This window comes from Desmodus rotundus, chromosome 1, assembly GCF_022682495.2.
Source record: "Desmodus rotundus isolate HL8 chromosome 1, HLdesRot8A.1, whole genome shotgun sequence".
Taxonomy (NCBI): Eukaryota; Metazoa; Chordata; class Mammalia; order Chiroptera; family Phyllostomidae; genus Desmodus; species Desmodus rotundus.
Genome location: NC_071387.1, coordinates 3,628,515 through 3,906,648, shown reverse-complemented (window position 1 = coordinate 3,906,648; position 278,134 = coordinate 3,628,515). Strand labels below are relative to the sequence as shown.

Sequence of the window (278,134 nt, the reverse complement as noted above, 5' to 3'; positions counted from 1 at the left end):
TGCTTTTCGCGCGCCCCCACTGGGGACCCGGCCACAACCCAGGCATGTGCCCTAGACTGGGAACGAACCTGCCACCCTTTGGTTCACAGGCTGACGCTCAATCCACTGAGCCACACCAGCCAGGGCTACAGTATCATTTAAAACTCCTCGTCCACACCGTGAGAGATAGTATAATTAGAACTAAATATACCACAACGGCCCACTTACCCTAGCACTGCAGGTGCCGCCTTCTATTTATGTTTATTCTTTCAAAACTGATAGCATGTTCAATTTTACTAATTTAATCAGTGCATATTATCCAGATTGATCCTCAGCTGAGTGAAGGTGTCAGGGTCCCTCTGTATAAAATGTACATGTTAGTAAAGTTTAATATCACTGATACTTTTTTTCAAAAGAATGCAGAGAAGCATAAATAGGATCTTATTCCCCTCTTGCACTCCAAAGGCCCAGCTCGCCTCCTCCACGGGTGCCAGAGTTTCACCTTGGAGACCCTGCCCTGCGGTCATTCCTTTTACTGTCCGTGGAGAGGCTGGAGCAGGGCAAGTTCACGTGTAGAGTCTGGAGACACACTGCTTGGGTTTGAGTGCTGTCTCTGCCACGCCCTCGCTGAGTGATCGCAATCAAGTCACTCAACCTCTCTGTGCCATTTCCTCATCTTTAAAGTAAGGGTATTGACAGTACCTATTTCATAGGGTTTTGTGAGGATCGAGCTAGTTTATATGAAAGCGCTTAGAAAAACCCTAACCCAGAATTAGCAGTCAGTCACTGATAGTGATGTTGAGTGGGCGGGTGTAATTCAAAGTAGGCAGTGGCTCACTGGTGGCTCTTCTCCGACTTTGCTTCAGTTACAGGGCTTTGAGTTGAAAAGATCGGGTTCCACATTGACTCTCCAAGTGTGAGGCTTTCGCTTCATAAGATTTACTTAAGTTTTCTGAGCCTCGGTTTCCTCCTCTGTAAATGAGAGCTGATGTGAGGATAACATGATCACATGCGTGGAACCTACTGAGCACGGTCCCTGACATTTAGCAGATCCTCATTAGGTAAGAACTGTGACTGAGACTACCACGAGTTCGGCAATCCCCACTTTCTTTTCCTCCGGGACATATCACTAGACTACAGTTCCTAGGTTCCCATGCAGCTAGGTTGGGCCACATGACTGAGTTCTGGCCAATGGAGTGTAGGCAGGAGCGCCAGGGCCCCTTTCCAGGCCTGCCTTCCTGTCCCTTCCCTGCCAGCACAGCTGGGATGGACAGTGGAACCAGAGATGGGAGTTTTCTGAACCCCTGTGATACCACTTGGGACAGAGCTGCTCAATCAGAAAAGCCCACTTGGGAAAGGGGTTAAAAAAGTAAACTTTTATTGCAATACTCCACTGAAATGCCGGGGTGGTTTGTTATAGCTCTTAGCCAACCTAATACGCAGTCGTTTCTATTATTACTGTACAACTTGGCTTATTTAATTTTTATCCCTTGACACTTTTGGTTTAGTTGGCCCGATATTAATTATACCTTCAGAGGGTGTGTTGTTCATGATGCCATTTCAAGCCCCCCTTTCAGCTGTGTCTTTGGGGTGCCCTGTTCCTCCTGCAGTGCCCATGGAAGGAGACATTAAGTCTCCATAGGCAGGTGCAAAGGTCATTTCCTGCTTCACTGCATTCCTATCCCACCTATTTTTCTCCTCCCTTTTCCTTTCCGTGGATCCCTTTGTTTGTTCATTCACTCATTGATTTAGCAAATATTTATTGAGGCCTACTCCACGTCAGGCATTGTGTAAGACTTGGGGATATAGTGGTGAACATGCACACTGCTTCCCAGCCCAACGGGCCGCCCAGTCTAATGGGAAGTAAGGCAGTCCACCAGTGCCCAGAAGCTCTGCACACATCTCTCTTGGAAGCCATGCCGTCCGGTCCTGGTGTTGGACGAGTGATCGGGTTAAAAAAGCCTGTGCTGTGGCAGTTTGCAGGTGGGCACCAACAGAGAAGGGTTCTTTAGGGAGGCACTGTCCAGCCCTGGCTGGAGTGGCTCAGTGGCTTGAGCCCCAGCCTGTGAAGTGAAAGGTCAAGGATTCAATTCCTTGTCAAGGCACATACTGGGTTGCGGGCCAGGTCCCTCTGGTTAGGGGCCTGCCAGAGGCAACCAACTGATGTTTCTCTTCTTCTCTTTCTCCCTCCCTACCCCTCTCTCTGAAAGTAAATAAATAAAATCTTTAAAAAATTTTTAAAAATGGGGGCACCATCCAAGCAAAGGAGGTTGTGTGAGGCTGGGGTGGGAAAGGGGGCTAATTGCACCAGAAGGACAGTGAGTTCCAAGTCTGGAGGTGAGAGAAATTGATGACTCTGAAAAGTGAGGAGGTGAGAGATGAGGCTGGAGAGGTCAGGAGAGGCCAGATAGTATTCCAGAACAGCAAGGAGCTTGGCCTGAGGCGTTAAGAAAGACCTGGCTGGACGGGCAGCTGGCACTTCACGGGTTAATTCCTCCTCTGTAGGATGGGAAGAATCACAGGAGTGACTCAGCTCAGCCTCTCATGGCTGGGACAGGGGAGGAGCAGGGGACAGGGGATGAGCAGCTGGGGAAAGTGCTGCTTGCTGCTCTGAGGAGCTGTTGTGGCCCCTGACCTGTGGGGACAATAGCCTGGGGAGGCCCAAGTGTTTTATTATTGTTGCTGTACTTTAGATTCTACACTGGGGCCCCCATGGTGTGTCATCCCGCTCCCCCCCCCGCCCATTGTTTGTGTCTGTTCCACCATGGGGTACATCCGAACCTCGCGAGAGGGGGCTCACCATGATCTCAGTCCATCATTCTTAATATATCCTCTTTAAAAACTTCACAAGATTTCCTTAACCTCTTTAATATTTTTCTCTCCTTTTTCATTTTTAATCCTCACCCAAGGACATGTTTATTAATTTTTTAGAGACAGGAAGATGAGAGAGAGAGAAATATCCCATCAATTGGTTGCCTCTAGAACACGCCCCAACTGGGGGTTGAACCTGCAACCTAGATATGTTCCCTGACCAGGGATCGAACCTGCAACCTTTTGGTATACAGGACGATGCTCCAAACAACTCAACCGCCCAGCCAGGCCCATTTAATCTACTTTTAACGTGTGCATTTCAGCGACATATAATATATGCACAATGTTGGGCAGCCGTCACCTCTGTCTAGTTCCAGAATGGCTTCATCATCCCGAAAGGAAATCCCATATGCGTTAGACAGACTCCCCGCCCCACTCCTCCCAGCCCCTGGCAAACACTAATCTGTGTCTGTCTCGGTGACTTTGCCTGTTTTGGACATTTCATGTAAACGGAATCATACAACACATGGCCTCTTGTTTCTGCTTTCTTTCTCTTCATGTGTTCAAGGCCCGTCCGTGTTACAGCATGTAAGAGAACTTCATTCCTTAAAGCACAGCATAGAACATATAGTCAACAATAGTGGGATAAGGATGATACGTGTGGTGCCCGGGGGGTCTGGAAATGCCAGGGGAAACGCTTTGCAAAGTACACGACTCTCTAACCACGATGCTGAACACGCGAAACTAGTACAGAACAATATCGAACGTCAACTGCAGTTGAGAAATAAAATTTTAAAATCGGTTAAAAAAAGGAACTTCAGCCCAGGCTGGTGTGGCTCAGTGGACGGAGTGCTGGCCTGCGAACCAAAGGGTGGATTCCCCGTCAGGGCCAGGTTGCAGGCCAGGTCCCTCGTTGGGGGTGTGAGAGAGGCAACGGATCGATGTATCTCTCACGCGTTGTTGTTTCTCTCCCTCTCTTTCTCCCTCCCTTCCCATGTCTCTAAATATAAATAAAATAAAATCTTAAAAAAAAAAAGGACTTCATTACTTTTAGTGGCTGAATAACACTTCCGTTCGGATCTGCCACATTCTGTCGGTCCGCTCATCACCTGCCGGGCGCTTGGGCTGTTTCCAGCTCTTGGCTGTTGCAAACCCTGCTGCCGTGAGTATCGCGTGCACGTTTTTGTTTGGACATCTGTTTTCAGTTTCTTTAGGTGCAAGCCTACAAGTAGAATTGCTGGGTCATATGATAATTCTACGTTTAACTTTTTAAACAAATTGATTTGAGAGAGACAGAGGAAGGGAGAGGGAGGCAGGGAGAGACACAGAGAGAAAAAAGACATGAATTTGTTGTTACACTTATTTATGCATTTATTGGTTGATTCTTGTGTGTGTCCTGACCTGGGATCAAACCTGCAACTTCGGCGTATTGGGATGACGCTCTAACCAACTGAGCTGCCTGGCCGGGGCGTCCTCTTCTTTCTTCCTCCTCTTATTCATTTAAGATTTTATTTATTTATTTTTACAGAGAGGGGAAGACAGAGAGAAAGAGAGGGAGAGAAATATCAATGTGAGAGACAGCCTCTCATATGTGCCCAACAGGGGATTGAACCCACAAACCAGGTACGTGCCCTGACCGGGAATCAAACCAGCGACCTTTTGCTTTGTGGGACGATGCCCAGCCCCCTAAGCCACAGGAGTCGGGTCTCACGTTCTTGATACAAAGTTAGAGTCTGCGATCTTTTGTTTCTTCAGTACCTCATTTCTGAGATCCTGGCCACGGGGGCAAGACCTTGTTCCTAAATTCTCCTGCCAAGGGCCTTCCTCTATCCCACCTCCTCCTCCCCACCTGTCAGTTCCGTCAGTGGGTCTGGCTTTCTGGGGTCCCTCTGGGGGAGGTTCTGAAGTGCTCCTTGGGGAGGAGGACCAGGACTGGAGACTCTGCCTGGCAGGAAAGGGAGCGGGCAGGATGGCCTCCTGACCTTGCCGCCCACGTCCTTCCTCTGGGAGCCTCCTTAGGGAGCTGGCTCTTCTTTCCTTCCCCGGGCCCCATCCCTCAACATCTTTTTGCTGCTTTTTCTTAGCTGAAGTTGCCAAGCTGTAAATCTTACCCTCACTCTTCTTTTACTCTCCAGTCCGACTCTTTCCCTCCTGCCCCCACCCCCAGGGTCTTTCCCTTGGAAAATGGAGGGTGAATTCCAATTGCTAAGAATCAGCTGGGAAGGGAAGAGAAACCGTGAGTGCTTCCTGCCCAGACGAGACCTGGTTTTTAGCTCTTGCGTGTGTATCCCGCGTGTGGGCTGCTGAAAGGCAGACGTTGCCCCCAACCCCTGCTGTGAGTGTGGAGGTCTGTGGCGGGCTCTCTGCTGCCTGTTCAGACCCAAGTGTTGTATTTTTAGCTCAAGGCTCCCACCCCTGCTGCAGCGTGCATTCCCTGGGGTGGGGCCGCCAGCCAGCCTGTGGGCCCCTCCTGGTGCCCCAACACTCTCATCTCCAGGCCTTTGTTCAAGCTGACCCCTCCATCCGGAATGCTCCTCCCTAGTCTCTGATTAAATTCTCCACTCTGCCTTCAAAGCCTGGTGTCAAAGGCACCTGCCCCAAAAGGCTCCCTCCTTCTCCCCACTGGGATCCGTTTCTCCCTGGACTATTGTTTTTCCCCCCCTCCAGTTAATATGACCACATTTTCTGAACTGAAATGGAGACTGACTCTCTCTCTCTCATTAGCACAGTTGCACTTTGGAGAACAGGTGCAGAGAGCAGGAAAGCAGGCTGTCCAAGAATCCTGGCGCATGGGATCACTACCCACACTGTAAGCTTCATACCCCTCGATCATATTGCGAGTGAGCTGTGGGCATGTCACCCACTGTCCTCTGGGGCTGGAAGGAGCGGTAGACCTGGCCAGCACTGGCCTGCCTGATTCAGACCCCTGTCCAGTCCACGCCTGGCAGGTGGTGAGAGCTTGATAAGTCACAGTTTTTATTGTTGTTTTGTTTTGCATGCCCCTGAACTTGGGATCTTCTTGAGCATAGAGATCATTTATTTCTCTTGTTGCCATATCTCAGCATTCCGACTGGTCTCGCCATCACGGAACTCAGGAAAGTTTTTTGCAGTTGGGTGGAATGTCTTTATTAGACAGAATGAGTGGAGGTTTGGACAAGGCACGGGGGGGAAAGCTGAGGGCCCGACATCAGGGGAGGTGACCCACCAGTCTCCCCCTCCATGTACAAGTGTGGTGCGCCTTCCTTCTGGGTGGAAGGAGCACCCCGAAGGAAGGAGCTCCCCCAGGCCTGAGCTGGCCCCGAGGCTCACTCTGACCAATGGAGCACAGCAGACATGACATTCTTACAAGGCCTGTGTGCTTCTGCTTTCCCTCCTTTGGAACCCGGACTATTTTGTCAGAGGGAGAGGTCCCAAGGAGACTTCTGGAAGATGTGACACCTCGGGGACGCACAGACAGCACGGCAGCATGACTAACTCCAGTCAGCACCAGGTGGAGGAGAAGAACCAATCCCAAACCCACCAAATCGTGAGGAATACCAAACGGTAGTTGTTTTCAGTCACTAAGTTTCGGGGCTGTTTGTTACACGGCGATTGATGGCTGACAAGGGAGGCTCTGGTGTGTCTGCGAATAGGAAGGAATAGCAGTAATAAGCAACATGTGCGGAATGCCTGCTAGATGCCAGCTTGTGATGCCCGCCAAGCACATTGTCATGTTCACTTCTCCTAATAAACCTCTTCCCTGGTGTCCAGAGGCTCAGAGAATTACAGCACCTGCCTAAAGACACACAGTCAGTCAGGAGAGGGACAGATTTAACTCAGGGCTGGCCGACTCCAAGCCTGGCACTCTGTGATGGGGGCAAGCCCGGCAGAAGGGCGCAGAGCCAGCGCCTGCTTTTGGCTTAGGCTTGGACAGGCCCCACCGAGGAACCCAGGTGAGCTGCCTGGGCCTCTGTGTGCGTGGCTGCGCCATGCACTACACTCAGTGGCTGGGGAGTGACCTGGAGGCCACACAAGGCTCACATGAAAGGTCTCTGGGGCTGTCCCCTGGCTCTGTGCCTGGGTCAGAGCTTTAAAGACTGGCTGTGTGTTTGTGTCCACAGTGTTAAGTGACCTTCTGCTTCCCTTCCCTGCAGCAGGGCATGGAGGTGCCAGAGCTTTCTGGGGGCTGGATGACAGGAAGGGCTCTCCCAAACATAGTGGTATGACTTAGTGTCTGGTGGCCAGCAGCGGCGGCGAAGGTCCCGGGTCCTCGGTTTACTGATCTGTGGAGTGGTGTGATAACAAACCCTGCCCCCAAAACATGGGTAGGAGGCAGGTTTGCATGGGAAGAGAGGCCGGCTCAAGCCCTTGCCAGGCGTGCGTCTTCTCTTCCAGCTCGCTCTTCCTCAGCTCTGCCACCAGCTACCCCTGGGAACTCAGACCAGTCGCTACCCCTGACTGTGGTTTAATGGTCTCACCTGAAGTGCTCTGTACATGGTGACTATTACTGACAGAGGGATAAGAGAAGCCCAGCAAAGTCTTCACACCTCCAGGCAGTGGAAGAGTGGAAGCCTTCCAGCTTCCCTTTGAGGCCGGGACTGGCAGGAGTCACCGTCCTTCCCTGCATCTCAAGGTTCCTTCTCCCTTAACCTCTCGTTACTCACTTATTGTGGGCTACAGATTGTGTGCTAAGGGCTGAGGAACTAAAAAAGTGAATGATTCGGCCCTGGCTGGTGTGGCTCAGTGGACTGAGTGCCAGCCTGTGAACCAAAGGGTCACTGGTTCGATTCTTGGTCAGGGCACATGCCTGGGTTGTGGGCTGAGTCCCCAGGAGGGGGCGTGCAAGAGGCAACCACAGACGGATGTTTTTCTCCCTCCCTTCCCCTCTCTCTAAAAATAAAGTTTAAAAAAATGATTCAGTGACTCTGTTCCAATGAGCTCCTTGTCTTGTAGGGGACAGAGAAATGATGGCCACAGCAAGACCAGGACTGAGACAGTGACTGTCGAAGTGTCCCAAGGGTTAGAGAAGAAGGAGACCGAGTAAGGGAAGGAGAACAAAGAGAGAGCACAAGAAGGCTACTTTCCAGGCGCGGTTTTTCTTTTCTTTCTTTTTTTTTTTTTAAGAACCCAAATCTGACCAATGACAGGGCATTCCAGATTCTATGTGAAATTAATGCAAAGGAGATTCACCTCTAGCCACAATATGGTGTAAAAAAGAAAATCATGGGTAAAGAAATACAGTTATAAGCATTATACAAAAATATTAAATTTCATTGTAACAAAAGACAGTGATCACATTTGGGATAAAGTTATGTTTATGTAAAACTGGCATTAGGCCGGGAGGGAGGGGTGGAATTCCCCCTCGGGCTCAGTCTGGGAGCCTGAAAAGACGTCTCCGCTCATAAGCAGAGTTGAAATTTCCTCGCATTTAAGAGGAAAATAGTGATAAAAATGAAATGAACTCTTGCTCATCCGTTTATGCCAACTCTCCCCAGCTTTGAACGGCTTGGCCCACTGACTCCTTACATCCTTTCAGTATTCCAGCTCTGAGAGTTGCTGTTCCCTTGGTGTAACTTTTTTTTTTTTTTACACATTTTATTTATTTATTTTCAGAGAGAGGGGGAGGGAGAAAGACAGGGAAAGAAACGTCAATGTGTGAGAAATACATTGATCAGTCGCCTCTCGCTCACCCCACCTGGGGACCTGGACCCAGGCATGTGCCCTGACTGGGAAACGAACCGGTGACCCTTTGGTTTGCAGGCCAGCACTCAATCCACTGAGCCACACCAGCCAGGGCTCCTTGCTGTAACTTTGACAATACAAAACGTCTCCTTGAATGTCTCCCATGCCTCATGGGGTTTCTTTGGGGCTACATGACCTCGAGGTCCAGCCTTGGTCCAGCCCTCATGCTCTGGTCTCTCCTTCTTCTCTCTCTGCTCTCTGGGTCCCGAGTTCTGGGAGGCCTTGGAATGGCAGCTTCAGGTCCTGGAGGAGCCCAAGGAGCCAGGCCTGGCTGACAGCCTCAGACCACAGATAGTCTGCATACCCATCTCAGCATCTTAGCCTTGCCTCCCTCTAGGAAAGGCTGAGACCTCCAAGACTGGTACTGCTGGGCTCAAATCCTTGCCCACCCTCCAGGTCCTTTGTGACCTTGGTTAAGGTCACCGAACTCCTGACCTGAATTTCCTAATCTGTGAAGTGTGAACAATAAGAGCCATCTCCCAAGTATTTACAGGTTTTTTCCTGTAAAGTGCTTAGCATGCTGCCCAGAGATGGGGCTCAGTAAACAGCACCTGTCTGGGCTGTCACCCCAGAGAAGTGCAGACAGAAAAGGATTTCCTGAACCCAGGACAAAAACCCTAGGGGTTTTTTTTTGGTACAAGTGGGGCACCTGCTGTCATTTTCACTGCCAGAGACCTGGCAGCCTCTGCTGTCCCCAGAAGCCATCACTGCCCTTCCAGCTCTGCCAGAGGAGCAGGACATTTGTTGGCCTTTCTCCCCCACCGTCGTCTTTAATATTTCCTCCCCTGTCTTCTGCAGCGCTCAAGGGTCTCCCAGCTTTTCTTCTTATATTCTCTCTTGTCACATAAAAAAAAAAAAAGTAACCTGATTCTTAGTGAGTCCCAGGGTTCCTTAATTCACAGCCGAAAAGGTCAACGGCCAATCACTCCTTCCACCGTTCAACAAGCCCACCAGTATTTATTCATGGAGCGCCCAGCTCCGTGCTCAGGGCTAACCCTATCCCGGGTAGTTAGGCTGCAGCGGGTTAATTTTCCTCCCGGGTCTGTCTCTGCGGCCTCGGGCAAGTTACTTAACCTCGGAGTCTCCATTTTCCCAACTGCTGGGATTAAATGAGACAAACCACTCGAGGCCACTCCACGGAGGGCATGCCCAGCCGCAGGGCGTGTGGACAAGTGCCAGAGGGGGGCCGGATGGCTTGGGTTCCAGGCCCCAACCTTTCCATCTTTGCTTTTCCAAATTGTTTATTTTTCTAATTGCCAACTTATCTAGAATATGAAGCGAGAATACTCCGTAGCGCTCCTGACCTCGGCCCGACCTCAGACCGCCAAGGTGACTCAGCCGAGTGCACCCTCCCACACCTTTTGTTTCGCCTCCCCGCAAACACGCACTCCAGAGGATGGGTTTATCATTTTCCCTTTGACAAAAATCGGGTAAAGTATCTGCACTGTGCAACGGCCTGGCTTTTGAATGAACAATGTACCATTTCTGCTTCCGTTCCATGCGTCTATCGCACACGTATTCGAACGGAGGAATCCGGGGTCCGGGTCTGTCCGGGGGCGCTGCAGTTCTGAGGGGGGAGGGGGCGGGAACCCGGGCTCGCGCCCCCTCCCCCGCCCTCCCTCCGCCGGGCCGCCCCCGCTCCGGCCCCGCCGTTCCAGAGCCCCGCTTCCGGCCCGCCGGCCCCCGGCTCGCCCCGACCCCACCCCCGAGCCTCCTCCCCTCCCCCCGCGCTCCCCGGACCCCTTCTCGGAGCCCCAGACCCTTCCTGCCCGCTCACTCCCCGGGTCTCCCGGAACGCTCTCCCCTCCCCGGAGCTCCTCCCCCGCCCCCCGCCCCCTCCCCTCTCGCCCCCGTCCGCTCAGCTCCGCGCCCGCCCCTGCCCAGCCCCCAGCCCCTCAGGCCCGCGGGAGGGCGCCGGCGATCCCGGGAGGCGCGGCAGGGGGCGCTGCGCGGGCGGTGGCGCGGCTGCGGGCGGCGGCGGCGGCAGCGGGAGGAGGCCGGAGGAGGCGGGGGCGGCGGCAGGCGGGGGGCGGGGAGCGGCGCGCGAGAGGGAGGCGAGCGGCGAGACACAGGCTCCGAGACTCCAGCGAGCGAGCGACGAGCGAGCGACGAGCGAGCCGGGAGGGAGGGAGGGAGCGAGCGAGCGAGCGAGCGAGCAGCCGTGCCGCCGCCTCGCAATCCGCCGCCATCCCGCCGCCTCCGCGCTCGACCGCCGCTCGACCGCCATCGCTCGGCCCAGTGTCGCCCGCGGAACCAGACCAGGTGGGCCCGGGGCGCGGGCGCGGGGCCGGCGGGAGAGGCGGGCGCGGCGCTAAGATGGAGGCGCCGAGGCGGCGCGGCCCGGCTTTGTCTCGGCGGCGCTGACTGACAGCGGCGAGCCCGGGGCCCGGCCGACCTTTGTCCGCGAGCGCGCCGGGCGCGGCCCGCCCCGCGCCGCCGCCGTTGGCCCGCCGGCCGGGAGAGGGCTGCGGGGCCCGGCCCGGGGCGGGCGGCCCGGCCTGCTCGCCATTGTTGTGGCGGCGCCGCGCGGCCTCGGCGCGGGCGGCGGGGTCGAGGCGGCCCCCGGAGGCCCGGGGTGCTTGGGGTCAGGGGCTGGTGGTGCGGAACGGCCCCCCCGGCCCAGGAGTCGCCTGGCCGACCCCTAAGTCCGGCGGCCGAGCCCGCCAGTGTGGGCTGGGGACGCCGGGGACGGTTCTCCTGCCCACCGTTTCCCCCCCCCCGCCCGCCCGCCCCCACCTCACTTTTCAGACCACCCCCAGAGGTGGGATTCGGGAGCCGGGCGACCCTCTGGGCCGCAGAGCCGAATCGGGGCGCGGAGCTGGCAGTCTCCCCCACACCCACACCCCTCGAGTGTCAGTGAAGTTGGTGGCGGGGGGCTGCTGGCCTGTGTGCGAGGGGCGGGGGCGGGGCGGTCACAGCCCGACGACACGGTCGCGGGTGCAGTGCGGACACAGGGTGATTTTGAAAATGCTTGATGCTCTATTGCTGAGAGTGTTTAATAATAAACAGGATGTCGCTGCTCAGGGCCTGACAGATGGGTTTTTATATATTTTTTTTTCCTGCCTTTCCCCCCTCTTCTGAGTAAGCCACAGCGTTGCTGAAATCGTGGGCCTCGGAAGAGTGGGTTTTGCCGACATAGCGTTGGAAGGTGTTTTCTTCTCTCTCCCTCCCTCTCTCTCTCTCTGTAAATCTCGTGGGAGGTCCGAGCCCACGTTGAGGCCAGAAGGGGGTGTTTTGCAGGGGGATGGTTCACCTGAAGGAAGTGGGAGAAGGGGGCTGGGAGGCTCTCTGGAGTGCGTTATTTGCTAAATGGCTGCCTGGCAGAAACCTTTAAAAGCCTTTGGTTTACAGGGTTGTTAACCGTCCCTGAGATTTTTTTTTTTCCTGTAGGATTTTATGTGCATTTTTACTTGGCTTTATACATTATCATCCAGTTCGGTTTGTGTAACCAGCTCGTTTGAAGTCGTAGTGGGGTTTCTCTAAATCCATTCAGACTTGTCTGTGTATAACCCTGGGGCGTGAGGTGGGACTGGGGAGGCCCTGGCTTTGGGGTGCCAGTCCTGCTTCTGTCAGGGAACTCGGGGTCCTCTGAGCCTTCACTGGCATAAGTAGGGACATTGCATTCTGCACCTCCTGGGGTCGGGAAGATGGTGGGAGGCGTAGCTAGCAGAGGGCCTGGCACACAGTTGGGGCTCAGTCGGTGTTCCTCCTATGGCTGTTTGTGTAATTGCCATCAAGTCCTGGTGTGGAAGTTAGCCACTGGAGGTGCCACCACAGAACGCAGCAGTCCTGCGGTGCCACAGGTGCTGGGCTAAGGCCGGCCAAGGGAGAAGTAACTGAAGGGCGTGGGGCCACGGGCTTACTCAGTCCCCGCCTCTGTGCAGAGAGGAGGACGGGAAAGTAGCCTGTGGAGCCCTGGAGGACTGACTAGATCTGGGCGGTGTGTTCACAGGTCCCTGGGCCTGAATCCAGGGTGCCTGTGCCTCTGGAGGCTGTGCTTGCTGCTCCGTGTCAGGCGAGCTGGAACGACAGCTGAAGCCCAGGGGGGCTTGCCTGGGGAGTGTAACTGCTTTCCTTCGGGGACGGCCGGTGATCATCTGGGGAGCCTCAGCTTATTCGGGCAAGCGAGTCTCTTGGAGCCTGGTCCTCCTCGGGGTGCCTTATGCAAGTCTCTGAGCCTCAGCTTCCGCGTCTGTAAAATGGGAGTAATTACACTTTGTCTTAATTAATCTGTTGAGGCTCTTGGGAGCTTCAACGTACTATTTGTAGGCAAGTGCTTCCACCCACCGGGGGGGGGGGGGGGGTGATGAAAATGTATGTTGTTTTTGTGCTTACGTGGTTCTCTGGTTCCTTTTTCCTAGTTCCTGGTCTTTTTCTCCAGTTTTCTTCATTGATAGAAATGTGTGTGACCTCCTCACCCCAAATTCAGTCCCCTCCAGTGTTTTAATATGGTGACCATTTGGCTGCCCGGAGGCACCAGCATAGCGTAGAAGAGCTGTGCTGCTCAGCCAAACGGGGGTGTCTGCTTTTTATGGCAGGAGGTAGGAAGGACTGAGGCCAACAGGGGGAGACTGACCCCAGTCTTGGCCACAGGTGAGGGTTGAGACCTGGTTACCTCTGGGCCAAAGCTGTAGCTTGCTTGTGAACCAGACGCTCTGCTGGGGTTGCAGTGGCTCTGAAGTCTGATGGGGAATTTGTCTGGACTCATTTGGCATTCCCACAACCATCTTGGTTTTGTTCTTTTAAAAAAATCTCCTTGTAACCTCCTTCAGGCCTCCTGGCTGTCTGTGGGACTGGGACATTTTGACAGGGCCATGTCATTCTTTCAGCCAGTCCCCACCCCGTTCGTGCCTGTTGGCCCATCCTTTCTAGCTGATTTCATTCCCGCCCAGTCTGGCGCTGGCTCTGGCTTCCGCTCTCGGCTGCTGGTTTGCTGGTTGCTTAGGAAAGGAGGTGAATCGGCTGTCCGTCCCACCAAGCTGTTTGGTTACTTGTGAATTGTAGTTCTTTTAGTTGTCTCTGCCCGATGTGGGGGCCTGTCACCTCCTACAGCTCCCTGGGTCCTCTCCAGTCTCCTTTGGGGCCAAATGGGTGAAGCAAAAAGCTTGGGGAAGGAAGAGCCAGAAAGCCTTGGGAGAGTGGAATTTCAGGAACGGCAAGTCAGGACTAATTCCAGGCCTGGTCTGGTTGCCTGGGGCCTGGCCGAGGCTTTTTTCTTTGTTGTTGTTGGCCTGTTCACACCACCCCCTTTTTAAAATATCAGTTCCCTTTTTTTCCTGAAGGATTATTTTATTGTACTTTCAAGATTTTTTTTTTTTTTTTTTGCCTTCCACAAGGTACTGACTCATGTTGCTGATGGCTGTGTGCTGGTTATATGTCTCATTATTCTGCTGCTTAAGATTGATCATTTCTATGTTGGTTCTGTTTCAAACCATAATAGGCCAGGTGGGCTAGTACATATAGTTCTAAATTTGATAATGAGGCTTCTCTACTGTCAAATGCACGCATCTGGTTAGGGGTGGGCAGACATTAAACAGGGCCTATCTATACTCAATTTTTAAGCAATACATTCTGTTTTGAAAAATTAAATTTCCCACAGAGATCTGTTGGGCTTTGTGCTTTGAATCTTGTATTTCAGTCCACGCTCACTAAACTGTCTTCTTTTTAAAGATTTTATTTATTTATTTTTAGAGAGGGGAAGGGCAGGAGAAATAGAGGAAGAGAAACATCAATGGTGTGGCTGCCTCCCACACGCGCCCTACCTGGGACCTGGCCTGCAACCCAGGCCTGTGCCCCAGACTGGGAACTGAACTGGTGACCCTCTAGTTCACCTTTTAGTGAGGCCCACACTCAATCCACTGAGCCACACCAGCCGGGGCTCTTCCTTTGAAATCAACTTAATTTTTTTCTTAAGATTTTTTGTCCTGGGCCCTGGCTGGTGTGGCTCAGTGGATTGTGCACTGGCCTGCAAACCAAAAGGTCACTCACTGGTTTGATTCCCAGTCAGGGCACATGCCTGGGTTGTGGGCAAGAGGTGACCCATTGATGTCTCTCTATCTCTCTTTTTCCCTTCCACTCTCTCTAAAAATAAATGAAATCTTAGAAAGAAAAGATTTTTTTCCCTGGCACTTGTGTAGCCTTGGGGACCTGGGTCTGTCAATTTGGACAAAGAAATAAAGGCGTTGCCTATAGTACGGCTGGTGATGAGAGAGAGAGAGAGAGAAAGAATGAGAGAGAGAGAATGAGAGAGAGAGAGAGAATGAGAGAGAGAGAGAATGAGAGAGAGAGAGAGAATGAGAATGAGAATGAGCTTCCCTGTGAAATAAAACTGGTCCTGACGAGCTTTTAGGTTTAAAGGGTGCCGTTTGGACCAGCCCTCCTCACTGGGGGCTTGAAGACCGGACTCTGCTGCCCTGATTCCACTGGTTCCGTCTGTGGTGACCCGTGGGAAATCTCTGCCTTGGGGTGGGGCTGCCTTAGAGACCAGTCTCTGGTGAGTGTGGGGGTTGGCTGCACTTGTTGGCTGTTGTGCGGCCCGGGCCGAGGGCTGGGTGGCTCGCTCCCTCCCGGCAGCAGCGTGGGTTTGTGCAGCTCTGCAGGCAGCAGGAGGTGTGTGTGGCAAGAAGTCTGAGCGGGCTGGCTGTCCCTCGTGTTCGCCACTGCTTCCTTCCGTTGCCACCTCTGCAGCAGGGCTTGCAGCTTTGCCCCGTGGCCTTTCTGCCTCCTCTCCCAGAAAGCCGCAGGCCTTTCCTCTTCCTTGGTGATGCAGAAGGCCGTCTTACTGTGTTTCAAACTCACCGGTGTGCCACAGATAACTCCTTGCGCGTCTATTATTTGCCGGCATTTTGCAAGGCCTTTTAATTACACTTCTCCCTATTTGTAAAAGTAACGTTTTCACTGAAAAGAATAAAGACAAAAATAAAAATAAAAATTACCTGTAACCTCACTATATGGTAAAGGACTAATGTATTTCTTTCCTTTGTGTTTTATCAAAATTAGAAAAAATACTATATACAGTATTCAGTTTATAGTTCCTCTTAACATTCCAACACAGGTGGCAAACACCAGGCCCACGGCCCGAATTCGGCCCTCCGCCTTGTTTTATCCGGCCCGGCACCTTGTTTCTACCCGGTGGCAGCGCCGAGCTCACTTCCCCTAGTTAGGGAGTAGCGACATTCATACAGTCCTAAAATTACATTCGCCCTTTGAAGGCAGCCTCGAGGCTGATGCGGCCCCAGTGAAAATGATCCTGATGCCCTGTGTTGTACTGTATTTCCCTAAATTACTGAAAATTAGTAATTGCATAGTTGCAGTTACATGGCTGTGACACGATTTATTTACTCCTGTTATTAGACAGATTGTTGTTACCCATTTTTCCTTCTTACAAACAAAACTTGAAGAAATCCTTGCCTGTAGATCATGGGCCACGTGGCCAGTTATCTCCGGTAAGTGGGACTTCCGGGTCACAGTGTGTAGGCGCCTGCCCAGGTCCCTGGCACAGCGTCCGTTTTCTTCCGTGGCCCTTGACACATTGTCTCTAGCCCATGTACAGGGTGGCTTCCTTCGTGGGCCACTGAGTTCTGGGTCTCAGTCCGGACCAAGCACTCGGATGAGTAGGGCTTTGGGTCTCACTCCATTTGCTGGTTTGAGTCTGTCAGTGACTTAAATATTTAGTGTCCTGGGGACACAGATGTGGATGCCCCACTTGGCTCTCAGGAGCTCGTGGTCCAGCGGGGGTGAGGGGAGAATGTTCTTAATGAGGCCTTTGGGAGCCCCACAGTCCAACTCTGTCGTCACCCTCCCACGCTTCTTTCCTAGCCCTGAGTGCTTCTCTTTATAGCTCTTTTCACAACTGGAGTTTTTAAAAACGATTATTTTATTTTGGTGAAATAAACATAATGAAATTTACAATTTTAGCCATTTCTACGAGTGCAATTCAATGGCATTAAGTACATTTGCATTGTCGTACAATGACCTTCATTCTCCAGAACGCTGTCATCTTCCCAAACGGAAACTCGTCCCCATTAAACACTAGCTCCCCACTCGCCCTTCCCCAGGCCCTGGCAACCACACTTCCGCTTTCCGTCTCTGAGTTTGCTCGGCCCACCTCCTGGCAGTGGAATCGTCCCGTGTCTGTCCTTTCATGACTGACTCCTTTCACTGAGCGTGTTGTTTGAGGCCCATCCATACTGTGTCATGGCAGAATTCCATTTCTGTTATTTTATATATACACACATGTACACAAATAAAATAATGGAGTCTTACACACACATACATAGCACATTTTGTTCACCCATTCATCTGTTGATGGGCAGCAACTCAGGAATACAGTTCTGTTTTTATTGTTTGAACTGGCCTCCACCATAGTGCAGGGAGTGAGCGAGCGCACCAGGAAGTAGAATTCTGTTGCTTCCTGTTCCTCACGGAGCTTGTGTGAATCACAAAGAGGGTGCTGCATCGCCGCGTGTGGGGCGATCAGTGGACCTCGTGGGTCTTATGGGCACCCAGCGAGAAGGCAAGCCCGCTCAGCTGGGTGCAGGGTGGTCAGAGACCATGGCCTTCTGGAAGATGGAGCAGACTTGAAATAAACACCTCTTGAAAAGGGTATGCCAAGCTCTTGATTATTAAAAATGTGTTTCTAAGTTGAAATCAGAAGTCTGTGGGCCCCAGAAGAGAGCTTGTGGGCCAGCCTGGTTTCCAGAACGCCAAAGCCAGTGGAATGAGAATGTGATGGAAGTGACCTAGAGTAGCCAGTGGCCGGCCCAGAGGAGAGGGCAGGTAGGGCCTTGGCTCCAGGGAGCTCTGCTTGACTCGCCCAGCATGCGTCAAGGTCATGTCTTTGTAGAGAGTGATGGGATGGGTCGGTGTGGGGCCACCTGGAAAAAGGGTGTCATCTCTAGCACTTTCCATGGCTCCTTTGTGTCCTCAGAGCTGTTTTCCCACAGGTGTTGTTTACATACAGCTCAGAGCTTAAAGAACCGCTCTGTTCCAGGTGGTGTGGAACACCGGCCTGCCTGGGAGGGGCCCCGGCACTGCCGCCTGTGCGACCTGTCTGCGCGGCTGAATGGGCCAAGTGTTCAGAAATAGATGGGGGGTGGGGTGGAACATTGTCTGAGGCTTAAAGCGCCTTTTCCACCCCCCCATACATAATTAATTACAAACATATACATACTCGTAACAAAAAAAAAGAAAAGCAAGTATATGAAGAAGAATGAAAGCTGTTTTCCCTCCAGCTTCCCAGCAGTAACTGCTGTCCACAGCGGTGTGTTCATCCTTCTGGACGCTCAGTAGACGCACAAATACGGCCCTTTGTGGGGAGGGTTTTCAAAAGCAGTGATTGGGCAGTACTGTTCTTTTCTGTACTGCGGTGTTCATTTCCGAACATGAGCTCAGCGTTTTTCCGTATCAATATGTACAGATGTGCCACACTTCAATGTGTTAAAAATAATTACTCGGTTTTTAAAAAATGTACAAGTGTGTCAAGAAAACAAAAATAGCCTGTAATCCATGGCCCATGTATTCCCAGTGGGCTTTAGAAAGAAAGCAAAGTAGTTAGAAAACGAGAGCTGTGTTAAAAGGTGTAAAAGCTCGTGCCCCCAATCTCTGAAACGAAGCCACTGCAAGCAGTTTCCCGTGGCTCCATCCAGAGACGAAACACGGCACGTTACCCACACGCGCGTTTCTGTTTTTACTGCGAGCTGCCCCTTTCACTTGGTGAAGTGCCTCGGCGTCTCTGCGCTGCCCGGGCGGAGGCATCACGTCGTCTGTGTCAGCAACGGCAGAGGGTGTTTGTGGATATCCTTGATCTAACCCATTTCCTATTGGGCTTTCGGGCTAGCTCTAATTTTTGGATATCATTCAACTTTGGTAAGATTCTGCTAAATTTCTCTTGGATAATATAATTTGTATATAGTAGTGTGTGTGAGTGTTTCTGCAGTGTTGGCTCTTCTGGGTGGTTTTGTTTTGGGAAGAATTCTGCTAAATTCCTTTCCAAAGAAAGATGACACGTTACGTGCAGTAGTATAGGAGAGTGGGAGTTTTCTGAACTGTGGGCCACTTTGGGCGGCCGTGTTTCCCCGGTCCCAGCAGTCACGGTTTCAGGCTGGCGGTGGCTGGTGCAGGGGGTTAGGCTTTCATCAGTCTGGATGAGCATGTCATAAAACCCACTGCGGTCTGCCCGGGCAGAGGCGGCCCTGGGCCTCTCATTAGGTGATGGCTGGTGTGGGGACGAGGGTGGGTGGGGAGAGAGGCACAGGTAGCCAGTCTGAGCCTGATTTTCAGTGTCAGCTAAAGTGACGGCACTTGGCACACAGGAGTCCGGCAGGGAAAATTCTGCGGCCGCCTCCACTGGAGTTCACACTTAGCCCCTCTGGAGATTTCTGAGGCTCACATTTCACAACCCTTGGTAACTGTGTGGAATGTATTTGGAGGCCGCGCCTCTCTAGCATCTCCCGATAACGGCTGCTGTGTAGATCTGCTCAGTTCCTGGCTGAGCCAGCCACGTGGTCTCTGGGCCCCATATCCCCCACCCCCCACCCACCACTTCCAGGAGAGCCTGTCCAGTGGCCGTGGAAACCAGCCTTGGCGACGTTGCGTCAGGCAGGGTGGGAAGGGCCTGTGCTTAGGGAGGTAGGTGCCCGGGGGAGGCGCAGTCTGGAGTGACACCGCTCTGGCCCTTGTGGCTGAGCACGGGAGCTTGAACCTGGAGAGGACGCACTTGAAGTTGGGAACCCTGGCCGCCTCCCCGCTGCCCTTTTCCTGAGGGCTTTGACGTCAGCTGCCTTCAAATCCAGGTTCTACCCCTTGCAAGCTGGGTGGTGAAGATTATTTACTCTCGGAGCCTTCTCTTTGTAAGACGTGATTGTAACACCTTCCTCCTAGAGTTGAGGGGAGGAGTCAGAGGGTCATATGTTTATGAGGTACCTGGCTCGAGGCCAGCAGACTGGGTAAACAGTAACTAGGGATGGTTCCTGGCTTCAGTGCTAGCGGAGGGCCTGGGGGTTTGGAGCAGGCAGCTTATACACTTGGGGCTTGCGCGTGTACTAGATGTTGGTAATTCTAATTGTGTGCTGAGCCCAGGGCCAAATGCAGAGGATTTAGACCCAAATCAAATAGCTCCTGCCCTCACCTGTCTCCAAGGTAAATACCACCTAACAAGGGCATTGGGGCATTGGCTGCCCCCCTAGACTGAGTCTGTTCTGTTCTTGGAGAGAGAGTTTGAGGTAAAGGTCTTGGGAGGTAGATGTTAAGGCAGTCTGTAGGTGCAGTAGAGGCTCTGCAGCTCTGTGGGCTACAGCCCTGATTTGGTGCCAGGCAGTCGGGGTGGAGTGTTCATGTCCGCTTCTTACACCTGCCCCCGGAAGGACCTCGAGCAGGTCTTGTCACCCCTTTGAGCCTGTTTCCGTACCAGCCCGTGTGCCCAGGAGCTGTCTCGGTGTCGCTCTGGGGTCTGACAGCATTGCTGTGATGCATTTAGCACAGCACGGGCCCCCAGTCAACCCTGAACGGTAGAAAGTGTTGATTCTGTGTTGCTCAGTTTAGGAGACCTTGACAACAATGCAACAGTGGCAGTACCGGCTTATTACAGCAGGCAGGCAGGCAGACCGTCCAAAAACCCCAGATACTCAGAAATGCACGAAGCAGGAAAGGAAAGTCATTCCTGCCTGCCTGGTACGCCTTTCTCAGATCAAGACAAGAGTACGGTCTTCCGAACAGTTTTGTTTTCTCCTAATGGGAATGTTTTAACTGTGCATATGAGTTTTAAACCTGAAGTGACACCAGAAATCAGCTATGTTTATAGAAGTACCTTAATGTCAATAAAGAGAAGTAAAAGACATTTTATATATTGCATATTCTCAGGCATATTCACTTCGGTCCTTTCCTGACCTCCTAAGGGGTGATGGAAGAGGCCATGGTAATTCTTTGCTCGCCTCGGACCAGTCGTAACATCACACAGGTAATACTTGGCAGTGGCAGAGGGCAGACTGAACCAGGTAGTGCTGCTCTCCAAGGATCCGAAAGCTGCAGGGTTTGGTGTTGAGGTGCAGGGGCAGGGTGGGCTGTGTGCTCTGTGATGTGAACTCCTTAGGGTGCGGAGAGGCGGCATAGTCGATGCTCATTTAGGAATCGGGGAAAGGCTGGGAGGGGAGGGGTCCTGGAGTCGGGAGAACACTTCTGTTTGCACGAGGAGGGCCTCGTGGTATTTGTTCAGTATTAAAGAAAGAAGTGAACGGAGCTCGTGTGTTTGCAGTGAGGGTGCACGCTCCTCCTTCCCCCTTGCTGAAGTGACAGGTGGGAGTACCTGTGGAGGTCCCTGGGGGACACTTGGCCCTTACTTACGGGTTCTTTTTGTTATGTAAGCCCTGGTCTCACCTAACTGGGGACCCAACAATTTCAAACCACCCTGTGGCTTGGAGGACAAGTAGCATGTGGGCTCTGCTGGAGACCATTTAAAACCAACTCAGCCCTTCTACGCTCCCTGCCTTCAGTGTATTTGGATTGATTTCTTTTCATCAGAGAGAAGGTAGGTTTGTGGGGCTGAGTCGTTGAGAAGCCGTCTCTGTGAGCAAACAGCCTGCTGCCCTGGGCTCGGCTCTGACCCGATACGGGGGAGGGAGGAAGACTGCAGAGCCACCTTGGCCTGTGACTTGCTCTGTGAGCCTCCCTTTCCTCATCTGGAAGTGGGGGTGAGAGGAAGGCCAGCCACCCAGGCAATAGTTAGTGGGTCCTCTGGGCAGCTGCAGTTGTTACTCAGCCAGCCCGATGCAGGGCTTTCTCACTCCCGGTGAAGTCTGGTGGGTGGGGAGGCAGGCGCGCAGGCAGGCGGGCGATGGTTTGTTGCTAAGGGGTCTCCTTTGCGCCTTCTGAGGAAGCCACTGATGCCTCTTTTCTGCCTCCTCAAGGCTGACCTGCAGGAGTTGGAGGAGGGCTGGGATAGGAATATGGGTTTTGCTTTGGTTCGGTGGGTTGAGCTGTGTGTCCTTCAGGGCATGTGCTGCTGGGGGGGCATCTGACTCCCGGGAACTGGGAACTGACGGGATTCAGGTCTGGGTCTCTGGGAGGGTTCTCTTCTCCTTCCTTGCCTTCCTGCAGTTCTTTGCACACAAGTCACAAACGTGCATCATAGAAATAGCAGGTGTACAGAAATACTGGCCCACGCATGTACACATGCATGCGGCGGGGTGTTTGTTGCAGCATTATTTGTCATAGTGCTCAGCTGGAAATCACTCCCATGTGTAGGGCAGTGGGTAAATAAATGTGGCACAACTGTAGAGTGAAATACCACAGAGCATTAGCAAGAATGAGGTGGATTGGCATGTGTTTTCTTGGAAAGGTGACCGTAGCATATTAAGAGAAGAAAACACTGCATTTTATAATGCAGTTACAATATAGTGTAGTCATTTAACAGTACATAGTGTAGCACAGTTGCAGCGGAATGGTAACTTCCCGGCATTCGTAGAGTGAAAAATGAAGACTGCACACTGCAGGTAGGTTTATACAAGCTGAGAAAAGGGGCCTGGAGGATATCCACCGAGGTGACAGTGGTTACTTTTTGGGTTGGCTTGACTTGTTTTGTGTACTTCAGTGTCACTTGAGTTGGTTACACTAAATGTTCGTTAGTAACGTGTATTAGTTGCAAAGGCAGCTAATCAGGAAGGTAACCCATATAAATTTAAAAGACAGAGATGCCTGTGGGGGGGTGTCACTGGCTCCGTCCCGGCAGGCGCTGAGCCCAGGCTCCTTAGTCTGCTCAGAGCCATCCCCAGGGCCCTGGTGCCTGGTGCCAGGGCCCCTCTGGCCCACCTGGGTCCCGCCGGTTCAGTCAGCTGGCTCTGGCTCTGTGTCACTGGCCCTCAGAAACCGCTCTGCTGGTTTGGTTACAAGGAGCAGTCCATTCCAAACGCCGTCTCCAGTTTCTGTTCTCTACTAAATCAGACTTTACAGTACATACGAGGTTGATTTTGGTGGCATTTGCAAAGTGCTTCTCACTTGCTAATTCACTATTATTTGGAAATGGAAAAGGAAGGAGAACCTGAAATAGAGTTTTGTGTCTTATACATTTCTTTTATTTGCCAGTCCTTGGTAAATTTTGACCCTGGAGAGGGAGGCCTGCTTGTGGTGTGTCTGTCCAACTGCCCATTCCCAGCTGTATTTGAAATTCTCTTCTTTTTAATCTTGCTAAATTAACTGCATATTCAAAATGCGCGGTAGGCCAGTAATTCTTTGCAGACTGTGAATGAAGTTTTAGCCAGAGTCCTCTGCAGGCTTCAGCCCAGCCTGTGTGCCTGTGAGCAAGGTGGGTGGGGACTGACCCCAGGGCCCATGGAGAAAGGAGCCATAATGGAGTTGAAGTTGGTTGGAAGTGAGGACAAGGGTCACTGGGACCATCCAACAAGTGCTTGGGGAATCTCAAGACAGAGCCCTGTGGATGAGGAGCCTGGAGCTGCATTGTCCTGGGGCTGTGGGGCCTGCGTCGGAGCGGACTCCTCACCTGACGCATTGCCTCCTCAGACCCCTGCTCACCCCAGGCCAGACTTGCCCTGTGTGTTCACCAGGGCCCCAGGAGTACTGGCAGAGCCGGGCATGCTGTGGGCCTCTGTCTCATCCTGGGCCTCAGGGCCCCTTGGTGGCCACCTGGTCATTCCCTGGGGCCTACAGCATAACCCGTTGTGACAGTAGCGGGCGATATTTCTTTCGTGCCCACTGAGTGCCCACACTTCCGGATGTCAGACTGACCTGGGCTCAGGGTCAGCTTTGACACTGTCCCGATGTGACGGTTGTGGCCCTGGGCCACTCACTTAGCCTCTCTGAGCCTTGGTGTCTTATCTATAAAATGAGGGTGCAGATTCCTTTCTCCCGGTGGTTCATTTTATGTCTTGTTTCAGAGAGCTCTTATTTTTAAATTGAGTTTTATTTAGATGTTTTCATTAAGTTCATTAAACTACTTTCAGCTTTTTCTTCATTAATTGTTTCTGGTTTTCTTCACATTCACTTGTGTCTTTTTACTGACTTTTTGAATTGGATGCTTAATTTCATTCTTTTCTGTTAGGAATTTAAAGTTTTCAGATAATTTTTTTCTGAGTGCAAATTTGTCTTTGTTTTAAAATTTTTGATATCTAGTGCTCTTTTCTTTGTTTGTGCTATAATCTAGGTATTCTGCTGCTGTGGTTTTAAATTCCCCTTTGATTCAAAAGGTTCTTTAATAGTTTGAAGTCTTCTGCCTGACAGGGTTATTTTTCTGCTTTCATTTTGTCTGGTTTTATTACACTGTGGTCAGAGAGTTTTGCTTTTCAGAATTTGGAATTTTCCTTAAAGTCCCATATAGTCACTTTTTGAACATGACCTACCTAAATCAGGTATTTGACATCTTTTTTTTTTTTTAAGATTTTTACTTATTTATTTTTAGACAGAGGGGAAGGGAGGGAGGGAGAAAGAAAGGGAGAGAAACATCAATGTGTGGTTGCCTCTTGCACCCTGCCTGCTGGGGATCTGGCCTGCAACTCAGGCATGTGCCCTGCCTGGGAATCAAACCAGCAACCCTTTGGTTTGCAGGCTGGCACTCAATCCACTGAGCCACATCAGCCAGGGCCTAACATCTCTTTTGAGTGAGCTTGATCTACTAAGGTGTAGAGATGTCCTTTTTTCCCTAATGTTTTCTACGTACAATGATTTTTTTATTTTAAAATTACTCTGCATACATAAGTTCATGCCAGTTATATTTTCATTACAGAAAAATGACTTTTGTGTCTGTGTTTTTATTCAGTGTTGCATTTGTGAGTTTTGCCCATGTAGTTGTATGTGGATTTCTTTGATCTCGTGCATAGTCCTCCGTTAGATGCATGTAATGTTTACTCATTCTAGTGGTGATAGACTTTCTGGCTTGTTTCCATTTTGAGCTCTTCATTCTTAAGCCTGCCCTTTGATGCATGGATGCAAATGTTGTTGGGTGTATTGGATACACACGTAGGAACGGAGTTACTGGGTCACGGGAGAGGCATACACTCAGTTTTCCAGTGACCGTACCAATTGACATGGCCACCAGTAGTGTGTGAGACCTGTCCTTTGTCCACACACTCACTGTCCCTTGGCATTGTAAAGAAGGCAGTTTCCCCCAAAACAAGCTCCAGATTTCATGTAATTCCAATCAAAGTCCCAGTAGGTTTGTCTTTTGTTGTTGTTTTGTTTGGAAATTGACAAAACTGATTCTGAAATTTATATGAAATGAAAGGGCAAAGGATAATGAAAGCATTGCCGAAGCAGAACAAAGCTGCAGGACTTACCCTGCTGATGTCAGGATTTTACAGCAGCTGTGTAGTAATTGATGCAGCACGGTGTCCGCGAAAGGCTGGACAAATGGGCCGGGAGGACAGAACGGAGAACTTGAAACGGACCGCGCTTGAGTAGTTGCTTAGTTTATGCCAAAGGGAAAAAGACGGCCTTTTCGAAGGCGGTACAGGGAAAATTAGATTCTCCTTTTGGGAAAAAAATGAATCTCCTACCTCAAATCATAGTCACAGTCAGTGTTTTACAGAGCTAAGCGTGAAAGATACAACAGTAACGCTTCTAGAAGAAAGCACAGGGGGACGTCGTTGTGATCTTGGGGACAACACTCCTTAAATAGGACACAGAGAGCACTAGCAGAATAGAAAAGGTTGATAGGCTGAACTACGTTAAAACTTGTATCGCCTACATTTTACATCTGTAAAATTCAACAAATCCTCTTTCCTAACTGCACAGAGGAGTTGGATGACCTGTCGGTCCCACTTAACGCTGGAACGCTCCTCCCTTGCCTGTGGTGCAGCCGCCATCTTGGGCTTCCTTTTGTTGTCATTGCGGGACTTGCCTTTGTCCCCGTGTTGGATCCCTGGTTTCCTGGATCCTGCATGTATCAGTTGGATGACTTGAGCATCAGTCAACAGCCAGTATTTAAAGCTGCCTTAAACAACAGCTTATGAGACACTTACTGGCTCGATTAAGTGGCAGTCCGCAGGGGCGCAGGTTCCAGATTGGGTGGTCGGTCCACTGCCCCGTGTTATCGCTAAGGAGCCAGGTACCATCTTTGCCTAGGTGGGCCAGCCCCTTTAGGCCCCGAGCGCTGCCTGGGCAAGGACAAGGTCACTTCTCTCAGGAAGGAGGAAGGGAGGCTCAGCTGCTGGATGAGCAGGCAGGAATGCCCCTGTGACACTGGCCGCTGCCTTGTTTTTTGAGTCCTTATATGAGTCTGGAAAAGTCTCCCTGTCCCCACGCTGGACTTGGTCAGCTGCATATTGGAGTCTAGATGGAAAATAATTTCCCAGGAAGGGAGCGTTGCTGGTGAGAACCCCTGTCACTGCCTGTGAGAACGCAGTGCCGTTTGTTCTTCCATGGGGCCCTTTCAGAGACGGGCAATCTTCATCCGTAAAGAGATGAAATTTCACATTGTGCATTGTGTTTTTTTTTTTTAAAGATGTTTATTTTACAGAGAGGGGAGGGAGGGAGAGAAACATCCATGTGGGAGAGATACACCAATCAGTTCCCCTTTCACGCCCCCAGCTGGGGACCTGGTCCACAACCCAGGCATGTGCCCTGACTGGGAATCGAACTGGCGACCTTCTGATTTACAAGCCGGCGCTCAGTCCACTGAGCCACATTAGCCAGGTCTCGCGTTCCTTTTATGTCTGTTATTCTGAGCACTTGGTAGGTAGGCCCTTGCAATTTGGGGGACTTCAACTCTGGGAATGTTTCTTAAAATTTTCATTTGATCATTTCTTCCCCTCCCCTCTGTTTCCCCCCCCCCCCCTTCCTCTGTGCTTCAGGAACTCCTAGTTAAATTTGGACTCCTGGATGAATTCTTTAATTTTGAGTGGAGCAGAGACTAGCGTTCATCTCCTTGTTAATTTTTCCGAGATTTCCTCCACTTTATCTTCCATATATTCTATTGAAATTAACATTCTAAAAAATTAGACAAGTTTGATTTACAGAAAAGTTTGAGTTTCTTTATGCCCTGTTCCTAGTACATTTGTCCCAACTAATTAACCAACAGTGATCATTAGTATTAACTACACTCTGTACTTCATGTACTACATTTAGATTTCCTTAGTTTTTACCTAAAGTGCTCTCTCTGTCCCTGGATACGAACTGCATTTAGTCGTCCTGTCGTCTTAGACTGGTGATGGCAGCGGGCTGTCCTTGTTTCCGACGGCCTGGAACCGTCAGGGGTGTTTATAGAGTGCCCTGCGCCCGGGTTTGTCTCATGTTTTCGCATGATTGGCCTGGGGTCACAGGGCTCTCTGATCGTCCCTTAAGGAAAAAACGTCCTGGTTTGGTGCATGGGTGCAGTATCTTCTTAATTTTCTGAGGACACTAATTTTATATTGTTTTAAAAAAATGTTTTGTTTCTGGCATTATTCCCTCTAGGCTGGCCGTCTGGTCAGTTGGTTTCTGTTTTTTAGTTGGGGTCTCTCAGGTCTCTGTGGTCTTGGGTCCACACAGCTGATTGGAAACTGGGTGTGGGAGTTGCTGGGAGCCCTTTGGTGAGGGCTGGTAAATGGGAGGCCTGCCTTTTTTTTTCTGGAGCCCCAAGTGTCTGTGTATGGGTTTTCCCGAGAAGACTCCTTCTGCCTTTGCCCGGGTGTGTTGAGGGACAGAGGGATGTGGTCTGTCTGTCTGCTACCTCCCTGTGAGGCCAACAGCAGAGGGACCCAAAGCTTCCATGATTTACTCCTCAGGTTCTCACTTACGTTCTTTTTTTAGCTCTCCCGCCCTTGTCGAGTTTAGACTTTTCCTGTTTAATTTACCCAGAGAGGGAGAGAGGGTAGGTGGTGGCGGGAGGGAGGGAGGCCAGCTTTTGCACAGGCAGCCTCCCAACCGGTTCTTAAATGCCCACCTCCCAGTGCCTCCTGAGCTGTGGAGCCCTCTGCTGCGCGTTCGTAGGACCTCCCATCGCTCAGTCTGCTACCACGCGTGTCTGTTCTCTGCGTGCCCACATCCTCTCATCTTCGTCTTCTGGGTTCTCTTTATTGTTTATTCTCATTGGAGGGGCTTTTGGAAGGATGAGCCATGAATGCCTGTGGGCCTTGTCTAACCAGAGCCCCTGTATCGTAAAGAGTGTGTGAATCGAAGGGAGGCAGATTTAAGGGCTGTTTCTGGGATGTGTGTGTGCCGACAGACACACAGCCGTATTATTATGTGCACGTGTTTGAGTAAACGGGTTGCACGTGTCAGGCACACAGCTCTTCCACAGGATCGGTCACGGTGGGTTTTTGTGTCAGCTAGAGCTCTTGTTCGCTGTAGCGGCTGCGGAGGATTGACGGTGGGCAGGGGTGTCTGGTCATTTGTCATCAGCTTCATATACATATGGAGAGCGAACTCTCTCTGTCCTCGTCCTTCCCCTCAGGAATGCTTTATTTTTTTTTTTTTAAGATTTTATTTATTTTTAGGGGGGGGGAGGAGGGAGAAGAGAAGGGAAAGGAGGGAGATGAGAGGGAGAGAAACATGAGTGTGTGGCTGCCTCTTGCGTGCCCCCAACTGGGGACCTGACCTGCAACCCAGGCAGGTGCCCTGACTGGGAATCCAGCTGGTGACCCTTTGGTTCATAGGCTGGCGCCCAATCCACTGAGCCCCACCAGCCAGGGCCCCTCAGGAACTGTGAGAAGGGAGGGGACCTGCAGGTGCAGAGAGAGCGGCCGGAGCCTCACTAGGGAGTAACTGCCCGGATCTGCTGAATCCCTCCTCTGTGCCTCGGGGGTTCGCGTCAGTCCTTGTGACCATTATTTCTAGTCCTTCCAGCCATCTTCTGAGTCCACTCTGTCCCCATTGTGTGGAAGAGCAGACCCAGGGGCCTGCGGGCATTTAGACTCACTGGCTCGCTGATCATGCTCGGTGGGTGGGCTGGTGGGGGTTAGCTTTGTCGTGGGGGGACCACCCCCTGGCGCTCTCTCCAGCAGCATGTCTGTGAGGACGTGAGTTTGGGAGGGTGGAAGGACTACTTTCTCCTGAGCTAAGGGAAGGCGCTTCCTGCCAGGTTGTCCTCTTTGAGCCCAGACCCCAGCTTGCTACAGGCGGAGTCGTTCCTGTGGGAAAGGCTTGGGCGGAAACAAAGCCACCGCTGCCGCTGGACAGCTGGGGCGACTTCCTCCGCGCCTCTGTTCCACCTGCCTGTCCGCCGTCCTCTCTGAGCTCTCCTTAAAGCCTCTTCCAGAATTTTTAAAAACAAACAGCAAATCTGCTCAGCATTTATGTGCAGCGTTTTATGACCTTTATCGGCGAACTCTTTTGAAACAGGAACAGAAACTAGAGCCCAGGAGCAGGAGGCAGATAATGAGCACTGCAGCCCGAGGGCTGGGGCGGAAGTGCTGGTGCTGGTGGGGAGAGGTCCTGTGTGGGGCTAGGAGCTGCGTTCCAGTGATTGATTGGTGTCTGTTTTTTTTAAAGCCATAGTTTTTCTGTATCAAGCATACGTTGTTGTTGTTGTTGTTGTTACTAAAATGTCGTGGATCCACAAACGAGCGAGCGGGGCTGGGGTGCCCCACCTCCACAAGGCGGTCTGTTGTAACACCAGTGCACGCTTGCTTTCGGCGTCTTGCTGCTTGTGCCGAGGTGGGGAGCCTGGAAACTGGGGCAGTTTAGTGTTGTTTAAGATGTAGTCACAGAGGAGAGTTTGTCTCAGGAGGGTTTCTGAGAATTAAAGTGCCTCTCTCTCTCCGGAGAGTTAATTAAAGGGTCCACAGCAGGCCCTGAGCGTCGGTGCGTTGATCCTCCTGGTTCTGAAGGCCTGCTTTCTGCACGGGAGCCCTTAAGCGGTAACGCACCAAGGTGGGGACAAGTTCCTGCAGCGCAAAGGGTGGAAGCACAGGCAGGTGTTCTGGACCCCAGGGCCACGGGGCTTCACTGGCCACATAGGAGTCTGGAGGGATGAGGCGGGGCCGGGCTGGGCAGCTGGGAGTGGGCAGTACGGACCCAGGGTGGTAGCTGTCGGTGGCCGAGACCTCCTGAGGGCAGTGAGCACGGGTCGCTTGTGCTGCATTTGTTCTCTGCTTTATTCCCACCTACAGCTGCGAGTTGGGTAATAGTATGTTGTCTGTATGCAGTCCCCAAGGAGACAGGCCTCAAGTCCACGTGGGGCGGAGGGGAGGTGCAGACTGCTCGATTTGGACAGATGAGGCTGGTGGTGGTGAGCACGAGGGTAGGCGGCAGTTTGGTAGCCATGTGTTGGGCTGGAGGGCTTGGACTTGACCCTGGAGCCCTGGGGTGATGGGGAAGGTGTCAGCGCAGGTGCTCGTGCCGTGGTTTGGTTCTGGCAGAGGGGCATTGGGCACAGGGTGGGGAGAGCTGGCTGGTTCACGGTGGAGAGGATAGGGCTTGCAGACCCAAGTGTGCGGGAGAAGTAGGGGTGGGGGGTGCTTTGGTCCCTGCGCCACATGCCTCTTTTCTTAGTTTTAATTTTGTTGTTTCCTAAAGGTTCTGTCTCCTCAGGGGGTGTGGCCCTCTCCTGGTGGTGGCTGGTGTCCACCGTAAGGAACACTGGGTTACCAGGAACCCCACTTCCACCCCCTTATTGTTCTCTCATGCCTTGTTCTCAAGCAGCTTATTCTCGGGCAGGTTGGGGCTGGCTGGCTGTATCCTGCAGAACCCAGCCCCCGCCCTGGGGCAGGTAGAATGACTGTACGGCGGTGCTCCAGCTGTCCAGGTGGACTGGCTTCTGCCGACTAGGGAATGGAGAAGTGTGGGCCTCTGCACTTCTCCAGAGCCAGCCCTGCTTTGTGGCTGGTGCCCTGAGGGAGCCCGCCTCTGAGAGGCAAGTGTGGGGTGTGGGCTGCTGGCTGGTGCTGGGTGGGGCAGCAGTCCCCCACTGGCCCCCACTCCCGCCCCATGTGGCACCAAGTGGAACCCTTTCTGTGGAGGTCACCTCACTGTAATATGCATTCCTTTCCACACCTACTTCTCCCTTTAGACTAGGCATCGGCAAACTCAGACCCAGCCGGCCTCCCGGCTGTGGAAGGGAAGGTGCGCTGGGGCACACTGCCCCAGTTTGTGTTGTCTGCTCTAGCTGGCGTGGTGGGCAGGCCTAACCAGTCGCCGCAAAGGTCGTGTGGGCAGCAGAGATGAACACACTGTCTGGCCCTCCGCAGACACCGTTGGCGGAGTTCACAACAGGGATGGGTGGAGTGTGGGTGTCTCCACGTCCCTGGCACCGAGCTGCACGGAGTCCGGCACGCATTGTTGCCAGTGGATGTCGGAGCATTTGCCGTATGGGTGGTGCCTGCCTTTCGTTCAGTTTCTTTTTCGCCAGACAGTGGCGTGTTGGAGAAGGATGGACTGAGTTGACTATCCTACACCTCGACTTCGTGCTGATGGTTCTTTACGTTTTGTTGGAGACTTAACAAGTATACTGTCTAATGACCCACATGGTTGATTCCCAAAGTGTTGATCCAGCCTGCTCTCTAAGCTTCCATTCCTTCTGTACAGAGACACCCCGCCTTCCTTTCTCCACCACTGAGGTCGGGGCGTCCGCTCACACCTTGCAGCCATGGCACACAGGCTGAACGCGCTGTTTTGGCGGGTAGTGGGTCTGCCCCAAGTGCTTGTCTGTGCTCTGGAAGGCAGGCCTCGGCCCGAGTACACGGCGGGTCCTTTGTCAACATTGGTGACTGAAGGAAGGAGCCACGTGGCGATGTGTGCAGGTGTCCTGAGGGTGGAGAAGTACTTAAGGAAGCAGGAGATGATTTTGACTGAGTGTTCCTGGAATTGGGGAGAGTGAAGAGCTTGGACTTGCCGTGCACGTAAATCTAGCTGTGGGCAGCATTGGCGTAAAGAAAAGGCTGTTCGACATTGGAGACTGTGTCCGGTTCCATCCTCCGTGCGGCTGGCCAGAGGCTGCGTCCAGCCTAGTTAGACTTATGTCAGAACCAGTGCAGCTGTCCTGTCTGTGCTTGCCCTCCCGCAGGCAAAGCCGCAGCAGCCTGGTCGTGTCCTGCCCGGTCCCAGCACTAGGTAGTCCCATGACCTTGGACAAGTCACTTCTCTGTCCTGGCTGCGTCTTAGCATCCTTCTTGGTTAAGCAGGCTGATGGCTATAGTATCTTCCAGAAAGGGCTGTTTTGAGGAGTCCAGGCTGGGGTATGAGTGTTCAGCAGGGTGCCTGGCTCTCAGGACTGTAGGCCACCACGGTGATTGGGCCTGAATGTGTAGCGGTGGTGGCTCCCCAGTGAGTTACAGGCCATCCCAAGGCCATCCCAGACTGCCTGCTGGCTGGGTGGCCGACACTGGCTGGTACCCAAGTGCAGAGTGAAAGTAATCTTACCCGGAAATGGCTTGCGATAAGGTGGAGTGCGGGGAGACTTTCCCTCTGGCGGACGGACGGAGGGGACAGATCGCAGGCAGGCCCTTGTAACCTGTCTGACAGGTAGGACTGCTGTCTGGGGAGGCGGGGCTTGGTGTTAAGTGCCTTCCTGGCCAATGTTTGGGGTGGTTTTGTTCCAGGAAGCCTGGGCCTCTCAGGGCACAGCTTTAGACGACTTGCCAGAACACACAGACCTGAATTAGCTTTTAACTGCGCTTTTCTTCACTCCCAAAGCTATCTGCACTGGACCTTACGTCCTCTCTTCCTCTACTTAGTGACAGTATTTTCTTTCAGACCAGCCGTTTTCAACATGCTCTGGCCCCCAGCAGCAGGGCCCCAAGAAGGAGGTTCTGAGAAGGGGGTGGCACGCAGGCAGGACTCCCCCAGGCAGGGCACACGGGGATTGCATCTACTTTATGTGTAACATGGAAGGGCTAAATCAGATTTTGGGGGAAAAAACAAAAATGAATTTTGCTGCCTACAAAAGGGAGAGAAAGCAGCCTACATACCTGGGCCATTAGCCAGTCTGGGTCCGTGCCTGCCTGCAAGGGCCTGGCGCTCTCAGCCAGTTCTTGCCCCACAGAACCGAGTGTGAGCCATGCTTGAATGAGCATGCCTCTGACCCACGAGAAGTGTGTTCCCTCACCTCAGCCGGCTGCATGAGTCACACTTCTTTCTGCCACGGAATGAGGTGGGTTGAGCTTGGGTGTACGTGCGTGTGACAGACGGAAACTCAGCAGATGTTTGGAAGCGGATTGCACCCCTAGGGACAGTGCTCCTGGCCTGATGTCTGTGAAAACCAGCGGGCGAGAATAGCCAGGTGGGTGTGGGGCTGGGTGAGGCCCCACGCCCGGCTCCACTTGAGATGCAGCCACTCGGGGGAAACCGAATGAGTATATCTACATACTGAGTCTGGGCTCTGTAAAACCTGGCTTGCTGGGAGGACCGTGCACGCTCTGCGGCGGGCGTCTGTACCCTGCTCAGCTGTGTTCATTCTTTGTGGGCCTGGACAGCCTCTGTTGTGTGTTCCTCCGCAGGCTGTGGCTGTAAGCTGCCTGTCTGTGCTCTGAGGGAAAATCAGGGCTGGAAGAACCTCTGTGCAGCCTTCCCGTAGACCGTGCAGGCCCCTCCTCCACAGGTGCTGTTTCTACAGCGGTGGTAACTCAGCTGCGTTGTCTGTTAGCACCCCAGGTTTATATAGGAACAGAGAATCCGATTCCAGAGATGTCTGCTTGACGATGAATCATTTGTAACTCTATGGCTGTGGGTTATGAACATTTAGGACTGGCTGGTACTTGTGAAATCTGGTGTTGGATGGGGAAACTGAGCCGAGAGAAGCCAGGAGTATGCCTAGCTGGTGCAAAACTCGGTTTAAAACTGTGGGCAGTGGCACTCCCAGAAAACTTCATGGGCACCCATACTGCGGGGGTCAGTCTGGTGGGCTCCCTGCCTGGCCTCACGGGGCCCTCCTGGTTGAACGGAGTGGAGCTCATTTCGCCTGAGCACAGCTTAGTGTTTGGTAAGTGGTTGGGTTTCCTGGGAGGACAAAGTCCAAGTATCTGACATCTCGCAGACCTAATTCTAAATTCCCAGGAGAGCAGCTCAGGTTTGCCCAGAGTTTTTCTTTCTTTTTTTTCCAGGGGGTGCCAGTGTAGGTGTGGTCAGGCTTCTGGTCTTCTGGGGCTCCCGGGGGGTGGGGTGGAGGTGGGGTGGGGATGGGACTGGTTAGTTCTCAGAGCAGGCTGGTGTCACCAGGAAGACCCACGGAGAACCTATCTGTGTCCACTCTAACCTCTGCCCACAGGCCCAGCCAGTGCAGAATCCAAGAGGAGTCTGTACTGGCTGGCAGAAGTTTGGACTCAACTGATTGTAACAAGACTTTTTAGCAATAGCTATAGAAATAAGTATTTTCTGGTCTAGTTACAGAATTAAAAGACTTGCCTTTTAATAATCAAGCATGTTAACACTTAATGTGGGAAAATGATGGTCCTGAGTAGCTGGTAACTGGTTTTTCCTGCTCTTGCTTTTGCCAGTTAGTTTTTTAATTTAGTGAGAACTAGTTGTCTGCATTTAAATTAATGGTGCTTGCCCTGGCTGGTGTGGCTCAGTGGACTGAGCACCGGCCTGTGAACCCAAGGGTCGCTCACTGGTTCGATTCCCAGTCAGGGCACATGCCTGGGATACAGGTCAGGTCCCTAGTGGGGGGAGGGGTGTCTACGAGAGGCAACCACACATTGATGTTTTGCTCCCTCTCTAAAAATAAGTAAATAAAATCTTAAAAGAAGATAAAAAATTAAATGAATGGTGCTGACTCTGTAGCCGTGTCGGGCGTGTGGTTGTGAAGGTGGCCCCGCGGCTGTGTTTAGACAGGTCTGTGGGGTCCCTGGTCAGGTGAGGGCCCGCACGGAGCTGCAGTCCAGCGGTTCTCAGCACTGGGCCAGGGGGAAGGGTCTCTGTGGCCATGGGTGGCTCCCATGGACTGGACGCATACGGTGGCCTGTGTCCAGCTTATCCTCAGCTGCATGCCGGGCCCATCCCAGTGCCGGGCATGCAGCAGTGCCTCAGAAAAATACATGGAATACATGAGTGTATTAGTTTTCTCTCGTCGCTATGGAACATTACCACAAATTTCGTGACTTAAGACAACACAAGTGTATTCTTCAGTTCTGGGGGGTCCGGAGTCTGAAACGAGTCTTGCTGGGGTTGATCGAGATGTCAGCAGGACTGAGTTCCTTCTGAAGGCTCGGGGGGAACCCGTTTCCTGGCCTTGTCCAGCTGCTAGAGGCCCTTGCCCGTCTCAGAGAAGACCGCTCCACTGTCACACCTTTCTGACCCTGGCCCTCCTGCCTCCCTCCTCTAAGAACCCTGTGATGCCATTGGGACCCCACGGACAGTCTAGGATCGTCTTCCAGGCTGGAGGCTCTTAATTTAACCACACCTGCGAAATACCTTTCGCCATGTGAGGTTATATACTCACAGGTTCTGAGAAGCAGAACATCAATACTTTGTCACTCATCCTGCCCCAGAGTGTGTAGCGGATGAAATGGTTCCTAAGCATCCCTAGCATAGTCAGTGGAGTAACTCCTACTAGTGAGAAAAAGACATCTGTTCTGCCCTGGCTGGTGTGGCTCAGTGGACTGAGTGCTGGCCTGTGAACCCAAAGGTCGCAGGTTTGATTCCCAGTCGGGGAACATGCCTGGGTTGCAGGCCAGTTCCCCAGTAGGGAGCATGTGAGAGGCAACCACACATTGATGTTTCTCTTCCTCTCTTTTTCCTTCCCTGCCCCTATCTCTGGGGGGGAAAAAAAAAGACATCTGTTCTGTCCTTTTACCAGGGCCTCCCCTGTTCTGGTGGACCTTGTGGGGACCCTGCTGGAGCTTTATGCCTCCTCCTGGGTGGGGGTCTTCTCGGGCCGCCTGTCTGTCTCCCACCTGGGACCTGTAGCTTGTTCACGACCTTTTAGACCCAGGGTCAGCAAACCTTTTCTACATGTGGCTTTGTGGCCACAGGCAGTCTCTGTTGTATATTTATTTTTAGACAAATATAAAATATATATATATATATTTTAAAAGATTTTATTTATCTATTTTTAGAGAGAGGGGAAGGGACGGAGAAAGAGAAAGATATCAATATGTGGCTGCCTCTCACACACCCCCACCAGGGACCTGGCCTGCAACCCAGGCACGTTGTGACGCAAGGGCCACATGCCACTGTCACCGTGGTGTCATGTCTAATTGTGGATTGTGCGTGTGTGTGTGTGTGTGTGTGTGTTGCTGTTTCTGGTTCCAACCCCAGTGATCTGTTCTGTGTGTTTGGGTTGACAGAAGCATCTAAAATTTAGATCTAATCTAACCTAATTGGAGGATTTCAGGATTTCAGGATTTGATAGCCTGTTTGATATGAGTCATTCTGGCCCAAATAAGATCCAGTCCCTGTCCTTGAGGAGCTTATAGTCCAGTCTGGGGAAGGGTACTGTGATTGGTTATAATTTGGGGGGTGGGGCAGGGAACCCTTGGGCACCAAGATCAGAATTTGGAAACTTAGAGCCAATGCCTAGCCCTGGTCGGTGCTGGTCTTTGCCTCTGGCACACGATGCAGGCGCTGGGGGTGCTGCCTGCTCAAGTGGCTCTGACATGTGACTTGGGAGCAGCAGCAGTTGTCAGGGTTTCTGCAGGGTCCTTTCCTCATCGAGCCCTGTGCGTTGCAGTGCGGTTGGCTTCCCAGGCCTGGCCGCCGACTTGAGGCTCCCGTGGTTGACCTGACTGGGATCTGGAGGGAAGGAAGTTAAGTGTCCGGCCAGGGTGGTTAAAACCACGTGGGCGGTGACTCCCACACATACACATCCAACTCACAGCGCTCACTTTTGGGGTCCGTCCAAGTTCCTTCTTCCTGAGTGTTTTCTGATACGAACTCCTGTGCCTGTCATTCAGGGTTTGGGAAATGCGGGGAAGGATGGGTCTACCCAGTTATGTGTGAAAACGAAGTTCGCTCCCGTTTGGCATCATTCCCGGGCTCATCTGCGTCAGGGGTGTGAAGTCAGCGTCTCCTGTCTCTTTTTGGGGGTCCCAGTTTATCAGTGACCTTTGGTCCCTGTGCTTTACAGTCTTGGATCATAATGTGTAGAGTTCTATCTTGACATCTTGGGGGGTGTAAAATGCCTCCCCGGCACACTGCCGTGTTCCTTCCGGCCTGCAGGCTTCGGAACAGGGGGAGGTGGCAGACTGCACGGATGCAGCCACTGCCACTGTTATTAGTTGGCGGATGTTTTTACCGTTACCTCCAGTTTGTCGTTAGAGACATACCAATATGCCTAACTCGGTGCGTGAGCTCTCTTTCCCTGCATTAATTCTAGTGGGAAATAGTGGGCACTCATGTGAGTAGAGCCTGTAGCCAAGGTTGAGTGTAGGATAAGAGGCACTGAAGCCTGACTCTTGGTGCCTGGCACAGGGCAGTCACTAGTTCGTGGCAGGCACTCACCAAGTAGTTGAATGAATGGGCAAATGAATGCACTAACGAGGAAAGTGCTGATAGACTTACAGACTGCAAAGGAAATCAGTGGTGGGGGGCAGTTTCTTTCTTGTGAAGGGCACTCCTGTAGATGGTACGGCCCCTTGGGGGCTCCCCCTGGGGAGCACTCGTTTCTGTTTGCCACGCCTGCACCTCCCCGGAGAGCCTGCTCCCGTTGCCTAAGCAGGTGTTTTTTCTCCAGATGCCGGTTCTTATTCTGAGATGTTCCTGGAAGATTTACTGACTTCGGCTGCTTCCCTTTGATTTGGTTTTGCTTGTCCTTGGAATGAACAGGCTTCCACAGTGGGTCGCGCACCTCTCCCCCCACCCCTGTGTGCCTGCCTGATTGTGGGTTTTTCCTGGAAGTGCTGCAAGGGACGCACATTTGTTTTTTCACCCTGAAGAGAGGTCGAGTCGCAGAGAGAGGACTCTGGAGGTCGACATTTCAGTGTAGTTGATGAGCGGTAGACTCCAGCCACTTCAGAGTGGAGCGGGTGCGGGTGCGCGTGCGTGTTCGCGTTGAGAGCGGGGATCAGCTAGTCTACAAAATGCTCTTTAAATATGAGCAAAACTGCCTGTGTGTGGTCAGGGCGTATTCCTAGGGACAGAGTCCAAAGCTTCCCTTAGATCTTCAAGGAGATCGTGATCCCTAAAGGGTTTATTCTCTGGATCAGAAGTTCTGGTGGACTGACATGTTCTTTTTCTTTTTTCCATTTCAAAGGCAGATCGGGGGCGGTGCCTAGAAAAATTTCCTTACTAGATGACATTTCATCGCAATGTCCGATCGTTTGGGGCAAATAACCAAGGGCAAGGATGGGAAAAGCAAGTATTCGACTCTCAGCCTGTTTGATAAGTATAAAGGAAAATCAGTAGACGCGATCAGATCCTCAGGTAAGAACCGGGCTCGGAGGCCAGTCATTCCCACTTTTCTTGTAGTGAGAAACTCCAGGTCAAGGGCCAGGGAGAGGCAGAGTGCCCCAGGTGGTCAGGCAGAGGCCCACACAAATCAGTCTTCTGGGCAGATGGTGGTCACCCAGTAGTTATGGGAAGCAGACTCCCCCAGCTCCTCTTTGAGGTCTGATTTCAGAGACTGGAATGCCCTGGCTCTGCTGTAGGGGGTTATCCCTCTCTATCATATTGAAACCACGCCTATTTTTAGCCTGATGATTAGAGCAGAGCTTAATTTGCATTAGAGTTGCCCAGTTTAGGTTTCACGGTTCCAGTGTTCTGGAACTTGGTGGGAAAGTCCATGCCCATACTCTCCGCCCCACCCCCTGTCTGTGAGGATTTTGTGAGTGCTCAGGTTTGGCCCAGGTCTGCACCGAGACTGTGCTTTGGCCCGGCTGTCGTGCAGCCGGAGCAGTCTCAGTTTGCAGAGAAGTGTTGACCGTGTGGGATGGAGGGTTCTGAGCCTGGCTCCTCACCCACATCATGAACTCTGAGCCCTCTCCTGCCCGCGAGTCGAACGGAGGCCTCTGCACAGGCTCCGGCAGCCCCTCTGAAGGTCGGGGTAAGGGCTTGTCACGTGATGAGTATGACCGCCAACTCTTGTTTGTTTCCATGGCTGGGCTACCCCTTGTGTTCCGTGCTATCACTTGGGGTTTGAAAGAGCAGCAGAGCGATTCTGGCCTCTTCCTTTCTGTGCAACGCCTGTTTCCACCCTGTCTTCCTGCAGTTATTCCTAGACATGGCTTACAGAGTCTCGGGAAAGTTGCCACAGCCCGGCGCATGCCACCACCTGCAAACCTGCCAAGCCTGAAGTCTGAAAACAAAGGAAACGACCCCAACATCGTTATAGTACCCAAGGACGGGACGGGATGGGCAAACAAGCAGGATCAGCAAGACCCAAAGAGGTGAGAGTGCTGTGGCCGGTGGCTCCTGCAACCTTACCCTCTGCCCAGGGCCGGCTGGCCTCACGGCGGCCAAGCGGGAGTGCGGAGGTTCCAAGGGAGGTCCTTCACCCTGACCCCTGCTGCCTCGGTGTTTCTCGCTCCCTGCCTCCGTTTTTCCTGGCTCTTGGAGCCAGTGTAGCTGTATTTCTGTGAGCCGCCTGGTCCCCAGTGACCAGTGTCCCCTGTGCCTTACTTATCTAGTAAGGCCTCATCAGCCCAGGGGAGCTTACGCAGTGACTCGGAGCCACTTCCTGTAAGAGCCTCTGTGGACAGAGCTGTGCTCGAACACCTCATTCCGTGGTGGTCCGTGTGTGCTGGGCCCCGGGGTGGGAAGGCGGTTTTCCTGCCTGTGGGCCAGCAGCCTCCCTCCCAGAGGAGACTGTTGCGGGTGCCCCCGACACACCCAGGCGTGAAGGAGGACAGCCCAGGGTCTGGCACAGAAGTCATTGCTAGAGACAGCAACTGCCGGTGCTGCTGCTGCTGTGCGGTGGGGCCAAAGCATGGGTGCCCCAGCCCTCATCTGTCTCCTTCACTGTGTGTCCCCTCTGGTGGGGCCCCGGCCGTGATAAGGGGGTCCAGGAAGGAGGGCTTGGGGAGGGCTGAGGGGGGACAGAGCCGTGCTACGGCTGGCAGGCTAGGGTTAGCCCTTCGGGAACGGGAGCACCGCAGCCCCTCCCCGTGCCCCTCTCACCTCGCGCCTCCTGGTCTGGCTGCCGATGCTCGGGGCCCAGACCCAGCTGCTGACCAGCATCCTTTCCCCTTGCGGGAAATGGCTGTGCGAGCTTTTATAAAACTTCCTGCGGTTCCTTCAGATGGGATGTAGGGGGTGAGCGAACGATTCACTCAGATGGTCATGCTGTAGTAGCAGCTGAAAGACCTTCTTAGGAGCAAGGTCAATTTTCTTCTGACAGTTTGCTCAGGGATCATACTGCTTGATGGTGTAGTGTGACTTCAGAAGGGACAGGTGTGTGTGTGGTGTCCAACTAGGCGATTCATTAGCTTTACGGAACCTGGAGAATCATGTGACTTCCGAGCTTCATTGTCCTGTGAAGTAAGAGTGACCCCTGGCTCCAGGGGTGGCTATAAGAAATGGATGTGATAACACAAGCCCAGAGCGAGTACAGAGTGTGGGAAGTGCTGGCAGGTGTTGGCTCTTGCTGTCCTTGTTCTAGTCGAACGCGGATGCTGTCCACTCTGTAATGAAATGGACATTGCACAGTTGAAATAGGCTTTGAAATGCCTGTGCTGTCGAAAGTTCTAGAGAGGACCACGTGCTGCTCCCTGCCTTCATTCATGCTCGCCAAGCATTGGCAGTGTCGCAGCTTCCGTGAGGCTGGTTGGTGGGGCACGTCTGCTGGGGAGGGACGGAGTCGGCGTTGGAGAAGGAAGGCGGCAGCCCCAGGCCTGGCCCGCTGCTGTCCTGGGCCACGCCTGCCTCAGGGTGTCAGAGGGTGTCAGCAGGTGGCGGAGTGGGCAGGGGGCACAATTGCTCAGTTGGAGAACACTTCAGTGACGCTTCCTGGAAGCTTTTGCTTTGGATAGAGGGTCACATGAGAGGGGATAAGTGACCTTCATCTTGTAATGGTCACGCGTGGTGATAAGTTACTTGGGTTAAGTGAACCTTGGAAGAGAGTCTTCAGCTTACAGGTGAACTGCTGGCGGTGGGTGGATTCTGGCAGGCAGATGGCTGCCCTCCTTGCGTCTTGTAGGCAGGTGGATTCCATAGAAAGGGTGACTGGGAGGCTGCCGAGCCCCCAAATCTTCCTTCAGGCCCTTCTTGTTCCTGCTCGGAGGACTGTCTGTGGGGTGTAAACTGACCGACCTCTTTTTGGAGGGCAGTTTGGCAGAATCTTAACATTTCTAAACATCTTTTGACCCAGCAATTCCATTTCTAAGAACTTGCACTACTGAGTTGCTTCACAAAAGTGTACAAAGATATTTATACAGAAATGTTCATTGCAGTTTTATCTGTAATGGGAAAAAATGGAGATCAGTAAATCATGGCCATCCAGTTGTACTGTGTCATTAAAAGAAAGAGGTAGGTCCCTGAGTGTCGTCATGAAAAGATGTTGGAGGAAGTACAACAGGAGGCACAGAATTGAATGAATGGCGCTGTTCCACCTGTTTTAAAACAATACTATATTATGTAGAGGAAACTCGGCTTAAAGCTTCTCTCCAGAGGTTGAGATCATGACCAACTCTGTGCTGTGTATGTTTATAAATTTATTTTTCTACAAGCACGTATTTCTTTACAAGACAAGATACGGTTAAAAAAAAAAAATTTTGCTGTTTCAAAGCGTTTGGCCCCTTGAGTTGCTGTGAGCTCTTTGGTCAGGGCGCGGGGCCCAGAGCCCTTCCCTGCAGTGACTGTCTCCCCGTTGGCAAAGCCTCTGTGACTTAGTGGCTTACAGTGAGCTCCCAGCTTTTGCAGACAGAGGCCCTACAGGAGGGCAGAGGGCTGTTCTGCCCTGTAAGGGGTCGGCGAGCACACCTCAGACATGGTTCAGTTCTCTTTGGTCTTCGCCACCATAAGCATCTGCTGGGGAAGGCATCACTTCTACTGGCCGGAGGAGGTCTGCTCCCAACAAGCAGCAGTGGATTTAGAAAGGCAGAGGGACCGTGTTGGCGTGGCCTGTGCCAGGTCTGACCCTCGCTGTATGTCCCTCTGTCCAGTTCCAGTGCGACGGCCTCTCAGCCGCCGGAGTTGCTGCCGCAGCCGGGTTTGCAGAAATCTGTCTCCAATTTACAGAAGCCGACACAGCCAATCAGTCAGGAGGTAGGTGCTCGGGGCCCACCCTGATGCTGTCCCGATGGTGGAGCTGCCTAACGCCCTACTGTTGGGATGGGAACTGTCACTGAGAAGGGTGGTTTTCATGACCTGCTTACGCCAAGGGCAAACCCAATGGGGACATTAGGAAAGGAGCCCAGGAGACTGTCGTGGTCACAGGAGAGGTGATGTAATCTGCACCTTCTGGAGAAGATCCCCGATAGAATACAGATACCTAATTCGATTCCTGTTGGCTTACATGGTGGTGGGGCCGCTCAGGCTAGATCCAAGCTTGCTCCGGGTTCCCCCAGATGTGCTCCATGGAATCTAGTGCTATAAAGCAGATGAAGAGTGCTAGGCCCCAGAAAGGCGAGTTTGGGAAACAAACTTAAGCAAGCTCCCCTACTGCTGGATGTCTTGTCCCTGTCTTCAATGTGCTCACGTGTGCCCTGGCTCGTAGAGAACATGACCTAGGGACAGGCAGTTCCCAAATTGGCTTGTCCCAGGAACCCTTTGTTAACAAGGTCTCTAGGGACTAGCAGTGTCTCAGAGCACACCTGGGAAACACCTGGCTATAATCAGTCGTTTATTTGTTCGTGCATTTAAAATGCTATTCTGAATAGAGACGTGTTTAACTGAGCAGGAGCTCCTGATACACTCAAGCCCTTAGGGACCGGGTCTGGGCTACAGAGATCAGCAGGAGCTCGTACTTAGCTGGGAGCCGGAAACCTGGATGAGAGGTCTTGAGTCTTTTAGATGAAAAGAAATTGAGACACGAGACCTAGCACTCACCGGCTCTCCAAAAACAGCTCATCCTTCAGTTTTGTTTTGCTGCCTGGGCAGCAGGAGGTCCGGGAAGGCCTCCCGCACCTCCCCAAAACCGAACTGCGCTTCTCAAATTAAAGGAGGAGAGAAAAGAAAGCCCATTCATGTGAAGCACTGTCTTCATTGGCATAAATCCAGCAGGGCCTGTTGAGTGTGTGGAGCTGAGTGGGTGCATTCCTCAGCATTTGAAACTAATAGCTCTTTGCAGCTGTTACCTGGTTTTTCTCATAGGCAGAGGTGGTAAGAAGGGACTCCCAACTTCTAAAACCTCATCTCAACTGTGCAAGTTACACAAGAGCTCTGTCTGCTCTTGGGACGAAGTTTGCTGGCAGTGTTCGTAACGCCTCCTTGGCCCTGTAGGCGTTCCCTTCTGGTGTCTGGCCTCCTGTTAGACACCAGGTGGAGGCTCTGAGTTGGGCCCTGGCTCACCCCTGCTTCCTGCTGAGTCGGAGCGTGCGTCCCTGCTTGAGTGACTGTCCAACGCCAGCTGTATGGTGTGGCCCCGTGGGGAGGCCTGTGGGCATTCTGGGCCACCACGTCAAGCAGTCTGGACAACTCTCGAGGAGCGAATGGGTCGATAGCTGGTCAGCCCTGCACTGAAGCAGGCAGCGGCCGCCCCGAGTGTAGACTGGAAAGGAGGGGCTGTGGGAAGGGTAATTGTCTAACCTGGTGCCTAATCTGGCACCAGCACAATGCCTAGCCCGCAGTGAGCTGTAAGCAAAGGTTATCAGTCCTACCGAGCCTGAACCAGGCAAGTCCTGCTTCATGGGGAGCTGTGCCTTGTGGGGTGTCAGTAGTTACAGAAAGGGGTGCAGTGGGCCTTCCAGATGAGGGTTGGACACATTGGCTTTCCCGAGTTTATGTTCTGTGTCCCGTGATTTTGGCCCAAGGTTCTGAGACACGTGCTAGAATTAGGGCTCGTTCTTTGTCTCCGTAGCAAATAGAGCAGCTCTGGGTGGGCAGGTGACCTGACAGCGTGAAGGTGGGTGTGGGTTTGAGTCCTGGCTTGGTTGTATGATTCACCATGTCACTCTGAGCTGGTCACTTCCCCTTCATCCTGCCCCTCACTGATAATGTGGCACCTTATCCCTGCTTGGGGACTGGATGGCAGGCCGATAGGGCTGGCTCTCTTCTAATTCTCTTCCTTTTTTCAGAACACAAATTCAGTGCCAGGTGGACCAAAGTCATGGGCACAGCTGAATGGAAAGCCAGCAGGACACGAAGGTGGTGAGTGAGTGAGGGGGTGTTGGGGTGGCTGGGCAGGAGGGATGCGTACCTCTTCTGGTCCGTTCCAGTTGGGTCTGGTTTGTCTTTGGCCCAAAACTTTGTGGAATCTCTCACCTGGGAGTCGCCGCTCTGTGGGACCCTTGCCTTTGTGCCAGGCGAGGAAGCGCTGATTCTGAAAGTGTATCAGCTCTTGGGTTTCACTGAGTTATGGCTAAAACTTTCCTTCTGAGGGATGTGGAGGGGACCTGGGTGGCTGGCCCACCACTCTGTCCTTGGCTGTGCTGCTGATGGAGTACGCATTTCCTCCTCTCTCCTGGGACCACAGGGAGGTCTCGTGAGGCATGGTATTCACCTCGGGCCTGGGTTTGTACGTCAGCCAGCCCTGCGGACCGAGCCACGTGCTGCTGGGCAGTACTGCAGAGCATTCAGAGGGCTGGCTGTGTGGGATGTGTGGCCACGGGTGCCGGGCCTGACATGGAGCATGTGGAGTTGGGGGCGGCCAGCTGCTCTGGTCCTTCAGTAGGGGAGCGGGGGGACAGGAGCGGAAGGGGACTTTGTTCAGCTTTACGTGTAAACGCTGAACAACGTGGGCAAGCGGCTTCCAAGGCCGGGCCAGAGCAGCGGTGCTGGAGCAGAGTCCCCCAGGCTCCCTTCCGGCAGCTGGCGCCCATCAAAGTGCAGGCCCAGAGTCAGCGGGTGTTTGAGAGGAGCCAAAAATCCAGATTTTTCTTTTTCTTTTTTTTTTTTTTAAGATTTTATTTATTGATTTTTTAGAGAGGGGGGAAGGGAGGGAGAAAGAGAAGGAGAGAAACATCATTTTGTGGTTGCCTCTCCCGTGGCCCCCACTGGGGACCTGACCCATAACCCAGGCTTGTGCCCTGACTGGGAATCGAACTGGTGACCCTTTAGTTTGCAGCCTGTGCTCCATGCACTGAGCTATACCAACCAGGGCTGTTTTTCTTTTTTTAACAAAGATTTTATTTATTTTTAGAGCAAGGGGAAGGGTGGTAGAAAAACATACATGAGAGTGAAACATCAGTCGGTTGCCTTTTGTACGCACCCCAAACCTAGAGCCCAGGCATGTGCCCTGACCAGAAACGGAACCGGCGACCTTTGGTCAGGGTCAGACACCCCAGATTTTTCTATGTGAGCTCTTCTGACTTTTCCACATTAGCTCAGATAGTTCTAGCACACTGTGCAGACCAAACCAGGCCCTGCCCCTGGGCTGGTTTGGGAGTGGTGGTGTGAGGGTGAGTCTGGAAAGCAGCACTGGCTGCCCTGGCTGCCCTCTGCCTTTGGCGTGGCCATCCCAGCCCAGGCTTCGCCAGGTGTAGCTTTTATTATATTGGACAAACAGCTGCATGTCTTGTCCTGCCTTCCCTGACCTCTCCCATCCCCTGCCCAAAGGACATGTCCCTTCCAAGTTGGCACCATGGAGTGGTTGACGGCTCGCTCCTCAGTGTCCAGGAGGAGTGACACGCCAGTCAGTGTGCCAACAGAGCTGTGGATCCAGCCGCAGTGTTCCTGACTTCACGCAGGCAGGGAGGCTCGGTCCCGTCCCTGTGGGTTCTCCAGTCTGGAGGGTGAGGAGAAGGTGGGAGGGGATGTGACAGGCGGAGCAGCACCCTCAAATCGGGTCTCTGCGTAGGCGTATTAATGAGCACTCACTGGACTGTTCACACTGGCTCTTTGGCTTTCTGCAGCCTGGGATTTTAAGTAAATCAAATGTGTTCACTTTTTTCTTTAAGATTTTATTTATTTTTAGAGGGGAAGGGTGGGAAAAAGAGAGGGAGGGAAGCATCAATGTGTGGTTGCCTCTCAGGCGCCCCCTACTGGGGAACCTGGCTTGCAACCCAGGCATGTGCCTTGACTAGGAATCAAACAGCGACCCTTGGTTCTCAGGCCGGCGCTCAATCCACTGAGCCACACCAGCCTGGGCTAGATGTGTTCATTTTTATTATTTAAGAAACAAAATAGTATAAATGGGTACAACCCCTACGGAGAGCAGTTTGGCCCTGCCCCTCAAGATACTGGACCCAGCAGCTCTACCTGGAGGGGCCACCCTATCCAGCCTGCGTATGCAGATGCGCAAAGTCACTCATTACAGCATCACAACAGCAAAGACTGGAAACAGTCACGAAATGCCCATCAATTTGTGGCACTTTAATGAAATGCTATTTAGCTCTAAGTGGAAAAATCCACTTTCTACTGATATGGCAAGATCTACAAGACATACTCTTAAATGAAAAAAGTGTAGAATAGTATGGAGAGGATGTTACATTCATCCAGAAAATGGAGTGATGGAGAACACATGTCTAAATGTTAAGCATTTTAAAAAAGCTCTGGAAGGAAACACAGGAGGGGGAGGGGAGGGAAAGTGCCTGCCTCTTGAGGGCATCGGAAGTGTGCAGATAGGACACAAGGCTGGGAGGAAGGCTTCCGGTTCGCTTTTTATGTTACGGCTTTTTCCTTTTGAACCTTGTGACTATATTTTCTGTCAAAAAATAAAACAATTTAGAAAGTAATTCTGAAACGCAGTAAAATGCTCTATAAACATGTTCTAGCTCGTCTGGGAGACGGCAGAACCCAGTAGCCCAGGAGGGGAGAAAAGACACATGCTGGGCCCAGGCAGGGCTGTGGGGGATTCAGGCCTCTGGGTCGCCCTCCTGCGCTGGGTCACCAGTCCCCGAGGCCACTCGGGCTGTGGGGGCGTGGGGATGTGTTACCCCCAAACATTTTCAGAAGGGCTCCTGCTCAGTTGATGGGCTCTCCATGTGGAAGGTGGTTGACTGGCCGGTGTCATCTGAGAAGACCAGGGGTCCGAGTCCTGTGGTCGGGGCAGCGGCTCCTAGAGGCTCACAGCGCATGCGGCTGGCGCCTGCAATGCCCCCGGTGCCTCCATCTGGGGCCTTAGAAGAAGCCCCTGATTTACTGCTTCAGTTCCTCACAGAGGAGAGCAGATGGGACAGGGGCAAGGGATGGGTGGGTGAATGTTACAGAGGATTGAAGACTCAGCAATGATAGTACTTGGGTTTGATTTGAGTTCTGCCCTTTTTATCTGCAGAGGATAAGTTTAATTCATGCTTGTAATATAACTTCACAACTGGTGAGGCAGGAAAAAGGTACTGGGCATTTCGTTTCTTTTTTTGTTACTTCAAATAATCTACCATATATGTTTTTTTATACCACGTTTTTAAAGCAAGACTTTCATAGTTCAGCTTTCCAGTTCTTTAAAAAAAAATTTTTTTAGAGATTTCATTTATCTATTTTTAGAGAGGGGAGGAAACATTTTTCTTTTTTAGAGATTTTATTTATCTATTTTTAGAGAGGGAAGGGGAGGGAGAAAGAGAGGGAAAGAAATATCAATGTGTGGTTGCCTCCCAGCGCTTCCCTTACTGGGGACCTGGCCCGCAACCCAGGCATGTACCCTGACTGGGAATCGAACCAGCGACTCTTTGGTTCGCAGGCCAGTGCTCAGTGCACTGAGCCCCACCAGCCAGGGCTCATCTTGCCAGTTCTTACCATATTGCAGCGACTGTGGGAGTCAGAGCCCCCTTCACAGTGCAGTGGGGCTCCTTTGTGACCCTTGGAGACACATCACTGCTCATCTCAGGCTCACACTGCTGAGGAGTGTGTCCACTAGTGGTCCTGGCAGGTATATCTGGCTCTGGACTTTTTTACTAAGTGAGATGGCGAATGAATTGCTGCCTGTGCTTCAACTGTAATCCCACTGCACCTTCCTAGCAAAGTCAGCACAGGTAACAGGTCCATGCACAGTGTTGCCCAGAATATGCCAAGGGGGATTTAGCATTACTGTCCAGGGAGAAGGGTGTGCCACAGCCGGGCGCTGTGCTGTGTGACATGGCTGTTCATGTGGTGCAGGGCATGTGCTGTGTATTCCAGATGAAGGGACCGGCTCCCACTCTGGACCCTTCACTGGGTCACGTGTTATCTCTTCGCCTGGGGGGACTGCAGGTTCCGCTTGCTGAGTGCTGTGAGTGGGAGGCACACAATGATGAAGAGATTCTCTAAAGGGGTTTCTGGTGTTGGCGGCTAAATGTAAGAACAAGGAGATTGCTCCCAGTGTTCCAGCGTAGAATGTCTCACCTTGCAGGGCTGGAGGAACTTTGTAGGAAGTGGTAAACTAGGCAGGTCAGAGAAATGAGGAGGTACTCATGAGTGTAAATCTGGGGCTGAGGTCTTTGGGGGCAGGGGGCACCTGCTGTTCACACTACCTCCACATGAAAGCAGTTGACTTCCTTGAGCTGATTTAGCCAAAGACCACTGCCCGGGCCTCCAGAAGGACCTTACTACTGCCTTCTGCCAGGAGCTGAGAGGGACCTGGGTTGCAGCAGCTACAATATCTTACCCCATGCCCTTTGCACCTAGCCCCTGTTGGGTCGCATCTGGGGACCCTTGGGGAGCCCAACGCCTCTCTGACAGCAGAGGCCGGCCCGCTGTAGCCCACTTCCAAAGCCTGCTTCTGGCTGGCGAGGCTCTTAGTATGTGGAGGTGCTGAAGCCAGGAACTGCTGTGCTGACCTCACGTGCTCCATGTCTTTCCGGTTTTCTTGACAGGTTTAAGGGGCTCAAGCCGACTCTTATCCTTCTCTCCCGAGGAATTTCCGACGCTGAAAGCAGCTGGAGGGCAGGACAAGGCTGGCAAAGAAAAGGGCGTCTTAGATCTGTCGTATGGGCCAGGACCAAGCCTCCGCCCTCAGAGTAAGTGAACCCCAGCCCTGTTGGGCACACGTGGGGACGGCAGGATCGCCCCTTGTCTTCTTGCTCTCTCAGGATAGAGTGCGTCTGTTCTCAAAGGGCCTTTGCTCCGGGGCCCGGCTCCACGCCTCGAGAGCACGGATCGTGACCCCTGGCCTGGCCCTGCGTCTGGTGCATGCATTCCCCAGGCTGGTCTGCAGGCTGCGCCTTCCTTGGCCTTCGGGCCGGGCTGAGCCTGTGCACCTCCCCAGTTGTCGTCAGTCAGTTCTGCTGTGCTTGGTGCTCACGGCGAGGCAGGCCAGCCCTGGGCCCTGGTTTGGAGCTTGTGCTCTAGGCTGGGGTTCCCAGACCAGCTGCATCCCGTCAGGATCGCTGGGGAGTTTGTTACAGGTCTGACTTCCGGGCCTCCCCACTCCCAGCCAACTTAGCATATTTGTTCTTCAACGTGCTCCCGTGCGTGGTCCACTCAGCACTGTCTCCAGGGCCCCCCTCTGGGGTCTGACCAAGGGGTTAGCAGGATTGTGAGGTGGTACTTGCTGGTAATACTTTTTTAGAGGCCTCAGGTGGTTAGAGTTTAAGGTGTTTAGGAATGAGATTTTCTGTCTGTTCTCACCACAGACTGAAATGGCTCTTGTTTGGGGTGGGGGGTTGGTGATGTGCTTGATCAGGTCTTGAAACATGAGGCACTTGTGTTTGCTGGTCTTGGTTACTCCCTGAGGCAGCCCAGCGGCAGTCGGTGTCCTGTAAGTGAAGTGCTCTCTCTGCAGCTCTGCTTCAAACACGCGCCTCCTCTGCGGCCTTCGCCGGCTTATTTTGTCCACTCCAAATACGTCTTCAAGTTCCTCAGGCCAAGAATTGTAACTTTCTGGGTTTAATTAAGATGAGTTGCGGCTGGTGTATCTCTCCACACCATGCCCCTCTCCTTTCTTGGAGAGTGAATAAAAATTTTATCCTCTGCAAAAAAAAAAAAAAAAAAAAAAAAGAGTTGCTTTATAGGACTATAAAAGTTTAGAACTAGGAGAAGCCTCTGGGAGCAGTGCCATCTCCTCATTTGAGAAGATGAAAAAATAGATGGCCAGGGGGTGGCCACTGAGAGGACACGTGCAAGGACGGCTTGAAGAGCCGGAGCGGAGCCCGACCTCGTGGCTCCTGTCCTTACCTGCCTCTCTCTCAGGCAGGGACTCAGGGACTTTGCGTGTTGCAGCCCCTCACCAAAAGCTGACTGTAGAAGGGAGTCCCTTGACTCATACACTTTCTCCTTGGCCTGCAATCCCACCAAATCTTGCTACACTTGGCAGGGGAAGCGTCATCTGAAAAGGTAGTCAGAGGGGTCGGCAGGTCTGCACCTGTGCCCTGCAGGAGGGCCTCTCTGGCCAGTGCAGGAGCAGGCAGGGGCTGAGGCCTTGCGGCAGGCCCTGCTTTGTCTTATGAACCGGGGAGATCTCTGACTACAGGTGCCGTGGCTAAACACAGCTTGAAAACGTGTCAGAAGTCTCTGTGACTTAATGTCAAGTCCAGAGTAGAGCACCGTGCCCATCCTGCTTGGGCTGGGTCGATGTTTGTGGAAGAACCTCCCAAGGCTGTTTGCATCGGGGTGCCCGGTCCCGTGGGCTGTGGGCGGCGTGGGCTCAGTCTGCCCGTGGAGACCACGTCTCGCTCACCCCCGCCTTCTCTCTGAGTGGGCCTCGCTTTGTGTCTCTCGCAGTCAGACTTCCCTCATTGAGTTCACGCTCATTGGCCCGGCGTCTGCCCCACCTTCCTGACAGACTTGACCAGTCGACTCTGCTCTTCGCTTTTTGGTTTTTGTTCTTGTTTTCTGGTTTTTTTTTTTTTTTTTTTTTTTTTTTTTTTTTTTTTTTGTGAATGAGGGGGTCTCTTGACCTTCAGAACCTCATAAAGTCCCTCCTCCCCCCTCCTTTCCTCTCCCCTTTTGCCCCCTTTCAATTTCCAGATGTGACAAGCTGGAGGGAGGGCGGTGGGCGAAACATAATTTCTGCCACGTCTCTGAGCGCCTCCCCAACTGAGCTGGGCAGCAGGAACTCGAGTGCGGGAGACGGAGCCCCCTCCTCGGCATGTACCAGCGATTCTAAGGACCCCTCTCTCCGCCCGGCTCAGCCTGTTCGCAAAGGGGCTTCACAGTTCATGGGAAATGCATACCACCCACCTACATACCATGACATGCTTCCTGCTTTTGTAAGTCTTCAGAGTGTGCATTTTTTCCCACGAAGTCGGCCTGTTCACGTCCCGCAGAACCTGCTTCACGTGGTTGAGTGTCCACCTTAGGTTCTCCCTCCTGGTTCCACTCTTTCAGGTTTCCGTTAGTTGTGTGCTTTCTCTACCCCTTTTCAAGCCCTAAGGGCCTCTGGCCTCTTTCCCTGGTGATGTGGACAGGATTCCAGCCTTGGTCTGTAGAGAGAGAGGCAGGTTTTCCCCAACTCACAAGTCCCCAGATTTACTCACAGCAGGAAAGAAGTGGGGGAGATGGTGGCAGGATCAAATGGGAAACCCCAAGACTTTCCTGTTTCTTTATCCCATTTTTCATTTTCCAAAACTAATTCTAACGAGAGTGGACCTTAGATGGCGGGTCATTACCCGAAACCCTGTTCGTTGATGTTATGTTTCAGATGTGTTCGCCACAGTCTTCAGAGAACCAGGGAGCAGTGGAGCGCGGACCTCTCCCCCTCCCCCAGCTCCGCCTAGAGCCCCGTGCTCCTTTTAGACAGTTCCAGATGAACGACCAGGACGGGTAAGGTGGTTGCACTGGAGTCGCGCACGTAGAGGTCACCCCGGCGGCGGTAAGGGACAAGATGACAGGGCTGGCAAGTGCAGGTGCCTTGTCCTCTGGAGACCACAGTGCCCCGAAAATGAGCTCTGAGCCCCTGGGTGTGTGGGATGGCAGGACTGAGGCCCGGCGAGAGCCTGGGTGATGACTTCGGTCCCTGGCAGAGGTGAGATTTTGGCAGGTGCTGGTCACCACTGCTCTAGGCATTAGCACTGAGCAATAGACCTGCAGATGGGGCGGGGCTTCTCTCCGCAACGCCTTCATCTATCACGTGGTCCTCTCCAGAGGAGATGTCTTAAATGTCAAGTCAAATGCACACGTGAGCCTCTGCAGTCTAGGGCTTGTTTTTGAAAGGCGTTTGGTTTTGCTTCCATACGTGTAGAGTCTTTAACTCTTCTCTGTCACCAGAAAAGACAACAGGCTGGGAATGACTCGCCCGCCCCGCCCCCTGAGGCAGCTGGTGGAGCGGGCTCCGCGACCCACCATCATCACTGCGGAAAACCTCAAGGGCCTCGATGACCTGGACACGGATGCCGACGATGGCTGGGCAGGTGGGTGGTGTTTCTGGGTGGGCTCTTGCCTGTGGGTGTAGAGAGGTGGGACTGAAGTCCATCTCCACTGAGTGAGGCTGAGACCCCGTGTCGTGTCTTTTCCTGGGTGTGCGGGGAATGGGGACGTGGGGGCTGGGAGCGGGTCCAGTGCCCCAGTAGATCCTCTCGGGCAGCCAGCCAGTCTTTTGGTGTTTGGTCTTTGGTCTTGATCTTAGAGCTGTGGTAGATTTTGCTGTTAACATTTTTAAAGACTTCGTATTCTTTCGTGTGCCTTTGTTTGTTTTCAAGTAAATTTTAATCACCTCGAAAGACACACGTCTTAATCGTACAGGTTTGACAGGTGTACACCTGTGTGGCACACCCCTGTCAAGGCAGAGAACCTTTCCCTCAGCACCCCCTCCCTTCCCGTCAGCCTCTCCCCCCACCACTGTGTGGGCCTCCCCCTCTTCTGGGGGATCTTACCTTAGGTTAGCTTTGCCTCCAGGATAACTGCAGGCCAGTGGGGCCACGCAGCTTTTCCTCTGGTTGCATGTCTTAGATTCATCAGCGTTGAGATATAAACACACACACACACTATACACATATGCTCACACTACACACACACACCACTAGTTGCTTTTTATTGCTGGGATTTGTTTCATTGTATCAACATATTGTAATTTGTGTTCCAATTCGAAAGTTCCATTGTGAATAATGTTTTCAGTTCTCTTGAGTAAATATCTGGGAGTGATGTACTGGGTCAAAGGGTGGGCAGGTGGTGAGGTTTACAAGGACTCCCCAGAGTGTGTCCTAGTGGCCCTGCCTTTCCGCCTTCCCAGCGGTGACCACAGCACTCCCTGCCAGTCTTCGCAATTTCAGCCATCCCAGAGGTTGTGCGTTAGTATCTCATTGTGTTTTTAATCTGCATTTTGCGAATGGCTAGTGATGATGGATGCGCTTTCCTGTGCTGTTTGGCGGCAGGTGTGTCTTGTTTTCCTTTATGAGTGGTGTGGTACAAGCCCTTTGCAGCTTACGCTTCACGTGCGGCTTCCCCCGTTGCCTGCCGTGTCCGTTTTTCAGTACTGTCTTGATGAGTAGAAGTTTTTAATTTCGATGAAGTTTATAAGTTTGTGTTTTATAGTTATTACTTTTGTGTCTTGTCTAAAAAAATCTTTGTCCCCTCCGCCCTTGGTGGTGAAGATATTCCCTTGTGTTTTATAGTTTGTTTTTAAGATTTTGTTTATTTGTTTTTAGAGAGAGGGGGAGGGAGGGAGAAGAGAGGGAGAGAAACGTAAGTGTGTGGTTGCTTCTCAAGTGCCCCCTCCTGGGGACCTGGCCTGCAACCAGGCACGTGCCCTGACCAGGAATCGAACTGGCCACCCTTTGGTTCACAGGCTGGTACTCAATCCACTGAGCCCCACCAGCCAGGGCTATAGTTTTGGGGTTTTTTTAAAAGATTTTATTTACATATTGTTAGAGGGGAAGGAAGGGAGAAATAGAGAGGAAAAAACATTGATGTGCAAGAGAAACATCCGTCGGTTGCCTCTTGCATGGCCCCAACTGGAGACCTGGCCTGCAGCCCCGGCATGTGCCCTGACCGGGAATTGAACCGATGACCTTTAGGTTTGCAGCTGGCACTCAATCCGCTGAGGCACTCCAGCCAGGGATGTTTGACAGTTTTAAGTCTTCATTTTTGGATCTGTGCTCCCTGTTGAATTAGTTGATGTGTGTGGTGTGAGATAGGAGTTGAGGTGTACTTGTTTACGTAAGGATGTTAGTTGCTCTCCACCATTTGTTTGTAAGACTTTCCTTCCCCTATTGAATTGCTTTGGCATCTTTGCCAAAAATCAGTTGACCTGGTAAGTGCGACCTATTTCTGGACCTGTTTACTCTGCTGGTTTGTTGAGTCACCCTGTGCCCGCACCACACTGCAGCTTTATGGTAGCCCCTCCATTTAGGTCGTGCAGGGTTTCCAGTCTGTTTGTTATTGTTTGACGATACTAAGTTCATTTCATTCCCATATAAATTTAGAATCAGCCTGGCAGTATTTACAAAAAGCCTGCAGGCATTTTGGTGAGGATTGTATTGAATTTATTTCTGTGTAAGTGACGTCGTAACTTTGAATCTTCCAGGAGCCTGGTGGATCTGTTAGCTCTTCATCGCTCCCAGCAGCATTTTACAGCTTTTCAGGTAGAGGTCTTGACCGTCTTTTAAGTTTATTCCTTAGTATTTTATATAGTCTTTGAAGCCATTATAAATGGCATTGTTCATTTTTTTAGGTTTTGTTTTTAAGTGTCTGATGTCATTATGTAGAAATACAGCCGATTTTTGTGGACTGACCTTGTACCAGGCACTTTGATGAGTACACTCACTAGTTTTACTAGTTTTTGTTGATTTCTCAGCATTTCTCCCTGAACAATCATGTTGCCCCAAAACAGGGACAGCTCTGCGCTTGCAGACCACGTGCCTTCTCTTTCTTTTTCTTGCTTTATTGCGCCCTGTTACTTCCCATACGACGTTGTACTCAAGTTCTTTGTTTCTGATCTCAGGGATAAATGTTCAGTGTTTCACCATTAAACACTGGGTTAGCTGTGCTTTGTGGAGATGTTCTTTATCAGGCTTAGAAGGTTCCCTGCGATTTCTAGTGGGCTGGATGTTTGGTTTTTTAAATCATGAATGTGTCTGTATTGAATTTTGCTAGAGACTTTTCCCGTCTTCGTGATCATACAGTTTTTCTCCTTTATTTTGGAAATCTTGTGGATTGTACTGATTTATTTCCTAACGCTATGCCACCCTCGCATTCCTGGAATAAGCTCCCTTCTGTGCGCCTCGACTCAGTGTGCTGGTGTTTGGGGATGGTTTTGCTGTCCGTGTTTATGGTGGGTATCGGTCTGTAATCTGCTTTCCTTCTACTGTCTTTGTTGGGTTTTGATACCCGGTTATGCTGGGCTCATGAGATGACTCGGAAACTGCCTCTCCCTTCTCTGCCTCCTGGAGGAGTTTCTGTGAGATTGGTGCTGTTTTTTTCATTCATGTTTGATAAAACTTGCCAGTGAGACAATTTAGCCCTGGAGTTTTCTTTGTGAAGACATTTGTGATAATAAAGTTTTATTTCTTTGATTAGTTATGCGGCTGCTCAGATTCCTATGTCAGCTCTTGATAACTGTTTTTCGAAGGATTTATTCATTTCTTTCAGATTGCGTTTATTGGCGCAAACTGTTGACACCCCTTTTCCGTTGGTGTCTGTAGCGTCTGCGGTGAAGTGCCCGCTTCCACTCCTGATAACTGGGTCGCTTGGGATTTTTCTCTTTTTTGTGTTCACGTCTGTCTAGGGCTTATTAGTTTTATTCATATTTATAAAGAGGCAGCTTTTGGCTTTAATTTTCTCTGTTGGTTATCTGTTTCACTGACCTGTTCATTTTCGTTATTGGTGTTTTCTAGATTTCTAATTTAATTCTTTAGAGTCAGAGATCGTACTCTGAATGATTTCAGATCTTTTTGGACATATTGAGACATATTTTATGACCAAGATGTGATCTGTCTTGATGAATATTCCAAGTGCCCTGGAAAAGAATGTGTATTCTACGGTTGTTGGGGTTATGTTCTGTAAGTACCGGTTAGTCCAGGTGGTTGTGGTGGCGATTCAGATCTTATGTACTTTATTGATATTTTTGTCGAGTTCTGTCAGTTACTGAAAATGAGGTGTTAACCTTTCCACTGTAATTGTGAATGGATCTTTTCTCCTGTCTTTGCTTCACTTATTTTATTAGGCTCAGTGCACATTTGTAATTTTTATAACTGACATCAACGCTTTGAGTTGTCCGCGTGTTCTTTGTCTCTAGTAGTGCATCTCGCCTCCGGGTCTGCCTTGTCCCACATCAGTGTCATTGCTGTGACCTGCGTGCTGTCTTCACGGGATGTCTCTGCTGTCCTTCACCCCCCCCCCTTGTTTGTATGTAATCCTTCACCCCCCTTGTTTGTATGTAATCCTTCACCCCCCTTGTTTGTATGTAATCCTTCACCCCCCTGTTTGTATGTAATCCTTCACCCCCCTGTTTGTATGTAATCCTTCACCCCTACCCCCATGTTTGCATGTAATCCTTCACCCCCGCCTCCATGTTTGCATGTAATCCTTCACCCCCACCTCCATGTTTGCATGTAATCCTTCACCCCCACCCCCGTGTTTGCATGTAATCCTTCACCCCCACCCCCGTGTTTGCATGTAATCCTTCACCCCCCACCCCCGTGTTTGTGTGTAAAGTGCTGGTTTGGGAGACGGCACATAACTACTTGGTTCTTCATCAAACCTAACACTGCCTTTTAATCGGAATGATGCTTTTAAAAAAATACATGAGTCAGTGATTTTTAGTAGATGCACAAGTTTGTGCCACCATCACCACTAGCCAATGCCAGAGCATTTCCATCACCCACAAAGGAACCCTTTGCCATTAGCAATCACCCCCAGTCCCCCTCCCCACAAACTCAAACACATGCTCCTCCTCTGGCGACAGCTAATCTACTTTCCGTCTCTATGGATTGACACCTGCACATTTCACACACACAGAATTATATAACGTGTGACCTTTTGTCTGCCTGCTGACACTTAGCATGATGATTTCAAGGTCCATCAGTTGTAGCGTGTGTGGATGTACCGTATTTTGTGACCAACTCAGCAGCTGATGGACACTACCTGCCACCAGCACCACTTGGGGCATCGGGGGCGGGGGGGGGGGGGCTGGGCTGGCGCGGTAATGCACGGATGTCGTGGTCAGAGCCTCCGTGTCCATAGGGTCAGCGCCTGTCTGATTCTGCCTACTTCTGCTCATTCTCCTGCGCCTTCTAATACATTTGTTAGGTATCTTGCCCAGATTCAGGAATTCTTGTCTGTGGGAGGATTGGTCTGACCGGGCCTCCTTGCTGTCAGCAGACGCCAGCACTGTCCTTCACTTTCCTCTGCAGTTTGTTCTGGCGGTGGTAGCTGGGTGGGGCGCCTTAGTCCCCAGTTGGGTTGGTGTAATTCCTGACTGGCCCTCTCAGCAGCTAAAATTCTCATTTTCCTTGTTCTTCCTGACCCACCTCCTGTTGTAGGCCTCCATGAGGAAGTGGACTATTCTGAGAAGTTGAAGTTCAGTGATGACGAAGAGGAGGAAGATGTTGTGAAGGATGGCAGGCCGCAGTGGTAAGGCTCCCCCTGTGCTTGCGGCACACTCCAGGGCGCCTGGGTGCTTGCCTGGGCCACCTTGTGCTGGTCCCGTGCCGAATGCGCACCTGCTCACTTCCAGTGGCCTCGCAGGGCTGGCCACTGGTTCAGTTTGCAGGTGAGGGGACGGGGCCGTTCAGGAGTGGAGCCAGGACTGGCATCCAGGCAGGAGTCCCAGTGATGGCAACCGCTGCTCCAGTGTTCTTCCTGAGTTCGGGGGGTGGACCACGTGCTCTGCAGACTGAGGGTGGTGGCGTGTCCCCGCAGGCCTGTGTGGCCAGCCAGTTTGGGAAACCACCTGGGTTCACTTACTCCTTACTTCCAGGGTCGCCCCAGCCTGGGACACACATAAAAAGGCGTGTTGGGCATCTTTGGACGGGGTGTGCTGTGAGCAGGGCACACCAGGTTTCCTACATTTTTCAGATCACTTTAATCTTTTCTCTCTTTTTTTGGATTATTTTATTGCACTGATTTTCTTACAATGCCCTTTGGAAAATATTTCATTGTACTCTAGTCCTTCTTGTTTTTAACCATAATATCAGTAGTGTTGGCTGGTACTTTAAAGGTTGTGGGGGGGCTCTGCCCGTAGGGCCCCGCCACTGCCACGGATGAGAATAAATCCACCAAGACATGACTTGCTTGGGGAGGAAAGGTGGCGGATCTCTCAAAGGAGAAGGGCCAGGAACCTGTTCCTCAGTGGGCTTTTATTGGGTTCAATGTGCACAGGAATACAGGTAAAGCTCATCAATCATTGTCAGGCAGTAAGGATCAAACAATAGATAACATTCAGAGAACTATGAGGGCTTATTCTGAGTCAGGGTCAGTTAGCTAAAGGGCTGTAAAACTTTGAGAAACAAACTCATTTCATGCTCGGACCCTTATCATTTAAAATGAGGGTATTAACAAAGCAGGTTTCACAGGATTTTGTGCGTTCTTTCTTAGGCCTGATATCCCTGGGGAACCCGCCCTTTCCAGCACACGGCTGCACCCACCTCCGGCATTGTTTCAGGCTTAAGTCAGGCAGGGAAAGTAAGGCAGCCAAGAGATTAGGAGACTTCTTGCAGACAGAATGAGGACAGGCTATGTAAAAGCTGAGGGGCGAGGATCTGTCACCCCCTTTTTCGATAGCCCCCCAAGTCCTTCCCTGAGGGCCCCTTCACAACCATGCTTGTCTTAGGTCGTCCCTTCCTTGAGGAATCTTACCCGTCATTGGCTAAACGGTCATCCACTGGGGACTAAGCAGGGTGAAGTAAAGGGGGCAGAGGCGGCGCCCCTGCCAGGGAGATAAGCTTTGTCTCCTTAGTGGCTTAGGTTCCCAGGGTCTCTCACTCAGCCTTAGCTACTAGGGGTTACAGCTTCTGAAACCAGGCAGGGCGGTTCCCAACAAAAGGTAGTACCTTGGCTGCTTTAATTTGCATTTTTTTGAGTACTGGCCAATATGAGCGTTTTCTTTCATGTGAATCTCCTGTTTTCTTCATATATTACCAATTAGACTTATGCTTTTTTCCAAGATGTGATTGTTTTATATTGCTTAGATATTAATGCTTTAATGTTTCCCTTTGTTTTATCGTCATGATTGAATGTCTGTATAGTCGAGTCTGCAAGTCTCTCTCTCTTTTCTTTTTTTAATATATTTATTGATTATGCTATTACAGTTGTCCCATTTCCCCCCCCCACTCCACTCCATCCTGCCCACCCCCCTCCCTCCCACATTCCCCCCCTATAGTTCATGTCCATAGGTCATACTTATAAGTTCTTTGGCTTCTACATTTCCTACACTATTTTTACCCTCCCCCTGTCTATTTTCCACCTATCATCTATGCTACTTATTCTCTGTACCTTTCCCCCTCTCGCCCCCTCCCACTCCCTTAATGACAACCCTCATGTTCTAGTTGTTTGCCTAGTTTGCTCTCGTTTTTGTTTTATGTGTGGCCGTTAATAACTGTGAGTTTGCTGTCATTTTTACTGTTCCAATTTTTGATCTTCTTTTTCTTAGGTAACTCCCTTTAACATTTCATATAATAAGGGCTTGGTGATGATGAGCTTCTTTAACTTGAGCTTATCTGAGAAGCACTTTATCTTCCCTTCCATTCTAAGTGATAGCTTTGCTGGATATAGTAATCTTGGATGTAGGTCCTTGCATTTAATCTTGGGTAATGTAATTATGATGTGCCTTGGCGTGTTCCCCCTTGGGTCCAGCTTCTTTGGGACTCTCTGAGCTTCCTGGACTTCCCGGAAGTCTATTTCCTTTGCCAGATTAGGGAAGTTCTGCTTCATTATTTGTTCAAATAAGTTTTCAATTTTTTGTTCTTCCTCTTCTCCTTCTGGCACCCCTATAATTCGGATGTTGGAACGTTTCAAGGTGTCCTGGAGGTTCCTAAGCCTCTCCTCATTTTTCCAAGTTCTTGTTTCTTCATTCTTTTCTGGTTGGATGTTTGTTTCTTCCTTCTGGTCCATACTATTGATTTGAGTCCCAGTTTCCTTCTCATCACTATTGGTTCCCTGTACATTTTCCTTTGTTTCTCTTAGCATAGGCTTCATTTTTTCATCTGTTTTTCGAACAGATTCAACCAAGTCTGTGAGCATATTGATAACCAGTGCTTTGAACTGTGCATCCGATAGGTTGGCTATCTCTTCGTCGCTTAGTTGTATTTTTTCTGGAGCTTTGAAGTGTTCTGTCTTTTGGGCCATTTTTTTTGTTTGTTTGTTTGTCTTGGCGCGTCTGTTACTTTAAGGGGCGGAGCCTTAGGTGTTCACCCGGGCGGGGTTACGCTGGTTGCTGCGCTGTGACGCTGTACGTGGGGGAGGGGCCTAGTGGGAGCAATGGCGCCGGCCTCACTGTCCTCTGGATTTCAATCTTTCACTCCGATACCCACAATCAAACTGGGCCCCTCTGGTGCTGGTTCCCGAGCAAGTGGGCCTGTGCACACTCTAGGCCCCTGTGGGTCTCCCCAACAACCTCTCCTGTGAGGCTGGGAGTCTCTCCTGCTGCCGCCCCAACCCCCAGGGGCGCTTTCAATCAGAGGTTTGAGACTTCACTTCCCCGAGCTGGAGCCCTGGGTTGCGCGGTCTGCTTCGCTGCCCGCCGTTCGTCCGGTTTATCTGTGGGCGAATGTGGTGCCACGGGGTGCTACCCGCCACTCTGCCTGCCCCGCTCTCCGCCACTCTGAGTCCGGCCCTCTGCGTTTATCTGTGCAAATGTGGGGCCGCAGGGTCTGCTAGTGCTCGGACTGCCTGCGCCATTTATCCCACACTCCCGCCAGTCTTAGTCCCGCCACAGCCACAGGAGTCCTCTCCACCCCGGTGCCCGTCTCCGCCCCTCCTACCAGTCTGGATGAATGTTTATTTTCTATTTCCTTGGTGTCGGTCCCCCTTGCTGTTCCATTCTCTGTCAGTTCTTGTTGTGCGAGGAGGCGCAGTGTGTCTACCTACGCCGCCATCTTGGTTCCTCCAAGTCTCTCTATCTTGTTTCATCTTTCGTTTCAAAGCTCCTGCAGTGAGTGCCCCTCGTCTGGAGGAGGCTGGTGATGATCTGCTGCCACTCTTCCTCGGAAGGCACACCATTAACTAGTGGAGGCCACTCTTCCTCGAAAGCACACCATTGACTAGTTGAGGCCACTCTTCTTGGAAGGCACACCATTAACTAGTTGAGGCTTCTGTAATTTATTTTCACGCTGTTTGATTTTCAACTGAATCTTTGGATGCACTTGGGGAGCAGCTGTGGGTCAGTTCTTGGAACACTAAGCTCAGAAGGAAACGTGACCAGGAATTGAAGGCAAAGGCAAAGACATAAAATTGTACAGATTTGTTGGATCAGTAGGACATTCTGTTTTCTTGTCTGTTTCTGTTGATGTTAATGGAATGTGCAGCTGAAAGAGTTAGGCATGGGTTTTGGACCTAGCTTTGCTAAGGGCTATGACCAAGGACACCTCAAATTGTGGGCATCTTCCTAAATCTGCTTTAAAACTTGCACTTTAAAAAATATATATTTTATGTATTCATTTTTAGAGAGGGGAAGGGAAGGAGAAAGAGAGCGAGAGAAACGTCAATGTGTGGTTTCTTCTCACACACTTCCTGCTGGGTACCTGGCCCGCTACCCAGTCAGGTGCCCTGACTGGGAATCAAACCCTTTGGTTCACAGGCCTGTACTCAGTCTACTGAGCCACACCAGCCAGGGCTAAAACTTGTTCTTTTTTTGATATTTTCTGAACTGGTTGATGATGCCCAACCCCCGCCCCGAGACTCCTAGGACAAGCTCCAAGTCCCCTTTGCCATCCTCATGTCCCCAACCACAATAACTCCTGAAATTGCTCTTGACCACACCTCTCCCCGCTCATTGTGACTGGAGCCTTGGGGCCAGCCAGCAGCCTTTCTTTCCCGGACCATGTAGAGGTCAGCAGCTTTCATCTTATCCTCTTGCCCTTCGCACTTTGTCTAGTTGTCTTCTAAAGACACAGGTCTTTTCTGGTGGATCAGGAGCCTGAGTGTGGCCCCAAGTTACTCAGAGTGGCTGTGATCTGCCAGCCTACCTTGCCTGCCTCTCTTTCCCCGCATCACGTGCATGTGTGAGCACACGCATGCGTAGACACACAGATCCACCAGACCTGACCCCGCTTTTCTGAACTCCTGTTGTGTTGCTGGGCTCTTGTCTTGCACACAGGAGGTGCTCCGTGTGTGCACGTACATTCTGCCCCAGAGCCCGTGTTTGCAATGCGGCCTGAGGCGGTGAGCCCCGCGCAGCTTCCCCTTCCCTTCCAGCCCCAGAGCCACCCGCAGTCCCTACTGTGTGCTTTGCTTTCCTCTCCTGCTTTCTTTAGGAGGGCCTCGGCTGTCTTTGGCTGTGCTGAGGAGCATTGTTGAACACTTCTTTAGGCAGAGCACAGGGAAGGAGCTGTAGTAGAGGAGAAGGACCTTCATCTGTTAGCTCCTCCCTGGTAGGGCCCTCTCTGAGACTCAGTTTTCAACTCTTTCAAATGAGGGGCGGGGAGTAAGGCCTTCTGTTCTTCCATCAGATGAAGCAATGGGTGTGAAACTTACTTCCTGGAGCTTTGTGTGTAAGTGTGATTTGGTAAATGGTGGTGCTCAGTTTTGGTGTTCTGGGCAGGTCCTGCCACCCATGAGGGGGTGGGAGTTGGGTGTGTTCTGATAAAGGAGATTGGAGTACCTACAGCTGACCGAGGAGGGCCTCTGGCTAGTGCGATCCAACCACGTTGGTCTGACCAGGAAGACTAACACCCATGCGGTTTGTCCTAGGAGCAGCTGGGACCCCAGGGGCCAGCGGCAATTGTCCATGAGCTCTGCAGACGGTGCCGATGCCAAGCGTGCCCAAGAGGAAGGAAAGGACTGGGGCGAAACGGTGGGCATGACCCGGGCCATCCGGAAGGCGCAGGAACCTCAGCCACCTTCCAGGAAGCCTCACAGCTGGACGTCAGGCCCTGACTACCAGGTACCAGGGGCACCGGAAGGGGTTCTGTGCCTGTGACCAGCAGGGGTGCACACACTCTTCCCACGTTTGTGTGACCAGCGCTCCAGGAGAAAGACCGCAACAGGGCACCCTGTTGGCTGGCCACTGAGTTCAGTGGCTGAGTTTCTCAAAGTCCTAGGTGGACAGGCCTTTTTTTACATTTAAAAAATTTCTTCGGAAATTTCGAAACAGGCACAGACTTATGGAAAAGCTGGAAGTACAATACAAAGAATACTTTTTCCTGAGCCATTTGAAGAGACATTGCGTGACCAGGCACTAGCACCATGGAACACTTGGGTAGCGTAATACCCCAAAACTGACAGTCCTCCTAGGTAACCACGGTCTCAGCCAGGACATGAGCAGGGACGCATCACTGCCGTCACCTTTTAACAGCTGTCCTGTTAATGAATGGCCTTTACACAGGGACCCAGTTCAGAATCACACCCCACCTCAGGTGTCCTGTCTCTGTCGTCCCTGTCAATTCGGAACAGCTTTTCCTGCCTTTCGTGACTTTGACGCCTTTGGAGGTCACAGCCCAGTTACTTGTGGAGTGCACCTCGAAATGGGTTTGTCTGCTCCTTCCTCGCCATTAGGATCGAAGTTCCTTTTTTGGCTACCTCAGTTTCCTCGTGTCTCTCAGATGACACGACTCTTCTCATTGCACCCTGACAGGTAACCGTGATTTGTCTGTCCCACTCGGACAACTGTCACTCGGTTAAGGCAGCACCTGCTAAGTTTCACACCGTGAAATTAACTCTCTTCCACGTTTGTAACTGATACGAATTTGTGGGCAGACACTTTGAGACTTGGAATATCCTGTTTCTCATCCAACTTTGAGTTTATTTATAGCAGTGAGTTACAATCTATTTTCCTCGTTGTTTTGAAGCTCAAATTGTCTTTGATTTGGCTCTTGAGAACCTCTTCAAGTGGCATCCCTGCCCTTTTACATGTCTCCGTCCTCTTCTGTGCAGTTCCTTGCTTTCTGGTAGAACAGGTTTTCTTAAGCTGCTTCCTGCCTACCCTTGCCTTGGCCCCAGAAGAGATCCTTGTTGTGCAGAAACTCACATGTGGGAACTAGGCGTGTTCACTGCTGTTGGGGCGTCCCTGCCTCCCGGGCCCTCCCATGTGGACACACACAGTCATGTCTGCATTATTTCCGTGTCTGTCTGCACAGAAAGCTAGAGGTCACAGTGACAGTTCCAGTTCCACAGCGTTCACTCTAGTTGTCCCCCATCTGTCCCTGACATTTACATGTGTTAGGTCAGTCCCCCTATAGAGGACCAGTCTCCCATCCCTGCCACCACTCTCCCTTGCACAGATGCCCTCCTCAGCCACTCAGACACCAGTGCCCCATGTGGATGCCCTGAATTTCCCTGCCGGGCCTACTCTCCTTAGGAATTCCCTCCTCAGCCAGCCTGCTGGGGCCACATCGCCACACGGACGTCTTCCCCTCCCTGCCTGGGCTCTGACCCCTGCTCCCGGCCCCCCCCCCCCCCCGGACTCTATCGCAGATGCTGGCCTTGTTTGGCCACAAAGTCTCATGACTTTGGGACTGAATTATTCAGGAGGGGCAGGGTTGGGGATGGTAAAGGCAATACTTTAAATACACTTGGCAAAACTTAAAACAATTTTCAGTGCACTTTGCTATTTAAAGGGCTGCTGTTCCACATCTTATAAAATGAAAGTGCCCTTTACCTTCAGTCTTTTTTCTTGAGTACATATTATGTGCCAGGCGCTGTGCTAGGTCCAGGGGATAGGTCCATCCCCTACTCTTGGACGTCACCCTGAAATTAACCCACACCGCATTCCTACACTGGGCGCAGTACTCAGGAGACGGTCTCACTCTGACTTACTCATAGCAACACTGTGAAGTAACTGAACAGAGTCGAAAAAATAAAGGCTGTATAATTTTGTGCACCCAAATTTTTGGAAGGACTGTCGTAATTGAAATCTTTTTCAGGACCTTTAGTCTGTAAAGTGATAGCGAATCTGAGGGCAGTTTAGAAAGGCACATCATTAGTCTTAGCAATGTCCACATCGCCTGTACTTCTGCTACTTCACCGCTAGGACTTGCTGACGGACTCAGTCAGGACACGCATTAAGGGTTGTCTGCAAAAGAGTATTGACCACCGGGGGTTTAGGTAAATTACAGCCTGTGCCGTGGGGTGAGACAACGCACGCCCACGGCAGAGCGTGGGCAGAAGGTAACGTTCAAGAGCGAAATGAGAGTCATATTATGTAATAACTACCTTCATGTTTCCAGAGTAGAAGGTCTATGTCTTTTGATTGTAGCAATTGTCTCTGGATTATGAGAAGTTAGTTTTTAGGAGAAAACTTCTTGACTCCAGCGAATGTGTTGCATGTTGCTTTTGTAGAGATATAAATAACACATAAGAAAAGGCCTAGATCTTGTTTTTTTGTTTGTTTTTTCCAGTGTTTGGTGGCTTTTCCCAGTCCTGTACATCCGTATGTACAGGAAGACACTCCTGTACGTATCCCACTCATGACAGGAAGCTGTATGTTCCAATAGTCAGTCTCATTGGGATTCCGTGGCTGTGGCCTTCGGTGTCCCCTCCCCACACACCAGCAAGAAGGCGTCTTGTGTTGAGTTCTTCCCGCTGCATCTTTGGCCCTTGGGTGTTGTCCAGTAACTGGCAACCAGGCAGAGACTCGGCTGGATGGACTATCCACAAGAACTCTTCTTAGAGATGCCTTTTTGTTTTTTATATAATCACCTTGAAACCATATGTCTGTGAATTTCAACTTCTCGTGGCTTTTTACACCCAGAGGTTTGTAGATACTCACGGGGCAAGGAGTAGAGCACGTGCTTTTCAGCTCCTGTTTGTTAGCCGTGGGGGCCGACCCTCGGTGCCCTTCAGAAACGAGCGTTCATGGGCTGGGAGTGCCCTCAGTGTCTGCCCAGGGCTGAGCGCCTGGCAGACATTTCAGGACCTCCTCACAATCCCAAAGGCTTCCTGTATTGTCCCCAGTTTGCAAATGACGAACAAAGGTGCAGAAGGTTGGCACTTGCCCAAACCTCATTCCAAATACAGTCAAGGGCAGAGCAGGATTCAAGCTCGGGCCCGCCTAGTGCATGATGACATGACCCCCCAAAGGTTCTCAAGGGTCTCAGGAAGAGTGCTGGCCCTGCCCTGGGGTCGCCCTGTCTCCTCCTCTCATCAGAGGCTTTCTTCTCTTGGCAGAAGTCCTCCATGGGCATTGTGTTCCGGCAGCAGTCTGTCGAGGACAAGGAGGACAAGCCACCCCCACGGCAGAAGTTCATCCAGTCCGAGATGTCTGAGGCTGTGGAACGCGCCCGGAAGCGCCGGGAGGAGGAGGAGCGCCGAGCCCGGGAGGAGAGGTTGGCCGCCTGTGCCGCCAAACTCAAACAGCTGGACCAGAAGTGTAAGCAGGCTCAGAAGGCCAGCGAGGCCCAGAAGCAGGTGGAGAAGGAAGTGCCCCGGTCTCCAGGCACCGAGAAGGTGTCCTTGCAGGAGAATGGCCCTGCTGTCCGCAAAGGTGAGCGTGGCCCTCGTCCCACGAATGGGAAACCCTTGGCGGCTTTCTTTTGCATCTCCCTGGCTTCCTAGCACAGTCTGTGGCTTCCGGTTAGAGGATCTTGGGAAGCATCAGGTGTTAAGTTTCAGCCTGGGTCTATTCCTGGAGTCACATCCTGTCTCAGCTGTTGAAGCTAGATGGCTCCGCGCCTCACTTCTGGAGCCTGTTTCTCGGCGTCTGTGCAATGGGATGATAGCAGTGTGTTCCTCCCTGTGTGCTGCGGGGCCACGTGAGATGATGGATGTGAAGCCCCTGGCAGTTTCTGCATGTAGAAATCGTGTGTACTTCCTGGTAACATTGCCGATTTTGTAGTTGTTATCCATGTTATCGTTACTTCCACTGCCCAACCAGAGATGCAGACGTTGCGGGACTTTAATAAAAGCACGGGATCCTTCCCCCTGCCATTGATTGGAGAACACATTTCTTGGTGTGCTGGAAGGAACGGATCCCGCAGCTGCTCAGAGGTGCCGTGTGGCGCTGTATGATAGAGGGCGTCTCTTGAGCAGTTTTAAAGAACAGGATCAGCTATGTTCTTTGTGATTTAAAAAAAAAAATCAGCTGAAACCAGCTCTTCAGGAGGGAAGGGTCTGATCTTAGTTTTGGTCTCTGAGAGCCCCTCAGGTGGGGTCGTGTTCCTGGTCTGTCTGATGGCTGTCCACGTCCCTCTGCCTGTGCGGCTTGCAGTCCTCGCTGCAGGGCAGTGGGGGGTCTGGACAGAGATCGCTTGGTGGGGGCGTGGTCAGTGCGTACTGGTCCCCGGGTGGGCCTGTGGGCCTGTGGGCCTGGCCATTCAGGGGCTTCTCGGCACCTGCCCCGCCTTCCTGCAGTGTTTCTCTGAGTGCGTCGCTGGGTCTGGGAGGCTCCCCTCCAGGTCCTGCAGCCCTCTGTAGCAGAATGAAGAAAGCAAGTTTCAACAGTACCTCAATAAAGCTGGGGCAGGGGGAAAGGGTGCAAAGCTGGGATGGGACAAGAAAGAAGGGAATTTCAGAGAGAACGGTGGGCAGTTGTGTTGAGCACTTACGGCCTGTCAGGTGCTACTTCAAGTACGTCACATGGATTATCTCGTTGATTGTAATTCCCCCAAGCACTGTGGCATAGGTACCGCTGCTATCCCCATGGTACAGGAGGGGCTGCCTTGCCTAGGTCCCATGGCCTGTGGACTTGTGGAGCCAGGCTGCTGGGATGATGGGCGTATGGGCTGTCGTCGATGTACCAGGCTGCTCGCTGGTGTACCCGGGTCCTTTTTAATGAAACCTCTCTCACCTGGATGCAAATCGCAGCTCTGCCGCTGGTGCTGTGACCTCAGCGCACCTGATGTCTGAATGCTTTGTTTCCAGGTGATGCTGTGGGAACTCCTGAGCTTGTGCCTATGAAGATCTAGCACAGTGCCAGGGTCAGGGCTATGAATAGTCAGTCAAGCATGGTGGCAGTGCCAACAAGGAAGAACATTTGCTTTTAAACATTTGGTTGGCCAAGCTTCTATGAGCTCACTGCGGTCGTTTCTCTGGTTGGTTGTTCTCTAGGCTCCCCCGAGTTCTCTGCCCAGGAAGCCCCCAGCTCGTTTTCAGAAGAAGCCCCTGTAGCTGCTGCAGCTGTGGCTCAGAACGGCAGCAGTGAGGAGGGGGCCCGGGAGGCAGGGTCCCCTGCACAGGAGTTCAGCAAGTACCAGAAGTCGCTTCCTCCCAGGTTCCAGCGCCAGCAGCAGCAGCAGCAGCAGCAGCAGCAACAACAACAACAGGTAAAGAGAGAAGACACTGAGAAGGTCCTTGTAAACAGACCTGACTGCTCAGTGATGTTCCCTCCATTCAGACAAACATAAGTCCACCCTCCTATCTCCTAGTCATACCAGGAGCTGCACCTCAAAACCTCGGGCCTGGGTAGATCAGCTCTGACCGTCGTCTCTCCAGGTGTTACCTCCGGGTGGTAGTTTGCTGACCTGGTTGTCTGTTGTCAGTAAGGGAGGGTTTGTGCACAGCGTGTGCCTTGCACATGGTGTGGGTGAGCGTGGAAAGAGGTTTTTTCATTCAGAGCAGCACACTGTGGTCCCATGCTGGGACCTTCCCAGGGACGAGGGCGGCCCTGGAGCTGCTCAGAGAGCTGTCAGAGAGAGACACGCGAGCTTTGGGTGAAGGACGTGGATTTGCGGGTGTTGACCAGATTGCAGCTTCTCTAGTTGTGCGTGGCCTTGGCAGATCGTTGCCAACCAGGAAGCAGGAGTACCTGCCTCTCAACTGGCTCCTGTAAACTGATCTAGCAGTGTCGTCTTCATCGGTGTTTCATAAACCTTACAAGGGGCTTACCTTTTGCCTGGGATGAGAGCATGCGTGTGATGGCTGTAATCTTACTCAGTCTCTTGTAAGCCTGGTCACCTCGTCCAGCTGGAACACTCGTTGGCAGTGAAGTGTCTTATAGGAGAGTAGTGAAGGGGCTAATGTATCACCGATGAGCAGTGAGAGCCTTGTGGTGGGAACCGGGGATCATATATGGATGGACATTACTTAGTTCAGCAGCTAAGCATGCAGTAAATTATTATTAATGGTAACCAGAAAAATTTCAAACTGTGTGTGCCCTGTGGAAACAAATCCAAGTGTTGAGCCTCTTCCTAGAATCTCTTTCTGTTGCCTTTAAAACCTTCGGCCAGGTCTTCCTTACCTTGGCCTCCTAGAAAGCGTTCCCGGAGCCACTGAGTCCTGAGCTCTGAACAGGAAGGTAGACTCGTACATTTCCACATGGCAGTGGGTGACACCATGGTGGCTCATGGCTTGCGGAGAGTTACTGACCAGGGAGCTCTCTGCAGCAACTCGAGCCAGACACAGCAGCAGCAGTGGCCCTAAGTAGCCCTGCTGGGGGCAGTGATGGGCAGGTCCTTCCTCGAGAACAGAGGGCAGTCTGAAAGTGCCAGGATAGCCCAAAGGGGTCTGGCAGCCTGTCTGGCCAGGTTCCCTGGGGCCCTGAGGTCCAGGCATGAGGGGTTGCTGTGGGCGGAGGCCTGCACCTTCCCCTGTGGCCGTGAGACCTCTGTTGCTGTGTACCGAGTGCTCTGCAGAGGGACCCTGAAGGCCAGTGAAGCTGTCTGGGGGGGTCCAGCCCAGGCCGCCGGCAGTGGGTTGCCCATTGGGCTCTCCTCCTAGGCTGACTCTGAACCAGAATCCTGCCTGGTGCCCACTCAGGATGCGCCTGGGAGGCAGCCCCAGAGGCCCCTGATGCCATGGAGCAGGCTCTGCGGTGAACCCCTCCAGGTCCTCAGTGTTGGCTATTCTGTTGCTTTATGTTCATCCACTTGTGCCATGAATGTTCTTTACACCAGCTCTGGCAGTCAGGTAGGGATATTGCCGTGAAGTTGGGGTACAGTCTCTCAGGAAGCAGTAACGCAGACCATTACGAAACAGTGATGCCCTGTCGTCGGTGCTACAGAGGAGAAGTGTCAATACTGGGGGAGCAGAGGACAGGGGCCTGACTTCTCTAGGGAGCTGGGACAGGCTTTCCAGAGGAGGTGCTTTTTAAGATGGAACTTAAGAAAAATGTGAGTGAGCCAGGTTTGGGGGTGGAGGAAACAGGAGCTTCCCAGACAGGGCCCAGCATGCTACCAAGGCCTCAGGTGGCAGGCAGTCTTGTGAAGGGAGGTGAAGAGGCGGGGGCCAGGGCCCTACAGACACTGTAGCTGACATGAAACTGTATGGAGAGCCCTCAGAAGCTCTTTGGAAGCACGGGGTTGACACAGAGGGGTGCGTGTGTGTGCATGTGTATGTGGACAAGATCACCCCTGTAGCTTGGAGAGAGGCTTGAAGAGGTCAGTGGAGAGGCAGGGGAGGATGGCGACGTGCCCAGGTGGCTGTAGGCAAGGAGAGTCCCCGGGAGATGTGCTGGCCAGGGGACAGCCCCTGGAGCGTGTGATCTGAGTGAGACCCGTCTGCTCTGCGTTGGAGGGCCTGTGGGCTCCTGCCATGAGGGCGTCACAGCTGTCCCTTGCAGCAGCAGCTCGCCCCTTCCCTCCCTCGGTCTCCCGATCTGGGTGGGCTTTCTGTGCCCTCTGTTGGTGCAGTGTGTGTGCAGGGGCGGTGTCTGCCCATAGCCCCGTCTCACTGGGCCTGTCTCCCTGTTCAGGAGCAGATGTACAAGATGCAGCACTGGCCGCAGGTGTACCCCCCGACCTCCCATCCGCAGCGCACCTTCTACGCGCACCACCCCCAGATGCTGGGCTTCGATCCCAGGTGGATGATGATGCCTTCCTACATGGACCCACGGATCACGCCCACTCGGACCCCAGTGGACTTCTACCCCTCAGCCCTGCCTGCTTCGGGTAAGCACCATGGGCCAGTGGGCCCCACCTGTAGAGGCCCAGACGGGGCCCCAGGAGTTAGGTCCACGGGATTCTACCTGGCAGCTTCCCAGGTCACGTGACCAGTCTGTTTTAACTTCCTTGTTTGCAAAATGAGGGTGTGATAGTACCTGTCACAAAGAATTATTGGGAAGAGTCCTAAGACCATGCATTACAAATTGCCTTAATTAATTTTTATATGTATCTTCTATGTTGTTCTGTCCCTTTTCGTCATTCTTAGTGTTCTTTCTGCCTTCTCTGCTTTTTTTTTCCCTTGGTTAGTCTCCTCCAAGGCTTGTCTAATTAATGCCATTTTTAAAAAACAGCATTGCATTTCTTAATTTCTCTATTTTTTAATTTTTACTTAATTAATTTTTGCTTTTTCTCTTTGTTTGAAATTATTCTGTTCTTCTAATTGTTTTGGATACTTAGCTCATTACTTTTTGACTTTTCTGATACATGTACTTAAGTCTCACCTGAGCTATGAACTCCTGTGAGTTATGAGAAAGCACTTTTGTTACTGTACAGGTCTGAATGTTAGTCTGATTTTCATTTACCTTTTTTAATTAGGATTTTTTAAATGGTATGTTGTAGATTTTCCAAATACAGGGTTTAAAGATTGTTCTTTCGGTGAGATTCTCTAATGTGGCCGTTCTGTGGTCAGGTAATACTCTCTGTATGGTAAGAGACCAGGGGCCATCAGACTTCGGCTGTACATGCCAGACAGCAAATACGACGTGAGGCTTTGCGCAGCTGCTCAGCTTTGCTGGTGTGAGCGCAAACACAGCTGTAGACAGCAGTAAGTGAAGGCGCGCCTGGCTTTCCAGGGAAACTATTTTTAAAACAGGCTGCCGGTCGAATTTCACTCAAGGGCTGAACTTGCCAACAAGGCCCCAGTCTGGATTGCTGGACATTTGTTGCGATTTTCTTTGTAGGCTATGACTTTGTTTTTAAACATTCTATGTTTGCTTGAAAAGAATTCTGTTATCTAATTAGACATGAACTGAGCTTGCTAATTGTGCTTTGTGAATATTGATGTCATTGCAGTTTTTGTCCCCTTGATCAGTTTCTCAGAGGCTGTGTTTGGGTGTCCCGGGATGGCTGTGGGTCTGTGAGTCCTGGGAGCCCGTCGGCGTTGTCTGCTCCAGCTGGAGGGACATTCCCCTTACCTGCCACTCATGGAGTTTCCTGTCTCTAAAGTTTGCTCTGTTCCATAGTAATATCATTCTGGGTTTCCTTGGATTCGTGATCGTTTGGCATCCTCTTTCCGGCTTTCCGTCACCAGCCTCACCAAAGCCCATTTTGGGGAGTGTATCTTTGTACGTCCGAGGTCTGTGGTTCTGTCCATCCCAGATGTACTTTTTGGAGGCCAGAGCCAGTCCTTGAGAATTTCTTAAATATTTGGATTTCCTCCTTTCCTATTTTGTTTTCTGTTTGTCCCCCGCTATGCTTTTCTTTTATGTTTTTATTTTTAATCAGGTTTTTCTATTCTTTTTGTTTGTTTTCCTTCTACATTCTGTTTCTACTATCGTAGTGATTACATTAAATTCTAACATGTGCCAATCAGTATTTTCCCTCTTAACCTGAACTCTGATTACCTCCTCATCAGTCTTGTTATTTCTGCCTAGAATTTTAGTTCTTCCTGGTTTTTATGCCCACCCGACCGGTCCTGATTATTCTTGTAGTTTTATCCAGTCTGTGCTTGTCAGATTTGCCTGTATGTGTCCTAGTTTCTTTGCTGTCTTCCCCTCTTGCCTCTTCTTCCTTCATCTGGATTCAGTTTACTTCTTCGTAAAGTGCGCTCCGTGAGTCCTGCAGAAAGGTTGTGGGCAGTCTTCCTTTGCCTGAGGAAGTCTCTGTGCCACCCTTTGTCCCGAGCAGCAGTACGGCTGGGTGCAGAGATCTGGGTGCGGAGATCGAGGCTGGCATTTACTGTCAGCCTGGGAAGGGGGGATGCATTTGCATTTCTTCTGGCTCCTGCTGCCGCGGGAAGTGCGCCCTGTGGGGTGACCCCCTGTTTTCTCTCTGAGACCTTCTCCCCGTCTCTGGTTTCTGCAGCTCTGTCTTGATGTGCTGTGTCCAGGTGCACGTCTGTCTCTACCGGCTTCATTCTGCTGAGAACTCCTGGTGCGCGAATCTAAGGGTGCATTGTATGTCTCAGCACTTCTGGAAACTTCTCTTCTAATTATCAGTTGAGATGGTTGTCTTTTCCTCATCCTGTGTCCTTTCTTCTAGAACTTCCCCTTGGAGTATTTTATACCTTCTCATTCTGTTTTCCAAGTCTCTTAAGTATGAAAGAGAGGGTATCTCTGGGACCTTCTGGGAAAATGCTTCAGAACTGTTGTCTCTACAGCTGCATCTAATCTGCTTTTTTTTCTTTACTGTCCAGTGAGTTAAAACTCAGTTACTATATTTTTATCACTAGAATTTTTCTTAAATATTTTATTTTTCCTTGTGTCATATTTTTAATTCCTTCCTTTATGCATTTTAATTATTTAAAACATAGTTTTCTAGTGTTTAACAGATTATTCTGTTATTTGAAGTTCTTGGGGAGGTATGTAATCCTGTTGAGTGCTTTCCACAACTGTTCTGGTAATTTTGGATTGGAAGTTTTTTTTTTTTTTTTTTTTTTAAAGATTTTATTTATTATATTTTACACAGAGGGGAAGGGAGGGTGAAAGAGAAGGGAGAGAAACATAAATGTATGGTTGCCTCTTGTGCGCCCCCTCCTGGGGACCTGACCTCGCCTGCAATCCAGGCATGTTCCTTGACTGGGAATTGAACCAGTGACCCTTTGGTTTGCAGGCCGGTGCCTAATCCACTGAGCCACACCAGCCAGTGTTCTTTGTTGTTGTTGTTGTTTTTAATTGGTTTGAGAAAGAGATTTGTTGTTCCACTTATTTATACATTCATTGGTTAATTCTTGTATGTGCCCTGACCAGGGATCAAACCTGCAACCTGGGCATATCAGGGCAATGCTCTGAGTGACTGAGCTACCCAGCCAGGGCCCAAGTTCATTCTTAATAGAGCTTTATTCATTGTGGGGACTCGGTATGGCTTGGGGTGAGCGTACCCCTCTAGAGGTGTTTTCTATTTTCTTCTACCAGCTTAGAAAAATCTTTTATTTTAACTTGGGGTGTTTCTGGACCACTCTGGGGGTATAAAGCTGAATACCCCCCTTCCCCAAACCTGTGGCATGTGGCTCTGGTTTCCTAGAGGGAGGCACTCTTCTACCCTGCCCCTGCCCAGACCGAGACACAAACATCGTCATTTCCCTGTTCCTGTACAGAAGAGCGTGTGTTTTTCTCATCTGCCTTGTGATCGAGGACATAGCCCTCTGAGGGTCTTTGTTGGAAGCAGCATCTCAGCTGCGGCTCTCTGTGTTGTGCACAAAAGCCCATCCCCTGTGCTGAGTGGAAGAACAAGCCTGTAGGGCACAAAGACTAATGGGGGGCTCCCTTTTTCGAGGGGATATACCACTCTACAAGCAAAATGTTGGGTCTCTTCTGTCTAGCATTTCTGTGGCAGAAAGTGTTTGCGGCAAGGTTTTCCAGGCACTAAGGCTTAGCCGTAGTGCCGAAACTAAGTCCGTGTACAGTGCTGCACAGCTCAGCCAGCCTCACATCCATACCTGAGAAACGGTGTGCCACTGCAGCATTCCGGGGGGCGGCGCCACTCAGCTCCAACAGCCTCTGCGCCAGAGTCACGGTCATGGACAGTAGTGTTTGAACAGGGCCCCTGCAGCCACAAGCAGCCTAAAACCGCTGGCCCAGGTTAGACCGTTTCCCTGCCTGAGCTCATTTCAAAAGATGAGCACAAAATTTTTGGCTACCAATAAGCTTTGCAAAGAAATTATTTGAAAAATCAGGTCTTTTTCCCCCCCACAGTCTGAGGCCCAATGAGGCCCGTACCATCTGTACCTGCCCAACGCCCTCATTCAATAGAGGTGGGCAGAGGACACTGGGGCGCAGTGAGTTTGTATCTGGTAGGACGGAGATAACCGTCTTCACCTAAACTCTGGGTTTGTTGTCCCGTGCGTGTCACACACCCCCCTTCTGTAGAAAAGGTGGAGTGTGGCTGCCAGTCTCAGGGTTGGAGATAAAAGGAACTAAAGCCGAAATCCCTTTGTAAGTCTCCCTGAGCAGCAGGTCCTGAAGCAGGGAAGCAGGGAAATGCCGCCTCGTCCAGTGTGGGCTCCCGGTGCGGAGCTCCTCTTCCCCTGTCTGTGCAGCGGCCTTCCGGCACCTCTGCTCACTCAGAGAGTCTTGTTGCTGTCTCTCTGGCCCTCTGCCAACATTGGTGAACACTCTGATTTGATAGTTTCAGTTTCCATTTGCCAGTTTCATGTACCCTTTGTCACAGGGCTTCTTAATCTGAAACTGAGGCTGGACTTCACAGGTCTTTGAACAGGTCTTTAAACACCTCAAGTTGTGTGCTGTGGCTTCAGAGGCCTTGTGGTCAGAAAAATTTAAGATCCCTGATGACCAGCAGGGAAGTGTTGTGTCCATGTGATAGTCGGGGGTCACTATTGTCTCCTGAGGGCCTTTAGTCGGCCTTGTGATTGGAGCACAGCTTTCAGACGGGGTGACACAGACCACTTCTTTCCTTCTTCAGGACTGATGAAGCCCGTGGTGCCCCACGAGTCCCTCAACGGGACTGGCTGTCGCTCTGAGGATCAGAGCCGTGCACCCCCACTGCAAGAAAGGAAGGTGACTGCCATTGACCCGGCCCCCGTGTGGAGCCCCGAGGGCTACATGGCATTGCAGAGCAAGAGCTACTCGCTTCCCCACCCGAAATCCAGCGACGCGTTGGCCATGGACATGCATGTCAGGTGAGGCAGTCTTAGTTCTACTGTCCTGGGACACACACTGCCTGGGGGATAAGGGCGCCTGTGAGGGCACTGCCAGTGCCCTCTGAGGAGAGAGAGTATGAGCAGGGTGGTGTCCACGCTGTGCTGTGAGGGGCACTTATCTGAGGATGGGGCTGAGGCTGAGGAGACTACTGGGGTCAGAGGCCAATCTCTGAACAGGGGGAAGAGGCGGGGGCGCTGGGCTGACAGGCAGGACGAGCACATGGGATGCCTCTCTTCCCTGGGAAAGTAAAGCAAGCTGGCCCTGCTGGCCCAGGCCCAGGCTTTCCATGGACTCCCAGGCTCCAGCTTATTGGTGGCACCCAAGGATCCCCAACTGTTCTCTGTCTCCAGGGTGGCACGCTGAATGCACCAGCAGCCACTGCGCTCTTCACTCTCCAGACTCCAGGGGCCACCACCTGTCCATGGCCCTGCTGCTCTGAGACCTGTTTAAAGATGAAGGAACTAGCCCTGGCTGGTGTAGCTCAGTGGATTGAGTGCAGGCCTGCGAACCAAAGGGTCGTGGTTCGATTCCCAGTCAGGCACATGCCTGGGTTGCAGGCCAGGTCCCCAGTGAGGGGCGCACAGGAGGCAACCACACATTGTTGTTTCTCTCTCTCTCTCTTTCTCCCTTCCTTCCCCGTGCTCTAAAAATAAATAAATAAAATATTTTTTAAAAAAAAGATAGAGGAAATATTGGTGTTTATCGTTTTTTTTCTTTCTTTCTTTCTTTCTTTTCTTTTTTTTTTTTAACATTTTTTCCTTTTTAAAACTAAGCTCTGTGTTCAGCGTGGAAAGCAGGAACCAGGCTCCAATCACATTGACGGGTTTTTCTGGTTCCTTTCCAGGAATGAAAGCTCTTTCTCTGCCTCCCCTGGAAGGTCAGGGGGCATAAGTGCCCAGCGCGGTCTCCTTGAGGAGAGAGTGGAGGAGTACTTGAGTGCTTTTGACAAGAAGGCCCCAGGAGACTTTGACAGCTGTGTCTCTTCTCAAAGAATGGGCCAGGAGCTTTTGTTTCCAACCCAAGAAAATGTACATGAAGCAGGTGCTCCTGGGGGTCACACCCCAAACCTTAGGTGTACCCCGCTGCAGCCTGACTTTGCCCCAGCTGAGAAAAAGCCAGAGTATAGCAATTGGGATGTTAGCCACCAGCCCAAGGCCACCGACACAGCCAACAGTGTGGAAGAGACGCCCCGGGAGGAGCGGTCCTTCAACGTCTCCTCCTGGGAGAAGGAAGGGAGCTCCCACAAACAGCCATCCCTGGAGCCCGAGTGGACTCCTGAGCCCCGGAGCTCCAGCAGCCAGCATCAGGAGCAGACCAGCAGAACCCGGCGGTCCGGGCCCATCAAGAAACCCGTGCTAAAAGCCCTCAAGGTGGAAGACAAAGAGAAGGAAGTGGACAAGAGTAAACAAGAGCTGGGGGAGGATAGTGTCCACCTGGCCACCAAGGGGGAGGCACCGCCTAGTCCCCAGGCTGGAAAGGACGAGGATCAGGAAAACAACCCCATGCTGGCCAACTCCACCCCCTCCGCCCCAGAGGCCCAGGGCTTGGCCCATGCTCGTTCAGGCTGCTTGGCCAGCAAGTCTGAAGAGGATGAGAAGCCTGATAGGACCTGGGAGACCAGACCCTCTCGGGAGCCCAGTGATACGCCTCCGACGAAGAGGAATAACTGGATCTTCATTGATGAGGAGCAGGCCTTTGGGGGACGAGGCCAGGCCCGGAGCCGCGGCCGCGGGTTCCGAGAATTCACTTTCCGTGGCCGGCCTGCTGGCGGCAGCAGCCCTGGCATCTGTGGCGGGGGGGTCCTTGGGGCACGGGGCATCTACACCAACAGCCAGAGGGGCTGCCGTGGCCGGGGACTTCGAGAGTTTGGTCAGCCTGAGGACTTCCCCAGAGCCAAGCCCCGGCGCCGCATCGCCAGTGAGACCCACAGTGAGGGCTCTGAGTATGAAGAGCTCCCCAAGCGGCGGCGGCAGCGAGGCTCGGAGAGTGGTCCTCCCGAAGGCTCGCCCCTGGACAGGGAGGAGGGCACCTTGAAGAAAGGTGACTTCAAAGACTCCTGGCGGTCCAACAAGATGTACTCTGATGACCACAGTGGTCCAGAGGTGAAGAGCAGAGGCCCGCGGGCCTTCGGACGAGCCCTCCCTCCCCGGCTGAGCCACTGCAGCTATGGGCGGAGAACCTTCGTGTCCAAGGAGTCAGCCCACTGGCAGAGCAAGGGTCCTGGCACCTGTTGGCAGGATCACGGCTCCCCTGATGCCTGCGGCTCCCGGCGACCAGCGGACAGAGACTACATCCCAGAGGCCTACAGACACTCTGACTCATTCAGTGCCAGGGCCTTCGAGGACAGCCGCATGGAGGACAAGAGGACCTTCTTCCAAGACGACCACGTTGCAGATTCTGAGAATGCAGAGAACCGGCCCTTCAGGAGGAGGCGACCCCCACGCCAGGACAAACCCCCTCGTTTCAGGCGCCTCCGGCAGGAACGTGAATCCTTGGGCCTGTGGGGCCCTGAGGAGGAGCCCCCGCTGCTGGCAGGTCAGTGGCCAGCCCGGTCGAAGCTCTGTCCTGGGGACAAGAATGGGGCCGCGGGCCGCAGGTCCCCTGACCTCTCCTACCAGAACTCCTCTGATCACGCCAATGAAGAGTGGGAGACGGCCTCTGAGAGCAGTGACTTCAGCGAGCGGCGCGAGCGGCGTGAGGGCCCCGGGGCCGAGCCCAGCCCCCAGGTAGATGGCAGCCTGCCCGGGGCCAGCCTGGGGGAGAAGAAGGAGCTGGCCAAGAGGAGCTTCTCCAGTCAGAGACCGCTGGTGGACAGACAGAGCCGGAAGCTGGAGCCGGGAGGGTTTGGGGAGAAGTCTGCTAGGCCAGGTGGCGGTGATGCTTCTCCCCGTTACGAGAGCCAACAGAACGGGACGCCTCTGAAAGCCAAAAGGTAAAGCAAAAGCAGAACCCCAGGTCCTTTCTGTGATCATTGTTCTATTATTAAGCCAGTTCTTTGAGCAGCACTTCATGCATGCGTGTCCCGCCGTGTGCCAGGTGCCCCCGACTCTCCCCTGCACCCAAGGGTGACTGCCCGTTGGGTCCTAGAGTGTGTCTCCATCACTTGCTCCTGTACCGCTTGTCTGCTTCTCTGTGGCGTTTTGTTGTTGTGGCTTGAAAACTAAAACCTGAGGGGCCAGGGGTCGGGTGAGGCCTGAGCACCCTGCTGGGCAGGTGCTGCAGCTCTCTTCCGAGCCCTCGCCGTGCCTCCTCTGTGGAGCCCACTGAGCTTGGCCCACAGTGGGAAGGCCCAGAGCTCCTGAGCCCCCGGAAGGGTGGGCAGGGGTAGCTTTCCCATGAGGAGGGAGAGCTGGGCGACAGTGGTGCCGCTGTGGGCGGCTGGCAGCGGCCTCCCACGTGGCCTGCACACACCGCACTGCTGCCGGGAGCAGCGTCCAGATGGAGGGACAGAGGTGCAGATCAGGCACGTGCTATGTGCTTGTGCGGTTTTGCTTTTCCTCTCCTTCCCTGGGCTCCGGACCCTTCCGAGCTAACGGGGTTCCTCCTTCCTTACAGGTCCCCAGATGAGGCCTTGCCAGGAGGTCTAGGCTGCACCAGTGGGAGCGGCCACTACACCCTGGAGCGGGCACCCCATGCCACCTCTGATATCTCTGAAGTTGTCTGTGAGAAGGCAGAGAAGGAGGCCCAGCTGGCTGTGCAGAGGGTGGATGAGCAGGGCGAGGCCATGAAGCAGTTTGACCTGAACTATGGAAGTAAGTGTTGCCTCACTTCTTCGGGGGGAGAAGACCCAGGCGAAACAGGGCCTTGCTCCGTAGGCTGCCACCTCCACCCCCTTGTTCACGGTCTGGACCTCTGGACAGACCCTGGGCCACCTTCCAGGGCTGCAGTGGCGAGCAAGACAGATATGACCCCTGCCCTTGTGTGGCTCATAGCCTGCTGAATCCCCATAACTGTACCACTGTGCCCAGTTTTAAAGAGAGAAACCCGAGGCCCAGAGAGATTGAGTGGTGTGTCCAGGGTCACGTGGCTAGTTAGGAACAGAGCTGGATCTTAGGTGTCTCTATCTCTAAAGACTTCTCTGAACCCTAGGGTTATTCAGGCCTCTCTGGTTGGTGTTAATGGTGTGTCAGAGGGGGTGTGAGAAGGGTGGAGCGATCACAGCTGGGTTCTGTAGCCCCTGGTGAATGCAGAGCAGCTCCTTAGGTATCAGGCCAGGCACTGCCCAGCCTTTGGAGCTGAGCCCATCCTTAGGTATCAGTGGCCTGTAGGGCTGGGTTCTTGTTGGCTTCTGGTGAGTGCAACCTCGTCCCTTCTTGTGATCTCTTGGTTCAGATTCCATCATCGAGAATTGTGGGTCCAGCCCTGGGGAGGAGCCCGAGGTGGGCTCCATGGTGGGTGAAGGCTTCATCGAAGTCCTGACCAAGAAGCAGCGCCGCCTGCTGGAGGAAGAGAGGAGAAAGAAGGAGCAAGCTGTACAGGTAAGTGGCCCGAGGTGAAGGGGAACTGGGCCGAGGGCAGGCTGATGATGCAGGGAGACAGGGCCAGGAGGATGAGAGTTCTGCATTAATCCCAAGGTGGGGGTTCCTTAGCACACCCCTGCCACGCTGCGGTGCCAGCAGCCTGTCTCGCCTCTGTCCTCAGGGAGGCACTTGTCCCCCGACAGCAGTGGAGGCCCTGCTGAGCAGGGCGCTGGCCTTCATCAGCCCCGAAGTCCATTCTCCTGCCACTGAGCCCTAGCCTGAGTAGCCTGAGGCTCGTCACCTTAGGAGTCACAAGGGTTGGGGACCCTGTGCTCATGTGCTCTCGGTGGAACACTGCCACTTGTCCTGTTGGAGTTGGGATCACAGTCCCTCAGCCATCAGCCCTTTGCAGGTGTGGTGTGGTCGGTGATGGAGGCCCTGAGAGGCGAGCGGCCCAGCCCCCGCAGTGCACCCCTCCTGGGGAGCCTTTTGTCATTTTTCACGCCTGACATCCAGGGTGGCCAACACTGCCTTTTTTTCCTTAGGTGCCTGTCAAAGGTCGAGGTCTTTCCTCCCGTATTCCTCCTCGGTTTGCGAAGAAGCAAAACAACCTGTGCCTGGAACAGGGCGACACACCTGTGCCGGGCAGCAGCCTGGGCACTGAGATCTGGGAGAGCGGCAGCCCTGGTAAGAGTTGGGGTGTGGGCTCGGGTACCGAGCCCGTTTGTGGCTGATTTCTTCTAGGGAGCATCCTGCTTTTGGAGCCCTGAATGTAGACAGAGCGTGACCCACTCCCTGGCGTCCTCTGCAGAGCCGTAATGTTAGGCACCGTCTTAGCGCCACTCACTGCTGTGCCCCCTGAGCATTGGTGAACTTGTTCCCGCCACATGTTTGGTGGAAGAGCGAAGCATCCGCCAGCCCTGATATCTGGAAAGGGATAGCCACATGTCCACCCGGCTGAAGGCACCTGGAGCTGGCCTGAGTCCCCAGCCCATGCCACTTATCCTTGTGTATGATGTCCTGGGAGAGCAGCGAGTGGCTGTAGGGGAGGGACTGGAGTCTGGAGGGCCCTTTCCAACCCAGGAGGAAGGTACTGTCAGCTCCTCCCAGGAACACTCTTAGAAAGACGGACGGGAGGCTGAAGTAAGGTGAATCTTGCTTTTTAGAAAATTTGTTTCCTTGAACTTGAAAGTAAATTGTATATTTAATGCTACTTTCCTGGTGACTTAAAATACAAAGCCATCTTAGTTGAGCAGAATCTTCTTGAACGTCTGCTTTGGCCAGGGCCCTGCAAGGCACAAAGATGCATAAGACAAGGACTCCTGGCGCCTCCCAGGGGGCGTGGAGAAATCATTTGCTCCAGCTTATTTTTAAACAAAGTAGCCAAGGCTTTCAGAGTGGAACGACTTGACCTCAGAACCACATGACAGTCTCCCAAGACTCTGGGGCCTGGACCTTGATTCTTGCTGTTGGACTGCACAGCCTATCGTCATGTTCCCGGTGGAGCCCTTGGTCCCAGCACACCGCAGAATGGCGTTGGAAACCACTCAGTCCTGGTGGAAAGTGCAGTGATCTCTTAACGAAATGCTGGTGTCAGACACTCTGGTAGTGTGTACGTGACAGCTGTCGTCGCTGGTTGGGCAGAGCGGACCGGGCACAGGAGCTGGCTTCAGAGGCCCCGGCTTGTACAGTCCCCCTGTGGACTTGTGTGCACACAGGGCCTCCAAGCGACCTGTGAGCTACCCCATCTCAGGAGCCGTGCCTTGGACCTCTCCAAGACTTTGGAGCAGCTGCCAGCGTGTAGGAATAAACCATGGGCGTCGGCGAAGGAAAGCTTTGCACTGCTTTCCTAGTAGGAGTGCCCGAAAGTCGCTGGTGTGTCTGCCACACCATCTAATCACATTTATTGAAGGCTGAGGCTGTTGGGAAAGGTGGACGAAGCTCTCAGACCAGACCTGTGTGTCAGATCTGTTCACTAGCGTGTAGGTTTTTAGTGGGGGGCATGAGGGGTCTGGGGTTTGTGTGAGCTGCACCTGTGCTGGTCTTTGCAGCCTGATTGCTCCTCTTTGATGCCCTGACTCTGTCTTCCTCCCCCGGCAGCCCTCCCCGTTCAGGCCTCGACCAGCGACTCCTGGACTAAAGCCGCCACTGCCTTCAACAGCACCGAGTCCGGCTCTGCCGAGGTGGGTGCCGTTGTGCTGCTAGGGGCGGAGCGTGTGCTCCCTGCCTGCGTACCTAGCTGGTTCTGGGCCTCCTTCATACTGGTGGCCCAAGCTTTCCCTCAGCTGCACAGTTGAGCTGGGTCCAAAAGCCATTTCCACAGGTCCTGGCTTGTCTCAGTTTTTGGTCTGTATGACGTGCCTGTGTGAGAGTGAGAAAGAGAAGAGGTTACCAGGGAGACCCCCAGTGTCGGGCGAGCAGTTGAGAGGCTCTCCTTCAAACCTGCGACAGTGCTCGCTCAGTTTGGCGTGGGTCACAGGGAAGTCAGTCTGGCAGTCTCTGTCCTGGGTCCTCTGGGGTCTCATGGTTATGAGCTCGGGCAGGGTTGTCAGGTCAGGACCCACCTGCCCATCCCCCCCACCCCACCGGGACAAGGCTGCACAGGGTGGGTGCACTGGGGGGAGCTGTGTCTCAGCACCAGACTCAGCTTCGTGCCTTGGATGGTGGTGGTTTGCAGTCTGGCGCCGAGGACTCTAACTCGTTTTGTGCCTCGCACAGCAGGGTTTTAAGAGCAGCCAGGGAGATAGTGGCGTGGACTTGAGCGCCGAGTCTCGGGAGTCGTCTGCGACCTCCTCGCAGCGCAGTTCCCCATATGGCACTCTGAAACCAGACGACATGAGCGGGTCCGGCCTGGAGCCCAAGGCTGACAGCCACAAGGAGCAGGCTCAGAAGCAGCCTGAGCAAAAGGTGACCTGGGAGTCCCGTTCACAGGGACCAGGGCCTGGGCAGAGGGCTCATTGTTTTCTGTCTGCTGCCCCGATTCCCGAGGGCTTAGGAGGTACAGATTGGGCTCACCTGGTCTGTGCGTCTCAGCTTTTCTGCTCTCCCGTCAAGGACTCGGAGCAAGGCTCAGGACAGAGCAAGGAGCACAGACCCGGCCCTATCGGCAACGAGCGCTCTCTGAAGCACAGGAAGGGCTCAGAGGGGGCCGAGCGGCTGCCGGGGGCCGTCGTCCCGCCTGTGAACGGGGTGGACATCCACGTGGACTCCGTGCTCCCGGTGCCACCCATTGAGTTCGGAGTCAGTCCAAAGGTGAGGCTTTGATTTGTTCCTGTCTTCCTTTTGCTTTTTTAACTCGGGGAGGAAGGCAGGTGCTCAGACAGGGCTGTCTCCTGGGAATAGCAGGGAGACAACGGCTGGGAGCACTGGGGGGTGGGTGTTGGCGTGGGGTCATGGACGGAGGTGCCAGTGAGCAGCCTTCCGGGTGTCCCGCTGACACCAGCCAGGCTGCCAGGCTGAGCAGACTGGTGGGCTCCCCTATACTGGTGGGGTTGGCCAGTGGGCAGTGAGCATGGACAGGGAGAGGGGAGGAGGGTGGCATCCTGTCCTCAGGTGCCAATGGGAGGTGTCTGGCCGTGTCGCTCACGTGGTGAAGGCTGCTTAGCGGTTTTTCCAACCTCTGGGCTGTGGATCACTTTAAGGCTTGTTTCTGCTGAAAGGTGAGCCAGGGTGATTTCAGTGGACTCTGTTCCCTTTTTTTTTTTCCAGGACTCCGATTTCAGCTTGCCGCCAGGTTCTGCCTCTGGTCCCGCAGGGAATCCAGTGGTCAAGCTTCAAGACGCGTTGGCCAGTAACGTAAGTGTGTGCTTCCATCTGCAGCCTCCAGCTCTGGTCCCTGTACTGGCAGGCCCGGGAGGAGAGAGCCTGGTTGGCACTCTGAGACTGGGGCGTGAGCCTGCCCAGGCCTGGCGTCTGGCAGACCTGGGTCAGGTCCTGAGGCAGTTTCTAGCTAGTGATGTGTCTTTCAAGTGGCTGCTTGAATGTTTCACGGCCCAGTTTTGTGAACTGAAAGTGGGATGACGTCTTTCCTGAGAGTCGGTTTACTTGGCATTCTTCAATTCTATATTCTCCCAAGTTCCGCGGTCCCATTTGAGGGTGCTGGGCTAAGCAAGCTCCCTGACCCTGAGGCCTCTCGGGACCCCGTAATGCGCAGACAGGCACAGCGCATCTGCAGGAGGAGGGCCTCGCAGTTGCATCTCTGAGCCTTTGTTGCTGGGGCCTCTTTTTCGTCGTCTCCTGGGGACTGAGGCAGGACCTGGAGGTCTCCAAGCCTGCGTGCATGTGGCAGCCAGTAGCTTCTGTGTTGCTGACCCATGACTGTCCCTGCTGGAAGGCTTGGGAGGAGCAGGTATGGAGGGCTCTCCTAGGACCCCTGTGGAGAGGATCCATGGAAGACACCACCTGTGGGCTGGGCCACTGACAGTGTTGTCCTGGTGGCCTCAGCGCCCACGCCCAAACCTGAAGTGTGTCCTGACGCCTCGTGCCACTCCTCCACACCTCCTTGTTCATGCTTTCCTGTCCCCTCCAGGCTGGGTTGACACAGAGTATCCCCATCCTGCGTCGCGATCATCACATCCCGAGGGCCATAGGCCTCTCCCAGATGTCCTTCCCCACTGCCGACCTCACTCTGAAGGTAATACCAGCACTGCGCTAGGCTGGCCCCCTCGGTGCCTGAGGTTGTGAAAGAGGTGGGAGCGAGCAGCCCCTCCCACCCACCTGCCCCCTTGCCCCTGGGTCTCTGCCTCACCCTGGTAATTTTCACCCCTCTCCTCCCCTTGCTTCTGAAGATGGAGTCAGCGCGAAAGGCATGGGAAAACTCGCCCAGTTTGCCAGAGCAGAGCTCTCCAGGAGGCGCTGGCTCAGTCCTCCAGCCGCCGTCCTCTGTGGGAGCCTCCAGCGGTGTCAACTACAGCTCCTTTGGCGGAGTTTCCATGCCACCCATGCCTGTGGCCTCTGTAGCCCCTTCTGCTTCTCTTCCAGGTACTGCCGCCCAGGCCCTCTCCATTCACCCCGACAGAAGTTGGGCTTGCCGGCCTGCACACCACCCTGCCTTGCCTTTGGGGGTGTGTTCAAGTGGGAGCTGGTTTCTAGGCTGGGTGATCCCCTCGGGCTGCAGATGACTCGCACTTATTTCCTGCTTCCCTGCCTCCCACCTTTCCTCCTGGGAGGCAGGGCCTGATGCCTGGCAGGCGCTCCAGGCATTGGCTCTGAGTTGGACCTAGGTCACATGGGGGCCATGTCACTGCTGACAGTTCTGAACCTCCATCCTCGGCTAAGCCCACTAGCAGCGGCAGCCACGATTGTTCTTCCTGTCATCATCCTGGTCCTTGCGTTGGTGCCCGAGGGGGGAGGGCAGGGATTGGGAGGCCCCAGCTGCCAAAGTCTCCATGATGCGACTCCAGTAGATCCTTCTGACCCTTCACTGTGGACTCAAGCAGGGAGATAAAGAGGGCAGTGACTGAGAGACCCAGGCAGCCCTCAGTTCCAAGGCAGACGCTCCCGAGGGTGGGCAGGAGGCGAGCAGTTAGGTGGGCAGGGTGGGCTGGAGCCACCCCTCCTCCTGGGCCCTGGTGCCAAGGCCTCTCCAGGTGCCCTGCGGTGCTGCTAGAGCCCAGGGCCCACAACTGGGGACCAAGCAGGCCCTGCGCATGCTCCCTGGGAGAACGTGTGCACATAACACACCCCCTAAAGGGACCTCAGGCGCACAGAGACCTGATCCTCTTCCGCCTCTGTGGATTCTGTCTCCAGGTAACCACCTGCCGCCTCTCTACCTGGACGGCCATGTGTTTGCAAGTCAGCCCCGGCTGGTTCCTCAAACGATACCTCAGCAGCAGAGTTACCAACAGGTGATGGCGGCAAGCCAGGTGACCCAGTGGGGGGAGGGGGTGCCGTGTCATTACTTTCTTCATTTAGTCATCTTCTGTGTCTTTCTCTGTGTCCCTCACCTGTCTTGCCCAGCACCTGGCACATCACAGCAGCCAGTCAGTGTTTGTGGAGCGAATAAACGAGAGAGACCAGGAAGAGGGATGGAGCTCAATGCTCCAGACTCGGCTTAGTTTTTCTTTCTCACAGTTCTCCTTCCCGTGTCCTAGGGGGGCAGTTAGCTGAAGCGGAATTCTCTTTGGTGATCAGTGTCCTTCACTGAAGAGAAGAAAGGCTTGGCCTTCCAGGCCTGGTGTGTTAGGAAGAGGTGGTTTTAGAAACGAGCAGTATTTGTTTTTACCCAGGATTGGCATGTCTTCTGTGTTGCACGGGATGACTTCTGACAGTCCCCTGAAGCTGGGGTGGGCCTTCCGAATGGTCCAGCACCCCCAGACCTGTGTGTCTGCATAGACCAGGCCCGTGGAGACCTGGGGCGAGGCACCGCTCCAAGTGCAGATTGGGACAGAGGACAGGGCTCGGCACTCGGCCTGTCCTGACCTTCTTAAGACACGTCCTTCACCATTACGTTCTGTAGTGTTGTAAGATTTCAGTCTTCTCGTTACGGGGTCACACTGCATGTGTTCTGCGTGTGACCGTCCATTCACCGTGCGTTCCTGAGACCCTCCCCTGCTGGTGTGTGCGGCTGGGACCCGCTCTCTCTGCTGTACAGGGTCCAGTAGAGCAAAGGACACAGGAAGGGCGTGCTGGAATTCACGTTTGGGGCAGTGTTCCAGCTTCTATGCTGAGAGGGCCCAGGAGCTGGGAGGGGACAGGGAATACAGCTTGGAGGGCATCACAGTGACCTGCCTGGCTTCCTCCCCACCCCCCAGGCCGCCGCCCAGCAGATCCCGATTTCCCTCCACACATCTCTGCAGGCTCCAGCACAGCTGGGCCTGAGGGGCGGGCTCCCCGTCTCCCAGTCACAGGAGATCTTCAGCTCCTTGCAGCCCTTCAGGTGAGGTGGGAGGGCTCAGGGGCTGGCGGCTCCCAGCGGGGCTCAGACCTCTGCAGCCTTGTTCCCTTTGCTCCCCTGACCTGCTGCTCCTCTGCCTTGGGGCCATGGGAGTGAGTGTGGTCCCATACAGTTGTCATTACCTGTGCTGCAGGCCGGGTGGGCCTGCTCCCTCCCTCCCCTCTGCCGTGCCAACTCCCTCCACCATGCTTCCGGCCGCACGTTCTGGGTCTCACATCTGGTGCTGTGGGCACCACACAGGTTTTCCTGCGTCGTGTGTGTGTGTCTGTTTAACCTGGTGACACTCACACTGGTCCCCAGAGCAGCACGTTGGCACCCTCGGGGACCAGGGCTGTCCAGCCTTTTGGTGCCTTCAGGCCACTCTGGAAGAAGAGTTGTCTTGGGTCGCACACTAAATACGTAAACACTAACGAAAACTGATGAGCAAAAGAAAGGTTTTAAATACATTTATGACCTTGTGCTGGGCCATGTTCGTATTCGTGCTGGGCTGCGTGCAGCGATGGACACCCCTGATCCTAGGAGGTGGTTAGAAATGCATGTTCCGACTCAGACCTTCGGAGTCAGAAGCTTGAGAGGCGGGGCTGGCAATGTGTTTGCATAGGCCCTCTGGGGGTTCGAACCCACTGGTGCACTCACGCACCGGAGCCCCGCCTCTGGCTTTTGCAGATCTCAGGTGTACATGCACCCCAGCCTGTCTCCTCCCAGCACCATGATCCTCTCTGGAGGCACAGCCTTGAAGCCTCCATACTCGGCGTTCCCCGGCATGCAGCCCTTGGAGATGGTGAAACCCCAGTCTGGCTCGCCCTACCAGCCCCTGAGCGGAAGCCAAGCCCTGGTCTACGAGAGCCAGCTCGGCCAGGCTGCCGGTCTTGGCGCCTCCCAGATGTTGGACTCGCAGCTCCCCCAGGTCAGGAATTCAGCCTCTCTCATGCTAAACTTGAGGTTTCATTTCGTTTCCTTGTGACTGCTTTTCCTTTCTATCTGCTTCTTTTTTTAAAAAAAAGATTTTATTTATTTATTTTTAGAAGGGGGAAGGGAGGGGGAGAGGCAGAGAAACATCAATGTGTGGTTGCCTCTCACATGCCCCCTACTGGGGGCCTGGCCGGCAACCCAGGCGTGAGCCCCGACTGGGAATCAAACCAGGGATCCTTTGGTTCACAGGCCCGCACTCAGTCTGCTGAACCACATCAGCCAGAGCCCTTTCTGCCTCTTGATGTATGCTGACTTACATGCTGTTTGTAGCAAGTGACTGGTCCTGGGGAGTCCCACCACCTCTTTATCCCTAAAACATGGCCCCAGGATCACTGCCTCCCCTGGAATCCCTCTCCCCAGCCTCGGCCTGTGAGGCTCGGAGGTGGGGAGAGTGTCCTCTGCGTGCTCGTTGTTGCTTCCCAGTTCTCCTTAAGGACATCTTGAGGCCAACTCTTGTCTTTTGGACCCAAACTCCCCCCAGCAGGCTGCCTGCATCTCTGCTGTAACACCTCACAGCTTCACTTGTGCGAATGTCGAGCCACCATGGGGTTTTCTCCCTGGTCTGTCAGGCTGTCCAGTCCGCATCACCCTGGGCTCCGTGCTGTCCCTCACACCTCCTCTGCCTCTTCCGCAGACCCTGTCGGCGCTGCTTTTGAAAGCGGTCAGAGTCCAGCCGCTGCCTGTGCTGCACCCACCTCCGTGTCCGGGCCCGGACAGCCCGTCTTTGCTCCTGTTCTTGGGCCCAACACTCCATTCTCAGCGCAGCAGCCAGGGGGCCTTTAAAACCCAGTCTGCTCACCTACCCCCTGAGCCAACGCTGTGGTTGTGTCCATCCCACACCCTGTGGTGCACAAGGCGGAGCCTGGGGCCCTGGAGCTCTGGCTGCCACGAGTCTCCGTGATGCGATTCCAATAGATCCTTCTGACCCTCCACTGTGGACTCAAAGCAGGGAGATGAAGAGGGCAGTGACTGAGAGACCACGTGGCTTTCCCCGGCCTCCAGCCCCAGAGTCTCCGGCCCACCCCTCCTCTCACTCACCTGTTCTGGATGTCAGAAGGGGCCGTTCTTCTGGCATAATGTGCTTTAAGAGCATCCAGGAGGCTCCAGTTTGGCTCTAAGAACCCTCATGCCCAGAACCTAATGGAGCCCTGTCCTTTCTCTGTAGGCACAGCAGGAAAGGGCTGGCCTTTGTGCTGCACAAAGGTGCCCTTCCCTGGCTCTGCCCCTGCATGCACCCGGGGTTCACTGCCGGCTCTTTGCACGCTGGCGCCCTGCGGCCATGTCCGGCATATCGCTGCACCGTTGTCATGTTTCTGGACCTGCCAGGGTCCTGGTGCTTCCCCAGCATGTAACGTGCCTTCATGGGCCTCTGCTGGGTGGAAGCGAGAAGGGCTGGGGACACCCGCAGCTTTCTGCCACGCAGAGAGGGGTGGCATACTGCCGTGTGGCCCGGCCAGCTCTGGCGGTCGCTTCCTTACCACCCACTCCGTTCTAGCAACAGACTTGCCCCCGCTGTCACGTGCAAAGTCTAGGTGACCGGCCCAGCTCTATTGGGAATCCAGAACCTTCACTGCTGTATGAAGGCCTCGCTTTAACTCTTTTGAAATAAGAATCTCAAGTCTAGCGTGTGGTTGCTCATGGGCGTGTGTGTCAGCGGTGGTTTGTGGCTTTCTCCCCAACTCCATGCCTCCTCCTGACTGTGCCCATTGTCAGCAGCTGACGATGCCGCTGCCCGGCTCCCAGCTGCCTCTGCCTCGGTACGGCTCCGGGCAGCAGCCCCTGATTCTGCCGCCATCCATCCAGCTGCCGCAGGGGCAGAGCCTGTCTGTCGGGGGCCCCCGCAGGGTTCTTCCGCCCGGCTCCCAGCCTTCGGTCCTTAACACCAGCAGAGAGGTGAGCATGACTCCTTCCTTGTCTTGTCAGTCCTTCCAAGTCGGTCAGTCTCCACTGTTGTGGCATAAAGTGACAACAGTGCTTAGAGGTCTCAGGTGTAACCACCGATTCCCTGCTCGTTGTGAGGTCCCCTCAGGACCCCCGGATTATGTGGGAGCAACGTAGACAGTCTCGGGTGTGAGACGCCCGGGCAGAGGAAGGGCATGTGCAGTGGGGGCCGAGAGAGCAACTGTGGAGGCCAGTTCAGGTGCAGGTCCTGGCGGTCAGATAGTGTCTGGGTGGGCTCAAGTCCAGGGCTCTGCTGAGGGCACCTCCCTCTGGGGCAGAGAGGTCACGCACTGCCTAGCCAGTGCCCTGTGATGGTGCGTGGGCCACTCTGCCCAGCCCCTTCAGGAAGAAAGGGCCCCAGCACACTTCTAAGGATGAGCCCTCGAGCCTGGATCCCTTTAGGAGATGCCTCTCTACCCGGAAACTCTCCTGGGTGCTCCGGGACGCCTGTCAGCTCTGCCTAGGGTGCTTCAGCGCCGGCCAGGCTGTCCCCAGGGCCACCAAAGAGCAACTTGTGTTCCTGGTCTCTGCAGTCCTCTCAGATGGAGATGAAGGGCTTCCACTTCGCCGACAGTAAACAGAATGTCCCTCCCGGAGGCTCCGTGCCCTCAGCACAGGCCTACAGGTAAAGAAACGCCCGGGGCGACTGCCGCGGGGCTGAGCGCGCTGTAGCCAGGCTGGTGGTTCAGGAGAGCCGGAGGGCCCGGTGGGGCAGCGCAGGCCGCCCCGGTGGTGTGTCCTGTAAGTGCCCGCGCTGGACACAGCGTGTTGTCGTTAGCCTCGGGAAAGCCAGGGCCGGGTTTGTATTTAATCGTTGTCATCGACTACTCCGGTTGGGGAGCTTGTTGGAAAGGAACAGCTAACGTGTTTGTGGTATCGGATCGACCCTGACGACTCGCAGCTTTCTCCCCAGCTTTTCAAAGAGGGTCCAGTGACAGAGAAGGCGCAGCCCTGGGAGGGAGAGGGTTCCTTCGGGGCTGTGGGACCCAGCCTTACCCGGAGCGACTGGCCCCTTCTCGCTTCCTCCGTGTGCACTCTCTCTGCCTCCAGTGACAGTCCCAGGGCCCTTAGCTGGATGCAGAGGTGGCTTTGTATGAATTATTTTGTTGAGTTACTTACTACGTTGAGAAGCCAGGGAAGCTTTGGTTCTGCTGACTTTTTCAAGCCGAGGAAGCGCGTGGAGGTTGGGAAGGCAGCACAATCCCGCTTTGGGCCCTGGGGTTGGTGCAGTCGACTCTTGTTATGTGTGGGAGGTGCCTGGAAGTCCCTCCTGTTTGTGCATGAGTCACAGACACACGTGGCTATCCTTGCTCTGGGTGAGGTCCACAGCGAGGCCCCAGCGCTCCAGCAAGCCCCGATCCACGGGGGTGGGGGGAGGGGGTGGGTCCTGCACGTCAGATTGCCTGGCCCCACCCCACCCGATGCGCGTGGTGTGTGGCGGTGGAGGCCTCCTGCCACCTCGTCCATCCTCGCAACTGCAGGTCCAGACACGGGTTTATGTGGACTTGCCACATTCCATCATCTTTTCCGTTCTTATTTTCACTTTTTTTGCTTCAGTTATTTTTGTTACTGTGCTCTGTTTTCTGATCATATTTTTCGCATAGTCCAAAACCACAGAACTGTAAGGCAGGGTGTGGGCCGCAGCACGGAGCAGTGTGTCTAACCTGGAAGAGGAAGGAAGCTTGGAGAGTGAACAGGCTGCTGTCTCCCTGCAGCCCCCGCAGAGCCCATGCAGCACGTGGCTGCCACTTTCTCTCGGGCAAGCCCAGCAAACTGACACTCCCGTGACAGGAGTCCCCTGAGTCCATGAAGCACAGAGATGGCCGTTGCTTCACACGAGGGAAACCGTTTAGAAAATACAGCCCTAACTAGTAGCTTCGTTTTGTCGGTGTTTTCATTGGGGTTGGGAACCCTGGTGTGTTTTTATAGAGAAGTGTTCCCCACTTTTTCTGGGAACTGCTTCTGAGCCACGCCCCGCTGCTGGGACTCTCCGGTCAGGTGCAGGGGCCAGAGCTGTGTGTGAGGCGGCTTGTCGGGGCCGGGCCCCTCCACACAGGGTCCGAGCGGCCCCGCTGTCCTGGGTCCTGGGGACTCTGCACACGGCTCTGTTTGCACTTTTTGACTGGGAAACCCTTTTTTCACATGGCATTTAATTAACATCCCAGGGCACAGTTGTCTGGTCAGCGGAGCACACTTAGGAAGGTGTTTTCATTTGGTATCTCTCGACTCACCCCCAAGTCACCCACCCCCACCCCACCCCACCCGAAAAGGGGAAGCCTAGAAAAGTACTGGGCCTGACTCTTACGTCAGGTTTAGAGACCTCGTGTCTGGTTGCAGACACGTTGGTCTAGACCCTCGGAGCCCTGAGAGACGGTTCGTGTCCGTCACCCGTCCAGTCCGCCTGCCCCTCAGGGGCATCTATCTCCGTGAGCTGCATTGGAAGTCCCAGGACAGCCAGTGACCCATGCTCTGGCCGTCGGAGGTCTCGGTTTCCCTCCGCTGGGAGGTCTGTGAGCCCGCACGAGGGCCGCCGCGCCGGGCTTGACTCCGTCTGCGGTGACGCGTGTGTTCTCACCCCCTGCCTTTGGTTTTTTCAGGCCTAGCTCTGCTAGCCCCAGTGGGAAGCCCTCTGGATCAGCAGTTAACATGGGCTCTGTGCAGGGACACTGCGCTCACCAGGTAGAAGATGGCTTTCCAGACCCTCCAGCCCTGGGCGCTTAGGCCTGTCTCCCAGCGCCTAAAGAGAAGGGACTGTCCATCCCGATGGCGCGCTCCTCTCACAAAGAGAGACGTGCTTTAGCGCTCAGAGCACGCCTCCGGGAGCCCAGGTCCCTCCTGGCGAAGGCACTGCTCCTCCTGACGGGTGCCTGGATCCTTCCTTGTCCTGCAGAGAAGGGAGGATGTGGGGTCCTCAGAGGAGGTGACACCAGAAGGTGGACTCTCCCTCTGTAGCTATTTGGGCCATGAAGGCGCTGGGAGGGGGCTAGGTCCGTGGGCCGGCCCTAGAAGCTGGGATGAGTGTGCGTGCGCGTGTGTGCCTGCGCGTGGGCGTGTTAGCTCTAGTGAGTGCTGTGTCTTGCCTTGGTTGCGGCGGGGAGGGACGATGATGGAGCGATGTGCTCCCGTTTTGTTGTGAAGGGGGTTTCTCAGCATCTTGGCCGTCGGGCACTGGTCTCCGCTCTGCCACTCTAAAACGTGACGGGCACCGGAGCCCGCACCTGTCAGGTGTGGGTTTGCAGTAAAGCAGCACTCCCGGCCGGTGAGGGGGGCTGGGCTGCCCATTTCCCTCCTGGTGGGGCTCCCTGGAGGGGCGGCCCTCGAATTGCTTGGATTGAGCTTCTGAAGCTTCCAGAGTTCATACCACAGTTGGGACAGAATCGAGGCAGGTCCCTTTGTGAGACACTGCCCAGTGCAGACCTGCCAATTAATGGGACTCTGACTGGGAACTTCAAGGTCAGGCTCGGTCTTGGGGGATGGTTCCCACAAAGTTCGAGTTGGGGAAAGTGACCTGGTCTACCTGGACAGGTAGGCTCTGTGGGGCCTTTGTTACCTGTGGGCAGGGGTGCACTGATTTGAAAAGGTTCTTCCAGTTGGCCTTGGGTGTGCCGCCCCTGCAGGGGCCCTCGGGCATTGCAGGGTGCTCCTCAGAGGCCCAGTGTCCTCCTGCCTCTCCGAATCACTGCACTCAGCACCCTTGGGAGGGGACAGAGCAGCGCCACCCATGCCCTCCCAAGGAGAGTTCCTTCTGAGTCTGCCTTTCGCCCAAGGATGGTCTCCTTAGGGGAGCTCTTCTCTGTGACTCAGGAGCAGGAAGGGGCTGGGGGAACTGTGTATGCAGACAGCTGTTTCTGTGTGAGGGTAACTCCTCTGTCCCCATTCATCTGTCCAAAGGCAAAACCACGAGTGGACGAAAAACCCAGCCTGGGAGCTGTGAAGCTGCAGGAGACCCCCTTGGCCGCCTCCCAGATGAAGCGAACCGGAGCCATCAAGCCTCGGGCGGTGAAAGTGGAGGAGAGCAAGGCCTGAGGTGCTCGACCACGCCTCGCCCTGAGGACAGTGCTGCCGCTCGGCCTCCCAGAGCAGGATGCTCTCCAGTCTCAGCAGCCCCGCCGTCCAGCCGCCTGGCCCGGTGGAGATACGTCCCTTCTCTTCTGCACTCCTGAGAGCTCTGACGTTCACCCAGCTTGCACCGTGGCTACGTGGCGTTGACCTGCTTGCTTTAATACACACCAACAGCAAACGATCCCCTTCCCGCCTCCTTCCCACCCCTTTCCCACCCCAGCTGCGCCCACTCGAGCCTCAGGCAGTGTGGAGTCGCCTGCCTTGGTCCTGCTCCTTGCCGGGCGCTTCTGCTCAGTGCTTCCTTCCCTCCCGCCCCTAGCACGGTGGTGTGGCAGCAGGGTCCTCTAGTTTGGAGCTTTTCGTTTTAAAAAGCAGCTAAGGTTTTCACCACGGAGAAGGGAAAACAAAACACAAGCTATTCTCGGTAGCTGAACTTTCATATGTTACAGGCCAGCCTCTCCCTGATCCCGTCTCATACTCTAGTAGCTTCTTTCACCTCCCTCCTGTTAAAGTTGATACCTCAACCTTAAAGAGACGGCCTGTGTGCCCCCTCCTGCTCTCTCGCGGTCAGTTAACCTTTGAGGGGGTTTGCAAAAGAAGCAAGGTCACATCGGCCCCATCACAAACACCCTCGTGTCCAACTGTTTGCTGTGGAAGCAGTGGATTCCAGCCCTGGCCTAGTGACCACAGGGAGCTTACAGGCAGCCCAGTGAGATTGATGGCATTTTCAACATAAGAACTACACAGAATTTCTGTCCCGGACTCTGCTAAAGCCCGCGGGTATGCTGACCGCTGGCCCCGAGGTGAATCATGGCCACACGAAGTCATGGTGTTTTCCAGCTGGGCCTGACGTGCGAGTGGATGGCACCAGGCCCCCACGGGCATCTCTGCTCCTGGGGCTCGGCCCCTGCAGGGGCTGCTCCTTCACACACACTCCCTCTCCTGGGAGCCCTCTGTAAAGTGCCCCTCTCCTCTCTTCTTCCTCATTCCACCTCTTCCTCAGCTGAATGCCCCTATTCCTCTGCCTCGCACAGCTCTTGACAGGAAACCATGAGGTCCCCCCAGATGGCCCCATGCTGGGGCCTGTGGTCTGTGAGGCTGCTTGGGGCTCCTCATTTCTCCTTCTCGTCACTCCCAGCAGCAGAGCAGCAGGCCAGGGTTGGGCGTGAGGGAAGGCTGTGTCGCAGTGCTGACCAGGGTTCCAGAACAGCCGGGGCAAACTCCTGGGTTTGCAGAGCCGCCCTTAGCAAAATGTTCGCATGAGCCATTTTACACTGAGTTTTTGTTGTTTTCAAAATAACTAGAATCATCCAAGATTCCGTCATTCCAAGGAAAGAGAAGGGGAAAGTTCAAGTTTTGCACATGCCCTTCCGAGGAACTAATCGGCCATTTACTAAGAGGGGTTGCTGCCGCTAGTTCCATAGAACCTGGCCCTGAGGACTAGTGGTAGGTGGGTGGGGATGTCCACTTTCTGCGTCACCACAGGCGTGTGACAGATGCTCAGGCTGTTTGTAAGCTCTGCGTCCAGTGCAGACCACAGGGCATGAGACGCCAGTTCCTGCTTTAAGGATGTAGGGGGTACAGCCTCCTGGCAGAGTCCCCAGCGCACCCCACACGGCATCTGGAGAAAGGGCCAGTTTTCTTGGAAGATGCTTTAATGCTCAGCCTGTAGCTTTTAGCACCCCCTTTTTGCTGTCACCCTCAGAAGTTACTTTTTACCAGCTTTTTTTTTCTTCATCCCTTGAGTCTTTACTCTGAAGTCTCTTCTCAACGGGTGCCCACTTGACACAGTGGCCCACACTCGCCTGCCCCACGAGGCCATCTGCTCTGCCCGCGGCCCCACCTGCTGCCCCACTCCCTCCTGCAGGAGGCACACAAGCCCTGCTGGCTGTGCTCCCGGAAACCCAGCCAGACCCCGCACGCCTGATTCCGGTGCCCACTGTTTGCCTACAGGAAAAAAGGTTTTCTCATTTCGAAATTTAGCAGAACAGTCCTGGGTGCTGTTAAAACTCCAGCTGTCCCCTTCAGGTGGTCCTGCCATCAGTGACAGTACTTCTGTTTGAGAAAAAGTGAAAACAAAGGGGTCACCTGTCCTCTAGCCCTTTTCTCCACCCCTGTATTTTCTTCCCCACCCCAATAAAAACAGAAAACACTAGACTTTATTTATATGTATTGATGTTGTAGGTCTAGGTGAAGAAAAAGTAAATGTTTCACTGCTCTATTTATATATAATGTCTGAATTATTCTGTGCAGGAAAGGCCAGGAACTTGCATGTGACGTTCAGTGCTGTCGCCGCCTCCGTGCGCCCACGCGCAGCCTCTTCCCGCTGAGGTGCAGATCTCCAGTCGGACTTGGGGCGGAGGGGAGGCCTCAGGCCTGCCCAGCACTCCGTCCCTTCCTTGGTCTGATTAAGTGCAGTTTTTAGTGCAGAGATGTTTTAAGGTGCAATCTCTTCCTTTCGCGTGGTTTTAGAGCCAAGCTCAAGGTAGTAGGACGCTGGGTCTTGTTTTGGTTTCAGATGCCCCCTCTTCAGAGCGCAAATCCACGCAGAGGCCTCTGCCAGGATGTCCTGGGGCCTTTGGTAGGAACAGGTGAAAACTGGAACTTTACCTTTGCTGCTGCTGAGGTGGGGGTGGTGTCAGAGCCCACTCACACACCTTTGCCTGCTAACATCGCCCTCCCCCTGACGCTAGCAGCTTCGCCCTGGCCACTGGTGGTGCGGCCCAATGCTCGGCAGCCATAGTGCGTCTGGCATCACCTACTCAGTGGGGTGAAACCCCAGAGCGTGGGGTTTCCTGAGAGGGATCGTCCACCCACTGAAGATTTCTCTGCTAGCTCTATTTGATTTGGTTTCCTTTACTGTTGCTTCCCCTTTTTGTGCACATGATTGTTTTCAAACCTGGAATTCATACACTAATGGCTCTAGGTTCTTTAAGGAGGAAAACAGAGGGTGACTCTTACACATTCAGAAAAACCAGTTTGTCCAATTCCAAAGCTGTGGTCATTCCAGCCACTTCTAGGAATGTTGGGGTACCTTGTTAAATATTGGCATCCATTCTCTCCAGCGATGCCCTCGCCTCCTGTCTTCTGGATCTGCCTTCTGGATAGTTGGTGAGGTTTGTGACTGATGCTCAGAGCCAAGGAGGCTGAGGCCGTGGTCAGAGCCGGCCCATCGTGCGGCAGACTGGTGCAGCCCCTCCCTGCTGACCAGTTCCCCTCCACCAAGTAGTTGCACGTTGCCTCTCACCTGCCCTCGTCCCTCTTCATCTGCACAGCAAGCCTGGGTCAGGAGGTCTGTCGGAAATGGCCTTCGACAACCAAGGAGTCTGAAGTGTTTGTGCTTTGTCGTGTTCTGTGATGAATGGGAAATGCGGATTTCGGAAAGCCAGCCCTTCCTGTTTGAAAACGTGAGGCGGAACTAAGACAAATAGGTTATCCAGGACAGAAATGACTTGGTGTTGGGGTCCAACCCCTTCTGTCCTTGGCCGTGTTCTCCACCCGGACCACCAGCACATACTTGGCTAGTCATCTTCCAGGCACTTCCAGCCTGCTGTGCACCGTCCTCCACCCAGGCTGGGTGGCCTCCACTGAGGCAGCAGTGTCCCGGGCCCCGTCTGCAGCATGTTCCAAAGCCCCCAAGTGGAGATGTATAGAAGGCTCTGTGTGGATGACTTTCTCCCATTGTTTAAAGGGGACACTGTACTGTAAGCTTTTGACCTCATGCCTTGCATAGTAAAGAGTTTGGGGGTTTTTTGAGAGGGTTGTTTCTGTTTCCTTCTGTTTTTATTTTGGCCTTTCCTCTCTTTGTCTTTTCACGTAGACCAGATATTTGAAAGGGCAGACGATGGCTAAAGGTGTAATGTGCAGCTTGTTTATACATCATTTCTGGGGCGCTTGTACCTTGGATGGATAATGGAATCTCGGGTTCACCAGGCCCTGGGGCCACACTCACCCTTTCCCTCCGGTTCAGTACCTATTGTTTCTCCTTTCAAATATGTGATTGTACTAACTCTTTCCATATGAAAGAATTCTCCTTATTTAAATAAAAAAGTTAAAAAAAAAACAAACCACCCATCCTACATCTGAACATGCTTCCCCAGGCTGTGTGTCCCTCTAATCTGCCACTTCCCTTTCGGAGGGTCTCCATGTTAATTAGTGATTTGGCTGGAGGAGTGTGGGGGAGGAAAGACCGAACCTGTGGGTACGGTGCGCCTTCCACACGGGCCAGCGCGCGGGTGCAGCACCCGCTCCCCTCTCTGCCCCAGAACGGTGTTGGAGATGAGCCGGGCACGTGTCCGCCCTCTTCCCGCCCCCCCTGCCCCGGGAAAAGCGAGCATCTGCTTTGTTTCGTTTAGCTGCTGGGCCTAGTATCCCTTTTCCTGAAAGTAGGAGAGAGCTGTGCTGCGCTCTAGGGTAGGAAAGAGCAGGGACTGAGAGGCATGGGGCAGAGAAGGGGCGAGGGCTTGGATTTGAGTTTGGGCAGTAGTTCTCAGTTCTGCGATCTCCTAGCTGCGTGACACCCAGTCGCTATTTCCTTAGCAGCACCTTACGGAGCAGTGTGGATTCCAGGGGGACATGGGCAGCACTGAGCATAGCGCCTGGCACCCGTTGGAGAAACAGGTAACCTGTGAATTGCCCCCAAGTTTTAACAGTTTCCATGAGGAAACCCTTGCCCCTAGGCGGACTCCCGAGCACACCCATCCCCTGGGTTCCCTGCCCCTCGGGACATCGGTCCACAGAACTTTGCGCTGAGGTGAGAGAGCCCAACAGCCCAGCCCCACTCCTCCCGGGGCCCAGGGCGCCCTCTGGCCACAGCAGGGCGCGTCGCGGGTAAATCAAACATAACAGCCGGCGTCACCTAATGCTGGGGTGACCAACATGTGGGGGAAAAAAGGCTTAGCAAACAGCAAAGACCCGTAATCGCAGTTAAGTCTGCAGTAGTCTTTCTGTCCGCATTAACACGCACGTAGACGAGGGTGTCAGAAAGCAGCGGTTCAATGTCGCGGTCCCTGCCGTGGTCCCCGCCGTTCTGGTGAGGACACGGCGCGTCTGCACCACACTGAGCGGAAGGCAGATAGGCTCCCTCCAGTTTTAAAAGACGCAGGGGCACAGCGCAACGCCATAGCCCTTAACATGCTAGAAAGGGGAGACCTTCGTGTAACTTGACCTCCTTGGGGTCTGCAGCGGTACCCGCCCAGTGCGCATGCTCGCCGCCCTAGTGCAGTGCGCGCGCCGCTGTTGGTCCGACTCGGCAGGCTTGGCGAGTCGAGCGTCGAGCAGGGCGGTGGGCGGTGCTGAGCGCCGAACGGTGTGCAGTCCACATCCCCTGACGGATCTCAGGCATAGCTGGGCTTGGGGAGCAAATCTGCGGAGACTGGAAGAAACGCGAGTACGTTTGCCGCTCCGGGAACTAGAGGCCAGTGGGAGGACCCGGGAGAACCAGTGCAGTGTGCGCGTGCTTTGCCTGCGGGTCAGCAGGGGCCGGGTCCTCTGGTGCTGTCCGAGCAGTGGGCGGAGCGGGGACAGGCACGCTGGGGGAAAGACGTGGGGCGCCTGGGGGCCGGTGGAAGTTATGGGGAAGTTAGTGGCCCGTGACGAGTGCAGCCTGCGGGAGAGAAGGGGAGCGCCCGAGAAAAGGAGCGGGGGCCTGCCGGGCAGATGCAGCTTCAGGGCAGGGGGCATCGGGGCAGACTCCCTGGAGAGAAGTGGCACTCCAGGGAGAGTGAAGCCTCAGGGTGGGAAGGGGGGCGCCAGGTCCTGGTGCTGCCCAAGGACGAAAGGGAGGGAGGTGCGTGGGGCGGACGAGGAGGCCTTGAAGCTCTGAAGGTGCAGGTCACCGAGATGTGAGCCGGCTGCACTGCCCAGGTGGGAGGGAGGGCCGGGAGGCCATCTCGTCCATCCCAGCGGCCTGCCTCCCAGGAGGTGCTCAGCAGGTGCTGGAATGAGATGTTGTGTGAGTATTCAGTCTGGAGGTTCCTGAAGTCCCACCTTGGTTGACTGCGGTGCCTTCTGACTCTCGCCAACCTCACAACGTGGTTCTCCCTGGTGCATCTGAGATCCTTTCTGCAGCCTCTGAGCCTTTCTAGTTGCCACCCATTTACTGGTGACAGCTGTTATGGTCTTTTCCAGGGACTCCACCGCGGCTTGCTTTTCTACGAGATGTTGGAATTTTTGCAGCGCCCTGTAGTGGTGACCGCTGATGTCAACCTGAACGTGGTGGCTCTGACTGTGGTGGGGTTACTGAGCCGACTGTGGCGACTCACCTATCCCAGGGCTGTGGTGTAAGCCAAACAATGCCTTTCAGGGTGAATCAAAAAGAACTGTAATTTGTTGGTGACAGGAAGTGTCTTTTTACACAGCATAAATGGGAGAGTGAAATTCTGGGCTTGTTGGTGATTGATGTTTGGGGCGGTTAGAGGAGAGACTGGTTTGTCCCTAGGAAAACCCCTCCAGAGTCCACTTGCTCAGTCGGCCACCGAGGTCTGTAGCAAGTGCAATAGCCTCAGGTGACCATTTAAAAGCTGGAGACTGGAGGGCAGAAGATTGAGGGTATGGAAGTGAGTGCTTACTGACCTTAGAGTGTGTTCTTTGTCACAGTAGGAAATGATTCCTTTCACCATTAAAGGGCTGTTTGTTACCTGATTAATGCATGTGTTCTTTTCCACTTTTTTTTTTTAAGATTTTAAATTTTCTTTACTCACTTTTAGAGAGAAGGGAAGGGAGGGAGAAAGCGAGAGGAACATCACCATGCAAGAGATTTGGTTGCCTCTCGTACACCCCCAATTGGGGACCTGGGCCTCAACCCAGGCATGTGCCCTGACTGGGAAATGAACCAGCAACCTTTCAGTTCACAGGCCTGTGCTCAATCCACTGAGCCACATGAGCCAGGGCTCATTTAACATTTCATTATGGAAAACATCAGAGGAGACTGGGTAGGGAATGGGTGAGAGGTGAGAGGATTAAAAAGTGCAAATAGGTCGTTACGGAATAGCCATGGGGATGTAAAGTACTGTATAGGAAGAACTTAACACATATGAACCATGGATATGAACAAGGGTGGGGGGATTGCCTGAGAGAGTGGGGGTGCTGGGTGGAGGGGGGCAAAGGGGGAAAAATCAGGACAACTGTGATAGCATAATCAATAAAATAATTTTAAAAAAGAAAACATTAAATGTACAAAAGTAGGAAAAATAGTGTAATGACCCCTCACCGATGTATTCAGGACCCAGCTTCAACAGTTACCAGCTCATAGCCACCCCTCACTGCAGCGGATTTTTTTGAAAGTAAATCATAGACCTATTTCATTCATAAATAATTCCATATACATGGATGGGCAAAATAGGTTTACAGATTGTATGGCAAATAATACAAAAATTGAGTAATAATACAAGAATAAACTCGGTTTCATGTACTCAGAACTGTAAACCTACTTTTCCCCACCGCACCCTGTCGATCTCTCAAAGATCTAGATTCTTAAACAACACACAGCCACAGTAGCATTATTGCACCTAAAAATAACTGACAGCAGTTCCTCCGTCATCACCGGAAAATGTTCTGTTGCGGTTGGTTCCTACGTACTACTGATAGACAAGGGGATCAGCGCCGGGTCCTTGAGCCTTTCGGGGCCTAGCTGGTGGCCCACCCCTAAATCAAATTGAGAGAGAGCAACGGAATCCGTCAGGGAGGCCTGTCCTTACAGACGGGTGACGCCTACTCGGGCCTTAACGTCTGGGGCCCGCTTCATGGTTGGGGCGGGAGGCCTGGCCTTTGCCCACCACTCCCTGAAGTCATTCGGAAACTGAAGAGTACATTTATCCTGGCACCTTTCGATGCTACGATTTGTAGTGAAATGTAACGTGGGTTTGTCTTTCAGCTTCGACGAAGTGTATTATGGGCAGTACATCTCTCTGTACATGAAGCGAGTCTTCTTTGTCGATGGCAGTGGACCACCCTTGGGCCACATGCTGCTGGCCCTGGGAGGTAGGAGCCTTTCCAACGTAGAGGTGGAATTTCTTGAGGGCGAAAGCCATGTCTTGTTACTGATTTGCCATGGTTTCCCTATTGGCAGCAACTTGGCACCCCCAAAATGTTGCCGAATGGGGTCGTTACTGACTAATCCTGTTGCAGGTTATTTGGGAGGATTCGACGGTAACTTTGTGTGGAACAGAATCGGAGCAGGTAAACGACCGTGTTCGCTCCCCTGCTAACTGCCACAGGTCAGAGTGAAGAGGCAGCACCTGCGCAGGACCCCCCAGCTGGGGGCTGGGGGCTGGGGCCAGGGTGTGGTCAGTTGCAGGGGTGCAAGTGAAGGCCTCAGAAAACCTGGTGCATGTCCCAGTGTTTGTTCATTACGGTAATTATCTTATGTCTAGTGTCTGGCACGCGCAGCACAGTCTTCACGCGCATCCCATCTCAGGTGTCGTCTGTGCGTGGAAATTGTGTGTGCTGCCTGGACGTTACTGTAGGAAGTAGGTGGGTAATTTACAAATGTAAGGCATCAGCTCATTTCAGACCCTTACTCACCATCCCTGTGTGCACAGCGAGCTCCTGTCGAAGGTGCCCTCCAACAGTCAGGTCCCAGTGGTGTCCCCAGTCTTGTCAGCTTCCGACCTGGAGTCTGTGAATGTGAAACTCTGTTTTAAAACGTGGTGGTGCGTGCGCAGGGTGCTCAGCTGCTGTGTGCTCGCTTCCCAGAGTACACCAGCAACGTGCCCGTGCAGTCCCTGCGCCTGCTGCCGGCCCTCGCGGGGGCGCTGTCGGTCCCCACGGCCTACCAGATCGTGTGGGAGCTCGGCTTTTCGCACTGTGCCGCCGTGGGAGCCGCCCTGCTGATGCTCATCGGTGAGGCCCGGGCCCTGCCCGGCTGTGGTGTGTGGCCCAGGAGAGTGCAGGGGTTAGCAGGTGTGCCCCCCTCGGCGGCTCCTACTCCCAGGAGGGAAGGAAGCTCCGCAGCCCGTCCACATCTGACTCTGGGAGTCACCCCTCTCCCAGGCTGTGGCTGTCGGGGTGGGTGGGCAGACCTCACGCTGTGGAGGCACAGCCCTGTAAACCGGGCTGCCCAGACAGCGCGCCCGGGTAGCTGGGCGCACCTCCACCCGCACCCACTCTGCCACTGGCTGATAGCCTGGCTCCTTCCAGCGCGGTGTTGTTCCGGAAGGGCCTTTCAGCCCAGGTTTATGGACCAGTGGGTTTAACTCACGGGCAAGGCCGGACTGTGAGACAAACAGATTCGTGTTTGTGGAGTGACAGCTCTCAGGGAGACCCTGTGCCGAATAACTTTAGTGCGTTCAGAGCAGCCCCGCAGAGTTGCAGTTTCTTCTGCAGATTAGGAGAAAGACTCCGAAAAGTGCAGTGACTCTCCCGCCACACGGGTCTTAGTAGGTGTGACTCACACCTAAGGATTTGCCCTCAGGGTAGTGGAGCGGGGCCCCTTCCAGACACCCAGGGTCTGAACATCCCGCCTGTCCGTTCTGAGCTATTTAGAATGTTCGCTTTCTTTGTGAGCGTTTTCATCTTCATCCCAGTGCCCTTGCGTCCTTACCGCTGACACATGTCCCTCCCCTTCCCCACAGAGAATGCTCTGATCACTCAGTCGAGGCTCATGCTTTTGGAATCGGTGTTAATATTTTTTAATCTATTGGCCGTGCTGTCCTACCTGAAGTTCAACTCCCAAAAACACAGGTATGGAACGTAGGACCTGCCCTTCCTCGTTAATGAGGAAGAGGAAGCTGGGTGGTCTGTCGACCCAGGAAGGGCTGATGCCTTTTCGTTCCAGGGAGCTGCTCTCGAGCTGTCTTTCGGTCACCTAGACCGGCCTTTGGCTTGTGACTTCATAAACACATCCTCATTTTTCTGTAACTTACACTTAAGCTGGAGAAACGTCCTGGCCAAAAAGAAAAACCCAGCTGGGGCTGATGACTTGGAGATGAGGGTTCATTTTCCTTGTCCCTGTGAAGCTCCGTACAGCCAGGTGACCCGAGAGAATGCGGGGACGCGGCTGGAGGAACTGTCCCCAGCTCTGCCTTCCTGTTCTGCCCCCAGACCCTTCTCTCCGAGCTGGTGGCTTTGGCTGATGCTGACGGGCGTGGCCTGCGCCTGTGCGGTTGGGTGAGTCTGGCCCCGCGCCTGAGGGGCACCCGCACCCTCCCCATCTCTGTCTCACTGTAACTTCCTCTCCACCGTTCTGCTCAGCATCAAGTACATGGGTGTTTTCACTTACTTGCTGGTGCTGGGAGTCGCCGCTGTGCACACCTGGCACCTGATAGGAGACCAGGCTCTGTCGAACGTGAGTGCTGGTGGCGCGTGCGCCGCACCGGGCTGGCTGTGCGGGGTCGCAGCAGGTGGGACAGGAGCGTTGGGGGGCACGGCTTCAGGAGGGGTAAGAGGCCGGGGCTGCGCTGTGCGAGGCGGGCGCACCTCCCCATGTGCCGGCAGGGACGCCTCTGCCTCGGCAGGTCTGTGTGCTCTGCCACGTGCTGGCCCGTGCGGTGGCTCTGCTCCTCGTCCCAGTCGTCACCTACGTGCTCTTCTTCTACGTCCACTTGACTCTGCTCTGCCGCTCTGGGCCCCATGACCAGATCATGTCCAGTGCGTTCCAGGCCAGCCTGGAGGTGAGAGGGGGCGCCTCGGCCCCATTGGGAAGATTAGAGGGAAAACCAGATCAAGAAATGAGGCGTCCGCTTCCGTTTGGCCCACCGATCCTGGGCGAGCCGGTGGTGCAGAAATAAGGGAGGGCCTGAGGCCACCCTGGAGGGGCCCTGCGGGCTCCGGCAGGGCAGGTGCTTCCGGGGACAGGCACAGCGCGGGGGGCCACTCAGGCAACCTTTGCAGAAATAGTGAAGTGTCCCAGGTGCGGTGGTTAGGGTCTGCAGCCAGGAGGCGCACAGCCCTGCTCTGAAAGGCTGGCTCTGTTGAGGCCAGTTCTGCGTTTGGGGCAGCTTTCCCTCAAGTCTGGTTTCCCGTGCCTTAAACAGACAGGGTCATCCTGTCTCACCGGTGCGGACGGAACTGGGCGAGGGGTGTGGTGGCGCTCCCCCGGGGTGGCTGCCAGTCAGGGCAGCTGCGATTGCTTTGTTTGGTGTCACAGGGTAGGGTTGAGCCCCGTGGGACTGTGATCACCCACGCCCCAGACACACTCCCCGACAGAGGAGCGGCCATCAGGGCCGGTGTACTGGTCTGTCTCTCACCTGCCCCCGTTTGCTCGTGTCCTAGGGAGGGCTGGCTCGGATCACACAGGGCCAGCCCCTGGAGGTGGCCTACGGTTCCCAGGTCACTCTGAAGAACGCCTTCAGCAGACCGGTGCCCTGCTGGCTCCATTCGCACCAGAGCACCTACCCCATAATGTAAGGAGAGCCGCCGTTTTCAGTGGAAGGTTATAAAGTTTGTTTTTTCACATTTTGGCCGTTACCAGCCTTCGCTTTACACCTGAAAAGGCTCATGAGACAAAAGGAAATTGAGCTCTGAGATCCGATTATCAAAGAGTCCTGGCATTTTCGCGTGTGAACCGGCTGGAGTCCTGCTGAGCAGGGGCCCCGGGTATGCGTGAGACGCCCACACTGGCCGCTTTCCGCCCGGCGTCCGTGCTGCCTAGGGCGCATGTTCTAGCCGCCCTTGATTTAAGCTTCTCGTCGTTTGGTCCTTCTGCGCCCCCAAGCCCCTTGCTGGGAGGTCTTTCAGGGGCCGGGAAAGCGGCTGCTGGGCCCTTCGCCGGCCCCCGTGAGCTGCGGTTCCATCCCGCAGGTATGACAATGGCCGGGGCAGCTCCCACCAGCAGCAGGTGACCTGTTACCCCTTCAAGGACATCAACAACTGGTGGATCGTCAAGGACCCAGGCAGGTGCGGAGATTTTATTTATTTATTTTAGAGAGAGGAGGAGGGAAGTAGAAAGAGAGAGAAACATCAATGTGTGGTTGCCTCTCGCACACCCCCACCTGGCCTGCAACCAGGCCTGTGCCCTGACTGGAAATTGAACCGGTGACCCTTTGGTTCTCAGGCCGGCATTCAATCCACTGAGCCACACCAGCCATTTTCAATGCAAGAGTGGCTGGCAGAGCTCCCCTGCTGGCCTGGCCAGAGGAGGCCATTGCGGGCAGTCCCTGGCCCCCTCTCCTCTCCCTCCTCCGTGCCTCCCTCCCTGAAGCTTGGAGTCCAGCCCTGTGCAGGTGGGGCGGTGGGGGGGGGGGGTCAGTCACAAGTGAGACCGTCCTGCAGCAAGGTTCCTGCTCAGTGTCCCCTGGAGTTTTGCAGACCTGTTCCAACCCCTCCGTGCAGAACAAGAGCTTCTCCCCACCCCCGCGAAAGCCATTTTCCTGCTCAGACTCACAGACGGAGGCACCCTCTCCCCTACCCTCCAGTCAGCCAGCCAGTCCTAAGGGTTCTGCCTCCGAAAGAGATCTTGGCCCTTCCAGGTCTCTAGCTCCTGTCTCCCCGCTCCCCGTAAGGGGTCTGTGTCCACTCCCACCACCCCCGCCCCAGCTTCAGCAGCCCCCTGAGGGGCCCTTGCAAACAGAGCTTACATTAAGTCGCTCCCCTGGTCAAACCCCTTGCCGAGCTTCCATCGCCCCCAAAATGAAATCCAGACCCCACCCTCTGGGGCCCCTGGCTCCAGCTCCTTCCCGCCCGCCCGTCTCACGCACTCTCTGGCCCCTGCCTTCCCAGAGCAAGGCAGCCTCCAGCTGCAGGCTTTGCATGGCTGTGTGTCCCGCAGCTTGGACTAATCCCACCCAACTGGCTCCTCCTCACCTAAATCTTGGGGGTCAGGTCCTCCGGGAGGCTGCCTTGACCTCCCTCCAGGGCTCCACACCCTCCCGGGCACTGTCCTGCTGGCTTCCCCACGTCCGTGGTCACAGGCAGTTTGCTCACTCGCTCAAGGGTTTTCCACCTAGTGTGGTGACCTGGGGGCAGTGGCTGCGCCTGGCTGTGCAGCCGCACACTCGGCACCCAGCCCCGAGTTGGGACCAGTCAGGCGCTGGGTGTGCTCGCACTGGGTCCACACGGAACAGAAGTCTGTCTGTCAGGGAGGCTTTCTGGGCGGGCACCGTGGCCTTCGCTCGGAGGTAACAGAGCAGCCGAAGTGTGACCATGGCAGGCAGAGCCCCGTGTGGAAGCGTGGAAAGGGACCGTGGGTTTGAGAAGCAGGTTCAATAAGACGTGTTCTGTTTTATGTGAGTTCACCTGGCAGAAGGGACGAGTTGACTGGGTGGCTGCGCAACCCCAGTTGTCCCCACTGTGAGTGCCCGGAGCGCCCTCAGTCAGCCTATCTTCCCAGGCACCAGCTGGAGGTGAGCAACCCGCCGAGGCCCGTGCGGCACGGGGACGTGGTGCAGCTGGTGCACGGCATGACCGCCCGCCTGCTGAACACGTGAGCGCCGTGCCTGCCGTCCTGCCCGCTCCGTCCCCTTTCCACAGGGTCCCTGCTCACTGCCGTGGGTCTCCCCTCCCTGAGGCTGCAGCAGCAGCGAGAACCTGCACTCCATGTTGGGAGGGACCCTGGGGACAGCAGTTGAGGGGCGGGGAGGAAGGAGATGGCCTTAGTGAGGGGCCGGGAGCCGGGAGCTTTGAGGGTGCAGGGAGGGAGGGCCGCCCGATGCAGTGGGCCCTCCATCCGCTCTGTCGCCGAAGTGGCAGTGAGTCCAGCAGGACTGGGACACGCTGGCTCTCAGCCTCTGAGCAGCCCTGTATTTTGAGGTGCCCAGGCCGCCCCCCTCTGCACCGCCACCCAGCACCTCTGGTCGCCTTGCCCCTTTCCCCGGGAAATGTGGTTACTGCGGCGTTTCTGCCTTTTCAGTTTTATTTATCGCCGGGCCCTAGGTGGTGCCTCCTTGGGTCGTAGCAGCTACAGGACCCGGTTGGTTGTCCCTTAAGGCTGAGCTGCCTTTGTTTCTGAAAAGCAGCCTTTTCCCCTCGAGAAACAGCGAGTCGGGAACCCCTCCGCGGGTGTTGTCTGGTGTTGCAGGCACGACGTGGCGGCCCCGCTGAGCCCCCACGCGCAGGAAGTGTCCTGCTACGTCGACTACAACATCTCCATGCCCGCCCAGAACCTCTGGAGGCTGGTGAGTCCCGGTGTGGCGGGGGAGGGGGCAGGGGGCGTGATAGCGATCCACGCTTTCTAAAGAGCGCTGATCACCGCCGCTCGGGATGAATCTGATTCAGGTATAAAGTCGGGAGACTGACATGCAGTCATAACAGACCGTGGGGGTCTTCACAGGGAGCAGAGACCGTGGGTTCCGGGTGGGTTCCTGGGTCCGATGAATAGTTTACCCACGGTGCAGGCTCGGTGCCAGGCTCTGTGTGGCCCACGTGGCTCTGCCAAAAGGAGATGCTCCCACATGGTCACTTGGTCAGCCCCAAACCAGGCCACTGAACACGGGGCGGGGACTCCAGCCACCCTCCATCAACCAGGGAGCCTCCATCAACCCCGTGCCACAGACGTCCCCGTGCCACAGATGTCCCCTGCTACATGTGTGCATGCATTCTGCTTCGCCATGCTCTCCTCCAATGTTCCCACCTCAAGGGGAGGTGTTTGCGCCACCCTTTGTCATCGGCACCCCTCCCCGAGCTGCTGTCTGGCTACTGAGGGCTCTTCGCTGATCCCTTCCTCCTCCTCCTCCTCCTCCTCCATCCCTGCTGGTGGCCCCTGAGCCCCATGTGGATCGGGGAGGACAGCTGACCATGGCACAGCCCCTGGGGTTCTCTGTCCTTGCCAACAGCTATGTGACCTCGTGGGGTTGTTGCAAGTCTGTGACAACACCAAGTGCTCTTTGGATGTTAGTTTTTTGTTACCCGACACCAGGAGTCCCCTAACGGAGCCTTTCAGGGACAGTCTCGAACCTCCATTGCGCCACCTTCGCCCCGGGGCCCGAGCTTCTAGCCCTGTGGGTGAGCCGGCGTCCCAGGAGTGCGGGGAGGGCAGCGGCCTCGTGGTCTCCGCCACAAAGCCCAAGCTGCCTCTGCAGGCAGGTGCCGTGTCCCCCAGAAGATCGGCCTGCTGGCCCCCCGATACCAGCCACGTCACTCCCAGGGCTCGCTGACGGGGCTTCACTTTTACCTGTGAGGACACCTGCGAAGCGAGGTAATCGGCAGACCTGCCGTTGCAGGACATCGAGAACAGAGACTCGGACACGGAGACCTGGAAGACCATCCTGTCGGAGGTTCGCTTCGTGCACGTGAACACTTCCGCCGTCCTGAAGGTCAGGGGCGCTGCTGCTCAGCTCGGCCTGTCCAAGCTCTGGGCTCACAAAGCCTGTGCACGAACACCTGGCTGGGACGTCTGCTTAAAATCAGTGCCACGTTCCCACTGAAGGCAGAGTGGCCTTTCTGACTTCTCAGAGCTGAGCCCTGACATGAGGCCCCAACGCTAGCTGCTGACCTAGTGAGCCGGCGGGGGGCCCCTGCCCACTCGGCCGGGCAGGGCCTGCGCTGTCCCCTCACGCCCTGCTGTCCCCTGTCTTCCAGCTGAGTGGGGCACACCTCCCTGACTGGGGCTTTCGGCAGCTGGAGGTGGTTGGGGAGAAGCTGACCCGGGGCTTCCACGAGAGCACCGTGTGGACTGTGGAGGAGCACCGCTACGGCCGCAGTGAGTCTGCCCGCCCGTGTGCGTGGCCGGGGGCGGGGACCGCAGGGGACGCTGGCACTGAGTGCTCGTTTGCCTGTGAGCAGAGTTCACCTCCCTGCTCTGACCGACCACAGGCATTGCATGCGCTGTCCGAGGCAGGCAGGGCGAGTTGAGCTTCCCACGGGCCCAGAGACCCTAATGTGCAGTAGTTTCGAGTGGGGGGAAGGAAGCAGGTGCTGAAGCAGGGGAGCCAGCAGCTGTGCTGAGCTCCTGGCCCTTGCCCCGCTTATGCTGTCTGGGTTCTGGCATGTTCTGTCAGGCCAGGAGCAGAAGGAGAGGGAGCTGGAGCTGCACTCTCCCGCTCAGACGGACGTCAGCAGAAACCTGAGCTTCTTGGCCCGGTTCTCAGAGCTGCAGGTGACGTGCAGGTGGAGGGAGGTGTGACTCTGCCCCTTGGGAGTGGGTTACCTGCCCGAGGTCAGTCTTTAAACTGGGACCTGACTTGGCACTGAAGGAGCGTGCCCTTCACTCTAAGTGACATGCACAGCACTGCCTGTCCCAGGACTGTGGCTCTGCAGGACCATTGCCAGGGTACATTCCAAGGCCCCCAAATGGGCCCCGGTCAATATGATGGAGCCCTAGAGCCATCAGAGCCAGAAACTTGTGGGCCCTAATCTAACTGCACCCCAGCCCCAAGACCAGTCACTTTTGTCTGCAAACGAGGTGACAAGCCCCTGGGGCAGGCCATCTCGCAGGGTCACCAGCAGGTTAGAAGTCAGGTCTCCTGAGAACGTGCCTGCCAGGCCAGCACGCTGTCTCTGCTGCCCGTCCCCAGTGAACTTGAGGGAGGGCCTCCCACGTGAGGGCCCTGGCAAGTCCCTGAGTGACTGGGGGGGCTCGGCTCGGTTGCAGTGGAGGATGCTGACGGTGAGAAGCGACGACTCGGAGCACAAGTACAGCTCCACGCCGCTGGACTGGGTCACCCTGGACACCAGCATCGCCTACTGGCTGCACCCCAGGACCAGTGTAAGCCCCAGAGGCCCCTCTGCTTCCTGCCCTCCCCCGTCCGGGCTTTCTCCCGGGCGTCCTTGCACAGGCCCCCGGCTGGTTGTTCTCTCGTGGGGCCCCACCAGACGCTGGGGAGTAAGGTCCTGTCTGTGTGTTGAAGGAAACAAGGCTTTGTGCCTTTTCTGGGAGCGCACTGTTGTCTTTTTCTGGCAAACGGGGTTTTTAAAGTATCCCCGCTCCACTCTGCACAGCGCCCGGTGTCTGAGCCCACAAGCTCCGGTTAGGCTGCTGTGGTCGCTGCCCCCCGTAGAAAAGGCGGCCGGCCAGAATGCTCGGTCACACTCAAGGGGTGACTCGAGCTAGTGGCGTGCGCTGTCCTCTCCCCTGCCCCAGAGTGCAGCCTCAGATGCCACCGCAGCTCCCGCTGCCTGCCGATCCATGTTAGCCCTCGGTGCCGTCAAACAGAGTCCCGGCTCCGCCTGGGGTAGACAAATCTGCACTTTCTAGAATGGCCCATCTGTCTTAGCATGGGGCTGGGGGGCCCCCTCCACACAGGCAGCGCTGACAGCCTCTCCCTGTGGCCTGCAGGCTCAGATCCACCTCCTGGGAAATGTCGTGATTTGGGCTTCCGCCGGCCTCGCCACCGCGCTGTATGCCCTGCTCTCCTGCTGGTACCTGCTCAGACGCCGGAGAAACATCCATGACCTGCCCGAGGGTGAGTGCAGCTGCCCCGGCTGGTGCTTCCGCCTCCTCTGCCCGGTTCTGACCACAGCTCAGCTCACCTCTCACCGGGCAGCGCTGCCTTCAGGCGGCATCTGTCTCTGCATCCAGGGGACTTAAATTGTTTTTGTCTCCAGAAACAAAACGTTGCAGCTCAGCTCCCACGTGGCCTTAGAGGCTTCCCCAGGGAGCTGCAGGTAATGGGCGGGGTTTGCTCTGGGAGCCCAGGATGGGTGCAGTGTCGGTGCCGAGGACAGAGCTGCCCCGTGTGGCTTTGCTAGTAACAAACTGCTTAAAACCATCTTGAAACAGAAAAGGAGTAAACCCCCAGGTCAGGCAGGGCCCGAAGGCTCCGTCACTCCGCTAGGCTCCGGGAGCTGGTCAGTCCTCCCCACCGGCGCGCAGCCCTCCCCAGCTCCCAGTGGGGTCAGGCCGACTAGATATTCCTGATGTGCGGTGGCCGGCAGGGACCGGGGGCCAGCATGCAGACTCTGGGCCTGGTCCCCAAGGGGCTGTATTTCTCGGGGAGGGACAGTGAGGACCCAGCAGGAAGCTGCAGGGTTCTTATGACAGTCTGTTCTTCCTCTAGACATGGCAGGAAGTGGGGTGCCAGGGCAGGGGTGGTGCTTGAGACCTGAGAGCCTGTGCGTGTGACTCTAGGGCGAGTGAGCCAGCGTGTCCTTCTGGACTGGTGGAGCCTTGCCAGGCCTGGCCCTGGTCAGCAGCATGGGCTTAAGTCCATGTCCCCACAGACGCCTGGCTGCGCTGGGTGCTGGCCGGGGCCCTGTGTGCCGGTGGCTGGGCGGTGAATTACCTTCCGTTCTTCCTGACGGAGAAGACGCTCTTCCTCTACCACTACCTGCCTGCACTCGCCTTCCAGATCCTGCTGCTCCCCGTGGTCTTGCAGCGCGTCGGGGAACACCTGTGCAGGTACGGGCCTTGGCTGCCGCACCCCTGGGCGGGGGCAGGGTCCAGGGAACCCCTAAATGACAATTTCAGCATGATGGGGAAGGGGTTAAGGTCACAAAAGGTGCAGACAAGGCACCACAGGTTTGGAGGACGAGGCCGTGGCTATCTGGGCGGTGGAACAGCTGGTGTGGGTGGGAAACGAGAAGGATGCGGGGACTGGTGAAGGCCAGGGGCGAAGGCCAGGACCAGGGAGACACAGGTGTGTTCCCCACCAGCTGTTGGCTGTTGGCCGGACGGCACGGGGCACAGAGGAGATGAGCCAGAGGGCTGTGCAAACGTGCACCACCCCTGCAGCCAGAGCGGCGGACGGGGACTTGAGCCTCCGGGGTGGGGGTGGCGTGATGGCACTGGTATCTGAGGGTATGTGGAGCAGAAGCTGCAGAGGCCCAAGAAGCAGATGCGTGAGGAAGGTTTGGCTCAGTGCAGCAGGATGTGACGGGGCTGATGACGAGGTGGGGGTCAGTGGCCACCAGGCTGTGGAGGCAGAGATGGCATGCGGGTAGAGGAGGTCGTGGTGAGGAAGGGCCGGCCTCCCTCCCACCCTTCTCTACTCCGGTGCCCGTAGGTCCGAGCTCCAGAGGAGCCTCTTTGGTGCCCTGGTGGTGGCGTGGTTCTCGGCTGCCTGCCGTGTGTTTACCATGCTGCGCCCGCTAACCTACGGGGACACGTCACTCTCGCCCAGTGAACTCCAGGCCCTTCGCTGGAAAGAGAGCTGGGACATCTTGGTCCGGAAACACTAGGACGGCCTGGCCTGGGGAGCGGCCTGGCCTGGGGAGCGCCGCCTTCCCTTCGGGGACTGTGTGCTGCCCACGGGCACGGAGTGCCGCATTTTTAGCCAAGTTTGCTTTTGCCCATGTGACCAAGCACACACCGTGTCCACTAGTTCCTAGGACCCCGAACCAGGACACGTGGAGTCTGAGTGGCCTGGCATGGGGCTCGGCGATGGAGGAGGAAAGGTGGGGAGCGGGCAGTGAGGGGGGAGTTAGGGGGAGACAGGCCCGACTCCTGACAGACGCAGGTTTGGCGACGCGACTGGTCCTCCCTCCCGAACACCCACTGCCCCTGTGAGCCAGAGCCCGTCCCCAGTGAGGCCTGGGATTGCCCTGGCATAGTCCCGTGTCAAATGAGCCCCTGGAGTGACTGTCGGAAGCCGCCAGGAGCCCTGGCCAGGTGGCTCCATGGTTGGAGCGCTGTCCATGCACCAAAAGGTCGCAGGTTCGATCCCCAGTTGGGGCACATACCTAGGATGCAGGTTCAAACCCCACTTGGGGTGTGTCCAGGAGGCAACCTATCAATGTTTCTCTGTCTCCCCTCCTCTCCCTAAAATCAGCATACTCAGGTGAGAATCAAAACAAAACCCCCACGAAATGGCACCTCCTCCTCCTGAATGGGCCTTGCCTGGCGCAATGAAAAACAGACAAAGCGGCGTTTGTGTGGGTGGTTTATTGATTCTCTCTCCAAAAGGGCACAGGACGCTCGACAAAGCCTCCACGGTCATCAGAAACCAGCCCCAGGGCTCGGCTGGCGCCGTGTGCTGTGTAACAGTAACCGCTCCACAGGAAGAGCCGAAGTGCCCGTGCCGCTTGGCTGGTGGCGACGGGAAAGGGTCACTTTTGGACAGCCGCCCTGTGGGAGGGGAGACACAGCAGGGTGGCACAGGTGACAGGTCAGTGAGGTGCACACCTGGGCGAGGGAGGCAGAGGGGCCGGCCTCTTAGCCAGCACACACCGTGGCTGGAGGGGGAGAGCCCTGGACTTGGTCCTGGGCCGCAGTAGGGAAGGCCTGTCCAGACAGCACCTGGGCTCAGGGACTCCATTGGCTGCAGGGGCCAGGAGGGCTCGGGGGCTGGGCAAGTGGAGACCCTGCCTGCTCTCCGATGCTGGTTGAGAAAACGCTTGTCCCCGGAGCTCCCTACCCAGCACAGGCCAGGAGAAGGGAGAGGGCTCTGGCCCCTAGGTCAGCACACGCGGGTCACCACCCTCTGGTGGGCCATGAAACTGGGTTAATAGGTCGCGTTAACTAGCATGGTATTACGGAACAGAATGAAACAGAACAGAGGATATAGAACATAAAAAAGGGGAAGTTTTATCGCTTCCAACTTTCAGCTGTGTGTGTGTGTGTGTGAGAACCAGACTGCACTAGAAAAGGCCGCTTGCTGTGAGATCGCTGTCAAAACACCACGGCCAGTAGGCGCCAGCTGCCGCCCCCCGCCTGCCACACGGCGGGTGTTCCGCTGGTGGCACGGGGCCACTCTGTAACCTGACACGTCAACCCTCCTCCGCACAGAGGAAGCAGTGCAGACATATCGTTCCCCACCAAACTGAGTCAGAATGTGTGTCCAGGTGTCCCCATCACTGAGGACACCCTGACCCTCACCACCGGCCATCCCAGACGGGAGAGGAAGTGGCAGGTGTGTTTGGGGGCAGGCGGGCACCTCCAGGGGACCCGCCCGAGGCCAAGCGCCGCTGCTCAGTGCGGTCTGCTGCTGGACTCCAGGTGCGACCGTTTGCCGGCCGTCAGCACCCCGGGGTGGTCTCCCGGCTCAGGAAACGTCCTCTTGTAGCTCCGTCCGTTGGCCCCTCCGCGCTGCCACTTGCAGATGTCCCCGTTCAGGATGTCCTGGATGTGCTGCACGATCAGGTTGATGGCGACTGTGGCAGACAGGCAAGAGTGTGTCAGCCGCGCCGTCCGCGCTCCATCACAACCACACAGGGAGCCTTCAGGGCAGCCAGCCCTCGCCGCTGCGCCCGCCAGTGATCTGCTAAGTGACTCTGCCAGCTTTGTGTGTATTTTGCCACCAGCTTTACTGGGGTATAACTGACATAGCATCATCAGTGGTCAGCGGGGATCAGCTGGGATGGGGCCGTACCCGCCCGGGGCCCTGGGAGTGGACGGGCCGGGCAGCCTGTGGGGCCTGTTCTTACCCATGTTGTCGACCCCGCGAGGAATGATCACATCGGCATACTTCTTCGTCTGCAACACAAATGGGGCACGGTAAGGATCTGTGCGCCCTCCCACCCCAAGGAGATGTCAAGTTGCTCGGGGCTCACTCAATGTGGTGGCCAGGGAGCAAGCCCTGGGTCCCTGGACACCTGTGTCACAGGCAGGAGGGGACAGGGACTCGGTTGTGAGGGCGGGCACCCCAGAAGTGAGGCAGGTAGGTGGCCGCAGGGACCACTGTCTGTGCCAACAGTTTGGTTCACTGGGCCCAGGGAAGCGCAGCCTCCTCCACACGTACAACAGGCTTCCTCTGCAGTTAGGGACCTTCTGCAAGGAGAGCCCCGGGGGGCGAGCAGGACCACACAGGCGTGCTGCCCGCAGGATAGCCACGCGGAAGCTGCTCATGCGCTGAGCTCGGCTTGCTGCCCCAGCCTGTGTGGGGGGGGATGGGGCTGTGGGGAAGGACCCGGCCAGCACCCTAGGGGGACATACCTGAGTCAGGCAAAGGAGAGGGGGAGGGAGGAAACGGTGTGGCCCATGGGACAGACCTAGAAACTGCTTGGTGCTGATGGAATGTGAACTTGGGCCCAGGACGCATGTCACGAGATAAGCCATAGAGGCAGGCAGGGACTGAGTCCTGGGGCTGCTGTGTCTGCAGGCAGCGGGAACCCTCAGCTCCTTTGAGTGGGCTCACTGTTGGGAGGCAGGGAGGACGGAGGGCAGCAAAGAGCCCAGAGAGGTCGTCACTGCAGGGAGGGACACAGTCAGCTTGGTCCCAGTCGGTGTGCTACCCGTGAAGGGTGGGGGACAGGCAAGTTGAAGGCCGATTCTCGGGGCTCTGCCGAGGAGTGTTGCCCCCACACAGGGTCACCAGTCAGATCTGGGGTCCACAGCACACAAGTTAAGTTTCCTGGTTATTTTTCAGAGACTTCAGGGAACATGAATGTAAAATGACAAAGGCTCCCTTTAAGCAGCAGCAGAGAGAACTGGCCTGGCCTGTGCGCCTAGAGCCGGTCCTGAGGCCGATTCCCATGCGCTAGTGGTATGTTAACCTTTAAATGTCGCTAGCTGTCCCTCTCAGACACTGCATGTGAGTAGAGCCACAGCCCTGTCTGGCCATGGATGTCAGGTGGAGGAAAGGGCAGACAGCTGCACAACCGGGGACCCCTCCCCACCAGTCGGCAGCAGCTGGGGACCCCAGCCTACGGGCCAGACAGACTTGTGGGCAGTGAAGGGATGACCCCCTCACCCTTGGGAAGGGTGGGAGGGAGGAGGGGGTAAGCAAAATTGTGCCATCAGTGACAAGAGGCACCGCGGGGCACAGAAAGCCAGCAGGGGCCAGGAGCAGAGGGTCTTCGGGGGTCTTATGTCTTGCCCGGGGACCTGGGGAGAGGCCTGTCACAGGGAGGAGGGAGCCAGGGTGGCCACGGGGGCACACGGCTTGTCTAAGCAGAGCAGTGGCGAGGGCAGAGGGGCCCGGGGAGCTGAGGACTACTCCCTGTGTACTCGGGCACAAGCTCAAGTCTCCACCTGTAAGTCAGACCACGTGCGCCCACGACTCGGCTGCACGGAACCTGGCGCCGTGGGAGACAACGCACTCCCACAATAGCCAAAGGCAGGTACCGGCAAGCAGAACTCCTCGAAGGCGGGCTTGACGAAGGTGGTGTACTGGGTCAGAATCTGCTCCAGGTCCCTCCCTCGGTTCACGTCTCGGAGAACTGTGGGGACAGGAGCCGGGAGGCCACCTTCAAACCTCCGGACGCCCAGGGAGGCTGGGCGCAGGGAGGCCAGGCCCGCCTTACCTCTTCTCGACAGCCTGACGTCGGAGTCGGTGTCCACGAAGAGGCGCAGGTGGAACATGTCCCGGATCTCCTGGCTGTAGAAGACCAGGATGCCCTCAAACAGCACCACGTCCGCGGGGTAGACCACCGTGGTCTCGGGCAGCCTGCAAGCAAGAGCAGCACGTGGGCCCCGCTGGAGATGGCCTCCCAGCACTGACTCCCCGGAGAAACTTCACGGTGGAAGAGCGGTGTCCACAGAAACCATGGGCCAGGGCCTGCTGCGGGTGGCCTGTGTAAGGCCAGAGGGGAGGCCCCAACGGGCTCCCAGGAACCAGCGGCTTACCTCGAGTGGGTCACAAAGTCATAGGTTGGGACCTCGACAGTTTTGCCTTCCACGATGTTTTTCAGAGTCCGGTGCATCAGATCGTTATCAAAAGCATCTGCAGTGACGAGACAAAAGGCAAGACAATCCAGGTGTCCTGTATTGGGACAGGAGGGGACTGCCTCTGCCTCAGGGTCCGCCAGCCACAGCTCAGTGCTGGCGGCACCAAGGACCCTGAGGAGCATGCAGACTGCGACCTGCCCCTCCAGGTGACACTGACGGAGCCCCCTGCAGTCCTGCAAACCATAGGGCGGCCCTGTCCTTGCCAACCTCTGGCAGTGCCACCGCCCAGGCTGCCACCCCACCCAGAAGTCTGAATAGAGGGGTTTCCTGATCAGCTAACGCTGAGAGGTGGGGGGTTGGTCAGGCGCCTGCTTCTCTGTTTCTGGGAAATAACCACAGACTGTCGCTGGTTGGGCCTACTTCCCTTGGGTCCCCAGGAAGAGAATGAGGATGGGGGTCAGCCACGCCACAGAGGGGAATTACGGGCAGGGCCAGCCAGGCCGCATCCAGCCCCCACCCCATCTCCACTGTTCCCCTGGCCCTGGCCTCCGTTCTCAATCACTGGCTGCTGCCCACTGCAGGCCCTCAGGAGTTTTGCCCCGGGCAGGTGGGGAAAGGAAGGGCCACAGTGGACAGTGGTGTGTGGAAAGACAGTGGGCAGCTGAATGGGTTTCTCCACCTTTGCAGGGCAGAGTGGTGGTCCCAAAAGCCCCTCTGCTGGGAAGACTTCGGGACTGGCTCCCACCAAGGGGTTCACACAGTGCCTCTGGCTCCACCGCGGGGTATCTGGGTGATTTCATAGGACCCCTGGGGTCTCTGTGCAACCCCGGTCCGGTCCCCACGGTCTGCCCTCCTCCCCTCCCTGCCCACCCCAGAGTCCCTGATCTACCTGGGTGGTCGAAGTTGTACTGCCCCTTCAAGGCCTTGGCCTTCTGCTCGGCTGTCAGCACCTTGTAGAACCTGTCTTGGCTCAGGATGACCAGCTTGCGCTGCCGGTGGTCTACTTCGTTCTGCCCCAGCAGCTCCATGATCTTCTCACACACAGTTGACTGGGACACAGAAATAGGGTCCCTGCCTGAAACCGCACCGCCTGCCAGGTTCGCGCCTTTCCTGAGTGCTGCTTGTGCGCGGAGCTGGCTCCTGAAGACACTGGCCCAGCAGCCCGCGGGCCAGCGGCGGGAGGGCCGGGCCTGGCGAGAGGGCCTTGGCGTACCGACGTACTCAGCACGGAGCCGGGAGCCGGGGCCCCGAGGGCAAGCGCCCCATCCGCTGCCGGCGCCCCGGCCCAGGCCGGGTCCACCCGGGCCGCTGGCCCTCCGCCCCCGCCCCGCCCCCGCCCGGGAGTAGGCACGTCGGCAGCCGAGGATTGGTGTCTCGTCTCTGTACAGAGACCGGACGGAGCCGCGGGCCGTCCCGGGGGCCGAGAGGACGCGGCAGGCCCCGCCGGGCCGCGCAGCCCCTTACCTTGCCGCTGGCGGTCCCGCCGCTCACCCCGATCAAGAAGGGCCGCTGGTGAGGCCGGTCCGCCTCGGGCGCGGCGCCCCCGCAGTCGCCGCCTCCAGCCGAAGCCATCTCCGGCCCCGCTCGCCCGCATCGGGTTCCTGGCTGCCGTTGCCTCCTGGAACCAGCCGGCCCGAGCCCCTTCCTGAGGTCGCAGACGCGCCCCCGGAGCTCCGTTGCGCGGCGGGTGCGCGCGGGGCACGGCGGGAGTTGTAGTTCGAGGCGACTGGCGGCGCCGCGCATGCGTGAGTCAGGGCTGGCCGCGGCTTCCGGGCGGGGCCTGAGCGTCCGTGGCTCCGCGCGCTGCATTTTGGCTGCGAAGGACAAAAGCTGTTTAGCGTCGCAGCCGGCTGCGAGAGTCTCGCGGCCTCCCCAGCAGTGAACTGTGGCTGGGAAGCTCCCCTGCATCCACGTCTCCCATGCCTGGGCCGTCGGGAATGGTGTCCCGGGATTTCAGGGCTCGGGTGGGGGTACCGGTCGGCACGTGGCTCTCCTGTGGCCCGTGGCCCGGGTGGGAAGGTGGAACCCGCTTTGCCGCCTCGCGTGCGGGCATCTGAGAACGGGGCACCCACCTCCGCACCCAGCCGGTGTCCGCCGCTCCCGCCTTCACCACCCGGCACAGACCCTGTCGGGTCACCGCCTTAGCCGCCGAGGGTAGCCCATCCCCCACACCCTACCACTGCCCTGCGCGTGTGCGCCAGCCTCCCTGCCAGGACCTTCCGTTGCTCCCCACCGTCTTCTGCAGCAAGTGCCTCCTGCCCTCTTCGGCCTGCCGGCCGAGGTGGGCAAATGCCATCGGATGACTAGTTTTTGGACTCACGAGCTAGGCAGAGAGCCTCCTGCCCTGAGCCAAGAAGGCAGAGACCGGTCTGTTGGGTTCCAGCCTCGCCCCAGTGCCTGGCACGGAGAAGGCAAACACCCACGGGCTCAAACCGCAGATGTCCCCCAGGCCTCGAGACTCGTTGCAGCTCAGCGCCTGCCGCGCTGGGAGCACTCCGTGGGTGTTTGATGGCGCCGACACATGCACGATGCAGGGGGAGCAGAGCAGCGTGCCGACGTCAGGCGAAGTCCCTGACTGTGTGGCTTCAGAGGTGTTCACCTATCTCGGGAGGGGTCACGGGCAACTTGGGCCTATCGGGGGAGTGTGTGCAAGGGCACTGGGACCCCCCGAGCTCTGTGGGCCAGGTCGGAGGGGAGCTGATGAAGGGACAGCTGGGTCAGCGTGAAGAAACCGCCGCCTGACCGACCGAGAGCAACTGACACAGGAGCTCAAAATGGAAGGACCGCCCACCCATTCACAGTGAGCCTGGCCAGGTTAGGAGCCAGGCGCTGGGGCCAGAGGTGGGGACAGGCCTTGCCTCTGCTGAGTGACCTGGGCAGTAACGTGATCACTCTGTGTCCTGATTCCCAAGTAGGGGGATGGCGTGACTTTGTTAAATTAACAGTTGTTAAGTAGAGCACAGGGTGCGGGAAAGTAAGCAAGGTTCAGCAACAGACCCAGACCAGAGAGATCTCGAAACAGAGACGTTTACTACTCACAGTCCTGGAGGGGCCACAGGGGAGGTCAAGGCCGAGGGCGGGCAGAGAGGCAGTACCTGGGGCCTATGCCTTTTATCAGGGCCTGAGGGTGGAGTGCTTTGGGGTTCCCGCGCTGAGGCTGGATGGGCCAGTCCAACCCACAGACATTATCTGGGGAGCACAGACAGGGAATGTGCAGGGGTGGGGGGTGGGCTGGGAGACCGCTGGTGACCAGGCTGCCGGAGAAACCCTCTCGGGAGCTGGTGTCAGCTGTGACAGGCTGCTGCCTTGGGCACCTGTTGTGGGAAGGGGCTGGGGTCTGTGAAGGTCTGCGGGCTGCCCAGCCACACCGAGCGGGTGCTGAGGCAGCAGTGCAGTGGTGGAGCTGAGCTCGGCCCTGGACAGGGAAGTAACACCAGGGTTCCCATGCGGGCGAGCACGCACAGGGCTTGTACAGAGCCTAGCCCACACGAGGTGCCTGGTGGGTGTTTCCCTGATTCTGTGTTTATCATTTGCCAGTGTTCCTCCCAGTTAACCACATTAGCTCTTATTTTCTTTTGTGTTCTGGATGCACTGGCCTTTGGGGGCCTTACAGACCCAGGGAGATGCGGCACCTCCCTGGGCCGGCCAGTTCTTAGCCACAGTGAAGGGAACCAACCAGCCAGTCCCCCACCTCATCTAACTCACACTCCCCCAAGCCCAGGCCTGGACTCCCTTCCTCCCGGACCCTACCCTCCACCGGACTGACTGTTACCGGCAGCCCTTGCCCCCAGACATGCCGGCCCCTCCCTACCTGGGCCAGGCTGGCCTGGTCTGTGAGCCACCAACACAGCTACAACCAGGCAGTAGATGCTGCAAGTGCCTGCTTCCGGTTCGTCTGGCCAGCAAAGGCACCGTGAGGGCAGGGCCACCACTGCTGGTCCTGCCACGCCTCCCCACCGCGCACAGCCAGCATCTGATGTCGCTGAATGAGGCATGGGGTGAGGCTTGCCACTCTCGGGGTTTGGGTTTCTCAGAACCAGGGGAGGAGAACTTGTTCGAGTGACCTGTGACTCCCCCCCCCGGATTCTGCTTCTCTGCCACCCCCTTAGCCAGTCCAGCCACCCGCAGAAACACCAGTCTGCCCCAGTCACGTTTTTTTGTCCTTGAACTCAGCTTTTAAAAGAGTTCGGTGGGTGCCTGGCGTTTCAGGTAGCGTTTTCTGCCGTTTTCCTAAGCCCACGTCCATTGCAGGAAAAGACACAAGTAAAACTCGCTCACCCACAGCCCCTCCCCCGGGGCGCCCTGGTCTTGGGTTCTGGTGTCTGCTCTTCTGGTCTGAAATGGCTGTGGCTAGAGAGTGTGGAGTTCGATGCCCTTTGGTTAAGAATCTGAATAGCAATAGAGTCTCCCACAGCCTGTCAAACATTCAGAGAGAGGAACCCACGAATCGCTGAATAGTAATCAGTAAAAGTTTATTTCTCACGCACCAGACAGACAGTTCAGAATCGGGAGCTCTCAGACCAAAACGTGGAACGTTGTTATAAAGCTGCGAACACAGTGAGGGCCTCTGACTTCCTCCTGCTGATAGGTTATATTCAAACTTCCCTAATGATAGGAAGTTGGATAGTGGCTACCTCGTGTCAGTTTTGGGAAATGGATTTTGCTGATAATTTCCAGAGGCATAAGCAAGAAATGACCCAGGTCGAGTTAGTCGTGCAAAATAAGCTGGGTTCAGCTCAGCACACCTGAGCTGGCTTTGCTCCAGGAATGACCACGGCTGGTCTCCGTTTGTTCTTGGTCCTAACAAACCCTGCGAGGTGGGTACCATCATCACCCCCACTTTCCTGCGGGGGAAATTGAGGAGCCAGTGGTTTCAGGGCTGACTCCCCCGAGGTCTGCGGCTGCAGGTGGACTTTCCGGTCAGGGAGGCAGCGCACATTCACACACATGCGCACTCCAGACAGAGAAGTGCCCAACCTCCCCGTACTGAGACGAGAAAGGGAAATCCAACCCTATTCAACAATAGGCCCTTGAATGGAGGAGGTCGTCCTAGCCAGCCAGTGGTGGGAGCTGAGCTGCCCTTAAAGGGGCCGGGACCAGGTCGTGCCTTGGGGCGTGGGGATGGAAGCCACAGGCCCCACACAGCAGCAGGGTTCTGGAACTGGTCCTCTGCACACAGCTGGAGCCTAGAAGGGACTGTCCTTCTTCGAGCCTGGGGCAAACCGCTAACCAGGGGCCCTGGGTAGGAAGAGAGTCATCCCCAAGGAAGTGGGACTTGGCCTGCGCTGCCTCAGGCCATCCGCGCCAGCAGAAACCCCAGACAGTAACAAAAATGGCCGGCCCACTGCTGGTCACTTCTCCACGGCTCCCTGGAGACAAATGCAAAACTGCCTCACATCCCAGGCAGGGTGTGGCACCCGCAGGGCAGCTTCACAAGATAGGTCCTGCCTGGGAGGAACTCACCGAGATTCCAAAGGCGGGAGGACAGCTGCCACCTGTGGACTGATAGGCAACAGGTGCTGCTGATGGGCCACCTTGTACCTGAGACTCTGGAGGTGAATCGCCACTGTGGAAAGGATTTTATTGGGTCGGCCAAAAAGTCCATTAGGTCTTTCCGTCCAGTGGCTCTAGTAGCGCTTGTCTTTAACTTCATTTGAAACAATTTTGTTAGATTGTATTGTGACAGCTGCCATATCAGCGTGTGTGTTTTAAAACAACTTACCAAAATCGGTGAATTTTTGTGCATTGTAATATTGAAGGTGGAAGAAAATGTGCAACATTTTTGGCATATTGTGCGTTAGGATTTCAAGAGAGGTAAAAATGCAACTGAGATGCACACGCAAAAAGGTAGAGATCTGTGCGGTGTGTGGAGAAGGTGTGTGACTGATCAAATGTGCCACGTTCCTTGGTACTACTGACGCTTTGGCCAAATAGTTCTCTGCCGTGGGGCTGTCTCACGCACTGGAAGGTGTTCAGTGGCACCCCTGGCCTCTCCCCACTAGAAGCCAATACAGGGAGAGAGCCGACATAATTCAGAATATCGAAGTCAGTAAAATTGTTGGTAAAAATGAAAAATGTGTCTTATTTTATGGAAAAAACAAGGGGACTTTTTGGCTCACCCAATTCAGTGGGTCTCTCGAAGTGAAGCCGTGATTCCCAAACGCAACACGTAATCCTGAGCGGGGCTCTGGGCTGGCCGAAAACGCGTCGGAAAAGCCGTTATGGGGCCTTGCAGCTGCTCGCTGAGTTCAACATGATTTTCAAGAACAAAGTTTTAAAAACCGTTTGAAGAGGAAGTACATGGATTAGACGGCGGGACAACAGAGAAGACACTGGGAGGGGGGGTAATGTGGATGTTAGGAGCCGAATGGGAATTGCAATGAGAAGTGAAGGCGCCGCAGTGTTGGGGGGAACGCCCCTCGCGCGGGGCGTCGCTGCGGCTTCCGAGTGGGGGGTGCCGCACTCCGGGCTGGGGTGCCGCAGGGGCCACGCGGGGGTGCGCCCTGTGCTTCCGAGATGTAGCGATGCGGCCCCTGACCGCCTATTTTGCAGGAGGAGCTTCGGGCAGGTAATTCAGTTCCCGTTCCAAACCTCTTCCACTCGCTGCGTCCAGCTTCCCCCGGTGAATCTCGCCTGCGGCGACGATTACTGCGCCGACCCGAGGGCGACTCTCCCTTTCCCCCCCTTCCTTCCCTCACTGCGGAGCCCGCGGCCTCTGCGGCTCGCGCGGTCCGGTCTGCGCACCTCTCCGCGCCGCCTCCAGCGGCCCCCAAGGCCTTCCCCGCCCCGTGGGCATTTGGAAGCGGCGCCCTGCCCTTTCCCCATTCTGCCGGGCGGCTGCCCTCCTCCCAGCGCCTGCACCGCCGCCGAGCGCCGCCGAAAACCTCGACCGCGACCTCCCTCCCCCCGCGGTGGGCGGCACGCAGGTTGGGCCCCAGCGCCCGGGCGCGCGGGAGCCACCTGTTGACACAAACTCGGGCTACCCAGGCGGTCAATTATTAACCGGCCGCGCAGCCGGCACCAGGAAACCCGAGCCGGCGGCGAAAGCGGAGCCGGGCCCGACGGCGGCGGGAGGCGCCGGGCGCAGGAGGTGCGCCGCCCCGCCCGCCCCGCAGCCGGCCCGCGCCATGAACGCAGGTGAGGACGCGGGGGGCCCGGTGCGCGCTGCGCGACCCCCGGCCCGGGGCCCCGGGGTCCCCGCGGCGGGCCGGCGGGCGCAGGGGCGGGAGCGTCTTTCGGCGGGGCCCCAACGCCGCGCTGCCCTGGGACAAGCCCCTCAGAACCGGGGTGGGGGGGGGCGGGGGCGGGGGCTGGCGTGGACAGTTCGGCAGGTTAGGCTGTGTCCCCCTCCAGCTTTGCGGGCGCCTCGGAGGGTTAGGAAGGGGCGGCCTTCGGCGTGGCCTCGGGCCCCTGCAGCCCCGCCTCGCCCCCCAGGGCGGGCAGCAGGGACTCGCGCAGTGGAAGTTTGGGTGCATTTTCCACTCTGCCCCCTCTGGCCACGCTGAAGTCCTTAGAGCGGGGACAATGGCCACCCTGGCCAGGGGGCAGAAACAGGACCAAGAGGAGGGAAGGGACCCCAGTGACGGAATCAGAGGCCCCGAGAAGGGGCGCGAGCTAGAGAGATGGGCAGACGAGGGCGCGACGGCGGAAAGGCCCGTTCAGGGAACCCCGACGGCCCCGACCCTAACCAGGCGCTGGAAGGGGCGGTGAACCGAGAACCCGCTCGCCTCCCAGCGCCTGCCCCCGGCAGCCCCGCTGCAGGGAGCTGGGGGTGGCGGACGGCGCAGAGCGCTGCCTGGCGCTCCAGGGACACCCCGGGGCGGGAGGGAGACGTGGATTTCTTCGGCCACCAGCTCCCGTGCGCGGACGCGGCGGCGAGAAGAGGCGGCTGGCTTGGCTCCAGCCGCCGCCGCCCGCGACCCTCGAGCCCTTCCCCACCCCACCTGCCGGCGCCCTCCCCTCCGGAATGTCCCGCCGAGGCCCGGTGTCCAGAACCCGAGAGCCCCGCCGGCGCATTTATTTACTCTGCGGCCGTATCTCCGCGCCATCGGCCCAGGTATGTGCCCTGGCGGGGCCCGGGAGGCTGCGGTTTGGGTTTGATAACAGGCGCAGCGGCCGGGCCTCCCGCGGGGACCCACTCGGGAGCCGCCCTGCCGGCGGAGGCGCGGGTCGCCGCCTGGGCCCGGTTCTCGCAGCTGTGGAACGGGGTTTAGAAGCAGAAAAGCGCAGGGAGCGTGCGGTTGCCTTGACCGTTTTAAAGCTCCAGCCCTTGGCTGGGTGGGTGAGGTTGGGAGATGCCCTGGAAACCCAGGGCGGGGTCTGGCCGGTGCCTCCCCCAGGGATATTTAGGTCACCCGCCCCCGCCCCCAGTGGATCAGCGGCCCCTCGGCCCCCCACCCTGGTCCTCCCGGAAGAGCCCAGCTCTCTGGATCCAACTCAACAGTCACACACCTTTCGGACTTGGAAGTGCGGACTTACTGCCCGAGAGCTTTCACGCCCTCCCCGCCCCTCTTCCGGCTTCCCCAGGCTGGCCAGACACCCTAGCTTTCGAGGGCAGGCGGCCGGGGTCAGTCGGTCGAGCGCCTGCTGCTTCGCAGGGTGCACAACTCATCCACCCCACAACCCCGGTGGAGGCGCGGGGCCCCTGGACACGGAGGAGGGGCGAGGGAGGGCTGCTCTGCCCTGTCACGCCTGACTGCTCCCTTCCCCTCCTCGCCTCTGTGTGCTGTCGCCCGGGTCCCCACGCAGGAGTGGGGCCACGTCCCATCCGCCCTCCGCCTGTGTTCAGGCTCAGCCCATGTTGTCTCTCCCCGTGTGCAGCCTGGGCCTCCTCCCCACTCCCCTGCGCAGGGTCCGGGCGCCGGCTGCCATGGGAAGGAAACCTTGTACCCGTTGCCAATGGGCTTTTGCTGTGTAACAAACCACCGGAGACTGAGTGGCTTAAAACAAGGCCTTTGTTACTACTCATGACTTCTGCGTCTATTGAGATAACCGTGTGATGTGTAGCCTTCACGGGGTTACTGTGGTGTAGCATGTTGGTGACATGTGGTGTTAAACCGTCCTTGCATCCCGGGAATAAGTCCCACTTGATCATAGTGTACGATCCTTTCAATATATTGTTGGATTCTGTTTGCTAATGTTTCATTGAAGAATTTTCGCACCTGTGTTCATCAAGGACATTGGCCTCTAACCTTTTTTTTTCCCTTGTGGAGTCCTTGTTGATTCTGGTCTCAGGTAATGCTGGCTCTGTAAACGAGTTTGCGAGCGTTACCTCTCTTCTGTTTCTGGAAGAGTTTGAGAACAATTGATGTTAATTCTCTGAATGTTGGCAGAATTCACCAGCGACGCCACCCGGTCCTGGACCTCTGTCAGGAGGTGTTGACTACTGGTCTCATCTCCTTATTAGGAACCGCTCTGTGCGGATTTTCCTTCTGGATTCAGTCTCGGCAGATGTGTGTTTCCAGGAATTTACCCATTTCTGCTAGGTTGTCAAGTTTGTTGGTTTATAGTTTTCATAGTAGTCTCTTTCGATCCTTTGTATTTCTGTGTCATCAGCTGTACCATCTCTTTCATTTCTGACTTCGAATTTTCTCATGTTTTTTCTTGGTGAGTCTAGCCAAAGGCTTGTCAGTTTTCTTTATCTTTTTAAAGAACCAACTCTTCATTTCATTTATCCTTTCTATTGTATTTTTAGTCTATATTTCATTTTTCTTCACCCTGATCTTTATTTCCTTTCTTCTACTGACTTTGGGCTTCGTTTGTTCTTCTCTACCTAATTCAGGGGCCTCTGAACCCCTGCTGCCAGGTGCTGTCTCCGCCCCCACTCAGGTTTTGTCCCCTTTGCTCTTAGTGACCCCCTGGCCCTTTGATGCCACTCGATTAGCCAGGGTCTGGCAGGTCCTGAGCGCCTTCCCCAGCTCCCAAGCCCAGAGTCTGATTGTCTCAGCTCCTCTCCTTGCCCCCCCCCCCCCCCCGCCCCGGGTCTCAGGACAGCCTCCCAGCCAAGGCAGGGCCTGCCTGCCCGCCCGCCGGCACCTCATCTCTCTGAGCCTCCATCTTCTTGTCTTGTCTCTGCCCTGTGGGGGAGAGTCTTCAAGGGCCCAGTGTGGACAGGCTCTGTCTGGCACGGGCATGGGAAGGGCCAGGATCCCACTGTGACTTCCTCCACGGGACGGCTGCTTTGGGGCCTTGGGAAGGAGTCCCGCCTGGCCGTGTCCTCTTGGGGTTTGTGACCTCTGCTGTTTCTTCCCAGGAGCGGACACGAAAGGGGGCACCGGCCCCGTGGCCCCCGAGGACCCCGAGGGCCCAGAGCTCCCGCAGCTCCCGCGCCGCCCGCAGCTGCTGGACGAGGACGAAGGGCCCCGTGAGGAAGCTGCTGCGGATGGGGCCAGTGCCCCAGCCCCGGAGGACCCCTCAGCTGACTCCCAGGCTGAGGCTGAGGCCTCGGCGGTGTCCCCTGTCCAGGCCCAGGCCACGGGCGATGCCAGGCAGGGTCCCAAGGTGGCGGCCGGCGGCATCCCCAACATCGGCTTCGTGGGCGAGCCGCCACCCTATGCGCCGCCAGACCCCAAGGGCGTGCACCTGCTGTACCCCCCCTTCCCACAGGGAACCGTCCTCTACCAGCCCGGGCCCTCGCCCCAGGCCCTGTACCCGCCACCCGCCACGCCCCTCTACCCCGCACCCACCCCGCCGCAGCTGTTCACGCCCTTCCCTGTGGTGAGTGGGGTACCCCCAGCCCGTGGTCACCCTGCTTGATGCCCGCTCCATGCCCACCTTACCCCCCGTCCACCCCTTCCCTCCCACTTACTTGTGCCCCGCTTGCCCCTCACTTGATGCCCACTCACCCCTACTCTTTCATCCCTCACTCTCCCCCACTGGCCGCCCCTCCCTGGGTGGGAGGGTTTGGCTCACAGACATGGACACGCAGAGGTGACTGGACCCTATGGAGCGATTTGCAGAGGGCAGAACTGAGAGGACTCTGGGGGCGGTGACGGGCAGGCTGAGGAGGGGCAGGGGACCTGACCTGGCCTGTCTACCCGCAGTACAACAGCGCCCTGGCTGCCGTGCCGGGCCCCGCCACCATCGAGCACAGGCCGCTGCCCAAGGACTACATGATGGAGTCCGTGCTGGTGACGCTGTTCTGCTGCCTGCTCACCGGGCTCATAGCCATCGTCTACTCCCATGAGGTGGGGGGCGGCCGCCTGTGCCCAGGTGGGGGGCAGCGGCCCACAGCCCCTTTCGCAGCAGCTGGGTCTCTGGTGTCTCTCTCTCGGGAAGGAGGCAGGGATGGGGGATTGGTGGCCCTGGGGCCCTGGCCCCTGTTTTGGGGACACCTCCTTCTGTCTTCTGCCACTGCCCCCTACCTCTCAAGGTCTGCGCTAGGAAGTTTGGCTGAAACGATGCTCACTGAAGGTGTGAATGACTACAAGGCCCCAGACACTGCCCCTCCCGGGGGGCTCGTGTGTGGTGGGGACAGGCTGCCACCCCCCACCCTCTCATTTCTTCTACCCACCTGTCTGCTCACCCACTCACCCACCCCCTTATCCACCCACCCAGTCACCCACCCAGCATCTCGATGGCTGCCTCCCTCCTCCCGTCCCCACCACCCCTCACAGGGCCACGCTCTGGGTGCCCAGTGGTGTCAATTCGAGGACGTTCTCTCAGACGGAGCAGGCGAGCCTCTGGGGTCTTCCGCCCGAGGTGGACTCGGCTGTGGCCCCACTGCCCCCACCGCCCCCACCGCCCCCACCGGTCAAGCTCCCCAGTTATCAGCCAGGACTGGGAGAGAGGCCCCTCTCAGGACAGCTCAGGGTGGGGCTCTGGAGGCCACCCCCTGCCTGTGAATTCTGGCTCCGCCCCAGGGGTGTGGCCCTGGGCCAGTCACTTAACCTTTCTGAGCCTCTGTTTCCTCTCCTGCAAAGTGGGGGCTGCAGAGACACCCCCATCCATTGGGTTGTTGTGAGGGCTGCAGGAGCCACGTGTGGGGCAGGTGCCCCATTTCCAGCAGCCCCCACCTGCATGGTCCCCAGGCAGCCCCCACGCTTCTCAGGGTGTCAGCCTTGCAGTGCGGGTTGTGGGGGGCTCACCCTCACCCCATCTCGTTGCAGACCCGAGCGGCCCTGAGCCGGGGTGACCTGGCCCAGGCAGAGGAGGCCTCCCGCAAGGCCCGCTCCCTCGTGCTGTTCAGCCTGCTGTTCGGGGTCTTCGTATCCACCAGCTGGGTCATCTATGTGCTGGTGGCACTCTACCTGCCCTGAGGGCTGGTGGCTCTTCAGGGACCCGGGATGCCCAGAGACACCCAGCCCGGCCAGCCTCGCGTGGACTTGGATCCCTGCTGGTGGCCATCTGTCACCTACAGAGGGTCCCCGGGGGCAGCAGGGGGGGATTTGGAGCATTCAACACCTGTGGTGGGGCCTCGGCCCCACAGGTGGCCTTGGGCAGTGTCCTAACCTGCGATGGCCCAGGCCCCAGGCCCAGCTGTGGGTTGGGGGCCCCCTGGAGCCCCATTTCTATAGTGCCCCCTCCCGAGGTTTTGGGGGGGCTGGGCTGGCCAGCCCCGTGGCCCTTGCCCTCACCTTACCTATGGAACCTGTCCAGGGCCCAGAGCACTCAGTACCTTCAGCACCATGGGCGGGGGGGGGGGGGGGGGGGGGAGGGGGGTGGGGGGACACACCCCAAACCTTGGGTTCCACCACCGCCACCCCGCTTCCCCCTCCCCCTGGCAGCCTGACCCAGGGATCACGGGGCACAGCTGCTGGGCCCCCTCCTGCCTGGGGGCTGGTGGGAGTGGCTGCCACCCCCCGCGGCTCCTGCCTGGATGCGGTTCTGTGACCCCACCGCATCCAAGATCTGGCTCTCTCTGGCTGACCCCACGTCCAGGAAGCAAGGCCACCATGCCTGGGCAGTGCACGGGGACAGCCTGGGCAGAGCTCGCAGGCGCTTTCCCAGCTCCCGCAGAGGTCGGCAGCGTCTGTCTACGACCGGCCCAGGCCGCACCCGCCCCTCGGAGATGCGCTTGGCACCCAGGCGGCTCCTGCCGGCGTCAATGGTGGGGGGGCTCACCGGCAGGGGCACTGTAACCGACAGCAACTCTCTTGGCTGGTCCAGTCCCCAGCCCCAAGAACAGCCCTGCCTTCGGGGGTTCTGGTCTCCCCGGGAAGGAGGGTTTCTCATTTGTCAGACGGGGCCCTGGCACCGCCCGCCCCCTGAGTTGGGGGCGGAGGCAGTGAGGGCACCGTGGGCGTTCAGCCTGCTCCGTGCTCGTGGTGGGCACTCGGGCAGTGGCCGTGGGGGTTTCTGCTGGGTCTTCCCGGGGGAGAGCAGGGAGTGAGGGCCTCGCCGGCATCTTCAGGACGGCCGGCAGCCTCCCAGTGAGCAGCCAGGGAATCCGTTCGTGGGCATATTCCCGGGGAGGGGCCAGAGCTTCCCCCCGATTCTCAAAGGGGCCTGTGACTCAACAAGACTGACAACCACCTGCACCCAGAGAGGAGGGGGAGGCCGCGAGGAGCCGGGATTTAACGCGCGCCCCACGTGGACGGGGGCAGGGCTGGGGGCGGGGCCTCACTTTCCCGGAAGGCGCGGGGGCCGGGAGCGCGTCAAACGCGGGAATGCCTGGCAGCTACCGAAAAGGAGCAGGAGGTAACTGTTTAGGGCTCAATAGAGGCCAAAAAGTATTTGGTGGAATCCACAGCCACAGCTATTCTTACTAAATTCTTAAGTAAAATCAGAATAGAAAGAAATCACCTAGACCAGTGTTCCTTAACTTTAAAGTACGTGGGAAACACCTGGAAAGCCTTTTTTGTTTTTGTTTTTTAATTGATTTTATAGAAAGAGGGGAAAGGAGAGAAAGTAAAGAGAGAAACATCAATTTGTTGTTCTTACTCATGCATTCGCTGGTGATTCCTGTATGTGCCCCAACTGGGGACCGAACCCACAACCTTGGCCCATCCAGACAGCACTCTAATCATCCGACAGGCGGCCAGGGCCTCACCTGGGACACCTTAGGAAGACGCAGATTCCGATGCAGTAGGTAGGACCGGAGATTCTGCATTTCTAATGAGCGTCCAGGGCTGCTGAAGCTCATATGGGAACCAACACAAGGGCATGTTATGTGGGAGATTATTAAAGCCATTAGAAACCATTATAACCGGTGTCAACCCACTACGCCCCTCGTGGCTGTATTCACAAGTGTTTTAAGGTTCTAGCCCCTACTGTAAAAACAGCAAAGTGAAATGTGTGGTGTGAAAATCTGGAGACAAAAAAGTGATTTTTCTAGCTATAATATCAATGGATCAATGACTAAGTTAGAACAAGAGAACTCAGTAACATAGTTGGATACAAAATAAATACATAAAAGTCAATAGCGCCCTGGCTGGTGTGGCTCAGTGGACTGAATGCCGGCCTACAAAGCAAAGGGTGGCCGGTTTGATTCCCAGACTAGGGCGCATGCCTGCCTGGGTTGCAGGCCAGGTTCTCAGTGGGGGGTGTGCAAAAGGCAACCACACGTTGATGTTTCTCTCCCTCTTTCTCTCTCCCTTACCCTCTCTCTAGAAATGAATAAATAAATAATTTAAAAAATAATAGTCAATAGGAACAATTAGTTAAAGTAGAAAAAAATTGAAAGTTCCACTCAAAGTAGTAATAAGAACAGTAAAGTCAAGGAGTAAATTTAACAAGAATTATCTGGACCCAAGTGAATAAAATGATTTTTAATTTAAAAAGTTGTATATATAAAAAAAGCTGAACAAAAATATCTGGATAGCAAGATGTAATATAAATATATCTAGCATTCTGCCCTGGCTGGTGTGGCTCCGTGGGTTGAGTGTCCCACCTGTGAATCAAAGGGTGGGCAGTTTGATTCCCAGTCAGGGCACACGCCTGAGTTGCAGGCCAGGTCCAGTAGGGGGCGTGTGGGAGGCAACCACATATTGACGTTTCTCTCCCTCCCTTTTTCTCTCCCCCTCTCTAATTTTTAAAAGCTGAATGAGGGGGGACTGTCTTCACCAGATATTAACACCTCATAAAGCTACAGTAACTAAGGCAGCATGGCTTGGCCACAGAGATAGGTCAGAGAAAAATAACAGACTGCCCTGGCTGGTGTGGCTCCGTGGGCTGGCAGTCCTCCTGCAAATCTAAAGGTCGCTGGTTCAATTCCCGGTTGGGGCACATTCCTGGGTTTGGGGCTGGGCTCCCAGTTGGGGTGTGTGAGAGGCAACTGATTGATGTATCTCCCCCACATCGATGTTTCTCTCCCTTTCTATCTCTTCCTCTCTCTGAAAATAAAATAAATAAAATCTTAAAAAATGACAGACAATCCAGAGAACATCCCTACTATGTGTGGGAAGTTAAGACCTGATCAAAACGGTATTTTAACTGAGTCAAGGGGGCTCAGCAGAGTCGGCCATCCGGATGGGAAAAATGATTCTCATACTGCAGGTAAAAAATTCCACATGAATTCAATAGCTAAGTGTAGGATAATATTTTATGAATAGGAGAAAGCGTACTAGCAGGGTGTCCAACCTTTGGGCATCTCTGGGCTGCACTGGAAGAAGAGTTGTCTTGGGCCACACATTAAATCCACAGACAGGAACCATAACTGATGAGCAAAGTAGAGGTTTTAAGTAAATTTACCATTTGTGTTGGGCCTCATTCATAACCTCCGCGGGCCGTGGGGTGGACACCCCGCTCGGGGAGTATCAGTATAACTTTAGGGTGCTGGGGTGGAGGGCGCTCTACAATCTGGAACAGCATAGCGGGAAAGACCGGCAGATTTGAGTCCCACCCAATCAGAGAGCAACAGCTGGGGACCACGCGTTGACTTGCATTCAGCAGGTTGGGAAAGTATTAGAAAGGTTGAGCACATCCGCGGAACACGGGCCCTTTCGCTACGGGCGGGTGTGTAGCCACAACGTCCGTGGAAAGTGGACGAGTGGCGTCTACCCATAACAGCTGTGCTGCGTACTTGTGTGCATGGGCGTCAAAGAGCAGCGTCTAGGCGGACGTGTTGCCCGACGCAGGCAGCGGCAGACTGCCGGGGACCAAGGCGGGGCTGTGCCCTGCACCGCCGGATTTAAAATACGGCTGTGCGCATGCGCTGCGCCCCCGAAAGCCAGCGGAGAGAGTGTGCGTGCCTCTGAGTCGGCCCTCGCAGTTGCAGGGTGCACGGCGGTGCAGACGCGCCGTCTTCCCGAGGCTGCCAGTGCGCGTGCCGGACAGACACCGATCAGGCAGCGCAGTCAGACTGCGCTGAAGCGCGGGAGGAAAGGCGGCGGGAAAAGCCCACTGGAGAATCCGCCCTGATTTCAGGGGCGTTAATGCGCGCCAGTGCCCACGCTGGTGCGGCGCAGACGCGTTTGCCCTGAGTGGACGGGAAGGCGCTCCCGAGGAAGCGGGAACGCGTCACTGTTAGGCCCAGAGTTCCCGCCGTGGCGCTGCGGGCCCTCTTGCCAGCCCGGGAGGGCGCTCCCCTTGCTCCGCGGTCTCATCAGCCCCGGGTATCTGTCAGCCTCCGCGTTGCAGCCCCGCCTCCGGCCTGGAAGCTGCAGGGTGTTTCCTTCAGAGCGGCTTTGATTTGTGGCTCTCGGATGGCTCGTGACGTGGATCGAGCCCTTTATGATGTGCTCTTCAGCGATTCGGGCTCTCCTGCGTGATGTGCAGGTCTGGAGCCCGTTGTTCCCCCGGGCTGTTTTTTCTTACCCATCCGGAGGAGTTCTCCATGCATCCTGGGTGAGGTCTGTGTTAGACGCAGGTGTTGCAAACCTCACTCTCCACTTCACAGCTCCCTTTTCCCTCTTAGCGGTGCCATCCAACGAAAAGAAGCTCTCAGCGTGAATGTACAGGGTGGGGCAAATAATAATTAATAATAATACAGGAATAAACTCTGTTTCATGTACTTGCAACTGTAAACCTATTTTTATTTATTTTTTAAAAAAGATTTTATTTTAGAGAGGGTAAGGGAGAAAGAGAGGGAGAGAAACATCAGTGTGTGGTTGCCTCTCGCACGCCCCCTACTGGGGACCTGGCCCGTAGCCCAGGCATGTGCCCCGAGTGGAATCCTACTGGTGCTCAGTCTATTGAGCCACACCAGCCAGAGCTGTAAACCTGCTTTTTTAAAAAAGGATTTATTTTCAGAGAGAGGGAATGGGAGGGAGATAGAGAGGGAGACAAACATTAATCAGTTGCCTGTTGTTTGCACCCCATCTGGGGACCTGGCCTGCAACCCAAGCATGTGCCCAGACCGGGAATCAAACCAGCGATCTTTCCGCTTTGTGGGGCGAAGCCTAGCCAACGGAGCCACGTTGGTCAGGGCTATAAACCTACTTTTTGCCCCACCCTGTATTCAAGTTGATCTTTTCCTTTGTGGATAACGCTTTTTGTGGCTTAAGAAAAATCTCCGTACTGCTAGGTGATGAAAATATTTTCTTATATTGTCTTCTAGACCTAGATGCTTTTTTATATATAATAAGCTTATAAACAGCAACATTTATCTTTTAAGAAAAGATTTTATCCATTTATTTTTAGAGAGAGGGTAAGGGAGGGAGAAAGAGGAAGAGAAACATCAATGTGTGGTTGCCTCTCGCACGCCCCCTACTGGGGACCTGGCCTGCAGCCCCAGCATGTGTCCCAACTGGAAATCTAACCAGCAACCTCTTGGTTTGCAGTCAATCCACTGAGCTACACCAGCCAGGGCTAGACCTAGAAGCTTTATTGGCTTCCTTTCCCATTTAGATCTGCCGGCCTCCTGGAATAGATTCCAGGGTCTGTCCTTGTACCACACTCACCCGCTTACTGCGTTTGGGTGGCAAGTCTTGATATTGGGTAATCAAGGCCTGCCTCTGTCTTCAACAGTTTTGGCCATTTAAGATCATTTGTGATTATAATAAATTTTAGAATTAACTTTAGAATTAACGATTTTCACCAAAGTAAAGGTTGGGATTTCGACTGCGATTGCCTTACACCTGTGAATTAATTACCTTGGGCATAATCCACATCTTTGCAGAGTGCCGTCTGCTCCCCAACACACACACGGCGAATTTCCTTATTTATTCGGCACTTTCGAACATTTCCGTTGCTCTTGAGCCACACCGGGCAGTTTTTGTACAGAAATATTACACATTTTGTTAGTAGTCCTGGGTATTTGATTTTTGATGCTATTATAAATATGATCTTTTGTATTTTTGTTTGTTACTTGCTAATAAACAGAAAAACAACTGATTCTTGATTACTGACTTTGTCTCAAGCAATCTTTGTAAACTCACTTAACCCTGATAATTTATCTGTAGCTTCTGTTGAATATTCTCTCTGTGTGTTGACTTTTCTCTCTATATACTGGGGTTTTGTCTCCCTCTCCAATCCCACCCCTTCTGTGTGTGGTCCTTGCTTCCTGGGCCGCTGGGCCCTGGGACAATGCCCAGTAGACGTGCTGGCAGGGGCGACAGGATCTTTTTCTAAGTCAAAAAAGGAAGGCTTTCAACAGTCGGCCTTCCAAGACAAAGAGATATCCCTTTTCAGATTAAGGAATTACCTTTCTGTTCCTAGTTTGCAAAGTTTTTTAAAAGAATTATGCATCATGGATATTGAACTTTATTGCTTTTATGTATCTACCGAGAAAATCACTCTGCTAATGTGACTTAACACTGACACGCAAATGTGAAGTAACTTTTCAGTCCTGGAATAAACCCATCTGGACCGTGACCTATTATCTTTTTTATACATGGTTACACTCAGCTGAATATTTAGCTTAGGGTTTTCGCCTCTGTGTGCATGAGTGAAAACCGATCTGCAATTTTCATTTTTGTTACAGTCTCGGTATCGGTTATGGAGGCCTCATCACAAAGTTTGGAAATACTTCTTTTTTTTGGAACTCCTGCGTAAGATTAGAGTGACTTCTGGTGGGTTCCTGAGAGGTGTGTTAACCCTTCCCACCCAAATCCCAGGTGTGTCCGTTTCTCCTTGGAGTCCTGCTGCCTTTGCTTTATGTATTTTGAGGCTGTGAAATTAGATGCATATCAACTTAGAAATTGTTAAATTTTTAAAAAAGATTTTATTTATTTATTTTAGAGAGAGAGGAAGGGAAGGAGAAAGAGGAGAGAAACATCAATGTGTGGTTGCCTCTTGCGCGCCCCCTACTGGGGACCTGGCCCGCAACCCAGGCCTGTGCCCTCACTGGGAATTGAATTAGTGACCTTTCAGTTTTCGGGATGACAGCCCACTGAGCCACACCGGGCAGGGCCTCTCCTGCCTTCTTTTTGGTGGATTATTATTATTTTTTTAAAATTATTTTTTAAAGATTTTATTTATTTGTTTTTAGAGAGGAAAAGGGAGGGAGAAAGAGGGAGAGAAACATCAGTGTGTGGTTGCCTCTCACACGGCCCCCACTGGGGACCTGGCCCACAATCCAGGCATGTGCCCTGACTGGGAATCGAACCGGCGACCCTTTGGTTTGCAGCTTGTGCTCAGTGGACTGAGCTGCACCAGCCAGGGCTGGTGGATTATTTTTTTATTACTCTGTTTCCTCCTATTAGCTTGGTGATTAGACTTTGCTTTGCTGTTAGTGGTTCCCTACAGGACAATTTGCACTTCTGACTTCTCCACGTCTAATGTTTTGGTACTTTTATCCTCTTCCTAGACGATGCAAAAACTCATTCGAGAATAACTCCACGTACCCTGCCCAGGCTGCACTGTCGCTACGACTGCATCCCCTTTACTGGTCCATGCAGCGAGTCCCCACGCAGCTTTATCCACAGGGGCTGTTCTGACACTTCCGCCCTCTCCTGCACGTCTGGCCTCCCACCTGGGGTTGTCTTCCTTCTGCCCCCGAAGTTTTGTCTTTCTCACTGCGTGTCTGCCGGGATGGGTTCTGTTTTCGTTTCTGTGACAGTATCTTGGCTTTTACCCTCATTCCTTTTTTTCAATTATATTTTATTATGCTGTCACAGTTGTCCTGATTTTTTCCCGTGCCCCCCTCTACCCGGCACCCCCACTCCCTCAGGCAGTCCCCCCACCCTTGTCCGTGTCCATGGGCCGCGGTTGGCTGCTCCAATCCTACGCTGTGCTTTACAGCCCCGGGGCTGTTCTGTGACTACCTGTCTGTACTTCTTCACCCTTCACCTCTCACCCATCACCCCACAACCCCTCCCATCTCTTTATCTTTAATCTGTGGCATTTTAATCATGACGTGTCTTGGAGTGGGCCTCTTTGCATCCCTCTTGTTTGGGACTCTCTGTGCTTCCTGGACTTGCATGTCCATTTCCTTTACCAAATTAGGGAAGTTTTCTTTCACTATTTTTTGCAAATAGGTTTCCAATTTCCTGTTCTCTCTTCTCTTTCTGGCACCCCTATGAAGTGACTGTTGGAACATTTAAAGATGTTTCACAGGCTGTTTATGCTACTATCGCTTTTTGAGTTCTTTTTTCTTGTTGTTGTTCTGATTGGTTGTTTTTTGCTTCCTTATGTTCCAAGTCATTGATTTGATTCTCAGCTTCATCCACTGTGCTGTTGTTCCCCTGTAAATTGTTCTTTATTTCAACTAGTGAATCCTTAGTTTCTGACTGGATCTTTTTTATGCTGCTGAGGTCCTCACTAAGTTTCTTGAGCATCCTGATAACCAGTGTTTTGAACTCTGCATCTGATGGATTGTTTATCTCCCTTTTGTTTAGCTCTTTTTCTGGACTTTTGCTCTGTTCTCATTTGGGCCGTGTTTCTTTGTCTCCTCGTTTTGCCACCCACCCTGTGTTTCTGTGTATGAGGTAGAGCTGCTGTGACTCCGTGTGTTGGTAGCGTGGGCTAATGTAGTAGGTGTCCTGTGGGGTCCAGTGGCACAGCACCCCACACGCAAGCTGGGTACTCGGTGAGCCCTTTGTGTGGGCTGAGTACACCCTCCTCTTGTGGTTGAGCCTTGGTTGCTGTTGGCAGGTCAATAGGAGGGATGTGCCCAGGCCAGTCAGCTGCAAGGACTGGCTGTGACCACTGACCACCACCCTCCGCCCTCAGGGGACGATCAGCTGTGCAGGGTGGTGGTGCTGTCCACTGGGAGCGCTGGCCCTGGGCTTTCCCAGGTGGTGCAGGCCAAGGTTAGCCGCCACCTGTGTTTGCCTGGGGCCACCCTGCCTGAGCTATAAGGCAATCTGAGATGGTTGCTCCTTGTGCTGGGCTCGGAGATTCCCAGGTGAAGCCATGCTGTGAATCTAGGCTGCTAGTTCTGGGCCTCGGGCTCACTGAGGCCAGCTTCTGCTTGTTTGAGGGGATTTAGGAAGTTGTGAAGCCTGAGCCAAGATCAGCTATTCATATGGAAAAGAAGCTGGGTGGGACCTAAGTTGGGTGGGGTGGAGTCTCTGGGGATCTCTGATGGAGTCTTAGTTACAGCACCAGTCTGCCAGCTCTGTGTGGGGAGGGCCCAAAAAAGGGACAACGGCCTCTGCTGGCCTTGATGCCAGACACCTCAGCCTCCCCCTGCATGCCACTGGTGCCCCTCAAGCTGCCATCCCAGAGCCAGAGCCCAGAGGGAATGAGTCTGAGTAGGTGAGTCTGTGTGTGGGTTCTTTAAGAGGATCTGCTTGGGGCTCCAGCAGTTTCTTCCACTGATTTAATCGCCACTGGTTTTTGCAGCCAGAAGTTGTGGGGACTTATCTTCCTGGCACTGGAACCTGGGCTGGAGGCCTGCTGTGGGGCTGGGACTCCTCTCCCCTGAGATAGCCCTCCCGAATTGTTATCCACCACACGTGGGTGTGGGGCCAGGCTGTTCTATGTCTGCGCCCCTCCTGCCAGTCCAGATGGGTGTGGTTTCTCTAATTCCGTGGTTGTCAGACCTCCATTCGACTCGATTTCTGTTGGTTCTGAGTGAGGGCTGTTCTATATCTTAGTTGTAATTTTGCTGTGGTTGCGCAAAGAGGCGAGCCATGTCTGCCTCTGCTGCCGTCTTGACCGCAAGCACCTTACCTTCATTCTGGAAAGACGTTGCGTGGACAGAGAAGTTTGCTCGTTGGGTGTTTTCTTTCAGGGGTAATGGTATCGTCCATCGGCCCGTTGCTTCGGCGGGGCGTCTAGCTGTCAGACCCATGAAGTTAAGGTGGCCTTTCTTTGCTTCTCTGCTTAAAGATGCGTGTCTTTGTTTCGGGAGTTCAGCCACATTGTGCGTGGACGTGTATTCCTAGTTGATTATCCTGCCTGGTTCACAGGCTTCTGGAATCTAGAGCTTGATATTTTTTCAGTCAAGGACCCGGCCGGATAGAAACTATGCAGGAATCTGAGCACAGAGGAAGATTCAGATGAAGTTTGTTAACTCCGGGAGGAGAACTAGGAAGGTAGACGTGAACGCTGAAGTTGCCCTGGACTGAAGGTCAATACCCAAGGCGGGCAAAACTTAAGAGGGTCCAAGTCCCCAAGTCCGGGATTCAGAACTCGCTGGAGAAGGTTGCAGCCACTGGGGGGCGGAACTCACGGGCTGCCCAGACCAGCGCTGGGTCAGAGCTGGGGGCGCAGGAATGTGCCCTTGGAGGTACCCGTGGGCTGAAGGTGGCGGGTGGGCCTGTGGAGGGGTCGGGAACCTGCTTGCCTGCAGGGTGGCACAGGCTGGGGGTGCAGTATCCATGTCTGGAGGACCACAGGGAGACACATGGTGGCCAGGCCAGGGCTGGGCTGCAAGCTTGCTGAGACTGCGAAGTGTCTCAGCCACTGGGTGTCTGCAGGCCCCCGCCCTGGCGGCCCCGTGGCCAGAGCAGGACTTTGGAACCGAGCTCCGAGCACTGACCCGCGTGGCCTGGCTGCGAGAGGCAGGTGCTGGCGGCACAGCAGCAAAAGAAGGGTGGACTTGGACACCAGGGTTGGGCGGTGGATAACAGCCACAGTTTTGGACGTTTTTAAAAACAGCTTCGCTGTGGTAGAACTTGTATATTTTAACATTCACTCACTTTGAGTGTACAATTACATCTAGTCGCCCGGAAGGGCCCTCCTGCCCGTCCGTGTGCGCTGCGTGTGCCCACCCCGGGCAGCCCGGTCTGCTCCGGTTTCTGGGTCCTGTTTGTGCATGCATCACACCTACAGGAGCCCGCGCTATGCAGTTCTTTGCGTCTTGCTTCTTGGACAGCCATGGCTTTGAGGTTCAGCCGTAGTTTTGAGGTTCACTCATGTTGCAGCAGGTCAGCTCATGCCTTGCCATTGCTGGATAGCGTCCCACGGCCTGGAGACGGCACGGCTCCTCCGACCTTTTACTCGCTGGTGGACATCCGACTGTTTGCACCGCTTACGAGGAGTAAGATCCCTGCTCTCGCCTCCTTCCCCTCCTTCCTGCACTCCGGCGGCACCGCTACAACCCTGCCCACGCCTCTTCCGCCTTTCAGCATCGTCCGCCCTCCCGCCTTCTCGCTCCGTCCCACCCGTAGCTGCTGGCCCATCTGCACTGATTCTGCTCAGCAGACTCACTGAGTTCACACACTTGTCGGTTCTAGAATCCCCCTTTGTCCTCTTCATATTGTCCGCTTCCTGGGCCAAAGTCTCCATCTTGTCTTACTCCTGGAGCGGAGTCAGCCCGAGCGCCCAAGCTGACATCTGCGACTCCCACATCCCAGCCCCCGTGGGTCTGATTCTGTCCGTTATTTCCGGTCTTTTCCCGTCCATGCCTTTTGTCTTGTGTTCCTGGTCGTTTTTAATTGTGTGGGAAAAATTAGACCCACTGAGGCCCAGGAGGATGTCCGCCTCCTCTAGGGGCGCTTTGCGGTCGCTCCTGGCAGGAGCCTGCAGTCACCTGTGCACCTGGAGGTGCCTCTGGGGTGAGTTCTGGACCCTTTTAAAGTATTTTTAATCTTGTTTTCATGAAAACTGCTGAAGAGCTTCTCATTTTTTAGTGAAGTCTTATTTCTGAAGGCTTGGCAGAAACGGAAGTGTTGGATCTCTGGTGTTCTCTCTGGCTTTGTCTCAGGTGCCACAGGCTGGCTTTGAGAAATGAGTTCGGCAGTGCCCCCTCCCCTCCTCTGGTTTGGGAGGAGGCTGAGAGGGACTGGGAGAATTCTCAGTGAAGCCGTCTGGTCCTGGGCTTTTGTTTGTTGGAAGGCTTTGGATTGCTGATTCAATCTCCTCACTAGTAATTGATCTCTTCAGAGTTTCCGTTCCTTCTGGATTCAGTCTTGGTAGTTGTTTGTTTCTAGGAATTTACCCATTTCTTTTAGGTTGTCAAGTTTGTGGGCGCAATTGTCCATAGTAGCCCACAGCATTTCTGTGGTGTCAGTTGTAACATCTCTTTCATTTCTGATGTGGAATTGTCTCTTTTCTTGGTTTGTCAACTTTCTCTTTCTAAAGAACCAGCTTTTTTCATTTCATTGTTCTTGTCTCTATATTTCGTTTGTTTCTGATCTTTGTCATTTTCTTCCTCCTCCTAACTCGGGGCTTTGTTCTTCTTCTCCTGGTCCCTTGAGGTGTGAAGTTAGGCTGTTGAGGTGGTTGTTCCTTGGACTTCCCTCTTAGAACTGCGTTGGCTGCATCCTGCTAAGTCTCAAGTATTTCCATGTCCACTGGTCTCAAGGTATTTATTTTTCTTTTGATCTCTTCAACCCATTGGTTGTTCAGTAGTATGTTGTTTGACCTGCAGCGGCGGTGAATTTCCTAGTCTTCCTGTAATTGATTTCTAGTTTCCTACCATTGTGTCAGAGAAGATGCTTGATGTGATTTCAATCCCCTTACATTTACTAGGACTTGCTTTGTGGCCTAGTGTGGGATTTATCCTGGGGAATATTCCTCACGCACTTGAGAAGGATGTGTATTCTGTGGGCAGCGTGTTCTGTGTCTGTTAAGCCCATCTGGTCTAACGTGTCGGTTAAGGCCAGTGTTCCTTTATTGACTTCCTGTCTGGATGACATGTATCCGTTGATGTAAGTGGGGTATTTAAGTCCCCTACTAGGTTCATATTTGCTGTCTTTCTCTCCCTTAGGTCTGTTAGTTTGCTTTATACACTTAGGTGCTGGCGTATTAGGTTTGTAAATACTACAGATGTTCTGTTCTGTTGTGGATTGTTTTTTCTATAAAGTCCTCACGCGCCTTTGTTGGGTTTATGCCTAACACCTTAAGACCTGTGCTGCCGGCACAAATGGGACCCTTCAGGAGTTATGTTTTCTACTGTTGACTGCGTATGGGACACGTTTGATTTCTCCAGCTGGTGTGCAGCTCACCACCGTGACAGTCTTTCTCGGTCATCTCAGGCACTCTCTTCCCCAGCGGCATCGGCTGGGGTCTGCAGGACACCACCGAACAGACGCGGTCACCATGGGGTCCTTACCTCATTCTGATTTTAAAGGAAATGCCTTGACTGTCTCACCGCTAAGTAAAACGTCTGAACTGAGTTTTGGAAGGCAGCCTTCATCAGACTAAGGAGGTTTTCCATTTCTAGTGGGCTAACAGTTTTTTGAAAACAAATTAGGAACGGGCGCCGCATTTCTGACACTGGCCTTACTGAGTGCTGAGGCCAGGAGACGGTGTTCTTCCTTTCCTCTGTTAGTCCGTCCACTGGAGGCGTGAGGCCGTGCCACGAAAACGTGCAAACCTCGAAGCCTCTGTAGCTTAGTCTGCACCAGTCGCTTTTTCGTTCGCACCCAGGCCAGGGAGGACGGCGGGGTGGCCCCTGCCTGGGCTTCCTCCCCTTGGGACTCTGCCCGGTCAGCCTGGAGTCTGCCACAGCACGGTGTACCCACTCACATACTTTGTTCTTTAGCTTCCACAGAGAAGTATAATCGCGTGGGGTTTGTCTTTCTCTGACTATTTCACTCAGCACAACACCCTCTAGGTCCTTCCACACTCTGGCAAATGGTAAGACTTCATTCTGCTCTATGGCTGAGCAGTGCTCCACTGTGTAAATGTCCCCTCTGCTCACTCGTCCGCTGATGGCCACTCGGTTGCCTCCAAGTCTCAGCTGCTGTAGATGATGCTGCGGGGAACACAGGGGTGCACGTATTCTTTCAAATTAGCGTTTTGGGTTTCTTCGGGTGTACTCCCAGAAGTGGGGTCATGAGGTCAAAATGCAGTTCCATGTTTAAGTGTTTGAGGGGACACCCACCCGACTGTCAGAAGCACACAACAGTGGCCAGCAGGTCTGGAGACAGGGACAAGTGACCCGTGCCCTTAGTGAGCACTAGATGGGGCGCCCAAGTCAGAGTGCAGCGTACGGGGTCAGGTACATTCACCAACGTACCAATGTCACTCTGCCCCTGCGTTTGATGATGAGCCTAACGGCCGGGGAGCCCTGAGCTTTACACACCGCTGGTCTGGGGCTGCTGGGATGACTGAGGTCACTTGGAGGTTTTTGCGTCAGTATTCATAAAACGAGCTGAGAAGTGTTTGCCTTCGTCTGCTCTCGAGGGGCGCTCGGGCAAGACTGAACCTACCTGTTCGTTTGGCATAAATTACCTGTGAAGCCTGTTTGGACTTGATGCTTGTGAGTGGATTTCAAACCAGACTTAATCTCTTTAACGCCGAGTACCTCTTCAGTGTGGCAGTTACCATGGTTGTAATATTTCACTTGTGTGATTTTTAAATTGAGAGGGTTAAATGAGGTGGGGCTGTTGGCAAAGTGCTCGGAGCCCGGCGTGCGCGCAGTGAGCCCTGGACGCTGGGCCACACAGGCCTCACACGGGGAGAGCTGGGATTGCCCCACTTCCAGCTGGAGCAGCCAGGACAGAAACGGGGCCACCTGGCCTATCAGCTGCGGAGCCAGGACCAAAGCCCCTATCAGCCAAGGGCTGCCTTCCTCCAGCACGTCCCAGCGCAGGACTGGAGGGGCCTGCCTCTCATCCTCCTGCGGGGAGCACCCTGGAACCCATAGGCTTGGCCCAGCACCACCCACGGGCAGATCTGGGTTCGAACCTCCCAGGTCGCTGGCCAAGCACACGGCCTCCTTGGCCCTTGGGGGATAGGGGTGGACCCCACGCCTTCTGAAAGGAGCTAGTGCTGGGCATAGCCCTCCCCTCTGCCGGAGCCACCCCCACTCCAGCCCTGTCCCAGAAGAGGCCACGCAGTGCACGCCCGGCAGCTGTCCTCAGTATTTATTCTCCTTTCATACAAAAGTTACAGGTTTGAAATGTCTGCAGGAGGCGCCACTGTCAGTCAGGTCAGGCAGGAATATATTTTACAAGGGGGGGCCTGGGGTGGGGGAGGGGGTGCTTCTCAGAATTGGGGTTCAGTTCAGACACAGCGCCAGCCTACCCTCTCCTTGGCTCCACCCCCACTTGCATGGAATCAAACTGTCCTAAAGATCGATTCCCACACATGCCCCAGAGACAGACAGCTCGTGGCCAAGCCTGTGGGTTCCTCTGTTCAGATGCCCGAGGGCTCAGGGACGGGGGGCAGGGCCAGTTCTGAGCCGAGGGGAGGTGGAGCCCCCACCCCACCAGCTCACGGCCGAGAACAGGCCACGAACACACATCTGCCCGTGAGTGGCTGGGTGCTCTGGAGGGAGACCTGGGGCTCTCTGAGGCACGCGGGCACTGCAGGTCCCAGAACCCAGGCCCGATTGGGGAACGCTGCCAGGAGGACTGCAGAGAGCAGGCATGGACCAAACCCACCCCGCACGCGCACATGGCACTGCCGTCCGCAGTGACTCGACTCACACACTCGTTAAATAACAAAGCGACATGCCGGCAGGGTCTCCGCCAGAGGGACAGTGACAGACATTTCCTAGTCGTCCCCTCCCCGTGGAGGACAGACAAGGGAGGGAAAAGACCTGCTCAGCTTTTCTTCTTGATACAAGCTGCTCAAGACCCACCGAGGACTTGAAGTGACGCGGCTTTGTCTTTAAAAACGAAGTCTGAATACCCCGCAGCTGTCGCTTCCCACTGCTCCCGCCCTGCTGAGCACAGGCCCTGCGGTTGGCGTGACCGGGGGCCAACCTCAGGGCAGGCCAGCACTGCTGCACGCAGGACTGGAGGAGGGCAGGCCCAGGGGGCGTGGGAGGCTCCGGCCAGGCACCTCTGGATGCGGGGATAGGGTGGGGGGACCCTGCAGCTCTGGCCACAGATTGTCGACCTCAGCAGCAAGAGTGGTGTGAATGGGAGGATGGAAAAGCCTCTGGTCCTGAAGACCTTTCCGGAGAAGAGTGAGCCCACCCCGTGGTGGGCAGGTCTCGTGAGCAGGAGGAGGAGCCCCTGCCACCCACCAGGATGGAGCAAGGTAGGAGGGGGCCTGGGGGCAGGGTGGGTAGGAGATGGAGTTTAAGGCACACGGCGAGTGACAGCGGAGGGGCCACTGGCCTCCCCCAGGACAGAAAGGCCCCACTCTCTCTGAATGAACTCACACGAGTTACGGGCCAGCTCAGGTGAAACACATCTCTCAGACGGTCAAGTCCTCTCCCGCTGCAACCTCTTCCTCCCAGCTCCCCGCAGTACGGTGGGGGCGGGTGAGGGCTCGGGGTGGGAGAGGGCTCAGAGTGGGAGAGACGCAGCAGAAGACGCTGCTGCTCATGGCCAGGGTCCAGCAGCAGACCCTGGGGGCCGCCGTGATAGGAGCACCTCCCCTCCTGGGCCAGGCGAGTAGCTCACCACTCTCCGTTTTGAAAAGCAGGGCTGGAAAGTAGAAGTAACACCCCCATCCTCTCTGCCCACCCAGCTAAGAAATATCCTCCTCATTCAAGGTCCCTGGGAGCACAGCCCCCAACAAGGGTCCTTGAACCTCCACTCATGTCATTCCAGCAGGTCCAGGACCCTGGAAGTCAGAGTGGCGGAGATGCCAGTGTTACTCACTCTGCTCCCGGGGGGGCGGAGGAGTGGGGGGACAGGGAGGGGAAGACAAACGTGAAAGCAGAAACCAGACGAGAAAACCACTGGGTCACAAATCAGCAACGAGACCTGCCAGCTGGCTCCACGCGTAGGAGGGAGGCCAGAAGCTGCCTGGGCTCCGGGCTGCTGCCCTGCCGGGCCCTTTGGCTGAGGCCGGGACACGGCCGCTGTCACCTGACAGGTCCAAAGTCCCTTCCGGCCCCGGAGCCGCACTCTGAGCCTCTCCTGAGCGTTCTCCTTGCTCACGGCACCTGCTCCTAGGTCTTCTCTTCCCGGTCTGTTTTTCTCCTCGTTATGTTCCTAGGTTTGATTTTCAGAGAGAGTTCCCACAGGGCCTCCTCGGCCAGGTGGTCGCTGAAGTCATTGAAGAAGTTTATGATGTCGTCGTTTCTCCGGATGTCATAGTGCCTGGTGAAGAGGGGAGGGTGACCAGTGAGAGCCCAGGGCCCCTCGCAGGGGACCCACTATCGTCCCAGCACACGGGCGCAGCAGGGGTTACTGCTGCCCGTGGGCCATGGGGCAGAACATGTGTGTTCAGAGATGAGGCCACCAATACGGAGAGCCCAAGCTGGACCCTAAAGCTGTGCTCTCTGCTTCTTGCAAGGTCTCCCCAAACAGCGTCCCTGCACCTGGGCCCCCTCTGCAAGGTGCCCCGTGGAGACCCAGCTCCTTGTGCCCACCCCGGTGGGCTCTGTCGTCTGGGCTGCCCCTGCTGTTTTGGAGTCCAACAGCCAGGGTCTGCACCCCCTCCTCGCAGCAAGACCAGCTACGAGCTCCCCCACGTGGGGAATAGGCCCCACTGGGCTGAGCCCGTCACGCACGCTTTCTCATGTCCTGCTGGGTGGGGCAGGTGGACCCCTACTAGGCCTTTGTCACGCCCCACCTCTGCTCAGGGCCCAGGGGCTGAGGCCGTACTCACGCCTGCTGGAAGCAGCGCATGCTGTCCAGGATGTTGAACTGCTGCCACCGCTTGGAAAAGTTCACCTTGCCGTCGATATAGTCTGGGTTGCCCAGGTGCACGAAGGTGAGGTCCTGCAGGATGAGCCCCCTGCAGCGTGGAGAAGGCAAGTCATCCTCCGGAGGCGACTCAGGCGGTGGCTGGTTTCCAGGCCAGTCGGCGGGGCCGCCGGGAAGAGCCAGGGCTGACCTGGCCAGGCCTTTGGACTGTGCCCGAGAGGCCACCAGCACCTCTAGGACTTGTTAGCGTCTTCCAGCATGGAGTCCTGGCTCCCAAGCTCTGGGTCCCCGGGAAAGCCAGCTCCCGCCCCCAGTGACTGTCCCAGCCTGCAGAGGGCTGTCAGGGAATGGGCTGCTGCAGGGAAAGCCGGCAGAGTTGCGGGTTTGTTAATTAAAATCCATAAATGAACGGAAAAACGATACAACCCCAAACTGGAGCGGGGTGGGAGCCAGAGCCCCCCTGGGTAACGGGTGTGGAAGGAGCCTCTCACCGAAGCACACGTGAAGCCCCAAGGCACGGGGCGGGCAGTTCCTCCCCTCGGGAGCCCAGCCCCAGCAGAGCCCTCGGAGGGGGCCAGGAGGCCGGAAGCAAGGGAGGGGATCGGCTGTCTGATCTGTGTCTCCAAGGGAAGTCCCATCAGAGACCAGCCCCGAGACAGTGCTGGCCGACTCTCCCAGCCCCTTCGGAGAGCCTGATGCCCACTGGCACACTACACACTCTGGTGAGACCTGCAGCAACGAAGCCTGTTTAGCTTCGATTTCCCTTATTCCCTGTGCTTGCTGGCCACGGGCTCCTTCACCTGGAAACACCTATTTGCTCCATCCCAGGGCCTGCCCTGGGGACTTGCTCTCTGAGCTTCTTCACGCCAAGTGCTCTCAGGGCTCCTGGGGTGACTTAGGGCCCCCCTGGTGGCTGCCATGTGCCCCCAAATTTGAGGACAGCTGGAAAAGGGCGTGACGCCCTTGCCGGGGAAAGGAAGCTATTCATCTTGTCTGCACACACGCCTGGACGCGTTGACTGGCTGGTCAGGGAGACGTGGGGCAGGATGGGGACTCAGAACCATTTTCACTGGACCCTACTTTTCTGTTCCAAAGTAAAACGTGCTGCTCCTTGTTATGCGATTTAAAGTTAGCACAGAAGTACAAACGGTGTGGTTGGGAACCGTACAGTGCTGGTTTCTCAGGGAGCCCGACGAGGCACCCCAGAGCAAGTGTGGGGCAAACCCAGCAGGAGGGCCCACTCACAGGTATGGGATGCACGGCGGCTCCACCTCCGACAGGGCGGCCCGGTAGGCACGGAAGGAGGACGAGCTGTCGATCAGTGTGCAGTACTCCGCCAGGCCCTGGGCAGGAGGGACACAGGAACCATGAGCACTGGAGAAGGCTGGGCACTGAGCCCTGGCCACTCCTCACCGACCAACTCATCACTCACCCTCTGCCAGTGCTCGAGGGCGCCCACACATACCATGCTGTTCTGGAGCTAGGCCTGGGCCCAGCCCGCTGCAGGGAGGCCAGGCCTGTCGGGGCCCACTGCCCAGGGACGGCTTGGGCCTGATCAGGCCGCTCTGCTTCCTCATTAGCACCCACCACGTGTACGGGACCTGGGCCTGGGCCCCTGCTGGCCGTGGTCTGCACTGTAGCCCGAGCGAGCCTCTGAAGCACAGCCTGACCCGGGTCACTCCTAGTGCCACGCCTCCCTTTGCTCCTCCATGCTCACAAGGCCAAGTCCACCTGGGGTGGGCAGGCGGCCTTACCCCACTGCTCCTGCACACAGCCTGGGCCTCTTGCCTGGAACACTCAGCTGACCCTTCCTTTTTGTCTGTCAGGTGCCCCTCCCTCTAATGGGTCACCTCCTCCAAGAAGCTCCTACCTCCTCAGAACCTCTTCTGTTTCCCTGAAGCACCTGGCATGCATGTCCCACTTCTCCAGTGCTGTTCTATAGCTGCCCTTTTACGTCACCTGGTGAGACGACACCTGGGTGGCCCAGCCAGTGCTCAGCCCTGTGGCTTTGCCTCCCTCATCACAGAGAAGTGCCCCTACAACAGCAAAGGTCTAATCCCTCACCTGGTCCCCCCAAGGCCCTCCTGACCCAGGCCTGCCCCTCCCGAGCACTGTGGCCATGCTGGCCCTGTCCTGCTGGTGGTCGCCAGCTCCCACCGGCTTACCTCTCCTGCCTGTGCACCCCTGTCCCTGCAGCTGAGAATCCCCTCCCTTCCCCGGAGGCGGCTCCTCAGGCCGTGCCCTGACCGACACTTCCTCTGGGGCCTCCCTGAGCGCAGGCCCCCGGGCACCCGTTCTGTCCCTTCAGCACCCAGCCTGGAGAAAGCTGCCAATACCACGTCTGCCTCTTCGCAGCACAGCCCCCAACGCCTAACGGAGCCCCAGCCCAGAGCAGGCTTTCCAGAGGGGTGGGCCAAGGAAGGGAGGGGCAGGTACCTTCTAGAAGCTACGCGCTGTGGTGCAGGCAGCAAGATGCTGTGATGTAAACCCCCAGCACCAACCACGAAGCCCCTCGACCCAGGGACAGAGACTGGAGGTGGGAGACGGAGGCAGGCTGGGGTGGGCTGTCCTGGCCACAGAGCAGGTGGCTGAGGAGCCAGGGCCCGAGTCCAGCTCCCCATTCCCGCCCGGAGCACACCCTTCCCAACCCTCACCTCTGAGGTCTGCTTCTGCCACTCCAGCCTGCGGATGGGCGCCGAGTCCAGCGCCGAGAGGATGGCCAGGTAGGAGTTGAAGTTGTTCAGCTTCCGCAGATGCTGCAGAGAGAGGTGCAGCGGCAGTGAGGACGAGGTGGGCAGGCTGGGCTCTCCCACTGCCCGGGGGCAAGGCCTCCAGAAGCAGGCCCAGGAGGGCGCCAGGGCTACCTTCATGATCTTGATGAACTTCAGGAGCAGCCGTTCCCTGTCCTGGGCCTTTTCCTGTAACATGATGATTGACCGGACCCTGTGTGACCGGAGGAAGAAGACGGCTGAGGCCCCGGGCGGTCCTGGTGCAGATGTGACCAGCTGGCACACGTCCAGGGCTCATAGCGAGTGCCCGGGGCTCAGGAGGCACCAAGTGCAGCCCTCGTCTTTGTGCTCGTGGAGCTCACAGGGTCCCGGGGGAGGCCATAGGCCACAGAGAGACCTGGTGGCTGTGGCCGGACACCAGCACGGGGGTCAGTGATGGTGCAGCTGGAGGCTCTGGGGGTACAGGCAGGGCTTTCCTGACGAGCGCCGACCCCATGCTCCACTGGGGTGGGAAGCCCCCCAGGGCCTCAGGACTAGCTCAGGGGGAGGGCAGGCCTGTGGGTTGGGAGGCCACCTCGCCAGACACGAGGAGGGCACCTCTCCACCTCAGCAGCGACCAAAGCCAAGGCCGGTCTCGCACGAAGACAGGACAGCGGCCTCTACCCTGTGGTTTCACGGCAGCCACTGCTGGTCGCTGGGGGGAAGGGCCGCCTCTGCCCCGTCAGCGAGCGCCTGCCCTTATCTGCCCAGGAGACAGTGGCTCTGCAGGGCCCCTGCACCCCTCCCAGGCATACCCCTCCCCAGGGCTGCGCCCGGAGCCCTCTGTGACCAGCAAGCGGCCGGTCTGATGCCCGGCACGGGGTCTTGTGCGGCTTCCGAGCCCTACGAACGAGTCCTGTCGGGTTGCTACCACCTCCTATGGTGGGGAGAAAGGCTGGGAAAGCTGGGGATGACCAGACTTCTCTCCAATAAGCAGCCCTTGGGGTGTTTTTAAAACACTGGCTGCCCCCTGGTGGCAGCAGCGGGTAGTGTGTGGGGTGGGACGGGCCCTGGTACAAGACGGCCCACTCAGGTGCCACCACCCTCTCGTTGATGCCAGAGGCTGTGGCACTTTTGAGTCATGTCTTGAAGAGTCAACAGTTCTGTTCTGTTCTATTATTGGCATGCTCCTGAGCTCTACTCTGCTTTAAGAATTAAAGGCTACCTAAAAGCATTAATGGATCCCACTCTTTGCTGTTCTCTCTTGGGCACAGGGAGTGTGAGGCTGAGCCCTGAGGCCGCCGCCGCCCTGGCAGCGAGGACACTGGAGAGCACCAGGGCGGGGGAGCAAACCTCACCCCGCCCCATCTATGGTAACCGTTACTATCCAATCCTAGACCCTCCCGCCTGGTCTCCCACTCCGCAGCCAGCCCTCCAGCCTGGGGTGGGGTGGGGGTGGCTTTCACTGCCCCGGACACGCCCTCTGCTCTCTGCTGCCTGTGGTTCACAGGGAACGTCCCCAAGCCTCAGGAGGAGCTGGAAGGGATGCAGGGGCACCGCCCACCCCCCACTGGAACCCTTTGCCATGGAAGGGGCTCCGACGGGGACCCCTCACCAGTAGGACATGTTGTTGAAATGCTCCGTGAACTGGGTCAGGTTGGGGCTCTTCTCCTCGTTCTGCTCTTTTGCCCAAAGTAAAACCTCAGGAATCTGAGAAAGAAAGTAGACTGGCTAGGGCTGGAGCCCTCCCACTTTCCTGACCCAGTGGGTGGGGGGCCGGGGTCGTGGCGTCTCTGTTCAGGGACGAACTGCCCGGCTCCGGAAGGGCCCGCCCCAGCCCGCCCCGCAGCCTACCTCTATTTTGTAAAAGAGCTCGGCATCCAGCAGGGTCAGCTGCTCGGCTATTTCATGGCTGTGGAAGTCGTGCAGGGTCCCCGGCCTGGAAGAGAGATGCACGAGGGGAGTGGGCGAGACGGCGGAGCTGAGCGGGCCTGGGAGCTGGGAGACTGGTCCGGCCAGCCTTGCCCCACAGCAGGAGGGCACAGGCCATGCAGCAGGCTGGCGGCAGGTCAGGACCATCCGTGCTCCCCACTTGAACCATGGTGCCAGCCCCCCTCTCCCACTGCTGTCGCGGAGGGTGCTGCAGGTCCCCTGCGAGCCCAAGGATGGCCCAGCTGCCTGAGAACTCAGGGTCCAGGGGGACAGAGAGGGTGCCACGTGAACGAAGGCTGGGGCGGAGGGGCAGGCAACACTGGAACCTACACAGGGGGTCTTGGGAACATTAGGGAAGGCATGGCGGGGTGGGGCTGGGCAGGCTTCCACAGCTGCCACATCAGTGTCAGGAAGAAAATTAAGAGTCAACCACAGCCCAAAGCCCATTTATCTGTCCCCTGTCCTGGTAAGCCACCAGGTCTGGGTGCCCCACCTCCTGGTTAAGATGTGACTCGTCACAGAACAGAACCCTGGAGAAGAGGTGCCCACTGGGCCCAGCAGAATCAGGGTGTGAGGCTATGGACTGCAGAGAGGCACCAGGGAGAACGGGGCGCAGCAGTAGCTACGGGGCACAGCTCTAGTCAGAGGAGGCAGGGGCTGGAGAGGCCACGGACAGACGACTGGCGGCTCACCTGGCTGCCACGCCCCTGGCTGCGAGAGGCTGGTCGGAGTTGGCACACCTGAGCAGCTTCTTCTGGTCCACCTTGTCCAGGATGTTCTTCCGGAGCACGCGGGCCAGGCTGAGCTCACCGTTGCACACTAAGCGGAAGACCAGCTCCATCAGCAGCTTCAAGATCTCTTCTGTCAGCTCCACTAGGCTAAAGGGTTGAGGCCACCATGGATAGGGACACAAGGACAGAAGAGAGGACAGCTGCCACGGGGTCCTGAAGCCACCTCCAGATACCTCCAAGCCCTGCGGCAGCCACCAGCAGAGCTTGGACACCTCTCACGGGGAGAGAGTGAGGAAAGATCCTTGGACTGCTGGGGGAACCTGTGGTGACAAGAGACCCTGTCCTCTTGGCAAGCATATGTTGGCCCTGGAAGAGCACTGGGGACTGTTGGGCCTGGGACTTAAGAGATGAATCCCACCAAACTCCTGCCCCTGAGGACTGCTGCTTCTGCGGGTGAGGAGGTACAAAGAGGCCCTGGCCCTTCAGACTAGATGCCCCAGGACGGTCCCCTGCACAGGGTCTTCCACACAAGGAGGCTTCCCAGCAGGGCACCACTGAGGCGGCCCCCTAACAGAAGGGAAGTGCCCTGAGGCAGGGCCTGGGAGGGGGCCTTCACCAGTCTAGGAAAGGGCTGGCCTGCCGTGTGTCTGCGGGACATGCAGAAACGAAGAGCGCCCCCCTCCCCCGCCAGGGGACCATGGGGACCTGAGCTCGCCCACCGTGAACCCGACCTGAGCTATGTGCGGGAGGCACGGCCCCCACGAAGAAACCAGGGTGCGGGCCTAGGCTGGGTCATTTCCCCCAAGGCCGTGTACAAACAGGCTGGAGTGGACCCTGTGCGGAACTGTGGGCACGTGGCTGGGGAGAAGCAGGGACACCCCAACCTTGGCACAGAAGCCAGTACCCCAGAGGGGACTGAGACACCAAGGCTGCCCCATCGCCCCAGGGCGGAAGCACTCACCAGAGCTCATCCACCACCCGCACCAGAACGAAGAACGTGTTCTTGCTGACGCGCTTCTTGAACGTGTCAGCAAAGGGGGAGAACTTCTCGTACGTGGAGTGCAGGTTAAAGAAACAGCCATTCCCACACGGGCAGGGACAGGATGATGTGAGCGGGAGGGCCACCTGCCGCCAGCTGCCACTCCCTGAGTGCGGGGATGTGCTAGGGAGCCTGAGTGAGGCACTGCCACCCGGGAACCAGGGCACGGGGACGGCGGAGGCCTGGGCAGGGCAGCACAGCAGGGCTGCGACACAGCTGTTAGCACCGATCTCAACATGTCCTCGCCTGCCACCCTCTCCTGCCCACAGAACCGCCCTGCTGCCTCTCCCAGGGCCGCCTTCTGAGCCTCAAGACGAGACTGGCGGTCACAAACCACATGCCCCGACCCCCTGAGGGTGCATGGCCCAGAGGCATCTTCCTGCACTTGACTTGAGTTCCTGGAGCCTGAGAACCGCGAAGGGGCACCTGCTGCTCCCCCGCAGCCACCCAGCGAACACCCGGCCTTGACCAGCAGCTCCCGGGGCCCTGCCTTCTGCTGCCCCTCCAGACCCTGCTCCCGCTCCTTCCTGCCTGCTGCCTGGGGACCTGGGAGTGCTCAAGAAGGAGCCACGCGCTAGGGACAGTCCTCAGGGCCTGCAGCACAGAGGGCTCACGCACCAGCTGTGCTCAGGGTCTCGATGCTGAAACATTTGCATTCATAGGCTGGAAGCGGCTGAGCACGGAGGCGCTGAGAAGCTGAGCTCGGGGGTCAGAGGTGGGGCTGGGGGGCTCTCCCGCCAAACAGCTGCTAACCTCTCCAAGCCTCAGTTTCGTTGCTCACACAGAGGAATGCAAGAACGCAGCGTAGAATATGGTAACAATATGGACACACGATGCTCATAGCTGGCCGGGACCGTACCTGCAAGCACTCAGCAGCATGCCCGACACTAGCAAGTTCTCAACAGGTACGCGCCCCAACCACCTGCTGAGCCCGGCCTGCGAGCAAGGTCTCCACAGATGGAACCATCCACCTCAGTGCCGAGGGACCAGAAGGCCTGCGGGGAAGAAGCCTCAGGGCACACAGGAGGGAGCGGAGAGAGCTGGGACCCCAGACTCTACCCCAAGTGACAGCAGCTGTCCAGCAGGTGGCAATCACAGGTTGTGACTCGGGGGCATGGTCAAGGAGAAGCAGGCCTTGGGCTGGCCCACTTTTGGGGGGCAGGATGGGACCTGACAAAGAGGCATCAAAAGTGGTCCTTCCAGGCCCTGGGGTCTTCTGGGAAAGGTGAGCTCGCAGGCAGACGTGGCTGAGGGGCAGGTGCCGATTCTGCTGTGGACTTGAGTTTCGGTCTATGGCCAAGTCTGCCGTCAGGCGGAGGGGCCATGCCTTCCCTGAGGCTGTTCACCTGAGCCTCTATTCCCGAAGTCCCTCACATCCCGACCGCCACCCTAATGCCCTGGGGCCCTGCTCGAAGCCGCAGGGGCCCCCACGGTCCCTCCCTGACAGGTCGATTCTAATGATTCAGGACCACCCGGGGCTGCAGCTGCCCCGAGGCAGCTCGCTCCAGTCCTGGGCCCTCCCCTCCCCTTGCTCAGCCCTCTCACCGATGGGGACGGAAGCTCCAAGGGGAAGCCTCGTCTGAGACCCCAACGCCAGGGCACGGCAGAACCGGGCCACACCTGCCCCCTGCTGCCTCCACGGCCACCGGGCCCCTGAAGGAGGGCTGAGCGGGCGAGAACGCCCCTCTTTCTCCAGTGTGGGAGGCTCTGTGGTCAGACAGGAGCCAGGAAAGGATATCTGTACTGCAGCTTCTTGATGAGCTCCTCGGGGGTGATGAAGGTCCTGTAGGTGGTCAAGAAGGCCTCGCAGTACAGCACCAGGTCTGGAGGGAAGGACAGTCGATGAGTGACGCCTGCCCTGACGTGCACCCTCTGACGGGACACTGACAGCTACGGCCTGGCGGCTCACAGGCCTGCACGGCCTTGGGCTCAGGGAGAACAAGTCAAACCCGCCCGTGGGTTCTGAAGCTAACTCACAGGTGACGCCTCTGACGGCAGTGCCCGGGGACGGAAGGCTCGGGGACCTGCCCACACTGAGACCCAGGAGGGGGTGAAGGGGCCTGCTTGGCGGGCTGCTGGGGTGTGCAAGAGGGAATGCTCGGGGGCAAGGGAAGGGCAGGGCCAAGCAGAAGCCCTGCTGGCAGGCAGCGGCACTGGGGCTGGCAGCTCCCCCCACGGCTGCCCCTTCTTGGCCGTTCTAGCTCGGGGCGCACAGACTCCCGAAGTTTCCTTTTCTGCTCAGAGACCACCCTCCCCCATCTTTCCTCATTCACCCCAACTCGCTGGAGGGAAGAACCTCACAGACCCCCGTCTCTGGCTAAGTAGCGCAGGCTTGGCCGACCCCGGCTCCGGGCCTGAGTCTGCTCTGCACACCCCTGAGTGCAGGGCCCCCCCGTCCAAAGCCGCTGGTGCGGTCCCTGGGCCACAGGAAGCCCCCATGGCCCTCGCTGTGTGGCCCATGGCCTCTGCCTCCACACTGCGTCCCAGGTACACCCGACTCTGGTTCCTTATAGCCTCAGCCTTTCCGTGAATAAAACCAAGCAGAAGCCCAGCTGGCAGAGCAGCCTCTTTGCCAGGCACCGTGGGCACAGACTAGAAGGTTTTTGGTGGCCCTGCCTATGGGGCTCGCTCTGGTCTTGGCCACAGCTGGCTGACCCTGGCAGGACAGCGGAGCCCACTACTCCGGGTCGAGGACTCGAGCCAGCCCCCACATCAGCCTTTTCCTTCTGGGTGAGGGCAACAACCCTTCCTCCCACCAGGCGGAGGACCGCCGGGGATTCCGGCACGTCCACTGGGCACCATCAACCTTTGCCGGTGCCAAAGCGGACCAGCTGCGGCTGCGGCACGGCTGCGCCCCGTGGCCGCCCGGGCCTGCGAGTGGCACAGCCGCATTCTAGCTCAAAGTCTTCAGGGCTGGGCTCTGCGCCGGACACGAGACACCAGGGGAGAGGTCCTGGCGGGCAGGACGGCGCCGAGTCTGGGCGTTTCTTTCTCGGCTGCGCAAATGTTACTCCTGCGCTGCTTTCGTGACTTAACCGTTCTCAGGATCACTTTGAGAAATCGGCTGTAGAAACATAGGGGTTTGGTCATTTACAAAAAATGAAATTGGGGGGTCACGGGGTCAAGACTGGGGTGTGTTAACTCCTTCCACGCCTGATGTTAGCACCTGTTGGCACCTCGCCTGGGTCGTAATTTGTAAAGGGTGGGAACAAAGCGAGTGTGGGAGATGCAGGCAGTGCAGCCCCTCCCCGGGGCTGACCGAGGTCGGGGCACCTTCCGTAGCCCCGCCTCCTCTGCCCAGCGGCACACAACTTGGAAGGGCAGCTCTCCTGCCAGCACAGAGTCCCCAGAGCAAAGGTCCCTACTCCTCTACCCCTCAGAGGATGAGCACGCTGAGGGCCGGAGACCCCGGGAAGGCAGCGCCCCGTGGTCAGGCTCTGGGCTCCTGGGCGGAACATGACCAGAGTCCCACCTAGCGGTCTGGAGTGATGCAATGTCACGTAAGCACCAGGGAGGGACAATAGCCCCTGCGAGCCGGTACTACTGCTGAACACGTCACTCCAGGTACCATCTGTGGGTGCCTGCTAGGAGCTGAGCTCTGCACCCGACACTGGCCCTCGACACCGGTGTGGGTCCCAGGGTTGTCACCACCCCACACCACAGGGGGACACACTCCGAGAGGGCCGGGAAGCAGAGGTCTGGCTTTCAGTGCAGGTTCCTGGCTCCTGTGGTGGGCTCCAACTACGGTGACCCAGCAGGTCTGCCACCAAACCTGCTCAGGGCTGGTGGAGAGGACAGGACAGGGCAGCAGAGGGCCAGGCAGTAGGTGGCTGCAGCAGGACCCCCGGGCCCAGGCAAAGGCCACCACAGAGGCGCGGCCGTACCTTTCCGGTCTGTCTCGGTGGCGTGGACCAGCAGGATGTCTCCAGACCCTCCCCGGACATCGGGCCCGTCATCACCCTGCAATGACAACCGCACAGGGGCATGAGGCAGCATGCGGCCACCAGGGGTCAGTTTAAGACGCCACGGGCAGAGCCGAGACAACAGAGATGCAGTGCCAGAGACCCCAGGTCCCCGTCCCTCTGCCCGCCCAGGCCATCCAGCTGCCCATGGCCCGGTGCTTGGCGGCAGGCCCAAAGCAGTGCCCGCTTAGCAGATGGAGGCCGGGGGGGGGGGGCCCAGGCCCCACGGGCACCAGTGCTCGGCTCTGAGATATGCCCAGGGTCACAAGGGGGCAGCACTCTTTGACCTTTCCCTGTCGCCAACCCCGGGGCCAGCGGGGCGAGGAAGGAGGTTCTCACATGCTGGGGACAGGGGGCCCCATGGGGAGGCAGGCAGGACTGCCACTAGCCTCTCCCGGAATCATGGGAGGCAGCTGGACTGCTGCCCACCACGTCACGTCCCTAGAACTGCAGCCAGCTGCCCTAAACCCAAATCGGCTTCCTCAGGTGCAGGGAGAAGCCACTTGTTGGAATGTCACAGGTTCTTCCAGGGACCCTTCTTAAGGAGCACAAAGTATCACAAAGACATTTAATCATACCTGACACTGCTTATGTGACTGGTGACTGTGGTGGCCGCCTGCCAGTTAAAGAAACAGTCTCACTTCCACGTGAGCAAAGAGAGGCCTTGCCCCATTAACCTGGCCTGGAGCCAGAGACCGCTGTCGCCAGGGCCAGTGTAGGAGCGCAGGCCAGAGCCCCAGCCCCTCGCTGGCAGCGGGGACTCACCCCGCCCGCACCCCTGCTGCCGGCAGCCCTTGTTCTCACAGACTGCCTGCCTCCTCTGGGTGCTGGTGCTCACTCCAGACTCCAGGGCCCAGCGTGTCTCGGGTTTCCAGCCCAGACTGGGGGTGGCTATACCAAGGACCTGGTTTTTCAGAAGAAATTTCTGGGAAGTATCACGAAGCATCACTTCTGTCTGGAGAGCAGCCGGCTGGCCCAGCACCTGCCAGCCAGGCTTCCCAGCTCCTCTCCGCACTGCCCAGCCATGTGCGAGGGGCAGGACCTGCCTGCGCATCTGCGTCTGCGTGTGAGCCTTCACCCAGCCAGAGCCCGGGAACGTGGCCTCTTCCTTGGGGTGGGCCATTTGACTAAGCCACTCCTCTGTTTCCAGACTCCCCAGGCAGAGGGGGACGCAAAGCTCTTTCAGGTTAGCTCCTCTCTGTTTGACAGGTCTGGGTGCCGTGTTTTACCAACGAGGCCCCCCTGACAAGGCAGGGGGTGGAGGCGGCCTGAACCGCCTTGCCAGCCACATCTCCCCCACTGTGCTGGCTGCGGGTCACTCTGTCAACGCCAGCTGCATGTCTAGTGCTGACGAGGGCTGGGCACACCTGGGCCCTGTGCTGAGTGCCTTACGGGGGTCTCACCCTCACAAACCATCCAGCTGGAGCTCGGGGGGATCCCTAACTTGCCCAGGATCTTTTGGTGCCTGTGGTGGCCCAGGTGCTAAGCCAGGAAAGAAGAGACACATGGAGCCCATGGCCCAGGCAGCCACACCCAGAGGGCCAGCACCTCGCCAGGTCTTTCCGTTTGACACACGCTAAAGCCCCCCTCATCCTCGTCACAGGCCAGACCCTTCCAATGGGGGCCGGCGAAGAGCTCACCTCCTGCTTGAGCGTCAGCCTGGCCATGATTTCATTGTGGTCGATGAGAGACAGCTCGTCCACTTCCTCCTCCGACTGCGCCGACTCTGGAGCCTCTGGTGACCTCGGGGCCCTGGGGGGCAAGCGTTCTGTGTTGCAGGTACCCAGCAGGCCCTGGCTCCACGCGGCCCGGAGGCTGCGGCAGTGCTGCCCTGGTCACGGGGGCCGTAGGTCAGAACCCCACCCCTGAACAAGTCTCCCTAATCACAGTGACCGTGTGCAGCCCAGGCCGCCCCCACCCCACCCCACCCCACCTCATGAGGCCAGGGGCTGGGGTGGGAGCCAGGGTGCGAGTTGGGTCTCCAGCTCTGCCACTGAACCTGCGTGACCGAGGAACCTCCCTGTCGATCTATCTGTGAATGGAAGGGGTTCAGCAAGGAAGTCAAGAAGGTCCCAGCACCACTCTCAGCCACTGTAGTCAGGGCCACCAGGTGTTCGGGGAGAGCAGGCCACGCAGGATGGGAGAGAGGGTGTGCGCAGCCTTAATGCCACTGCCGAAGTCTTTGGTGAGGGCCATCTATCTCTCCATGGGACCCGCCCTTGTCCTGGGCAGGGGTCTAGCAGGGGTCACAGCCTAGTCTCAGGGCAGGGAAGACCCCTGGGGGGGCACAGATAAGCAGAGACTGAAGAGCTGCACAGGAAGCTGCTGGTGACGGGGGAGGGGAGAACACCCGAACAGAGGGAGCAGGGGAGTGGCTGGGTGACGTCTGGGGGACACGGGCACTGGTCCGCAGGCACCTGACCTCCCCCCGGAATTTTCTTCCACATTCCCCATTAACACTTAGGATTCTCAAGGTGGACCCTGTCAGGCACTGGCTGCCCTTGTGGTCACAGGTCACACTTTTGACCCTAAGTTCCTAAGACTTGAAAGTTTGGGCCAACAAGATGGGCCTGAGCAGAGCTCCGTGCGGTCCTGGGAAGAACCCCGCGTCACGCATCTCGTCACCGTTGTCTGTGGTTTGGCTCTAGTGGAAAGAGACGACATCCCAGGGACGTCTCTAGCCAAACACGGCCCGCGCAGGCCCAGTGAGTGGGAGGCAGAGCCCTGGGCTGCTGTCACGTGGCCCAGAGACGCTCTGCCACTGGGTGAACTAGAAAACCTGTCCCCCTTGCTTAACACATGGGGCAGCTCGGCCTGGCAGGTGACATGCACTCAACGTGGACACAGAACTTCGGCCAAGAGCAGGCTTGTGGGCTGCCCTCCTCCAAGGGCCCCTACAGGATACTTTCTAGCAGTTTTCTCCTGCTCCTTGCTATCCTGCTTCTGCTTCAACCATTTATGCTTAGGCCTGGCATGACACCGGGTACTGCTTAGCTTTGCGCCCAGGACCCCAAGAGGCAGCTCACCATGGCCGGAAGAGGGAGGAAAAGCTTGAATACAGGGTAGGGCAAAAGTAAGATCAGAGTTGCTCATATGGAAAATACATATGAACACACAATAACTAACACATAATAATATGAGAATAAACTCTGTGTTTTTGGTACTCCCAACTGTAACTCTGCTTTTGCTCCACCCCATATATGAAACATTTCGAAACGTTTCACAAAGGGGAAGCCGACAGGGAGTTGCGGGCGGCTGGGCGGACTTGCAGGTCCTACACAGCACGTTCCGCGGATGTAGTAGAGAAACCTACCACCTTATTACTGAACCTGGTTGGGTTTAACTGATACTGAAAAGTGTTGCAAGAGATGAAAGAGACAACCAACTAAATGCAATTATGACTCCTGATTGATCCTGGTTCCAAAAAAGCGAGCTGTACGACATTTTAGGGAGACTGAGTGAAGAGTGAGATGGCTTGCAGATAGGAGAAAATGTATCGTTCATTCTCTCAGGCGTGAGACTGGTATTGCAATCAGGTGGGCTTTTAAGATTTTTCAGGAGGTGTGCTGGAGCACGCGGGAACCGAGTGTCACGCCTATAACTTACTTTCAATGGTTGAAGAATATAATATACGCACTGTATCTATAAACTCTCAGTAAGAGGGTTTCCGGCGGGTTCTTTCACACTCCCTTACTGCACCTGAACTCGGGATAGGCCGAGGCAGGCCGGCCTAGGAGCTGACGGAGACTGTTGTGCGCAGTCTGTAAGGCGGCTCGCGTGTGCAGACAACCAAGAAGCCGTGGCCAGCTGCCTGCGGCTACAACGAAGAGCTGTGAGGGGCGGGTCACCTGCGATTTTCCTGCTCTCTCGAAGTCTCCTGTCCTTTCCACATTTTCTACCCTGAGTGTGAACACCTTTGAGAACCATAAAAAAGGAAGGAACGTGGACACGGAGCACCAGCAGGTCCGGCGTGTGGCTGGCCAGGGCAGCTCAGGCCATTCCCTCTGGGAACGCTCACCACTCTCACGCCCCCGGCCCCACGAGGGTCGCCACCTACCTTTCTCCCCCGTCTCGGCTTTCCTTCCCGGGTGCGCTGCCGAGCGCAGAGGGATCCCTGGGGTGCCCATCTTTCCCAGCTGGCGAGTCCTGAAAAGAGAAGTCAGTGCTGGGCTCGTGACAGGTACCCATGCCAGGGTGGTCTGCTTCCCAGCATCCCTGCCTGATGGTGGCTTCAGAGTGTAAGTCCCTACGGAGCGATCCCAGACAGGACCCAGTCACACCCTCACACGTGCTGCCTCACACTGAAAGCACAAGGCCCTCTCAGACCAGCATCTCGCCCTCTGGGGACAGTGAAAGGTGCCACCACTTATAATGTGCCAGCTGCCAGCTGAGACGAAGCCGTCCTATCCCCCTCCTGGAAGAAAGGGTGTCGCAGCTGCTACTGCTCAGCAAAGCTTGGCCAGCACCGGGCCCACGCCGCGGCCCGCTCCGTCAGCAGCATCGCCGTGCCCATGCACACGCAGACGGGGGCTGGGGGAAGAAGTTACAGGCCCTGCCCAAGACCACACAGCTAGGAGGCTGCAGCCTCGACTCAAACCCAGAGTTGCTGCCCGCCGAACCCGTGTCTTTAACTGCTGTGCCCTGCTGGGCAGCGCAGCTTTGTGACTTGTTGCAGAGACAGTCCTCAGGACCACTGTGCTCGACGGCCTCCCAAGGGATGGCTCCAGATAGCCTAGCCACTCCCATGCGTGCATGCGACCCCCTCCTCCAGCAGCCTCACTTCTTCCTGGGGATCTGGGCCCACACTGCCCAGCAACAACACGGCGCTCCTGCACCCCCGGTCTGCCACCAAGGCCGGGACAGAGTGGGGCAGCACGAATCCGTGCGACACTGTCACGGGGAGTGTTCCCGGTGAAGCGGTCGGCACTGAACACGGTCCTAGGCAGTGAGAGGCGTGGGCCCTGGAGGGCCGGCCTAAAGTGGATGCTGTCGGGCAGCGGCCAAACTGGATGGTGCTGGGGGTGGGGGCACAGGTGAGGTGGGAACTCCAGGGGACAAACAGCTGGGCCCACGCATGGAGGCACCTCCCCCCACAGTGAAAATTGCATAGCGCCCTACAGCCTGCTGGCACCTGAAGCAGGGCTGGCACTGTACAGACCTCCAGGGTGCTGTGGGGAGCCCCTCTGGGGAGTGGTCTTAACAGGAGTGGCCACGCTTCTCATGGGCCTGACCCTGGATTGACCACCAGGGAGGACTCAGGCCCCTCCCCTCAAGGATTCCTCCCACTCAGGATGCGGGGAAGGAGTTCTCTCTGAGGCTTCTGGATTGGGTCATGTTTTGCTACAGCAAAACCCGGAAGCTGACTGCTTCACAGAACTGCTGAACCCCACAGTCTGGAGCTGGGGCAGCAGTGAAGCCAGGCGGACAGTGTCAGCTGGTCCTGTACGCTCTCGGGGGGAGGTGCATGGGGGCAGAGCAGGGCCTGCCTACCTGCCAGACTCACCGCTTCTGGGAAAGCAGTAGGGAAAGGGGGGAGGGGGCATGCTGGGGAGGAAGAGGAGGTGACGGTATGGAAGGCTCTGTGGTAGAGAGGTGGTCCCTCTGGGACAGGGATGGAGGGTGGACCTCAACGCCAGAAGGTGGGATAGACAGAAATCCCTGAAAGCACCTGACAGGTGGCCAGGTTGTCAGCAGGCTGTCCCAATTTCCAGAAGACCCATTGGGCAAGCTCGAGGAGAGTCACGTGCAATGAAGCGAAAGCCAAAGACCTCCACCAAAAGCCAGGTCCTCGGCCCATGGGGCCGGTCTGCTAGGGACCGGGAGGCTCAGCCAGAAGCCGGGCCGGCCCTGCCAGCCGGCCGCATGCATGAGGCGGCCCCGAGGCTACTTACTCCTCGAGAGTGAGCCAGCTCCTCGCTGCTCTGGCCAGAGGAGCACAGATTGACATATTCACCCTCACCCGCCTCCTCGCTGGCGTTGTCACTCTGGGGGAGACAGGACAAGAGCAAAGGCACATGTGACAGGCCCTCCAGCCGGCCCCCAGGCTCCGAGAGCAGCACCTGCCAGGAGCCCTACTGGCCACTCCTCGTGGGAGAGAGGACGGTGACAGTGTGCACGCAGGTCCCCCTGAGTGGCTCTGCCCCAGGGTTGGACAGAGAACAGAGCTGCTTGGCCACCTCTTATTTGTGTTACATGAGACCCACATTTCCCTCTGGATCTTCTTCAAAATGCCAGGGCCACTCAACTGTCCTGGGGAGCAGTACCCTTCTCCTCTCTGCCCTCGTGGGGACTGCGGGTCCCCGCATGATGGGAGGTGATTATGAAGGGAAAGCAGCAACCACACAGATGACTCGATGTGCCAGAGTCGGTCCCCGCCTGCCCGCCCCATCCCTCGTCCGTGTCCATGCCTACTTGCCAGGCAGCACCTTCCCATGCCCAGCACCACATTCAACCGAAAGGCAGCCGCCTGTGACCTCTGCACCTCTCTCCAAACACTGCCAACCCCACGGAACACTAGGAGCATCTTCTAACTTTACGCTCAGGGTAACTGACAGTCTCTAAACGGTCACCGATCCACCTGCAGAAGTGCAGACCCCTAGTTTGCCGGGAACTCTGTACAGAACGGGCCACTGCTTCACCGGAGACCTACCACAGGCCTCCTCCCAGCCACGCCGCTCATGGTTCTAGCGGTGGCAGCCGAGACGGCCAGCAGAGGGTGGAGGCCTCTCTGGCCAACAGTGACACTGCTTTCTCCCACTGCAGCCCCCATGGGTGGGGTGCTGAGTTCTCACCAAAGGCGTCTGGGGCGAGTCAGTGAGAGAGGTTTCGGAAGGAAGGCAGACAGGGCTCCCATGAAAGGTGCTCTCCTGAGAAGACGAGAGAGGCCCGTCCACGGCGCTGGGGGGCGGACCGGCTGCGGTTGGCGCCGCCAAGTCCGAGCTCTGAGACGGGTGGACAGGTGGGAAGTGTGGAGAGGAAGAGGAGGTAGACGGGAGGAAAGGCTGTGCGGAAGCTTGGCTGTGAGGCACGAAGTCCTGGGAGTAGGACCTAAACACAGACTTATACTAGAGATGCAGGCAGAGGACAGACACAGAACGAGGAGATGGGGGAGAAACAGACAAAAGATAAAGCAGTTAGATTAACTTGGCTGAACTCGCATGGGCTGCTCACAGTAATTCTAGCAAGGGCCGCACAGCAGGCCCGACCAACCCCGCCGTCCTCTGGCCCAAGGTCCCCCCACCTGGACACCCTCCCTTGAGAAGCCCTGGACTGACCAGTGCTGTCCCACACAGCAGGACGCCCCCAAGGACAGCAAGCCCCATGCTCAGCATGGATGGTCACATTCTCTGCTTGTCACACAACCCAGTCCATGCCTTTTGTCCTTTGAGGGACCAACTGGGTAAATTCAACATGTTCAGTCAGACACCTGCTCATGGTTACTCATTTTGGATCTTTTGGATAAATAAATCTCTTTGGCGTTATCCCTTGAAGTCAAACACAACAGCCTTTCACATATTGTAATCCACCTCAAGCTCTTTTGGAAGGGTGGGGCATTAGCCTTAAAAATAGTTGGAAGAATTATGTTAATAAAATGCTAAAAATTTCCGAGTTAATTTCCTTCCCTACTCAATCTTTTTTTTTTTTTTTTAAGATTTATTTATTTTTAGAGAGAGAGGAAGGGGAGGGAGAGAAACATCGATGAGTGGTTGCCTCATGCATGCCCCCTACTGGGGACCTGGCCTGAAACCCAGGCATGTGCCCTGACTGGGAATCGAACAGGCAACCCTTTGGTTTGTAGCCTGCACTCAATCCATTGAGCCACACCAGCCAGGGTCCTTCCTACCCAGTCTTTTCTTTCTTTTGTTAAAATTTTTATTATTATTTTTTTCTTTTCCTCCTCATTTGAGGACATTTTTCATGGCTTTCAAGAGAGAGTCAGGGAGAAACCCTGCTGCACTTGGACCGAAGATCAAACCTACAACCCAGGCATGTGCCCTGAGCAGGAATCGAACCCACAACCCTCTGGTTACGGGACGATGCTCCAACCACCTGAGCCATGCTGTCCAGGGCTTTTTTCTTTCCTTTTTTAATAGATGAAGTCATCTTGCAATGCCTTCAATGCCACCTTGGAGCCCCAAGCCCCACCCCCCCCAACTCTCACCCAGAAGGAAGGTCTGAGGTCAGCCTGGGAAGTGCACAGTGAGCCTCTTCAGGCCTGGGCTCTGCGCAGGGAGGAGAGCCAGAGGGGCAGAGACCCCTGGCCACCAGCCAAGAATACGACCATGTCACCACGACCCACAAAGGGCTTGCCAACGTCCCAAGGAAATGGGAGAGGAACGTGTGGAAGGGACTGTGGCCGAAGTCCTTGCTAAGCTCGCTCGCCCACTATGGACGTAGAACCCAACAAGCCCCAAACCCAGCCCAACTGTGCACATCGCTCACTCCATGTCCTCTGCACTTGGCGGGGACTTTTCAGACTCCACAAGGAGGAGGAAAAAATGAAATTTTAAACAAACAGGAGGTCAAAACTAGTCGCATCCTTAACCAGTCCTACAAAGCTCCACTATAACCTGGACAGAGACCTCCGGCCACTCCAGGACAGGCAAGCCTCCCTTCCTGTGCCGGACTGCTGGCAGCCGGCCTCCTCGCTGGCTGCACCCATCAGAAGGGAGGGTCTTCCTTCCTCCTTGGGGAGGCCAAGGCCCTCTCACCCTGCGAGCGCCGGGGGGCTGCTGACTCACACCAGACACAGCGGGCCTGTCCTGGGCACCCGCTCACATGTCTCACTGCCCGTCTAAGCACAAACTCGAGGCGCCCCCCACACAGTCAAATGAAAGAGTGGGGGAGCCACATGTTCTGACCCGCGAACGCCGCGCAGGATTCGGTTCCTGCCGGAAGTGACACTCTGGTCATGTCCTTCTCTGCAGAGGAGCTGGGGAGCTGTGTGTGTGTAGCGCCCTGGAGAGGGTGTGCAGAGGTGCTGGCCCTCCTGCCAGTTGAGGCTGCAGTGAGGAGTCTGGGCCTGGGAGAGGGCCCTCCCGCGCCCACGCTGGAACCCCGATGGTGGACTTGCGGCCCCAGAGCTGCGAGAACTGGACTTCTGCTGCTCATAAGCCACCCAGGGTGTGGTACTTTCCTAACAGCAGCCAGAGCGGACTAAGACAGAAAAAGGCCAGCTCTCTCTTGAGCACCAACACTGTCCTTACTGGGACCCAGCTCCTGAAACCTGCACTTGGCTGGCCCTGCGACAATGAACCCCTGACTCAGACACAGTTCCAGCGCGATCACAGGAGTTGTGACATTTGATAGTGGCTTCCTAGTGGATCACATGGCATGTTAAAAAGGTCTTGAAGTGACAAGTTCAGGGTGGCAGACTCCGGCGCGGCTGGTGTCTTTTTTGGGAGCTGGGACATGTTTTCAAGTCATGTGGACCTGTACTACACACCCCAGTGACCCTAAGCGAGTGACTTAAGGTCTGGAGCCTCAGTTTCTTCCCCTTTAGAATGGGGATGAAAACACTAGCACTTTTGCCCCAGGCTCTCTGTGTGGATTTGATGGTGACGCCTGAGTCCCAGCACAGCCTGGCACGTGACCAGCACTCCATCAACATCAGCTGTCCTCCCTTACCCTCCCGAATCCCAGTCTGGGAACTACCCTACACAACGGCACTGAGACACTTAACAGGGGTCCCACACTTCTACTGACCCAACAAAGGAACACTCAGGAATTGCTTCTAGTGTTGGTACTTAAGTACCTAAAACGCTGCCTGATTCAGCGGTGTCTCACTTTTGAGTGTGGAAGGGTAAGAGGCAAGCACCACCCACTGCCAGGTTCAGGTCCCCAGTGGGAGACGGAGAAGGAGGTCCAGGGACATGCCAGGGCATGCAGGGCAGGAGAAGAGCAGCCATCAAAAAGGAAGGAAGGAGGTTCCATCTCTAGGACTAAGTGTCCGCAGGCCCTGCCCTTCCCACCCCGCCTGCCCGCCCTCCTCCCTCCTCCCTCGGGAGCTCCTGAGCAGCTCTGGCATGCGAGCTATGCAGTGGTGCTGGGACAGGGGCCAAGCTTTGAAGGCACCTTCCAGGGCTGGGGAGATGCAGGGGCTGCTCTCTAATCACCAGGAAGCCCAGTGCCTCTGCGGTGGCTCTGTAGATGTGTGGGCCACGTAGGGGCTCATTATCATCCCATTTCAACACGTCTGGTCTCTACTACTTCCCCCAGAAGTATTTCCAGGCCCTTTAAGATTGTATTTATTCATTCGAGCAGGGAGAGAGGCAGAGCTGGCCACTGAGCAGAAATGCCACTTCAGCACAGCCGGGGCGTATTTCAGGTTCTGCCGGGCGCCCCGCTCCGCCTCTGGCCGAAAGCCCGCACTCCCTGCAGCAACAGCTTTTATTTATAGCCAGAGGAAGGCTGTTCGGGCTGAGGATCTACAGCGAGAGGGGCTGCCTATCTGGGGACTGCAGGCTTTTGGCCAAAGGCCTAGGAGGGCCAGGGTGTTCCTGGGGAGAGGCGGCCTTAGGAGAGGGGGTGCTGTACCGCACCCCCCGCCCCGCCCTGGTCAGCCCTGATCACACAGTCCCTCTGCTGTCAACAAGGACCACATCCAGGTGGCCCAATGAGCCCCTCTCACCGCATGCCCCCTGCTGGCCAGACGAGGGGCCCAGGGTTCTGCACGAATCATCTCAATCCCTACACAGCGCGGCTCTGATCCTTGTCCCAAGATGAAGAAACAGGCTGGAAGGGCAGGGCCACATACCTAGTAACACACGGCTCCGCTCCTGAGAGGTGACGTGGGATGGCCCACACTCAGTGGGTCTTCTGAACGCAGGACAGTCCCTATCCACGCCGTCTGCAGCTCTGACTCTGCCCGCAGCACTCCTTAGCTGAGTTTTGGGGTGACCAGCACACTGAAGGCAGTGGGCTGAGGCTGGAATGAGGACCAAGCTGGGGGTGCAGAGAGAGAGAGAGCTGCCCTCATGAGACGCTGCGACCAGCATCCACTCTTGAAAACACACACCTGGAGGAACCACCAAGAGTCTTCTGAGGGTCCAGGTTGACCGAGCTCAATGACCTTGTCTGTTGGCATGTGGCCACCCATGCCCAGAGAAGCCAAGCCGCCCGAAGCTGGCCCGGCACCAGTGCTCACCGACACTCTCTCTGCACTGTGGCCCTGGCACGGAAAATGACCGGGGACGGGCCCTGTGCTGTGCTGGCAAGAAAGCAGGTCTTTAAGCGAAGAATCAGGATTCCGCAACCTAACACGTCCTTGCACTGAATTCCTGGGGTTACAAGGTAGAGGGGGCTGTCTGAGGAGGCCGTTGGTGGGCCAGCAGCCGGGGGCCCAAGGGCCTTGGCTGGGATGGCTGCTCCACAGCGACGTGAGTGCCAAGATTTAGGGAACCTTAGGCCCTATTAATTGCAGGGAAATGCGCCCGTTTACAGGAATGGACTTCCTGTCGTGGTGAAGTGTTTGGGGAGATTGGTCATTACCACACACTCCTGGCTCAAGCAAGGCTTCTGGTTTTGGTGTTTTTGGAGGCTGCTTGGCAAAGTAGATCCACTGTTGGACAGCTGGTTTGGGGCCTCAACTGTGACCCACCGTTTGTGAGAGAACACACTCAAGGGAAGCTGCCAGAGAGGCTCGCTTCCCCTACAGAAAATCTCCGGGACAACAGCTCCGTACTGGTCCTGGGCTCAGCACGCTTCCCGCAAGCAGGGACTCCGAGTGTCTGTACAACGTGAGGCCTGCATCCTTTCTCCTGGAGGGAAGTCGAGCTTCTGGCCACTGCACGATCCCTACCTGACCTCTGGGGGAGGCGGCGCCTAGAGAGAGGCATGCTCTCACCTATTCTTCCAGGTGAGACGTGATCACTCCTACCCAGGTGACCAGGAAGGGCCCTTGATAACATTCCTTGTTGCTCCAGGTGGCAAACTGGAAGGAAGAGTGCTGGCTTTGTCTCCTCTCTCCTTCCTGGTCCGAGTGAGCTGTGTCTGCGAAAGGCTTCCTCTGGCTCTACCGAGGCCCAGACCACCGTCCTTCCTTGACGTCCCTGCAGTGCTTATAGGACCCCTGCTCCCCAGGCGTGCCCCTGCAGAGCCCGCTCGGCCCAGGACGACAGCCACGAGTTTGGCCCTGCTGCACGCATCTGACAGGGAGGGGCGGCACCGGGGTCACGGTGGGGTCCGAAACCTCTCTTTAAATAAACTTCCCAGGGAGTCTATTTCTAAAAACCACCTGACACTTCTAATGTGCACTTTATAACAAAGGGTGTGGAGGAACAGAAGTCTTGCATGGGAGACTTTCAGGCAGCAAGGCAGGTAAAAAAGCAGGAACTCAGCACTTTTCGTCTCCTGTGACAGTTTTGCAACCTAAATGGTAAGATCTTCCTCGAAAGCACTACACCTTTGGCCGACGGCTTCATGGCTGATTACACTCTGCAGACCCTCCAACACACAGCGGGCGCTCTGCGTGGTCCCCGAGGCCTGACCCGACAGCACCAACACTCCACAGAGACCCACGGCAGGTCTGGAGAACCGATTTGAACTCTGTCCTAGAGACCTGACCCAACCACTTGCACTTGGTTTGGCCTCAAAGGCGCAGAGGGACCCCGCCGAGGGCCCGCAGCCCCACTCCGCCCCTGTCGCCGTGGCCCACCTGGGCCTTTCTCTTCACCCAGCCTTCCCGGGTCCCGGCGTTTATGTACTGCAACGAAGCGTTTCATAAACGTCAATGGAACACTCCTTTTTACGATGGGGATCTGGCTTCCAACCTTGGCCTCACTGAAGACTCCGAGGAAAGGGTTCAGCGGCTCCCTTCTGGCTCTCCGTCTCTGCAGTGGGGGTAGGTGCTCCGTCCTAGAGCGGCGGGCGGGGCCCTGCGGGGGGGGGGGGGGATGACGTGAAAGTCTGAGGCAACAGTGTGCGTGGACGGCACCCTTAGGGTTCATCACAGGCCTTCCCGAGGACAGGGTGCTGCCTGCCCAGTCCACGGTCACGCAGTCAGAGGGCACCTGCAGCGTTCCTGTGACTGCGGCTAGTCTGGAGGAGCACTGCCCGCCGACAATGCCACTGGCGCTAACGAGAGAGTCAGAGAGCCTTTAGAAGGGAGGGGCAGGAAGGCTCGGTCACAGAAGACACTCTGCAAGCCCCCGAGGTGAGGATCTTTAGGCGGGGACCCGTCCTGCCTCTGGACAGGGCCCCTGCTGCCCTTGGCGGGCAAGGCCAGATGGCTCCTGGGCTCCCACGGTGACTGTCTCCTCCAGGGCTGTGGCTCTGCACAAAGGTGGACTGCGCGCTTTCTCTCTCTCATCTCAGGAATGCAGGAGGGGTACAGGTGTGCGTGTGCCTCCTGCCCCAAAGCTGTGTCCGAGTCACAGTGGGCTCAAAACCAGACTTCACACCTGGAAGGCGGCAGTGGCCACACAAGCACAGGGTCTTGTTGGCAGGGCGGAAAGGCACAGCATGAACACCCCCGAGGGGCCGGCAGACAGGAGCTGCTGGTGAGACTCTTGGGCCAGACGGAGCCTCTTGGGTCAGCGGGAAGGGCAATGAGGGAGAAACAGGGTCCTTGGCCACACCTGGGACCAGCGAGTCTTGGTTCATGGGAACGGAGCGCTATCATGTGACGAGTCGGCATCGGCGTGTTCCACCGGGCTGCCGGGAAGCAGGGTGAGGGGTGAGGGAGAGGCGGGAGGGCTCCCCGGTCACTGCTCATGCTTCTGGGTGGAGCAAGGAACTCGGGTCGGTTAGCGTCTCCGAGCGCCTGAGCCATGTGCAGCGCCACAAGCATGTGAAGAGCCCCGTCCCTGACCTCACAGGACTCACAGCCGTGAGAGAAGGCGTGTGGACATTACAGAAGAAGCAAACCACCCCCCACCGTGACAACAAGTGTCGTTACCCTGTGTCCCTGGTTACTAAATGCCGGCTGAGCGCTCTGCACTGTGGTATTCTTTCCGCGTGTTTTCCCTTTAACCTTACCGCCTCAGCCCCCCCGCCCCCCGACAGATGAGGAAACAGAGGCCGAGCGAGTTGGGGGTGGCACGCTCAGGTACACTCAGCGAGTAAGGAGAAGATACGGTGGGGAAGGGTGGGGAAGGGAGAGAGCAGAGGGTAGGCGTGGGGGTGACGAGGAGCCCACACCAGGAGAGCGGAGGGCACGCAGGCACGGGGGCAGGGACAGTGGGCAGAGGACTGAGGGAAACCCTGGACCTGGCTCTGCAGGGACGAGTCGACCCTTCCGTCTGAGTGAAGTGCTCAGAAGGGGGAGGAGGGTACCTGACCGCAGTGGCAGGGCGGCCATGAGGAGGCCACAGGGCCCACGCTGGGGGCAGGAAGGGAGTGGCAGTGGGTGTCTGGGGGAAGTGCAGCGGGGCGAGGGACTGGGTGTGCATGTGTCACGCGGAAATGTGGTGTGTAGGTGGTGCACGTGGCGGGGGAGGGAAGACAAGAGGGCGCTCATTTCTCGCTTGGGCAACGCGGTGGGTGGCGGGTCACTCACAGCAGTAAGGACGGAGAGCAGCAGGGCGTGGCCAGGTAAGAGGGAGTAACTGCTGGGCGCCTGTGACACCAGAAGCATGGGGACGGGCTGCTCACCCCAGGGAGCCCAGAGTCTAGTGGGGAGACGCCTGCCCTTGCACTTGCAGACCATACTCAGTGCGAGGCCCCCAAGAAGGGGCAGAACCTGAGAGCCTATGACTTCGAGTAACTGGAAACACCCACAGGCCATATGAGCCACCACAGCCACGCAAGGAACAGCGTCCGCAGAGCTGAGGCCCAGCCCCTCTTCCTGACACTAAGCAGGTCGGCAGGCAGGTCCCCAGCACAGGAACAAAGCCCCACTGGAGATGCAGCTCAGAGAACCACCCCCCCCACCAACCTGCGGGCCAGCAGGGCTGCCCCTACACAATGCTCCCCCTCTCCCCTCTCAAGGGGAGCTGGCTCCACCCAGAGCAGGGAGCCAGTGAAGACAAGATGACACCAGGAGGAAACAAGGGGCAGAGGCAAGGTGGGTGGGAGCTCATCTTTTCAAGCAAGTGGACACAGACACCACGCCGGGCCAAGCAGGCTGAGCGCCCTTGGGACTCGGGTCCACTGCTCGTGCTGGCCACCCTCCTCCCTGCCCCATTCCGTCACCTCCCCTTTCCTCTTCGCCCCTGCCTCGGCCCCTTTCCTGGCCGGCCTTCAGACCAGCCCGAGTGCCAGGGGTCTCTGTGATGGCTGCTGGGTCACGCTCATGGCTGGCTGGTGACCAGGAGGTGAGGAGCCTGTGAGTGACAGACACACGAGTGGAATCTCAGGAGTCGTGTGTGTCTCGGGGACTGGGCCCGGGGTGGGGGGCACATGAGGGGACAGTGTAGCAGACACCCAGAGTCTCAAAGGCACAGCCTTTCTGCTGAGGGCATCTCAGGTGACACAGAGCGCGGGGCCTACCCTCTCTGAGCAGCACCTCCTAACCCACCGCTCTAGAGACCCCTCCCTTTTAAGAAGTCCTCAAGGTGACGCGCACTTGACTTTCTCACCCAAAAGGTCTTTTCTAAAACAAAAGAGTCATTCTGGGTATTTCCCAAGTTCCACTCAAAACCTGGGTCTGGTGGCAGTTTTCCCGACCCAGGCCCATGAGGGAAGCCAGGATGGTAGAGAGACATTTCAACAGATTTCTAGCAGCTGAACAGTTATCTGGGCGGTCGCAAACACCCGTAACTGGCAGTGGGCAAAGAGAGGCTCTGCCAGAAAACAGTCTGGGGTGGGGTGAAGGAAGGTGGTTTTTCTAATGTCGACTTGAAAGGCACCACCAACCCTGACGGTTACTAGGAGAGGCTCAGCAATACCCCGGCTGGTCAGGAGTAAAATGAATATGGACCCAATCCAACTTTTAGGACTTGCAATCAGAGATGGGCCATGGCAGGGAGACGGCCCGTGGGCATTCAGTGTGGGGAGGGAGGGCTGACGCCAGAGGGACCGGCACTGGAGGGGAGGGAGGCCTTGGGCGACAGTGAGAACATGGCAGGCAGCCTGGGGGTACAAGCAACCCAAGAGAGTCCGGGGACAGGTAAAGAGACCCCGGCACCATGTCTGAGAGCTGTTCCTGGGGGGACCCATCACTCAAATACTCACTAGTGCCCCTCGGGGCAAGCACAGTGAGGCCCTGCAGAATCAGAACCAAACAGGACAAGCCGCCTCTGGCCTGAGGAGGCTACACCCCACTTTCCATGTCTTCCCTGCCTCGCAGTCACTCACAACCCCGAACACCTTCTTCTAACAAACGGTCTCAACGCCCCAGACCCGGCAGGACAGGTGTGGACGTGGGCCTGTGTGCATGCTCAGGGGCCAGGAAGGTGAGGATGTCTGTGGATGGGGGCAACCCATTCCAGGGAACGAGACGGCCAGGCAGACCTGGTGGAAGACTGCCAAGCAGGGAGGGCAGTGCCCAGGAACAGGGGCACAGACGCCTGGGGGACAAGCAGCAGGCAGTGGAGACAGGGAAGGCCTGGCCCGAGGCGCAGACGTGTGCCGGGGGGAGCAGCTCGGAAGCAGCGGATTTCAGAGAAGGTGCACATAGGGACGACTAAGGACACGCCAAGGGCTGGCTATCCTCACTGCCCTTCAGCAGGGTGTCCCCTGACCTCAGTCCTCCAGTGCTCACATTTGAGGTGACCTTCCAGAATGTACGCTAGGCTCTCTAGCCTCTTCCTCAGGCAGGGCTCTCAGTGTGGAATGAATATATGTATTTTAAGATTTTACTTACTTAATTTTAGAGAGGGGATGGGAGGAAGAAATATAGGGAGAGAAACACCAATTGGTTGCCTCTCTTATGCCCCCAATTGAGGACCTGGCCCACAACCCAGGCATGAGCCCTGACTGGGAATTGAACTGGTGACCTTTTGCCTTGTGGGACACCACTCAGCCGACTGAGCCACCCAGCCGGAGCCGTATGGAACGTGTCCGATTTGCTTTCCCAGACCTTTAGCTCCCTGAAATCCTAACTGTCTTTCAAGCCACGACTCAAGAGCTATTTCCCAAAAACCTCTGCTCGACCTTGTCCAGCTCCAGGGCCCATGAATCTCCGGCGGCAGCGGCAGCAGGTCACTGGGCCAAGGACGATGTGAGTGTCCTCAGACCCGAGGACTCCTGTGCTCTAAGGGGCACCCTTCGGAACGCCACGCTGGCCTGGTGACAGGCCCAGGACGGCGGGCAGAGAAACTTGGGACCCCAGGGCCGCCCTTGGGCCCCTCAGTGGAGCTGGTGCCGAGAGCCTAGGACTTCCAAAGCTGCATGCCTTCGACTCCCTAAGTCCCAGGCATGAGAACTGTGATGTCCTCACAGCCAAGCTTAGTTAAGATGCCCTCAAATTTTCCTTCATTCTGCAGCAAACAGTCCTGTTCACTGACAGACCTGTAACTCCAAATGCTCAACAGGGATACTCTAGGTGCTCTCAGAGAGCTCACATTTACTTTCTGTTTATGGGCAAAAAACAGTCCAGAGCTGGGGCTGCCTGAGGCCCAGCTGAGCGAGTCTGCGAAAGGAGCTGCTAGAAGGGCCTGCTGAGGACACAGAGGGCGTCTGTGCACTGGGCCGGGGCTGGGGGGCAGGGAGAAAGGTGTCCAGCCTACGCCAAGTGTAGGGGGGCTGAGGGCTCTATGAAGCTAGGCCCTGGTACTGTCCCCAAAGCATGGACTCCAAGGTCCTCTCAGCAGGCAGGACCATCCCAACCTGGGCACGGGGCAACCTCATCGCTGCAGAGGGGCGAGGGGAGCCCAACCAGGTGAAGCCCCTGGCCCAAGTTCTCACATGCAGAATCAGAGCAGAACCAGGACTCTAATCCAGAACTCTAAAGCAACAACAGGCAGTAAGAATTTCTAAGCCTACCGTGTGCCAGGCAGTCTCCTAAGAATTGATCTAATCCTTGAGTCACAAAAGAAGAGGCAAGTGAAAGCACAGCCCCAACGGAAGGAAACTGAGACTGGGGAGCATAAGCGAACCACGCAGGGACAAACGGACTGTGGTGGGGAGCGAACGTGACTCCTTCCCCAAGTGCTTCCCTGCGGTTCATTTTCACCTGAACAGACGGAAGGGGAGCGGTGACTGTTTGGGCTTTTGGACAGCTGCAGATTCTAGTAAAAGACCAGCTCTATGTCTCCTAAAGAGCTAGTGTCCCACATTTCAGAAGAAAACTGTTTATGAAAGTGACAAACACTCCCCCTGACACCCACCTGTGCCCAAGCCCCCCTGTCAGCAGCTGCCTCCAAAAGGCAGATCTACTTCCCCATTCCTGGAATCTGGGCCGGCCTTGAGGCTGGACTGAGGGAATGCCAGGGAGGTGACAGAGCTAGGTCTTAAGATACCTTGCACACTCCCATTTGTTTCCCTGGGAGCTGTGCCAGCTGCCCTGTGAACAGGCCCAGGCTGGCCCCAGTGGGGGCCGACAGATCGCGTGGGTCACGGCCAGCCCAGCCCAGCTGTCCCAGCTGAGGTTCCAGGGATGTTAGCAAGTCCAGCCCAAGCCAGCCTGGGCCAGATCAGCACCATCCCCCACGACCTGTGTCCTAGGCAATGAGAAATGGCTACTGTAGTTCGAAGTGACGAAGCCTTGGGGTTTGTTACACAGCAAAGGCTCACGGATGCAGCCCTCCACCCCCAGCTCTCTCATATCCAGTCTCCTCGGCCCAGCTTCCTCTGGGAGGAAAATTTCTTTTTAACCACACAACACATAAAGGGCTGGCCCCAGGGGAGACCAGAATAAAAAGGCCACAAAGTCTCTGCAGTTTATGCCTGAGTGATAATGCTACAAGTGTGGCCACTCACATTCCCGCCCCCACTCCCACCCTGCCCCACCCCCTTCCACGCAGTCCTTCAGCACAGAGAACTGTCCCCGTGTACCCTGTCCCACCAGGTGCGGGGATCTGCAGGAGGACAGAGTCAGCGATGAGTAGCCGCACACTCGTCAGGAGGCACAGGCTACAAACGAAGTTCACGTGCACCAGGCTGCAAGTACAGAGCGGCAGGGACGACTCACCGAGGGCACAGGTAAGTTGCCATGCCGGCTGAGAAAGGAGTTAGAGACGGACACACTGATGCCCTGAGTGGCACTGCTGTCCTCGGGGGCGAAGGCCACTTTAGTTTGCTGGACACAGTAGGAGACAGAGGAGAAGGAAGAAGCAGCATAGGAGGCCTGCTGGACAGAGGGATGAGAGAAGATGAGAGGAGGGAGAAAAGCAGAGAATGATCAGGCATGTGCGCACACAGGCCGAGGAGGCTGCGGCCCAGCTCTGCTGGGTCATTCTGGAGAGGATGGCTTCTTGGCTCAGCATGGGGATCAGAGACGCCCGCCAGGGCCACCTGGACAAGCGGGCACCCTCCCTCACTTCCTTATAGTAGATTTAAAGCTAACTCTCACACAAACTGTGTCCAGTGGAAGTGGAAGAAGGGGCCAAGTGGGTTTGAGCCCCGCCTGCCCATCTGCTCAGGGCCCCCAGCCCCTCCTCGTAGACCGTAGACCATGTAGTTGCTTGTGCTTCGGCGGAGTGCAGACCAGGGGCCAGGCTGCCCGGGTCTGAATCTGGGCCCTGCCACCTGTGACCTGCTTGACCCTGGGCATTACTCAGAGCTCCCTGGGCCCCCGGTTTTCACCTGCAAGATGGGTAGCACTGTGCAGGACTGTGTGCACGTGAAGCACTCAGAACCGTGCCTCCCACAGCACGTGTGGGCCAGCGGGAACCTGGGATAACCCTTCCCGAGCCTGCATGTGAGAGGGTGTGCCCACCGGCTGCCCAGGGCACGCCGCAGTGTGCCGGGGCTTCACTCAGCCTTGGGCTCTGTCCCCAACTCTCCCGCTTCTTGCGGTGGGCTTTGAGGAAGTCCCTTCTGCTCCGACAGCCTCAGTTTACTGCAAGTGGGGATGATGCGGCTGTGGTGAGGCCCTGTAGAGCCACGTGGAAGCCCAGTGCAGACACAGAGGTGCTCTAGAGGATGTCTGCTCAGCAACTGGGGCCCCAGCAGGCCTCTCTCTGGGCCCTCAGGACTGCCCTGCCAGCCTGGTGAAGGAAAGGTCCCGAGGGGTCCCCCAGATGGGCTGACACCAAGCATGCTCATTGGGGATCTCATTGGGGATCATGAGGGCAGATGCCCAAAGACAGCCAATGGGCACCAGCAAAGGGGCTGAGAATATTCCAAACCTCAGGGAAATCTGGCCCAGCCCTTCAAGCAAACAGCTTAGGTGAGGGGTCTTTGGGGAAGGCGTTTGTTTCCGTGGAGAAGGTCCCCTTCTGAGACATTTTCAGAGCAATTTACATTCCCATTCGAGCACATTCAGGCATCAGTGGGGTGGGCTGGGCAAGGAAAAGCTGCGATGTGGCCAGTAAACAGCAGGGCTGGAACTCAGGACTCCCATGACCGAGCTGGCCTTTCCTCCACCAGACCTGCTGTCTCCCGAGAGGCTGCCCGTGGTTCTGTCTGGTCGGCCCCTGAGCCCACAGAACGTAGGAAGGCTCAGGGGCACCTGGGGCTGGGCATGGGCTCGGGCCCCATGCACAGAACTGCCGAGCCTGGGGGCGGGGGGTGCGGGGGCACGAGGAGGAGCCCAGGGCCTTGGCCCCCTAGTTGGCAGCTGGATCCCAGAAAAGTCGGGGCAGCACCTCAGGTCCACCCGCAATGGATGAGAGATGGCCCAGCTGGCCTCCCTGGTCCCTCTTAAGTGAAAACACTACACAACTGGCCAGCATGGGGGCAGAACAGCAGCGCGTGCCCCTCTGAAAAAGACAAGGCCCCCCGGGGGCGCCCTTCCTGGAGGGCACAGGGCTGGGCGGGGACCCTAGAACCCGACCAGGGTTCCCTTGGTCAGTCAACTAGTAGCAAAGAGAAAAGGGTTTCGAGGCAGCAAACAGGCACAGCTGATGTGCCCTCCTGCCCGGCCCCAGGACCTGCGGGACGCCGGCCCCCGTGCAGGCTCGGGCTTCCTTACCTGCATGGAGTTCTCACACAGGTGTTCTTTAGAGGAGGCCAGTGCCATGCCTGAGACACATGTGGCCGTCCTGCTTCAATAGAGCTCGTTTTCACTGGGGCCTCCCCGGCCGGGGTGGGTGTAAGTCCCTCTACAGAGTTAGGCCCATGAGGTGAATCAAGCCCCCAGATGGCCCTACACGGACCTGCCCTGGGCTTTGACCGAGTCCCCTTTTCTGGGAGGTCTCTACTGAAGCCGAAGAAGAGAGAAAATAATGTACGGCACTGTCGGCAGAGAGCGCGCACCAGCCAGAGCCAGCTGCGCGGGGCTGCCTGGCGGGGCAGGGAGAGGGCAGAGCAGGAGACAGGCTGCACGTGAGCTGCTTGGGGGGGAGAGAGCCCCCATGTGGGACGTGGCAGCCCCAGGCCCCGGCTGGAAGGAGAGGTTAAACCTGCCCCTGAGGAATAGGATGACCTTGTTCCTGAGACCTGCAGGATGGAAGTTCTGGTCACTGGGGTAGCACAGAGAGGGGACATGGGAGGGGTTGCTTACCAGCTGCCGCTGCTTGGGAGGCAGGGCGGGGGGCGGCGCCAGCTCCGGCGGGGCGTCCACGCTGCTGAAGGAGTCGGTGAAGCCGTAGACCTCCATGAGGAGCCTGTTCTTCTGCTGGTAGACGTGCTCGTTCTGCGGCGTCTGGTAGAACACGGACGGCTGTGGCTCCGAGTAGTCCTCGAGCAGCTGCATGTAGGCCAGCACTGCGGGACAGGGGGCCTGGTCCGTCACTGCAGCCAGGGTGGTGAGACCGCCCCGGGGGATGCCCCAGCAGTGGGCACACACATCCAAACACAGGGAGTGTGGACACTGAGAGTGGGCCCTGCCGGAGTAGGTTCTGGGTGACAATGTCATGTCACGTCAGTGCAGGCTCACTGCCTGCCACTGACAGTGGTGTCCTGGTGGAGAGTGTGGCAGCCCTCAGAGAAACCACGGTGAGGCGGGGGTGGGATACACAGGAACTCTCTGTCCTGCCCATTCAGGGTTGCTGTGAACCCCAACCACTCTGAGAAATAAAGTCCATTTTTAAAAGCACACTGGGGCATCAGGCTCCCTTGCTGCACAGCCCCTGGGGTTTCTAGGCACGGAACGGGCACCAATTGGTTGTGGGCGGGGCTCACAGGCCGCACAGCTGTCCACCCGCAGCCCCAGTAACACCTGCAGGGATGTCCACGTGGCCGACCCCGCTGCACGTCCCCAGCCTTGGAGCTGACTCTTTCCTCCTCTGTGTCTCAGGCTCTGCCTGGCCACACTTTCTCCGAGCCTCCTGCACACAGGAGCTCCACCTTGTCCCCACATTTGTCGGGGGCCACCTGGGGTGTTGTTCATTCATCCGATTTTTAATGAGCACCTACTAAGTGTTAGGCACTGACCAGGGGACTCGCCCCACCCTCTAGGAGACAGAAAGCAGACCCAGGTGGGGTGAAGGTTGGGGCAAAGTGCCCTGTGGGGAACAGAGAAATGGGTGGGGGTGGGGGTGCTAGTCTAGAAGATGGATGAGCTACGTGAGGGTGGGGAAGAGCCCCCCACATGAGGCTACAAGCCAGATAAAAGCCAGAGGCGTGCGGGGTCCAGGGACAGGGAATGAGACGAGAGGATCCCCAGGAGGTTGGGATGGGCAGGAAGCAGAGTTGGTGCTGAGCTGGCAGGGACCGTCGGAGGGGCCCCCGGGGTGTGTCTGCCGCTGCTCTGTCTCGGGAAGACCATCCAGAGCTGCTGAGCTTGCTGGATGAAGAGTCCCGGGGTGGGGAGGTGCTGGCAGAGGCCTGGTTCAGGGCATATTTTCAGAGTGGACATGACAGGGCTCACTGCCTCTCACCCGAGTTGGAGCTTCAGGAGGGCAGGGGCACACATCCTGTTCACTGCTGCATCACTAGAGGCCAACACATAGCAGGTGTCCGCAGGAATGTGCAGGATGCATGGACGAATGGGACCTGCATCCCTCAGCACCTGCCCCTACCTGGTCACTTGCAAAGCCCGGCTAAGCAGCTGGGGTGGGGCTTGTAAAGCACCCATGGGGTGTGCAAGAAATACAGCAACTGCACTCTACTGTCCCCTCCCAGCTGCAAGGCTTTAAGCACCCTCGGGAAGGCAAAGGGTGGAAAAGCGCTCAATTTCAAATGCTCGCACCCTCTCCTCCCCCCTCCTCCGTAAAAACCCTCTGGGAAACCCCAGCCCTTGCCACTGCTGCCACCTGATGCCAAGCTGCTGCCTCTTGCTCGAGCTGCCTGCACCCCACGGCCCACCCAGGGGCAGGCTCTCCCTCCCGCCTGCACAGTGTGGCAGCACCCACAGAGACCTCCGAGCAGCCGGCATCAGGGATCCCACCTGCCAGGAGGTGGGAAGTCAGAGAACAAAGAGCGCAGCTGTCCCATCTCAGTTCCCTCACCCTGGCAGGCACCTTCTCTGGAGGTGTGGAGGTGCGGGGCCTCCCGCGGGTGCACCCATGCACACTCCATTCCTGACTTTCGGGGTTAGTGATCTCAGTCGCCTCTGCAGAGCCAGGCCCCCCTGAAGACCCCAGGGGCTGGGAGAAGCGCCAGTTTGGAGCTGACTATGCTCAGACACCCTGGCATGCTTGTGAAGCTGTGAAGGCTGGGCTGGGGCAGAAGCCCCTTCTCCCACCCCACCCAGCTCTGTGACCTGAATCCTGTGCTTGACATTAGCCACGGCCAAGCCTCGGTCTGGGCTGGCCTGAAATCCCATAGTGTCTTTCCCCTCGTCCAGGCGGTCGAGGCAGTGCCCAGGTGTTAGGATGTGCCCCGCACACATGCGGTGCCGACGTCTGGAGGGAAAGGCACTGCTGTGCCCTGGTCCCCGGGGTTAGGAGCGACCACCGAGAACTTCGCCCACAGAGCTGCCGCGCACACACAAGGAGGGAGTGAGAGTGGCGAGGAGAACTGGACAGGGAACAAGCCCTGGTCTGGAAGCGAAGAACCCTAAGTCTGTGTGGGGTGGGCATGGGGGCAGAGATCTGAGTCACTGTCCCGAGTGAGTGCATTCCCACTGGGTCATGTCCAAGGGCCACGGGCACCTGCTGGGTGGAGCTGAGATACAGACCCCAAGAAAAAGTGGGAAGGGCAATTCTGTAGGGCCTGACTTTGTATTTTTAAACAACTCCCAAGCCAGGGGCTTCACTGGAGACCCAAACCAGCCAGCAAGCTAAAGGACAGGCGCTGAGCTGGGAAAAGCAGCTGCGAGGGCCGGAGGTGGCCTGGTTCTCTTCTGCATCACTGGGGTCAAGGTGGAGAGCAAATGCCTCTCTAGGTGTCTTTCTGGCACCCTTCACTGAAGGAGGGGCTCAAAGCCACCTTCTTTATTGAAAAGGGTCAAGAAGACTGTCCTAGCTCCAACAAGCACAGAGTGGATCTTGGCTGTAAAAGGCAGGCAGGCAAGGATGGTCCCCATGCAAGATCAGCTGCTGATGCTGCTACACAGTTGCTCACAGTCCCTGGCGGGCCCTGCCACGCCTCTACCTTAACTCTGCACCGCTGGCACCACCAGGGTCTGTGCCGCTGACTCTGAATGCCTAACCTGCTCCCCGAGAAAAATGAACACCACACCCCTACCTGACCGCCAGAGGAAGCAAGGGGAGACGTGCCCTCCCCCAGTGTTGCCCCTCCTAGAGACCTGCTAGCCGCTCACAGCTCCTGGAAACAAGAAGGACTGGCCCACTCCAAAGGCAGGGCTGGCTTCCCTGGAAGGCTGAGTGAGTGGGCAAGCACCACGGCAGCACCCGAGACTGTGGGCAGAGAGGACAGACCGGAAGCTTGTCTGGCATAAAGGCCTTGAGGGGCTGCCTTCACCCAGAGGGGCTGGGGAAACTCAGGACAGCAGAGCAACTGGAGGACAAGGCTGCTCCGTGACACAGGCACTGTGTGCGGATGAGCTGCCTGCGTCACCCAGATGTTAGGATGATCGCTTCCTCCTCTCAGCGACCGGGAGCATCCGTGGGGTCACAGACTGAACTCCCCAAGCGACACCTCAGGAAGTGGAACGTGGACGTGAGATTAGGACCAAGCCTCGGACAGCCTCAAGTTTGGGGTCCTTTCCCGGGGCATGGAAAAGACCCCCTGCTGCCTGGGGGCCAGCATCTGGAAGGGGTCTCAGTGAGGAGGGGCACGCCCTGCCTGCTCAGTGGGGGAGGCAGGGCCCGGGCCCAGACACAGGCCTGCTCTGCAGCCCAGACCTTCCTGATCCTGGGTGAGGAGAGGCTCCTTAGTGCTCCGCCTCCTTCACCTACAAAACAAGAGCTGATGACACCTTTCAGGCCCCGCAGCAGTGAGGACCAACTGCAGGGTGGGCGAAGCTTTAGCCCAGGGCTGTGACACCATAAGCTCCCAGCAGGTTTGAGAGGTTTTGCAGACACAAGTGCTACAGACACTGATGGCTGAGACGAAGCCGAAGGTAACGGAACGCACTGCAGACTTGCTTGTTCTGAGGGAAGAGCGACCACCTCTCCCCGGCCCTCCTCGCTCCCAGCCCCTGCTCTGCAGGCCGGCGGCACCTCGCACCCACTGCGGTTTGCACAGCTGCGGTCCTGACGGTCCTGGGTTCAGAGGGTTCCAGAACAGGGAAAAAGCACGGGGTGGGAACCCAAAATAGCGTCCCCGAGACAGGTCAAGGGAAGCGGGTGGAAGGGGGAGGCCGACGGCTCCTGACCCACCTGCCCGCATAGAGGGAGGGGTGCAGGAGGGAGCGTTCCTGCTACCATTTGTTCCTCCCAGCACGAGGGCCCTGGTATCTAACGGGCCACCATACACGACAGATGGGAGCGACAGCACGAGCCTCGCAGAGCCAGCTCTCTACCTCTGGCTGGGGGGCTGCAACGTCCAGGCCAGCACACAAGCCAGGTGACCCCCAGTGAGGAGCTGGGGGCCCATTACACCCTCGGTGGCTGCCGCCTTGCAGGCCCACCCAGCCGGCACTGGGGTGGGTCCCCGCTGTAGTTACCCGGGCCAGGTCTCCTCTGGTTTGCGAGGGGGCTGCCCTAGGCAGAGCCATCCAACGCCCTTACTGGGGGACCTGGAACGTAGAAGTTTTCTGCCTGACGCTTCACCTGAGGCCAGGCTGCCCTGGCTGCAGGGCTGACATGGCCACACACACATCTAAACGACAACGGCAGGTCAGCCAAAGAACATGGCAGAGCCGTGCTGGTGAAATGGGGAGGGGGCAGAGACACAGGCCACGTGGTACCAGTGGGGAGCCAGCAGAAAAATCAACAGGCAGGAGAACTCTACTTAGGAGTCGGATAGCAAATTCACAGTTGGAAATATTCAAAATATGAAAACCCAGAATTTCAGCTCCACTCCTGGGCCCCCAAACATCGTGCATTATAATATCTGGTCCAAGAGGCATCCTCAGGCCATCTTGGATTCCAAGCCATCAAGTGGCACTGCAGTGCCTGCACCAGAAGACGAGGGCTACCAGGGGCCTCTCGGCACAGCCTCCTGGCATCTTGTGGGGACCCTGAGCGGGCCCCTCTGGGGCTGTGGGAAGCTCTGCTGAAACCCACACAGCCACCCTGCTCTGCCCACGGCTGCTGTAACGGTGCCTTGAATGTGGCCACTGCACTCGTTTCTCTGCCACCACGTGCTCAGGCCAGAAGATCAACCAAACACCTGGGCCTGTGGCGGCCAGAGGAGAGCTCAGCCGACCAGGCTTACACAACGGTCACCAGAGTCGACACGCCGGCTCCCGGAAGTGTCCGTGTGCCTGTGGGCCTGTCTGTACCAACCCAGGAGCCCCAGGCTCGGTTCTGGCCTAATGCTTCAGTAGGGCCCACCACCGGTGAGGGTGCGCACCGTGCTTCCTGACGATAGCCCACGAAAGCTTACTGTGTTTGTTTTTCTTTTCTGGCAGAGGAGGCGGCTTTTCTGGGTCACCGGTTGATTCAGTAACAGTGAAGTCACCCACGAATTCGACCGAGGCCGAGGAACCTCCTTGCTGAAAGGGGAGAATAGCAGCGAAGGGCGTGAAGGGGATGGGCTGGACCAAGGCTGGGTTCTGCAGGTCATCCTCGGAGATGTTGTCGTATTGTGAGGGGTGCCGCTCGTAGGACACCCTGTAGCCAGAGCAGTCCGTGGTCTGGGAGGCCGCGCTCCTGCGCTTCTTCTCGGGGAGGGCCGGTGGCGTGTCTGCCGGTGGCCCTGGGGCTAAGGGCCCATCCGGCTGGGGGCAGCTGCCAAGGGGCAACTGGAAGGGATGGCCAAGGAACGGAGACCCGGACTCCCCCGAGGACTCCGGCAGCGGGCTGAGGTTGCAGGCCACTGGCTGAGGTATCTGGTCTGCGTTCGAGAGGTCTTGCTGAAGGAATTCGTAGTCCGGGTCGTAATGATCTGCGTTCACAACAGGAAAGGCACACCCGTCAGCCACGAGACCCCGCAGGAAGACCCCCGCGACTGTTCCCAAGCCTGCTCATTGCAACGCAACAAAAACGAGTCCCCCGCCTCATCGAGAGGCCTGCACGGCAGTTTTTATTCCTCGCTCGGCTCCTGCTTAACAGTCAGAACAGACAGGGATACGCTGTTATCCTATTCTTTGTACTTCCCTGTGTTTTTTTGAGTTTCTTAGTTAAAAAGAAAATGCATGACCACTGTAGAAAATGTGGCAAAAAAACCCAACACCCATATAAAAAAATCACCTGCGGTCCTCGTCTAACTGTGATCTGTTTACAATTTGATATATTTCCTTAAGTCTCTTTTCCCCACAAAATCCTTTTCTTCCAGCTGAACTGAGGAAACACTGCGTGAGGCGTCTAGGATTTTGTCCGCTGACCAACAGATCGCAGGGGTTTTAACAGCCACGCACTGTTCCACCACTGGCTGTATCAGGACCCGTCCCAACTCCGGGGCAGTCGGACAGCTCCAGCTAACACTAACCCTGAGGACCCCGAGAGGAATGTGCTTGGACAGCAATCTGGCTATAAATCTCTGATTATGCTCTGAGATAAACTCTCAGCTGTGAAACATCCAGATTACAGGACGTGAGCAGCCTGAAGCTCTTTACACCTCCCGTCAAATGGCCTTTCAGACTTCTCTCGGCCCACGCCGCAGGCGGTCAGCACCCACGAGGTGCTCCTCTGCCTCCCCCTCTGTCAGAAGCTGTCGGGGTCTCCCCTTCCCTCACAGCTCCGGGCAGAGGCGGCTCTTAATGTTGGCAAAGGGAGTCAGACCGCACACCATCAGGTCAGCCGCAGCCGCTGCAGCCTCCCCGCTGTAGTTTCACACAGGCGTTTCAGCTAAACTCACGACCTCCTTGAGAGGCAGACTCTGGTGGGCTCGCTGCACAGTGAGGAAACTGAGGCCCAGGTTTTGAATGACTCGGCCAAGGTCACATGGCCAGTGATTGGCATCACTGTGTGACCCTGAAGGAGCCAGCGGATGATGAGACGGGGTGGTGACGACGACGCCTGCAGCTCACCTAGTGTCTCACAGCTTGTATTCCGGGAGCACTGCCCACTGTCCCTGTCCAGAGAGGACAGCTGCTCGTCTGACCTGCTGAGCTTGCCGATGCTGCTGCAAGGGGACAGGCGGGGCGACTCCCCTCCGTAGGAGTGGCTGCCTCCTGACAGGCGCCTCTGGGCGTAACAGTCCCCGTCAAGGTCCTCATGTGAAGACAGAAACAACCCCAGTCACTTCTGAGAAATGGCGGCAGGGACCAGGCGGGAGGGAACTGGAATGCTTACTCAGAGCAGAAAATACCACCGTGCTCGGAAACCGGCTGGAAAGGGCCCGTCTGTGATGTAAGCAATAACACACCTCGCCTGCGACTTCCAGAAAGAAGGCCGTAGGAATGCTGGAGTGCGTGGCGGGGAGGGCACTGGCGCTGGGCTCAGATGTCCTCAGGAGCTGCCCTGGGCTCCAGCCCCCCACCCCGTCCCCACCCCGATGTGGGGACTAAGAGATCCTGTGTGGTGACTAATGCAGGGGACTGAAGGAGTCGTGTGCACAAACCCAGCATCTTCCTCGCTTTTCCTGGTGGGGCTGCATTACCTGCCTATTAATTCCAACAGGCAAACTGGAGCCACTGGTGGCTCGACTCATGGGGGCCACGACAGCCACGCGGGTTGGGGACGGAGCCGACTGTCTTTTCTTCGGCGGCAGCGCAGGCGGAGGGCTGAAGCAGATTGAGACACCCATCAACCCATCAACCCAAACAGACCTCTTTCCACAGGGAGGAGGGCACGGGGTTATTCATTATTCGACACTTCATACCTGCTCTCTACACCTTCCACTCCCATCCCCCTCCCCTGCCAAAATAAGCCTGTTAGAGGAGCCAAAAAAACTACAACCAGAAAAACCCTTTCTTTTCCTTCCACGATGAAGCGGACCAGTTTTTGCCGGGCCTGGGACATAAGGCAGGCAGCTGGGAGTTCCAGGTGGGGGGCAGGGGCAGGGGCAGGGTCTCATCCCAGGTAGGTGGCGCTTCCAAAGCCTCTATGAAGCAAGGGACTGGGCCCCGAGTCCCTCTCGGCTCGTTCTGTCCGCCCCTTCATCACATTGCGTCGTAAACAGAGGAGGGTGCTAGGAAAACAGAAAATTACCTATTATCGACCACCCGAATGCCAGGTAACGGAGGCTTGGGGGGCGCCACCTCTTCGTCAGTGGAGTCGAGGAGCAGCTCGGCCGACTGCGACGTGCTGGCCGTCCTGTTCAGAATCTCCACCTCTCGGTCTGTCAGGGGGAGCTCAGGCTGGCTGAGGGTGACAGAGAAGCTGGGGTCACAGAGGGTTACAGAGTGCATGCAGGTCCGAGGAGGGTCAGGGTGTGACCAGGGCAGGAAAATGACTGGCGGGGGGGGGGGGGCGGTGTGGGGGGTGCCTGGACACAGAGTGTGGACACTCCATGGTAGAGGTGGGTTTTCAAGTGTGGTTTGATCACCCACAAACAACAGGGGCTTAGCCAGGTCCCCGACTCTGCATCCTAGTTTCCTCCTCTGTAGAAGGACTCCTTCCACCAGACAATCTAAAGGCTGTCTAAAATGCTCCAAATTCATTTTATATTTGTGTTAGGGGCTTGTTGTAGATAAAGCCAAAAGCTCTCAAGCTAAATCCCCAAAACCCAGCCTTCCAAGTTCTTTCCGATGAGGAAAGGAAGTTGGTTGAGAAGAGCTAGGTGGGGGTCATCGGGCACTCATACACTAGCCTTGGAAGGAGTGACGCTATGAGCCTTGAGACCGGGAAATACTTCCAGGTGTGTGGGAGCTGTAGCACTCGGAGTGACACAGGGCTGTGGGCTGCCGACCTGGCCCCGCCTGCAGGCAGACCTCACGTGACCAGTGACCGGAGGGCTCGGTTGGCACTCACCCATCGGGCTTGCAGGCTGGGGAGCTAGGCTTCACTGGGCTTGTTGGAGACGGGTGCCCCTGCTTCTCGACGGTGAGTCTGACCAGCTCCTGCAGCCCACAGAGGAGAAAAGCAGCGAGGCATGAGGACAGGTCCTCACTGCCGGGTCAGCACCACGAGGTGGGCCGGTCGCCCGCCCTCCACTGCCAAGTGCTGTCTCTGTGCCTGCAGAGTCCCCGCACACCACGCACGCGAGCACCGCTTGACTTAGGTAATCTGCACAACTTCCCCAAGCACCCCCTACCCTCCGAAAATATCTTCACAGCGTGTCGAGCAGTTTCAAATGCACCAAGGTACCTCCTCTTGGAAGGGGGAAATGACAAGCCCCACTGTCTCACAATGACTAAGTTCGCCACACAAGTGAGACCCCCGGTGGAACAGACTCCCAGTCTGGGTGTGGGGGAGGAAGGACGCTAGTTCTCCAAAGCCGTTCTAGAGTGCTCGGGGCGGTGCCCACTGGTGACCAAACCTCTGGCTTGGGGAGGGTGGTTTCCCAAAGTGACTGGGATGGGTGTGGCGGCAGCCAGTGTCTTGAGATGACTGGCTAGCATCTTTGTCGATGGACAGAAAGTTAAGGGTATACTACCCAGCAGAGAAATGACTTTAAAAAGTAGTTGTTAAAACAGAGGAGGAGGAGGAGGGGGAGGTGACATCAGGGTCTACTTCTTTTGCAACCAGAACACAAATTTCCCCACGTTTGATGAGCTCTGACGAGTGCATCTGCCCGAATAAGAACCACTCGGGAAACACAGAACGTCTCCGCCGACGTCTCCAGTCTGTCCTTCCGACTCCAGCCACTCCTGACTTTTATTTCTTCCATCGCTCTGGCCCAGAACTTCAGGGTAATAGACAGATGGGACCACACAGCGCGCACTCTTTCATCTCCATTTTCCTTTCCCGGACAGCTTTGTGGGTATCTAGCCCACACGCCATAAAAGCCAGCCCTGCAGGGTGCACGGCTGGGTGGTTTTCAGTCTGTTCACGGAGCTGTGTGACCGTCAGCATGGCGAGCGTCAGGCCTTCTCAAGGCCTCTGAGAGCAGCCACCCCCGGGACGAGCCTCACCAGTTTCCCCCAGCCCGCCCAGCCCAGCCCGGCCACCAGTCTTCCCGCCTGCAGCCTGGCTCCTCTTGCTCCGCACAGCACTGTGGCCCGTGCGTGTGAGGGGTGTGTCTCCGTATTCCGAGCTGCGTCCCAGTGCACGGATGACCCACCACCCTCTGCAGTCGCTCCCCGTGGAGGACGTCCCGGCAGGACCTACCCGTGCTGCAGGGGCGTTCAGGCCCTCAGCACAGGCGTCTGGCTCGGGAAGTTACAGTGGAGGCAGCAATGGATGTGAGGGGGCAATACAGCAACGTGCCCCTAAATTGGACTCAAAGCCTCTCCAAACTCAAAACGGCCCACAGAGGAATCACGACAGGTGTGGTAGGACAGAGTTCATGTCCCTCCCAGAGCCAGGGCTCTTTCAAGAGCACCAAAACCAAAAAGCGAGGAGCATCGAAGCGGCCCACAAATGTAAACACTGGTGGTCCACAGTCATTGCGGATTCTCCACCTTTGCTGACACGAAGATGGAGACTCCCAGACATGGCAGGCGGGAGTCCTGCTTTGGACAGCCTTTATAAAGGGTGACTTGTCTGTATATATCAAGCAATATCTGCATTCTTTTAATCATAATTTCACACAAGAAAAATGTCACAGACGTGTGCAAAACTCAAACCAGGAACAGTCACTGTGGTGTTGCTCCTCAGCCCACAGTTACGTAGTCAACGCCAGGTGCTGACTGCGCGAGTGATGACAGGCCCCGAAACCCAGCCCCCGACCTGAACAGCGACAGCATGGAAGGACAAGGTCAGTGTCAGGTGGAAAACAGGGTGCACACTGGCGAACACAGAGTGTGCTTTGCAAACCAAATCAAATCAAGAGCCCATGGTACAGAAAAAAGTACAGCTATGAAACGCCCCCGCCCCCCGTTTTCTTGCTTGTGTTTCTCCCCTTTTTCTAAATTTTCTACAGTGAACATGTGTTACTTCTGGAATACTAATTTAAAAACTCACACACAAAGGCGGCCCCGTCACCGGATGCAGAGCCACCTGCTCTAACTGCAGTGCCCATTCTCAGAGAAACGGAGGGAACTGAGGTCCCCGCTAGAAGGAGGTCAGTGTTCTCCTGTTACCACAACGCAGAAGTTAAATGACATCCCGCAGACGTGTAAGGGACAGCTCCCTAGCTGGGGATTACAGGTAAGACAGGCAAATGAGAGGCTACGTAACTGAAACAGCCAGCAAGTGGCTCGACGGCCAGGGGAGGAAGGAAAGCAGCTTGTTGCCAGGCCACACAGAGCACATCGCGGCGCCGGGCTCGAGAGGCCAGCCCACAGAGACCGACACTCCACGGTCCTGTGCGTGCTTCGTGAGCAGGGCAAAAGCACAGACAGGAGCCTGCACACTTACGGCTGCTGACGTAGGAAAAAATTCCACTAATTCTTTGTCGAATCATGAGTAACTCTAATGAGGACATCATCATCCTGGAGAAGCAGCTGGGTGAACCCAATGAATGAGCGATGGCAAAAGCCTCATTGACTGACAACGGGCACACACGTGTGAGCACGTGTGTCCGGGGGGCGGCCATGCTGCACCCACCTGTCTGCCGGCCCAGGCAGGAACAGAGTGAAAGGGGGAGGCTTTGTGTTCACCCCCAAGCTTCCGGCCGAGGAGCCCAGCCAGAGGCCTTTGGTCTCAACTGGCCTTCGCCATCACAGACAGGAGAACCCTGGAGGGTGCACGGTGGGGCCACTGTGCCAGCACCCTGTGCTCATTCAGGCTCCCCATCTGTGACCTGCGAGCGCCCAGCTCCTCGTACTGAAGGCAGGTCCCCAAGAGTGACGAGAGACTTTTCAGTCCTCCAGAGGCGCCGCCGAGGAAAGGCGGAGACGGCACCAGGCTGTGTGTCCAGAGCCGGTGACCGTAAACCAGACAACTGCCGTTCACTGAAAAGTTTTCAAAGCCAAAAGGTATTTGGAAAAGTACCTTTCTAAATACACAATACTTTATTTCTACGTTCAGTTTATTCCTACTGAAAGTGACTCCAGAAATGCTTCCATTTTAAGTGACCTTCGACACATGGAAGTACCACTGAGAGCCGCAGTCGTGCCCATCCCCGCATTCTCCTCGGCACTGCGACAGCCCCCGCCTGGACACAGAGACATGGCTGCTCAAGGACAGGCCCCTGCGACTGCCCACAGGCAGCACTGGCATGGTGCTCTCACCGCCACACTGCCCCCACCACACGGCTCCTCCAGGATGCCGAGGCGTGGCTGAGGCCCTCCAGGCCACGCAGAGAGTCAGCACTCCGTCTCGGAGAGCCCACCGTGCCCCAGCCTGCGGCCCGCAGCTCTTGCTCACGCCCCACCGGTGCCCATCCTCTGCCACTTCCTGGCCCTGCAGCTCTCCTGGGTGCAGGGGTCAGAGCCCAGGGCCACACAGGTGACAGCCATGACAGGACGCCCAGACCAGCCAGTGGCCCTGAGACACGTGCTTCCCACAGGATACCGACTGCAGGGCGAGCGGAGTTTCCTTTCACTGCAGTGGCGTAACGCCATCACAGGGCTGGCCAGCCCCAGGGTGACTTTTATGGTGACTAAAAGGAACCTTTCCTGCCCACAGCCAGAGCGGGTGAGAGGCAGCAACAGAACGGAAGGGTCCTCCTCCTCACACAGCACGAAGAGGCAGAGGGCCGGCAGTGAGAGCAGATGTGCACGGGGCGCCCACCGAGTGACAAGGTGGCCAGAGGAGACCTCAAAGGCGGCCCCCAAGTGAGACGCCCAAGGGGCCCACAGGAAAGCAGTGCTGGGCAGAGGGGTGCAGTTTAAAGACGAGGCGCTTCTGTGTCTAAAACACTAGAACCAGGTAGCTGGGGCAAGGCGCTCCCACTCAAGCAATAAATGCTTGCTAAAGAGGCTTGCGGATGCCCAGGTGACCTTCTCTTGACCTCTGTAGCCAGGCAGAGCGGCCAGGACGGGACAGCACAGGTGGGCTCCAACAGGAGATGCTGCTGCAGCTCCAGTTCGGGCTGGAAGGACTCCTGCACCCCAATGCCCTTGACAATGAAAAGCAGAGAGTGTTTGGTGTAATCTTCACGTTAGCAGGTTTACCTGGAAAAATACTTAGTGGATTGCTCAGAAAAAGAGAGAGATGCCTTATTTTAAGACACTCTATTATTTAAAAAACCCAAAACAACAACAAAACACCCCCGAGCCCTAAATGTATGAAACTGACATACAGGTGAGACGGTTGTTCTGACTCCCAGAAGTGATCCCACAACGGCTGGAGGAAAACTTCTGCACACAACCAGCTCTTCCATTTCCCCTCCTGCCCCTCCTCTTGAAAGCAGTGGAATACTTAGGAGTAAGAGGAATCGAACCAAACACGGAGCCACACAAAGAACTATTTGAAATGATGCAAAATGACAGGTAACCTGAAGATCAAAGCCAACTTTGAAACCTCTTTCATAATTTTCAAATAATCACATCAGTGGAAGTGGCTGGTGCTGTTATTCTGAGACAGTGGTGTTTGTGCCGCAGGAAAAAGCAAACGAGCCATTCATTCGGTTGATGTTATTGCAAACTGGGATTCTCCGTTTTAGGGGAAGAAAATGAAGATACAAGCTTGACGAGGTTGGGTAAAACCCCTGACGATCCTGAGTGTGAACTGGAAGTAGTAATATACACTCAGGATGTGTTTTGTTTTAAAGACACCAAACAAGAGACCAATCAGCAGCAATTAGGGATCTTAAGCCCTGAGGGTGTGGTCTCCAAATACCATTTTTCAATTAAAAACCAAAACCAAAACCAAAACCAGGGCTCCTTAATGGAACGTCTGATTCCAGGGTAGTGGTGAGAAATGTACAAGATGACTTATAACTCCATAATAAAAAGATAAATAACCCAATTAAAAAGGGACCAAGTGTTTGAATAGACAGTAGGTTCTCCAAAGACATACAAATGGCCCACGAGCGCATGAAAAGACGCTCAGCATCACTAGCCATCAGGGAAATGCAACTTGAAACCACAGTGAGATACCACGTCATCCCACCAGGGTGGCTAGAATCGCCACGACAATAACAAGTGTTGGCGAGGACGGGAGAGACGGGAACCCTCGGACACTGGGTGGGGAAGAAAATGGCGCAGCTGCTTTGGAAAGAAGTCTGGCGGTTTGTCACAAGATCAAACATGGTAACTATATGACCTGGCTACTGCACTCCTAGGTGTGTGCCCAAGAGAAATGAAAACACACACCCGCAGAAAACCTTGTATGCAAATGTTCACAGCAGCCTTACTCATAAACGCCAGTATGTGGAAGCAACCCAATGTCCACGAGTAATAACATGCGGCACGGCCACTCAATGGACTGTCGCTCAGGAATAAAGGAAGTGAGGTACTGACACACGCTACAACACAGATGAGCTCTGAAAACATCACGCTAAGTGACAGGAGTCAGCCACAGAAGGCCACAGAGCACATGAGGCCACTGATGAGAAACATCCAGAAGAGGCAAACCCAGAGCCAGAAAGTAGTGGCTGCCGAGGGCTAGGGGAGTGGGAAGAAATCGAAGAGGGTTTGGGGTTACCCTCTGCAGTGATAAAAATGTTCTAAGACTGTGGTGATGGCTGCACAAGTCTGAATATACTAAAAATCATTACACTGTCCACTTTAGATGGGTGAATTGTATGGTATGGAAACTACATTTCAATAAAGCCGTTGCCTAAATTGTTAAATAAATGAGCACAAGATGAAGCCTAGAACATCTTTTCATACCAAAGAGTGAGAAAACAATCCAAGTGTTCCGGGGTCACCTCAAAGCGAACTCAGGGAATGACGCGAAGCTTTCACGGTCAAAGATGGGACCGGGGCGTTATTAAGAATACTAACGGCAATGAATTAGGCCATCTCAAATATACTTAAATTCATGAGTTCAAAACGATATACTTTTTAAAAGATCTGATTTACTTATTTTTAGAGAGTGGAAGGAAGGGAGAAAGAGAGGGAGAGAAAGGGATCGAAGCTGCAACCCCAGCAAGTGCCCTGACTGGGAACTGAACTGGTGACCTTTTGGTTTGCAGGACAAAGGTCCGTGGGACGATGCCCAGTTCACTAAGCCACACCAGTAAGGGCCAAAATTAAATTAAAGAAAAAACCCACAAAAATCCTCAATTCCTTGGTGATACCAGAGGATGCCAGGAAACACTCTTATCTTGATATCTGGTAAATAAAGGCAAGAACTAAGCATGGACCCTCCTGAGAACTGGAGCTGAGGACAACTGAAGCTGACAGGGGAAGTGCCTCTTTGATACGTGTTCCAGCTCAGGAAGGCAGGGAGGTTCCAGCTCAGGAAGGCAGGGAGGTTCCAGCTCAGGAAGGCAGGGAGAACGACAAAAGGAATGCGAATGCGATGGCCCGCACCCCGATTGTTGGAGGCTGGGGGCGACCCCACCCGTAGCTATTAACCTCCAAAAGGGGACTAGGGTGGGAGTGCAGGGCCGCCCAGGAAGTGGTCTGCTGGAGATAAAAACTGGCCGACTCCGCCCCCAGTGTTACAGGGAACTCCAGGGACAGGGGACCGTGTTGGGCAGCACTGCCCAGGCGTGATCACAGCGAAATCCAGAGTGTGGGAGGTTCCCAGGGGCGACAACGAGAAGGAAACCACAGCGGAGGGAAACCGTCCTCACCCACCAGTGGGCTGCAGCGTGTGGACTTCCTTCGGACCCTGAACTGAACAACCCTTTGACAGCAGCAAACTACGCCCTGCAGGCCAGATCCAGCCCAGGGCTTGCTTCCTGTAAGGCCCTCAGGGTAAGAATGTTTTATTAAAGAAAGTTAAAATTAAAAAAATCAAAGAATATGCAACGGAGGCTGCAAGTAGCCTGGGAAGCCTAAAATACCGACCATCTGGCCCTTCACAGAACAAGCGTGCCTTGTTGGGAGACACGTGTTAAGCTACGGACAGAGGGCAGGACCGGTGCCTGGGCCCTGCTTCCAGAGCCGCCAGGGGCGCAGGCGGAGGAGCGCAGAAACACCGCCAGCCGCCAGTGCACAACTGTGGCACCTACATGATGGGGCTTCATTATGTAATTCTCTCTTTTGGCAAATGTTTGAAATTTTTCACCCCAAAATTTAAAAACAGGATGAATGAGGAATAAAAGGAGATGGCTTATTTGAAATGTCAGTGTGGCAGACAGCTAAATGCCCCCCACAGTATCGGTTCTTCCGTATGAATGAAATTTTGGCTGGGCACGTGTCTAAGTTCTGGCCAATAAAGTGTAAGAGGAAGTTTTGTGAGGCTTCTGAGGAATCACCCTTAAATGGAGAAGGGCACCTTCCTCCTCTCTCCCTCCTTGCTGGCTGGAACATAGTCCTAATGTATGGAGATGCAGCAGCTGTTTTGGACCACGAGGTGCCAAGGAAACTCATGTGCCAAGGACAGCAGGAAAGCAATAGGACAAGAATGCCCTGACCAATTTGTGAAACCGCCACCATATTAGGCACAACGGCCTATTTCTAGGCTTCTTATATATGAAAGAGAAATAAAGTTCTGTTTTTTAAAAGCCAGTGTATTTTCGATTTTCTTGCAGTCAAATCTAATCCTAACTGATAGAGTCAAGAGAACATTTCTTTCAAAACAGTCCTGTTACATAAAGTAAATCTGGCCCACAAGCCCAATTTTGGGTGGTGACAGAACTGCAGTTATTCCAAAATTTTGCTCCAAGTGTGAGGCTTTAAGAAATAATGTTTAAAAGTGTGCGTGTGAAAGGGGTGGGGGGCTTGGCGGCCAGGGAAGGAGGCTCAAGCCAGAGGACCCCTAGAAGGCCTGTGAGAGGAGAGGGCAGAGAGCCTGGGTGGGTGGGTGTGAACTTGTACATCTGAGAGCAGAAGAAAAGCTGAAATTTATATCATAAAGCGAGCAAGAGCTGGGGTGTTGGTCTGAAAGGGCCAACTGGGGTCTCTGCCTGACCTCTAGGAACTCAGTCCCCCAGCAGCTAGGTCCTGGGCTTGTGGGGGTGGGGGTGGGGGTGGGGGCTCCTGGAGAAACAGGGAAGTGAAGACCTGAACCCCTTCCCGGAAGAGCCCGAGCACAGGGTGCCCCGGAGAGCACTGCCTGGGGCAGACCCGCTACCAGCAGGGTTCGCCTCCCAACCTGAGCTTTGAAACATTATGTGGAAAAGAGCCGCGATGCTGGGAAGTGGGCCAAGTGAGCTGTTCTAGAAACGGACATTTCTGTAGTTAACAGTATTTACCCACCACTTACGGGCGCCTAGCACTCACCAGGTACCTTATATACGTTGTCTTACTCAATCTTTCTTCCAATGGTCAGGGGATTTACGAACCTACTTGAAACTCAGAGAAGTAACGTGCCTAAGGTTATAGAGCTAACAAGTGACATTTATGGGGGGACGTAAATAATAAATGATACTACCCATTCAGGGATAAAAAACAAAGTAATACTGTTTTTAAAACACTTCAACCCTTCGTCAAAAAAATTTCTGTGTAACAACTGAATGTTACTTGAAAGATGCCAAGTCAGTTTAACGGCAGGTGCCAACATCTCTCCTCTCAGTGGGTGACCACACCCTCACGAGTGTCCTTGGTTGCTGCACGATCCTGTCCCTCCCAGATGACTAAGGCTGTCCCATAACCAGGACATGGGCTTATGAGGTGTCCTAAGCCTGAAGGGGACAACGAGAGAGGCTGGTAGCCATCTGACCTGGAGGTGGGAGCACCCGAGCCCCTGAGGCTGACCACAACCCACAACTCCTCCTTGTGGGAGGAGCCTGGGGCAGTGGTGAGCGCAGGGCCCGGGTTCTGCAGGCCCGGGTGTGGGTCTACATCTTGCCCCTGGTCTGTCAGAGTCTCACTCCCACACCCGTGCAGGGGCACTGGTGCCTACTTTGGAGAGTTGCTATAAGTACCGAGTGGGTAATGGATGTTAGTTCTGTTACCAGTAGACCTTAGCAACGAATGCCAGCCTCAGCGCCTCGAAGGTCGCATGCATTCCCTAACTCAACACCCCCCTCAGCTCTCTGATACACGGTACCATTATTATACCTAGTTCCCAGGTGAGTTAACTGAGCTACAGGCCACTGAGTAAACTGCTCAAGTTCACAGACTAGTGAGCAGTGAACCTGGGGTTCAAACCTAGCCAGGCCCCAAGGCTAGTGCTCTTTCCACTACATTATACAGCCTCACGGAACAGCAGGGTCTCCACTCCCCATGACTCACAGCCCTAGGCCTGACCTGCAGGCCCTCACCCTCCATTCTGCCTTGCTCCTCACCCACTAGGACTTACTTTCTTAATAATTCCAGGACCCCTAGGGCCTTTGCTTCCGGCCTTAACTAGGATTCACAATGTTCTGTTATGCCGTTTCTGACTTAAGATACAAACAGTTTCATTTCTTACTCATCTCAATCCTGCTTTTCTATCCAGGGCCCTAGATGTTTCAGAACAGGAAGAGATAGCAGCTGACAGGCGGGGAGATCTGCTAACGGTCAGCGCAAAGCCATTTCCGCTGCACTGGGCCTGGCTGGCCAGCTCACACAGCCAGGCCTCTGACACGAAGACGCGTGGGGACCTGAATACGACGCTCAGTGGTGGCCGGTCACTCTGGCAGCTTTCCCACCACCGCGGTGAGTACTCCAAAGGCCTGCATCGCTGTGACAGCCACTCGTGCCGGGGGAACAGAACGGCTACTGGATAGGGCATGCCGACACTGCAGGCGCTGGAAGACGTCGGTGCTACCGTGTCCAGTTCAGGAACAGGTTCTGGGATGAACCCAGCAGGGAGGCCACCCGAAGCCTCTGCCTAGGACCGTCTGGAGTCCACCATACCTTCACTCCGTCCAGCACGGCCTTGATGACCCCCTTCACCGATGTCACCATCTCTTTATCTTCTGAGTTCACACCTTCCAGCATCACCTGGTCGGACCAGCGAATGAGGTTGGCCAGGCTTTGGTACACTCGGCTGTAGCAGGACGAGAGGGCTGAGCTGGAGGGAAGAGAAGGTTCAACAAAGGTCCGAGGCGTGAGATCACTGGGGGACACCCGAGTGGCACAGAACCCGCCTCTCCCGCACGGCCCACACCGCCCTGTGATAAACAAGCTTTCCTCCCTGACCCCACCTCCTCTCCTCCACCGCAAATTCTGGGAGTGTTACATCATAGTCTGTTGTACGCACTTTTTCGTTTCTCCACTATAACATACACAAATTCCATCACGATCATGAACACATTTTTTCAAACTTTACTTCCTCTGCGAGATGGTGACAATGCCCCTCGGGGAGGGCCCCGCCTTCCCCTCCTCTGAGGTGCCCGTCACTGGACGGGTCGAAGCGCCCAGTTTGGAATGAGACTAAAACTCAGGTCGGATGTGTCACGGAAACCCACACCCCCCCCCCCCCCCCCGCCCCGGGGCTGTGAAATCTAAACAGGCAGGACCCTCAGAGAAGCGGCCTTTAACCGTGGGCCCAAGGAGACCTGTCCTTTACCTGAAACCTGCCGCAGCACGGCTGCGGCGCCAGAGGGGCGCACGGCCAAGGGCGCCTCATGGAAGGCGACTCTGAGGTGAGGCCACCGCACGCAGGACCGAAGCCCCGGGACTGCCTCTACCGCTGCAGCGGGGAGGCCGGAAGAAGGAACTTCCGTGTCCTCCACATGTTTTAAATAACTAAAGGTAATTTTCCCTAAGAATTATGGAAAGGATTATTTTTCCACTTTAAACATTACATATTATAATAGGAGGGCAAAAATGTAGAAAATCTGTGGCCTGCTCCTTCCTCTTAGAAAATTTTAAAACAAGAAGGTAGACATTTAGGAGCCAAAAATATAATTTTGAGGAAAAAAATGTTGTCAGACATGGTTAAGACAGGTTCTGGAAACAAAGCCATTTAAAACAGAACCCGAATTCCAAACCAGGGAAGGAGGAAAGCAGTTTTCCAGAAGGTCTAAACTTCCACGGCGCCAGCCCTCTCTCTCTGTGCACTGTGCAGCAGGAGGGAGGGGGTCGGGCAGCAGGTCACAGACGCCCCAGCCCCTAGAAACAAGTTCACAGAGGAGCCCGAGAAAGCCGGGCTGGGCTGCTCTGGAGGGAGCCGTGAATGAGTGAGAAGTGTTTGGTGTTGGACCAGCCCTCTTAGGAAAGGGGACTGGGAGGGTGAAACAGAAAGTGAGGCCGTTCCTGGGCTGGCCTCCTGTGACTGGACGTCGCCCCGAGGGAGGGCACTTCTAGCAGCCCTGCCCCCCTCTGCCCGGCGTGCCAGGTGAGGCCTTTACAGGGGCTGATGCCTCCCACCACTGTGCCCTGCGGAGGCCACCAGGGCACCAACCACTCCATGAAGGACTGGCAGTGAGCAGATGAATGGGGAGGGGACAGTGCCTGAAGAATGGGCAGCTGTGCCCACCCCTCACACTGTGAGCTGGGAAGCAGACCACCCCTCTGCATGAAGGGCTGGGGCATCAAGGAAGGAAATGCCGTCCAGGGATCAGCTGCCGGTCTGTCTCTGGAGGGGTGCAGAGAGCCCTCTCCACTGCAGGCAGGCATGTCCCACTCGAAGGCCTCGGGTGCCCCACTGTGCAGGGGACCTCCACCCTCTGCTCACAGCCAGCTGCCTGTTCAAGGGCCAGTCCCCTACCGTCCCAGAAGCGCGAGGACACAGGGAAGAGCCGGCCCACAGAAGAGGCTCTGAGCAGAGGCCTGGAAAACTCCCCCCCAGCCTACGAACTGCATGTGCTGGGAGGAGTGAGATGATGGGAGAATCTAAGAGAAACACAGGAGGGAGCATTTCAATCATCTCAGCAAGATCAATAAAAATACTGATTCTTTGGAAGAATTTCAGGAGGAAATCTCTTAAATGGCAATAGCCAAAGGACTACCAGAAAAATGCAAGTCATCGTTCTTCACGGCCGCAGATAGGCATTTCTCTTTCCCGCTAGAGAGCCCCTGCAGACATCAAATAAGTTGTCATCTGTAAAATAATCACAAAACCTCCCCATGGACAAATGCACCCAAACCACCACCATGTTACTTGACTGGGGCCCGTTCCCCAGGACACCCAGTGGCCCTCCCACAGGGCAGGGGCCGGCTCACTGTTGGAAGGCAGAGCACCCATCTCAAGGCTCTCAAGGCTGGCACACAAAGTATGGGACGGGGCGCTGCGGGGACTCCTTCCTCAGAGGCTCTCCCCCTCTATGCAGCAGCAGGCATGGAAGAGGGGCGCAGGCGCAGGGCAAAGCCACGTGGCCACTTTGTCCTCCCTACCAGCTGGCTGCAGCAAGTTTCCGGCTGAAAGACCGTGATTGCCAGGGGCCGATGGACCCTGTGGAGTGGCAGCCCAGGGCACAGAGCTTCTTGGAACTAGACATTGTTTGCTGTCTCCCAGAAGGACAAAACCCTGCATTTTAATGGCCGAGTCCCAAATGCAGGTCCTGAAGGCATGGCCTCCCGGGACTCTGAGGGCACTGCACCATCATCTTGGGGATCTGACACAGGGATGTGTCTTCGGAGCAGATCCTGGGAGGAGGGGCGCGGCCCGCAGGCACTAGACAGTCTGCCGGGAAAAGCTCCCACCAGCCTTTCACGGAAGATTCCATTTCACACTGCCTCTTTTTGTACTTCACAGTAAATGTGGGGTCAAGCTGCCGGCTACCCTTTGAGAGGGAAAATGCACTCTAGCAATAAAAGCACTGCTCCATCGAAGCTTCCTGGGACCGGGCTGACGCGACTCCCACACTGGCGTCTGGGCATCCGGTCCTGTTTGGGAGGTCCCAGCCTGACACAGTTCATCCTGGCTCTGTGTGCTAATGAGGCTCTTCTCCACCTCTTTTGTCCCAATTATCTAAGAGCTGAGGTCTCTAACAGGCTAGATACTGACAGGATTCAATGTCACCACAAGCTATGGCGAGCCTAGGGTACCCCAGGCTAGGAGAAGTGTGTCCAAGTCCATGCGAACATTGCCATTGAGCTAACGCAAGGAAGTGACCACAACCTTACGCTGTGGCTGCATCCTGGGTGTGGCAGAGAGCTTCCTCGGTGTGAGGTCTCCTGGGATACAGTGACCTCAGCCTTGGGACAGGGTCATGTGACATCTGTGGGGGAGAGGGCTCCTTTCCCTCTGGACCCTCTTCCTTGTTCCCAGATGCCCTGAGGCCTCCCCCATTCGGACAGAGCTGAGGCCTCGGGAGCAGCTCACCTGTGCTGAATGCGAGGGTCGCTCTGCACCAGCGGCAGGATGGCCTCCAGCACCTTGCTGGCGGACCCTGGAAGCATCTCCAGCACCTTCTTGTCAATGGCCATCTTGTCCACGATGGTCTTAAAGTAGCGCAAGGCGCTGACCACCTCCTTCTCTTTCTCTTCCAGCCAGCTCAGGTTCTGAAAGGAAATGTTAAGCATAAGGAGGGAGGAGAGAGATTAAAGGGAGCTATTTTGAAAAAATAAAATAAAATTTTCTGTAAACTATCTTGAGATGGATGCGAATGGGAACAGGCTTCGTGTTGCAGCGGCCAAGCCAGAGTGGTTTTGTAAGGACGGCCACCAGGGCACAGAGGCGGGATGTGAGGCACACGGGAGGGGCCGCTCAGCTAGGCAGAGACCGAGGGGGCCTGAGGTCCCGTCTGCCACACTGAGCTACCACCACTAATCTATTTAGGTGTCTCAAGGACTCCCTTGCCAATGGCAGCAGGAAGCGTAGGGAACAACAGTGATGTCCCACGGCACGTGTCTACCCAGTGAACTGAATTCAGAGACCCAGGCCTCTCAAAGACCCCGGGGGCTGCGGAGGCCAGTCAGAGGCCCTGTGCTCACCAGGTCCCCACATTCAACCCAAAGATACAGCCCCTCTTGAGCACACCCACAGACCACGAGACTGGGCTCAGAAGTGGCGGATGCTTGGGGGTGAAAGGTGAAGAAGCCGGAGCAGATGGCCATGACCCCATCTCAGCTGGGCAGCGAGTGCTACCCGGTCCATGGTCCGGCTGCTTCTGCTCCTGAGGAAAGACTGCCTTGCCTCTGAGCAAAGGAAAACACAGGGTCCCTTCCCTCCTAGGAGGCAACTCCCAGGCCCGAGCCTCCCTCCTGGACAGCGGGCACCTGAATCTGGTCAGTGGGGCATGTACCCTCTGGTCCCTTTCTCCAGACTGGGCCTATGCCAACGACCTGGGTCCCTGCTGGTTGGCGGGGACAGGGGAATCAAGGGCAACCTAGGAAACAGATACATCCCCAAACGGATACTCTACTCCAGCAGAATCGGTTACAATGACAAGTGCGGTATGTGAGGAAAGTGCCACCTGTGGGGCTCTCTGAGGTGCAGGGAACAGAGAAATAAAAGCAACTGTGGGCAACAGAATAATTTCTAGAAAAAGTTGATTTCAACAATAATCTATAAATATCTAAGTAAATAAAATATAAAAAGTGATTATGATTCTGAACACTAGCTTTTTCTTCTAAAATGATGGAGAATGTCATTTTAAATTAAAAAATTCTACAGTGGAGGCATTTATTTCATGGGAATATCAAAAGACAAATACATAAATGGGATCGAGAAGTAAACAGTGTCTGGTCAGATGACTTTCACGGCATGATCTGATTTCTCTCCATGGGTGCGTCCCCAAGGCGTTCTGTAGACCACAGACAGCTCCCCATGGGGGGGCCTCCGCCCCCTGCCCCGGTCCCCCCTTCTTTTCTGTGCTCGCACTCCCTGTGTTTCTGCACCTCACGGACAGGAGCCCTCGGCTCCTCCATCACCCACCCCAGGGCTGGGAGGAGCCTGAGTGTGAAGGAGTCAAGGTGCCTGTGGACACCAAGTGTGGCTGACGTCATGGTCGGACAGCCTGGCCAGAGGGCGGTGACCACAGCACGGCCATCTCAGCACAGCAGCCCATGTGAGGAGCCAGCGATGACGAAAGGGGGGGCAAGCAGGACACTTTGTAAGGAAACGTGCCGCCAGGTTTGCTGGGGAGCAGGGGGCGACCTGGAAACGGGGGCCATGCAAAAGGGGCAAGGCCCTCCAGAACAAATGGAATTTTCTCGTCCTTTGTAGAGAGATCACATGAGCCCCCAAGGAGCCGGGCTACCCCTGGCTCCTACTGAAGGAGCGACAGCTTAGCAGAGCGGGTTTCTCCCACGAACCGTCCTGCAAACCCCACTCCCAGAGCCTAAGGCCCCTGAGCACCGTGCGTTCCCCGCGCCCTCAGCTGCCCACTGTGGCTTCTGGCAGGTGCAGCCAGGAGTCAGTCAGAGTGTTTAAGTGGGACTCTAGGCAGAGCGCTCCCCAGGAGCAGGACCCGAGGTCTTGTCCGTGCTGAAGCTGCCCAGCACACAACCTCTACAAGGCAGACACTGCTGTGCTGTAGAAGCAGGTACCACCATTGCCCAACAAACGTGGACAGTCCGTGAGGGCAGCTGTGCCGGGGAGGGCCAAGATCCAAAGCCACCACTGGGCTTGGGGACCAGTGGGCTTCAGGTGCCTCGTGTGCACGAGGGAGAGGACAGTTCCTGCCCTGGGGATTGGAAGAGGTGGACGTGGGGACTGAATGAGAATGCATGTGGAAGCATTCTGTACCATTTAAGGGAAAAACAGATTTTGATGGAAAAACTGGGGCCAGAGCCCCAACTTTCTGTATATTGGGAAGAATAAGAGCTTTTGCATGTGGTTAAGGTGAGGAGTAAAGACGACAGCACATGAAACCACCCAGGACAGGGCCTGGGCCCAGAGAGACCGCCAGGCAGCTGCAGATAACTCGGAGCCTGTCCCCCTGTCCCCCTGAGCTGCAATTCCCGTGTATTTAACCCGGGAAAGCCATGGATATAAACCTAGGGGGGAAATGACAATGTAAATGGGAAATATTCTCTAAGTACTAAGAGAGCCGAGAAGTAACAAATTATCAATGATGCTTGCAAAGGACAGACTTGTCAGATCTCTCTGACACAGGCTTCCAGGCTCACACACGCGGCGGCTCGCCCTGCCTGTGCTGCTGTGCTACACAACGTGCTCACTCCGCCTCACGCGGCGACTCGGGCCAGGGCACGGCAACTCGGCCCTTCTCAAAGGGCGCCGATCAAAAGCCAGCGACACTCCTCCGTCGGGGAAGGTCGTGCCCTCAGCTCCTTGCCACAGCATGGGGCCACTCAGCTGCGCACCGCTGACACCCTGGGGCGGGCAATCTGTGTGGGAATGGAGGGCTGTGCCCTGCACCGCAGGGTGTTCACCAGCGTGCCCGGCCCCGACCCGCCAGCTCCAGCAGCTCCTACGTCACCTTCCTAGTTGTGACAACCAAACATGTCTCCAAACACTGTCCATCGTCCCCGGGAGTGTACAGGGACCCCCTTAAGTACAGGACACTTTAGCACCCAATCTTCCCCCATGACCCCTCTTAGAATAACGAGGGTGGCAGTTCTGAGAACTGAGTGAAACAGCTTCTCATCAGAGTTCACCAGAAGATCACAGGCGTTAGTGAACCCCTTACTCCGGGCTGCCAGGACTAGTGTTAGAACTGCCGCTCTTCCTGGCCGCGAGCACGAAACTCAGCTCCAAGAGGCTGTGGAACGGACAGACCGTCACGCAGAATCACGGTGGTGCAGACCAGACCTGCTGCGTTATTACTCTCTTTCAGGAAGGAATTTGGATCGATCTACCCAACACTGAACATTTCGCGCTTATTCTTCGGCCTCCTGCTGTTAACAGATGCGGCAGGAAAAGTGATTCTTCAACCAAAGACTCGGGTTTAAAACCCGAGTCTTCATTTCCTCCACTTTTAGCTAGGGTTGTGAAGACAAAAACGGGCCTGCAACACGCAAGCACGACGTGTCTGTGGAAGAGGGCAGTGTCTGCCTGCGGCGCTCGAGCAACGCCGGCTGTTGGTGACAGCTCTGCGACACACCGGGCTTTGGGTGATTGCCGGGGGGTTAAGGCTCTGCTCGTCTACACAGCTTTTTCAATTTCATACTGCTAAGTTTAATTTGTCTTTATGTTTGGTTGCATGTGGGGTTAACATTTAGATGTGGGAGCTGTTCAGAAATGAACTTGGCTTTCATGAAGAGGAAGTGCAGCACCGTAAGTGTTTCCATTTGGACGTCAGACCACCCGGGTCAAATCTCAGCTTCACAGGCCTGAGTGACCTTGGCCAAAAGGTTACTATTGCCACAGCGTAACCGGCCCCCACCTCCCAGCGCTGCTGTAAGGGTTACACAGGAGGCAGAGTGCAAGGCGCCGGCACGGGCTAAGGGAGGCCTGATGGATGCTGGCAGCGCAGAGTAGCCCTGGCTTCAGGTGCCCTTCCCTTTCTCAGCATTCAGCTCATCTCAGCGACTCGAGGAACGAACAGCTGACCTTGACGAGGAGACTCCCTCACTTCCCCCAGAACCCGTTGGACCCAAGCAGCACACCCAACCAACCCCAGAGAGGGTCCCCGAGCTTTCGCCATGGAGTGCTGTGCTCTCGCCAAAGACCCTGGGGGCTTGGACAAACTTACTTTTTGCCCAAGGTCCCTTGGACTGTTTCTGGAACAATTAAGCCCACAGTTGCCACCCAAATGAACGCAATGGTGCTGTGAAAGGTTTCTCCATCCCCAAACCGTGGGCCAGGATTCTGCAGTAGAAGGCAAGGCAAACCCAATGTTCTTAACATCACACTGACCTTCTGCCTTTGAGACCTGGAAGCCCCAGCACTGGTGGACATAAATTCTACTGCCTGCTGCTCCAGATCCAAGGGGATAGGGTAGCCCTCTGGTAGGAATCTGTCTGTTGCCTCCTGGAAGAGAGGAAACCTGGATTCCTACAGAGCTTGAAATGGCCGTTTTAGGCTGAAGAAAGGGGTTGATGAAAATCAACAGCTATTTCAACATATCTGGCTTGACTGACCCTGTTGAGGTTACTGGTGCTTGAGGATATCGTTGGCTGGGTTTCAAGGACTTTGCATGCCTCAGAGCATGGACGCTCTGGACGTGACAAACTTCCCAGTGCGTGTGTGCACGCCTGGGCAATGTGGGGCCTTCTGGGGCAGGGAGGCAGTGCCACGGGGTGTGGGCATCACGTGCTGAGCCGGTGTAAGTGCCCAGAAGATGGCACATCTGCAAAAGGAGAACTGCTCTAGCCAACTGAGCCTGACTCTGACTGACAGGAGAAACGCTTACTGCCCTACAGGTTCATACTTTACAGGAGCGCGGGAGGCCCCGCCTGGACCCGGGAACACTATGGAATCGGTGTCTGCACTGAGAGCTCAATCCCCAGGGAGCGAACTTTAAAGAAGCACAAACTCCCGCTGCTTGAAGCCGGAGGACACCCAGAAAGACTCTGCTTACTTTGTTTGCAGGCTTCTCCAGAATTTTCATAGACACGTCAGCCGGTTTTCCCTTCTTGGACGGAGTTCTCTTGATCTTGGGTGAGTGGAATTTGTCCATCAGCTTCATGGTGAAGGAGGAGAGATGGGAGCGCTGCGAGTCTGAAAACAAAGAGGGTCTGGCTGTTAGAGGCAGCGTGGGAACCTCAGGGGCCTTTCGTGGGAAGGAGCTTCGTCCCAACACAAACCACCCCCCAGCTGCTCAGGGTTACAAGAAAAGGATGTATGGGTTCCTTGAAACATGACTGCATGTTTCAGTTTTTGCAGTTTCTGTCTCTGGGATAGGTTGGTTGTTCAGGATGGTGGCTGTCCAGGTCAAAGTGAGTAAGGAAAAAGAACCAGCAAACACCCCCTAGTGTCCGTACAGAGTCTGTGCGACGATCTAACGGAAGCCCAAGGGGCTGGCCCAGCAGAAGGACCGCCAAGGCAGAACCCCAGACGGGTAGGCGGCAGGGACTGGAGAGCAGGGCCCTTTCGAATGAGCCTCTCCCCGCACTTTCTGGTGTAGGAATCGTGACAAGCGACGCCGGCAAGGCCTCAGGGTGGGCAGCGGAGACTGAAATGGGACTGAGGTGCTCGAAGCCCTCTGGGGCAGAGCGAGAGGCTGGGCGGTCTCTCCCGAGGTCAGGCAGAGCTCTTGGCAAGTCTTCCTTCTTAACGAGGACGCAAACACACAAGTCACTTGATAAGATCGCTTCAGACCCTGGAAAGCAGTATGGTAAACGGCGAAAGGAAGGAAGGCTGCTCAGTGGATTTTTATCTGAAACCGCTTCATTGAGATATCACTCACATATACAGCTGACTCACTCAAAGTGGAGTTCAACACTTTTTTTTAGAGTAATTCACTGGGTTGTCCAACCATCATCAGACTTTAATTCTAGAATATTTTGTTCCCTACCAAACTACACCCTGGCCAGGGTGGCTTGGTTGGTTGGGCATCGTCCTGCAGACCAAAGGGTCGCAGGTTTGATTCCCAGTCAGGGCACGCGCCTGGGTTGCGGGTTTGGTCCTCCGCTGGGGCATGTGCCGGAGGCGACTGGTTGGCGTCTCTCTCTCACACTGATGTTTTGCTCCCTCTCGTTCTCCCCCTCTGCCCCTCTCTTTGGAATCAATAAAAGAAAAAAAAAGTTTTAAACCTCCTGCTCTCTTAGCAGTCCCTCTCCATTCCTCTCCACGCCCCTCAGTCCAGGCAACCACCAGTCTACTTTCTATAGGTTTCCCCATTCTGGACATTTCAAATGAATGGGATTATACAGTATGGGGTCTGGCTTGACTGGCCCTTATTTGCCGCGGTCACTCCTGGGCTTCAGAACAGGTAAACTGAGGCAGAGTGATTTCTCCAGCTCCCCTCCGCCCTGCCTCTTCTCCTTCCCACCCAAGCAGGGTGGGGCCTCCGTACAGTTTATACTTCCTTCTTTACGCTTCAAAATGCCCTGCCTGCTCTCATCACTCCGTGGTGGTTAAGAGGTGAGCTTGTAGGCACGCTGGGTGAGTGCTCCAGTCTCCTAAGTCTTAGGTTTCCTTGTCTGGGAACCGGCACTGATAACATTGTCCTTGACATGACTTAATGTGACGCAGATCCCAGAGAGGCTGCCTGTGGATAGTGCAACCAGGAACTTCCCGGAGCAAGCCCGGGTACAGGGAGCTGACCTACCTAACCCCACGGTCTGGAGGGGGGGCGGGCAAGGCGGACAGAACGCTGAATTGCCAACTGTGCACAGACCTGCGTCAGGCTACCCTGCAGCCTGGGCCCAAGGGACTGAGGGCCTCACAGATGCCTTGTCCTCTTCCTGTGGCACCGACCAGAGTTCCCATCGGCCTTCGTCTGTTCCTCTGCTTCCTGCTCTGGTGCCTCCTTCCACGCTGCCACCATTGCTACCCCCACCCCTCCTTCTGGTACTGGCCTCAGAAGCCCCGAAGGCCCAGCACACCCCTCTCCAGGCAGGTTCCCATGTCAGCTGGGATGTTATAGCAATGTACTAATCCGGGACTTCTACCCTGGCGAGTAAGATTGAAAGCAGGGGGAAAAGAGCAGACACAAATGGGGAAGTCTAGGCAGGATGCAACGGTTCCTTTGCTCCACTTTGGCGGTCAAAAATCTCCCAAGACATGGCTGGGCGAGCCGACTTCCGCCCTCTGCAGCCTGCCACCCCGGGCTGCCATGCAGGCAGGCGTGGGGCTGGGGGGCTGGCCAGATTCCCACCTCTGCCATCGCGACCCGGGGCGCAACTAGGGTAGGCAAGAAAGGTGCGGGGGCCCGAAAACACCTCTCAGGTCCCTGCATGTGCAGGACTGGTCCTCGTCATGACCCAGGGCCCACTGAACCCGGAAGTGTGACATAGCACTCTCTCTGCTCTGCTGGCTACAGCATGAGATTCTGCCTTGGGGCACAGCTGGGACTCCACGCCAGCCTTTAAGGGAAGTGCTGGATCCACTGACAGATCCCTCCTCGGAGCACGTCAAAGCCTCGCAATAGCCAGCTGGGGCACGCGGCGCGACACACCCAGTGGAGACAGCAGGTTCCCTGTCTCGACAACCTACCTCAACTCTGGGAACTGAGGACAGCGCTAACCAGGACAGATACTGACTTGGAGGCTACTTGTCACCTTTTCCTTGAAGCAATGGGTTAGCAACACAGGTTACAAGTGACTTGCAAGGTCAGTGGAACAAAAGATGCACTGAGTGCTGATAAAGGACAGCCAGGACCAGTGACAGCAGCGTGGCAGGAAACAGCTCTCTCGGGGAAACACACACTCTCTCTCTTTCTCTCTCCCCCGCCCCCCGCCCCCTGCCCCCCTTCTTTTGTCCTTGTTCCTCGTGGGCACCCGTCACTGGGCCCGAGATGCTCCCATCTTCTGCGGTGGGTGGGGCAGACTTCGCCACCCACCCTCGCGTTCCTCCCCGACTATTCCCTTAGGAAGCCACATTGCAGACAGGGTGTGTATCTTCAGAGGTTTTCTAGCAATGAAGTTAAAACCAAATTCTGGAAGATTTCATCCATGCATATCCAGATGCTTCTCACTGTATGACTGGGTTTCATCCCAAGAAGCCAACACCAGGTACCCATGACTCTCATTTCTGTGCTATCACCCCTCGCTTTCCGTGGCAGTGTACACCCCCTAAGCTCTAAGCCGGCTCGGTTTCTGCATGGTGCACACACGGTAGAATGCTGCGGGTCGTGCTCTCAGTCCCGGGAGGCCTGCCACTCGGCCCTGCCAACGTGGGTGGGAGCGCTCTCCCCTCCAGGCTGTGGCGTGCAGGTGTCCCCTAACACTAGCTTCATCTCCCTGCTCTCCTGCCGGTGGGCGTGGCCCGACTTTCTCACCAGAGCAGCATGGACACTCCCAGCACGCCTCCCGGAACACAGGGAAGAGTGTCCTCTGACCGGGACTGCTGGACAGCAGGCCACCTACTGTATTTAACTTTATGGATATTGCCAAACGACTCCCCAGAGTGGCCGTGCCAATCTGCAGTCCCGTTGGCAGGTCCCAGTTGCTCCACACCCCCCGACACATGGGGTCACCAGACCTGCACACTTCTACTTCCACGCCTAACCAGAGGGGATGAGAGCCCCTTCCCGTGGGAAGGCCAGAAGGCCGTATCCGGCTGTGACCCGTCAGACCTGGGTGAGCAACCCCAAAGGCCACCGACAGCACCACCAAAAACAAGCCTCAGACCGCTGCTCGGCACGGCGCTCACACCACCTGAGGTCAGGGACTCCCAATGACCAGTCAATCTGCTCGTTTCTTCCAGGGAAAGCGTGGCTTCACGATTTCTGTATAAAAGGCCAGAGTGCCACCGAGAGCGGGCACGTTCTGGGGCAACCGCCACAGGCTGCGAGTCCAGCCGCACAGCTGGACACGTCCTTCCCGACCTGGAGAGAAAGAGGATGGGCCGGAGGAGAGGCAGGGAGCTCACAGAATGATGCCCACAGAAAACACACACCAAAGCCAACCAAGTCCTTCCCAAGTGGCGGGCCAGGTGTCAGTGCTTCATTCTTACATTTTTAACGCGCCCCTTGGCCGGGCCTGAGCGCCATCTCCGCCCGCGGCTGACAAATGTGCACAACAGCTGGCCTTTCAAATGTCACTTGGAGCAGCAGCTGGGATCCCAACTTAGCAGTGGTTTATGCCGGGGCTTCATTTCCCCCGGGACGGGAGGAGTCCGTAAATACCAACCACACAAGGCACCAGGACGGCAGGGTCAGGGTGGACAACGCTCTGAGGCAGGGCCGACCGTGATAAACACCGCAGCTGTCCGTTTCTCGTTACCCACAGCATTCTGGACGCGGAACTGCGGCACAATGGGGAAGGACTTCCACCTGTCCAGTCCCACCTACCTAATCCATACCCCCAGAAGTGCCTTGAGGACAGTAGGAAGAACTTTTTTTAACGTGCAGATTTCAGGTCTCACTTGCCCAGAACTTTCCAGACTGATGTAAAGATGGAGACGAGAGCAGGGCTGACGGCTCGTGGGCACGGCGGGCGGCAGAGCGGGCTCCGGAGTCGGGCAGGCTGTGCTCCTACCTGCGCTCAGCCACGTCCTCGGAAAGACTTGTCACCTCTCTGAGCCGAGGCCCCTCCTCTGCAGAACAAGCGTCCCTCCGGACCTCACGAGGACGGACCGTGGTCCTGTGCGTAAAGCAGCTGGCCAAGGACCTGACAGGCCGCAGATGCTCAGTAAAGGACGCCATTATTGGTATTTGACAGCACTGCCAGGCGGCTGCCAACACTTAATAGGGCGAAAGCTAAAAATAATCCCAGCCGGGGAGAACGGAAAGCGACCTGATGTTTCATTTCTTCCCAGCTTCCATATTACAAGGTCCCGTCTCACTCGGTACAGAACTATTCATGTTAAAATAGCAGGAAATAATGGTCGGGAGTTTTGCAATACCAAAGGCTCTCCTGACACGAAAATCTGTTCACATTATTCATTTGTTCAGAAAGTCTACTGGTAACTGTGGCGCCGCTGTGGGTGCTGATGGAAACAGTAAGTGTATCTTCTCTTTTTTTCAGCAACAAAAGTAAAACCACTTCATTTGAAAAATTCAAGCACTGCAAAAATACATCACACAGCAACTCATAACTCTCACAATCTCTCATAACTCCATCTATGGCAAAGCTGAAGTATTTTTCCCTTCACCATATGTGGCAGGCCTTCTCCCACGTGAGCACAGCGGGTGGCTGAGTGATGTCCCTCTGGAAGGCAGGCCACACCACACTCAACCAGGTCCCGATGGACGGTCCCCACCTGCCCTCCACACGGGCCGTGCTGGTGCGCACCGTCAGGCTTACCCCGTGGGGCACCTGTACGACGAGCCAGACGCCTAGAAATGGGATTGCTGGGTCAAAGGTGCGAGCGTGATCCCGTCCAACTGCTGTGAGCAGGACGCAGGCCAGTGGGAACTGTGCCATAGAGTGAGGCTTGGGGTGGAGGCCAAAGAGGTGGAGTGCAGAGAAGAGGCCAGGCCTCCGAGGCCCTGCCCCCTATGGAAGACACCAGGCTTCACCTTGAATTTGAGGTCGACCTGATACAGAGCCACCGTTTTTGTTTTACTTGCATAACTGGTACGAATCTAAAGGATTCACAACGGAACAGCCATTTCATCAAAGATATCCACGTGGCCAATGGACAGATGACGAGGCGCTCAACCCCACTGTCACCAGGAAGCAATAAATTAAAGCCACAAGGTGGCACCACGGCCTGCACACAAGGGTGGGCAGAGAGAAAATGGGAAGTGCTAAGTGCGGGCTCGGGCAAGGAGCAACGGGCATCCTCCACCCTCCACTGTGGGGAGGGCGAGGCTGACCGTAGCCGAACACACGCCCCCTCGTGGCTAGGGGCACGGCCTGGCCAAAGGCCCGTGGGAGCGTGTCCTAAGGCGCACACCACACAGTCAAGGAGCAGCACCAACGCCTGTGGACAGGAGAGGCCCGACTGTGGCGCCTCACACACGGACTCCCACGTAGCGTGACAGAGAGTAACCAACACCCACACACAGTATGAATGAGTCTCACAAAGGCAGAGAGGGGGCAGACACAAAACGTGTATCTTGTATGATTCCGGTTATATAAATTAGAACACAGGCAAAAGCAATCACTGGTTTTAGGGGTCAAGGTACACCTGAGGGTGGGCGGTAACGGGCAGGGGACACTCAGGAGTGAGCTGTGGTCAGTTTCTTGGTTGGACTTGGCCACACTGGTGGGTCCACCTGTGCCAGGCTGCAAGCTGCTATCAGACGTACTTTTCTGATACATGGTATACATGAATAAAAGCTGAAATAAACTAGACACAGGGGCCTACGGCTCTTCTACAAAAGAGCCCGCATGATTTTTACATGGGCCAGATTAACAGATCATTTACAATTTCAGGAAATCCTATTCTGTGAAATAAACAAATGGATTTAACCATGAATAGTCCAGAGTATCTTCCCAAAGAACTCTGCATTGAATATCTCAGGAAGAATCTGTGGATATCTCAGGAAGCTTTTGTTTCATCTTTGTAAAAATCATAAAAGAGCTGACATAAACGTAGATATTATGATCTTAAATCTCCAGGAAATAGATGTTTCCTAACATTGCATGCAAAATTCAAAGAATTCACTGTAAATACTATTGTATCCTATAATTTCTTTTATTTTACCCAAGACTAAATCAGTGCATTTCTGCACCTATTTGTGAGGTCAGTCTAAGAATTAAAAACAACATTTGTTCGTTTAATCACTGTTCGAACATGTCATCCGGGCCAGGCCCCGAATCAGTACCGAGGAACAGCCTCTGCAGGCAGCAGCGGGACCAGGCAGCTGGGCAGACGGGTCAGCATTAAGGACACAGATGGGGGCTGGAGCTGTGCATTTGGGGGCTGTCAGCACGCAGATGCCACAGGGAGCCGAGAGACGGGATGAGAACGCCGGGGACAGGTGCAGATGGAGAAGAGGTCCAGGCTACTTCATTGCCAAGTGGTCTCTTTCTACACCAAGTTCACGGCAATTCTGACAGGCAGCTCAAACACAGCCCAAAACTGTATTCCTGACACAGCCTCCCCAACCTGCCGTCCGCACATGTTGGTACACAGGAAGTTTCACCCTGCCCACAGCTCAGGCCGAAGTTCTTGACTCTGCCCCTTCCCTCACGCCCCTCACCCAGCCTGCAGCAAACTCTGCCAGTGCTTCCCTAACGGTGCACCCCGAATCGCACCACTATCGCCCCGGCCCGACCCCTCCTCTCTTCTCTCCTGGGCCACCACCGTCGCTTTCGAACTGGCCTCGTGCTCCTTGATTTTCTACCGTCTTCCCAACCCGGCCACCGCAGCGGCCCTGACCAACGGTAAGTCCTGTCATGCTGTCCCGCTGCTCGGAAGCCCCGGCGGCACCCGATCTCACTCGGAGGAAGCAACGCCCTCCAGAGGTCGCGGGCCCACAGGACTTGCACCCTGGGTGTGCCACCCCCAACCCCACCAGCCCCGCCCACACACACCTTTGGGATTAAGCCCATCCACAGGAAACCTGTTCTCTGACGTCCCCACGTGGGGAGGCCTGACAAGTGCAAAGTGGCTCAGCCTGGATGGGTAAAGTTAGTCTGATCCTGGGACCCGATCATGAGGAAGCTCATCTGGTTCTGACAGGGGCTTCCTCCTCCACGCGGGCCTTTACAGAAAGCAAGGTAGCGTTTGGGCTCTTATCTCTTACTGTCTTTTCCTCCAGCTTTCAGCATTCAGAGCAGAAAAGGGGTTCTACTCACTGATCCCTTGGGACTCTGGTGATGATCAAATCTTACTCATTTTGGAATCTGGCACTTAGCCCAATAACTGGCCCGGGAAAAATACATACTTAGGTGCTTGTCAGTGAACATGCAGACCCAGAATCAATGAAGAAATTCTGTCATGGCTGGCAACTACTGCCTTCGACCCACCCCAGGGGGTGACGTCTGGTGGGCGATGTGGATGGGATGGTTTATGTGGGTTTTGCTACGATTCTTCTCTAAGAGGGCCGCCACACGAGCCAGAGGTGACTCAATCAAGAAGTTTCTCTGGTGTGGTGCTTCAGTTTGGGTTTCCAGGGGGAACAGATGTTGTTGAAGCCACTTCCAGGGAGCAGACAAGAGAAAAGCTGCACCTCGCTGCTCCCCTGCTAGGCCTCTGGAGGGCAGTGGGTCAGTACTGTCCAACACGAACACAGTGTGAGCCGAATGTAACGTAAAGATGTTTTTAATTAACCCCGTTCATCTACATTATCATTTTAACATGCGACTAAATAAAAACTACGAGTGAGAAATTTTACTCATCTTTTTCTCTCGTACTACGTATTCAAATGCTGGTGTGCACTTCACACGTCCAGCATGTCTCCAGCTGGACTCGTCCATTTCCAGCCTCTGCAGCTCCAGGCCTGACCCTCGGCTTCCCTGCTGGGGAGGGCTGGGACCTCAGACTGTGCCTTGCGCTGTGCCGCTGAGGTCCTGGAGGCTGCTTTGCCTTTCCCCAAAAGGGCAGACAGTGCATGGCTGTGGCGAAGCAGGGGCACCCACTCACCCTCAGGCTGGGCTCGAGGGCCCAGGACCACGTCCCACAGGGAGGTGCTGCAGGTTCTCGCTCTAACCAACACCTGGACGATGGACTGAGCGGACGGCACCGGGCAAGGTCAGGAGGCAGAGTGCAGAGCAGTGTTTCGACAGAAAACATTTCTGACAACCATAGCTTCCCAACAGAGCAAACTGATTTTCTTTGGCAGCAGAGCCACGGACATACATGGGGGCACCCACAGGCTGTCCTACTGTGGTGAAGCGGGGGCAAAAGGAGTGGCCTCTGCAGGTGGCCTAGCACAGCCCCGAGATCTGACGCCCACTCCTCCCCCACCTCGGTGCGAATGAAACCCCTCAGCGCGAGAGCTCGGGCAGGTCTGCTCCCCGAGCCTCCTTCCCTCACGGGCCGTTGTGAGTGTGTGACCAAGCGCTCCACATCAAGGCACGCAACACATGTCATCTGCTGCTCCACCAATGTTTCTGAGATAACTGCTGCCTCTTCGAGCGGACAGTTTTTATTTCACACACTACAAAAATAGAAGAAATAATGCACTGAGTGGGTATTCTTATGATTTGAGCACTTTTCTACATGTTATACTTTAGTAAAAAAGTTTTATTAAAAACAGTAGAACAGAGATGGGGAGAGAAGCTGGATTCTTGGTGACATTGTCTGGGATGCTGGAGCCAGCTGTACCTGAAGCTCACATGCCTCTCAACTTCCAGCAACGTTATAAAAAAGGGGGGAGAATCCAACAACTGAAGTATCTCACAGGATTTAAACAGAAGCCACAGCCTCCAGCAAATACACTCCTACTCGTGCAGTGAGCCTGGAGCTGCCCTGCTGGGAAGCGCCTGTGTCAGAGAGGGCTCTGACTGAGCCCACACAGCGCTTCCCCCGGCTTCCTGTTGTAAAACATCCACCTAAATGCAGACAGACACCCGCAAGGAGAGAAGGAGCCTCTGGGGTGGACAGCTGCTCCCCGGGGCACCCAATTGAGTGGCTCGATCAGTAGCTCCTGTTTCTAAACATCTTGTTAGAAGCCGGACCCTGGGTGGGGGTTCACCTGTCACCCCGGATCCTCACACTAACACTGGAAGGGAGGTACTCTTATTAACGTCTGACAGATGAGGAAACCAAGTCACAGGCCCCCCACCCCCTGCATGTCACACACAAGTCCCAAACAAGACAGCTGTAGCCCTAACACAGGCTGTGAACCACTCAAGGTCTGCCTGTCCCCAGGGTGGCCTACCCCCAAGGAAGTATTTCTTCTCCATCACTGTTTGGAATCGACTTGGAGATCCTTGAAGCCACAGACTCCACAGACTTCCAGAAATGTGAAGCAGTCCGTTCTGCAGCTGGATTTCCAGCGACAAGAAGGGGTGGGGAGGAGAGTGACAGTGTATTCTGAGTCAACGTGCCAATACAGTGGGCACAAAGTGAGCGGGGCTGGAGCGCACCCATCGCTCGGGGTCCTGGCCGCAACAGGAAGAGCACCCGCCCTGGCCTTTGTCCTGTAGGTGGGGCTGTTTGGAGCAGCCTCCTTCCCCCAGAGGACCTTGTGTGCTAGGGCTGGTGCCAGGTCAGCACGCAAACAATGCTCCCCAGGGGCCACGACACATACTCTTCAGCATCGTGTCAGCAGCAGAGCAGCCCACGTCGGGGCCAAGACGTCTGTTTACTGGGGGCCCAGGCGGCAGGGATGGTGCACGCCGGCGCAGGTGGGCGGGAGGCTGGGGCAGACAGCAACTCTGCAGCCCCAGCTGTGTGCAGCCCTGCACAGGGACCCTGGGAACCCATGACTTGTCAGGTCGCCCTCTGGGCTCCCAGAGGAAAACAACATTTTCATTTGTCAGCGAGCACATACTCATTTATTTATTTCTGTCCCAGGCAACAGGGAAAAGAGCTGGGAGCCACAACCCCCAGCAGCTTGGGACACTGCCCAAGAGCTCCCTGCTGGGAGAGTGAAGAAAGTGGAGGGGCAAGGGTCACCTGCAGTCCTTTCCCTTCCCTATCACCTCAAGGAAGCAGGGCACCAGATATGGCAGAGCAGGTCCTGTATGGCGTCTGCACTCACCCAGCCATTCCTTCCAGCATTTGAGAGGGCTGGGCTCACAAACAGGAGACAGCTGCTCCCTCCAAGGAGCCCCCACTCTCGCAGTCATGACCCAACCTGGACCCAGAACTGGACCCGGAGTGGGGAGGGCTGGGCGGGAGGTGTGCCCAGCCAGGACACGTGGCCCTGCTGGGGGTGGTGGTGAGGAGCCGGTGCTCTGGGGCCCCAGGTCCTTATGTGAAAGCCCAGGCTGCCCCTGGGGTGGGCGGAAGAGCTGGGCATACAGGGACAGCTCCAAGGCTCTGGGCATTTCGCGTGGGGACCAGTGAGAGGCAGTAAACGGGCTGGCTGGGGAATCTCTGAGGACACGGAGGGGTCTGGAAATGACCACTTACACAAGGGCGCACTCTGGCCTCCCGGCGTGGGGTGGGGTGGAGGAGAGGTGGCCGGTTCTCTCACCCAATCAAAGGCCACACAATTTTCTCTGGAACAGAATGAGCAAAGTCTTCTTGGCTGCTCTCTGACAAGCGTTTCTTCACGGACCCTGTTCCTCTGCTCCTGTCTCTCAAACGTGTCTATGGCCTGGGGGCCTGCTCTGGCAAGAATATCTGTTCTACGGCATCACATATGACAGTTCAGACAGGCACGGGGGAAGAGCCCCACTCTGCTGTCCACGTTCAGGATCAAGTGCTAGCCAACTGCCATCTCTCCAAGGTAATGGTCAAGGTGGCCCCGGCTGCCTGCCTCAAAGGCCACCTGCAGCCAGGTGCCTAGTCAGTGGTGGGGCTCTTGGCTTCCATGCAGTGCAAGAGCTGGAAAGGATGCTTGCTGAGTCTTCTTGCAGAGGAAGCCGGGGCCCTGGGAACAGACTCAACCCAGCCTAGGACCCAGGTCTCTTGAACGAAGCCAGGCCAGGGCTCCTTCCTCGGTCAAGGATGAGAAACTGTCAACCCAGCCTTGCAGTCACTATTCCTCCTCTTCAGGAGATGGTGGCAGCGCAGTAAGCAAAAACGCAGAGAGGCCCAGAATAAGAGACAGCCCACTCCAGTGCTGGTGACACCCTCCTCTTCGCCAGCAAATTCCTTATAGCCACAGATATCTAACCACCCACCAGAGGCTCCCAGGGCCCTTGAAATTCTGGGACTAAAATCTCAAGTCACGCTGGTTTAGGCAAAGCCTAAAATGCCCTTGGTCCAGGGCCTGAAGTCCAATGCGTGTGCACTCAGATGTACGGTGCCTGTGCCCACGGCACTGCACGAGGCACTGGGCCACACAGGGAGCAGCCAGGGCCGTTTCTGGCACAGCGAGTGCCTACCACCCCCCCAGGCACTTTCTGGGCCTCTCTCACTTAAGACTCACAGTGACCCTCCAAGGTGGGAAAATAGGCTGGCGAGTAAGTGGCAGACCCTGAATTTGAACCCAGTGAGGCTTCACACGGCAGCCATGCAGTCTCCTAAAACTCAGTAGAGGGAGCCGATGGCGCAAATAAAGCAGAAGACGGTTCACAGGACAGAGGGCCCATGGCCTCTTCTGCCCATGCTGGGCTTTTCTTATTCCCTCCAGGTCAGGCTTACACCCGGAGCAAGCCAGTGCCTCCGAGGTGCAGGGCTCTGTGCTCGGCTGCATCCCCACCCCCGCCTCCGACTCAGATGACACATCTTATTTAGCGTGGGCCTCCTCTTCCTCTGTTTAAAGCCAAAGCCTAGCAAATGTGCTGTTTATTAGGTGTGTTCACAACTTTGATCACCAGGGAAGCAAGTCACCACAAGCGCAGAAGAAAAAGACTTTGAGGCCAGCACTGCTTGTAAAAGAGAATCACACTCTTCTGGAGAAGCTCACGTCTGAGCCGCCTTACTCCCAGCAGCGGCATCCCGTCAAGGCCTCCGGGCTGCGCTGGTGCCTGGGCTGGACCGGCTGCTTCCGCCCAGGCATGGGCCAGGCCGAGTTTGCACACTGGCCCTCAACTTGCAGGTGGCATTATGGATGCGACCAAGGCACCAGTTTTAAACGGCCCCCAAAACAACGAGTTATGGAAGGAAGAACATGTATTTCAGCGACAGCGGAAGTTGCCAGTGTTTGGCTAAAAGCACTGGAAGGAGGTTCTCTGAAGTCAAAAAGGCCTCCTAGCTCTCATGGAATTTATACTTTCACAGCCTGTGATTGGTAACAGGATGGTTTCACATGTGTTTTTAAAAGATAGTTCTTCAGTGGCCAGGGCTCAAGAGTCCATCTCCTGGATCTTGGACTCAGCCAAATCGCATTCCTCTAATTCTCTGCAAATTCTCTCTTGTTCAGAACTCCCCAAACTCACCCCACCCCAGGGAGTGCCTTCGGGGGGAAAACCCAGTTGCTTTATTCCAGGGTCCTCAGAGCAGAAAACGGTATGCGCTTCTCAAGCAGGAATCTCATTTCCCCTTGTTCTCCCTCAGCAGTTGCATCTTTAAGTCTCCTAGAATTGCAGCTCTGTTTAGGCGACCCAGTGGTCCTTCCCACAGGAGGCAGCCCCCTGCCCTTGGTCTGAAGTGTCCCTCTCAGCACGCCAGGGAGGGAGCACAAGTGCAGGCGCACCGGGGAGAGGGAAGAAGGCAGGGACCCGTCCTCTCCAAGCCAGCTGTGTGGAATCAGAACGCGCGTTCCCAGCGAAATGATGTTGAAAACGCAACGCAGGCCCTGGGCCGTCCACTCATGAGCGCGACTTGGCGGAGCTCCTTCTACCCGCTAGACACTGGGCGCTGGACCCCCAGAGGGTCTGTGGCTGGAGGGAATGGAGGGAACCTCTGCCCTCCAGTGGTTTATAGGCTACCATGGAGGACCATACACCCGGGATTCCAACACTCGGCAGAGCAGTCCACTGCTGAAGAAACAGGGTTCACTTCCTGAGAGGTCCAGGAAAAGTTTATGAAGAAGCCCTAGGGCTGTGAGCTGCGCCAACCTCGCAGGAGCCCCCCCCCCCCATGAACAATGCAAAGGGCGGGGCCGACCTTGGTGAGCAGCGGCTCTCTCTGGAGTGGTCTGCTCCTCCTGCTAAGATTCACTGCAAGTCACAGCCCACCAGCAGGTCCCCAGGTCTACCGTGTGGGACCTGGCCCACAGTAGCATGAAGCAGGGCAGAAAATACCAGAGGGCACTGCAGGTGGGAGGGCTAAATACTGTTTGGGAAACTTATTTTGGCCACAACCGACTTGAACTGCTGAAGACCCTTCTCCCTGGAGCGTGTGGGGTGGAGAAACCCCCTCACTAGGACGAGGAGGAGCCGCTACAGGCCAGGGGGCCCGCGGGGGGGCGGGGCTCAAGTGCTCACCTGAAGTCACCAGGTGGAGCGTCCTGTCCTGCGCAGAAACTCAGGGTCACGCACCAACAGGTGGGTCACTTCTAAGGCAGAGGCTGCCGCTGGCCTTCCCATGTGTTTGGACCATAAACCATGCTAAGAAATGCATTTCTACTACAACAAGTACATGAAGTCTACCAAAAATCTAAGAGAGTTAAGTTTGACTTTACTTTTTAACCCATGGAATTGATTTATGGTCCAACAGTGCGCTACTCCTCCCCCGAGTGAGAGGGGCGAGACCAGGAGGGCTGTGCTGTGGACGGTCAAGCACACGACCAGAGTTGGTCAGCGTGCCGTTGCCCAGCCCGATGTGGACGGGCGATCGGGATTCCTGTGGGGGGGGCCAGGAACCTGGGCTGTAACTCGTCCTCCACGTGACCACAGCACGCTGTTTCAGAAGGCAGAGCTGGGGAAAGCGGCACACCTGTTAAGAAGATGGGGTGGGCCCTGGACCCCATGGCTCAGTTGGTTGGAGTGCAGTCCAGTAACCGAAAGGCTAGGCGTGTGGTCCCGGGTCTGGGCGTGTAAGGGAGGCAACCAATCCACGTTTCTCTCTCCCCCTTCCTCTCTAAAAGCAATGGAGAAATGTCCTCGGTGAGGACTGAAATAGGTAGATAAGTAAGAAGATGGGGAGGGGCTTACTGCAAGCCCAGCAGAGGTGACACTGACAGCAGGGGGAGTTCTCATCTCAGGGCAGAACGCTGCTGATCGATCAGTGTGGGGGGGGGTGGCGGGCGGGGAATGCTGGGCCCAGACCAGGCCACATCGGCACAGCCCCGGGGCCTGGTGGGCTGGGGTGAGTGCCAGTGCCAGCTGCCAGATCCCAACTAACCAGCCACCCACACAAGGAAATGTGGCTGAAGCAGGTCTCTGCTCGGACAAGGCTCAGAGCACAAGTAAGCCGATAAGTATTTCCTGAAGACCTACTGTGTGCTGGTGACAACATATCTCACCCAGAACCAGCGGACCGAAGCAATCGAACACTGCCCTTCCTTCTGATTATGGCTGTGGTGTTTATATTTGGCTGTAAAATGTGTTTAGCATCTAGTTGGTGCAGGAAAAAAATGCGGGTTTTGCCCTCAAGTAATCGTTCTAAGGCAGTGACTCTACCCAAAGAGGGGAGAGAGGCAGGTCAGTGGCAGGGCGTCTGCTCTGAAACACACACACAAGACAACCACACATGTTCACACGTGTTTGCAACCACACATGTTCACACATGTTTGCAATCAGGAGAGCGCAAACCTGGATAAAATACTTAGAGCTGAACAGGTGAGGGGCTGAGGGGTTAGAGTCCGAAGTTAGGGGTGGGTGAGGTGCCCCCCACGCTGCCTGGCCTAGGGGCCCGCCACCTCTGGTCAGCAACAGGCCCCGAGGCTGGAGGTCCATCTAATTTCCATGCTGATCCCACCCCGTAAATTAACATTAATTGTTTCCTCAGTGGAAAGTGCTAACCACATTTTACACTGAAGATGAAGACCTTGAATTTTCTAGCCAGGAAAAGCAAAACCAGCTGGGAAGGCAAGGAATCTGCCGAGGACCCGGCGTCCTCCAGCCGCCCCCCCCCTCCCCTCCCCGGTCCAGGGAGAGCAGGATGCTGCCCTGCACAGTCTGCGTGGGCTACGAAACCTCTCCTGTGCACGGACGGGGCCAGCAGGGCAAGTCTGATGGCCTGGCCAGTAATTTCTAAGAGCCACCAAGTGACCGTGGAGAAACACAACTTCATTTTCTCCTGCGAGGCGGGCCCCTCGGGTGCTCACCATGACTGAGACCCCCCAAAGAGTTTTACGGTGTTCTGCCAGGCACCGTGTCCTCAGAGCTAAGGGTGCCGTACTAACCCATAGCTTCTAAAAGCTGGTGGACAGGTTTGAAAAATGCATGAAAATCAGTGGATGAAATCTGTAAACAGGTCTACACCCTGCAGAAAGTTGAGCGTGGTGTGTAAGACCGCCTTTCACAGTGGTTTTGGCTCCAACTCTCGTTACAAACTGAAGCATCACCATGGAGCAATATATCTAGTTTCTTTATAATAATATTTTTGTATTCTTTGTGGTGGAGGTTGAGAGTAGTGCTTTTAAATTTTTCATCAAAACAAAAACATCGGCTCAGAACTGGGCGTCCTGAAGCTGGAGAACGCCCAGCGGCTTCACACAGGGCTTTGCCACTGTCCCCCAACACTTGCTGGGGGTGAGGAGTCAGAGCCGACCGGAGATGGAGGCGCAGATCTGAAGGGCCGCCACAGGCTGCCCCCTCAGTCCCGTCTGGAGCATTGTTTGCCTGTAAAATGCTGATCTCTTGCCCAAAGGAGTCGGCCTGGTAAAGCTGAGCTCACACTCTGCGCCAGTGAACGGGCCTGGGGCCAACCCCCAAGGTGTGAGTGGCCCGCTGTGGGCCTCTCCCCCAAGTAGGAAGACAGCTAGAGATCCACACCTGGTTCAGGAATCAACTGTTCCCGTGCATGATGTCCCTCCTTCTGGGGCTGTAGTCACACACGGCACGCGGCCCTGACACACCTCTGCAGGCTCGGGGCGGCAGGAGCTCGGAGAAGGACTGTTTGATGGTGTCCCACCAAGTGCATGCAAATACCCCCAACACTGCCCCTGTCCGCTCAGCTCAGGATGGCTTCCACCGGGCCCCAGGCTGAGGTGTCATGGAAGAGGCTGTCCCGTCCCCTCAGTCCTCTCCAGAGAAAACAGGCCCCTGTGGAGAAGGATGACTGCCTGAGGTAACATGGCACATGGCACTTTTCAAGCCCAATCTCGGTGCCTGGGCTGCAGCAGCGCGTCCGGCAGACCCGGCACCAACACATATGAGGGGCAGGAAAGGCAGCCCCAAAGCACAGCATTACAAGGGGGACTGCCGCTGCAAGGTGGGGCCAATGCCCCCGGGCCACATCTGGGCAGGGCTTGGTCTGGGTATCCCCAGAGTCAGACTGAGACCAGGGTTCAAGTGCAAGTAGTTCACAAGGGAGGAGCAGGCCATGCTGGTGGAGTAGGTAGTAGGATAGGGAAGAGGAGGGAGCCGAGACGGGTGTGCTTTCGAGTCATCTTCCACTGTGGGCAAACCGCACTTAACCCTGCAGGAAGTTGGTTTAAATTGAAGCCTCAAGGACTGACTGCAGTTGGCCAGATCTTCATTTTCTTTCTGGAGGATGCTGGGGTGTGGACACAGGAAAGGTGTTCCTGGGAAAGGGAAGAGCACGCTGGGAAGGCCTGAGCAAGCGGGGTCACGGTGAATCGGGAGACCAGACAGGTCAGTGTGGCAGCCCACGGGAGCGGCAAGAGCCAGCAGGGCTCACTGAGGCCAGGAGGCAGGTGCTACTGGACCAAGGGGCCGGCAGTCCCTGAGGGTGCTGGGAAGTGGGGTTCCCAGTGGGGGACGCAGCACAGGGCTCTCCTGTGCCTTTGTCACCTGCTACGAGGGTCCATCAGAAATCTAAACACGACACCCAGCAGGTGAGAAACCACCCTGAGGCCACCCTCCTCTCACCAGAGTCACTGCCCTGGAGGTCCTCAGGCTTGGACAAAATGAGCCCCCAAAGCGTGCCCCCAGAGAAACTGCCACAGGGCCACACCCACGTGTGCGGGCACGGCCGCCCTGTCCCTACACTGGCAGCGGCCACGGGAGTATGAGACAGCGGCAGTCAAGCACTGCCCATACCCCGCCATTCCACAGCGCAGTCTCCCCAAACCAGCCCCCAGTTCATCAAGCACTTACTGTGCCAGCCCTGCCCGGCAGGCGTTACTTCCGTGGCCATTCCACCAGTGAAGAAACTAATAGGGCCTGGAGAAAATGACGAGGCCCAAAGTCCCTGGTGACTGGGAACAGCCTGAACGCAAGGGGGCTACAGCTCGCCCTCTTCGTCGTGACACCACAATGTCCTCCTCAAGGGTGGCCGGGCTGTGCTTGTCAGAGTGGGAGGCACAGAGTGTGAGCAGGAAATCCCCACAGGGGCTTCTCTCTGCCCAGATTCGGCCGCTCCTGCTCCATGCCTGGCTGCCCACGGGGGTCCTACCGTCTCACCCAGAGGGAGGAGAGGGGCTGGGAGTGGCAGAGCAGCGGGCTCCAGGGGTCTGTCGGCCTCGCTGCCTTCCACGAGGCCTGGACAGCACCTGTGCGGGCTTCCCTGCAGGCGGCAGCCCAGCCACAGTGACACAGCACGGGGCTGGGGCCGTACTGAGGTCCCCGAGACAGTCCAGAGACTCCAAGGATGCACGTGGAAACTTCCTCTTTAACCGCGATCTTCCTCCAGAACACACTACACTTTGAAAACCGAGGCGTTCCCACACAGGCAGAGAGGCAAGGTGTCAGGAACCAAACGTTACTGTACGCACTGATGAAAGAAACAGATCACGTATGTCCAACTAAAATATGCACAGAACACCAACTGGAAATTTTCTAGAAGGAAAATTTTCTGAAAGAGTAACATAACATTTCTTTCCTCCTAAAACTATTTTAGTGACTACGTGCTCACAAGTCTTGAATGTTATTCTAGGAACAAAGTAAACACCACGTGACATTTTTAGCAGTCCATTTTGCTTCACGAGGTATACACAGGAAATGCAAAAGCAAAAACAAAAGCTAAAACGCTCTACCCTAAGAGGAAAAACGCAACCAAACTACCATAGCCTTAAAAACAAAACTAAAATTAGCTTCCCCCTTACACCTTGGGGCCCTAACAGCCTCTGCCGAAGCGTTCCTCCTCCTCTCCACTCTGTCCAAGTGACCGGGAAGGCAAGGGAGAAGGAGCATGGCGGGAAGGCAAACAAGTGCCCCGGGGGGCAGGGCTTGCAGTCCACACTCTGCTGCAGAAGAGCGTGGCCAGACTCACTCCAGGCCAGAAGGAAGGTCTCCTCGATCAGAATTACATCACAGGACTTGACCCCTTTGAGCAGAAGCAGAATTCAGAGTTTGCACCCAGGGCACAGCTTAGTTAAAATGCACACCTAACTGTTAACGTAACACACTCACAGCTGCTTCTACTCGGAAGCATGGTCAAAGCAAACCACAGAACTAATGTGCAAAGTTGTGAAGCAACCCTTCCCTTAATGGTAGGTGTCTATTTAGGCAGCACTGAAACATAACAAATAAGACAGTGTAAAAGAGAACAGAGTCAGAAGCTTGGAACACAGAACTACTGCAACTTAGCTATGGGCATTTAGTTCTGAGTTCCCTACTAGCAAAAGTAAAAAAGGTAAACAAGATGTATTGATTTTCACCATTCAAAAAAAAAGTATGAACTCAACAGAAGAGGGAAACTTACTCCAGTACAACATTCTAGAAGGAATTTCAAGGAGGATGTAAAGTGACACTGTGAATTGGGTCATCAATTTTAGTTTTACAAGCTCTACAATGTTCTTCAGATAACCATTTAATATGGCTCTCTATTTAAAAAAATCAATAGCCCAGTAACTTGGTATCAGTGACGGCATTTCTTAGGGAATCTAAGCCATTAATGTAGCCTGGTGTGCTGCTTTCAGGAGATCCAACTTAACGCAGAAATAGCCCTGAAAGAACTTAATGGAAACATGGTTTTCCCCCACCCATTTCTGGCAGAAATGAGATGTCAGTCACGTCAACACTGAGTTCTGAGGCCCAGCAGTGGTGTGGTTAAAATTCTGATGACTCAGGCCTGACACACGTCCGCACCCACAGGGACTGTCAGCGCTCCTGGCACTAGCAGCCACGCAGGGACACAGGGCGCAAAAGCAGTGCCTAGAGGCCAACCCAGTGGTGGGGAGAACCAGGCAGCCCACTTCCTCCTTGGAGAATCTTGCTTCGAAGAGCCCAACGCTCAAACAGCCAAGGACCCAGGGGGAGGCTAGAGGCTTGGTCTTACCATTCCCCCAGCTTTTTAGCAGAAGGGGATAAGGTCTAGGAGGGCAGCACGAGAGACAAAGGAGGGCAGCAGGCACAGACAGATCAAAAAGTCACGGGCTGCCCAGGCTGGTGTAGCTCAGTGGACCTGTGAACCAAAGGGTTGCTGGTTCGATTCCCAGTCGGGGCACATGCCAGGGTTGCAGGCCAGGTCCCCAGTAGGGGGTGCGTGAGAGGTAACCACATATCGATGTTTCTCTCCCTCTCTTTCTTCCTCCCTTCTCCTGTCTACAGATAAATAAACCAATCTTTTTTTAAAAAAAGAAAAAGCCACGGGCTTCCTTCCGCCGGGAGATGCAGCACAGAGAAGCGTGGTGAACAAGGGCACTGCCACCACCACCAAGGCGGCCCCCAGCCAAATTGGGGGCCTCGTCATTGGCAGAGTGGGCACGCAGGCCGCTGCACAACGGGCGGGTCAGGAAGTCTCCAGAAGCCCAGGACCTGGGAAGCCGAGGTCCGGCCAGTCAGAAGGGAACGAGGTGGCACGTTCTGCAGTCAGCAGGCAAGGACAGGGCTGTGGGTCACCTACAGCCAAGGCTGGCTCCACCACTAACTAGCCGTGGAGACTCAGATGATTAATTCAAGTCTCGTTAGTAAAACGGAGACAAACAACAGCACCCGCAACACGGGCTGTGGAGGGTAATAAATGGCGAACCTGCATGTACCCCAGAAGTGAGCTTTTCACACAAGCCACCACGTCGGACAGGACCCGCCATCTGCCAGCCTCTTCTGCTCAGGCACAAGGTGGACACAAGTGACATTCTCAGCAGCCCACTCTGCGTCGGGGGAAGCACGGGGCACACATGCGCAAAAGCAAAACCTAACATGCTCTCCCTTCGGAGGAAAGGCCCTCTCCAGCTCTCTGATGTAACTTTTGAAAAGCAGGGGGACCGCCACGCACACACATTGCTCCGTTCCTGTGCTGCTCACAAACGTTTTCCAAACCACTCGAGAGGGGGTGTCCTACGTGATGGCGCCTTCCCAGCCCTCAGTGAGTGAGTGGGTCCTGGGAAGAGGGTGCTGGTGACGTCGCCGTGGCACAGCCATCTACTTCGTCCCAGTTGGCACTGACAGGACGCTCTCAGCTAAGCCCCCTGCCTCCTCCACTCTGCCCAGTGAGCTGACAAGTGAAGGACACCTGTTGGGGTGGGGGGGACCTGCCGTAGACCCCCAGGGTCAGCGTGGACTTTTATAACGGCAATCGTAGGCCATCAAACATGGTGCAAACCCCTCACGCTTCGTGCTGGTTCTCTACTGCTATGTGACAAGGACACGCACACGCACTGTGTCACAGCCCCTGGGGTCAGGGTCCAGGCATGGCTCCCGGGGGGCTCGGCCCGGCTGTGCCGAGGTGCGGGTGGGGCTGAGGTCCCACGTGGAGGCTGGCCCACGGCTGGGCCATGGCCAGCAGAACCAACAGCCCTGTAGCTGCCCGAGGAAGGGCCCTGGCACCTTGCTGGCTGTCAGCCGGCAGCTGCCCTGGGCCACCCGACGCAGGAGCCGCTTCCTTGGCCAGAGCTAGCCAGGGAGACCGTCTCCAGAGTGCGGCTGCCAGCAGGGCGGGCTTCCGTGACATCCACAGCCCGGGGAGGGGCGGCCCAGTGCCTCTGTCAAGTTCTACTGGGCAGAAGCGAGCCCAGTGCCTGCCCACACGCAGGGACCAGTCCAAGGGGCAGCACCGGGGCACAGCACCCGTGAGGCCGCCTGCATGCCCGCCCGCCCACCCTGTGCTCATGGCTCTGACACAATGATCAAACCGAGTCAAATTTAGAGTCAATGCAGACACGAGGAAACCCCCTAACGAGCAAAGGAGCGACCCTGGCAGGGCATGGGGTGGGGGTGGGGGGCGTTTCCTGAGACTGCAGAGCCCATTCCGGTGCCAGCGCAGCGGCCGCACTGCATTCCAGGCTCAGCGTGCTCTTCGCCGCGTCGGCCGCTCTCAGCGCTTTCCCCCCTGACATCACCACGACACCACTGAGGGTTCAGGCCCTGAGACGCACCACCCCCGTCAACCATGTTGCCAACCAACAACTGGAGCACAGAGCACATGCCCGACGCCACGAACCTCCCACGGATTCGCTGGGATGGCGGGAAAACGGACACAGACGGGGGAAGAGGAAGTGAAGGGGAGGGGGGATATTTCAGGCAAATCACGGTCCCTGCCTGATCCAGAGCAGGGCCCAGGTGAAAGGAGGTGGGAGCAGGGAGAGACCACCTCCTCCGTCTGAGCCTGCGGCTGTGTGAGCGTCTCACTTCACCAACAGGAGCCTGCTGGTTAAAGACAACAATTTTCTCTGCAACATGATGCCTCAATATAAGACTAATTCCTGCGTTTCCTCTGAAGCAGGGTCAGCGAACTACTTCTTTAAAGGGCAAGAGAGTGAACACTTGCAGCTTCGGGGGGCACAGCCTCTGTTAAACACTCAAGTCTGCCCTCTTAGTGGGAAAGCAGCAAAGTCGACAGGTACATGATGGGTATGGCTGGCTTCCAATAGAACCTTATTTACAAAAACAGGGAGCCAAGTGGACCGGGCCCTTGGGCGGTGGTTGCGGACCCTGCTGTGAAGAAACTGCATTCAGTTTCAATGCTGAGAGGCTAGAGCACTTTGTTGGTGCCCAGTAAAAACTGACCAGGGTAATTCTGACCGTGCACAATTGATGCCTCTGTGCTTTTACTCACACCCAACCCCCTGTGCCTGTGCAAAGTACAACTCCACCCTACCGCTGGCCTCAGCACAGACCGCTGTCAACCAGTCCTACAACCCCTAAAGCCCCGCTGGGGTCACTCCCCTGCATGTGCGGGGGCTTCCTTGCGTTTGCATTGACTCCAAGCTGGACTCGGTTCGATCGTTGTATCGGAGCCATGCAGACAGTCTGGAACATGCTCGGCCCCTTCTGCTGAATGATTTCCCTCAGGGACCTCCCCTGACCCCTGGCCTAGGTAACCTGGCCAGAGAGCCCACATAAGGGCCACCCCTCCACACTGCAGGTGTTCCGCGGGCGAGAGAGGCACGGCTGTGTCTGCTTCGCTCGCTGCTTGTCCCCAGTGCCCCACCGGGCTGGACACACAGAAAGTCCTCATGAATACGTATTTGTGGAATGAAGTAAAAGATTAGACCTCATTACAGGCGTTCTCAGCCCCAGATACATTCATTGCACTCATTACATAGTTGTACTATAATTATTTAGCCAAACTATGAATGGCATTCTGGTGAAACGAAAATACTAAATAAAGTGAACATTTCAACTGTTGGGACTCAAAACCATACACAGACAATAAAAATCACCAATAGTATCACTTATGCTAAATCAAACTGGAGCTGCTGGCTTTTCAATAATATTGAAAACTTGAAGAAGCAAGACTGGGTGAGGGATTCCATGGAAAATCTCTAATTTTTGAGTGGCCAATGAGTAACTTGCAGAGTGACTCCTAGTCGGCCTCCCCACAAGCCTGTTCTCAGTGTCTCCTTTCAGCTTCATTTAAAACGCCTCCGGAGCAAACTGGTCCTCGGCTCTTTCTTAACTGGAAGAAGTAAAGGAGACACACGGAAGGACTGCAGCCGTTTGTACAAGCAGCTTCCTGTGATCCCCTTGAGAATGGAGAGCTCGCCCTGACCCTGGGTGGGTGCCAGGGATGACGGGTTTAAACGCAGGGGGCAAACACTTCCTGCCACGTCGGAGACCCCGTTTTCTCTCCCTCCGTGCCACCCATGCCAGCGTTCTCCACCCCCACGCCTACAGGGCATTAGTTTTCATACACACAGGAAATTAACTTGTCAGTCTCTCCATACTCCATCCGCACAGGTCCCAGTCGCTGGGTAACAGCATCCTGGTGGCTGCTTGTGGCAGGTGCTGGCCACCCACGTGAGCGCACCTGACTCCATAATTCTTCAGTAAGTCATGGTGGAGGGAGGCTTCCAGGGACCTCCTGAGGGAAAGCAATCTCATTAGGAGCCCACTTGCCCACGCGAAGAAATAAAAATGAGCCACAACTGGGTCCCTATGCCTTCTGAAGGTCAGGGTGTCATGCCAGGCAAGAGGAAGACCTCTCAAGGCAGACATGGAGCCCTGACCCTCTAAGTCACTCCTTGTAAAAGTCCCCAATCCCACCAGCTAAGAACTTCAGGGATAACTTAGTCAATTATTCTAAGTTTGCAAACACCAGCAATCAACAGTTTTGACTCCTGTGGTTAATAAAAATAGGAAAAGCCTTAAAAGAACCACAGTTCACTGTTAATATGTAAATCAAATAAACAACAGGCTTCCCTCTGTACTTCTTATCTCAGTGGGTGGTGACCACCCACGACAGGAGCCAGGGACCCGCTATCACCCTCGCCCTGCGTCACTCCCTGCTACCCCCAGGTCCTGTCCATCTTACCGACCAAGAGGCTTGGCCGCTGGTCAGTGCTCTGAAGCTCGAGGCTTTGACTAGATAGGCACACGACACCCATCACCCCCAGGTCCCCAGGGAGTGCCCTCTCACCGCCCCCCCACCTCTGTCCCTCGGGCTCACACCTCATCTCCTCACCCCCACAGAGCTCCCCACCGGCACGGCCCCTCCCACACCCGGTCCACATTGCAGACCCTCCCCCTTCCCATTCCGCAGTCTTTATCAGCGTGCACTTATGTAGCCACCTGGGGGCTAATGTGGTTTCTGCTTTTCTCAACTGGGACGGGGACAGGAGAGAAGGAAGCCTAAGACGCTCCGTCCGCTGGGTGCAAAAAATCGCCTCTCCACTGTGCGTCTCCAGCTCCGGACCATCCCTGGGTGGTCTCAGAAAGTGATCCTGAAATAATCCTGCGTTCTGTGCTTCAGAGGAGGAACTCAGGTTTGAAAAGACTTGTGCCTAATAGTACCTGACATGCAGAAGGTGCTGGAATATTCGTTGATAGAAACAACTTTAAAAATTAACCAATGAACTACACACCCACTTCGGCTCCTTGCACTGCACTGGGGCTCCTGAGAGTTCACATTCAGGCCAACGGCAGTCTCAGGCTGGGTCCCTCGCCCCAGCCCCTAATCCGCACGGGACAATTTAGACCACTCGTACCACACGAATTGCCTCCCGCAGCCCAGGAAGGACAACGGGACAGCACACACCTTGGAGCCAGCTAGGCCACTTGGTGTATACATAACCTTGATGAAGTTCAACCCCAACTCTGATTCTAAACTGTAAAGTCGATTTGTTAAAGATTTCATTTATTTATTTACTTGGAAAGGGAGGGAGAAAGAGAGGGAGACAAACATCTGTGTGAGAGAGAAACATTGATCAGCGGCCTCTCACACGCCCCCAGCTGGTAACCAGGCCCACAACTCAGGCACGTGCCCTGACTGGGAATCGAACCGGAGACCCTCTGCTCTGTGGGACGACGCCCAATGGGCTGAGCCACACTGGTCAGGGCTGATGCCACCGTTTTAGCTACAGCTTTTCTGGCATCAAGAAACAGAAACCCACTGAAAACCCACTTTTTCCCAGATGGAAAAAAGGTTTAAGGTGAGTAAGAACGTAAGGAGACCCCTGGAAATCCAAGGAGAGTGAAAGGGCGGCGGTAGGCAGGGTGTGAAGGGAGATGCTCCCCCACCGGGTCGCACCTCCCCCACTGGGTCGCACCTCCGCCAGCCGCACCGCCCACAGAGCTGCCTCCTCTGGGTGCTCACCCACGTGTCCCACCTTCCCCAGTCTCTGCACGGAGACCCCAGACTGACCGACACCTCCGGTTCAGATCCCTCGCCTTTTAAGACTTAGACGCACCTAACTATGCAGTCGGCATTTCTGCTTAGACATAACAGGCACGTGTCACGGACCCCTGATCTCCTCTACCGCCTTCCCCACCTGAGTTGAGGGCAGCTCCATCCTCACAGTCAGGCGCTCCGGCCGACAACCTTGGCATCACAGTCTCCTCTTCTTCACCTACGACCCTCACCCCGGCAGTCAGGAAACCCTGCGGGCTCTAGTCGTGGGTCCCTGGGTCCGAGCACTCCCCGGAGCCTGCCCTGCCCCTCCCTGGGCTGCAGGCCCCCCGCACGCGCCCCGCCTTTCTCCGGGCTCCCGAGACTCCCGAGACTCCCAAGCATGCAGCAGAGGGGTCCCAGCGACACTGAAGTCAGATGGCCTCCCTGCTCTGCTCCAGACTCTGCGACAGCACCTGCCCGTCTCTCTCCTGGCAGGAGGCCCGGCCCTTACAGCGGTTCTCAAGGCCTGACAGGACCTGCTGTCCCTGTTCCCGTCACACCAGCCTCCCCACTACTCCTGGAACACTCCGCCCTGAGATGCTTGTCGCTCACATAGTGCCTGGCCAATGCCCTCGCCTTCCCCTAGACTTGATGGGAATCCCACCTCCCCAGTGAGACCGCCCACCCCGTACGCCCTACTTAACTCTGCAACCTGACCGCCCGTCCCTGGAAGTCCTGACGCCCCCATTCTGTTTCCCACGGCACATGGCACCTGCTCACACCCACTACAATGCGCTCACTGTAGGGCTTGTTGTCTGTTTTCCCCACTAGAAGTGCGAGTTCCCTGAGGATGGAGATCTGTAACCCAAGTGACTAAAGCAATCAAAATGTGTTAAATAAATGCATGAACATGCTTCTTCGGAGTTACTCCTCCCTCATAATTTGAAGCACACCATGGCTGCCTAGCTCTAATTCTGTGAGACTCTTCAGCTCCAATGCCCACCAGTGATTAGACAGTCTCTCTGGGTCCCAGTTCAAATTCCCGGGCCAGAACCAGTTGGCCCAACTCACTGTGCCAAGATAGGCCACAAGCCACAGGCCATGTGATACAGGTCAATGGCCAGCTGCCTGTGGATGAGCCAGTGAGCACAGCAGGCCCGGTGGGCAGAACCGAGGGAGAGCGAAGCCACCTGGGCCACCTGGTGTGGCAGCCCACACACTGCCCAGACCACGTGCTCCGCCGCGGTAGAGAGGAGCACTGCCGTCACCAGAGTAGAGAGCTGAATGTACCTACTGTGTGGCTCCTCACAGAACACATCGGACGACCCCCTCACGCAGACTGCTTATTACAGGTGGCTCGAGATTTCAAGGGTGACCCTGCCTGCCACGTTTCTGCCCTGGTGCTGGGAACGAACCCCCAGGCGAGTAACGCCCTTGGAAGAGCTGCTCAGCAAGTGGTGGCTGTGCACACGATGATGCCGACCACGGAGAATTGCACAGCGCGTGGCAGCCTGAGCAGAGGAACAGTGCCCTGCCCCTAAGCAGGTGCTGCTGAGTCCAAACTCAGCGAACGGACGGCTACAAGAGAAGGAGGACTGCCCTACGTGGAGCAGTCATGGAAGTATGAAGACATCTTAAACGGACGGCTTAGTAACACACTCATGTGGACTGTCCACGATGCCCATCCCAGCTGAACTGTAGCGAGTGCTGCCCCTGCCAAACACTCGCTCAGCACCCGCCCCCCCCTCGAGGGGGGTCGCCCCCAGCAGCCTCCGCTCCACAGAGGAGCTCACTGAGGCTGACGAATTAAGTGATTTCCCCAGGCTACCTGATAAGCCAGCAGCGGGACCATTTACTCCTACAGCACGTAAGAAGGAAGACGAGCTCTGCTTCCTGAAGCTCAGGCCCAGCACCAGCTGGCTGAGGACAGAGCCAACAGGCAGGAGCCCACCCTCCACCTGCCCACTCAGCCGCAGGAATCCCAACCCAGGGGCTCTAAGGACAGGCAAAGCTCCTGTGCGCCACCCCCACCTCCCCGCAGCAAGGCAATGTTTGGTGTAACCGAATTAGTCACTTATCTGCCCCCTCTACCCAGACAGAGTTAAAAATATTCACTGTAGTCTTTGCTTGCCAATCAGATACCACCGTTTCTGCGGCTGTGACATCAGCACCCAGACGCCCACCTCCCCAGCTGCTTTCCTAGTGAGCTGCGTGGAGGGTGTGCCTCGAGCCCTGGTGCCGACAGGTTCGGACCCCGGAAGGATACGAGAGCACCAAACGCAGGTCTGTCAGATACACAGGAGGCTGGGGCCCAGGATGCAGCAAGGGCCGCAGCACCGGGCTCTAGGCCAAGACTCCTGTGTGGACATAAGCAGACAGCGCTCTTCGAGGGGTCGCTGCAGCAGCTCGGCTTGTCTATTCGTCTCAGGACCCACGAGCCTGAGCTGAAATGACTCGCCCAGGGCTACTCAAGCAGGCGCAGAGCCAAAGCTCCCCGATGCGAGTGCTAATCTGCCTGCTTTACGGACTCTGCTCTCGGAAAGCTGGAAGCCCAGCTAGCTGAGGAGACAGATGTTGCTTACAGCTGGTCTGGAGGGAGGAGGGGCTGAGCGGGGTGGGCTCACCCTGGACCAGAGGCAGGGTGGCCCCATGTCAGGAACAGAAAGCGAGAGGCAGTGATAAAGATGGACACAGGAAGTCGGAGGCCTGGAGGCGAAGGTGGTTCGGGAGGCCTTGCAGATGGTGGTGACTATCTGGACAGGCTGCCTCGAGGAACAGGGATGTCCGCTGACCAAGGACAGCTGGAAGACTGTCGAAGGCACTGACGGCCCAACCAAGAGTGGAGACGTGAGTTTGTGCCAGTGAAGGTCCTAATTACACACAGCCCCGGGGCCTCGGTGGGGTTCTAATACAGACAGCTGTCCGATCCTTTCACAGAACACGCCAGGCACCCGGGATAACACCCCCTCGGGCCCACTCTAACGATGAGATATCCGCTCCGAAACCACGACTCCCTTGCCTGACAAGAGAAGGGAGGAGGCGACCTCTGATCTGCTCTCTGCACCAACACTGTCAGGAAGGGGGGAGAGAGAAAGGAGCCTGGCCGTCAGAGACACCAAGGTTTGGGTCCCACCCCGCCACTTACTAGCTGTGTGATCTTGAGCAAGTTACGGGACCCTCCCTGAGCCTGTCTGTGGAACGAAGGTAAGAGCACCTCCCAGACACAGCTCCTGCGAGGGTCAGACGCAAGCTGCTCGGCTCACAGATGGCCGCGGCAAAGTGTCCGCAAGAATGGCCACAGCCGTCTCCTCCTCGGACCCACAGCTCCTCACCAGGGGGCTTCAGGCACTTTCCTGGAACCTGGGCAGGTTTGGGTTCACCGGTGAAAGGAGGTAAAGGTGACAGAGTGCCAGTTCTAACCCTGGGACTCAGAAGGCCTTGCATGCCACACTCTCTAGGAAGGCTGCCAGCTGCCAGGAGGGACCCGGGCCTGCCTGCTGGGGGCCCGGGGACGAGCCCTCCCAGCAGCTGACTGAAGGCACACGAGGGACACCAGCCTAAACCGCCACCTGCAGAGGCAGGAACTGAATAACCGCTGTTGTTCGGAGTCACTAAGTACGGGGGTGACTTGTCTTCCGGCCGTAGGCTTCAGACTAGCCAGTCCTTCTAGAGTGTTCTGCTCAGACAGCTGCAGCGTTCTCCTCCAACTCCTCACGGTCGGGCGCCCCTCCTCCCACCCTCGCCCAGCCCTGGACCACTGACCCCCCGCCCTGCCTCTCCTCCATGCGATGCCCCTCATCCAACACACTATGCATTTACTTGTTTATATATACATTATGAACCTGGGAGGCCAGCGATGCCTTAGCTTTTCATTAGGTGGCCTCCTGTGCCTAGAACAGCCAGGAGGCCAGTGTGGCTGCAGAGGAGGAGACCCGGGGAGACCGCTGGGAAATGAGGTTGGCAGCAGCAGACCACGTGGAGCTCCGTAGGTGGCTGTCAGGGGTCCGCAGGCAGAGCGAAGGGGGGTTGTCGAGGGGCTGCGAACGGGGCGTGCGAGGAAAAGAGAGAGGACTGCTGTGTTCCGACCTGAGCACCCCGACGGCTGAGCCGTAGGACCCCATCGGCAAAGGTTTCTGGAATGAATGAGCACCATCTGTCGATGAGCGCGTGACTACCGAGTGCTGTTTAGTACAGTGCCCCACTTCACGGGGAAGGAAGACCACGTGAGGCCTCTGCGCTCCCCAGCGCCAGGTTCTGCAACCCTCCCGTCACCTGTCTTCTCATCGCTGTACAGAAGGGAGAGACTATGCTCACAGGTAAATGTGCGTGCGGAAGAACAGAAGTCAGAAGGCTCAGCTAAGTCATCCCAACTACAGAAAGGAGGCAGCTGGGTGATGATCTTTAAGTCCTCTTCTGGCCCACAAACGTGAAGCCGGTTTTGGCAGCTGGTGAGCAGCTAGCAGGCTTCCGAGTCCCAGAGCCGTAACAATGCCAGCAGAGCGCGCCGGAGCTAAGAAGACCGTGTGGATTGGGGCTGGCAAACTCTGCCCACAGAATAAACGCCGCCAGCCTCCCGGTAGTTCGTGCCGGCCGCTTGTGTATAGCCCGCGAGCAAAGAATGGTTTTCAGTTTTCAGTGGTCTCCTTTTAGCTGGTCAAACACGGACCTACACAATAGTCTTGGTTTTCCCTCTCAGCCCTGCGAAGCCCACAGTGTTCACTGTCTGGTGCTTTAAGAAGTCTACCCACTGCTGACACAGACAGACTGTCCCCAGGCAAATTCCTCAACCGCGGCCCACACGGTTTCCAGAAACAGTCCTCTGGGCACTTCGCACGAAGTGACTTCCGAAATCAAGTGCCCTAAAAGCAAGCACCAGAAGGTAACTACATCAAAAACGGCCACTGGCCATTGCTATTATCTTAAATGACAGTGACATCCTCTATGCAGCTGGAAAAGAAACGGGCACACACAAAGGTGCATTTCATGCATGTCCCCAGGGTAAAGCTCACCCTAAAGCCAGGGGTGGGCCGCAGACACTGCTCTGAATTTGGAAATATCTGATGACAAAGTGAAGTTTCCTTCCCCTTCTTACCCACGCCCAAAACAACACCCTGTGCGTCTCATGAGAAAAATTCCTTCACGTTTAGGGTTTCCATTTCCTGCATCTGATCTTTCACTTAACAAAAAGCCAACTTGCGAAGCCCACGATGTGCGTCGGCCTCGTGTAATTATTGCGTATAGTCTTGTACCGCATCATACGATAGCTGCGCGCACTGTCCAGTGCGCTCCATGTACAGTACACCGAACGCACGCTCTGTAACACGCAAACACACACACAGAAAGCCTGTAACGTAGCGCGCACAACGTGCCGCACTGCTATTACACAGCTTCCATACATTACATTAATATCACACAGCTTACGTGCCACTGTTATTTTACTGCCCTACCACAGGGGACAGATGCCAAGTCACGGACTAGTTGTGGAACTTGAGACAAGTTACTTTTCTAAGCCTCAGTTTCTTCATTGGCGAAATTAGGGAATGATTTAAAAAGATTTTTACTGTGCCCTTCTAGCTCAAGACTGTGATTCCATAAGCATATTAAATAACCTTTGCTTCAAAAACTTTTCTTACCTTGAAGCCTATTCATGGTCACACCCAAATGTGGCTGCGAACCTCACCAACGACCAGGCGCAGACGTCACATGTACCCGTGACGTTCTCTCTAAGGCCCGGACACCTTGCGCCTGTCTGCTCGGCCACGCTGTCTCAGCAGGGTACCTATTTTGGTGACAGCTGAGGTGGTACCTGCATTCACGCACAAGAACTGGGGGGATGGTAGCGAGTCCGCCCTCCACAGGCGCGGTGGAGAGGCAGAGCCGGGTCATGAGTCGCGCTGCCTAACATCGAGCGTCACACCACAATGTTAGTGACACCTCTGCGCTCACTCTGCCCCTTCGTGCGAGAAAATGGAAGTGTTCAACAATCCCTGCTCCCTGGGAGGCAGAAGACAGAAGCTGTGACGGGAAAAGGGGACCCTCAATTAAAGTCTCATGCCTCTTCTCTACGAAACTCTGTCCTTGAATGAGATGGAGCCAAGTCCGATGCAAAGGATTGTGAGAAAAATATTCTGAAATGAAAGTGGATTCTTAGCGTTGACAATGGCATTTGAACTTCCCATGCCCTTTCTCTGAGCCCCGTGCCATCAGAACCGTCATTACAGAATTAACAAGTGTAGTTGCATTTTACAAGAGAAACAATTTCGCAACAGTAGCGCTCAACGCTGCTGCAGCGCTCCTGGAAACCAGCACGGCAAGTGCCCAGGAGCCCTCCGGTGCATCTGGTCTGGGGACTCGGCACCGGAGCACACCCCGAGGAACCGTCTGGCGGGGTCACAAGTACATGGGAGTAAAGCTACGCACTCCTGCCTTAACCGCGACGGTGGAACAGGGAAGGACCCGGTGTCCAGCAGCGTGGGAGTGGCCAAGCGGCAATGGGACAGCCCCAGACGGGCCGTCACCGCCCCTGTGGCAGCTTGAAGACCACGGGGAGGCACGAAAGCGGGGAAGACCCGACCTGCACGCGGTTTCGGGGCCCTGGCAAACACACACAATGTGCAGCGCTCTGGGGAGGTGCATGCCCACAGCCCACACCTCTGCCCACTCGGTTTCAGGGTTTTCCATTTGGACACTCAGCGTGCATTTTCTTCGCAGCATTTCATCAGTATTTTCCAATTTTTTCTTTAATAACGCAACATCTGTTTCCACTGAAATAAAATGCAATTTCTCTGTGTTCAACCTAAAAAGAACAATAAAAAACACGGAACACGTACTCTGTGCAAGGCACTGCTCTGAGCTCTTCAGGCAGCCCCATGAGATCCCATTTACAGACGAGGAAACTGAGGCCGGAATTCAGTAACTGGCCCGAGATCAGCCGACTGGAAAGTGGGAGTAAAGACACACGTGGCCACCCGGGCTCCGGAGGCCACGCTCTCATCCACTGTGCAGTCAGCACGGCCTGCCCCTGCGCTGTGTGCTCAGAACTGGAAAACGGGCTGTCCGGGGGGATCAACTCTCAAGCTAACTAGGGGCAGCTTGACCGTGTCTGCTCCCTAACCACCATTTCCAAGGAAACTCACCATGAAAAGCCCCCGTGACCACGGCACTCAGCAGAACTGATGCCGTCTGCAGATGCCGAACACCAGGTAGCTGGCAGACATGAGTGACAGTGGCCAGAGCTGGGGGTCACTGAGGCACAGCCTGCAAAGGCACCTCTGGGGTCATCTGGTAAGTGATCCTTTCAACTGAGAGAAGGAAACAGAGCTCAGGGAAGGCACACCACTAGCTGGGACGGGGACAGAGCCATGCCCGTGACCCACGTCCTGGGACCCTGCTACCCGGGGTTCTCTCTGATGCGCAATGTATGATAAGAATCACTACTACTCATTGAATGCTTACTGTATGTTAGTTAGAAGCTCTGACCCCTTTACCTCATGTAATTCTTGCAATGGTCCTTTGAGGTAGGCGTTACTGTTAACATCAGAGGTTAATGTAGAGACAGGGAAACAGGCTGCCAGTGTGAAGCCCCGTGGCTGGCCCAGCTCGAAGGCCCTGAGCAGGTGGCTGGAGCCCAGAGCCCAGCCCCCCGCACTTCCCGGAGTGCTTCCGGGAGCCTGACACTGGACATGGCCACAGCCCCAAAGCAGTGGGACACAGACCAGAACATGGCTGGTGGAGGCCAGTGGCAGCGTTGGCTGGGACAGCCATCGTGCTGCTTACCTGGCGCATGGGCAGCCCCAGAGGCTTCCCCACCACCGGGCCTGCGGAGGCAAGTCCACATACCCTGTGGACTGGGACCCAAACAACCCTCCCGCCGCCCCACAGCACAGGAACAAAGGAGCACATGGGGAGTATGCAAATCCTCCACGGTCCACGCCCCAGCCAGCCAATCCCCTCCCCAGCACTGCCACCCGGCAGCCAGCCCAGCCTTGCCCTGGAGAGACACTTTCTATAGTCGGCTCTCCCACGGAGGGTGTTAATTTGGTTACCTTACACCCAACTGGGTACAAACATGCAAATTGTCCACGTTTCCATCTAGCAGGCTGCTGTGGCCCCGGCTGCTGGGATTTCTGCAGGAGGTAATTCAATCTGCAGTCACTACATCAGTTTGTAATTCCCACGGAAACACCCGCCTGCGCTGCGCTGCCCAAGGCCAACACGAGCACCAAAGCAACCCTGCAAACCATTCCTGAAAAAGAAACAGGAATATATTTAGAGTGTCTTCTGCAGCATCTGGTTTTTAATGAATCAACAACTAAGTGTTGACTAAGTAAGTGCCTTTTGTGGCTCGATGTTCTGCAGTGTGGTCAGTAAGCGTATTCTCTGTAAGTCCAGAATTGCGGGGGGATAGAGAAGGTGCGCCTGTTTTCACCGCCCCATGGCTTCAGAGGGCAGAGAAAGGCAAAGAAAGAGCAAATGTTTCCGAGACCTGCACAACCACCGCTGCCTGAGCGCCCCCGGGCCCAGGCCCCCTTTACGCTGAGGCAACTCGCAGCCCCGTGCATGCATGGCCGTACTGGTGTGGAAGACAGAACTGTGGTCCTGACAGAGAGCCCTCAGGGGGCTTCCGATCAGGTGGGGAGGCAATCGGATAAAGGAAGGCAAATCCGTGTGGCATAAGGGCTGTGCGGAATACAGAGGCTCCCATTTGGAGAAAGCCACTGGAGACAAGGGCAGTGAGGGAATGAGGAGATCCGGGATTACAGAATTCAGTTGTTCAAGGTCAGACGGCAAATGGGGGCAGAGCGCGGGCTAGCCCCTCCCACCCCCATCCCATTCTTCCAGTGGGGGCCTGCTGGAGCTCACCCTGGTGATGCCGGGACTCAAACCTACCAACCAGTGCGGCACCATTACTGCAGAAACCAGAAAGAGCGGCCTGCTTTTTTATGTTTGGGTTCTGAGCGTTATTAGGAAAACGAGGACAGGCAGAGTCAGAGGCGGGTCCCCTCAGAGGGGCGCGTCCCGCACTGTGTAAAATCGCCAGACAGATGTTTCTCCCCCGTGGAAACGCTCTTTAGGTGACAGCAGGAGGAGGTGGTGAGACCTGTGCTTCTGCAGCCAGTATTCTGTCACTTCAGCTTTTCCACTTTCCAAGTGCACATCCGCGAAACAGCGAAGGGCCTCAAGGGCAGATGATAATTTCCTTTAAGTTTCCCTTCCAAATGTGTTCTGGGCTGGACCATCCAGATCACCATCGTCTGGCTCTGCCGTCACAGGGCCACAGACAGGCTGGAGGGACGTCGGGGGCTGTCCCAGCTGCCCGCAGCAAATGTACATGTTCATTTGTCCCTAAAGCAGACACTGACACTGTGCTGCTGGCCCTGAGGCCATCAGGCATCCGCTGAGTTCACCGCCGTGGGAAGCAAGGCCCAAGGAAAATGCACTCAGGGTCAGGGCCAGGGCCAGGGCCAGGGCCAGGGCCAGGGCCAGGGTCAGGGTGGTGCTCTGGTCCCCAAATACTGCTCTGAAGTCAAATTTCTGAAACATAAACAACCCTTAGAGACGACACGCAGATAAAGCGTGAAGGACCCTCGAGGCCTTGCTTCTGCAGGTCCCTGGCTCCTGCACGGGGAGACAGAAGTGCCGGCCCCCTACTGGGCCGCACAGATCCCCACAAGGGTGAGGGCGCACTCCTGGGCAGCAGGACCCATGGGGACTTAGCAATAAGAGGCAGCAAGCCGCTCCTCTTCTTATGCCCACTCCCCGGGGACCCCGAATCCCCGACCATCAGCGGTGGTCCCACAGCTGCTCTCATGGAAATCACTGAGCGCAGGTAAACAAATAAAACAGAGCTTTCTTTATTTGTGTCTGTAAATTGGCTGCTTGCGATGGAAATTTGAAGATGTTTTAACTCCCATACATTTTTCTACGGAAAAGCAGACAATCAACGTAAGTAAACATATTAAACTCCCATTACAAAGCAGAGCTTTTGAGTTAGGGGACCAACGCCGATGCGGTCTGGGTGGCTAGTGGCCCTGGAGGGGAGGGCTGCCTGGGCCCACTCAGTGAGTGGGTCTGTGTGGGCTGTTCTCCTGAAGGACACTGTGTAATGGTGTCCTGATCAGCATCGGGGTTTAATTCTTCAAAAAACCAAAACAAAACCCAAAAAAGGGTAAAGATACATTTAAAAATATGTAACAAACCTCATATATCCATTACCTGGATTCTAATAATTGCTAACTTATCCTTTTTTGCTTATCTGTATGTATGTATGCATTCATTAATTTACCTGAATCAAGTTACAATAAAATTATAGGCGGCATAACCCTTCACTGCTAAATATTCCAGCATCACTACCCAAAAAAGGACATTCTTTTACAAAACTCATTACCATTACTGCATGTAATAGCATTGGCAACAGTTCCAAATATCATCTACTACCCAGTTCACGTTCAAATTTCCTGAACTGCCCCCTCCCCCACTGGCTTATCCCTGCTCTGTTCAAACCAGGATCTGGTCAAAGACGGCTAAAGCACACCTGTCAACGTAACCTGACGGCCAAAGAATGACTGAGGCAAAGCCAGGGGGGCTGAAATTTGAAGGTCACTCAGCATCCCATTTACTCTCCCCTGTAAAACAACGTATCCAGTCTCTAACCACAAAAGACAACCACTGTTCACACACCCATGCGCTTTCTTTGGTTCACACCAGCGCACGCCGCGCAGTCGCCATCACCATGGGTGATGTCTCACCACCACGGGTGGAGTGCTGCCTCTACTTCCTCTTGGCGAGAGGAGGTGAGAGAGCCAGGACCTGATCAAGTCCTGAGGGCACCGTTTTTGACAGTTTGGCACTCTGCCACTCTGCTGGGTGGCGGTGAAATGGGCAGCCCGTGGCACTGGGCGACCAGACGGCCCTGGGACACTGCCGGACAGGCCCTCAGTCCCAGGAGCACCTCAGCGGTGCCCAGGCCCCGCTGGCCGCCTCCACCACTGAGGCGCTGATGCTAGCACAGCCCTTAAGGGACAAAGACTAGGTGTTAACAGGAGCTGCTGACCCACATCAGAGGTGGCCCGGATGGATAAACATGAGACTTTTTACAGAAGGTACTTTGAACTCCTTGGAAGAAAGAATCTATATATTTAAAAGTTATTGATAACATTTTCTACACCAAATGTCACAAAAAATTCAAACTCCTGAATATCAAAATATTTGGAACATTTTTTAAAAGAAAAATTTTGAACCGACAGAAACAAGCTGCACTGAATAGAATTTCCAGCGGACACTGAATTCCCCACCAAGCCATGCCAGCACATTGAGATTCGAACCGGAATATCCCTTAGAACTATCTGTCGCTTTTCTTTAAATTACGCCGAACTGAAGGTATTTCCCTGCCAGTTTTGCTCTGGTTTTGAGCAGAAGCATCCCAAACGAGGGCTGCCTCCCTCCTTCCTGCTGGAGACGGAGCCCGGGGCCTCATTACCTTGCTTCCAGGGGCACAGATGGCTTCGGTCCAGGGGCTTCTGTTTTTCAATTGCGTTGCCCATTCTGAAGCCAGAGGCTCACAGAGCCCTTCCAGGCCCGGTGTCTCTGCTGAACATGGAGTAGGGACCACGTCGCCAGCTGAAAGGGGATTCATCTCCGGGACATCTCGGCCCCCCAGCAGCGAGCCCTGGCAGACCCCTTTGCGAAAAACTTGAATTCTACTCTGACAGGTCTCTGCCTCCTGCCTTCCCAGCTCGCTCCACTCCCGGGAGGAAATCAGAAGAAAAGGCTTGGTGTGGCCCTGCCGAGGGCCTCAGGAATAGTCTATATTAAGAAGCTCCTTCCTCGGCCTTCCTTTGACACTGTTGCTCACAGGCACAGCGGCAGCCTCAGAGCACGAGCTGTCTCCTGACCCTTACGATCCTGCTTTTCTGGAGTGGGGAGGCTGGTGACCGAAGGTCCGGGAGTCAGGAAGGAGCCAGTTCTGGGTGTGCCGCTGGGGCACGGGCCCTAATGTCACGCCTTCTACGGAAGAGACCCTCTCTCAGACCTCAGACGGGTGCGCTATCACACAGAAGTTCCGTCAGAGAAAACTAACTGGGTCCTTAGTCCTGTGTTTCCAAAGGAAGGCAAACGTCCGTCAAACTGCAAGCTACAGCCCTGGCTGGTGTGGCTCAGTGGGTTGAGTGCTGGCCTATGAACCAAGGGGTCTCTGGTTCGATTCCCACTCAGGACATATGCCTGGGTTGCAGGTCAGGTCCCCGGTAGGGGGCACACGAGAGGCAACCACACATTGATGTTTCTCTCCCTCCCTCCCTCTAAAAATAAATAAATAAATAAAATTAAAAAAAAAAATGCAAGCTACACCTCAGCTTCCAAAGAAGAAAAGACTGCAGAGGACAGATACCACTAAGAGTTTGTGACCTCAAGCTCCAATCTCCCAGTCTAGCGTGGAAATAAATCATTTTTCTGGAGAAAATTTTGAACAGGTTTCCTGGGACAAAAGAAGGGCATGAAATTACATACTTTTTTTGGTAAAAAAGAAGCAAGTGCCCAGGTAGATAGATTTTCTGATTCCAATCCCAGTGTCTGAGATTAGTTTTCTGACTCAAATTCTGAAAGAGGCTCTTAAAGAGCGCCTGAGGGCACGCACCCCCTTCAAGTCGCAACTCTGCCACTTGTTCTACCAACGGAGCTCTGCAGTCTCGGGCTTCCTCTGTCAAATGGACATAATTTCAGTCCCATAAAAGAAAGTGTTCATGAACTGCTTAGCACGCTGCCCAGCGCTCAGGAATCCTTAGGCAAATAGGCATCGTCAACATTTTTATAATCTCAGACTGTGAAACTATGTCAGCTCAGGTGGCAGATTTCCAGCTCCAGTCCCTTTAGCCCCCCCGCACACACTCAAAGGGACTTCACTCTGTTGGAGCTGGATGGTGCAGTATGGGAGCAAGTTACACTCATAAGACTGGAGTAAAACTTAAAGACAATATGCCCCCAAAGACCCACAGAAGCAGAGAGACCGAGTTTGGGGCACTGGATGCCGCCTGGGTCTGACTTGGGTGCTTGTGCTCTGCGACAGCTCCCTGGGGCCCCAGCTGTGGTGGCACCAGCCCTGCCTGTCCCGAGGGAGTGAGAAATGATCTCGACAGTGCGTGCAAATGAATGAAGCCACGTCCAAACCTCTGCACATGCTCAGGCCTCATCTTTTGATCTACAATATAGAAACCACGTTTCAAGATCATAGTCTCAGATTCCAAACTTGGAAAAGCAAACGTCACAAGTCCATTCCACTCCTCCGGGGATGGGGCAGGAGAGGGAGCAGAAACGTCAGGGCCACTACCACCTCCCCTCCCTCACGAGGCACCGCGGGTCTCTTCCTCTAATCAAACCGTAGCCACCCACTGGCAAAGAGCAAAGCCTGAAACCCACCACGCCAGAGGGGGCCACTGACACCTGAAGGCTGGTAAATGGTCCAATCCCAATTCAGCGCCCCACCCGCCCCCATCACTAATCACCCCACCCTTTCAATATATTCAAAGTGATGTCAGCTTCCTTCTAAATTCCCTAACAATTTTCCTTAGCAAGCGGTCAACCTTTTCAATCCCAGATATGACATCTGACCTCATTTCTTCCACAAGACACGACGTTCAATATGTTTGCAAAAGCACAATAGGTCCAAAAGGCTCCACTTCCGACACTGCACCTTCACATCTCCTTTCACCTGAGGTTTTAAGTCCGAGCACTTGGCAAACTGCTCACCAAGTGCTCTGACAGGTGTTGCCCAGTACTAGTAGAATACCCGCACACAGCAGGTGCTTAATAACTGTGTTGAACAAACCAATGGGTGGATAAAGGAATAAACAAACGAGAATTCTCTCCCCCACACACACACCCCAATTGCCCCCCTACCCTGAGAACGGTCAACGGGACTTTCTAATTCATAAGTAACTCTTGTTCCTGCAAGAGCAGGGCTGCGGGGCTGCGGGCCAGCCTCGCCCACGCCCTCACCCCCAGCCAGCACCAGCACCCCCGGCCCAGGTGGAGTTCCCCGGCAGTGGTGCTTCGCCTGCACCTTTCTCACTTCCCCATTAGTCTGTAAAGCCCCTGAAGTCAGCAGCGGGGTTTGGGTCAGTTCCTCGTGAGCCTGCGCACACACAGGACAGGAGGTCACAGCTGGGAACAGGGCTCAGGCCGGTGGGTCCTGCCATCTCTCAGCTGGGGGCCGCCACATTCACAACCGTTTCCATGAGAAAACACATCCCAAGTTCCAAACAACTAATGTATGGGTGGACCTTACAAATGAACTAGAAATTTCCGTGAGGGACCAGCTTTGAAAAGGAGGCCTGTGGTTCAGCTGCTTCCCGGGGGATCATGGCTCCCGCAGTGACCCCATGTGCACTGGTCGGGGCACAGGGGATGAATAGGACAGCCGGCCTTAAGAAGTCCTCACTGACTCCCGGCTTGGAAAAAGCGGCTTTCAGAGGCATCCCCAAAGGTGACTACGCTGACAAGGAAGATGGGCGGGGACCACCTCCAGTCCACGCGTCAGGGAGACAGGCCGGGACTCTGCCAGGTGAGATGAAATGGAAGTGCCGTGCTGCCAAGAGCAGGCACCTCTGCACGGCCAGTGCCACGTGTTTCTGTGCCTCGCACAAATGCTCCAGGATGCTGTGGACGCAGGTACTGCGTATTCAATCAGACTGCACCTCACCGCCTATTACCCAGGTTACTCCCGGAGACATGGGCGTCGCAGCCCCCCCCCCCTTACAGATGGGGCAGGCTGGGGTGGGTGTGTCAAGGCTATATGCTTAGTTAGCCAGCCCCGGCCCCAGCATTTTCCTCCTTGGCTAGGAAACCTGCTACCCACTTCCTTGCGGACAGAGGAGGCTGAGAGCAGTGGGCAGGTGCTGGCTTTGGAGCCAGCAGCTGGCCTGGTTTGAATCTCTGTGTGGGCCCTTCCCAGCTGGGCAAATTTGGGATAGAACTTACCCTCTCTGCACCTGATTTTTTCACCTGTGTAAAATGTGTACTATGCCACCTACTTCATAAGGCAGTTCAGAGGTTAAATAGATGTTTAAAAAGTGCTGGCACACAGCAGATACTCTTAAAGAATAGCAACTGTTGCTGTCTGTATTACTGTATACAAATTCCGACACTAGATACAATAAAGAAAACTCTACCCTCACAAAGGTTTTTTTGTTCCACATCACAGTAAGATCCACTGGAACATTCTGGTAAATTGCTCACTCCCTTGGTGCAAATCAAGTAAAATTTCACTTACAAACATGTGTTCCGTGGTAATACTACTTTGATTGTGGGAAGTGACATAAACCAGGGAGGTAACGTCGTAGCTACTGAAGCCTGAAACAGCTCACAGACGTCTCTCCCCTCCTACAAGGCACTACTGGGTTCAGAAGACACCCGAATCAGGGAGTCCTGCGAGGCACAGCTCACTTCTTGAGGGAGAGGAAGACAGAGGTCATGGCTCAGAAGGGAAAGGCCAGTGATCCTTGTAATGGGCACATTCGCCCCCAAAGGCAGGGAGACAGGCGGGCTATCTGGCGGGTGCCAGTGGCTGACACAGGCTTTGTGCATAGAATGTCTGCTGGGAGGAAAGTCTGATGTTGGTCACTTCCCCTCCAGAGAAAAACAAAACAATACAAGGAAGCGCCAAGCACTGTGGGAATGTTCCAAGTGGGAGTTCCAGCTCAGTCCAGAACATAAACAAAGGGGAGCGATTAGCCTGGAGGTCAGGCCCGGCAGAGCACTAGGGCCGAGAGTTGGGGGCCAAAAAGATGCTACTTTGAAGTGACTTCCCTACCCGGCCCTGGAGGAAATCATCAAAGGCAAAGGCCCATCTCGCATAGCAGGTCTCAGGAAGTGGAGGTCGGGATTCGTTATGATACACTCGCATACTCACAGATCAGTCTCGAGATGTCACGGCTGAGGGAGAGGCCGATAGCATGCACAAAGAATTACTTAGTTTCCACTGTGGCCAGTGCTGAGAAGTTCAGGACAGGGTGACACGTCTAGCAGGGTGACCTAATCTTCCCTGGGAGGTCAGGGAAGGCCGAGACACGAAGGATGAGCACGAGTTGACCAAGCAAAGGGGCGAAGAGCATTGTGGGCAGGAGCAGCATGTGCAAAGGCCCTGTGCAGCGGGTGGTATGTGAATGGGGGGAGAGTCAGATGGGGCAGGGCTTAGAGGTCCAGGGCTCCTTCTCATGGGCTTCACGGGGTTCCAATGGGGTGGCCAAACCACCTGTGTCCGTCCTTCCAGGAAGAGAAGCCCATGGCATTTGATCAAAGTATCAATCAATTCCACAAGGCTAAGAAGCACAGAGCTAGTCCAAACCTCTCATTCTGAAATAAGGAAACTGAGGTCCAGAGAAGGAAAGACACTTCCCCAAGCTCTCACAGGTGGCCAGAGAAACCACATCACTGACTCCCAGTCTGGTGTTTTCCCACAGCTACCCAGCTGCCCTATTTCTGGCAGGGGTGTGTCAACCACCACAAAGTGCTGACCCTCAATGAATGTTGATGCTGCACCCCACACAAGGCTGCTTCGTTTCTCTGTCCAGGCAGGACTAGAAGTGACACTCTACAGAACTGACCTGTAGAGCTGGCCAGTCCATCCTTTCGGGGTCTGATCTAACCTGCGAATAAAGGGGTCAGAACCTACCCCCACCTCCAATTCCAAAGCACCCCCACAAGACAGCTTCGGCGGACAATGCCGGCTCACCAAAGGAAGGGCAATGCAGGCCGGTCCCTCACTGCTAAATGAGCACCCGGCCTTTTGAAGAAGCTATTTGTTGTCTGCTTTTTCAAGTCAGGACTGGGCCCAGAACTAAATCCAGCCTGTAAGGCATGACACGGAGAAGCCACGCCTCTAACTTTATCAGTTCCACCTGGAATTGGGAGAAAGCAACTATTTTTTTTAATCCTTCATTATTTTTAGAGAGGGGAAGGGAGGGAGAAAGAGAGGGAGTGAGCCCCCCTACCAGGGACCTGGCCTGCAAACCAGGCATGTGCCCTGACTGGGAATCGAACCTGCGACCCTATGGTTTGCAGGCCAGTGCTCAACCTACTGAGCCACACCAGCCAGGGCAGGAACTATTTTTTAAGTGAACAAAACTATCCATTTATTCCTCTGCCGTTTGTTTCACGATAGTCAAATACTCAGGGAAATGTCTAACTAGTGGGGACACGTCTGAGCTCCTGATGCTTCCTGGACGCCTAGGGGAGGCTGGCTCCAGGGTCTGAACTGGATTCGAGGCCTGTGGAGGCTGGCCCCTGGACTAGCTCTCCCACCTTTGTCGCCCGTGGTCCCCACTTGGGGGCCTTTACTGTGGCCAAAGACTTGATGCCATGCTCAAGCCCTCTCCTGCCTGCTGCCCCATAACCCAGCTTTCTCTCCAATGAAGCAAACACAACCTAGCAGTCAACGCCCTGCAGCCTCTCAACGGACAACCACTAGACTCTCTACTGTGCCCGGACCACGGCAGTGTCAGGAGGGGTGACGCCCTCACCGTGCAAAAGGCTCCCACCCCTTCACCTGCCCACCTCGCCTCCAGGGTCTGCTGTCTCCTGCCCTGGCACCTCTGCACCTCCAGAGCCCGCTGCCCAACCTGAGGAGGCAGCCGCCTGATCACGGCCTCTGCCGGAGCTGGGCAGGCCCAGGGCCACCTCCGCAGTGCCCTCCGGCCAGGCTCCCCGAGCTCTTCAAGGCACCCTGCTTTCTCCAGTGAGAGGCTGAGCCCCACCCAACATGCACTTTAATCCCTCACCCACCAGAAATCTCCGCCAGGCGCCCCTGGGCTCTGGGAAAAGAGCAGCTGACAGCTTACTGCCTAATGCGGAAGATTATCATACGAAAGAAGCAAATGCGGTAGAAGGAGGAGGAAGGAGGGAGAAGAAAAGAGAGAAGAAACAAAAGCCAGGGTCATGGGACAGAGAGGGGCTGATGTGACGGGAGTGCGACCTCAGACCCCAAGGGCAGCGAAGGCCTCTCTGGGGTGCTGTGTGAACAGAGTCGGAAAGGAGTCAGGGGGCTGAGCACTCCCGGGGGCTGAGCACTCCCCAGGCCTGAGCTCACAGCGCCCCACCACCGCTCCACTGCTTCGGTGAGAGTGGCTGAGACTGCACCAGGGCACGGTGGTGAATGTGCACCTGGGGCCAGGGTGTAGGTTGCTGCGGCCTGGCAGGGACTCTGGATCTGGTCTGACTTATACGCTGGCCAATGAATGAGGACTGGACAACTCTGAGGCGAGAGGGGAGAGCAAGAAGCCAGTGAGGAGGGTCCCCAGGCGTCCTGGGGGCGGGGCCGTGGCCTGGAGCCAGTGTCTGGAGAGGAGGTGGTGAGAGAGACTGAGCGATCGGGTGTGGGGTATGAGAGAGTGGGCTGGGTGACTGACTGCAAGACCTCGGAGCCTGAACACCTAGGTCGCATGTCACACTAGTCACTGTGATGCGCGCCCGGGAGGAGGCAGGGGGCAGGGGGCGTGGTGCAGAACCACGAGCTCTGGTCAAGCACATCCAGTCCGAAGGTGGACGACGTCCACGTGGAGATGCTAGGTGGGCAGTCCTCAGCTCGGGGGTAGCTCACAGCTGGAAATGCACATCTGGGCACGCCCAGGGTTTAGATGGCATCTAAAGACACGGGGCTACACTGCCTAGGAAGAGGTCAGAGGACTTGGCCCCCGGACACTCCAAAACGGAGGGACTTTGAAAGACAGAGAGGACCCAGAAAAGGTGGGCTGGGTGCGTGTGTACACACTACTATCACAGAACACTTGTACATGAAGACAGTTCAGAAGCAGCTTGCAAACATTCACCACGGTGTTTTCCAAGTTCTAAACACGGAGCGACTTGAAACACAATTCACGTTTTAGAGTTTGCTCTTCGGGTTCTAAATGTGTAGTTTAAAAATGTCCTGCTAACCGTGATGACTAATATCTGGGCTCAGTCAATGGGCTGATATCCCGAGACACGCCGTCCACATTCAGCCTGACAGTCATCACAGCTCGCTTCACACCAGCCGACCTTCTGCGGCCTGCTGCCGGAGCTACCCCACCCCTGTGGTCCGTCACCAGGAGGCACACCCCGGGGGCCGAAGCATCCTCACCGGCACTGTACTCCCTGTTGTTCACTTGTGCTTAGTGTCCGAGTCCTCTTCAGTCCGTGTCATCTGGCCGCCTACCCATTTCCTACGGGTCTGTCCCAGCACTGGGCAGGGGCTTCACCCCGCTGTCCACGTGTCCACTGTGCAAGTCCCAGAAACCCTCTGGGCCTCACTTTCCTCGCCTGCACCAAGAGGCCATGACCACCCCCAGGCAGAACTGACACAGGATTAGGTCCACGCCGCAGGGCTCCTGGCCTCGGCGCGAACCAGTTGTTTTGATATCCTCACTGCCACTGCCTCTCCTCCTCCTCTTCCACAGGCAACTTTTTAAGGCGAGTCCCTAGTACTCCCTCTGCTCCTCTCCACACTGACCTTGAAACAGCGACGCCAAAGGGTGCCCCCACTCACTCACAGCCCCAGCCGCAGCGGCAGCAGCACAAGGGACCTTATTGGAAACGACAGTTCTCAGCCCGACTCCAGAGCGCCTGAATCAGAAGCTTGGGGTTACAGCCCAGCAGCCCCCAGGTGCTGAAGCTTGAGCCCCACTGCAGAAGGCGGACGGCATTATGCAACGGCCAGCGGGTCCTCAGGACAGGACCACCTGGCCCCAGACGATCCTGCCCTCGACCCCTGCTAACCCCACTGGCTGTAAGTTACCAATACGTCATAAACACAAAGCTCCCGGCCTGTCTTTCTGGACGTTTTCTTTCAACACCAGATACATCCCTGGAACAAAAATTAAAATTCAATACCCATCCATACTCCTTTCTGTAGCACCAGGGGAAACAAAGTGTCTGTCCAACTTCACCAGACTAGCATTCCTGTAATCACTCTTCCAGCTTTCTCTGTGGGACTCGCCACAGCACCAGCGCCCTTTCCATCCGCTCTGAAGAAAACGAACCCGAGACCTGGTCACTCTCATGTGTGTCCTAAGGAAACGTGTTCTGTCACGAGAAAAACCATGCTTGTTGTGTGTGCGTGTGTGTGTGTGTGTGTTCACCGTTGCTCAACCAGCTGTCCCAGAGGGCGGTGCTCCCACGAGCTGAGTGACTGGGACACTCGAAGGGGCAGGTGCCCGTAGGGAGAATGGGACTGAGCCCACGGCCCCTCCTGTGGACTCCACGGGCTGGGCCCTGCGCCTGCACGGGCGTGTCCCTGGGCTAGATCTCTCCTGGCAAACCAAGACCCTCGCTGCCACAAATCCGTGGGACTCGGCGGCTGCAGATGAATCCCCCCTCGGTGTTTTCCTGTCCACACCAGGGCACTCCGGGGTGACAGGCGGGTGCTATTGGTGACTATGCCGTGACAGCGGGTGTAAGCTGGGACATGCGGCCATCACCCCATCGGTCACAGCCTGTATGGGCGCAGTGGTCCTCAAGTGATTTCCCTCTGGGGCCCAGACACCTGGCTGTGAGGCGAGACCAGAGCTACATTCACAAGCTGAACCCTGACGTCTGACCCTTACACAGAGGCCCAGTCTCGCTTGAAGGGGCAGGCTGGGACCTGCTGCAGTGAACGCCCCAAGAGCAGGAGCCGTGGCTCATCTGTCCCCATGTCCACATGTCCCCAGCACCTACTGGCAACAGCAGAGACAGGTGCTCAGGAAAGCAGCTGGAAGAATGAATCGATGCTCCACGCTGTCTTCTCTGATCCTAAGCTGTGCACTTCTTCGGTCTAACTTCCGAAGTCAAAGCACTGTTTCATAATGTGTCCTGCTGAAGTATTTCAGTTCTTCTGTGTTTCCTGGGAAGTATCACTAAATCGGTACGTCTCGCACGCGTCGGTGCTGCGACATCAAACACGCACAGTAACTGCCTCCCAGCCCAGGCTCACACCGAGAGGCTAACAACACGCCTGGGACCAGGGACGCACCGCGGCAGTCAGGGCCACGCAGGCTCCACGGCCTCCAGATTCCTGGAGAACGCCCTGCTCTTGCTTCTGGGTCTTGACTCAGAGACCGACCTCGCTCGTCCCCTACCCCAGGTCAGAGACGCTGCCTTGCCAACGTGGCTGACAGCCTGGAACCCTGCCAAACGGTGCGAGCGCAAGTGCCATCTGTGCTGTCAACTCAGAGAGCAAGTGCCGACGACAGGGTCCAGGCAGTCTCACCTGGAAACCACTGAGGAGCTTGGAGAGTCTCTGTTAGCAGCCGACAGGCAGTAAGCACTCCTGCGTGCCAGGCCACAGCCCCCAGCGGGCATGCCCAGCACTGATCTACGTAGCCAGACACAGGGCGGGAACCGAGACGGGACAGTCCCCTGCGAGGGTCCTTGTCCCCTGTGAAGAAGTCCCCTTGGAGAGGCCCAGCACAGCCGAGAGCTCAGGGGCACGGGTACGAGATGCATATTTGGTGGGGATGGAATCCACCCTGACTTAAAAGGCCCCTGCACCGCAGCAGCCAATTTCTCATGATGGCACAGGGCCCCTCAAGGGACATGCTACCTGCAGGAGTCGCCGCACTCAGGGAGGCGCCAAGCAGGACGCCCACCAGGCACCAGCAGTCCGCCTGCAGCTCCCCCAGCGCAGAAGCAGGTGGCTGGGTCCGGGTGTCTTCACCACAAGCATTGCTGCCTGGTGATGAGGCTGTCACATGTCACCGTGCTTTCAATGTTCTAACATAACTCACTGGTCACAACACTTCAGACTGGATAATGATTAAGGAAATAAGTATTGGAAGACAGGGCCCCGGGCAGTGGCTCAGCTGGTTAGAGCGTTGGCCCTGATACACCGACGTTCTGGGCACATACAAGCATCAGCCAAAAAATAAGTGGAATGACAAATCAATCTCTCTCTCTCTCTCCCTTCCTCTCTCTAAAAAAATTCAACCAATAAAATTTTTTTTTTAAAGAAAAATATTTGGGAGAGAACCAAGATGGCGGCGTAGGTGGACACACTGCACCTCTTCGCACAACCAGAACTGACAGAGAATCAAACGGCAAGGGGGTCCGACACCAAGGAAATAAAAAATAAATATTCATCCAGACCAGTAGGAGGGGCGGAGACGGGCAGCCGGGGCGGAGAGGACTCGCGTGGCTGTGGCGGGACTGAGACTGGCGGAGTGTGGGACAAATGGCGCAGGCAGTCCGAGCACTAGCAGACCCTGTGGACCCACATTTGCGCAGATAAACTGAGAGGGCAGGACTCAGAGTGGTGGAGAGTGGGGCAGGCAGAGCAGTGGGTAGCAGCCCCCGGCCCCACATTCGCGCATAGATAAACCGGACAAACGGCGGGGATCAAAGCAGACCGCGCAACCCAGGGCTCCAGCTCGGGGAAGTGAAGCCTCAAACCTCTGATTGAAAACGCCCGTGGGGGTTGGGGCAGCAGCAGGAGAGACTCCCAACCTCACGGGAGAGGTCGTTGGAGAGACCCACAGGGGCCTGGGGTGTGCACAGGCCCACCCACTCGGGAACCAGCACCAGAGGGGCCCAGTTTGATTGTGGGTATCGTAGTGAAAGATTGAAAGCCAGAGGAGAGTGAGGCGGGCGCCATTGCTTCCACTCGGCCCCTCCCCCACGTACAGCGTCACAGCACAGCCACCAGCATTACCCCGCCCCGGTGAACACCTAAGGCTCCGCCCCTTAAAGTAACAGACGCGCCAAGACAAAAAAAATTAAAAAATGGCCCAAATGACAGAACACTTCAAAGCTCCAGAAAAAATACAACTAAGCGAGGAAGAGATAGCCAACCTATCAGTGCACAGTTGAAAACACTGGTTATCAAGATGCTCACAGACTTGGTTGAATCTGTTCGAAAACCAGATGAAAAAATGAAGCTTATGCTAAGAGAAACAAAGGAAAATGTACAGGGAACCAATAGTGATGAGAAGGAAACTGGGACTCAAATCAACGGTGTGGACCAGAAGGAAGAAACAAACATCCAACCAGAAAAGAATGAAGAAACAAGAATTCGGAAAAATGAGGAGGGGCTTAGGAGCCTCCAGGACACCTTGAAACGTTCCAACATCCGAATTATAGGGGTGCAGAAGGAGAAGAGGAAGAACAAAAAATTGAAAACTTATTTGAACAAATAATGAAGGAGAACTTCCCTAATCTGGCAAAGGAAATAGACTTCCGGGAAGTCCAGGAAGCTCAGAGAGTCCCAAAGAAGCTGGACCCAAGGAGGAACACACCAAGGCACATCATAATTACATTACCCAAGATTAAACGCAAGGACCTACATCCAAGATTACTGTATCCAGCAAAGCTATCATTTAGAATGGAAGGGAAGATAAAGTGCTTCTCAGATAAGGTCAAGTTAAAGAAGTTCATCATCACCAAGCCCTTATTATATGAAATGTTAAAGGGAGTTACCTAAGACAAAGAAGATAAAAAATAGGAACAGTAAAAATGACAGCAAACTCACAGTTATTAACGACCACACCTAAAACAAAAACAAGAGCAAACTAGGCAAACAACTAGAACAGGAACAGAACCATAGAGATGGAGATCACATGGAGGGTTGTCAACAGGGGAGTGGGAGGGGGAGAGGGGGGAAAGGTACAGAGAATAAGTAGCATAGATGATAGGTGGACAATAGACAGGGGGAGGGTAAAAATAGTGTAGGAAATGTAGAAGCCAAAGAACTTATAAGCATGACCATGGACATGAACTATAGGGGGGGAATGTGGGAGGGAGGGGGTGGGCAGGATGGAGTGGAGTCGGCGGGGGGGGGAATGGGACAACTGTAATAGCATAATCAATAAATATATTTAAAAAAAAGAAAAAAAAAGAAAAATATTTGGTATCCATGGCAATTTTTTACAAACTGTGGTAAATACACGTAACGTAAAGCTTGCCATCCTAACCCTTCTGGAGAGCACAGTTCAGCGGCAACACGCACCCTCACGCCATATGTGACTGTTGCTGCCTAAACCGAACCCAAATGCGAACAAGGGGTGACATGGTAAGTCCCCTCCCTCCCGCCCACAGCCCCGGCAACCTCCACTCTACTTACTTTCCATCCCTACATATTGGTCACTCCTAGGGACCTCACCCATGCTGGAGGGACTATACATGTCTGCCCTTCTGCGACGGGCTTGCTTCACTGAGCACCACGTCCTCACGGCTCGTCCGTGCTGACGCTGGTGTCAGGGTTCCTTCCTTTCTCAGGCTGGACGCTGCTCCATCCCGTGAACCCACCACAGCCGGTTCACCCACTCATCGCCGATGGACACCCGGGTTGCTTCCAGCTTTGGGCTGCTGCACATAATGCCACGCACTTGAGTGTACAAGGCTCTTTTTGAGTCCTGCTTTCACTTCCTGTAGGCGCACACTCAGAAGCAGACCTGCGGGATCACGTGGCAGCCCTGTGTGTGATTTTTGGGGAACTGCGCACTGCTGTGCGCGGCCGCTGCACCACTGCACACCCCACCGCGCACAGGCCTCCGGTTTCCACACGGCCGCACCCACACCCGTCCCTCACTTTCTGTTCTGTCGGAGAGTGGCCGCCATCATGGGCGTGAGGGAGCACCTCACCGAGGTGTCGATGTGCACTTCCCTAATGGTCAGTGCTGTGGAGCATCTTCCCACGTATTTACCGGCCATCGTGTATCTTCTTTGGAAATGTCTATCAACTTGTTTAATTGGGTTACTTGATTTTTATTGGTCAAATGTCATCTTTATCTATTCCCAGGAAACACAGCTTGTTAACCAAGGTCAAATTCTATGCAGATAAACACTGATTATGCACATACAGGGGACTACGACTCAGCTAAAAAGGGGATAAGCTTCTGATGAAAGCCAACAGCTTCATGAGTCTCCAAGGCAGTAGGCTGAATAAAAGAAACCAATTTCCCAAAGTCGGCTCCATGCGATATTCTGGGAGAACACTGCACGACTACCAGACTGGAAGGCAGGGCAACGGCTGCCGGGGGTGACGGCACCGATCGCAGCCCTCCCTGGGGGAGTGGTTCCGCAAACCTGCAAGGGGGTTCAGATCCAGAGACCGGACACCCACAGAGAGGTCAACGTTACTGTGTGTGATTACAAAAACTCTCCCCCAGAAGGGGAGAGGTCTCTCCTTCCACCCACACAGACGTTGCCTGAGCGGCTCCCAAGCATCACTCCATGAATCCTCATAAAACTGCAGGAATGTATAATTACTGTCACTTGAACCCGGGTCTGAGTGAACCAGGAGAAACGGGATTCCGATGACTTCACATACTCAAGACTCCATTAGAGCTTTCCAAGGCCTGGGGTGTGTGCGAGCTGTTACCTGGCACGTAACAGCAGGAACTCACGGAGGTCCTGGAGCCACGGCCACACACAGGTGAGCCCTTCTCTCTGGGGGCAGAGTCCGCGGGGCTTCCCTCAGAGTCTAAGCAGGACTTAGCTCGTTGGGAAGCTCGGGAAACACGGTTCCAGTTCGAGGTCCAGGGAGGGGTCCCGGCCTGCCCCAGAGGACACAGCGGGCCTGTGGCAGCGCCAACACCCTTGCCTGTTCTCTCTCCACTGCCCAAGGACACCACAGTTCTAAGCACCCTTAGTGACGGTGACTCTCGTGTCCCCCGGGATAAGCTCAGTCCACACGCTTTCCCCACTAGTACATACATGTTCACGCCCCGAGCGGGGACCAGGGAACTTCGGGCTCCCTGCTGCGTGGGGCTGAAATGCAGCCCAGGTCCCCAGCCCAATTCCTGTTCTGCATTCTACAGTTTTGCACATTCAGGGTGATTAATAGAGGCAGCTTCTCACAACAGAAAGAAACGAGGACGGGTCGTACACAAAGGCATGCTTCCAACCTGTGCCTTCGGCTTCCTGGTGAGCTCAGAGGACTAACATTTGTAAGGAGCTGTGGACAAGCTGAGGCGGAAGCACAGACGAGTGTGGCCATGCCAACTGAGTGAGAGGCTCTGCGGCCCCAGGACGGGCTGTGAGACAGAGTGAAGAGGCTGCCTGGGCTCCAGTCTCTGCAAACAGTGTGTGTTTTGTGCTGGCTGCACAGATGGACCAGCGAGGAGGCTGTGCACGGTCCCTTTCCCAGATGAGAAAAGCCCCGTGCAGCACAGGCTAAGGAAGACACGGAACAATACGTCAGGATTTCTGAATTGCTCTTAACTGTGAAAATTAATCAAGGGGGGAAATAAAGGGTCTGAAATCAGACTGCTAGTAGCCTTCGAGGCAAAGTGTAAGTGACATACGTGTACAGAGACCTCGAGCGGCCATGCGGACTACACGCAGACGGTTTAATCAATTGTGAGCGTCCCCCTGCAAGGAGAACCCGCCACAGTGTCTCTCAGGATGGAGCAAAAACACACCTGCCAGTGATGGGCCGGCTTTGCTGTGAGACAAGCCGAGGCCCACGGGCACAGCCCCTCCCCTCGGACAGACGGAAGGAAGAGCCTCAGGCCTGTCCTCCCTCCGCCCACAAGTCGGGCGCATGTGCAGCTGCGAGGAGATGCTGCTCTCTTCCTGTGAATGGTCTCTTTGGAGATTTATTACTTAGTTGTAAAAATATATCCCTTGGAATTCTGGTTTCTCAAGAGTGTGTTTGTGGGAGAGGGAGGGAGAGAGAGAGTGGGAGGGAGGGAGAGGTCCTGAAAGGAGTACAGATGACCCTGGAACAACACGGGGAGTCGGGGTGCTGATCCCCCAAACCCTAACTCACAGCTCACCACTGACCAGACCCACCACCTCCGGGATAAGTAGCCTGTGCGCACACGTGCTGAACACACGCTACAGGCACCCTATGCCGTGTCCTCACAGCAAGGTGAGCTCCAGAGCAGAAATCACGAGGAAGAGAAAGCGGGGTACAGCACAGCCATGCGATGTGCGGCAGCTCTCTGGCCGAGGACCAGCCACACACAGCAGGGTCCCCCGCACAGCCTCGGTGCGCGGGGGCCACCACCCCCAGGCTTGGGCGAGCGCTGATGTTTGCGAGACAATCGCCTAGCGAAGCCTGTTCCAGAGTACATCCCTATTATTATGTGTCATGTGACTATTTTTAAAAAAATCATTAAAAAGAAAAATACCTCCCCCAAAGTGGGCCTGTGTGGTTCAAACCCATGTTCAAGGGACCTCCCTTCTGTTGAGTGCCGAGGTCTGAAGGTCACTTACCGTATGACCTCTTTTAGGAGACGGTCATCTTAGAGCCAAGTGGGACCTCAGGTAGGAACAAAAGCTCCAGCCACGGAGCACTTACGTGTCAGACCCTGCTGACACGCTTTCTGTGCAGCCCCTTGTGCAGCCGCCCCCCAGAACAGGGGTCTTCCCCGTCATGCAGGTAAGAAGCCGAGGCTGAGACAGGCAAAGTAACTTGCCCCAGGTCCCACAGCTCCTCGGTGGAGAGCTGGGGTCCAATCCACAGCCACGGGACTCGGAAGCCCATGCTCTCAGTCACGGCTCCGTGTGGAGACTGAGACTGAGACTGAGAGACTGAGGCCTCAGGGGCGCACAAAGTGCTTCGATGCTGACCCAGGGGCCATGAGGCAGGTCTCCGGACCTCCATGCCAGGATCATGCTGCCTCCATGGATAAGCATCAAGAAAAGTAGGAGACCGGGCTGGTGTGGCTCAGTGGATTGAGCGCCGGCCTGCAAAACAAAGGGTCGCTGGTTCTATTCCCAGTCAGGGCACAGGCCTGGGTTGTGGGCCAGCTCCCCAGTAGGGGGCACTTGAGAGGCAACCACACGTTGATGTTTTTTTCCCTCTCTTTCTCCCTCCTTTCCCCTCTCTCTAAAAATAAGTTAATAAAATATTTTTTTAAAAAAAGAAAAGTAGGAGAGCCTAGACCAGAAGCCTCCTGCTCACAGCACAGGCGGTGGCCAGGCTGTCGGCTCCCTGTGGGCACGGACGCCTCCTCAGCCCCCTCCACCACCCTGGCAGGCTGTCTGGCACTCTCAGCCCATGCTGTGCTGATGAACGGGTGGGTGGACAGACAGATGGTGGATGGAGCTATTTTAACTCAGGACCACTCGCCGCCATTCACATCCGAAGCCGATTCCCACGCCGTGTTTTCAGCGAGCCCATTTGGTAGGCCACCTCTGCAACCGAGAAGCCAGAAGCTCTTTCACAACGTGCAGCCGTGGGGTCGCTTCACCAGCCCCGCAGGGAGGCTGGAAAGCCCCAGGGGAAGCCCACGGCCGGTCCAACCAAAGCCAGTGAAGGTGGCTCCCAGCCAGCCTCGGGGGGCTCTACAGTGGACCCGTGCTGGACCCTAGATCCAGGGTCCCGCGGGGGCCAAGCGGCTCTACCGCTCACTCAACACATGACCTTCCCCTCTTGCTGCCTCCTTTTCCTCCACTGTCAAATGGGCACAACACCCGCCATCTCTCTCTGTAAGAACAGAACTAACTAAATCGGGCCGCGCCTGAAGGCGCACAGGAAGTTCTCCACAACAGTTAGCTAGGATCATCGTCCTCATTTGTGAAAAAATGCTTTGTGACTCCAATACCTTATATGACCAAACAAAAGAACAAAACCTAAAACAATAGCAATGAAGCTCAAATCCTGCGTTCGGAAAGCTTCAGAGGATTATGTAAACTTTATTGGGATGACCAGCAAGTAAGTGCCATGCAAAGTCAGCGTCTTGAATAACCATGGAAAACCCCAATCCGTCCCAACTGCCCCTTTTCTGCTGCAGAGTAGACTCACGAAGCCCGCGTCAGAAAGGCTCTGGATGGGTCTGCCCACCCCCTGCGTTCCAACAGAGGCACCAGAGGCTCAGAAAGACGTCCCTGTTTGCCCAAGGTCACCCAGCAGGAAACAGGGCCACTGTGAGCTGGAACCAGACAGCCAGGGGGACCCCAGCCTTCCGTCGCACCCCCTCTGGGTGCGACCCCCTCTGGGGATATCAAGGGGCTCTCTGAGTGCAGCGGCAGCCTGCGTCGGAGGGCTCCTTGGAAGTGGGGAGGCTCATTTTACCCAAGTCAAACCAGCCAAGAGAATGGTGTCGTTGCAGCCAATGACAACAGGGGGAAATGGGGACAGGCATGGGCCTTAGTCCTAACTTGGCCCCACAGGCAAAGCTTACTACTCTGGTCTTGGACCCCCCGTACAGAGGAAGAGGAGCTGCTGTGTCAGCATCCTCCGCTGCAGAGTGAGACCCGCTGTGGCGAGGCTCACGTGACGTCACGTGACACCACGTGTGTAAAACTCACAGAGCAGAGCCTGGTACCGGCACGTGGTAAGCACTTCATGCGGGTCACAGGACATTACTTGTATTTGTCACTGACAGGAGGGTCTAAGAGCAGCCAGCTCCACGACCCACGTACAATCCTCCATCTGTTCAGTCACAACCAGTCACTTGAAGGACAGGGACACGTGATTGCCCACAGCCAGGGATCAATATAACCACTGTTTCCAGTGAGAGGCTTGGTTTGCATTTTTTTGTTTATTTGCTTGTTTGGGGTCAACTAAGTGGCTACTCACTCAGAGCCATCACATCCCAATGGACTTCTGCTGTCCCCTCTTCTCATTCCACGTCCGCGCCTCCCTTCTCCCCAAGACTGCAGGCCGCACGCTGCTGCTCAGGGGGACGGTGGGCTGGCTGCCTCTTGGAAGCGCGGCTGGGAGCCTCGACTGCCAGGTCCACACCAAAGGCATAAACTTTTGAAAAGCTCGAAAGCAAATGCCTGAACTGCACCCTTCTGTCTGTCCCCAGCCTCGGGAAGTGCCACACGCTACCCTGTGCTCGACAGGCCTGCTTCTTCTCTGCCTGAGAAGCAGGGAGGTGCTTCCCGATCAGCAAACCTCACTTGCAGTCAACTGAGTGTGTGGTGCCAGGGAGCCAGGAGAAAGCCAGGAGAAAGACCCCTGCCAGGCACCAGCTAAGCTGTCACAAAAGAGTAACGGTGCCTTAGGAAGACGCGGTCCAGACCGCAGGTGAGGGCTCCCACTCAGACGCTGTCACCCGCCTTCCAAACCACAGGCTGGGAGAGAAAAGTGGGGGCAAAGAAGAACTGTAAGGGGTACTTTCCTAAGCCTCTCGGCAAAGAGGAGACAGGGGCCCGAGAACCCTGACAGCCTACCTCTCCCGGCCCCTCAAAGAGGGCGATGCCGGTGCGGGGCCAGCCTTAAACGACACTCACAGGCCAACTGGAGGGAGGGAAGAGTGGAGACAGGACTTGTCTCGCGGCCCGGGTCTGAAAACGGGAGGCAGGGTCCCGCAGCCTAGAGAACGGGGCGCTGCGCCCCAGAGCCCTGCGGTCCCCAGCAGCAGCAGCTGCAGTCAGGGTGGAGGGCAGCCCTGCCTCTCATCACGGCCTAGCGCTCTCTCCAGTGCTCTGGGAGGGTGCTCTTGGCCTCGCCACCGATTTTCTGAAGACTACGCGGACCCGTGGGGGAGGCAGCACAGGGGCCCCAGCTAACTGCAGACGCCAGTGGAAGTCCAGACGTTGCCCGCTCTCCCAGAAACACCCTAACTGGGCGTTCAGAGCCCAGGAGGTCCATTTACAGACAATCTTGAGACTCGGGGTCAGAAGCCTCAGTTCGCCGCGTGAACTACCTTCCCCCATCGTCCAGTAAGCAGTGACCGAGCAGCCACCCTGTGCCGAGGCAGGCACCCCTCAGGGAGCTAACGGGCTGTTCAGGGCTGTATTTGTTGATCTGTAACACGCAGAAAGGAAACTGGGTCTTTGGTTTCTGAATGAGGCACAGAGTATCATTCTACCGAGAGAGTGTGTGTGTCTGGGGCATTCCCATGGAATTTACTGCCGGCTGGGGGAAGAGGGGGCGCAGGTCCGAGGAAGCAGGGCGGGCGGAGGAGGCTGCGAGCATCCAGGAAGTGGGTTTTCGCACTGTGCTCGGTGGAAACCGAGGAGGAGCCTTGGGGGCAACGGCTGAGCAAGGGGGACTCGCTGTGCCAGAGAGGCACCGTCACCCAGCAACTACCGGCCTCCTGATGCAGGAAGAGGACCTGCTGCCTTCGGACGCCACAGAATGGGGAAGCGAGTCCCAGAGCCCCTCCTCCGGACGGCGCTGATGGAGGGGACGGGACCCAGAAAAGGGAAGGACCACTCCAGGTCACCACGCCACGTCCCGGGTTATTAGTCACACGGCCTGAAACAACGGACCAGAAACCACGATGACAGACACCCTGGGAACTCACCAAGGGTGGGTTCTGTTTCTCTAACCATAAAGCTGCCCGTGGGGCAAGGTGGGGGGGGGGGGGGCGGAGCAGCACCTGTCCCAGAGGCAGGGCGCCCTGCCGCAGCCGTGTGGGTGCAGCCGCGGGCGGCGTCGCCAGGCCGCTGCTCTTTCCAGTGCGTCATCTTATTATGGCAACGGGGACACATTCAGCCGGGCTGAGGTAAGACCGGCCCCATGCTCACGGCGTTCTCCAGCCCGGGCTAATTTGGGAAGTGATTTTCTGCAAGCTCACGCATGACTCATCTGTGCAGGCCTCCTACCAGGTCTGCTGGCTACAGGGGTGTGCATTCAGGCCACATCTGCCAACAGCTGCTCGGGAGACCAAGCAGCATCTGGGACTGCCGTTGGGAAACACACTCAGCCTGTGTCTGTGTGATTTCTAGCCTCCTCACAGCAGCACCGCTGATGTGATGAGTGTTGGTGACGTCACAGGCAGCCTGAAGACCACGCTGGGTCTTCCTTAACTTAACTGAGGTTTTGGGGGCAAGGGGGGAGATCAGAAAGCAACATGAACGAGAACCAACACAGAAAGCTGCTGTGTGCCCAGAGCAACACGAAAGGCTGTGAGCGGCGCTCCGTACAACCCGGGGCCGGCAGGGAGCTGCACACCAGGTCGGTTCCCCACTTCGCTGCACTGGGGCTGTGACCCCAGGCAAGTCACCAAACTTCCCCGGCAGAGTGGGGATGACCGGCACTGCCCCTCAGGACCACTGCGAGGACCAGAAGTGACATCATCCACCAATTCATTCTCAATACCACAGGAAACTTCAGAAGTGCCCAGGACCTTGTGATGTCACCCCTGGACTATGACCTGGGGACAGCCAGGCTCCCACGGGCCCTGGGCACTGCGAGGCACACCGTGTTCACCAACAAGGAGGGCCTCGGCGAGTGCTGCAAGCCCGAGTGAGTGAGTGAGTGGCTACCGGGTGCCACAGAAACGCCCTGCTTGTTGACGGACACCTTCTGGCCACAAAGACTGCTAATGGCGGGGAAAAGAAAGTGTAAGACTCGGCAGGCGTGAAAAACTGGTCGAAGTGCAGTGACCGCTGCTGGGCCAGGACCCGTCCCTAAGCCGAAACAACGCGCAGCCCACGTGACAGGGCGTGTGCGTTCTGTCCGTCCTGAGAGAATGCACAACGGCACGTGTTGCTCCGGATGCAATCGGAGGCAGTTTCTCTTTTTACGTTACAATAAACGCATCCTGGGACATGAACACAGGGCACGTGAGTCAGACGCTGTATTTACTCTGTCCGTAGGCCGGGGTGCACTGGGTGAGCCCCTTCCTTTCACCTGCCCTCCCCAGAGCAACTCGAGGCTGTGGCAATCCCCCCTCCCCCCGCTGGCTGGGGGTTCCTCAGTGCAGAAGCTCCTACACAGACCCCGGTGAGCCAGGACACAGAGCGGGGCCGCGGCACTGACGTCCTCATGGAGTCTAACTCGGGTGTCTGCCCCAGATGGAAGGTGAGGCCCAGCAGGCGGGGTCCCTGTCGTGGCCCAGGGCCCAGAACACCTGCAAGCCCCGAGGCAGCACTGGGCGCACTGTCTGAGGGGGGAGGGCACCAGGGAGCAGCCAATGAGCCCGGCCAGCGAGAGTGAAGCCGCCTTCCTCCCTGTCCACCGCTGTACCCGCTGACCGACGCCACTTCCCTGCCTCACAGCCTCAGCACCGTGGAGTGCAGGTTCCTGTCGCTGCCTCCCCCCAGACCCCAGGAAGGCATCCGTGGCCTCCCGGACCTCCCCGCACCACTCCACTACCTGCCCAGCACAGTCAGTGGCCCCAGGGCCCCTACAGCACCCAACGGGGTGCTCCACCCGGGAATGGGGAACACCCCAGTGGGTGGATGGGACAAAGCTTTCACAGTGCGGAGGAAAGGCAAGCAAACGCAAATGTTTCTCCGAGGACGGGCTGTCAGCGGCCCAGGCAGGGACGGGGTGGCGATGCGGCTGGCAGTGGGATGGGCCGCCCCTACCTGCCTGGTAGGAACGAGGGCTCGGAGTTACCAGAGTTCTGTCTTTGAGTCAACTGGAAACTGGGATTGGTGACTGGCCTCGGGACTTTTAAATATTGACCATCAACTCTTTCTTTTTTCTTCAAGAACACTTGCAATCAGTTACAACACGTGTGTGGACTCAGTCCAGCCCACGGCCACCAGTCTGTCCCCTCCACTCACAGGGCAGGGAGCTGCTTAAGCTCCAGACACGTTAGGGCCTCAACTCTCCCCCTGCCCTGTGCTCGCTGGACGAGGGAGCAGCTGAAACCCACCCCCACAGGGCCTGCCCAGGGCCACACACACTGGTCCCCAAGGTGGCCTCTGCCGTCTTTCAGACCAGGCCCTCCGAGCTCCTCGGGAGCCACCTCCTCTCCTCGCCAGTTCTGCGCACAGGCTGCCCCAGGAGCCTCTCGGCCACCTCCTCACCTCTGAGAGGTGCCAGAGCTCACAGACCCGCCTGCTCCCCAGCCTTCTTCCCAGCCCTCCAAATCCACCCTCCCCACCAAGCCAAGCTGGACAGGCCCCCACCAGCAGGCTGACCCTCGGCCCCCCTCTGGCACACAGCCTGCCCTGATGGCCCACGAGGCCCAGGGCAGAGACGACTGGGGACAGCTCGCTCTGAGGCCTGCCTTTCCGTGTCCCCAGGAAATGGCAAGAGGGCAGCCCATGTGGCCTGCGGGCCCCACCACAGCCAGGTACTCCGGGGGACCGAATGCACTGAGGAGTCGCGGACAGACTCGAGGACCAGGGCCCAAAGAGGCAGAGCTCACCAGGGGCCAGTCAGGACGGGAGAGTGGGCAGGAGGCTGTGCTGCGTGCAAAGGAGTTTTCTTTTACCCTCGAAAAGCCCTGGACTCCCTAAGACGAGACGCGAAAGCCCTTCCGCTTCCAGAAAGAAGAGATCAGGAACACCTGTGCGAGACCTGCGTTGCTTCAAGTCCCCAGAAACCGAACGACAGTGACGGCTGGCTGGGCGTCAGGCTCTGACACACCAGACTGTCACCTGCTCCCAGGAGGCCTGCTTCACCTGAGGACCCTTCCTGGGAATGACTGGCCAGCAGGTCCACTTAGAAAATTCCAAAAGAAACCTAACTGCAAATCTTGTCGAAGGGCAAAAGGGAGTCCACTAGACTGCACCAGGAAGGCGCACCCCTCACTGCGGGCGTGTCCAGTCTCCCCTGGCACGTGCGTGTGAACCCCAGCAGAAGGCCTCACACCAGAGGGCTGGGCCTTTGCTGGCCCCACGGGGTGCCAACCCTCAGACTCAGCCGCCTCTCACCAAAGGCACCTTCCTCCCGAGCTCCCCGCATCCCCGGGGCCCCTTCCACTCTGCCCTCTCTCCACCGGCGCACAGGGTGCCCTTACCCTCTCCTCAGCGCCAAACACAAACGCCACCCCTGCGGGGGCCCCTCCCCTGTGTCCACGGGCCGACTCCTGGGGCAGGGCAGAGCCCATGGATGGCCAGGGAGCCAGGCGTTGAGCTACCGGGGGCCGTGCCACCCTGGACGGGCAGGCCCCTGGCAGCGGGCAGGGCCCAGAGGAGCCCCAGGAGCAGCTCTGCGGACACAAGCCGGCCTCAGGCCTGCGTTCCCCGGGTCACGGAGGAGGCGAGTGAAGGGATGATGGGTGCTTTTCATCTCGCCCCTATTACTCTTCCACAACTTTCAAGTTTTTGACAATGAATACACCCTAACGATCAAACAGTACCCTGTTCATGTTATTTTTAAAATAAATGCTCCCACTTTCCCCGCCAGCCCCCTTCTGAGACATTACCAAAGGGTTACTGAGAAATATGATTCACAGATTAACCCAAGATATTTCTGGAACTGCACATGTGCCGGGAAGCAGCTCGTGGTCCGCGGCCAAGGCCCTGGGGCTGGAGACCAGCGAGAAAAACGCCCCAGAAGCAGCACCTGACGCCCGGCGCCCTGCCCCAAGGAAGACCCCTGGGCTCCTGGTCAGAGCCGGCCAGGCGGCAGGCTGCTGTCTCGCAGGGTGGCCTGCAAGGGTCTCACCCCCGCCCGAAAACCGGGACCGTGTTCTCTGTCACGGAGAGTCTGCAAAGACTTCGCAGGCGATGCATTTCAGGGGCTCAGCACAGAGCCGGATGTATAGAAAACCCTCAATAAAGGCCACAAAAATGCTCTTCCTGTGTTTAAGCCACTGCCTTCTGGGCCCACTCCCGGGCGCATCCCGGCAAAGCGACTCTTGGTTCGACCGGGGGAACCGCAGCCACTTCCACATCAGGGTGCCCTGCCCGCGGGAGGCCCCGGGCGCCGGCCGCTCGCACCGCACTCCAGGGGCCCTCACCTTGGGCCAGGGATGCGCCCTGCAAGGTGTCGCTGGCTAATTAAGCCCCAGCCCCCTCGGCGCAGCCTAACTGAACCTCGGGAGACACTACTCGGGCAAACCCGGGTCCCCGCAAGGCAGCTCTCCGAGGTTTCCAGGAAGCACAAAGAGGTGAGGTTTGCAGATCTGCCAGCCGCCCCGCACCTGCGCGGCTCCCCACGCGCCCAGCTTGCAAGCTGAGCTGGATACCGGCGGAAAACTCCGCCGAGCCCCGAAAATGCCCAGACACATCCTGCCTGCCGCCTTTGAAGCCACCGGAGTAGACGCTCCTGGTTAAGTTTAAACTCGAGGCTCACTGGAAATGACACGATTTATGGCTCCAATCTATCTTCCGTGTAGAAGACACCCGCCTGGCGGGGCTCGGGGCGCTGCAGCCACTTGCACACGCAGCCGCGGCTCCTGCTGCCCGTCGCCGGGTCCGAGCCGCGGCCGGCAAATCCCCGCGGCCCGCCGGGCCCCAACCCCCGGCTCCCGCGCCCGCCCGGCGCCCGCGCCCGCCGTGAGCCCGGCAGAGCGCGGCGCAGGCCGGCCGCCGCCCGCGCCGCGAGCAGGCCCGGGCGCGGTTCCACTTCGGCCCCGGCGCGCCCGCGGGCCCTCGAGTCCCGGTGGGGCCGGCGGCCCCGCCGCGGGCTCGGCCCGGACCCTGCCGGCCGCCGCGCCTCACCTGCTTTCTCGATCTTGCCGGACATTTCCGGGCTGCGCCGGAGGCCGAGGCCGCCGCTCATCGGGCCCAGGCCCGGCCGCAGCGGGAACCCCGGCCGGCGCTGGCTCGCCGCGCCTCAGACCCGCGCCGGCATGGCGGGCTACGCGGGCCGCGGCCTGTGCGCTCGGCCGGCGGCGCTCCGGCCCGTCCGGGGCCGCCGCCGCTCCCGCCACCAGCCGCCAGCCGCCGCCGCGCCGCTCCGCCTCCTCCGCTCTCGCCGCCGCCGCCGCAGCCGCCGCCGCCGCCGCTCGCCCAGGCCAGCGAGCCGGCGCGCCGCCGCCGCCGCCGCCCGCCGCCGCCCGCCGGGCCTCGGCCGCCGCCAGAGCGCCACCTGCCGGGCGCCCGCCGCGCCGCCGCGGGCCCAGCGCCCCCTGCCGGCCCGGAGCCGGCCTGCGCCTCCCGTCGGGGACGCAGCGCTCCCTGCCGGCCAGGAGTCTCTGCGCGAGAGCTAGAGGCTGACCCACCCTCTCCCCACCCCCGCGCACCCATTACCGCGCGGAGCCTTCACGCCAGGGCCTGGGGTGGACAACACCCTGGACTCAGCATTCTGTGCAGGCCAGAGTCTTCGGTCCAAGGCCCGAGACAGACCTTAACTAGGACTCAGAGACCTGGTTAACCAGGTCCGTAGTCCATGCCAAGGCATAGGGCCTATACCTCCTCCCATGACTTGGGTCTTGGCAGCCCCTGCCAGTCAAGTCACCTGGCCAGGCCAAGGCCTGACCCACCAAGGCTCAGTGCTCCCAGCCATCCCAGCAGCTCCAGCCCTGGGACTGATCTGACCAGGGGTTTGATCTGACCTGACCTTCTCACCCCCATAAGCCACCCGGGCCAGGTCTGGGCCTGATCCCACACAGGGCTCAGCGTCCCCAGATTTCCTAGAGTTTCCGTGCTACGGCCTGGGCCCAGCCCATTAGGACATGATGACCCCTGTGTGCCCTATTCATTTGACCCCCCAGATGGGGACCAAGGGACCCTCCAGACTGGAGCTCAGCTGTGGGGGCCTTTCCTAGCATAGTGATGAGTTCAGTAAAAGTCACTGATTTAGCTCCTGCCTGGGCTAGGCACTGTGTTAGCTGCTGCGAGTCCTGCAGAAATACACACAATTGATGCTTCCCTCCAAAAGGTCCATATTCTGGGGCACCAAAATAAATCTTATCAGGCGAGTATCAATAACAACAAATTTTAGTAACACAAGGGATGTTCACATGTGGGAGAATCTCCTGGCCTGTGCTCTCTTGACCACAGGCAGAACACAAGGAAGTAACACAAAACCAACCCAGCTAGTTTTCCCATGAAATACGTAAACTAAGTGACCTGGCAGTGGGGACAGCGTTTGGGAGAGCTGCAGGGAGAAGGAAAGGTGGTTGATGTTGCAAGAATGTCCTATTTGCATCTCCTGCACACTCTGGTGGGTTCACTGATTCTGTCACTGAGCTGGCCAGAGATGGCACCCAGCCATCAGTGCCAAAGGCACTGGGGGGGTCAAAGGCAAAGCCCAAGACTGACAGGTCCATTTGTCTTTTCAACCTGATGAATGGCAGCTCTGAGCCCGAGTGGCACTGCCCGGCTTTGTTGGCAGCTTCGTCGCCGGGCAAAACTGGCCCTGGGCCCCAGGCCCACCTCCCTAACACTCCCCCAGCTGCCTCCAGTTCCTCCAGCTTCTGTGCTGAGAAGGGCCTGTATTTTAGCTCCAAAATCCTAAATGCAAAGCAGAAAATTAAATCGAATAGTGGGCCCATACAGGGGTTTGTAACAGTACAACAAACTGTATTTAATACATCATGATGTATCAAATGACAAGGGATTTTCAAGCAATAGAGTACAGTAGCGCCGGACATTACTAAGACCAAGGGTCACGGGCACTTACTTCATAAAGCCTGTTCAGTGATGGTGCCTCTAGCTGCAATGGGCACACACAAGGTAACGAGGCAAACAAGTCCTGAAGCTGTTCTTCCCACTCGGGGGCCTTCTCTCACACTGCCCTTCCGTCTAGAATATTCTCTCCCTGCCTCTGCACTAGGTTGTTCCTAGTCATCTTCACCTTCCCCATGTAACTCTCACCTCGATGACGGGGACACTTTCCCCAGTGGGGCCAGCTCCCTCTACTGGTCAGGACACTTGACTTCACTGTCAGAAACCCGGCTCAGCTGGATTAGGACCAAAAGGAATTTGTTGGCTGTGCCAGCTAGCAAACCAGGGACACGGCTAGGACCAACGGGACTACATCTAGGCTCAGAATCTAGCACAGTGCCGCTTTGGGTCAGCTCTGTCCTCAGATGGTCATGCTCTCTACAGTGGCAGAGTTGGGCCCGGCAGACTCTCATTGGCCTAGTTAGAGTCACACACCTGTCCCTGAGCCAGTGACTGAAGGCAAGGGGGTAGGATGTGTAGATCGGCCAGGCCTGGGAATAGTGCTAAGTGCAAGAAAGCTGGGGAGTGGATGCCTTAGAACTGGCAGCTGGTAGCGGGGATGGGCAGATGGTCACAGCAGCTTCAGGGGAAGAGATGCTGATGATGCAAAGTGCTCGCTGTCCATGTCAGCACAGCAGCTGAGGGACATGGCAGCGTCTGCTGGTGCTCCTGCGTGGCACACACCTCTGAGGAGCTCTTTAAGTCCCAGTGTCTCTTCAAGGTCTGTCCCCTCTGGACACTGTGAGCTCCACACAGGCAGGGGCTGCGCCATCTGCACCCTTGGGGCTTGGATTTAGGGAGGTGACCGAGTGACAACAGGAGAGGCCTGTGCCATTACAAGAACCCATCACTCACATCTCCTGCGAGGGGGAGGCATACCTACCAGGCCGGGCCACGAGGGGAATGCTCAGGTGGTTCGGGAGGCAGGAGACAGGAGCAAGGGGAATGTTTGGGTCAGAGCTTTTATTGGGGTTTCTTCGGGAAAAGCAAGGCAGAGCAGACGGACCAGTGTAGGACCGCCCAGTGGGAGCAATTCCAGAGGGCTCTGGGAGATAGGGGTGGTCTCTAGTCACCTGGCCCTGGGGTGACAAGTGAAAAACAGCATTAGTCCAGGGACCACGCCCAGCTCATGCACGGTGCCACCAACTCCAACACATTCAAGGAGGGGCTAAGTCCATACTTGCGTGAGTGCTGCAGGCTTCTCCCAATGTGCCAGAGAAGGACAGACAAGATGACCATCACAAGGCTCTCCAGACTGTGCAAAGGACAGCCAGGTGGCCAGGAGCCTAGTTGAGAGGGGCCCTTTCCACAAGGTCACACCCTCTTCTTGGCATTTGCAGACAGTACTCAGCTGTTGGGACAACTGGAGTCTGGGAGACGAGGGTGGAGGCAGTGAAGTGAGTGCAGTGGCCCTGGGCTCACCTCAGCTTGGACTGTTGGCACCTAGAGCTCAGGTACCTGCCCGAGCACCGACTACAGTTCCCCGAGGACAAGATTACCTTCATGACATCTCTATCGCAGATCAGAGGAGAAGGTGGAGTCGTTAGTGCAGCTGTAATGGTAATGAGGGCTGCCTGCGGCTGGCGTGTGCTCAGTCACCGCCAGATCTCACAGTAATCCTGGGAAGGTCGGGGTCTAGGTCAGGGAGTGTTTGGTCACATGTCACAGACACCAATTTAATAATGGCTTGGCAGACTTCTGGCCGAGACGGAGGCTTAGTTAAATATGCTTTGCCTCCGTGCACAACTACAGCAAATATTACAACTAGACTACAAAACAAATAACGCCCAGATTCATCAGAAAATTGAGCTGTATGGAAGTCCGACAACCAAGGATTTAAAGAAGCCACATTTATCCAGACCGCAGGAAGGACAGAGATGCAGAGGTACTGAGAGGCGTGGAGAGGCGGTGGAATGGGCAGTCCAACATTCACACGTGTTGGGTAAAAATCGGGAGGGACACCTCGGGAGTGAGCGATCCCAGCCCCAGGCCAGACCACTCAGCCCAGGTTTCTAGCGCCAGGAAGGTAAGTCCCCATAACTTTTGGCTGCAAAGAGCAGTGGGGGTTTGGGCAGTGGAAGAAACTGTGGGATTCTCAAGAGACTTCTCTTAAGGGGCCTGCAACAGACGTAGGAGTCATGCAGACCCACCCCCTCTGGGATTCAGCACCGGGGCGGCAGCTGAAGGGCACGAGGGCACACGGGGAGAAGGAGGGAAGGAGAAGTGACTGGCAAGGGGGTGAGTGCCAGGAGACCGCTTCCTCCTGGGCCGTCTCCAGAGACCAGGCGGCGGCACTGTCCCCTCTCTGCGCCCTCCTCCACACAGGCCACGGAGCGGTGCCCCGAGCTGCCGCCCTGGCAACTACCTGAGGCTCTGCCCCACAGGTGCCTTTTCTACAACAGGCCACACTACTAAGACAGGGAGTCAAAGCAGCTCTACCTAATACACAGAAACAAACCCAGGGAGGCTGCCAAACTGAGACAAAGAAACATGGCCCAGATGAAAGAACAGGTCAAAACGCCAGGAAAAGAACTAAATGGAATGGAAATAAGCAGCCTGTCAGATGCAGAGTTCAAAACGATGGTCATCAGCATGCTCAAAGAAATCGCTGGGAACTGCAAAGGCATAAAAAAGACCCAGGCAAAAATGAAGGTTGCATTAAGTGAAACAAAGAAAGATCTACAGGGAACCGATACTGGAGGGGATGAAGCTGAGATTCAGATAAATGATTTGGAACATAAGGAAGAAAAAAAGCATTCAATCAGATCAGCAAGAAGAAAAAAGAATTCAAAAAAATGAGAATAGAATAAGGGGCCTCTGGGGCATCTCCAAACATACCAACATCCGAATCATAGGGTTGCCAGAAGGAGACAAGAAAGAGCAAGAAATCGAAAACTTATTTGAAAAACTAACGAAAGAAAACTTCCCTAATTTTGTGAAGGAAATATACATACAAGTCCAGGAAGCACGGAGTCCCCCAAATGTGTTGGACCCAAAGAGGGCCACACCATGTCACATTATAATTAAAATGCCAAAGGTTAAAGATAAAGAGAGAATCTTAAAAACAGCAAGAGAAGAGCAGTTAGTTACCTACAGGAGAGTTCCCATAAGACTGGCAGTAGATTTCTCAAAATAAATTTGCAGGCTAGAAGGGACAGGCAAGAAGTATTCAAAGTGATGAAAAGCAAGGACCTACAACCTAGTTTACTCTGTCCAGCAAAGCTTTCATTTCGAACGGAAGGGCAGATAAAGTGCTTCCCAGACAAGGTAAAACTAAAGGAGTTCATCATCACCAAGCCATTATTCCATGAAATGTTAAAGGGGGACTTATTTAAGAAAAACAAGAAGATCAAAACTGTGAACATTAAAATGGCAAGAAAATCAAAACCATCAACAACTAAACCTAAAAAACAAACTAAGCCAACAAGCAGAACAGGAACAGAATCTAAGATACGGAGATCATCTGGAGCACCGGTGGCGAGCACGAGGCCTGCGGGCCGAATCCGGCCCTCCGCCTTGTTTCTACCTGGTGGCAGCACGGAGCTCTCGCTTAACCGTTAAGGAGTAGTTACATTTATACAGTCCTAAAATTACATTCGGCCCTTTGAAGGCAATGGTGAGGCTGATGTGGCCCCCGGTGAAAATGAGTTCGACACCCCTGATTTGGAGGGTTATCAGCAGGGAGGGGGAAGGGGGAGAGTGGGGGAAAAGGTGCAGGGATTAAGAAGTACAAATTGATAGGTACGGAATAGACAGGGGGATGTTAAGAATAGTGTAGGAAATGGAGAAGCCAAAGAATTTATATGCACAACCCATGGACATGAACTGAGGTGGGGGGGATTTACTGGAAGGAATGGGGGTACAAGGTGGAGGGGGGCAAAGGGGGAAAATTGGGACAACTATAATAGCATAATCAATAAAATATATGTTAAAAAGTCATTGTTAAAAATTCAATTATGTAAACCTACAATTCAATACATTATATTAAAAGCCAAGATAAAAAAAATAGTAATGCCTTGGCAAATAGAGGAATTTATTGAAAAGCACAGGGGTAAAACTGAAGGGCAAGAGGTACAGTATCTCCCCTGAGCCTGAAGCCCCCACACAATCACCTGTCACCCCCATCCCTTCCGCTCCCACCGCAGCGGGACGCACGCAGGAGGGGCTCCCTCAAACCTGAACCTCACTGCCCGGAGAGATGACGGGACGGCCCAGCTGCAGCCAGGGGTCCACCCCTGGCCCAGTCGGGACTCATATTTGAATCACAATCACTGAGCTACAACTTCTCTAACCCAAATGTATCTTTATGTACCCCATGGTATTTTACAGGATGCTCAACTTTTGTTCAGCTCTTCAGTTCAATTCAATTCAAATTAATTCAATGCGATTCAATTCGGTTCAATTCAATTTGGTTCAACTCCCTCCCATTCACCCCCTCCTGTTCTCATAGATGGCACGCCCTCTGTGTCCTGGGCCTCATGAGAAAAGCAAAGATGAATGAGGCTTGGGTCCGGGTCTCCAGGAGCTCTGAGGGACTTGGGGGTGGAACCCCGGGGTCCCAACCCACTTTCCACGAGGCCGGATGCACGTTCCAGCCAGGGGTGCCCGGCACACTGTCTGGGCGTGAGGGTATTCGTTTGCATTTGGAGCATCAGGAAAGTCCACACGGAAGAGACAAACGTTTTAGTGACTCCAAGTGGCACTTGTTACTTTGTGTTTTTGAGATTTTGCTTCCTCTTCCTTCTGGTGAGGGTGAGGGCCCCGCCTTTGCCCACACCCCAGGCCCCCAGATGGCTTCCTCCTGACCGGGTGCCAGCACTCAGGAAACTGGGGAAGTGTCCACAGATGCCCTCCAAAGGGCGGGGACAGACGTCTGGGTCATCTCTCAGGATGTAAGTGTGGCACCCCGCAGACGGACCCCAGTAGAGCAGGCAGCAGGCTGGCTTCGCGCGGCCTCTGTCCTTCCTCTCACCAGTGGGGGTTCGGGCTGTTTGACAGATTTTGCTCTGAATACTCAGAAGGTGGTACGAACAGACGCACTTTCATCCACACTTAGGCGACAGCGGCCTGGAGGCCCTGGCCACGGGGGTGGCTAGGCCCCGCTGAGCCTGCCAGGACCAGAGGCCTGGGGGCTGTCGTTTCCTCAAACCACTCAGTAAACGCTGCAGATGGCCTGCTGGACGAGGAAATTGTGCAAGAAATGTGAACAGTGTTACCAAACAGCACGCACACGCACGTCTCCTCTGCCCCCTAGTGAGCATTCAGAATTCTAAACTCCATTTGCTTCCTCACTTTTTAAAAAGCAACATGCTATCATTTTACAAATCTTTAAGTGTTCATCACAGAAAATATCGCCATCGTTAAAAGAGCAACACAGAGATACAAAACTGAAAGTCTCCTTTTCCCTCATAAGAAGCGACCAGTGAATGTACTGATACATCTCCTTCCAGACTTTTCCCTATCGCAATGCATCTACCCACACATCAGTGGGCTTTTTAATACGAGTGGGTTTAAATGGCACATACCGGTTTGCATGACAGAAGCTGGCTCAATGCTCACCCAGCCCATTTGCTGGGCCCAGCCAGACGGTATCCCCCCGCTGCCCCTTACGGTGAGGTGTGGCCATGTGGCTGCAGGGACGGGGCCTGTGCTGGGGGGGGGGGGGGGCGGTGGCCCGCCAGCCTCAGAGAAAGAAATGCAAAGGGCCGCAGTACGCGTGCGCACTTTCTCCTTCCAAAGCCACCAACCAGAGGAAGCAAGTCCTCCGCCCCGGGGTGCAGCGACCAGAGGCCAGGAGTGTCGTGCTGACTGAGCACCCTCCGTCCAGCAGGAAAAAGGGGCGGAAGAATGGAGACGCAGTACTGCCTGCCGCTCATCCCTGCGCGTTCTTTTCCTGGCTCTGGGATTGCTGCCGCTGCCGTCCCCATTACCGCCTGTGCCCCTGGGTGAGCCCACTCGCTGATTGATTACCTGTATTGCTGACTACCAAACCACCGCCAAACCTAGTGGCTGAAATCTGAGCAGCCATAATGTGCCAGCGAGAGTCCGGCTGGGCAGCCTGTTCGCTCCTGGAGGCACCAGCGGGGGTGGGGCTCACTCCTCAGCTGGCTTCTTCAGACACGTGTCGGGGCCTCTGTGCTCCTTGGCCTCCATCTGTCCCCAGGTGGCATCTCATCCTCCAGGGACTCTCCATGTGGTCGGGGGGGGGGGGGTCTCAGAGTACAGGTGCCTCAGGGAAGACGCACTTCCGACATGGCGGAGGGCCGCTAAGACGCCGCAGGAAACAGAAGCTCCCGGGACAGTCAAGGGCCACTCCTGGAAATAGCGAGCATGCCTTCCATCTCAGCTATTGGTCGAACCTCCTACCCCTGTGTCCTGTTGGCCAAAGCAGTCTTGGGGCCGACCCAGACTGAAGATGGCGGCGCAGTGGGCGGCCCCTGTTGCTGGGAGTGTGGTAAGGCTGCAGAAAAGCGGGAGGGGTGCGGGGGGGTGGTGCGGAGAAGGTGGTGGTGTGAGCGTCTTTGGAAGTCTGACCTGCCCTGGCGCTGTGGTTCCAGCCCCCTCTGTCTGCCTCCTCGAGCTCAGTTTCTCCTGGGCTCCATGGCCCAGGCCTGCTGGACAAAATGTCCAAACCTGGACACAGCATTTCAGACCCTAAATTTGCTTCTCCTCCAGCGTCTCCTACTCCGGAAATGTCACCTGCTTCATCAGGTGCCCAACTCAGAAACCTAGGCGTGGATCTGCCTCTGCTCTTTCGCAGTGGCCCCTCTTGCTGCTCTGAACAATGAACCGTGTGGCCTCTCATTTCCTGGAGGGGAACAAGTTCACTTTCTCCGTCTACCACACCCAGAATGTAGAACAAGAGAACCCAGACGTTCTCTTGCTCTGGTCGGCCCCAGAGGGGCAACTGCACCGTGGTGGAGAGTTCTGTCCTGGCCCCGGCGGGCTGGCTATGACTCCCTGGCCTGTCATTTGTTGGGTGGTCCTGGGTCAAGGTGGTCAAGGGAAAGGCCAGGACCACCACACAGAGCTCCGGACTCCCACCCGTGGCCATCGAAGGCACTGTCACCAAAGCCACTCAGAGCCTTCCGACTTGTTTTAAAGCTAAAGGAGGGAGTGACTTTGTGGAACAAGCACTCGAGTGGCCACATGCCATGATGGCCCGTGAAGGCGTGCTATGCTTTTGCATTTGCAACCGTGAAAAGCCTGCTGCCTCTTACACCAGCGATGCTCCACCGGTGCGCCACAAGAATTTCTAAAACACGCGAGCCCTTGAGTCAGGGGCGCTGACCTCTTTTCCCTGAGATGTCAAATTAAAAAATGGCGACAGCCAACACCACGGCAGCCATCCAGCGTGCATGCCCCGTCTTCAACCATAAACACGCAGGGCATGTAACGGAGGGGTATCTGATTGGTCACATCATAAGGTTGCATCTGATTGGTTAATTCTTGGTACTAGAAATCCTTATATACAAGTACAGGCACCCGAGTTTTAAAAAACTCACTTTGGAGCAAAAGGGTAGGTAATTAATATTATTATTATTTTTTGATAAATCAGCAAAAAACATAATATGTTTTTTGGTGTGCCACAGAATCTTAGTAAGTAGTTTGTGTGCCAAGGGATGAAAAGGTTGGAAGGTAGAAGACGAAGCAACAGCGGCAGTTCTGGGCCAAGAGGCTCCAGACCCCACCCCCCCTTTTCCCAACCCCACAGGTTCTTAGCCTCTGGCCCCACCCCTGAATGAGCCTTCCTGCAAAATCCACAAACCAGAATCTGCACTTACCACTTTTTTCCCTTTAAGTAGAGTAGGTGTTATTGCTTTTTTTACATTATAAAAGCTATAACGCCTTCACTGTAGGGGAAAAAGTAGGAAAAATACAGATAAGCATAAAGAAGGGGGCAAAAAAGCACCATCCTGTTCTGCAGCTTTGAACTAGGGAATCAACTAAGTGCTTTCTGAGAAAGGAAGCCCTCTGGGTTGGGGGGGTCCTCTCGGTCAGTGAGGAAACAAGCAGGGGCCTGCACCCCAGGACCCCCCTGCACCTGCACTTCCTGCGGCCAGCTCTGTGAGGCCCCACAGCCACCCGCGGCCACCTGTCCTCAGAGTCCTGATCGCCCTGCCCTGCACTTCCACAAGCTCACGCCTACCCACCCCCGGCTGCCCTTGCACTTCCATTTTCAGATTTTTGAGGTTTAACAGACACACCATAAAGCAGGATACACTTCAGTGTACAGCTTGGTAAGTCTTTTTTATTGATTGATTAGAGAGAGAGAGATCGATTTGTTCCACTTACTCGTGCATTCATTGGTCATTTCTTTTTTAAAAGGATTTCTTTCTTTTTTTAAAGATTTTATATATTTATTTTTAGAGAGGGGAAGGGAGGGAGAGAGGGAAAGAAACACGAATGTGTGGTTGCCTTTCGCATGCCCCCTGTTGAGGACCTGGTCAGCAACCCAGGCCTGTGCCCTGACTGGGAATCGAACCAGCGACCCTTTGGTTTGCAGGCCAGTGCTCAATCCACTGAGCCACACCAGCCAGGGCTCATTGGTTGCTTCTTATATGTGCCCTGAGCAGGCATTGAACCCACCACCTTGGCGTATCCAGACAATGCCAGCTTGGTAAGTCTTTACACCTGGGCACACCTAGGTAGCCACCATGCAGACAAAATCTAGAGCATGTCAGTGCACCCCGGCTCGGTGCCATCTTATGGCCTCCTAAGCCGAACCCCGGGAATCCCTATGCTGACCCCTACCACCATGGATTCATTGAGCCTGGCTTTGAACTTCAGATAAATGGAAGGTTTGCATCTTTCATTGCTCAACGTTATGTCTATGAGGTTTTTCCATCATTGCGTCCACCTTTTTCTCAAAGCATGTCCATGAGACACTCCATGCTCTTCCGGGTGGTCCTTTCCCACTGCTGCCTAAGGCTCCGTTGCGCACAGTGGGTGTGGCTGCCACAGTCTGGTGCAGTTTGGGTCGCTTCCAGGTCTGGGCAGTCAGGGGCGTTCCTGTGCCTGTGCTTTGGTGGGCACGGTGTGTGTGTCTCCAGATTTCCAGGCACACACTCAGGAATGGAGTTGCCGGGTCTCAAGAAACAC

The 278,134-nt window shown here is 55.8% G+C and overlaps 5 protein-coding genes, 1 long non-coding RNA gene and 2 other non-coding genes across 43 annotated transcripts in view; 6 read left to right on the top strand and 2 right to left on the bottom strand.

The window, feature by feature from the left end:
* LOC123479917 (uncharacterized) overlaps positions 1-7,875 on the top strand; it is an 8,016-nt gene extending 141 nt beyond the window's left edge. Inside the window, exons 2-6 of one of the 5 annotated variants that reach the window (XR_008425757.1) lie at positions 3,828-3,952; positions 4,319-4,413; positions 4,958-5,026; positions 5,515-5,599; positions 6,190-7,875. This is a non-coding gene — a long non-coding RNA (uncharacterized lncRNA). Of the gene's footprint in view, positions 1-3,827; positions 3,953-4,318; positions 4,414-4,925; positions 5,600-6,189 lie in introns of all 5 variants that reach the window. The other 4 variants (XR_008425756.1, XR_008425755.1, XR_008425754.1 and 1 more) reach the window with 4 other exon arrangements.
* A 2,704-nt stretch (positions 7,876-10,579) lies between these two features.
* Positions 10,580-97,198, top strand: PRRC2B (proline rich coiled-coil 2B). 14 transcript variants are annotated; one of them, XM_053919554.2, is made up of 32 exons: positions 10,580-10,773; positions 37,559-37,728; positions 38,513-38,690; positions 41,403-41,505; positions 43,476-43,548; positions 48,126-48,269; positions 50,218-50,459; positions 50,891-51,012; positions 51,457-51,599; positions 56,667-56,757; positions 62,038-62,224; positions 65,446-65,761; positions 67,324-67,538; positions 69,905-70,100; positions 74,733-74,949; positions 75,816-77,903; positions 78,527-78,723; positions 79,304-79,449; positions 79,977-80,118; positions 81,532-81,614; positions 82,150-82,338; positions 82,486-82,683; positions 83,140-83,226; positions 83,960-84,064; positions 84,219-84,411; positions 85,180-85,277; positions 86,184-86,308; positions 86,993-87,233; positions 89,012-89,191; positions 89,773-89,864; positions 91,837-91,918; positions 93,131-97,198. In XM_053919554.2, exons 2-32 carry the CDS (start codon positions 37,614-37,616, stop codon positions 93,263-93,265), a joined length of 6,723 nt encoding a protein of 2,240 aa, XP_053775529.1. In that variant the 5' UTR covers positions 10,580-10,773; positions 37,559-37,613; the 3' UTR covers positions 93,266-97,198. The 14 variants fall into 14 exon arrangements, with proteins under 14 accessions (XP_053775529.1, XP_053775518.1, XP_053775496.1 ...); XM_053919543.2 differs by having other exon boundaries at positions 62,032-62,224; positions 82,153-82,338; XM_053919521.2 differs by having other exon boundaries at positions 62,032-62,224.
* LOC112306630 (small nucleolar RNA SNORD62) lies at positions 84,814-84,897 on the top strand. Its single transcript, XR_002974960.1, has one exon. It is a non-coding gene; the product is annotated as a small nucleolar RNA SNORD62 (small nucleolar RNA).
* Positions 88,191-88,275, top strand: LOC112306629 (small nucleolar RNA SNORD62). Its single transcript, XR_002974959.1, has one exon. It is a non-coding gene; the product is annotated as a small nucleolar RNA SNORD62 (small nucleolar RNA).
* Positions 97,199-98,566: 1,368 nt separating the features above from the next.
* POMT1 (protein O-mannosyltransferase 1) lies at positions 98,567-112,977 on the top strand. Of its 5 annotated transcripts, none has more exons than XM_024562227.3 (20): positions 98,567-98,690; positions 99,431-99,582; positions 101,175-101,281; positions 101,429-101,479; positions 101,996-102,142; positions 102,874-102,982; positions 103,343-103,408; positions 103,493-103,586; positions 103,756-103,911; positions 104,513-104,643; positions 105,041-105,136; positions 106,569-106,661; positions 107,256-107,352; positions 108,397-108,489; positions 108,755-108,875; positions 109,174-109,271; positions 109,767-109,880; positions 110,451-110,577; positions 111,335-111,512; positions 112,117-112,977. In XM_024562227.3, the coding sequence occupies exons 2-20, from the start codon at positions 99,461-99,463 to the stop codon at positions 112,289-112,291; spliced, it is 2,175 nt and encodes a 724-aa protein (XP_024417995.2). In that variant the 5' UTR covers positions 98,567-98,690; positions 99,431-99,460; the 3' UTR covers positions 112,292-112,977. The 5 variants fall into 5 exon arrangements, 4 of the variants coding, with proteins under 4 accessions (XP_024417995.2, XP_053775565.1, XP_045052708.2 ...); XM_053919590.1 differs by lacking the exon at positions 98,567-98,690 and adding an exon at positions 98,753-98,771; XM_045196773.3 differs by lacking the exon at positions 98,567-98,690 and adding an exon at positions 98,829-99,036.
* UCK1 (uridine-cytidine kinase 1) lies at positions 112,976-119,785 on the bottom strand. The gene is made up of 8 exons (XM_024562228.3): positions 119,697-119,785; positions 118,122-118,471; positions 117,547-117,706; positions 116,616-116,712; positions 116,294-116,436; positions 116,115-116,209; positions 114,476-114,524; positions 112,976-114,202 (listed from the first exon to the last, which is right to left on the bottom strand). Exons 2-8 carry the CDS (start codon positions 118,464-118,466, stop codon positions 114,021-114,023), a joined length of 1,071 nt encoding a protein of 356 aa, XP_024417996.3. The 5' UTR covers positions 118,467-118,471; positions 119,697-119,785; the 3' UTR covers positions 112,976-114,020.
* A 3,891-nt stretch (positions 119,786-123,676) lies between these two features.
* On the top strand, positions 123,677-129,285 carry PRRT1B (proline rich transmembrane protein 1B). Its single transcript, XM_053919602.2, has 4 exons — positions 123,677-123,794; positions 126,910-127,373; positions 127,700-127,843; positions 128,765-129,285. Exons 1-4 carry the CDS (start codon positions 123,785-123,787, stop codon positions 128,912-128,914), a joined length of 768 nt encoding a protein of 255 aa, XP_053775577.1. The 5' UTR covers positions 123,677-123,784; the 3' UTR covers positions 128,915-129,285.
* A 14,380-nt stretch (positions 129,286-143,665) lies between these two features.
* On the bottom strand, positions 143,666-267,431 carry RAPGEF1 (Rap guanine nucleotide exchange factor 1). 15 transcript variants are annotated; one of them, XM_053919471.1, is made up of 27 exons: positions 267,083-267,431; positions 205,407-205,546; positions 204,743-204,856; positions 200,303-200,481; positions 196,948-197,104; positions 187,031-187,119; positions 186,269-186,421; positions 185,718-185,841; positions 185,146-185,329; positions 183,561-184,061; positions 178,225-178,427; positions 175,750-175,908; positions 163,529-163,801; positions 162,629-162,721; positions 160,795-160,883; positions 158,378-158,489; positions 156,660-156,735; positions 154,514-154,598; positions 152,698-152,790; positions 151,698-151,883; positions 150,928-151,012; positions 150,689-150,783; positions 149,230-149,308; positions 149,020-149,121; positions 147,611-147,708; positions 146,328-146,456; positions 143,666-145,816 (listed from the first exon to the last, which is right to left on the bottom strand). In XM_053919471.1, exons 1-27 carry the CDS (start codon positions 267,141-267,143, stop codon positions 145,666-145,668), a joined length of 3,810 nt encoding a protein of 1,269 aa, XP_053775446.1. In that variant the 5' UTR covers positions 267,144-267,431; the 3' UTR covers positions 143,666-145,665. The 15 variants fall into 15 exon arrangements, with proteins under 15 accessions (XP_053775446.1, XP_053775450.1, XP_045052923.2 ...); XM_053919475.1 differs by having other exon boundaries at positions 175,750-175,905; XM_045196988.3 differs by lacking the exon at positions 267,083-267,431 and adding an exon at positions 254,949-255,248.
* Between the last annotated feature and the right edge of the window lie 10,703 nt (positions 267,432-278,134).

Excerpts from the sequence above, each read along its gene's own strand:
- PRRC2B (XM_053919521.2), top strand. The coding sequence starts at position 37,614 with ATGTCCGATCGTTTGGGGCAAATAACCAAGGGCAAGGATGGGAAAAGC. Across the intron at positions 56,758-62,031 it reads AAGGATGGCAGGCCGCAGTG|GAGCAGCTGGGACCCCAGGG; the intron begins GTAAGGCTCCCC and ends GGTTTGTCCTAG. Across the intron at positions 79,450-79,976 it reads AGAAGGAGCAAGCTGTACAG|GTGCCTGTCAAAGGTCGAGG; the intron begins GTAAGTGGCCCG and ends TTTTTTCCTTAG.
- UCK1 (XM_024562228.3), bottom strand. The coding sequence starts at position 118,466 with ATGCAGCGCGCGGAGCCACGGACGCTCAGGCCCCGCCCGGAAGCCGCG. Across the intron at positions 116,713-117,546 it reads GTACAACTTCGACCACCCAG|ATGCTTTTGATAACGATCTG; the intron begins GTAGATCAGGGA and ends TCGTCACTGCAG. Across the intron at positions 114,203-114,475 it reads TCGCGGGGTCGACAACATGG|TCGCCATCAACCTGATCGTG; the intron begins GTAAGAACAGGC and ends TGTCTGCCACAG.
- RAPGEF1 (XM_045196986.3), bottom strand. The coding sequence starts at position 242,433 with ATGGGCAACGCAATTGAAAAACAGAAGCCCCTGGACCGAAGCCATCTG. Across the intron at positions 178,428-183,560 it reads AGAAAAGAAAAACAAACACA|TGCTGGCCTACATGCAGCTG; the intron begins GTAAGCTTTCGT and ends CCTGTCCCGCAG. Across the intron at positions 149,122-149,229 it reads AGTTCATCAAGATCATGAAG|CATCTGCGGAAGCTGAACAA; the intron begins GTAGCCCTGGCG and ends CTCTCTCTGCAG.
- PRRT1B (XM_053919602.2), top strand. Across the intron at positions 127,374-127,699 it reads TGTTCACGCCCTTCCCTGTG|TACAACAGCGCCCTGGCTGC; the intron begins GTGAGTGGGGTA and ends GTCTACCCGCAG. Across the intron at positions 127,844-128,764 it reads CCATCGTCTACTCCCATGAG|ACCCGAGCGGCCCTGAGCCG; the intron begins GTGGGGGGCGGC and ends ATCTCGTTGCAG.
- POMT1 (XM_053919581.2), top strand. Across the intron at positions 109,272-109,766 it reads CCCGGTTCTCAGAGCTGCAG|TGGAGGATGCTGACGGTGAG; the intron begins GTGACGTGCAGG and ends GCTCGGTTGCAG. Across the intron at positions 111,513-112,116 it reads GTCGGGGAACACCTGTGCAG|GTCCGAGCTCCAGAGGAGCC; the intron begins GTACGGGCCTTG and ends CGGTGCCCGTAG.